The sequence below is a fragment of the Rhinopithecus roxellana genome, chromosome 11 (assembly GCF_007565055.1).
Source record: "Rhinopithecus roxellana isolate Shanxi Qingling chromosome 11, ASM756505v1, whole genome shotgun sequence".
NCBI lineage: Eukaryota > Metazoa > Chordata > Mammalia > Primates > Cercopithecidae > Rhinopithecus > Rhinopithecus roxellana.
In genome coordinates, this window is record NC_044559.1 from 6,946,086 (window position 1) to 7,234,443 (window position 288,358).

General features: G+C 39.5%; 2 long non-coding RNA genes across 3 annotated transcripts; both read right to left on the reverse strand.

Moving 5' to 3' along the window:
* Positions 1–35,781: 35,781 nt before the first annotated feature.
* LOC115900481 lies at positions 35,782–166,913 on the reverse strand. The gene is made up of 4 exons (XR_004060159.1): positions 166,822–166,913; positions 152,493–152,543; positions 110,963–111,052; positions 35,782–35,881 (listed from the first exon to the last, which is right to left on the reverse strand). It is a non-coding gene; the product is annotated as an uncharacterized LOC115900481 (long non-coding RNA).
* Positions 84,450–91,051, reverse strand: LOC115900480. Of its 2 annotated transcripts, none has more exons than XR_004060158.1 (3): positions 90,990–91,051; positions 86,918–87,100; positions 84,450–84,654 (listed from the first exon to the last, which is right to left on the reverse strand). It is a non-coding gene; the product is annotated as an uncharacterized LOC115900480 (long non-coding RNA). The 2 variants fall into 2 exon arrangements; XR_004060157.1 differs by lacking the exon at positions 90,990–91,051 and adding an exon at positions 88,890–89,137.
* Positions 166,914–288,358: the final 121,445 nt, after the last annotated feature.

A 288,358-nucleotide genomic window follows, 5' to 3' on the forward strand; every position in this document is an offset into this window, starting at 1 on the left:
ATACATAAGTAACCAGCAACCGTTTGCTTTCTTCTGTGTTTCAGAGGTCTTGGGTCATAGTCTTTTGTAAGAAAACTTCATCTCTCTTCGTGGGATGGGTGTACATTATTAGATTCAGTAAGCAATCTGAAATTCACACTACATTTTCAGTCTCAGAATAGACTATTAGACTACAGCAGACTATAAGTAGAGTGATTCTATGTTGAATGAGAGTCACTCTGCCTATAACTTATTAGTACATAATTTCCACACATAATTTATATACATATAAGAGTGATATAGTTGCAATATCATAAAACATATAAATTATACCCAAGCACCTAAAATAACCAATACCCTTTTCTGTGCCCTGGTGCAGATCACAGCATTTTTCCTGGCTCTGACCCCATTTGAGAGAAAGACGAACAAGGAGGCCCAATGTCTGTTGAACTTTCCACACTTACTGAAGAAGTAGTCATACAGCACTTATTTCAGCCCTCACCACCCTAGAAGTCATTACCCCTGGAAGTCCTCTGCCTAGATCTAGGTATAACACTTGCAGTATGTTTCTAGAACAGCATGATCAGAGGGGAAAGCTGTCCCATTATGGGGCAACGTAGAACTAAAAGTTAGAGACCTAGAAGTAAGAAATCTCACTTACACTCCCTTTGAATTTTCTCCCAGTTTTCTCTCTCATAGTAATTAGCTAGATTTGTAGGCAGTAAGACAGGAAACAGAGAAAATCCTGAAGCCAGAGCAAGCCATGTGTTTGTCTAGTTTAAAGGAAGACATGTGGTCATTCCAACCTGGTATGATATCTGTGGCAGAACCTAGGCTAAACAGTTGAGCATGAAAAGGATTAAGACAAAATCAATTGACAGACAGAATGATTCTGAGTCAATGTGTAGAAAGTCAGGGCTGGTAAAAATCAAAAGGCCATCTCTGGGACAAACTTTGCCAGCAGCATGAGGGACAGTCCGCCTAATTATTATGGCTGTGAGAAAGTTTTTGAAGAAATCGCTGGTTATTTTTCCTAATGGCATAGTTTCGCCCTCCTTCTCTGCTTTGTTTCTAGGGTGAGCTATGGCCCTTTTCTCTGGATCATGACCATCTTCTCCTTCTGATCTTAACATCCATCCATGTAACTCCTTTTTACTCCCTTTGAAGTAAACTGTAACAAAGAGTGGGTGTTGTCCTGTGCTGAGGACAGAGAAGTAGTGTCAGATGTACCTCTGAAAACCAGTAGATTAGCAGTTGGAGGAGTAATATAATTGTCCCTGGCAATTCCCACTTTCCATTCCAATCTCTGTGACAACCTGTTGGTTAGCACCATACTCTAGAAACACAGAACTTAGGCAGTCACACTTCAGAAGATACTTCTACCAACTCCAAAAATCACAAGAAAGATTTTAATGAAGTCTCTCATACAGATCTCAATATCATCTTCAATCGTAAATGAGTGGTTGTGATAACTTTCTACATAGGCACCTTCCAGGATTCCCTTGGGCAATGCCCCATTACAGGTCTAAAGCTTTCTAACTCTCATCATATATTTTTTCAAAAGAAGAAGAAATTAATAGAAAAATTAATAGAAACTAATAATTTCTAGATATTAATTTCTAGAATTAGAAAAAATTAAAAAATGTTAAGATAAAAATAATAAGTTGTGATTGTTCATTATTATCCTCAAGTAAATCCCATCAAGATATATGTGCTTCTCTTTCCCCAAAGAGAAAATTATCCCATTTCAACAATATTTCTGGAAATATAAAATGTAATATTTGCAAAATTCATGTAAGATATGTCTGTTTACAAGCTGTGCCAACTCCTTGTTTAACAGTTCTTTGAATGAACAGAAAGAAGGTGCTGCACCTTGAACCTGCCTTAAATGAGTCCTGGAGTTTTGATTGCACATCACTGTTGCTAAGCATTTTAGCTCCAGAGGAAACCATTTAGAGAACTGGGAAACACCCCGTCTTTGTAGAAAATTTATAGTTAGCGTCAAAGTTTTTATGCCGATTCTTCCTAAAAGGTAAATATTTGAAACAAAAGAATCTATAAATAGAGGAGAACAGACACCAAGGTTGTGATATCAGAACTGTTCGTAATATTGGTTGGACTGGAGAACACAGAGGCAATTGTGTTAGACTTAACTAGACATTAGTCTCTTTTTATCTTAAGATTTCTGCCTCATCATACATTGTAGAAAAATAAAAATTAGACAAAGGCTAAAAACTAGAGCCATCCAGCCGGGCTCAGTGGCTCACACCTGTAATCCTGGCACTTTGGGAGACTGAGGTGGGCAGATCATGAGGTCAGGAGTTTGAGACCAGCCTGGCCAATATGGTGAAACCCCGCCTGTATTGAAGATACAAAAATCAGCCAGGTGTGGCGGTGCGCGCCTACAGTCCCAGCTACTCAGGAGGCTGAAGCAGAAGAATCGCTTGAACCTGAGAGGAAGAGGTTGCAGTGAGCTGAGATCGTGCCACTGCACTCCAGCCTGGGCAACAACAACAACAACAACAACAACACACACACACACACACACACACACACACACACACACACACTAGACTAGAGCATTCCATGATTTGGCAAATATGTAAGATAGACCAGACCATGAAAGAATCACGGGCTTGGAGCTCTGGGAACTAAAGATGGACTTCAAAATGTCTTAGCCTTTTGAGACTTTCTATATAAAAATGGTTATAATTTTCCCTTATGTAACGAAAAATAATGGTCCATTAATAGACACACACCCATCCATGAACAATGCTCAGAAGAGCTCAAGCAACTCCTGAGCATTTCCTTAAGCCATCCCAGTGTTCAGATTGATTTATGGGCCCCCAGTCCATCGTTTCCTCACCATTAGCTGTCATTAGACCATTATGACTCCCTGCAGTCCCTCAGCTTCCTGCTTCCAGGAGGGAGACACAATTGCGCCCAGCTGTGCTGAGCTAGCTATCACTACCACTAATTTTCTACCAGAACCTATGAGTAATGTCACATTTCATGCTGTTCCAACAAAAACATTTGCTCCTTGGCAGGGCTAGTAAAGAGCTTGATGAAGAAACTATAGAAAGTCCCTGAAGGGGCAAAAGGTGACAGAGCGACCTCGTCAGGAGAAAAACTGAGTACCTGTTAGGCTGACACAGCAGATCAGAACAAGGAAGAGAGAATGAGGCAATCAGGTCAGAATGCAAAGACTTCTTGATATTTGTTTATTTACTCAACAATATTTTTGAGCACCTACAAAGTGCCAGACACTGCGCAAACAGAATTGTCATGACTGTTGGATACAAACTCTTGGAGCCAGAAGGCTTGGGATCTGCTCCATGTTTCCACTTAACTGAGCTGTGAAACCCAATAAAAACTGCTTAACTTTGTGAGGATCCCAGCTTCTGATCTATATAATAGTAGCTATTATATAATAGATCTATATCATAATAATCTATATAATAGATATCTGCATAATGTACTCTAGATAATAATCATCCATGTCTCAACTTATTGATAGAAAATTATGGAGCATGTTATTGTAATAGGAAGCATTTGGAAAAACCTGAAACTGCATATAAACATATATATGACATTATATTTGGCATATATATATTTTTATATTACATTTATATGACACACATACATATATATGTATGTGTGTATATGTATTAGAAGCATTTAGAAAAAGAGAAAAACATATATATGATTATATATGTGGTTTATACATATGTTTTTATATTATATTCATATAACACACATAGGTGTGTTAGGGTGTGTGTGTGTGTGTGTATTTAGACAGAGTGTGTGTATTAAAGAGCTCTTGGGGAGAACATTCTACATAATTTATCCACTGCAGTGAACAGGCAGAAAGGCAGGTTCTCATAGCATCCAGCTAACAAGTGTAGTCTCCACATTGCCACCTACCTGTGAATCAAACACAAAGGTTGACTGGACACTAGGAGTACCCATTCTGAAGAGCATTAAGTTCTGCATCATGCATCATGTTCAATTGATAATGAAACATCAAGAACATGCCTGAAGCATAGACTCCAGGAGAAGTCACTGCCAATCAACAGAAGTTTCTGGGATCATTCCATTTGTTTCTCTTTATTTACAGTATCTGTGAAAATTTGGACATATTAACAGGGACACAATGTCTCTGATGCTAGTGTTGCTGCTAAAGGAACATTCCCCTATCTGCATTGGCTTCCAATCTGTTATCACAGCTGCTTTGAGGTGTGTAACTCAGTTTACATGAAAACTATAGGAACCAACTCAGAAACATTAGTTAAAATAAACATAGGATGTATTTAGCATACTCCATACATGTTTCTCAACACCTCCTTCCAGACTCCATTAGTTGTGTCATGAAGTGGAGATGGGATAATTAGAACCCTAATTCCACGTAACTCAGATGAACACTGATATGGTTTGGCTGTGTGACCTCACCCAAATCTCATCTTGAATTGTAACTTCCACAATTCCCACATGTCATGGGAGTAACCCAGTGGGAGGTGATTGAATTATGGGGGTGGGGCTTTCCTGCACTGTTCTCATGACAGTGAATGAATCTCATGAGATCTGATAGTTTTAACAAGGGGAGTTTCCCTGCACAAGCTCTCTCTGTCTTTGCTTGCTGCCACCCATGTAAGATGTGACTTGCTCCTCCCTGCCTTCTGCCATGATTGTGAGGCCTCCCCAGCCATGTAGAACTGCAAGTCCAATAAACATCTTTCTTTTGTAAATTATCAAATCTCAGGTATGTCTTTATCAGCAGCATGAAAATAGCTAATACAAACACCATACTAGATTCATACAGTAATCTACCCTTTCCACCTAGAATGCATACTGAACAATGCCCTCTAGCCATCGTCCAGGGCTCTGGTTCCAGACACATGTCTGTTTTCCCACCATGGTTCTAGGACCCCATGGCCTTCATGACCCTTTTAGTTCATTACATGACCAAGAGTCTGTCTAAGCAGCTTGCTCAATTCCCCCTTCCCCTGAATCCTACCTTGATAGCTTCTTGACATTAAGTTGTGGGTTTATGTTGAGAAAGAAGCATCCAGAGGTTTATGATTTAGGGCAACAAAAGCTAATAAAAAGTAAATACAGAAACATTTTCTGAATGAGTAGATCCAAATATTAAGAGAAGAGAAGTAAGGTCTCCCCTGCTATATCCCAGTCACCGTTCTGCCAAGGCCCTTCTGTGGGCTCAGGAACTTTATTCTGTTTCTAACACATGTCAGAACATTTTCTCTTAAGAATGAAGTATGGAAGAGATGGAATTCTGAGCTTCCCTTCAGAATTTGCTACTAATATTGCCTATGCACTGCTACCTCACCTCACTGAGAGACATCTGGTTTGTTTCCAGTCTTTTGGCTATTACAAATAAAGATACTATAAACCCATGTATAAGTTTTCTGGAAACAGATGATTTCATCTCTCTGAAAGAAATATCTACAAATGTGATTGCTGAGTCATATGGGGGTTGCTCACTTAGCTTAGATTTTTACATAACTTTTTCATTTTATCCTAGCATGCCTGCATGACACTCTTGCAAGCAATGTTTAAATGACATGGTTTCTCTGTATCTCCACCAGAATTTGATGTTGTAATTACTTTTTTAAATTTTCCCCATTCTGATAGGTACATAACAATATGTACCCATTAAAATAACTCAGTATGGTTTTACTGTTAATTTTTTAGTGATTAATAAAGTTAAACATCTTTTCATGTGCTTATTTGCTATCTGTGTCTCCTCTTCAACAAAATGTCTGTTTGTGCCTTCTCTCCATTTCCTAATTGGGTTTTATTTTCTGTTGACATTTGATTCTTCTTTATGTATTCTAGACACTAGTCTTTTCAGAGATATGTGGTTTCCAAATAATTTCTCCCAGAGTTTAGCTTGTCTTTTCATCCTTCTCACAGAGTCTTTTGCAGAACAAAGATCAGTAATTTTAAAGAAATCCAATTGATTTTTCTTATTTTATTGATTATACTTTTGCTGTCAATTCTAAGACCTCTTTGCTTAGCCCTAGAACCTAAAGACAATCTCTGTTCCTTTGTTTAAATTTTATAGTTTTACATCTTACATTTGAATACATAATGAGATTTATATTGAGTTTCTCTTTTTGTCCTATAGTATCCAATTACTCCGACATAATTTTGTTGAAAAGCCTCTTCTAATCTATTGAATTGCTTTTGCAGCCTTGTCAAAATTTAACTGGGCCTATTTATATGGCTCTATTTTTTGTTTATCTGTGCCCTCCCATTGTCTACCTCTCTACTAAAACTACAGGTGGTAAATAGTATTGATTTTATTAATTTCAATGCCACGTATTCATTACTAGTTTATAAAAATATAACTTATTTTTGTAAGTTTACCTTGCATTCTGTGACCTAACTGAACTATTAGTTCTAGCAATTGTTTTGTAGATTCTTTGGGATTTCTTATGTAAACAATTATGTTATCTTTAAATAAAAACCATTTTATTTTTTCGTGTTCTATCTATATGACTTGATTTATTTTTCTTTTCTTATTTCGCAATCTTGAACTTCCAGCACTCTGATGAATAAGAATAGTGATGACGGTATCCTCATGCTGTTCTCAATATTAGGGTGAAAGCATTCATTATGCTATTTGCTATGGGGTTTTTTGTAGGTGTTTGTTAATTTCACCCTATTCTTTACTTGATGATATTCTATTATAAATACATGTTGAACTGTAACAAATGTTTTTTGTGCATCAATTGATGGTATCATATGGCTTTTTATACTTAGTTTGTTGATATGTTGAATTATATTGTTTGTTTCTTTAATGTTGATCCAGGCTTGCACTCCCAACTAAACCTAATTTAGTTATAACAAACAATTTTCATATATATTACTAACTCTTATTTCTAATATGTTCTCAAGGATGTTTGCATCTACAATCATGAGAGATCTCAGTATTTAGTTTTCTTCACTTGTACTGTCTTTATCTGGTTTTTATATCAGAGTAATAATAGCTTCATTAAAGTGAGAAGTGTTCCCTCTTCTTGGAAAACATTTGCATCTTAATTCAATGTACTTTTTACTTTTATTGAGACTTTCTCTTTGCCTCATTGATTATTTAGAAGTGTTATTTAGTTTCCAAGTATTTAAATATATATTTGTCTTTCTATTGATTTCTACTTTGATTTTATTGTGCTTAAAGAACATACTCTGTATGATTTCAACTTTTTCTAAATTGTTGAATTTTATTGTATTGCCTATATTATGATCTACCTTGGTATGTGCTCTGTGGACACTTAAAAATGTGCATTCTGTTGTTGAGTGGAGTATTCTATGAACATTCCTATTTCTAATGGTATTATTAAGTTCTATGATCTTCTTGATTTTCTGTTTAGTTATTGTATTAATTGTTGAGAGACAACTACTAAAATCCCAGCTTCCTATTTAGTCTTCTGTAACGGTGTTGTGGTGCTTCACTATCATGAGGGTGAAAATCTAAACTTCCCACTCAGCTTTGCTGGTGTATTTCAGGGTGGGTTTGGTTGGAATACAGTGATTACTGTTTAAGCATGTTCTGTCTTGCTAGGCTATGCCTATCTTGGTCCTTTGACTAGAGAGAGCAAGCTTTGTCTGCTCTCATTGGCACTTCTGAGTTGGTAACTTCTTCAGCTCAGAGTCTGGAATACACAAAGTGAAAAGAAAACCAGGAAACTCACCACTGTGTCATCTCCTGGGTCCCAAAGTCTTTAGCCAATTTGCTTTCTTTGTCAGCCTTTCAGTCTTATGTTTGTTTTATACATTATGTCCAAATTTTTCAGTTGTACTTTGGTTGAAATAGAGAAAAGAAAGTCTACTCCATATTTCAGAATCAAAAGTTTAAAAAGCTCTTTTTAAATAAAATACAAACAATTTTACTATTTATCGAGGTGTTTGCTCTAGTTTTGCTTGGGTTGAAGAAGTTACGTGTGCTATAGCCACAGATAAACATCATAGTAAGTCCTCAGTATGCACCCTGTCAGGGAAACTTGCCTTGAAGAGACTGTTCATCCTACTGAGAATGTCGGGTGGTTCCATTTAGGTTTTTTTGAAAGAGGTAAAGTTGATTGTTTTCTAATTTAAATTAGGAATTTTTGAACCCTGATTGTAGCCATCCAATCTCTTCAAAAGTGCTTCTGGGTTGACTTCTATTATGTTGGTGCAATAGATCTTGTCCCTGGAGTCAATACCTAGGCTGTGATCGTCTTCCCCACTCAACTCATTCCCTCATACACACCTTCAATTGACTCTTCCTCAGCTTGTATTGCACCCATTTCCCCCCTCTGTCTTTCAATAATTTAAAAGAACAAGCTGAAGCATTTTTATCTTAGTTCCTTTGTGAACCTACTTCCATGACTCCTGACATTTTCACTGGAAACTTGTCTCAATCCCCAGTGAAATGAAAGTATCCTTGTTCTAAAGTTTTATTAAGTTTGATGTCTCCTTATCAGTGCCCTTGCTTCTTTGCTTCTGCATTTGCCTCTGATTTATCTGACTCCAAAGAACTACAAGTAAGCCACAGTTACATACATATTAACTTAGGTAACCCGGGAGCAGAAATAGCACCAAAGTGAGTGACTAATTCTAGTGAGTCAATAAATAGAAAAGACAGGTAGGAAGTAGAGTGGGTGAATCTGAAAGCAGGTGGTTTAAAGAGAAAAAAAGAGGTTGCAGGTGACACTTAGAGAATTCTAGAAAGGTGACTCAATGAACAGAGGCATTGCTTCACTGCATATTAGAGGCCATTTCATTTCTAAACTAACACATTTTCACAATTGGGCTTCTTATCTTGACTTCAGCACAGACAATATTTGGAAAGGCAAATTTCAGGGTAATGTGATTTATTTATCAGATTAGACCAGTCTTCAAAATGTCATTTGCTGCTCTATCCTGCCAACTGGACCTAGTCGCATACTCTGAGGACTTTAATATCAGGACCCAGGAAGATTGGCACCTCCCAAGATCTGAAGTGGCTCAAAGGGGATTTTCTCCTTGACACTTGAACTTCATCAGTTAACCTCTCTCTGTAGTTCTCAAATACACGCGTCACATGGGGTATTTGCTTTTCTGCTTCCTGTAGCCTCTGTCTCGGGGAAAAATCAAACAAATAAACAAATAAAGGTTTGAGCTGAATTTTAACAGCTTTTCCAGAGAAGTCATTCCAAGTTTATTTGATACTGACTGTGCTTATAATATAGCCTGCTTTTTTCTTTCTCCTGCTTAGTTTCCAGGTAATCTTAGATTTAAATATCAGGCTAGGGACTTAACACCCACCCCTGCTCTTCATGTATAAATCACAGCCACAAAATCCCTCGTCCTCTGTTCCTCCTGCCTTGTAACAAGCTAAGAATGGGAAGTAGATGTGATCTTCAGACTCTTTCACGCTGTGACACATCAGCTGAAAATGCCATCCAGAAAAAGGTTGTGTTCTGTTCACAATAAACGTGTTACAGAAGGAAGATGACGCTAGTCTCATGTATTACCTGTGAAGTGTACTACATATTTTTTCTCTATAATCATTAGCCTTCATTTTAATGTTTCTTTTTCATGAGCTTTCCTGAGCAAAGAGAACTGGAACATTTAAAGCCAAGTTAACGCAAAATGTTGTTAGGAGCCAGCGTCTTGGAGATATTGATCAAGTTGTCACCAGCAAGCATTTTCCAGGCACCAATGCAGCAGATTTTGACCTTAGATATCTGCAAAAAAAAAAAACCATATCAGATATGGCCCCTTTCGCGGGATACCTTCGAGTCCAAGAATTACAGTACTAGCATTATAATACAGAAAATTCAAGCACCTTGTATATAAATAAAAGAGTGTTCACTTAACATAGGTACAATACATTCAAGCAGCAAACATATTTTCAGTAGACTCAATAAAATCTTACAGAGCATACAAAATAAAAGGCCATAATGATACAAAAGTAGAGGGGGATTGAGCTAAATTCTCAGATATAAGAACTGGGTAAAGTTTTCATGCCTGCCTTGACCAGTTCAGGAAAAATTCGCAGAAGAGTAATTATTTCTGGATTTGCTTTTAAGCACTGCAATAACATGAAAGCTGTGTTTGGAACAAGTTGCTAACTTACAGGAGCATTAAGTAAATTCACTTATGAGCTGTCAAAGAGCTGGGCTGGATTATGGTTTAAGGGACTTGGGAGATTCATTGAAGATATGACTATGGATTGTAAATGTGTAGAACTCAGTGGAAATCTAGGAAATATAACTAAAATATTGGTGGAAAAAATCCAGGTTACTTTGTCTCACAGAAATTTTTGAAAGAGCTCACCCAACCCGTGCCATTCAGAATCTCCAAGTTTAGCTATTTCCGGAACCTATTATTTATGGAATAAAAGCACAAGAAGCTGCATCTCTGGTTTACAGAGTTATTCCTGATTTAAGAAGTCTAACTAGACTTGTTTAGAAGACCAAAATCAGGGTCTAGAACTCCCCAAATCCAGAGAGTAAGTGTTTGGATGTGATTCACATTATTCCTAATTGGTAGAGTATCCTTTGGCAACACCGTGACAAAGAGAGAAGACTTGAAGTCCGGGGACTAGATTCTAACTTCAGGTCTGTTAATTACTGGCTTTGTGCCCTTAGGCAGATCATTCTTCATCCATGAGTCTCAGTATCCTAATCTGGAAAATCTAAGAATTGTTCTACATTGACATTTTCTGAACTGTGTTCCAAAAACTGATCAGCAGTTAGTGGTAGATTATATTCCAAGATGGCCACGACAATTCCTTCCTGCATTCCAAGGGCCTCTTTGCAGTGTGACTTTATCTGTCCTCCCTTCCACAGAGGGACATCAACTTATATACACTTTGAATCTAGCCAAGCCTTATGGCTGCTTTATTTAATATTACGTGACAGGGTGCTGTTGCTCGACTTTTGCAGCTAAGCATTTAGTAGCTTAATGGTGCCTGTTGTTTGCCCTATTGAGTACAACACTGTGTTGAGCCCACTTTTTAAGAAAGGTTTTTGGTGGATGAGAAACCATGTAGAAGAGGAGTGAGGCTCCCCAGACATCAACTGCCAGACAATCTTCCACCTTCCAGCACAGGACAGCCACACTATTATAAAAAATATCATCCATCATTGTTGTTTAAAGCCACTAAATTTGGGGGTAATCCGTTATGTGGCAATTGATAAATGAAATGGTGCTCAGTAAGATATGTGATTGTATTGTCAAGTAACATTGGGCTAAGATTGCCTGAACAATGTAAAGAGATGTCTCAAACTGCAGAATTTCAGAGTTTTTAATATGCCAATGATTAATGTAAGACTCCAAAGTGTGAGAGACATTTGTATGCCGGATCTGCCAGATTTCTTTGATCACAGAATGCTGTCTTCCCTAGAAAACTGTTGAACCAGTTGTGGCTCACAACTTGGTTGTAGTAGCAACTATATATGCTGATGTCATTGAATTCCAAAGGCCCTGTCAATGCATGCATTATAGAAATCTGCAAATGGAATGAGAAGTATTTTGGCCACTATTTCTTTTTGATTATCTTGATGACAAAAAAAACTCGTTCCATAGTTCCCTGCTACCAAACTTCATTATTCACTTCCGCTGAAACTGTTTTTTAATCAATTAACAGAGGAAAGCAGTATTGGAATTATTAATGAGCAATTAAATAGAGATTAAGGAGCTATTAACCTGCAGCTTGGTGGTGGAGACTTGCCTGTCAGGTGGCAAGGGAGCCTGATGGATGTAGACCCATGAGAGGCTGTCACAATGATGAAACAAGCAAAGAGCAGGCTAATAGATTTATCTATTTCATCTTGGCAGATTGTAATAAGATATGGAACTGCCCTGCTGATCCAGGGATCTAGAGAAAGCTCCTCATAAAAAGAATGTGATTAAAATAAGCAGAATTGTCTATTTGTACTATATATACTCCATAGTCCTGCAGGATAGTCACATGATCAAAGTATGTGTGTGTGTGTTTGATGATTGTGTGTGTCTGTGCGAGAGTGGGCATGGATGAGTGTATTTGCAAGTATTTTTTTTTATATCTATTAAATATGGCCACACGGTATTTATGTTTATCAGAGTACTTCTCACCTGACCTTTGCATATTTGTGTGAATGAATGCCTGTAAATGCATTTTTGTGTATTCATGTGATCTTGTGTGTGGAGGCAAATGTACATGCACATACATGCCAACTGGGACAATATGCCATTGTTATGAGCTATGATTCTCTTTGTGCCTAAAGAACAAAATACAGGGTGACAGAAATAAGTCATAGCCAGAGGGAATGGAAGGTGGCCATTAGGGCACAATAGTTTTGTAGGCCAGTATACTTGCTTAAGCTGTTCCACTCAGGGGAACCTATGCCTCATCTGGGGGCAAGTGAACTGCTTCTCTGTCATGGTGAATTCATCCTCCTTCATGGTGGGGGAAATCAGGAAGATAGTAAATGGAAATGAATCAATAAGAAAATACAAACCTGAGAATCACCAGCAAATCCAGTCAGCCACTGACTTCCTGGCTATGACTGGTCCAATGTCTAACTGAGATCAAATGTTAAAGATTATAATAAATAAAGCTTTTATGTAGCTTAAATAAGAAGAGAAAATGCTTTGTTGTTCTCCCTACTTAATTAACATTTGTCCCAGGTAAGCTATTATCCTTTTGTTTTTTGATAATCCAATTCAAACTGCTTTGGATTCTTGTCATTCAGTAATTTCTAAACTCTTGAATGCATAATGTGACTTGAAGGTCCTCACTGTTACTTTACTTTGCAGTAGAGTTGTATCAAATACTACATACAGATTTTACATTAATTGTCTTATTTAATCCTTCTAACAATGTGAATTGAGTAGTGTTATGACTATTGCACAGAGGAGGCAAGTGGGGCATGGAGAAGCTCAGGACCTGGACCATGGTCACACATCTATGCAGATTTTAGACTCACAGTGGTAGCAATTAACTGCAAACCCATGCTCTCAATAACTTCACTGCACTGGTTGTCTTAGAAGGACTGCCCACGTCTCCCTCCCATCATCTCTTGGGCTCTGCTAGGAGTCAAAACGTAGGCATTGAAAGGCTTAATTTTGACTCCCTGAGGCTAAGGAAAAATCTTCTAGCTATACCTCCTCGCCCCGTTTCTCAAGAACTGTTCGAGAAAAACTATGGGTACCTAATATATCAAGAAGAGAGGGGAGTGGGGATCTTTTAGGCTTGAGTGGTTCATCCATTCTGCTTCAAGCCCAACTTCCAGAGAAGCAGCAGGTGATACCCTGCTCCAGGAGTAATGTCTGGGAGGGTCAGGGAAAGAGTGGCTAGGAGCAGGTGACTGGTCTTTGTGACCCCAAGCAATAGTGTGTTGAGTTCCTGGCAGCTAGGAGAGGTCATGATGACGACAATGACACCATCTTAACCAAAGATAAAATGATGCTTATTTCTTATAGATCAGTAATGTCCATGATTTTCCATGGGGCAAAAGTCAACTGCTGAGTTCTGAGCAACTTGGTGCAGAAACCACCAGGTTTAATCTAAGAGCCTTAAGCAAGTTTGCTAAACATTCAAGTACTAAATAGCCTAGGATGGCTCCAAAGCATCAGGTGGGTATAAAAAATTCATTTCTGCAGAAAGTTTGGAATCAGCCCTAGATCATACTCTTTTCTTCAACGACAGAATGTGATGAGGTCATAAAATTAGCACAAGCTTCTAGTTCTGACTTCCCAGATGTCCTTCATAAGAAACTGACTACTTGTAATCAGATGAGAAAAGGATCTTGTTGGTTAACTTTAAAGAGAGAGAAAAAAGGTGCCAACATGTATCAAACATCTATTTCATGCCAATTACTGTGATAGGATCTTCATGCACTTTATCTTATTTGATGCTCAAACAGCCCTAGGTGGTTAACATAATCATCTCTATTTTACTGCTAAAGGTTAGAGGCATTAAGAAAACTTCCCAAGGTGTTACTGTTGGTATAAGGAAAAACTTGACACCAACAACAGTATATTATTTTTTTCCACTATGTATCCGCCTAATTCAGATCATGATGTTATTATTCAAATAATTAGTTTAAAATTGAAAAAAAAAAATCTGTCCCAAATGCATGTATGCATACTGCTTTCCTACCAAGGCAGGGCTTTGAAATGACTGGAAGATAAAAAGGTACATTTCAGAACATGCAGGTAGTCAAACAGGCAGATCCAGCAGGGTAGGAATTTTTGAGGGGAAAGTGAAATGTACATAAACAGAACTAGACTTCAGAAAACCCTTCTGTGAGGGGCCTAACCTTTCTATCAATAAGACAGAACAGTCTTATCTACCAATAAGATAAAACTTGCGACAGTCTTTTGCTTTTGACTTCATGAGACTAAGTGGGAGCCAGGAAAGAGCTCTGAAGAAAGATCTGTGCAGCAAGCCTCTGAAGCCTGCCATTGAGTGTAGCTCTTGGATCAAGAGAATCGCTACTCTGTTTAGTCTGCACAAGGGCCAATCAAGTCACCAGAGCAGGGGACATGGGAGCTAGGTTCCCTGCTAGAAATCAAGACTATGTCTCTGGCATTGCCCTGTACATATGTTCTTCATACTATCCTTCCCCTATATAGGATGTGTCAGAACGGAAATCAAGTATTCAGACATCTGGATTCTGGCATTATCTCTCATCAAGTGTTTATAATCCTGCTTCACATGTGAGGAAATTGAGGGTTCTGAGAGATAAGTAGCATGAAACCAGTAAGCAAGCAATTGTACCCCCACCCCGTGGCTTCAGCCCAGAAAGTTGTTTGAGAAGGACCTAGCAGTAGGTTCTCATTGCAATCCCAAAATATGAACTGAGACATTGTGTGCAGGGCTGACACGTGATTTGCATTGTGCAGGATACAACATAAGCATTGCTCCTGCCCTCCAGGAGCTCCTGTTCTAGTGGGAAAGACAGAGCAAAAAGTCAACAGAGGAAAGGGGTATAATAAAATTTTATTGCAGAGATTTATGAGCATGAAAGACAGTAAGTTTATATTCTCCTGGGAGGCATAAAAGAAAGTTTTATGGTGAAAGCTGGTCTCTGAAGGAAGGGCAATTTCAAGAAATGGCAATATATAGGACCTTTCAAGCAGTGAGAATATGAACAACAACAAGGGAGGGGGCGTGAAGCTTGAAGGACGCATTGAGAGACAAGTGAGTATTTGGGAGTCACTGCAGCAGAGGAGAAAGACAGATTGGAAAAGAGCTGAGGCTAGAAAAATCGATTTGAATTTGAAAGCAACATTAACTGATAATAGAGAGGCCTACATTCCAAGATAGTCTTGGAGTGTATTCTTTGCTTGGGACTGGATTCTTTGCATACTAGGGAGCCCCAGAAGATCTCTGAAAAGAAGCTTCAGGAGCCTTCTTTGCTGTCCACTTTTGTCTCTACTTAGAGAATCAAAGTGGGCAGAGAACTAGAGCCTGAGAGTTCAGGCAGAAGTGTGTTCACTTCACTTGAGGATGAGCATGATGGGTCTGTAAGTTAACAAATTGCTCTCTGTCTCAATTTCTTTACCTGTAAAACAGGGACAAATTGTAACTCCTTCAGAGCACCGTTGGGAAGATTAAATGATATCAAGTCTGTGAAACTGCTGATCTGAGCATTATGGCACTTAAACACTGCTATCCTCAGATAATGAGGAATAGAACAGAGAGTGGCACTGTTTGGGGATGGAGTCAGGTTTGGGTGAGGGTAGAAAATATGATGATGACTTTTTTCTCCTTAGGGTTGACCTCCTTGCAAAATATTTAGCTTCCACGCTCTGAGCCATGAACCACTTTCAAGACTCTGTTGTCCAACGTGGAGAGTAGCACATGGCTGTTCAGTGAACTGCCCAGCCCTGGATGGAGGATGATGACATCTTTCCCAACAGATTTTCACCCTTCCCTGTGTTCTGGAGTGAAAAAACTGCAAGAAGTAAGGATGGGAGCCATGTTCCCAAACATACATGTCAATAATTCAGGCTGTGTCAGATACCTTTCCTATGTGCTCCTACAAGATCCTGTACTTGCCTCACCAGAAGACTTGTGTTGCTCAATAGATACTTATAATGCAAATTCCTTTGAGACTATGATCTCCATGAGGGCAAGGACTATGTTTTTTTTCCGTGTTGCATCACCTAAGAGAGATCCTGGCACATAGGAGGGGCTGGATGAGCCCTTGCAGAAATGAATGCATGACTGAACCAAAAGCAAAGGATCCAAGGTATTCCACAAGCAGGGGACTCAAAAACAGACGGAGGGCAGGTACAATGTCTAATATATTCCCTTGAGGTTAGGGTTTAGAAAAGACACGTTCTCCCAATGTTTTCTGCACTAGGAAATTCTGACGCCTCCTTCTTGTCCTGCTACGATGCTTTAAGAGTGATATGGTTTGGACGTTTTGTCCCCTCCAAATCTCAAGCTGAAAGGTGGCCTCCACTGTTGGAAGCAGGCCTAGTAGGACGTGTTTGGGTCATGAAGGCGGATCCCTCATGAATGTCTTGGCACTGCCCTTCAGGTAACAAGAACGAGTTCTCACTCTATGAGTTCACATGAGACCTGGTTGTTTAAAAGAGCCTGGCATCGCCTCCTCTCCCTCTCTCTTGCTCCCTCTCATTCCACATGACACACTGGCTCCCCTTCACCTTCTGCCATGACTGTAAGGTTCCTGGGGCCCTCACCAGAAGCAGATGTCAGCACTATGCTTCACGTACAGCCTGCAGAACTATGAACCAATTAAACCTCTTTTTAAAATAAACTACCCAGTCCCAAAGTATTCCTTTATAGCAATGCAAATGGACAAAACCTGAGGGCAACATTGATCTTGTCCCCACTAACTGCAGCTCCCGCTCCGACCCCACTTCTCAATTTGTGTGACCATCACAAGGCATCTTAACCTCAGTCTCATTCCTGCAAAATGCAGCTGTGTTCCTGCACCTGGCCCCATGGCCCTTGTGGAGAAAGATTATCTCCTAATGTGCTGGATGAAGGTAGGGACAGGCAACAAATCGGACTGAGAGGAAAGCACACATTGTATCCTTCCTCCATCTGCCTGAGTTAATTTTTAATAAGGCAAACAATGAATGTTTGAGCTTCCTTCCTAAAATATTTTGACTAGCAATTTTATGAGTGGGAAGGTTTTAACCAGGCTGTCTCCAAAACAGTAAGAAAAACAAACTGAGACATGCTAATTTCGAAGAAAATTAAATTACGACATAGCTGACATCAAGCAATTTGGTAAAATATTAAAATGTGAGAAATTAAGAAGAAACAACTTCTAAGACTTGTCCTGCTGGGATCCAACCTTACCACCTAGGATTTGGCCTCATTTGACAACCTGGAGTATTATTGTATCATGCAGCATAAACACTGTTTCATCAATACCTTTTCAACTTGAGGCCAAACAGCCCCAAAGCCAAAAGGCCCTGGATGCGCTGGGCCTCAAGACTACTTCCTCCCTCTCCCAGCTGACCTTCTCTGAATTTCTTTATCCCACAATGTCCTCATATCCATCAAGTCCTCTGTCTCTTTTCCCATGTTCATTTCAGTCTTTTTCTTTTGCCTCATTGAGCAAAGTACAAGACATAAACCTTTCTTTACCCCAAGGCTGGAGCTTAGAGACTCTGGGCTCTGACTGCTGAAGGGAACAGGCTGTTTTTGATGTTTGTGTCTTCTCTCTTCAAGTTTGAAAGGTCATGCACACTTTTGCAGAGTGCTGCATGTGGCTAAATGCATTCAAGCTCTTCCTAAGTAAAGCAAGACACTGTCTTTCAAAGTTCTTTTGTTCCATGTTTGAAGGTTTCAGTATATACGCGAAGAGGTTGATCTTACAATTAACCTTCTGTCCCAAACTTTTCTATGAGAATTGAAGTGTTAAAATGCAAACTCTTGGGACAGTATATATGGTTACACTGCCCAGTTGTAAGTTCCCCAGTCCCCAAGAAACCTCAGGTGTTTCCATGAACTCTCTGGAAACCCTGACACCTGGAGGACACGTTCAGGCCAGTATACTGAAAAACAACAGATGTGTGGCCCAGTCACCCCTGTCATTCTTCTCAATTGACAGCTAATGCCAGAAAGGAGAGCAAAGCTACCCAAGACCAGCCAGATCTCTACCACCTACCAGCTGGCAGAAACACCTAGGCAAACCCAGAAGGCGTTAGCGGTGTCCAGCACAAATCAGCAGAACTTCCTGTTGAACAAACTTGTGATCCATAATAAACACCTGCTGTTTTAGACCACTAAGTGCTGGGGTCGTTTATCATGCAGGAACAGATAACCATCAGGCTAAAATACGCAGCTATCTTTTCTGTTCTTTTCTCTTGCTTCTTTGTCTGCCTCAAACGTTGTTTTTTAAATCCATGAATGTCTCTACTCCAGCCCAGTAGAGTCTGAGAAAGGGGTTCAGCAAGTTCAGAGGGAACAGCTTTACAGCACAGATGGTAGCTTCACACAGATTTTCTTTTGGGGGGTCACTTTTTCTGTCTCCACCTACTTGTTGAAATTGTCATAAAGACCCACAATCCCCTTCTCAATTTTCCGGATAAACATGCAATCATTTCTAATGGTCTTTTTCTATCTATTATCTTAACTTCAGGAAATGTAGTAGTTAGGAAGAATAATGAGAAAGACTTCTTGGAAGATGTAAAAAAGGTGCCTACATTCTGAGAATTGGCTAGATTTAGTTAGGTATTGAGAAGAAATTTCCTGTCCAGGGAAGGGATAATCAAGCAAGAGAAGGCATTGATTGATTTATCCAGCAAATATAACTGAGCAGTTGCCTCAGGTCCAGATCCACTCTAGAAAATGCAGGTAAATGAGTAAACAAAACAGATAAAGTTCCTGCAGAGGGAACAGGAAATGAGTGAAAAGGTAAATGAAATAGTGTCAGATGATGAACAGAGCTATGGGGAAAAATAAAATACGGATTTCTTGGAGCTGGGGAGTAGGTTATAATTTTAAATAGTAGGGTCAGAGAAGTTGACATTTTATCTGCATTCTAAAGGAGGTGATATCATAAGTCTTGCAAATGTACATGGAAATAGGCTTCCAGGTAGAGGGGACAGCAAGTACGCAGGCTACTTGGAATGAACATGTCTGAGGTTTCCAGGGAAAACTGAGGAGGCAGTATAGCTGGAGTGAGTTGATGGTGGAGGGGTCAGTAGGAGAAGACATCAGAGAAGAAATAAAAGGAGGCTTTGAACAAAGGATAGCATGATCTGGGCTACATTCCAGAAGAATGAACTGGCTGCTGTGTTGACCACAGACTACTGGGGAGCAATGGTGGAAGTGGAAAACCTATCAGGAGATCATTAACATGATCTAACAGGTTACAGTGGCTTGTGCTGTCATGGTGGCTTTGGAGGTGGTTTGGAGTACAGCACTTGAAACTAAGGGAAATTTTGGAGGTAATACTGAAAGAGTTTGCTGATTGATTAGATATGCTTTGTGAGACAAAGAGAGGAGTGAGGATGAATCTATTGTTTCTTAACTTGCCACTTATAAGGAGGGACAATCGGGTTTTGGCGAGATGAGTAGTTTGGTTCAGGACAGGAAAGCGTGATTCCAGTGACGTTGTCTGGGTATCACAGTTTAGTCAATTTGCTTTGAAAAGATGCAATAGGCATATAGGCCTCTCATGTAGGCATGAGAGTGGTGGGACATAAGGTGAGGGGATTTGGGGAAATATAATGAAAGTTTCTCAATGTTTTAAACACCAAAGAGAAGAGTTTGAACACTTATCTGACTGTGGAGATGGAGTCATAGAGGGCAAGTAAAATTCTTAGAAACTGGTTACCACTAGTGGCCCTTGGAGTGTGGTTATGAAGGAAGAAGTTTCCAGAAATCAGGGGCTACCCATGCAGAGGTCGATAACAGGTAGGCAGGGAATGTAAATGAGTGAAGCAGGATATAAGAAAAGCAAAAGCGAAAGCACTCTGGTAAATGCAACTGACACTCAGTCTCAGTAACAGGGGAACAATTTAGGGGCTGGTGGGGCTGTGCCCAAAGGAAGTCCATTCCCCATCCATAGGGGAATTCACTACTTACCTCCCAGGTAATGCAGCCACGTGTAAAGGCAGTCTCTGCATTATCATCAGATTTTTTAAAACAGAAGCTAGAAATCTAGATTTTTATATAAGTGATATAGATTTGTATACATTGCAAGTAATTTATTTACACACCTACTTTCTCTCTTTCTTTCTCTCTCTCTTTCTCTTTCTCTCTCTCTCCTCTCTCTCCCTCTCTGCCAAACAAAATGTAACTCTAGGAAGCTGAGGCCCATGGCCTAGTAGTTGAAACCTCTCATACAGAGGGTGTGCATTCCTTGTTCTCCAGGAGATCTGGATTTAGACTTCCTCCAGTCCTGGGGCCAGATTCTCAGGCTCCCTAAGTGCATCCTGCTTTCTTTGGCCTTGTCTTTCCCATCAGCCACCTTCAGAGGACTGGTTCAGGGTCCTTGCAACTCTAAAAGGGTGATACAGTCCAAATTCTGGTAGATCGTCAGCTCCTTCTTCTCCTGCCTTGAGGGTTCACACTTGTAGCAAGGGTGGTGTTCCCCCTATACCCTCAGTACACACCAGTGTTCTGTTCCACAAGCACTGCTCTATTCTGTTGCAAAGCTTTCTCTGCACGCAAAAGAGTTCTGGGGAATCTGAACCCCTAAGAAAAACCATGTGCCAATAACAAATGGAATTTGGTAGATATCTACTGTAGCTCCCTGTTTTCGTCAGTGGGACAACTTTGAGGCATGTTTCACGCTGTCCCCCAGAGATCCCCAGCCAGACTGAGACCCGGTTGCCTGCAGATGCAACCTGCTCATTAACACAGCCTGTATGGACTTCGTTCTTTATCTATTTCCTCACTCGCGTACTGGAGCATTCTGGGATAACTACTTGCATTCAAGTCACCGTCTTGGGGTCTGCTGCGGCAAAGTTTTATACATCTCCTTCCTACCAAGAGGCCAGAGCAGGAGTGTTATTAGGATGAGTACCGACATTTGCGGCCCCTCTGCTGGGGCTGAATTCTTAAGCGTGCAGGGACTTTGTGACAAGCAGGCTGATTTTTGCCCTTTCCAAGCCTGGTTTTATTGACAAATGCATAAAACTCAGCTTGAAACAAAATGTTTTTAGCTCTGTCATAAACAAGCTAATCCACTGACAAAGCACTACCTCTGCTTTCTCTCCCCTGAACCCTGGCACAATTTATTCAGGATCCTTGGTTGACCTTTTAATTGTATTTCAGTGGAGGATGGACAGAAAAAACAAAAAGTCTCACATCTGCATCCGTACAAGTAAACGGCTACAGCTTAGGACAAAGCCTGTGACCAAAGAAGGGGCAGGATGCTGGACCAGCTACCTGGACAAGCCAGGGAACTATAAAGCCCTGCACATCCCCTGCCTCTCTTGCCAACCTCCCCCAACACCCCCCGCCCCCCACATCATGGAGCTTTTAGGGGATTTCGTTAGCTGGGCTAATTGAGGGCTACTTGCACCTTGTTCATTCTACTTAGGAAGAAAGAGAAGGAAATACAGAGAAATAACACCTTAGACAAGGACTAGACTCAGACTAGACCCTTGTCCTGATTTCTGGGGCATTGGGAGTGGCTTCTCCAAAGGGCTGCATTCTCCTTCAGTCCTGCCTTGCCCAGTTACTCTTTCTCTGTGTGCTCTAATGCTGAATTTTGTCTCAATAATGTAGCAGGTACAGTCATTAGTTTAGCAAGCTAGACTATAAACATTGTCAGAGCAAAGATCATGTGTGTCTTATTCTCTGTTGTGTCCTCAGTGCTTCGTTCAGAGTCTGCAAAATAGTAAGCATTTGATCGATATGTACTGAATCAATCAATAAATCAATCCTCTATGCATCCTAGGGAAATAAAGGGTTGCTATATAAAAAGAAAATATATATTTTACAGTAACAAAACAAACTAGTGCTGTTAATCCTTAATACATTTAAACAAGGCGGGCACGGTGGCTCACGCCTGTAATCTCAGCACTTTGGGAGGCTGAGGCGGGTGGATCACCTGAGGTCAGGAGTTCGAGACCAGCCTGGCTAACATGGTAAACCCATTTCTACTAAAAATTAGCTGGGCGTGGTGGTGTGCGCCTGTAGTCCCAGCTACTTAGGAGGCTGAGGCAGGTGAATTGCTTGAACCCAGAAAGTGGAGGTTGCAGTGAGCCGAGATCACGCCATTGCACTCCAGCCTGGGCAACAAGAGTGAAACTCCATCTCAATAAATAAATGAATAAATAAATAAACAAACAAACAAAATAAAAATATATAAATTTAAACAAACACACACCCAGGCACTCACACACACATACACAACACATGTGCACTTTGGTTCTGGATGTGAGAAACACAGCAATGTTCCAGGTACTGAAGGAAGGCTCAGCGAGTATTCTCAGTCAGTCAGGGATATTATTGCTTCACATGCCTCTTTTCAGCCTATTTTCAACAGTTATAAGCAAGTTCCCAGCATTTTTAGACCATGCTGGAACCATTTTTCCTGTTTGCTAAACTGTTAAGCCATGTTTGCCTCTGATTACCTAGCTCAGTGATTACTCAAACTCTCTCTCACTCAGTTTTCTCACCTGTGAAAGTAGTTATAATAGTAGCACCCACTTTAAAAGGTTTTAGGGGGGTTAAATGAATTATTTCAGGATAAATACATAGAACAGTATCCGGCACATGGCAAACTCTTTAACAAAACTCTTAGCTATTGCAGCTACCTGACTTCTGAGCAGTGGCAGAATGAACAAGATGACATGAATTTTTCTCTGCTCTAAATCCCATTGAATTATTCTTTAAACCCTCTGAAAATGTCATTTCTCTGCAATAGGTGTGACTAAAACTGATGACAATAACTTTACACATTTCAGGTCTACAGTTCTTCACACCAGAAGAACTACATTTATAAGCATCTCTCCTCCACTCACTAACCCACCTCCATTCTATCCGCTGTCACCTCAGTAGTGCTTGTTTCAGAAATAAACTGTCAGCCTGGAACAGTGGCACACGTCTTTAGTCCCAGCTATGCCAGAGGATTTCCTGAAGCCAGGAGTTCAAGGGTGTGATGCGCTATGATCAAGCAAGTGAATAACCACTGCACCCCAGCCTGGGCAAAATAGTGAGGCTGGGGAAGGAAAGTGAAGGAAAGGAAGGAAAGGGAAAAGGAAGGGAGGGAAAGGAAGGGAAGAGGGAAGGGAAGGGAAGGGAAGGGGGAGGGGAAGAAAAGAGGGGGAGAGAGAAAGAGAAAAAGAAAGAAGAAAGAGAGAGAGAAAAGAAGAGAAAAGAAAAGAAGAAAAGAAAAGAAAAGAGCTCTCTATGAGTAAGACTAAAGGAAAAGCTAATCCTTGCAGTCAACTTCCACTGCAGTTCCACCATGCATCTGGCTGGCAGAAGAAGTGCATAGCCCGTCGACCCACCTCTCATTCCACATGTTGTTGGGAGAAAGCTGCTCAGAGCATATCCTTTCAGACAATCTCCCTAGGGTCTCAGAAGTTTCCTAGAGGGCAGCCTCCTATCCTTAGACTGAGAGGGCATCCATCTGATAACAAAGAGTATGGGAACAAAAAGATGCAGATAAAGATGCCTGACTCTCAAGAGAAATCCCTCATCTCAACCCTTCAGCCTCTGTGGAACCGGCTGTATTCAGGACTGCTGAGAAGTAAAATCTTCAGTTTGTCTTCTGTCTTTTTCTGACCACAGAAAGTGAAATAACACTCAGCAGGCCAGGAGGCTCAACCCAAATCAGAGTCCACTCTGCCACTAAAATTGAAAACATATACATTGGTTCTGGCTTTTGGAAACATAGGTGAATGAGAAATAAAGATATGGAATGAAGGGCTTTCTAACTCTGTGATTAGCCTTCTGTGATCTTCAGATTATCTGATGAGCTCTGCTCAAATTCAGTTCTTGAAAGAAGCCTTGCCGATAGCCCATGCCCATCCATTTTTGTTAAAAAGCAATCCTGTCTGTGTCATGTTCCACGAAATATGAGCGTTACTGATGCAGTGCTTTAAAAGAGAAAAAGAAAATGAAAAACAGAGACGTACAGAGAGACACAGAGAAATTTGACTAGATTTCTTAGCAAGGCAACTTGCCAAACTAAACATAGAATTAGCTATTTGTGAATTCATACACTTAAAATTTAAGTATAAACTTACAAAATAAAACAAAACTTATGAAAACAAATTCCAGGGAGAAGTCTTGGCCTTATCCTTCAGGACTGATAGTTAAGAGGACCTGAGAACCTTGCTGCCCATGGTATGGTTTTGGTTGGGGAAGAAAAGGGGGTAGCTATAACGCACAAATTCTCATTGATAGCTCTGTATTAGTTTCCTAGGGCTTGCCAGAACAAAGCACCACAGACTGGTGGCCTAAACAACAGAAGGGTATTGTCTCACAGTTCGGGAAGCTAGAAGTGCAAAGTCAATGTGTCAACAGGATTGGTTCCTTTTGGGACCTGTGAGACAGAATTTGTTCAGTGTGTCTCTTCTGGCTTCTGGTGGCCTCAGGTGTTCTTTGGCTTGTAGATGTTGTTCTCTGTGTCTTTATACCATCTTTACCCTGTACATGTCTGGCTCTGTTTCCAACTTTCCCCTTTTTATGAGGACACCAGTCATATTGGATTACAGTCCACCCTAATTACTTCATCATAATTTCATCATCTGCAAAGAGCCTGTTTCCAAATGTGATGGTTAATACTGAGTGTCTTCTTAATTGGATTGAAGGATGCAAAGTATTGTTCCTGGGTGTGCCTGTGAGGGTGTTGCCAAAGGAGATTAACATTTGAGTCAGTGGACTGGGAGAGGCAGACCCACCCTCAATCTGAGTGGGTACCATCTAATCAGCAGCCAGCCAGCTAGGATAAAAGCAGAGGAATGTGGAAGGACTAGACTTACTGAGTCTTTACTGAGTCTTCTGGCCTCCATCTTTCTCTGGTTCTGGATGCTTCCTGCCCTCGAACATCAGACTCCAAGTTCTTCAGCTTTTTGACTCTTGAACTTACACCAGTGATTTTCCAGGGGCTCTCAGGCCTTTGGCTACAGACTGAAGGCTGCACTGTTGGCTTCCCTACTTTTGAGGTTTTGGGACTCACACTGGCTTCCTTGCTCCTCAGCTTGCAAATGGCCTATTGAGGGACTTCACTTTGTGATCATGTGAGTCAATATTCCTTAATAAACTCCACTTTCTATATACATATATCCTAATAGTCCTGTTCCTCTAGAGAACCCTGACTAATATACCAAATAAAGTCACATTCACAAGTACTAGAGGTTAGGATGTCAACATCTTTTTGGTGGACACAATTCAACCCATAGCAAACTGAAGGCCTCCTTCCTACTCTTCAAACCAAACAATGTCCACAAGTGAGTAGTGTCTAAGACGACATTCTTATCTTTTTTTCTTATCTTTATTTTGAGATGGAGTCTTGCTCTGTCGCCAGGCTGGAGTGCAGCGGTATGTGTGTTGATCTCAGCTTACTGCAACCTCCGTCTCCCAGGTTCAAGCAATTCCCCTGCCTCAGCCTCCCAAGTAGCTGGGACTACAGGCATGCACCACCACATCAGGCTAATTTTTTTGTATTTTAGTGCAGATGGAGTTTCACCATGTTGGCCAGGATGGTCTTGATCTCCTGACCTCAGGTGATCCACCCGCCTCGGCTTCCCAAAGTGCTGGGATTACAGGTGTGAGCCACCATGCCTGGCCAGTCACTCTTATCTTACAGAAGCTCATTTAATCAAAATCAAATATTGCACATTATACAAGATTGTGTGATTTTTGTTTTTGCAGAGCAGAGTATTGTAATATGTTGGTCAATTTGGAAACTTTGCAAACTTTCTCAGGGACCATCTGTATTCGTTTCCTATGGCTGCTGTCACAAATTATCACAAAGTTGGTGACTTAAAACAAGATACACTTACTCTCTTACAGTTCTGGTGGCCAGGGTCAGCAGTGGGTCTCACTGGGCTGAAATCAAGATGTTGGCAGGGCCACACACTCTCTGGAGGCGTCAGTGGAGAATCCATTTCCTTGCCTTTTACACCTTCTAGTGGTCACCTGGATTCCTTGGCTTGTGGCCCCTCCCTCTGTCTTCGAAGTGCATCACTTCTTTCTCTGCTTCATCACAATACCTCTTAGCCAAATCTCCCTCTGCCTCCCCCTGGTAAGGACATTTGTGATTACATTTAGGGCCCACACATATAATCTAGAATAAACTCTCATCTCAAGAACCTTAATTTAATCACACTGGTGAAGTTCCTTTTTCCATATATGACAACATTTATAGGTTCTGAGTACTAGGACGTGAATATATTTGGAGGTTGTTATTCAGCCTACTAAACCATCCATCCTAGATCAACCCAAATTACAGTCTACCTAGTTTGCTTTTTTTTTTTTTTTTTTTTTTTTTTTGAGATGGAGTCTCACTCTGTTGTCCAGGCTGGAGTGCAGTGGCATGATCTCAGCTCAGTGCAAGCTCTGCCTCCCAGGTTCATGCCATTCTCCTGCCTCAGCCTCCCAAGTAGCTATGACTACAGGCGCCCACCACCACGCCCAGGTAATTTTTTGTATTTTTGGTAGAGACGGAGTTTCACCATGTTAGCCAGGATGTTCTCAATCTCCTGACCTCGTGATCCAACCACCTCAGCCTCCCAAAGTGCTGGGATTATAGGCATGAGCCACCACGCCCGGCCCGGTCTACCTCTTTTTCACAAAGGAAAACCTTTCCCTTAAAAGAGCATTTCTTTCCTAGATATATCTTCAAACTTCCTCTCAGTTTTCTTCTCAGACATGTCCCCCATCATTCAACACCTTATCAAAGAAGAGTCTGATTTTAAGTACAGCTGTGCCTATTGATCAATGCATGGAGACATTTGAACTATAAGAATACTTGAAACTACTATCAATCTTTTTTTTTTTTTTCATTCTGAAGACATAGCTTAATTTCTAATGTGTTACCAGTTTTACAAAATATGCACCATATGTTTTCCACCAGACTTGGGGAATGCAGCAAAGTCCTCTTGGCAAATCAAATAATTTTGAGTATTACAAATTAGGGGTTTAAGCACCTCTTCTTTTAAATTTATCCCTGAACTATTTAAAGTGATTTTTATATAAACTCTGAGCATGTCCCTGCCATAATGAATAAGAGGATAAATTGCCACATTTGCCACTTTAGAAAACATTCTCTCCTGCTTTCTCCATCCCAGTCCCCATGGAGAGTTTACCCTTGGATGTTGAGTTTAACCATGTGAGCTGCTTTTAACATATGAATATCAGTGGAAGTAACGGTGTATCAGTTCTGCTTTTAAGACTCTAGGAGGAATAATGTGGTCCCACTAGCTCCACTGGGAGCTTTCAGACTTCAGCTTGAGAATGAACTGCTCTAGGAAGCCAGCACAACTCCAAACCAGGCCCAGAATGAGTCGGGTAGGGCAGCCATCTTATAGACCTCTAAGCGTGTTCATTGCTATAAGCTGCTGAGCATAGATTTACACAGCATTTTACACCAGTAGTAGACTAACAAGGCCACCACTCATGATTACTATATTTTTAATCATTATTAATGAGGAGTAGCTTCAAAAAACAATTTTCCTCCTATAATCCCAGCACTTTGGGAGGCCAAATATAGTGGATCACCCGAGGTCCGGAGTCCAAGACCAGCCTGGTCAACATGGTGGAACTCCGTCTCTACTAAAGATACAAAAATTAGCCAGGTGTGGTGGTAGGTGCCTGTATTCCCAGTCACTTGGGAGACTGAGGCAGGAGAATGGCTTGAACCCGGGAAGCAGAGGTTGTAGTGAGCCGAGACGGCACAATTGCACTCCAGCCTGGGCAAGGAGAGCAAAATTCTTTCGCAAAAAAAAAAAACATCGAACCAGTATTTAATTTTTAATTAACATATGGACAAGAAATATAACATCAAAAACACTCACCTTCAATCAGTGTAATATTTATTATTTCTTAAATTATGTTTATAAATATTTTATTAACGCAAATTATTTTTTTTTTTTTTTTTTTTTTTTTTTTTTTTTTTTATTATACTTTAAGTTCTAGGGTACATGTGCATAACGTGCAGGTTTGTTACATATGTATACTTATGCCATGTTGGTGTGCTGCACCCATCAACTCGTCAGCACCCATCAATTCATCATTTATATCATGTATAACTCCCCAATGCAATCCCTCCCTCCTCCCCCCTCCCCCCCCCATGATAGACCCCAGTGTGTGATGTTCCCCTTCCCGAGTCCAAGTGATCTCATTGTTCAGTTCCCACCTATGAGTGAGAACATGCGGTGTTTGGTTTTCTCTTCTTGTGATAGTTTGCTAAGAATGATGGTTTCCAGCTGCATCCATGTCCCTACAAAGGACGCAAACTCATCCTTTTTTATGGCTGCATAGTATTCCATGGTGTATATGTGCCACATTTTCTTAATCCAGTCTGTCACAGATGGACATTTGGGTTGATTCCAAGTCTTTGCTATTGTGAATAGTGCCGCAATAAACATACGTGTACATGTGTCTTTGTAGTAGACTAATTTATAATCCTTTGGGTATATACCCAGTAGTGGGATGGCTGGGTCATATGGTACATCTAGTTCTAGATCCTTGAGGAATTGCCATACTGTTTTCCATAGTGGTTGAACTAGTTTACAATCCCACCAACAGTGTAAAAGTGTTCCTATTTCTCCACATCCTCTCCAACACCTGTTGTTTCCTGACTTCTTAATGATTGCCATTCTAACTGGTGTGAGATGGTATCTCATTGTGGTTTTGATTTGCATTTCTCTGATGGCCAGTGATGATGAGCATTTTTTCATGTGTCTGTTGGCTGTATGAATATCTTCTTTTGAGAAATGTCTGTTCATATCCTTTCCCCACTTTTTGATGGGGTTGTTTGTTTTTTTCTCGTATATTTGTTTGAGTTCTTTGTAGATTCTGGATATTAGCCCTTTGTCAGATGAGTAGGTTGCAAAAATTTTCTCCCATTCTGTAGGTTGCCTGTTCACTCTGATGGTAGTTTCTTTTGCTGTGCAAAAGCTCTTTAGTTTAATTAGATCCCATTTGTCAATTATGGCTTTTGCTGCCGTTGCTTTTGGTGTTTTAGACATGAAGTCCTTGCCCATGCCTATGTCCTGAATGGTACTACCTAGATTTTCTTCTAGGGTTTTTATGGTATTAGGTCTAACATTTAAGTCTCTAATCCATCTTGAATTAATCTTCGTATAAGGGGTAAGGAAAGGATCCAGTTTCAGCTTTCTACTTATGGCTAGCCAATTTTCCCAGCACCATTTATTAAATAGGGAATCCTTTCCCCATTTCTTGTTTCTCTCAGGTTTGTCAAAGATCAGATGGCTGTAGATGTGCGGTATTATTTCTGAGGACTCTGTTCTGTTCCATTGGTCTATATCTCTGTTTTGGTACCAGTACCATGCTGTTTTGGTTACTGTAGCCTTGTAGTATAGTTTGAAGTCAGGTAGCGTGACGCCTCCAGCTTTGTCCTTTTGACTTAGGATTGTCTTGGCAATGCGGGCTCTTTTTTGGTTCCATATGAACTTTAAAGCAGTTTTTTCCAATTCCGTGAAGAAAGTCATTGGTAGCTTGATGGGGATGGCATTGAATCTATAAATAACCTTGGGGAGTATGGCCATTTTCACGATATTGATTCTTCCTATCCATGAGCATGGTATGTTCTTCCATTTGTTTGTGTCCTCTTTGATTTCACTGAGCAGTGGTTTGTAGTTCTCCTTGAAGAGGTCCTTTACATCCCTTGTAAGCTGGATTCCTAGGTATTTTATTCTCTTTGAAGCAATTGTGAATGGAAGTTCATTCCTGATTTGGCTCTCTGCTTGTCTGTTGCTGGTGTATAAGAATGCTTGTGATTTTTGCACATTAATTTTGTATCCTGAGACTTTGCTGAAGTTGCTTATCAGCTTAAGGAGATTTTGGGCTGAGACGATGGGGTTTTCTAAATATACAATCATGTCATCTGCAAACAGGGACAATTTGACTTCTTCTTTTCCTAACTGGATACCCTTGATTTCTTTCTCTTGCCTGATTGCCCTAGCCAGAACTTCCAACACTATGTTGAATAGGAGTGGTGAGAGAGGGCATCCCTGTCTTGTGCCAGTTTTCAAAGGGAATTTTTCCAGTTTTTGCCCATTCAGTATGATATTAGCTGTGGGTTTGTCATAAATAGCTCTTATTATTTTGAGGTACGTTCCATCAATACCGAATTTATTGAGCGTTTTTAGCATGAAGGGCTGTTGAATTTTGTCAAAAGCCTTTTCTGCATCTATTGAGACAATCATGTGGTTCTTGTCTTTGGTTCTGTTTATATGCTGGATTACGTTTATTGATTTGCGAATGTTGAACCAGCCTTGCATCCCAGGGATGAAGCCCACTTGATCATGGTGGATAAGCTTTTTGATGTGCTGCTGAATCCGGTTTGCCAGTATTTTATTGAGGATTTTTGCATCAATGTTCATCAGGGATATTGGTCTAAAATTCTCTTTTTTTGTTGTGTCTCTGCCAGGCTTTGGTATCAGGATGATGTTGGCCTCATAAAATGAGTTAGGGAGGATTCCCTCTTTTTCTATTGATTGGAATAGTTTCAGAAGGAATGGTACCAGCTCCTCCTTGTACCTCTGGTAGAATTCAGCTGTGAATCCATCTGGTCCTGGACTTTTTTTGGTGGGTAGGCTATTAATTGTTGCCTCAATTTCAGAGCCTGCTATTGGTCTATTCAGGGATTCAACTTCTTCCTGGTTTAGCCTTGGGAGAGTGTAAGTGTCCAGGAAATTATCCATTTCTTCTAGATTTTCTAGTTGATTTGCGTAGAGGCATTTATAGTATTCTCTGATGGTAGTTTGTATTTCTGTGGGGTCAGTGGTGATATCCCCTTTATCATTTTTTATTGCATCTATTTGATTCCTCTCTCTTTTTTTCTTTATTAGTCTTGCTAGCGGTCTGTCAATTTTGTTGATCTTTTCAAAAAACCAACTCCTGGATTCATTGATTTTTTGGAGGGTTTTTTGTGTCTCTATCTCCTTCAGTTCTGCTCTGATCTTAGTTATTTCTTGCCTTCTGCTAGCTTTTGAATGTGATTGCTCTTGCCTCTCTAGTTCTTTTAATTGTGATGTTAGAGTGTCAATTTTAGATCTTTCCTGCTTTCTCTTGTGGGCATTTAGTGCTATAAATTTCCCTCTACACACTGCTTTAAATGTGTCCCAGAGATTCTGGTATGTTGTATCTTTGTTCTCATTGGTTTCAAAGAACATCTTTATTTCCGCTTTCATTTCGTTATGTACCCAGTAGTCATTCAGGAGCAGGTTGTTCAGTTTCCATGTAGTTGAGCGGTTTTGATTGAGTTTCTTAGTCCTGAGTTCTAGTTTGATTGCACTGTGGTCTGAGAGACAGTTTGTTATAATTTCTGTTCTTTTACATTTGCTGAGGAGTACTTTACTTCCAATTATGTGGTCAATTTTGGAATAAGTGCGATGTGGTGCTGAGAAGAATGTATATTCTGTTGATTTGGGGTGGAGAGTTCTATAGATGTCTATTAGGTCCGCTTGGTGCAGAGATGAGTTCAATTCCTGGATATCCTTGTTAACTTTCTGTCTCGTTGATCTGTCTAATGTTGACAGCGGAGTGTTGAAGTCCCCCATTATTATTGTATGGGAGTCTAAGTCTCTTTGTAAGTCTCTAAGGACTTGCTTTATGAATCTGGGTGCTCCTGTATTGGGTGCATATATATTTAGGAGAGTTAGCTCTTCCTGTTGAATTGATCCCTTTACCATTATGTAATGGCCTTCTTTGTCTCTTTTGATCTTTGATGGTTTAAAGTCTGTTTTATCAGAGACTAGGATTGCAACCCCTGCTTTTTTTTGTTCTCCATTTGCTTGGTAGATCTTCCTCCATCCCTTTATTTTGAGCCTATGTATGTCTCTGCATGTGAGATGGGTCTCCTGAATACAGCAGACTGATGGGTCTTGACTCTTTATCGAGTTTGCCAGTCTGTGTCTTTTAATTGGAGCATTTAGTCCATTAACATTTAAGGTTAATATTGTTATGTGTGAACTTGATCCTGCCATTATGATATTAACTGGTTATTTTGCTCGTTAGTTGATGCAGTTTCTTCCTAGCCTCGATGGTCTTTACATTTTGCCAAGTTTTTGCGATGGCTGGTACCGGTTGTTCCTTTCCATGTTTAGGGCTTCCTTCAGGGTCTCTTGTAAGGCAGGCCTGGTGGTGACAAAATCTCTAAGCATTTGCTTATCTGTAAAGGATTTTATTTCTCCTTCACTTATGAAACTTAGTTTGGCTGGATATGAAATTCTGGGTTTAAAATTCTTTTCTTTAAGAACGTTGAATATTGGCCCCCACTCTCTTCTGGCTTGTAGAGTTTCTGCCGAGAGATCTGCTGTTAGTCTGATGGGCTTCCCTTTGTGGGTGACCCGACCTTTCTCTCTGGCTGCCCTTAAGATTTTTTCCTTCATTTCAACTTTGGTGAATCTGGCAATTATGTGTCTTGGAGTTGCTCTTCTGGAGGAGTATCTTTGTGGCGTTCTCTGTATTTCCTGAATTTGAATGTTGGCCTGCCCTACTAGGTTGGGGAAGTTCTCCTGGATGATATCCTGAAGAGTGTTTTCCAACTTGGTTCCATTTTCCCCCTCACTTTCAGGCACCCCAATCAGACGTAGATTTGGTCTTTTTACGTAATCCCATACTTCTTGCAGGCTTTGCTCATTTCTTTTTCTTCTTTTTTCTTTTGGTTTCTCTTCTCGCTTCATTTCATTCATTTGATCTTCAATCGCTGATACTCTTTCTTCCAGTTGATCGAGTCGGTTACTGAAGCTTGTGCATTTGTCACGTATTTCTCGTGTCATGGTTTTCATCTCTGTCATTTCGTTTATGATCTTCTCTGCATTAATGAGTCTAGCTGTCAATTCTTCCACTCTTTTCTCAAGATTTTTAGTTTCTTTGCGCTGGGTACGTAATTCCTCCTTTAGCTCTGATAAGTTTGATGGACTGAAGCCTTCTTCTCTCCTCTCGTCCAAGTCATTCTCTGACCAGCTTTGATCCGTTGCTGGTGATGGGCTGCGCTCCTTTGCAGGGGGAGATGCGCTCTTATTTTTTGAATTTCCAGCTTTTCTGCCCTGCTTCTTCCCCATCTTTGTGGTTTTGTCTGTCTCTGGTCTTTGATGGTGGTGACGAACTGATGGGGTTTTGGTATAGGTGTCCTTCCTGTTTGATAGTTTTCCTTCTGACAGTCAGAAGGACTCTCTGTTGGTCTGTTGGAGATTGCTTGAGGTCCACTCCAGACCCTGTTTGCCTGGGTATCAGCAGCAGAGGTTGCCGAAGATAGAATATTGCTGAACAGCGAGTGTACCTGTCTGATTCTTCCTTTGGAAGTGTCCTCTCAGGGGTGTACTCCACCCTGTGAGGTGTGGGGTGTCAGACTGCCCCTAGTGGGGGATTTCTCCCAGCTAGGCTACTCAGGGGTCAGGGACACACCTGAGCAGGCAGTCTGTCCGTTCTCAGATCTCAACCTCCGCGTTGGGAGATCCGCGGCTCTCCCCAAAGCTGTCAGACAGAGTCGTTCGCGTCTGCACCGGCTCCCGCTACTTCCCCTGTTGGTCTTCAGCTGTGCGCTGTCCCCAGAGGTGGAGACTACAGAGACAGGCAGGCTTCCTTGAGCTGCTGTGAGCTCCACCCAGTTCGAGCTTCCCAGCGGCTTTGTTTACCTACTTAAGCCTCAGCAATGGCGGGCGCCCCTCCCCCAGCCTCGCTGCTGCCTTGCGGATAGATCGCGGCAGACTGCTGTGTTAGCAGTGAGGGAGGCTTCGTGGGCGTGGGACCCTCCCGGCCAGGTGTGGGATATATTCTCCTGGAATGCCTGTATGCTTACAGCGCAGTATTGGGGTGGGAGTTACCCGATTTTCCAGGTGTTGTGTGTCTCAGTTCCCCTGGCTAGGAAAACGGATCCCCTTCCCCCTTGCGCTTCCAGGTGAGGCGATGCCTCGCCCTGCTTCAGCTCTCGCTGGTCAGGCTGCAGCAGCTGACCAGCACCGATTGTCCGGCACTCCCTAGTGAGATGACCCCAGTACCTCAGTTGAAAATGCAGAAATCACCGGTCTTCTGTGTCGCTCGCGCTGGGAGTTGGAGACTGGAGTTGTTCCTATTCGGCCATCTTGCTCCGCCCCCCCCCGCAAATTATTTTTAAATTAAGCAAACAGTAGGTGTAAAATTGTATACACAGTATGATCTCAACTATGTAAAAATCATAAAAAAATAACAGTAATTTATTTGGGGTAAACTTGATTATCTGACTACTTCGTTCTTCACGGTATATGACCTGTACTATAGATTTTAGATATCTACTATATATCATTCTATAGTATGTTTGTTCTATAGATATTGAATAAAATAAATAATAATGATTTTTTTCCTGAGAAAAAGAACCCAGAAGTTCACTTAGAAAATTGAACCTGCCGGGCACGGTGGCTCAAGCCTGTAATCCCAGCACTTTGGGAGGCCGAGACAGGCGGATCACGAGGTCAGGAGATTGAGACCATCCTGGCTAACACGGTGAAACCCCGTCTCTACCAAAAAATACAAAAACCTAGCCGGGTGAGGTGGCGGGCGCCTGTAGTCCCAGCTACTCGGGAGGCTGAGGCAGGAGAATGGCGTGAACCCGGGAGGCGGAGCTTGCAGTGAGCTGAGATCCGGCGACTGCACTCCAGCCCGGGCGACAAAGCGAGACTCGGTCTCAAAAAAAAATAAAAGAAAAGAAAAGAAAATTGAACCTAAGTAAAATTGTGAATATGACAGAAATTACAGTGGGGAATAGAGAAGTGTGTGCATGTGCCAGACAGTAATTTTGAATGTATAGATGAGGGTTTTTGTGTGTAGCGTTTTTTTTGTTTTTTTTGGGTTTTTTTTTGGCTTTTTTTTTTGTTTGTTTGGTGTTTGTTTCTTCATTTTTTTGTTTTGAAACAAGGTCTCAATAAGTCACCCAGGCTGGAGTGCAGAGGGGCAATCATGGTTCACTGCAACCTCGACTTTCTTGACTTTCTTGGCTCAGGTGGTTCTCTTACCTCAGCCTCCCAAGTAGCTGGGACTACAGGCACCCACCACTACACCAGCTAATTTTTGCATTTTTGGTAGAGATGGGGTTTCACCATTTTCTCTAGGCTGGTTTCAAGCTCCTGGACTCAAGCAATCCTCCCGCCTCGGCCTCCCAAAGTGCTGGGATTACACGTGTGAATTCCCATGCCCATAAGAGGTCAATTTTGAATTTCTTTCTCTGGAATGTTGGCTACTTAAGATAAAATGCCTTTTTATTTTTAAAATCAAGTATTTTCTTTTTTAATCAGCTGAGAGATGATGGTGTGCAATTCAGTTTCAAATACCTTCAGAGATCTTGTCCTCAGAAATTAAACTATAACTTGGTTTTTATTTTTAAATAACTGACTTTTTACACTTATTCCAACATGCCCACAGAAAGTAAAAGAACAATTTTTTCATCCTAATTAATTATATGAGTGTTCTCTTTTTCTTACTTACAAGCAGGGACTAAAAAAAAAAAAAAAAAAAACACTTGTGCACATTTTTATCAAGATGAAGACTCTGAAATAGTCATTCGTATATAATACCTTTCCATTCAGAAAATGAGGGGGTGTCTTAGTCTGTTTGTGTTGGTATAACAAAATACTGAGAATGAATAATTTATAAAAAAAAAAAAAAAAAAAAAAAAAAAAAAAAAGAAGAAGAAATGTGTTACTCACAGTACTGGAGGCTGGGAAGGCCAGGTCAAGGTGTAGCAGGCTCAGTGTCTGGCGAGGGCTGCTCTCTGCTTCCAGGACGGCTTCTGGCTGCTGCATCCTCCTGAGGGGACAAGGGCTGTGTCTTACATGGCAGAAGGGACAGGCGGGAAATCAGATCTCTCAAGCTCTTTCATAAAAGCCTGAATCCTATTCACGAGAGCTCTGACCTAGTGATCTGATCATCTCCTGAAGTCTCCACATATTAATACTATCACAATGGTGATTAAGTCTCATCATATGAATTTTGGGGGACACATTCAGACCACAGGGGGCTTTTGTTTTCTGAATATCCGAGGGTAGGGGGCCATGAAGGAGAAAGACCATGGATTATCTCAAGCCACATTTCAAAATTATTTTGAAAACTATAATTGTCCTATGTAAATGCATGTATGTATTCATTCAACAAAAATTGATTTGTATCACTCATTGTTCTAAACACTGAGGACCAGAGGTAAACAAGACATAAAATTTCCTTAGCTGGGCACAGTGGTTCACACCTGCGATCCCAGCATTTTGGAAGGCTAAGGCGGGCGGATCACTTGAGCTCAAAAGTTCGAAACCAGCTTGGACAACATGGCAAAACCCCATCTGGACTAAAAATACAAAAATTAAATTAATGAGGCTTAGTGGCGCATGCCTGTAATCCTAGCTACTCAGGTGGCTGAGGCAGGAGAATGTGTTGAACCTGGGAGGCGGAGTGGCAGTGAGCTGAGATGGTGCCATTGCACTCCAGCCTGGCAACAGAGTGAGACTTCGTCTCAAAAAAAGGTTTCTGCCCTTACAAAGGTTAATTTTCAGTTTAAGAGCTGGTTGCCTTTTGGAGGATGAGGATTTGACTGTCTGAGAAGTAGAAGGAAATTTTGATTCTAATGTTGGGATGTTCTCCCATTTGAAAGAAAGAAAAGAAAAACTAGCTGAAACCTTTGGAAAGCACTTAAAAGCAAAATGTTTCAAATTGTGGACACTTATCTACCTTAAATTAGAATTTTCGGACATTTTATTAAAACTATAGATTTCTAAGTTACATCCAAATCAACTAAAGAAGGTGGGGCACAGGAGTTTCTAATTTGAACAAATTTGTCAATTGATTATAACATCATATTTAAAAAGTTTGAGAATCTGCAAATAGAAGCTCGAAGGACAGTCCAGCAAAAAAAAAAAAAAAAAAAAAAAAATACAATCTGAATGTACCAATTTGAAAGTTGATTTTGGTGAATTTTAAAAATATAAATGTTTGGAGGGCGGAGCAAGATGGCCGTAAAGGAACAGCTCCAGTCTCCAACTCCCAGCGCGAGCGACACAGAAGACGGGTGATTTCTGCATTTTCAACTGAGGTACTGGGGTCATCTCACTAGGGAGTGCCGGACAATCGGTGCTGGTCAGCTGCTGCAGCCTGACCAGCGAGAGCTGAAGCAGGGAGAGGCATCGCCTCACCTGGAAGCGCAAGGGGGAAGGGGATCCGTTTTCCTAGCCAGGGGAACTGAGACACACAACACCTGGAAAATCGGGTAACTCCCACCCCAATACTGCGCTGTAAGCATACAGGCACACCAGAATATATCCCACACCTGGCCGGGAGGGTCCCACGCCCACGAAGCCTCCCTCACTGCTAACACAGCAGTCTGCCGCGATCTATCCGCAAGGCAGCAGCGAGGCTGGGGGAGGGGCGCCCGCCATTGCTGAGGCTTAAGTAGGTAAACAAAGCCGCTGGGAAGCTCGAACTGGGTGGAGCTCACAGCAGCTCAAGGAAGCCTGCCTGTCTCTGTAGTCTCCACCTCTGGGGACAGTGCACAGCTGAAGACCAACAGGGGAAGTAGCGGGAGCCGGTGCAGACGCGAACGACTCTGTCTGACAGCTTTGGGGAGAGCCGTGGATCTCCCAACGCGGAGGTTGAGATCTGAGAACGGACAGACTGCCTGCTCAGGTGTGTCCCTGACCCCTGAGTAGCCTAGCTGGGAAAAATCCCCCACTAGGGGCAGTCTGACACCCCACACCTCACAGGGTGGAGTACACCCCTGAGAGGAAACTTCCAAAGGAAGAATCAGACAGGTACACTCGCTGTTCAGCAATATTCTATCTTCGGCAACCTCTGCTGCTGATCCCCAGGCAAACAGGGTCCGGAGTGGACCTCAAGCAATCTCCAACAGACCAACAGACAGTCCTTCTGACTGTCAGAAGGAAAACTATCAAACAGGAAGGACACCTATACCAAAACCCCATCAGTACGTCACCATCATCAAAGACCAGAGGCAGATAAAACCACAAAGATGGGGAAGAAGCAGGGCAGAAAAGCTGGAAATTCAAAAAATAAGAGCGCATCTCCCCCTGCAAAGGAGCGCAGCCCATCGCCAGCAACGGATCAAAGCTGGTCAGAGAATGACTTGGACGAGAGGAGAGAAGAAGGCTTCAGTCCATCAAACTTATCAGAGCTAAAGGAGGAATTACGTACCCAGCGCAAAGAAACTAAAAATCTTGAAAAAAGAGTGGAAGAATTGACAGCTAGACTAATTAATGCAGAGAAGATCATAAACAAAATGACAGAGATGAAAACCATGACACGAGAAATACGTGACAAATGCACAAGCTTCAGTAACCGACTCGATCAACTGGAAAAAAGAGTATCAGCGATTGAAGATCAAATGAATGAAATGAAGTGAGAAGAGAAACCAAAAGAAAAAAGAAGAAAAAGAAATGAGCAAAGCCTGCAAGAAGTATGGGATTACGAAAAAAGACCAAATCTACGCCTGATTGGGGTGCCTGAAAGTGAGGGGGAAAATGGAACCAAGTTGGAAAACACTCTTCAGGAAATCATCCAGGAGAACTTCCCCAACCTAGCAGGGCAGGACAACATTCAAATTCAGGAAATACAGAGAACGCCACAAAGATACTCCTCCAGAAGAGCAACTCCAAGACACATAATTGCCAGATTCACCAAAGTTGAAATGAAGGAAAAAATCTTAAGGGCAGCCAGAGAGAAAGGTTGGATTACCCACAAAGGGAAGCCCATCAGACTAACAGCAGATCTCTCGGCAGAAACTCTACAAGCCAGAAGAGAGTGGGGGCCAATATTCAACGTTCTTAAAGCAAAGAATTTTAAACCCAGAGTTTCATATCCAGCCAAACTAAGTTTCATAAGTGAAGGAGAAATAAAATCCTTTACAGATAAGCAAATGCTTAGAGATTTTGTCACCACCAGGCCTGCCTTACAAGAGACCCTGAAGGAAGCCCTAAACATGGAAAGGAACAACCGGTACCAGCCATCGCAAAAACATGCCAAAATGTAAAGCCCATCGAGGATAGGAAGAAACTGCATCAACTAATGAGCAAAATAACCAGTTAATATCATAATGGCAGGATCAAGTTCACACATAACAATATTAACCTTAAATGTTAATGGACTAAATGCTCCAATTAAAAGACACAGACTGGCAAACTGGATAAAGAGTCAAGACCCATCAGTCTGCTGTATTCAGGAGACCCATCTCACATGCAGAGACATACATAGGCTCAAAATAAAGGGATGGAGGAAGATCTACCAAGCAAATGGAGAACAAAAAAAAGCAGGGGTTGCAATCCTTGTCTCTGATAAAACAGACTTTAAACCATCAAAGATCAAAAGAGACAAAGAAGGCCATTACATAATGGTAAAGGGATCAATTCAACAGGAAGAGCTAACTCTCCTAAATATATATGCACCCAATACAGGAGCACCCAGATTCATAAAGCAAGTCCTTAGGGACTTACAAAGAGACTTAGACTCCCATACAATAATAATGGGAGACTTCAACACTCCGCTGTCAACATTAGACAGATCAACGAGACAGAAAGTTAAGAAGGATATCCAGGAATTGAACTCATCTCTGCACCAAGCGGACCTAATAGACATCTATAGAACTCTCCACCCCAAATCAACAGAATATACATTCTTCTCAGCACCACATCACACTTATTCCAAAATTGACCACATAATTGGAAGTAAAGCACTCCTCAGCAAATGTAAAAGAACAGAAATTATAACAAACTGTCTCTCAGACCACAGTGCAATCAAACTAGAACTCAGGACTAAGAAACTCAATCAAAACCGCTCAACTACATGGAAACTGAACAACCTGCTCCTGAATGACTACTGGGTACATAACGAAATGAAAGCGGAAATAAAGATGTTCTTTGAAACCAATGAGAACAAAGATACAACATACCAGAATCTCTGGGACACATTTAAAGCAGTGTGTAGAGGGAAATTTATAGCACTAAATGCCCACAAGAGAAAGCAGGAAAGATCTAAAATTGACACTCTAACATCACAATTAAAAGAACTAGAGAGGGAAGAGCAAACACATTCAAAAGCTAGCAGAAGGCAAGAAATAACTAAGATCAGAGCAGAACTGAAGGAGATAGAGACACAAAAAACCCTCCAAAAAATCAATGAATCCAGGAGTTGGTTTTTTGAAAAGATCAACGAAATTGACAGACCGCTAGCAAGGCTAATAAAGAAGAAAAGAGAGAGGAATCAAATAGATGCAATAAAAAATGATAAAGGGGATATCACCACCGACCCCACAGAAATACAAACTACCATCAGAGAATACTATAAACGCCTCTACGCAAATCAACTAGAAAATATAGAAGAAATGGATAATTTCCTGGACACTTACACTCTCCCAAGGCTAAACCAGGAAGAAGTTGAATCCCTGAATAGACCAATAGCAGGCTCTGAAATTGAGGCAACAATTAATAGCCTACCCACCAAAAAAAGTCCAGGACCAGATGGATTCACAGCTGAATTCTACCAGAGGTACAAGGAGGAGCTGGTACCATTCCTTCTGAAACTATTCCAATCAATAGAAAAAGAGGGAATCCTCCCTAACTCATTCTATGAGGCCAACATCATCCTGATACCAAAGCCTGGCAGAGACACAACAAAAAAAGAGAATTTTAGACCAATATCCCTGATGAACATTGATGCAAAAATTCTCAATAAAATACTGGCAAACCGGATTCAGCAGCACATCAAAAAGCTTATCCACCATGATCAAGTGGGCTTCATCCCTGGGATGCAAGGCTGGTTCAACATTCGCAAATCAATAAACGTAATCCAGCATATAAACAGAACCAAAGACAAGAACCACATGATTGTCTCAATAGATGCGGAAAAGGCTTTTGACAAAATTCAACAGCCCTTCATGCTAAAAACGCTCAATAAATTCGGTATTGATGGAACGTATCTCAAAATAATAAGAGCCATTTATGACAAACCCACAGCTAATATCATACTGAATGGGCAAAAACTGGAAAAATTCCCTTTGAAAACTGGCACAAGACAGGGATGCCCTCTCTCACCACTCCTATTCAACATAGTGTTGGAAGTTCTGGCTAGAGCAGTCAGGCAAGAGAAAGAAATCAAGGGTATCCAGTTAGGAAAAGAAGAAGTCAAATTGTCCCTGTTTGCAGATGACATGATTGTATATTTAGAAAACCCCATCGTCTCAGCCCAAAATCTCCTTAAGCTGATAAGCAACTTCAGCAAAGTCTCAGGATACAAAATTAATGTGCAAAAATCACAAGCATTCTTATACACCAGTAACAGACAAGCAGAGAGCCAAATCAGGAATGAACTTCCATTCACAATTGCTTCAAAGAGAATAAAATACCTAGGAATCCAGCTTACAAGGGATGTAAAGGACCTCTTCAAGGAGAACTACAAACCACTGCTCAGTGAAATCAAAGAGGACACAAACAAATGGAAGAACATACCATGCTCATGGATAGGAAGAATCAATATCGTGAAAATGGCCATACTGCCCAAGGTTATTTATAGATTCAATGCCATCCCCATCAAGCTACCAATGAGTTTCTTCACAGAATTGGAAAAAACTGCTTTAAAGTTCATATGGAACCAAAAAAGAGCCCGCATTGCCAAGACAATCCTAAGTCAAAAGGACAAAGCTGGAGGCGTCACGCTACCTGACTTCAAACTATACTACAAGGCTACAGTAACCAAAACAGCATGGTACTGGTACCAAAACAGAGATATAGACCAATGGAACAGAACAGAGTCCTCAGAAATAATACCGCACATCTACAGCCATCTGATCTTTGACAAACCTGAGAGGAACAAGAAATGGGGAAAGGATTCCCTATTTAATCAATGGTGCTGGGAAAATTGGCTAGCCATAAGTAGAAAGCTGAAACTGGATCCTTTCCTTACCCCTTATACGAAGATTAATTCAAGATGGATTAGAGACTTAAATGTTAGACCTAATACCATAAAAACCCTAGAAGAAAATCTAGGTAGTACTATTCAGGACATAGGCATGGGCAAGGACTTCATGTCTAAAACACCAAAAGCAACGGCAGCAAAAGCAAAAATTGACAAATGGGATCTAATTAAACTAAAGAGCTTTTGCACAGCAAAAGAAACTACCATCAGAGTGAACAGGCAACCTACAGAATGGGAGAAAATTTTTGCAACCTACTCATCTGACAAAGGGCTAATATCCAGAATCTACAAAGAACTCAAACAAATATACGAGAAAAAAACAAACAACCCCATCAAAAAGTGGGGAAAGGATATGAACAGACATTTCTCAAAAGAAGATATTCATACAGCCAACAGACACATGAAAAAATGCTCATCGTCACTTGCCATCAGAGAAATGCAAATCAAAACCACAATGAGATACCATCTCACACCAGTTAGAATGGCAATCATTAAGAAGTCAGGAAACAACAGGTGTTGGAGAGGATGTGGAGAAATAGGAACACTTTTACACTGTTGGTGGGATTGTAAACTAGTTCAACCATTATGGAAAACAGTATGGCAATTCCTCAAGGATCTAGAACTAGATGTACCATATGACCCAGCCATCCCACTACTGGGTATATACCCAAAGGATTATAAATTATTCTACTACAAAGACACATGCACACGTATGTTTATTGCGGCACTATTCACAATAGCAAAGACTTGGAATCAACCCAAATGTCCATCTGTGACAGACTGGATTAAGAAAATGTGGCACATATACACCATGGAATACTATGCAGCCATAAAAAAGGATGAGTTTGCGTCCTTTGTAGGGACATGGATGCAGCTGGAAACCATCATTCTTAGCAAACTATCACAAGAAGAGAAAACCAAACACCGCATGTTCTCACTCATAGGTGGGAACTGAACAATGAGATCACTTGGACTCGGGAAGGGGAACATCACGCACTGGGGCCTATCATGGGGAGGGGGGAGGGGGGAGGAGGGAGGGATTGCATTGGGGAGTTATACATGATATAAATGATGAATTGATGGGTGCTGACGAGTTGATGGGTGTAGCACACCAACATGGCATAAGTATACATATGTAACAAACCCCTGCACGTTATGCACATGTACCCTAGAACTTAAAGTATAATAATAAAAAATATATATATATATATATATATATAAATGTTTAAAATTAACATCTTTTTACATTTAAATAATGCAAAAGTATTCAGGAATTGTAGGAAGAAATTTGCAAAACTGCATTGAAGTAAATTGAGAGGACACATAAATGGTGATACATTCCTCAAAGGAAACATGTATAATTGTAAAGAATGAAAATCTCCCCTGATTAATCTGAACTCTTCATGTATTATTTCCAATCCAATTAACACACACTTTGGAACTTCAAATTATACAACAAGAATAAATCTGAAGGCATCACATTTTTGGTATATTGCTTTGGCCAGGACTTCCAGTACTATGCTGAATAGAAGTAATAAAAGTGGACATCGTTGTCTTGCTCCAGTTCTCAGGGGCAATACTTTCAACGTTTCCCTATTCGGTACAAAGTTGGCTGTGTGTCTCTCGTATATGGCTTTTATTACTTTGAGGTAAGTCTCTTCTATGCCTATTTTACTGAGGGTTTTTATCATAAAGAAATGCCGAATTTTATCAAATAGTTTTTCTGTATCTATTGAGATGATCATATGGTTTTTGTTTTTAATTCTGTTTATGTGATGTATCACACTTGTTGACTTGCATATGTTAACCAATCACCAGTAAAGAACTTATTCGTGTAACCAAAAAGCACCTACCCAAAGAACTATTGAAATAAAAATAAAAATTGAAAAAAATCTAGTATTTAATAGCACAACATGGTGACTACAGTCAGTAATAATTTAATTGTATGTTTTAAAATAACTGAGTATAACTGAATTGTTTGTAACATGAAGGATACAGTTTGAGGTGATAGATATCCCATTTACCCTGATGTGATTATGTCACATTGTATGCATGTGTCAAAATATCTCATATACCCCACAAATATATATGTACCTTTTATGTACCCACAAAAATTAAAATAAAAAAAAAAAACCCAACATTTCAATGCTTACAACAAGAAAGGATTTTTTCCCCATGCTGTATGGGCAGCATGGTTAGACTGAGGCTGTTCCTTCTGATCTTCAGACAAGGATCATATTTCCAGTGTGTAGGTGTCAAGCTTTATGTGTCTATTGACCATACTATTCATCCCTGGTGCATGGGCAGAGTCATTTAGCAGGACATTGGATGTAAAATGTAAACAAAAATACATGTTTTGAATAATTAAACAGGTAAATTCTCATTTACCTATGATTTGGATATCATATCATATGGAGAAAATTTAAAATATTTAATAACATTGGAAAAGATAGGAAGCATTTCAGTTTATTTTAGTAGACTAGCATAACCCTGATAATAAAATTTGACAAATAGAGCATTATGAAATAATCTACCGATTAATTTTTTCACTAACTATGTAGGATATATGAAATGATTAAAATTGTAGACTTAAAAGTTAAATAGAACTATATTCAAATTCTTACTCTATTACCCAAAAATATTTTGTGACTTGACCACTTAACCATTCTAAATTATTTTTCTAAAGTAGGATAGTAATAGTTTTCTTAAGAATAATTATGAGGATTAGAAAATGATATAAATGAATTCCAAAATATTGCATGCATTCAGTGTATGTCTGATAAAGCTTGCTAATGGATGAGGAGGAGGAGGAGGATGGTGAAATTGCTGCAACAACAAAAACCAAATATTAGAAGCCTAAATCTTGAAGCATGTTATAAAATAGAGTCAACACGTTGTATATGGTTTATTCTACAAGTGCAAGAAGAATTTAACATTAGAAACATTTTTAGTTCATCATATCATAGGTGCAAGGAGGAAAAAATGCATGAACATCTCAATAGATGCTGAGAAAGCATTTTTAACATCTGGTCGTAACCAAAGGGAAAAAATTCTAGGAAAACTCAGAACAGAAAGCTACTTATTTGGTGTGATAAAGAATATCTATCAGAAATCAATAGAAAATATTGACCATGTCTTGAAGCATTTCTATTACAGTCAGGAAGAAAAAAGGAAGCATAGCATCACTGTAATTATTTTGTATGTTCTAGAACTTCTAGTCAATATTACAGAGAAGAAAAGTGTAATAATTAAACAGAAGGGCAGAAGTTATCATGGCTTACAAATATGACTGCTTGACAGGAAATAACTGAAAAATATCAGACAGAAATATATTAGAATGATTAAAGATGTTTAGTAATAAGGCCAAAAATGACAACTATTACAAAAGCAAGAACTATAAAGGTGATAATTATAAATTTTAATTGTTAAGAAAAAAATCTATGCTAACATAGAACAACATTGTGACATAAAAAGACATAATTTTAAAAACTTACCGATGGAAACTATAAAACTTGACTAAATGGTGTAATTATGAGACCAGGCATGCTCTTGGATAGAAGGACTCACCATTACGAAGATGTCATTCTCTCCTAATTTTCACCAGAATTAAAATGGGAGTAGTTCTTAATTTGACCAAAAAAGATTTATACTTTCACATTTTTTCCTATGAAAACGGAGAAAAAATGTTCACAAAGAGTGATGACGGAACATATTTTTAAGGCACATTAAAAGACACTGTGATTTAACCCACCTGAGGATGGTGCACACAATAACAGAATAAGCAAAGAGAACTGAGAACTCTGAAACAGACAAATAAAATGGAATCTAATATATGCTACAGGTGAGCTTTAAATGCATAAAATAATGAATTATTCATCAAATGGTGCTGGGAAAACTGGCTAAATTTGGACAAAATAAAATTAGATTCTAATCTTATAGCCAACACCAAAATACTTCTAGAGAAGTTCAAGAGTCAAATAAAAAAAAATAAAATTTTAAAATAACTGGGCAAGATGGCCGAATAGGAACAGCTCCAGTCTCCAACTCCCGGCATGAGCGACACACAAGACCGGTGATTTCTGCATTTTCAACTGAGGTACTGGGGTCATCTCACTGGGGAGTGCCGGACAATCAGTGCTGGTCAGCTGCTACAGCCCTACCAGCGAGAGCTGAAGCAGGGAGAGGCATTGCCTCACCTGGGAAGCGCAAGGGGGAAGGGAATCCCTTTTCCTAGCCAGGGGAACTGAGACACACAACACCTGGAAAATCGGGTACTTCCCACCCCAATACTGTGCTTTAAGCAAAAGGGCACACCAGGAGATTATACCCACACCCGGCCAGGAGGGTCCCACAGCCACGGAGCCTCCCTCATTGCTAGCACAGCAGTCTGAGATCTAACCGCAAGGCAGCAGCAGCTAGGCTGGGGGAGGGGCGCCCGCCATTGCTGAGGCTTAAGTAGGTAAACAAAGCCGCTGGGAAGCTCGAACTGGGTGGAGCTCACAGCAGCTCAAGGAAACCTGCCTGTCTCTGTGGACTCCACCTCTGGGGGCAGGGCACAGCTAAACAACAAGAGGGGAAGCAGCAGAGGCCTGTGCAGACGCAAACGACTCTGTCTGACAGCTTTGAAGAGAGCAGTGGATCTCCCAACACGGAGGTTGAGATCTGAGAATGGACAGACTGCCTGCTCAAGTGGGTCCCTGACCCCTGAGTAGCCTAACTGGGAGACATCCCCCACTAGGGGCAGTCTGACACCCCACACCTCACAGGGTGGAGTACACCCCTGAGAGGAAGCTCCCAAAGTAAGAATCAGACAGGTACACTCGCTGTTCAGCAATATTCTATCTTCTGCAACCTCTGCTGCTGATACCCAGGCAAACAGGGTCTGGAGTGGACCTCAAGCAATCTCCAACAGACCTACAGCTGAGGGTCCTGACTATTAGAAGGAAAACTATCAAATAGGAAGAACACCTATACCAAAACCCCATCAGTACGTCACCATCATCAAAGACCAGAGACAGATAAAACCACAAAGATGGGGAAGAAGCAGGGCAGAAAAGCTGGAAATACAAAAAATAAGAGCGCATCTCCCCTTGCAAAGGAGTGCAGCTCATCACCAGCAATGGGTCAAAGCTGGTCAGAGAATGACTTTGACGAGATGAGAGAAGAAGGCTTCAGTCCATCAAACTTCTCAGAGCTAAAGGAGGAATTACGTACCCAGCGAAAAGAAACTAAAAATCTTGAAAAAAGAGTGGAAGAATTGATAGCTAGAATAATTAATGCACAGAAGGTCATAAATGAAATGACAGAGATGAAAACCATGACACGAGAAATACGTGACAAATCCACAAGCTTCAGTAACCGACTCGATCAACTGGAAGAAAGAGTATCAGCGATTGAGGATCAAATGAATGAAATGAAGCGAGAAGAGAAACCAAAAGAAGAAAAAGAAATGACCTGCAAGAAGTATGGGATTATGTAAAAAGACCAAATCTACGTCTGATTGGGGTGCCTGAAAGTGAGGGGGAAAATGGAACCAAGTTGGAAAACACTCTTCAGGATATCATCCAGGAGAACTTCCCCAACCTGGTAGGGCAGGCCAACATTCAAATTCAGGAAATACAGAGAACACCACAAAGATACTCCTCGAGAAGAGCAACTCCAAGACACATAATTGCCAGATTCACCAAAGTTGAAATGAAGGAAAAAATCTTAAGGGCAGCCAGAGAGAAAGGTCGGGTTACCCACAAAGGGAAGCCCATCAGACTAACAGCAGATCTCTCGGCAGAAACTCTACAAGCCAGAAGAGAGTGGGGGCCAATATTCAACACTCCTAAAGAAAAGAATTTTCAACCCAGAATTTCATATCCAGCCAAACTGTTTCATAATTGAAGGAGAAATAAAATCCTTTACAGATAAGCAAATGCTTAGAGATTTTGTCACCACCAGGCCTGCCTTACAAGGGACCCTGAAGGAAGCCCTAAACATGGAAAGGAACAACCAGTATCAGCCATTGCAAAAACATGCCAAAATGTAAAGACCATCGAGGCTAGGAAGAAACTGCATCAACTAATGAGCAAAATAACCAGTTAATATCATAATGGCAGGATCAAGTTCACACATAACAATATTAACCTTAAATGTTAATGGACTAAATACACCAATTAAAAGACACAGACTGGCAAACTGGATAAAGAGTCAAGTCCCATCAGTCTGCTGTATTCAGGAGACCCATCTCACATGCAGAGACATACATAGGCTCAAAATAAAGGGATGGAGGAAGATCTACCAAGCAAATGGAGAACAAAAAAAAGCAGGGGTTGCAATCCTAGTCTCTGATAAAATAGACTTTAAACCATCAAAGATCAAAAGAGACAAAGAAGGCCATTACATAATGGTAAAAAGATCAATTCAACAGGAAGAGCTAACTATCCTAAATATATATGCAACCAATACAGGAGCACCCAAATTCATAAAGCAAGTCCTTAGAGACTTACAAAGAGACTTAGACTCCCATACAATAATAATGGGAGACTTCAACACTCCGCTGTCAACATTAGACAGATCAACGAGACAGAAAGTTAAGAAGGATATCCAGGAATTGAACTCATCTCTGCACCAAGCGGACCTAATAGACATCTATAGAACTCTCCACCCCAAATCAACAGAATACACCTTCTTCTCAGCACCACATTGCACTTATTCCAAAATTGACCACATAATTGAAAGTAAAGCACTCCTTAGCAAATGTAAAAGAACAGAAATTATAACAAACTGTCTCTCAGACCACAGTGCAATCAAACTAGAACTCAGGACTAAGAAACTCAATCAAAACCGCTCAACTACATGGAAACTGAACAACCTGCTCCTGGATGACTACTGGGTACATAATGAAATGAAGGCAGAAATAAAGATGTTCTTTGAAACCAATGAGAACAAAGATACAACATACCAGAATCTCTGGGACACATTTAAAGCAGTGTGTAGAGGGAAATTTATAGCACTAAATGCCGACAAGAGGAAGCAGGAAAGATCTAAAATGGACACTCTAACATCACAATTAAATAACTGGAGAAGCAAGAGCAAACACATTCAAAAGCTAGCAGAAGGCAAGAAATAACTAAGATCAGAGCAGAACTGAAGGAGATAGAGACACAAAAAACCCTCCAAAAAATCAATGAATCCAGGAGTTGGTTTTTTGAAAAAATCAACAAAATTGACAGACCGCTAGCAAGACTAATAAAGAAGAAAAGAGAGAGGAATCAAATAGATGCAATAAAAAATGATAAAGGGGATATCACCACCGACCCCACAGAAATACAAACTACCATCAGAGAATACTATAAACGCCTCTACGCAAATCAACTAGAAAATATAGAAGAAATGGATAATTTCCTGGACACTTACACTCTCCCAAGAATAAACCAGGAAGAAGTTGAATCCCTGAATAGACCAATAGCAGGCTCTGAAATTGAGACAATAATTAATAGCCTACCAACCAAAAAAAGTCCAGGACCAGATAGATTCACAGCTGAATTCTACCAGAGGTACAAGGAGGAGCTGGTACCATTCCTTCTGAAACCATTCCAATCAATTGAAAAAGAGGGAATCCTCCCTATCTCATTTTTTGAGGCCAACATCATCCTGATACCAAAGCCTGCCAGAGATACAACAAAAAAAGAAAATGTTAGACCAATATCCCTGATGAACATTGATGCAAAAATCCTCAATTAAATACTGGCAAACCGGGTTCAGCAGCATATCAAAAAGCTTATCCACCATGATCAAGTGGGCTTCATCCCTGGGATGCAAGGCTGGTTCAACATTCACAAATCAATAAACGTAATCCAGCATATAAACAGAACCAAATACAGGAACCACATGATTATCTCAATAGATGCAGAAAAGGCTTTTGACAAAATTCAACAGCCCTTCATGCTAAAAACTGCTCAATAAATTCAGTATTGATGGAACGTACCTCAAAATAATAAGAGCTATTTATGACAAACCCACAGCTAATATCATACTGAATGGGCAAAAACTGGAAAAATTCCCTTTGAAAACTGGCACAAGACAGGGATGCCCTCTCTCACCACTCCTATTCAACATAGTGTTGGAAGTTCTGGCTAGGGCAATCAGGCAAAAGAAAGAAATAAAGGGTATCCAGTTAGGAAAAGAAGAAGTCAAATTGTCCCTGTTTGCAGATGACATGATTGTACATTTAGAAAACCCCATTGTCTCAGCCCATAATCTCCTTAAGCTGATAAGCAACTTCAGCAAAGTCTCAGGATACAAAATCAATGTGCAAAAATCACAAGCATTCTTATACACCAGTAACAGACAAACAGAGAGCCAAATCATGAATGAACTTCCATTCACAATTGCTTCAAAGAGAATAAAATACCTAGGAATCCAATTTACAAGGGATGTGAAGGACCTCTTCAAGGAGAACTACAAACCACTGCTCAGTGAAATCAAAGAGGACACTAACAAATGGAAAAACATACCATGCTCATGGATAGGAAGAATCAATATCGTGAAAATGGCCATACTGCCCAAGGTTATTTATAGATTCAATGCCATCCCCATCAAGCTACCAATGAGTTTCTTCACAGAATTGGAAAAAACAGCTTTAAAGTTCATATGGAACCAAAAAAGAGCCCGCATTGCCAAGACAATCCTAAGTCAAAAGAACAAAGCAGGAGGCATCACGCTACCTGACTTCAAACTATGCTACAAGGCTATAGTAACCAAAACAGCATGGTACTGGTACCAAAACAGAGATATAGACCAATGGAACAGAACAGAGTCCTCAGAAATAATACCGCACATCTACAGCCATCTGATCTTTGACAAACCTGAGAGAAACAAGAAATGGGGAAAGGATTCCCTATTTAATCAATGGTGCTGGGAAAATTGGCTAGCCATAAGTAGAAAGCTGAAACTGGATCCTTTCCTTACTCCTTATACGAAAATTAATTCAAGATGGATTAGAGACTTAAATGTTAGACCTAATACCATAAAAACCCTAGAAGAAAACCTAGGTAATACCATACAGGACATAGGCATGGGCAAGGACTTCATGTCTAAAACACCAAAAGCAACAGCAGCAAAAGCCAAAATTGACAAATGGAATCTAATGAAACTAAAGAGCTTCTGCACAGCAAAAGAAACTACCATCAGAGTGAACAGGCAACCTACAGAATGGGAGAAAATTTTTGCAATCTATTCATCTGACAAAGGGCTAATATCCAGAATCTACAAAGAACTCAGACAAATTTACAAGAAAAAAACAAACAACCCCATCAAAAAGTGGGCAAAGGATATGAACAGACATTTCTCAAAAGAAGACATTCATACAGCCAACAGACACATGAAAAAATGCTCATCATCACTGGCCATCAGAGAAATGCAAATCAAAACCACAATGAGATACCATCTCACACCAGTTAGAATGGTGCTCATTAAAAAGTCAGGAAACAACAGGTGTTGGAGAGGATGTGGAGAAATAGGAACACTTTTACACTGTTGGTGGGATTGTAAACTAGTTCAACCATTATGGAAAACAGTATGACGATTCCTCAAGGATCTAGAACTAGATGTACCATATGACCGAGCCATCCCACTACTGGGTATATACCCAAAGGATTATAAATCATGCTGCTATAAAGACACATGCACACGTATGTTTATTGCAGCACTATTCACAATAGCAAAGACTTGGAATCAACACAAATGTCCATCTGTGACAGACTGGATTAAGAAAATGTGCACATATACACCATGGAATATTATGCAGCCATAAAAAAGGATGAGTTTGCATCCTTTGTAGGGACATGGATGCAGCTGGAAACCGTCATTCTTAGCAAACTATCACAAGAACAGAAAACCACTGCATGTTCTCACTCATAGGTGAGAACTGAACAATGACATCACTTGGACTCGGGAAGGGGGACATCACACATTAGGGCATATCATGGGGAGGGGGGAGGGGGGAGGGATTGCATTGGGAGTTATACCTGATATAAATGACGTATTGATGGGTGCTGACGAGTTGATGGGTGCAGCACACCAACATGGCACAAGTATACATATGTAACAAACCTGCACGTTATGCACATGTACCCTAGAACTTAAAGTATAATTGAAAAAAATTAAAAAAAAATAAAAATAAAAAATAAAATAGAATAACTGAAAAAATTCTTAGGAAAATATGTCTATAATCTAGGAATAACAGGTCATTCTAATTTTAACATTAAAAAGACAGGTATGAGCCAAACAAATAACTAGGGAAATATTATAAATACATAGAAAAAATGGTGTCCCTGATAAATAGAAATATATTAATATTTAATATTAAATTATGTATAATATGTAATAATTATTAATAATATTATTAGGATAATATTAATAGTATATATAGCAAACAAAAAAGAACTTCATTAGAAAAAAGAATATTGGGATTTCCCAAAAGGTAAATACAAATGGCTTTTAAACATAAGCAAAAATATTCAAACAGTAATAAATTAAGAAATATAATTTAGAAAAAGATATTATACCTCTTGTTCCTGAAAATTAGTAAAGTCAAAATAGCAGTAATTAGTTTTATCAAGGGCATGCAAAACTGGCCACTACTGAAGCAAGCATAAGTTAGTATAGCCCTTCAAAGGAATAATTTGCGAATGAGTAATTAACAAATTAAACATATGGTTGATTATGCTTCAACTTAGTAAATTAACTTCTAAAATTTACACGAAGGGCATAATTGGACAAATTCACTGAATATATGTCCAAGACAAATCATAAAATTTAGCAAGTAGCAAAATTATACATCCAATCTAAATGCCTATTAATAAAGAATTGGCTAAATAAAATACCATCAGTCCATCGGATACTAGCTTGCATTAAAAATAATGGCTCAGAGCTACTTTTATTGAAAAATGTACTTGCTTTTTAAAAACAAAATTTGGGTGCTTTCACAATAACCATGTTAGAATAATAAAAACAAAACTTAGCTATGTATTTCATACTAATTTAGGTGAAAACATAGGGAAGCAGACCCTCTCATTAGAATATAAATTGATGACCTCATTCTGAGGGCAAGATGGTCTGTATTTATTAAAAGCCTTAAAAATGGCCGTACTTAAAAAGACAATTGCACTTCTAAGATATTGTCTTAAGGAAATAATAGGACTTGAAAATTGCGAAGAGACTAGACTTTAAATGTTCTCACCACAACAAAAGTAATAATAAGTATGTGAGGTAATGGATATGTTAATTAGCTTTAGTCATTTCAAAATATATGCATCTATCAGCACATCATGTTGTACACCATACATTCATATAATTTGTGCTTGTCAATTAAAAAATAAGTTAAAATATAAAAATAAAATCACCAGCAGGAAAAAAGCGCATACAAGGATGTTCATTATTTATTGGGGGAACCACTGGAAATGCCAATAATAGCGCAAGTGCAGTGAGTTCTTACACCGTGAGGCACTGTGCTAGGCACTTTTCAGGTGTGAGTGTATCTCCTTTCTGTTTCTGTTTAGTCCAACCCCTTGAGACGTGAGAGCCTTCCTTTAACTGCCAGACCCTAAGGGATTAAGGTCTAGGGATCATGTGTGTTCCAGGCCACCCTACAGTTGTTAATCAAACTGGATGATCAGATGGGGGCTAAGCAGTTTGAGAAACAAAGAGTCACTTCCAGAAGAATGGCCTGTGGGTGCTTTGCTGCACATCATCTATTGCTTACTCTCACATACAGAAATGCAAAGGGCCCATGGCCCCTGACTCAATTTCACAGAAGTGTCCAGTGCCAGAGTGGTAAGGGGACTCATGATGCCCCCCAACTTCCTTTTCCTTTTCAACTCATGATTACTCAGTTTGGGAACAGTTACAATAACTTTACAAATACATATACAGATTTATCTTCTGTCTATTCAGGTCAGTAATATTGGAATTTGATTGTCAAGTATTTGCAGTCTTTGTTTTCTGGTTCTAGAGAGTCAGGTGCCAATCTCTCTGAAGTAGGAGGAGCCATCATAGAATGAAAATGAAGAGACTCAGTGAGGACAGAAGGCAGAAGGCAGGGTGGAGGGAAGGCATATGAGGGCCAACTTCAATAATGCCCTGCCGCACAAGCAGTTTTTATTTAATCTTCACAAGAAACCTTATATTGACAGTATATAGTTGTATATACATATGGGGATGACATATATTGGTGCTGTGCTGTATTTCCATTTTGCAGATCAGGAAAATGGAGCTTAGAGAAGTTAAGACTCTCGTCCAGAGTCACACAGTCTATAAATAATAGATCCAGTCTTTCAAACTCAGGCTATCAAATCCCAAAACCCATGGATTTCATCCCTACTCTATACTAAAAATTTTTTTTAAAAGGTCAAAAAATAGGTTACCAATAACACAGTTTATAAAGAAAAAATTTAGTTATTAAGTCTTATCTAACCCTTCAAAGTAAATGCTTAGAAGATAATCTAATTGCATGGGGAAATATCACAATACATAAACTTAAAAAATGAGAACAATAATTGTTCAAAATAAGTTATGATATTCACGCACTGAAAGAATACTAGAAACATATTGTGAAAGGTGTTGGGGTTTGGTGATTTTTATTTTATTTATATTTTTAAATTTCTATAACACCTATTAATATCTGTGTAGCTGAAAAACAATAATAAAAGAACTGCTCACATTTGCTTTTCTGGTAGCTACTATGAAAATGTCAGCATGAAGCAGGATAACTAATTCGACCTCTCGCCTTGGAGCATGTTTTCAAATAGTAGACCTGGAGATAACTGAGCTGAAGGAAAAATACTAGAATTACTGAAAGTTAGATCTTCAAGGGATCTTAGCAATCATTGCATTCAGCATCTTAGTTTTTCAGATGAGGAAACAAGAGAAGAATAGGAGAAGAAAGTCAGCACACTTGACCCAATAAATCATCGTCCTCTTAACAGAATTGAGAATGGACATTAATTCCTTAAAAGGTTTTCTATTTCCTAAAAAATGCCTTATAAAAATGTGATCTTTAGCCTCTGCCCTGGGTGCAGAATTTAACTAGCCTAGAAAAATGGACATTTTATAGAATTCACTTTCCCTTTAAATCTGTATTTAAAAAACCAAATGTTCTCCCATCACCGCCATCAATGCTGTGTTGTTCTTGCTGCTGTTAGCTGAGAAGCAAAAGACTCCTTGGAAAACTCCCCGCATCCCTCCGTCCCTTCCTCTCTCCCTCGCTTTCTTCCTTCCTTTCTTTCTTACTTCTTTCCTTCCTTTTTTCTTTCCTTCCTTTCTTCTCTTTCTCTTTCTTTCCTTTTCTTTCTTTCTCTCTCTTTCTTTTGTGTATCATTTTTGAGTAAGAAAACATTAGATATCTGTGGCAGATGCTGAAAATAATACAGAAAATCCTAATCACATATCATATTGTCACTCCAAAACAATGATAGTTAATATTTAACAGAGTTTCAGATTCCCTCCTTCTAACTTCTCCTTTCCTCTTCTCTTTCAACACTTTTTTTGGCCAGTTCTTTTTTAGTTCACTTGGGGACACAGCTACCCAGCTCTGGGCTCTCTGATTATCCCCTGACCCACTCAGGCAGGATCTTGTGGGGATGGAGATGGTTTCCACGTTCAAAATCATTCACTGCCCCTCCCCAACCACAATCTCCATGGAGTAGGAAGTTCCAGCCCGTAGATATCAGACACAGCACATGATTTGCTTTGGCCAATAAGGTATTAGCAGATGCAATACAAACAGAAGTTTGCCATGTACTGGCACGGGTGGTCTTTTCCTCTCACACTTGTGCCATTTCCATGAGAAAGGTTTCCCCCATTAGCTGATGCCTCTTCTGCGTGAGCCCAGAATCGAGAATAGATGTCCCAGGCAACATGCACACCTGAACCAAGGAGATTCACCCCAGCAGACCCACGCCTGAGAGAAAAAATAAATGATCATTGCTCTCAGCCACTAGCGTTGCTAAACAGTATCCATACACAGAAAGGTTCCTTGAAGCTGAATGCCCACCAAAGTTTCTGAACAAGGTCCCTAATGGAGGGTCTTTTCAAGTGAAGAATAATAATATTTGATTTATTGGGTCAAGTATGCTGGCTTTCTTCTCCTGTTCTGTTTCCTCATCTGAAAAACTAAGATGCTGAATGCAATGATTGCTAAGATCCCTTGAAGATCTGACTTTCAGTAATTCTAGTATTTTTCCTTCAGCTCAGATATCTCTAGGTCTACTATTTGAAAACATGCTCCAAGGCGAGAGGTCGAATTATTTATCCTGCTTCATGCTGACATTTTCATAGTAGCTACCAGAAAAGCAAATGTGAGCAGTTCTCATTTAAAGCCTCCTCAACTTTTTGTGAATGGGTGGCACTCATCTCAGTAGATATCTAATGGACTGCTCCCAGCATGGACCAGCTAGGGATATCTTCTTCCACCAGTCATATTCCTCTGGCTTTCCTGGGGTACCATGATGGTCCAATAAATGTTTAATTCTTCATGATAGTTATTTATTTTAACCTGATTTTCCTCAGATTATTTATCCCTTCGACTGAGACAGTTTATAGTACATCTTCATCTTTTTATTCCATTTTGATTTATTGCTATAACCTTGTGTCCATTTGAAGAAGTAAGACTGAACTCCATTAGACAAGGCAGACATGAAGGAAAAATAGTGGCAGAGACTGTGAGACCTGAAGGAAGAGGAGTCCTGTGAATGTACTTAGTGGAAAGAACTGCAGGCTGAACCCCCAGTGCCTATGGGAAGGAAGAGGAATGCAGATGGACTCAGAGTGAGCAGTGACCATCCTAGCAGAGGATACAGGCTCTGGCAGACCCTCAACCTTTATGAGCCCTTGCATGGTATTTTTTTTTAATTCTCCCCAGACTGGTTATCCCCTTCTTTTGATGAGTACATTCCATCCTTCTTTAGGAAAGTATTCCCTTTCTCCCTTGCATATAATCTTGGCAAGACCAAACCAGTCAACTCCAGCCTACTCTGAACAAGGGTCTTGCTTGTAACCCAAGCTTGCACAGTCGTACTCTATGACTTAAGACTTTAATTCATGCTCCCAGTGATCCCCAGGAGGAAAACAATCTGAGTGTATTCACTCTGAAGTACCAAGAAATTGAGCACTAATTCCCTCTTTCTAGACTTCCAGTGCTGCTGAGGCCTTTATCCTTCCAAAAGACTATTGCAAAGTTTTGTCTTCAATTCAGGCTATTTCAATTGATTATTTGGTTCTTATTATTTCTCTTTCATTTTCTAGAGCTTTTTTATCAAAGAAATTTAACCAATATGGCACAGATTTGCAAAAGTCCCAATTTAATTCTTAAGCTGGAATTGCCTTAATGGCATTGTGCTTTAAAACAAAAATTATACTTAAGAAAAAGCTTTATCTTGTGTTTTTATCATCGCATAATTTCTTATAGTAAACATTGTGAATGATTCATAAAAAATAAAACAAAAACCAAATTACCCTGAAATTCCACCTGAGATCATGGGCACCATAACATGGCTTTGGCCATCACTCCATGTGTCTTTTTATAGATCTCTTTGTAATTCAACATGATTGGAATGTTATCATTTGTGCTGTTTCTATGGTGATTAACACCATAGTGTAATGCAGTCTTTTTTGTTTGTTTTTGCTCATCTACCCCTGTCAATATAAGTCTATTGACATCTTTTCATAGCTTTCCCTCTACCTGTATAATCATATACACATATATTGTATATATAGCTGCATACTGACACATTTCTATCATTTTAGAAAAAATAGATCATATTACAGCATTTTTCTTTCTCACTGTTGAAATCTATCCAAGTTAATTTATTTCCACAGGCAGTTATCTTTCAGTTTTGTGGACAAGTTGACATTTATTAAACCTTTTCCACATAGAAAAGTTTCTTTCAGTTTTGTTTTTTGGCCACTAAACTAATAAAGTAATTAATATTGCTATGGAGATGAGGAGCAAATAATTAAAAACATTTTTGTTGATAATATGATTGCATGCCTAAAAGCTACAAAAGATTCCAGTAAAAAACTCACAAAATCGGTAATGGTATTTGACAAAGTGACTGGGTACAAGGTAGTTATACAAAACTAATAGCATCTTTGCTAGACTTAAATGGAGAAAAATAATCAATTCATAGTAAAAACTAAATGAAATAGATTTCTTAGGAATACATTTAACAATAAAAAGCATTTAATCTATCACAAGAAAACCATTAGACCTTAAAGAACATAAAATAAAACAATAAAAATGAAACATTGCATGTTTTTGGATGTAAGACTATCATAAAAACATTATTTTCCCCTAATTAATATAAAATGTATACATACATTTAACTCAATTTCAATTAAAATTCCAATTTTATGGTTATTCTTTTGAAGCAAGATAAATAATCTTTCAGAAAGTACAAAATAGTCTGAGAGTGTTCAAAAATTGTATAAAGCAGATGAATGGGAGAGAACCTGCTTAGCAGATGCTGAAAATGCATCATGAAGTCACTGTGCAGAAAGTAGGATGATACTCTCATAATTTTCTCTAATCTCCTCACTAAGCACAAGTAAAATTCCTACACATTATATATAAAACAAACATAAGGACACTCTGAAAGTTGGAGAAAAGAAGGCAGATGGGCTAAAGATCTCAGGACCCAAAGAATAACATGGTGGCGAGTTTCCTGGGTTTTCTTTTTGCCTCCTACACACCAGACTTGGAGCTGAAGAAGACTTCCACACTGTCAGGCTAAGCAGAGGTGCCCCTAACACCATTCCTGCCACACACACCCTCATGATTATTCGAAAAGGCTGAGGAGGGAGCCAGGACACTCATCTCTGCTGGGCAGTAATGACCTTCCCTAACCCCCACCCACTATGGTGTACATGTGGATAGCCTGGACTTATTACCAACTGGCAGTAAAGAAGTGTTCCTCCCACTTTCTACTGGAAGCCTAGGGGAGAGTCAAGATTGTTACCACTCCTAGGTTTCATTGAGGCCACCCCGCTATGCTGTCAGTGGAGGCCATGCAGGGGGATTAAGGAGGCACTCTTACCCTCCCAGTAAAAGTACTGTGACCCAAGGCCCAGTAAGGGGCCATTTTGGAACCCCTGCCTCAAGTAGCAAGAACACAGAGCCCCCTGCCACACTTACACACTCTGGGGTTTACAGAGCCTGAGTGGGAACCTGGATTTCCACCCCAACTTGGTAGCAGCTACACCATGCACCCCCTTCCCTTGCCAGAGCCGTGTCAGAAAAAGTCAACTAAAAACAGAAGGTGCAGACAAGACCTAGCATCTTATAACCTAATACCCCAAATGTCTGGCTCTTAAGAAAAAATTATCAAGAACCAGAAAAATTCCACTTGAATGGAAACAGGCAATCAATAGATGCCAACACCAAAATGCCAGAGGTATTAGAATTATCTGACAAAGACTGTAAAACAGCCATCATAAAAATGTGTCAGTGGGCAATTATGAAAAAACTTGAAAAACAAAAGCCAGAAAGTTTCAGCAAATACAGAGAAGATATATAAAAAATCACCGAGTGGAAATTTTGGGACAGAAAAATATAATAACTAAAATAAAAAACTTAATGGATGGTCTGGAGAGCAGAATGGAAGGAACAGATGAAGGAATTAATGAAATGTGTAAAACACTAGAAATTACCCAATCTAAACAATAGGGAAAAAATAGAAAAAACAAAAGGGGGAAGGGGAAACAGAGCCTCAGAGACCCTTGGGATTATAAAAAAAGATCTTATTTTCGCATGATAATAGTCCCAGAGGAAGAGAGAAAGAGGCCAGGGCTGAAAAAGAACTTGAAAATATAATGGCTGAAAAATTCTTAAATTTGACAAAAGACATAAATCTACAGACTTTAGCTGAGCAAATAGGATAAACAAAAATCCACATCAAGATAAATTATACCAAATATCTTAAAACTAAAGACAAGGGGAAACAAATCTTGAAAACAGCAGGAGATAAAAAACCTTATCTATAAGGGGAAAATAATTTGAGTACAATGGATTTATCATCAGAAAGCATGCAGGTCAGACAGAAGTGGCCGAACATTTTTCAAGTGCAGAAAAAAAAAAGAACAATTAACCCAGATTCCTGCAAACACTGAAAATATTCTCCTGAAATGAAGGGGAAAAGAACATTCTCATATGAAGGAAAACTAAGAGAATTTGTTCCCAGCAGACCTACCCAAAAGGATGACTAAACAAAGTTCTTTAAAGCAGAAGAAATGAAAAAATAAAGAATATTGAAAGATCAACAGACAGAACATTATAAACAAAAAATACGGGTAAATACAATAAACTTTCCTTCCCCCTTGAGTTTTCTAAATTATGTTTGACAGTGGAAGCAAAAATTATTACACTCTCTAATGTGGTTCTAAATGTATGTACGTGACATATTTAAGACAATTATATTCTAAACAGAGGCAAATAAAAAGACATAAAGGTAGGTAAAATTTCTAGACTTTAGTCACATTGGTGAAAGGATGAAACAAGTAGACTATGATGTTATGTAGATAAGGTAATATGGGGAGTAGCCACTAAAAAAGCTATTCAAGATGTGTACTAGAAACTCACAATAAATAAAAATGGAATGCTAAGAAATGTTAATACAATTCACAAGTCAAATAGCACAAGAAAAGATGTCCAACATCATTAGCCATTAGAGAAATGAAAATTAAAATCACAATAAAATGTCATTGCATAATATTACAATGACTAAAATAAAGAACAGCAATGCTGGGCGCGATGGCTCACGCCTGTAATCCCAGCACTTTGGGAGGCCAAAGCGGGTGGATCAACTAAGGTCGGGAGTTCAAGACCAGCCTGACCAACATGGAGAAATCCTGTCTCTACTAAAAATACAAAATTAGCCGGGCGTGGTGGCCCATGCCTGTAATCCCAGCCACTCGGGAGGCTGAGGCAGGAGAAGCACTTGAACCTGGGAAACGGAGGTTGTGCTGAGCCAAGATCTCGCCATTGAACTATTGCATTCCAGCCTGGGCAACAAGAGCGAAATTCTGTCTCAAGAAACAAAAAAAAGAACAGTGACAACATCAATTACCGACAAAGATGCAGAGAAACTAGACCTCTCATGGTGAGAATACAAAATGGTACAGCCACTCTGGAACAAGGTTTGGCAGTTTAAAAAAAAAAAAATGAAAAAGAAAAAACTAAAGCTGTGACTACTAAACAACTCAGCAATCACAGTCTTGGGCATTTTCTCTGGTGAAATGAAAACTCACAGTCACACAAAATCCTGAACATGAATGTTTATGGAAGTTTTATACATGTTAGCCAAAACCTGGAAACAACTGATTCCCTTTAGAGGGTGAATTGTTAAATTGTGGTACATCCTCACCTTACAATGCTACTCAGTAGTAGAAAGGAATGAACCATTGATATACACAAGAACCTGGATGAATCTCCAGAGAATTATGCTGAGTGAAAAAAGCCAATCCCAAAAGGGTCCATACTCTATGGTATGTACCACTTATGGAATCTTCTTGAAACACCACAATTATAGAAATGGAGAACAGATTAGTGATGACCAGAGACTAAGGAGGCAGTGGGGGCAGGGGGGAGGGGAGGGAAGTGAGTATGGCAGTAAAAGAACAGGAGGGATTCTTGTGACTGAAATGCTCATATCTTGACTATATCAGTGTCAGTTGTCCTGATTGTGACATTGTGCTCTGATGTTGCAAGATGTTACAAATTGGAAGAAACTGCCTGAAGCATACAGGGACTGTCTCTGTATTTCTCACAACTGCTTGTGGATCTATCATTATCTCAAAAATAAAACTTCAATTAAAAAAAAAAACTTAAAAGGAAAGTCTTCCCCTTTGAATGTCCTTGACTTCTGGAATGGACAGTCCTATAAGACGATGAACACCAAGGGGCTTGAATGCAGAAGAGAGTCAATTCCCAAACCAAGTGGATGCTGCAAAGATAATGAAATGCCAAACAGTGTTTCTCTTTCCTAGTACTCTCTTCTTCACACTCCCACCATCCCTGGTACAGTCAAACCATTTTTAATATTGTCCATCTGATAGGAAATCCATGGTGCCATGCTGTTGTTTGAACTTGCATTTTCCCTATCATTGCTAAATTTGACTTTTAAAAAGAAGTGCATTAGCTATTTGTATTTCTTTTGCTTGGATAACCTGTTCATCTTTTATCTTTTATTTTTGTTGATAGCTATTTTGTACTGATTTATAAAAACACATTATATATTAGACTTATTAATCCTATGTCTAGTATTTTGATGGAAAACATTTTCTTTTAAATATTTAACTTTGTTTTTAGTAATTTTTGCCATTCAATGGTTCAAATCATATATATTCACATCTGTATATGTTTTTTTCTTGCAGCTTTTGAGTCTCTTCTTATATTGAGAATACCTTGCCTACCACCAAACTGTTAAAGTATTTTAATAGTTTTTTATTACTGACTATATTTTTATTTAGTCCTTTTATTTTTATATATAATTAAATAATCCAAAGTTGAGGTATGCCTTTATTTTAACCTTCCAAAAATGTCTAATGCCATTTATTTTAGAATACTTCATCATTTAGCCACTGATTTTAAATGCCATCTTTTCCAAAATCAATGTAATCTTAATAGCTTCATTGCCTAATGCACACAGCAAGTCAATACCCTGAGACACTGGGTTGCAGCAGAGAATAAGGTTTCATTGTAGGGCCACTGAATGAGGAGACTGGAGAAAACCTCAACTTCATCTCCTTAAGGAGTTTGGGGCTAGAGTTTTTAAGGGGGTTGGAGTGGGCCCAAGTGTGATCATTTATTGGTCAAAGAGTGCAGGGTAGTGTCATGAGAGAGGGAGATGAAAAAACTCTTCTCATGCTGATTCAGTTTCTTTATGGGAGTCTTCAAACTGGTTGGTGTCAACTGTTCCACTGGATTTCAGGATCTGAGAAACATCTTAAGCAATTCTTAAATGAAAACCTTATGATTCTAATGTCAGACATCTTATCTATAAGAACAATAGGAATGAAAATTAATTCTTAAAGAAAAGCCTCATAATTCTAACAAAAGAAATCTATCTACAGGAACAATGTTAATGCAAATGATCAGTATCTGGTCCTAAGGGACTTTCCGTTGAAAGGAAGTGGGCCAAAGTGTAGCCTGATTAATGCTTAATTATATTTCTGTCCAGAATTATTCTTAACCCTGGGAGGACCGCTTCGCTGACATCTCATGTATCTGGGAGTCTCTGGATTCTCTTCCATTCCACTGATTTATCTTTCTGTTCCTAGGCTAGCACGAACTGTTCATTTCTTGTAGTTTTAGGGGTCATTATGATTCCTGGGAAAACAGTGGAACTCATTCTGCAATCACTGTCTTCAAGGTGTTTGTTTCAGCTTTTGCATTTCCCTGTGGTGCTAAATCTGCATTTCCAAACACCCCTTCCTCTAGTGCAGCTCAAATGTTGCCTTCGTGAGGGAATATCTCAGGGCTCAGAGTTTAGTGTAAGGTACTCTGGGTGTGTCTTCTTGCTTGGACATTTCCTTCCTGTTTGTGGTGAGAAACTCACTCCACCTCATGGTGTTTTGGTTTTTGTTATGTTTACCTTCATGACATGAAACATAAAGGAAAACATAAAAGCACTTAAGGCTGCATGCAGTGGCTCACGCCTGTAATCCCAGCACTTTGGGAGGTCAAGGCGGGTGGATAATCTGAGGTCAGGAGTTTGAGACCAGCTTGGCCAACATGGCAAAAAAACAATCTCTACTAACAATTCAAAAATTAGCCCAGCGTGGTGGCATCTGCCTCCCAAGATTAGCTACTTGGGAGGCGGAGGTTGCAGTGAGCCAAGATCGTGCTACTTCACTCCAGCCTGGGTGACATAGACTCTGTCTCAAAAAATGAAATAAAAGCACTTAAATCACACACATGGGTCATGAAAATTAAGAGAATGCATTTAAAGTGCTTAGCACAATGCATGGCATGTGATAAGCACTCAATAAATATTTACTCCTAGTAATATTACTTCTACTGTTACATGTAATAGTATTTTTTCTTTGTTATTATTAATCTCTTCTTACTTCTGTTCCCATAGTTCTTAATGTTTCTATTTGTACACTAGTAATATTCCACCTTGAGGTATTTTTGAGCATGTCTTTCTCTCACTACAACTTGAGCCTTGTTTTTTGTGTAAAGACAATTCTCATTATGTTCTTCAGTACGTAATCAAAAGAAGAGCTTAGTAAGTGATAAATTAAACAAATTGATAGTATGGCTATAAATTTCCTTACATGGCTTAGGTGTAAAATATATTTTTTAAGCTTTTTTTTTTTTTTCTACTTTCACACACCACACAATATTGAACACAGAATACTTTACTACTTCTGGTCACCAAAATGTGTATGGGTTTTTCTCCAAACGCCAAGTGATACTCCAGTTGAACACCAGTCAGGTTTGCTATAATTCAATTCCGTTCTGACACTTTCTACCTAAAGATAGAGTCAGACCCCACAGGTTAAGAGCTCAGTACCAAATATTGCCCCCATTTCAGATGTCAATCTTAGATCTGGATCTCCAGATCTTCTAATCAACTGGCTATGAATTGGGGATTCCCATGACATCTTCCTCAGGTTTGACTAATTTACTAGATCAACTCACAGTGATCAGGGAAATACACTACTTACGTTTACTCATTTATTATAAAAGACATTATGAACAATACAGATGAACAGCCAGATGGAAGAGGAGCAAAGGGCAAGGCATGTAGGAAGGGGGCAGAGCTTCCACACCCTATCTGGGTGTGCCACCCTTTAAGAGGCATTGCCATGGTTTCAGCACTTCCAAACCTCTCTGAACCTCATTCTTTTGGGCTTTTATGGAGGCTTCCTTACATAGCCATGATTGATTACATCATTGGCCATTGTTGATCAACTCAACCTTCAGCCCTCTCCCCTCCTTTGGAGGTCAGTGACTGGAGTTGAAATTTCCAACCCTCTAATCACATGATTGGCTCTGTTGGCAACCAGCCCCCATCCTGAGGCTCTCCAGGAGCCCACCAAGCATTGCCTCTTTACAACAAAAGATGCTCTTGTCACACAGGAAATTCCAAGGGATTTAGAAGCTCTGTGCCAAACGATCCTATTATTCAGGAAATTGCAAAGATCTTAGGAGTTTTGTGTCAGAAACTAGGGTCAAAGATCATATATCAGAACAACAGATTCTCCTAGTACCCATTACCTACAAAGGTTTGAGGAGCTTCACTGTATACAGAGGGAGGTGATGGTATTAGAACTGTGTTCTCTGGGGGTAGCTCTGGCTCTTCACAGGAGTATCTGCCTCAGAACAAGAAGACCTCAGTGTTGTCCACTAACTTGTTGTCCCCAAATCTGCCAACACAAAGGGGAATTTCTGCCTGCAGAAGGAGCTAGGGTCTTGGGAGATCAAACAGGAACTGAGCTCTGTCCTGGGCAGTACCAAGGCAGGACTGGTCCTCAGGTCATCCCTGAATCTAGAGCCCATGGGGCCTTGACTCAAAGAAGTAAACAGAAGAGAAAAGCAAGAACATTAGGAAATGAGGAAAGGAGGAAGAGGAAAGGAAATAAATGAATGAAGTGAAATGAGAGGCTAAGAGGAAAGGACAAAGAGGAAAGCAGTGAAGGGGACCAGGAAGGAAGTAGAGTCATGCACTGGGATCCTCTCAGCCAAGACCTTTCTCAAAGGCCCAAAATACTCATCCTCTATACTTTGCCTCTGATGAGCTGCACTTACCAGATTACACACAACGAGACCTGCTGTACTGCCTTGTGTCAATGTTACCTTTTTGAATTTTCCCTTTATTTATCAGAAACCCAGATACAAGCAAAAAATAATTGCTTCTCATTTACCATACTGGTCCATGTATGGCTCAAGACAAAATCCTCTTTCATTTCTTTTTTTACTTTCCTCATTTCCACAGGTATTTTCTGAGTAGCTCTTTAGACTTGAGGTGGAGCTGGGATCTTCTTGCTGATGAAAAAGCCGTTTAGGAACTTACAGACTGAGCAAGGGGAAAGTGGCCAGGAGGTATTAGAGATATTATTAAAACAAAGACAAGAGTCCAGTTGTCTTATATTTTATTTTATTTATTTATTTATTTATTTTTTGAGACGGAGTCTCGCTCTGTTGCCCAGGCTGGAGTGCAGTGGCTGGATCTCAGCTCACTGCAAGCTCCGCCTACTGGGTTTACACCATTCTCCTGCCTCAGCCTCCCGAGTAGCTGGGACTACAGGCGCCTGCCACCTCACCCGGCTAGTTTTTTGTATTTTTTTAGTAGAGATGGGGTTTCACCATGTTAGCCAGGATGGTCTCGATCTCCTGACCTCGTGATCCGCCCGCCACGGCCTCCCAAAGTGCTGGGATTACAGGCTTTAGCCACCGCACCCGGCCAGTTGTCTTATATTTTAAAAGAGATTACTAAATACTTTAAAATTTAGTATTTAGATTACTAAATACTTTTAAAATTACTACATATTTTAGTGGAATGTTATATAATTAGTAAAGTCAATAGATAAAATGTTGGGAAAATATTCACAACACAGATATATGATAAAGGGGTAATATCCATAATATGTCAGATAAAAAGTATGAAGAAATTCATAGAAGATAAAAATTAAACAGTATGGAGGGGCGGAGCAAGATGGCCGAATAGGAACAGCTCCAGTCTCCAACTCCCAGCACGAGAGACACAGAAGACTGGTGATTTCTGCATTTTCAACTGAGGTACTGGGGTCATCTCACTAGGGAGTGCCGGACAATCGGTACTGGTCAGCTGCTGCAGCCTGACCAGCGAGAGCTGAAGCAGGGGGAGGCATTGCCTCACCTGGGAGGCACAAGGGAGAAGGGAATCCCTTTTCCTAGCCAGGGGAACTGAGACTCACAACACCTGGAAAATCGGGTAATTCCCACCCCAATACTGTGCTTTAAGCAAACGGGCACACCAGGAGATTATACCCACACCTGGCCGGGAGGGTCCCACGGCCACGGAGCCTCCCTCATTGCTAGCACAGCAGTCTGTGATCTAACGGCAAGGCAGCAGCGAGGCTGGGGAAGGGGTGCCTGCCATTGCTGAGGCTTAAGTAGGTAAACAAAGCCGCTGGGAAGCTCGAACTGGGTGGAGCTCACAGCAGCTCAAGGAAACCTGCCTGTCTCTGTGGACTCCACCTCTGGGGGCAGGGCACAGCTAAACAACAAGAGGGGAAGCAGCAGAGGCCTGTGCAGACGCGAACGACTCTGTCTGATAGCTTTGAAGAGAGCAGTGGATCTCCCAACACGGAGGTTGAGATCTGAGAACGGACAGACTACCTGCTCAAGTGGGTCCCTGACCCCTGAGTAGCCTAACTGGGAGACATCCCCCACTAGGGGCAGTCTGACACCCCACACCTCACACGGTGGAGTACACCCCTGAGAGGAAGCTTCCAAAGTAAGAATCAGACAGGTACACTCGCTGTTCAGCAATATTCTATCTTCTGCAACCTCTGCTGCTGATACCCAGGCAAACAGGGTCTGGAGTGGACCTCAAGCAATCTCCAACAGACCTACAGCTGAGGGTCCTGACTATTAGAAGGAAACCTATCAAACAGGAAGAACACCTATACCAAAACCCCATCAGTACGTCACCATCATCAAAGACCAGAGGCAGATAAAACCACAAAGATGGGGAAGAAGCAGGGCAGAAAAGCTGGAAATACAAAAAATAAGAGCGCATCTCCCCTTGCAAAGGAGCGCAGCTCATCGCCAGCAATGGGTCAAAGCTGGTCAGAGAATGACTTTGACGAGATGAGAGAAGAAGGCTTCAGTCCATCAAACTTCTCAGAGCTAAAGGAGGAATTACGTACCCAGAGAAAAGAAACTAAAAATCTTGAAAAAAGAGTGGAAGAATTGATAGATAGAATAATTAATGCACAGAAGGTCATAAATGAAATGACAGAGATAAAAACCATGACACGAGAAATATGTGACAAATCCACAAGCTTCGGTAACCGACTCGATCAACTGGAAGAAAGAGTATCAGCGATTGAGGATCAAATGAATGAAATGAAGCGAGAAGAGAAACCAAAAGAAAAAAGAAGAAAAAGAAATGAACAAAGCCTGCAAGAAGTATGGGATTATGTAAAAAGACCAAATCTACATCTGATTGGGGTGCCTGAAAGTGAGGGGGAAAATGGAACCAAGATGGAAAACACTCTTCAGGATATCATCCAGGAGAACTTCCCCAACCTAGTAGGGCAGGCCAACATTCAAATTCGGGAAATACAGAGAACACCACAAAGATACTCCTCGAGAAGAGCAACTCCAAGACACATAATTGCCAGATTCACCAAAGTTGAAATGCAGGAAAAAATTTTAAGGGCAGCCAGAGAGAAAGGTCAGGTTACCCACAAAGGGAAGCCCATCAGACTAACAGCAGACCTCTTGGCAGAAACTCTACAAGCCAGAAGAGAGTGGGTCAATACTCAACATTCTTAAAGAAAAGAATTTTCAACCCAGAATTTCATATACAGCCAAACTAAGTTTCATAAGTGAAAGAGAAACATAATCCTTTACAGATAAGCAAATGCTTAGAGATTTTGTCACCACCAGGCCTGCCTTACAAGAGACCCTGAAAGAAGCCCTAAACATGGAAAGGAACAACCGGTACCAGCCATTGCAAAAACATGCCAAAATGTAAAGACTAGCGAGGCTAGGAAGAAACTGCATCAACTAATGAGCAAAATAACCAGTTAATATCATAATGGCAGGATCAAGTTCACACAAACAATATTAACCTTAAATGTTAATGGACTAAATGCTCCAATTAAAAGACACAGACTGGCAAACTGGACAAAGATTCAAGACCCATCAGTCTGCTGTATTCAGGAGACCCATCTCACACGCAGAGACATACATGGGCTCAAAATAAAGGGATGGAGGAAGATCTACCAAGCAAATGGAGAACAAAAAAAAGCAGGGGTTGCAATCCTAGTCTCTGATAAAATAGACTTTAAACCATCAAAGATCAAAAGAGACAAAGAAGGCCATTACATAATGGTAAAGGATCAATTCAACAGGAAGAGCTAACTATCCTAAATATATATATCCCAATACAGCAGCACCCAAATTCATAAAGCAAGTCCTTAGAGACTTACAAAGAGACTTAGACTCCCATACAATAATAATGGGAGACTTCAACACTCCACTGTCAACATTAGACAGATCAACAAGACAGAAAATTAACAATGATATCCAGGAATTGAACTCATCTCTGCACCAAGCGAGCCTAATAGACATCTATAGAACTCTCCACCCCAAATCAACAGAATACACCTTCTTCTCAGCACCACATCGCACTTATTCCAAAATTGACCACATAATTGGAAGTAAAGCACTCCTCAGCAAATGTAAAAGAACAGAAATTATAACAAACTGTCTCTCAGACCACAGTGCAATCAAACTAGAACTCAGGACTAAGAAACCCAATCAAAACCGCTCAACTACATGGAAACTGAACAACCTGCTCCTGAATGACTACTGGGTACATAACGAAATGAAGGCAGAAATAAAGATGTTCTTTGAAACCAATGAGAACAAAGATACAACATACCAGAATCTCTGGGACACATTTAAAGCAGTGTGTAGAGGGAAATTTATAGCACTAAATGCCGACAAGAGGAAGCAGGAAAGATCTAAAATGGACACTCCAACATCACAATTAAAAGAACTGGAGAAGCAAGAACAAACACATTCAAAAGCTAGCAGAAGGCAAGAAAGAACTAAGATCAGAGCAGAACTGAAGGAGATAGAGACACAAAAAACCCTCCAAAAAATCAATGAATCCAGGAGTTGGTTTTTTGAAAAAATCAACAAAATTGACAGACCGCTAGCAAGACTAATAAAGAAGAAAAGAGAGAAGAATCAAATAGACGCAATAAAAAATGATAAAGGGGATATCACCACTGACCCCACAGAAATACAAACTACCATCAGAGAATACTGTAAACGCCTCTACGCAAATCAACTAGAAAATCTAGAAGAAATGGATATTTTCCTGGACACTTACACTCTTCCAAGACTAAACCAGGAAGAAGTTGAATCCCTGAATAGACCAATAGCAGGCTCTGAAATTGAGACAATAATTAATAGCCTACCAACCAAAAAAAGTCCAGGACCAGATGGATTCACAGCTGAATTCTACCAGAGGTACAAGGAGGAGTTGGTACCATTCCTTCTGAAACTATTCCAATCAATAGAAAAAGAGGGAATCCTCCCTAACTCATTTTATGAGGCCAACATCATCCTGATACCAAAGCCTGGCAGAAACACAACAAAAAAAGAGAATTTTAGACCAATATCCCTGATGAGCATCGATGCAAAAATCCTCAATAAAATACTGGCAAACCAGATTCAGCAGCACATCAAAAAGCTTATCCACCATGATCAAGTGGGCTTCATCCCTGGGATGCAAGGCTGGTTCAACATTCGCAAATCAATAAACGTAATCCAGCATATAAACAGAACCAAAGACAGGAACCACATGATTATCTCAATAGATGCAGAAAAGGCTTTTGACAAAATTCAACAGCCCTTCATGCTAAAAACGCTCAATAAATTCGGTATTGATGGAACGTACCTCAAAATAATAAGAGCTATTTATGACAAACCCACAGCCAAAATCATACTGAATGGGCAAAAACTGGAAAAATTCCCTTTGAAAACTGGCACAAGACAGGGATGCCCTCTCTCACCACTCCTATTCAACATAGTGTTGGAAGTTCTGGCTAGGGCAATCAGGCAAGAGAAAGAAATAAAGGGTATCCAGTTAGGAAAAGAAGAAGTCAAATTGTCCCTGTTTGCAGATGACATGATTGTATATTTAGAAAACCCCATCGTCTCAGCCCAAAATCTCCTTAAGCTGATAAGCAACTTCAGCAAAGTCTCAGGATACAAAATTAATGTGCAAAAATCACAAGCATTCTTATACACCAGTAACAGACAAACAGAGAGCCAAATCATGAATGAACTTCCATTCACAATTGCTTCAAAGAGAATCAAATACCTAGGAATCCAACTTACAAGGGATGTAAAGGACCTCTTCAAGGAGAACTACAAACCACTGCTCAGTGAAATCAAAGAGGACACTAACAAATGGAAGAACATACCATGCTCATGGATAGGAAGAATCAATATCATGAAAATGGCCATACTGCCCGAGGTTATTTATAGATTCAATGCCATCCCCATCAAGCTACCAATGAGTTTCTTCACAGAATTGGAAAAAACTGCTTTAAAGTTCATATGGAACCAATAAAGAGCCCGCATTGCCAAGACAATCCTAAGTCAAAAGAACAAAGCTGGAGGCATCACGCTACCTGACTTCAAACTATACTACAAGGCTCCAGTAACCAAAACAGCATGGTACTGGTACCAAAACAGAGATATAGACCAATGGAACAGAACAGAGTCCTCAGAAATAATACCACACATCTACAGCCATCTGATCTTTGACAAACCTGAGAGAAACAAGAAATGGGGAAAGGATTCCCTATTTAATAAATGGTGCTGGGAAAATTGGCTAGCCATAAGTAGAAAGCTGAAACTGGATCCTTTCCTTACTCCTTATACAAAAATTAATTCAAGATGGATTAGAGACCTAAATGTTAGACCTAATACCATAAAAACCCTAGAAGAAAACCTAGGTAGTACCATTCAGGACATAGGCATGGGCAAGGACTTCATGTCTAAAACACCAAAAGCAACGGCAGCAAAAGCCAAAATTGACAAATGGGATCTAATTAAACTAAAGAGCTTCTGCACAGCAAAATAAACTACCATCAGAGTGAACAGGCAGCCTACAGAATGGGAGAAAATTTTTGCAATCTACTCATCTGACAAAGGGCTAATATCCAGAATCTACAAAGAACTCAGACAAATTTACAAGAAAAAAACAACCCCATCAAAAAGTGGGCAAAGGATATGAACAGACATTTCTCAAAAGAAGACATTCATACAGCCAACAGACACATGAAAAAATGCTCATCATCACTCGCCATCAGAGAAATGCAAATCAAAACCACAATGAGATACCATCTCACACCAGTTAGAATGGCAATCATTAAAAAGTCAGGAAACAACAGGTGTTGGAGAGGATGTGGAGAAATAGGAACACTTGTACACTGTTGGTGGGATTGTAAACTAGTTCAACCATTATGGAAAACAGTATGGCAATTCCTCAAGGATCTAGAACTAGATGTACCATATGACCGAGCCATCCCACTACTGGGTATATACCCAAAGGATTATAAATCATGCTGCTATAAAGACACATGCACACGTATGTTTATTGCGGCACTATTCACAATAGCAAAGACTTGGAATCAACCCAAATGTCCATCTGTGGTAGACTGGATTAAGAAAATGTGGCGCATATGCACCATGGAATACTATGCAACCATAAAAAAGGATGAGTTTGCATCCTTTGTAGGGACATGGATGCAGCTGGAAACCATCATTCTTAGCAAACTATCACAAGAACAGAAAACCAAACACTGCATGTTCTCACTCATAGGTGGGAACTGAACAATGAGATCACTTGGACTCGGGAAGGGGAACATCACACACCGGGGCCTATCATGGGGAGGGGGGAGAGGGGAGGGATTGCATTGGGAGTTATACCTGATATAAATGACGAATTGATGGGTGCTGACGAGTTGATGGGTGCAGCACACCAACATGGCACAAGTATACATATGTAACAAGCCAGCACATTATGCACATGTACCCTAGAACTTAAAGTGTATAAAAAAATAAATTAATTTAAAAAAAGAAAAAAAAAGAAAATTTCAAAAACTTATAAGTAACAAAAAAAAAATAAAACAGTCAATAAACATGTGATGATACTTGACTTACTAGGAAAAAAGGAAATGCAAGTTAAAATAACAATATCTCTCTATGTTCATCTGGGATGGAACAATCACAGACCAAGTTTAGTTGAACTTAAGTTTCTTTGTCAGGAAACCTGTTTTTAAGGCTCTGTGGAATTCTGGTCTGTTTGCTTCCAGCCTGTCCATGGAGCAGCAACCTCAGCCAGAGAGCTTGACATGTAATATCCTTCAGCTGAAATGAGTCTGCGGCAATTAGGCTCTTGGTGTTAGATGCTGGCTCTCGGTCCACCCCTCTCCATCATAGTACTCATGTTCCACCTCACACTCTGCCTCAGCAAAGTTTGATGCACAAGCCAAGGAAGGGAAGGCACCTCACATTTCCTCCATGTCAGAAAGCAGTGTTGCAGGGTATCTTCAGTGTGCCAGGCAGAGAATGCAGAATCGAAGGGAGTTTTAAAAGACCTGTCTGAAATAGTATTTTTGTAGATGTAGAGGGGGCAATCAGGATCATCCTGCACCCCAATATTATCCTCTTTCTTACATCAAGCCTGGCCTGTCTGTAACTTAAGCTCAGCTCTGTCAATGTTGCAAGGCGGTGGGTTATTTCACACCCAGTTGATTTGTACTGCAGACATCATGCTGAAAGAGCCTCTGTTAGTTCTTCCTGTCTGAGGCCTCTCTGTTCCTCCTCAGGCCAAATCCAGAGTAAACCTCTTTTTCTTGTAGAGTTGAGAAAAAGCAGGTCTCCGAAGCTGGTCTCATGGAGCTGGTCTTCAAATTGATCTTTCAGTAAGCCATACCTCTTGGTGTTCTTGCCCTGTGTAGTCCTGTGGTAAGTCCAGTCCTCTGGTAAGTCCAACGAGGTTGAGTTATAAGCAGTCTTTCAGCTTACACTTGGGCCTCTTGAAATGCTAAGCATATTCATTCTTAAAACCCTGCTGTCATGCTTTGGAGATATTGTGGGAAGACACTTTGGTCAACAGCCTAGCAGAGCTCTCAGAAAACAACCAGCATCAACTTCCAGCCCTGTGAATGAGCTGTCTGGATGTACAACCCAGCTGAGCTATCTCATGTCTGCAGATTCAGCCATCACTGGACAGCAACATGACAGACCCCAAACAAGAATCCTGAAAGTGAGCCCAAAGAACCACAGAATCATGAAAAATAGAAATAAATATGTATTTTAAGCCACTGAGTTTTGGAGTGGCTTGTTTTATATCATTAGACAACTGAACAAGCCTTATTTGGGTACTTTGAGAAGTACCCAAATTCAACACCATAAAGTTTTCCAGGACCCCTAATGCTACAACCTTAAAAGATGAGTGGTATGAATGTCAAAACCAACATGAAACAGTTCAACAAGTTAGTGCATGACAACATAACAAGGTATGCTAATCCCACTACCTGAAATTGAGGGTTTTCTCTCATTCCCCTTGTCTATACATGAGTGCAGTCAACTCCACAGCACTGTCTGTCACTTTCAAGTTTTATTTCCTAGTATCAACTTGTACATTTGTTGTTTATTTGTTTTCAGTTGGAAGAGAGAGAAAGCCCATCTCAAAACGGCTTAAGCAATAGAGGAAATCTATTGATTCACATAACTTAAAAGGGCAGACTTAGCTATTTCTGGCTCCAGGAAGAATTTGGTACTGGATTCATAAGCTATCACCTCTGCTTCTGCTGGACCCATTTCTTCCTGAGGTCCTCAAAGTAGCCCCTCAGAAGCTTCAGACTTCACTTTATGTCTTCAGCAGTTACAAGCTTCCCATAGCAGAATGGTTATATCGAGATTTACATTGCGTAGTAGCCGTGTGAGCTTGATCAAGTACATAACTACTCTAGCTTGAATTCCCTCATCTTTAAAATGGGGACAATGATGTCATCTATTCCATGGGGCTGTTGTGAGTTTAAGTGAGAAAATACACATAAAGTACTTGGAACTGTCTCCATCATAAAGTAAGAGACCTACAAGTGTTAGTGTTTGTAGTAATAATAATAATAACAGTAGCAGCAGCAACAGCAACAGTCATGTAGTAGCAACAGTAATATTCTCCATTATTTAAGCACAGCAGAGGAAAAGAAATCTATGTTCCAACTTTCCCAAAAGTTCCTCAGCTCCTTTCAAGTTCCCTGAATGCATTACAGGGCCTCCAAGGTGGAATATGCTGATTGGTTCAAAGTGCCTGGAGTCTGCACCTAAAACCAGGATGGGTCAGTCCTACAAGATTGGTAAATGTGGAGCTCTATCAGGAAAGGGAAAAAGGGAAATAAATTTCGGGCAGGCAATTACATCTATTTCTCAGTAGAGAAACTCATAGTGCTCAGACCTCACTGCCATACTGTTGTGCCCATCTTGGAGACAGACACCTCCTCATCTTCGCCACAAAGGCCGCTCAAGAACAGACAATTTTTATTGGTCTTACTTGCAACAGGAGACTTTCTCATACCCCTCTGAGCATCTCTCTGTGATCACCCTGTGCTCTTAGCAAAGATGGACCATCTGTGTGCAGCAGGGGAGCCCCTTGCTTCTACTTCCTTTCACTGACTCCCCCTGACATCAGAACCTTTGCACAACCCTGTGTTAGTTGATGGGGGGCTCTGCATCTGGAGGTCCCCGCTAGGACTGTACACACACCACTTGGGTAGAACTTTCCTCCTGCGGAATGAAAGGATCATGCCTAACTGCTAAATTCCCCCCGGCACCAAACCCAGAGTCTTTCTGACTCCAAGTTGTGATTCTGATTGTGACTTCAGGTAGATTTGTATTTTCCAGAGCAAAACTGGTTCACACAATCTGTAGGCCATAAATCCCTTCCCTATCGTGTGAGGAGAAAACCCCACACTGTAAATGATATGTGTTGTTTCTTGGTCTCAATAAAACATTTGTCTCTCTTGTACACAATTAACTGTTAATTGAAAGTATGATGAATTGTGGCTGTCTATAATTAATTAGTAGGAGACTACAGTGAAATATGACTCTGAGTTTTTCCCCAGACGTATTTTGTTTTAGAAAGCAGAGGAAGAATTGGATCCTGTGCAAATTCTTCCATGGCCTGCTGTGTTTTAAACTTTACAGATTGGTAGGGAGTGGCAAAGTGCGGGAAAAGGTGTGGATGGTAGCGTAATGTAAGCATGGACTCACTGGGGACAGCATCTGGTGTTTGTGTTACCCATCTCTTGCTGCACAACGGCAAGTGGCTCCTCAGTTCTGAAGGATGAAACCATGGTGTGGCAGCCAGTGCAGGCCCTGGGAAGGGGCATAGAACTTACCGCGGACCCTAGACAGGAGTCTTCAACTGGGATACTTTCAAGCTAGAGAAAGAAGTGTCCTACGAAGGGAGAATAAATCTGATCTTTCGTGACTATCAGGCCAGAATGAGAGGGGAGTATATGAATTACTAAAGCGGCTCTACATTGGTCCAGACAGACTGCAGAGATTTGAACAAATGTCCCTAAAGATAAACTCCCCAGTATGTGGGATTGATGCGTAAGTTCCTGTGAGTTTATTATGTAACATGCCGCAAATGGCCCTCAGAGGGATGATCAACTCAGTCTTCTTAGGGCATCCTGACCCAATAGCTGCCTGCTTCTGCTTAGACAGTATCCAGTGGCAAAGGTCTGACTCCCTCCTTTAGAAGCCTAGTTTATCCTCAGAACTTCCAAACAGGGAACAGTGTCAAGAAGCAGCCAGAGAACTATTTCTCATCATATTTTATCAATCACAGTGTAATTAAAATTTCCTTTGATCTTTCAAGCTGTCAATACCTTTTTATCTCCCCATGTTGCCTGCATATTGATTATGTCTTTAATTTATGAAGCTTCTTTAAGGTCAGTTCCGTTCATGAGTCCCCTTTTTTCCAGGCTTCCCCTCATTCTCACACCATCCCCCTCTCTATCCTGAGGCCCCTTCCAGTCCTCCCACCTGCTTTGCATTAATGCAAGCTCCTCCCTACCCACACCTAGCACTCACTCCTCTCTCCACCACCCCATGTCCTTCTTATCCTCACAGTCCATTTCCCATCTTCTCTTCACCTTCTACACACAGGGCTGTGATAGCCTTTCCCAACCTCACATGGGCATCTGAGCATTGAGGGGAAAAGCCTGAATGATACCTGCTTTGCCAGACCCCATCTCTCCATTTGGGGGGCAGATAAAGATGCCTGTCATCCTTTAGCATCATTACAGTCCTCAGAATGGCCCTAGATGATGGAGAATGTACTACATGATCCTTGCTGGTGAAGAATGGCCCTAACAATCCTTCCTTTTGTCTTGTTTTTGAGAGGATCTCACTCTACCTTTACTATCTTCCTAAGCATAGCAACATTTCAATCACTAATAATCACAGTTCACACAAACTGCAAGAATTATGATATTCCCACCATGTCAAAGTCAGGCATGCTTTCTCTCCAGCAAAGCAGGAGAAAGACTAGGAGCAAAAAGCATTTGAGGCAGGTGGTTTAAAATAAGGAGAAATGATAAACAGCCTTGAAGACTTCTGGTGTAAAATGATGACTTGCAGCAACTCCCACTTCAGCCTCTTTCAGTCTCTCATGAAAATACAGATGAGAGCATGGGGAAAACATGAAAATACAGCAATCTAAATAAAGTCACATACACCAATGCTAGACTCGGAATATAATAGATTCTAACTTTGAAGTAGAGAAAACTGACTTGAGAAAATCCTACTAAGGCTTCTGTCAAAGGAAAACCCCACTTTAACTTTTTGAAAAATAGACCAACTTCAAAACTGTAGGGGAAAAAAATGAGTGCCTTCTTCACCATTTGTTGCTTGATTCAGAGACATGAGTCCAACCAGAAAACTGGGATACAGTCCAACTCTTTTTACAGAAAATGGTCCTTTGTAAAATAGGCTGAACACAGATCCAATTTTCCTTCATCCAGACAGGTATTTTTAACATATGGGTAAAAAATGCAAATTCAAAAAAAAAAAAAGTTGAAGCAAAATTGTGGGGTAAAGGAAACTGACATTACTGGTGCATTCTGGGAACTATAGTGCCTATAAATGAAGTGTTGTAAATAAAGGCTAGGATTCAAATGGTATTATTATCAAAGTGGTATCCAACTACAATTTCTGGAATTGTAGTTTTTATTACCTCATTGTACAAGGTTCTGGGAGTTGAAGAAAGGAATTCACTCGGTAGAGAAAAGAAATGCCAGATGAAAATATTCACACTGACTCCTCAATCTTGTTCTAACCCTATATCTAAATAGGGGATTCAGGAATCCACTCACCCTCGAAGTGCAATCAACTTGGCTAGCCAGCATAGCACTCTGCTCTACAAAGCTTTCTACTAATAAATGTCACTTGAGAGATACTCAGAAGCTGATGAATTACATGGAATTGTTGTAATTTCAGGATTTACTGAGACTACCTGTCTTCTCTCAGACTCTGCTCCTGGGATGTAACATTCATTGCTTGTTATGTCTGTATCTCCCTACATGCAATGCACCTTTAGAAGACTGTCTCCTTACTCCCTAGTGGAATTTGTCTCTGACCTGCTGCAGCTATGAGATGTGCGTTGTTGGGCACACTGAGGGAAATGACATAGTTGCCATCTCAAAGATTATCTCCTACTGTGTAAACTACAGAAGAGAAAAAGTGTTAGAACAAAAATGCACCCACTCAGTCTGGGCATAGTTTCTAAAAGGAATACTGTTGGATGCAGGGTCTCACATTGTCTTCTCTGGTCTCAGCCCCAATAGAACTTGTGCCAGTGAGGAAGACAGATTAAAATAACCTGAAATAAGAAAATAAATAGGAAAGTTATAATTGAAGCGCTATTATATAAAAGGGCCTTGCTGCTGCAATTCTCATTAAGGTCTGTAACCCTGTTCCAGAAGCATGACCTGCCCCATAGGATACATGCAACACCAGTGATGATCACATGCCTAAGTCATGACACAAACACCAAACTCACTTCAAATCTGGGAGAAGCGCTCAGCTCTTACAACCAGGACAAGAAGAAATGACAGCAGTAGAGAGATCATTTGGCAAACAGCAGGGTTGAAAGAGCCTCAAACCATGGAGAGACAGCATGACTCTTGAGTAGAAAGGCTTCTGGCACTGAAGAAGTCAAACAGGATCCCTGAAAGGGAAAAAGCCAGGAGCTTGGGGGACTATCTTCACCATGGTATTTAGAATCAGTCTACCCCTTTACACTTACTCCCATAATGGCACACCCATAGGAGCCTGAATTGCAGTGAGAAGGGGTTTCTTTCTTCTGGAAATGAATAAAAGGTGCTCCAGGGCCTAGGCTCCTTAGAAGTAGAAATCAATTTTGATCTTTTGGCCAGAGTCCTGAGACCCAGTCTCTATCTCATTGGAAAGGCAAGACAGTAGGAATGCCAGAAATATAGAAGGGTTCAGCCTCAAATTGCTGCACCTTGGAACCCCAGCCTCACTTGACTCTTCTGCTCTATCCCCTCCCCTAAAAATCCTCTGTTTTGATGCCTCGTCACAGGAATTTTCAGAACTCTCGCTAGTATAATGGAGGCTAATTTGATGCAGTCATTCTCAATCCTGATTGCATATTAGAATTACCTGGGGAGCTATTTTAAAAATTCTTCAGATCAATTAAAACAGAGCCTCTAAGGTTGGGATCCAGGCATCGTATTTTCATAAAGCTCCCTAGGTAGTCCTACCGTGCAGCTGGCATGGACGAACCCTTACCTAGTATTACCCTCTCCCAGTCTGCCTCACGTGGTCTCCCAGTCTGCACATCCCAGTTTTTCTTAAACTCACTTTCACCTAACAAAATGCCCATAAGAGTGATTTCTGGAGTTTGAATGCTAAGAGCTATTTAATCTATAGGCCCATATTATTCTGTCGCTTATAATACCATGGTATTGTCCCACATTATTGCTTCATGTTATTACTGTAGTTTAATACAGTACACTTCATCTTTCTATGCCTTGATGAATTCATCCAAAAAGCACAGCATGATGAAAAAAAAAAACAGCTGTTCTTTCTGTTGTGCCTCAATTTTCTTGGGAGAGCGACTAAACTCAGAGCCACTAAAAAAACATGGAAGGAAAAAAAAACTCAGGCAATCTGAGTGAATTGGAGATATGACAAAATTAATTAAGGTTGTGTAGGTTGTAATTTACCAACCTGTCAAAAATTCCTTAAAGGATAATTTAAACTGTAGTTAGCAGGACCTGTAACTAGGTACTAGAAAGTCTGCTCTTTTTTTCTGCCTTTTAAATATCTTAATCTGTTACATGCTACAGTGTCTTTATTTGCTGTAGTTTTTTCTCCAGGAATATTGAAGTCACATGTAGTAAAATCAAAATATCTCAGAGACTTCAGTTTGCTTTCTCTACTTGTCCAGGTCTGTCTAGAGATGTGGTCAGCAGATTTATGACTCCCAAAGATGTCTGTATCTTAAACCCAGAAAGCTGTGAGTATGTTACCTTACATGCAAAAGGGACTTTGCAGAAGTGATTAATACCTTGAGATGGGAATATTATTCTGGATTATCTGGGTGGGTCAGATTTAATCTTACAATTCCTTAAAAGTGAAAGACAAGGAAGAAGCAGGGTGAATCTGAGCAATGTGAGAAGAATGTGCTGACTTTGAAGAAGGAGAAAGCAGATCATGAGCCAATGACTGCAGTAGCCTCTAGAACTTAGGGACTGCCGGCAACTTACAGCCAGCAAGAACACAAGGACCCAGGGCTGCTACAGCAAAGAATGGAATTCTGCCAAGAACCAAATGAGCAAAGAAACAGACTCTTTCTTAGAGTATCCCAAAACAATGCAGCCCCATGGACACCTTGATTTTAGCTCAGGAATAATTGTGTCAGATTTCTGACCTACGGAACTATAAGACACTAAGTTTGTGTTGTATTGGCAGCTAAAATTGTTGCATTTTGTTACAGCAGCAATGGAAAACTAATACAAGAGGGTAAGCTAAACTGGTATGCAAATTTGTAGATGCACTGACTGAATGCCAACAATTGATACACCAGAGTTAATAAAATTCTGGGGCTTTTATCAAAACCAAGGCAAAGAGGATAGCATAAGCTACAAATGCTAATTGGGTAGTAAAACATCCTTAACTTTATCTTCAGTCTTGTTTGTCTTTACTGAAACATAGTAAGGGAAGATGGGCAGGTCTGTACAAGGACAGTGGCCCAGTCACTTAGGAGAGACAGTTAGTGCTTATGTACCTGTGGGACATGCATAGGGTCTCACTCAGAGTTTGGAGCAAATATCAGAAAAGGTCATCCTTAAAATTTAAGAAAGAGAAGAGAATTAATTATCACATTTATTCCACAAAGGTGCAGATACTGTAAAAGGTGGCTTATGAATGTCATCTTATTTAATCTTCACAGCAATACCAGAAAACCAGGACTATGTAGTCCATTCTCCTGCAGAGAAACTGAGGCTTGGGAAGATCCAATAACTTTTCAGAGGCTACAGGGAAAATAAGATCTGCCTGATTTCAAAGTGGTCAAGGGTGAAATGAATGGATTTAACAAACAAGACAAACAAACACATTTTCCTTAAAAGGCATCCAAAAATCTTTATCCTGAATTTATGAGCACGAAACACCTTTCCAGGATGTGATTTTACCTTCTTTAGGAAACTGATGTCCTGTCAGGTTTACTGCTACTACAAGTGAATAACACTATTTAGTGGTACCTAACGCATGCCAAGCAGATGTTTGTGTTTGACCTGTTATTCCACATTCTCACAATAATTATATTAGGTAGGTAATCTCTCCATTTTCCAAATGAGGAAACTAAAATTCATAAAGAATAAGGCCTTTCCCAAAGTTAATAAACTAATAAATGGCAATGCCAGCATTTCAATTCCTCAGTGTCTGATGTAAACATATGTTACCTCTAGTATTCCACAGAGTTGGGGCCCTGAGTCTGGCTAGGGCGAGCTTCCTCCATACAGCCTCTGAACTCTGGAAGAACTGACAGATTCAACTGACGAATTCAACATCTGTCACTCACATCTGCTCTGATAACCACACACCAAGGTTCATTCAACCATTCTGTAAAGTCCTATTTGAAAGAATCAGGCAATCAAGATTCCTATCACCTCACGTTCCACAAGGTGGGAGGAAAAGTTGTGTCCTTGAGATTTCTATGGAGAGCTGTGGAGAGAAAAGCAAATAGACCAATCCATTAGGTAATTAAATTAGTCATTTCGTTCACCAGACTTAATGGATAGAAGGTCCAAACTCGGTTGATGCAAACATTAACACAGTAATCTGAGCTTCTTCAATACACACTGCAGGTGTTGTGTACCATCTTTGAATACGAGGGAAATATTATATGACTACATAAAACATGTAGCATTCTGTTTCCAGAACCAGAGTTCTCTCTGCCAACTACTAAAATCCTGCTAATTGATACACTGTGGTTTTTGGCCAGCCTGGGTCTTATTTCCATAATGTCAGTTGGTGGTTTAGTACATTTTGTTTTTTTATGGTTTGCTTGCACTGCTCACTCTGGGTATAAAGCCAATTCATCCACGAGAACATTCAACATAAATTTTTGGCCACCTAGCAGTGGCATTTAAGCCTCTGTGATGATTTCAGACATAGAGGCCAATTATTTTGTACTAATTATTTTGTGGTATTTGCTTATTACTGTTAAAAAAAATCTGTAGGAATACAGCTGGATTTAACCTCTGAACAAATTCCTAAGCAATGACCTTTTAATACAGGAATAGGGAGGGAGGGAGCTGCTACAGAAGCCAGAGAATAAATCTCTTTACAAAGTCAAGTAACAGGCTTGGTGGTTAGTTATTCACAAGAGTAACATGTTGCCTATGATTCTAGGAATTCAAAATTTCTCAAGGCAGATTTATTTGCCTATTTAAATATGAGCTACAGTAATAGTTCTAATCCCAGAAGCCCATTGTTTCTAGTTAAGTATAAAATGGACCTGATAGTCCTGTACATGTAAGTATTGTTCTTCAGGTTGCCCAAATGAGGCACTCAGATAATTTCTTTCTCAAGGACACGAGAGAATCAAATGAACCCAACTATTACCCACTCAGAGTCAATGTTTTCAAAATGTTATTCTAAATATAGTAAGATTTATGGAACCAACAAAAGTTTCCGTTTTCTCAAAATTAATGTATATCAGCAAGGCAATCAACATGATGATATAAGCTCTGTATGTGCAAGCATATCTATATTGTCAACATGATTTTGAGGGAAAAATCATATCCAATAAAATTGACATTTTTGGTTGAATTGAGTGCAATCTGCAGTAGGTTTGCTTTTTTGTATGATAACCTTGGCTTGTCCTAACAGTTTAGAAAATAAATCTTCATTATATCTCCTGAAGATAAGACACCCATCTGTCAGTTCATTACAGTGGTTGTAGAGAAAACATTTGGAAGGGATGATTTAACAAGAAGTAATTCTTGGCTAGTGGGAACTCCCCAACTGCAGAGAAACAGAATGGATTGCATCTTGGAAAATACAGAAGTTGGAAAGAACTCAAAACCCTGCTAGAGAGGAAACCAACCTGGAAAAGCCTTCTCACACTCAGAATAGCATTGCTAAGGCAGCTGATGCTGGAGAAGAGTGGACAGCTGCCAAGTATGGGGGAACAATAGCCAAGGATGCAGACATGGCATTCTGGGGTGTGTTGACAACAGTCATCAGTGAATATATGGCAACTGGGAAGGAATGGATAAGTTGGGTGTTGGGAAACAACATCAAGAATTGCAGAGAGTATTGAGAGTTGTCCTTTCTCAGAACCCAGGTTGTTGGGCACAGGTAAGGACCTAGATTCAGAGTCTCCTGCACCCAGAATAAGAAATCACTAGTAGACCAATTTTGCTTGTCTCCCTAGTACCCAGTTTCTTTTCTTCTGATAACAGCACCCTCACCCCTGCTTCAGTATTTTCTTTCATGAAGTTATCCTTCCCCCTTATCTTTGAACATGCACTGGATTGAACTGATCTCATCTTAGGTCCAAGGATGGGCATATGACCCTAATCCATACAATGAGGACATCAAAGTCCCCATGACATAATATGTGCAGAGATGGTGTGAAAAACCATGACTGGGTCTGGCCATGGAATGACCTTATGTGGATATAAATAGAAACTCCCTGGGCACTACCATTTAGTGCAGGAAAGGGGAGGCTGGCTGCTCAGGGCTAGTATAGCAAAAGTCTTGAGGTCCAGAGAGTATGCTTGGGTCATTGATGGCCAGTTAAAATAATAATTTCCTTGGATCATAGTAGAAATATTTTTCTAGATGTTAAAGAGGCCAGGTGAGTAAAAGGTATGTGATCCTCTGACCCAGGAAACATTTCCTCCATACAGGTTGCTAAGACTGAGTAAAAGAAGAAAGGCAATGGGAAACCTCATTCACACCCATGCTTCCTTGTCTCATCTGTGTGTATGATTTTTGCACAACTTACTTGATACTTTGGATGTAAAACAAGGTAAAGCACACTTGACTTGAGTCCAAGGTGATGTTACTACCAATCCTTGAATCCAAGCTTTATTTAGTGGTTGAACCTAGCAAAATTTAGCACATGAAATATCAGAACCAATCGTAGATGCCTCAGGGATGTAGGGTGGAATAATTGAGTGGGAGAGGAAGTATCCCTATTTCTGTTATTTTTGTAGCTGTGAAGTTTTAAATCTGCTGAGAAGAATCTTGCTTCCATATTAAGAGATCATGCCTAAAAGTAGAAAAGAAAAAAAGAAAAGCAGAGTAAGAGATGGAGAAAGACCAGGTCCTGGTGAAATCATTTAATCCTTTACCGAAACCTAGCTATATTGAGATTCTTCAGTCACAGAGGCCGAAAATTTACTTTTTGCTTAAGTTAATTTGGATTTAGATTTTCTTCCAACCAAAAAGAGTCATAACTTATTGAGATTAGTGGACAGTATTCTGGAGGGGTTTTTTTTTTTTTTTTTTTTTTTTTTTGAGGATTCCAAGAAGTAAGATTCCCAGTTGTGTCAATTATTTATCCAGAGTTTCTCCGCTCTGAGACCATCCCTACTGTGCTTGGTGATTGTAAAGCTCAGAGTCCTCAAACCACACTTCCCAGAATCCCTTGAAACTGTCTTTCTTTCAGTTTTGGCCAATGGGAGGCCCTGACAGGAGATTAGAAGGTTGGTAAAGGGAAGAAAGCACTCTTCCTGCCTACAGATCTGGTGACTAGAGCAGTCAGTCATAGGCCCAACTTGTAGAATCTTTTGGCACTCTCAGCTCCAATCACGATCAGTAGTGCCTTAGCAGCTGCACAGCTTCCCCTTAGTGGCTGGAGCAGTGACGCAGGTGCCCCACTGTCAGCAGCAACATGACAACCCCCAGCATAGCTCAAGTGAGGGAGCTGCAGGGGCCCCTCCCCCAAGCTCTAGTGCAGCTCCAGTGTCCTCACTACTTCTCTTTTGTATCCCTATGCTCAAGAGATAAATGAATGCTTTTGCATTAAACCACCAAATACTGGGGGCTGGAGAGGAAGCATGTTATACAGCACTCTTGTAATAATTGATAATCATTACAATCTACATAACAAATTTAAATCCCTTTATAAAATGTATTTATACACATTTTTTCCTTAATGGACACTGATTAATACACCAACAATCCCTGTCAAAAAAGAGCACAGTGGGAACTGGACAGCTTGATGACCTTCAATGAGGCCATGAATGTTAATCCTAGAACCAACCAGCCACTTACTATATGAGTCACTAGTCCCCCTCTCGCTAATTTCCTGGGACTAGTTCCCCTAAATGGTATATGGTTGTCTCCAAGGAGGCATACTTACTAGTGATGGCAGCATTATTTACTCCATCCTGTCAACTTAAAATAATCAAAAGGGTCAGAATCTATTCTTATTCAAGTGCTGCATTTGAGGATGGCCACCCAGAAAACAAATTCCAATGAATGGAAGTCAGTGTTCTGAAGTGTAAAAGTTTGTAATTATCTTTATAGACAAAGTTTAGAGAACCTTGACAGAATTTTGACATCTTTCTCTGCAAGGTTTAATGTACAGTTAAAATGATTTCATAGTTGAGGGGTCTTTTTTAGAATAAATGTGTATTTAACATTCCACACTGAAGATGTAACAGTCATGAGGTCTGATCTGACTGTCTGATCTGACATGCCATCTGATCTGACTTAGGTTCAGGACAATAAAAGAAGCAGGTAATCTATAACAAAGATCAGTGACTGGAAGGGGAAGAGGTCTGGTCTGTGGTCTCTCCTAGTCATTTACAGAATGAGAAAAACGAGGAAGAAAGTTAAGCTATAATCTAAGAAGCAGAATTGCAAACATGCTACATGACTGAGTCTCCAGGGATTAACTTCCCCCTTGACATAATAAATTTAGAGGGTCCTGAAGTTTTTTTATTTTTTACAACTCCCATCCTTTGTAACTTGAAATACCTTGCTTTGACAAGTTCTACAAATGTAGAACAAGAAGTGTACAATGTGTAGCTACTGCTATTGTGCAAATTCCAGCTTTACCCACCATTCTAATTATCTACTGCTGAACTGCAAGCCATCCTACAGTTTAGTGGCATAAAACAGCAAACACTTTATTATGATCTCATATTCCATAGGTCAAAAATTTGGATCAGGTAGAGCAGGGATGGATTATATCCACTCCACAACGACTGCAGCCCCAGATGTGAAAACTTGAATAGGTGGAGTTGATTCAAGTCATCGCATCTGAAAGTCTCATTCACTCACAGGTCTAGAAGTTTGGCTCAGAGTACCTACATGGGACCTATCCATCACAGCAGCCTAAGTGTAGTTAGTTTTATTACCCAGTAACTTGGGATTCCAAGGGTGAGTACTCCAGAAAATGAGGCAGAAGCCCATGGCCTTCATAACCTAGCCTCAGAAGTCGCACAGCATCTCTTCTGCCAAGTTCTCTTGGTGGAAACACTCGCAAACCCACCCAGATTCAAGAGGATTGGTCATTTACATACCTTTGTAGGAAGATTGTCAAAGAACATGCAGCCTTGTTTCAACACCACCACACTCTCCATTCTCTTGAGGAAATAATGTGCAGATGAAGTTATCTCTCTTTTCTTAAAAGTCATATTTTTATTGTTTCATCAATACTTTGAAGACTCTGTACTAACTGTAGCGCCAGGAGTCACTAGAATAACCTAAAGAAGATGAAAAACAATTTGGTCCTCATATTCTTGAGTGGCCTAATTAATCGTGTGGAAACACAGCTGTAGGCAAGGTAACATCTCAAGCCTAGATGTAAGTCACCATTTCCATAAATGTTTATGATAATTGAGCTACTTCTCCACATTGCATCTTCTTTTAAAATCTCTACCTCTCATTCCCAAAATGATACACATTCCACAATGTAGAGCAGGGTCATTATCTAATGAGATGGATGAAGTGAGCCAAAAAATTTAACCCTTGCCACTGATTGAGAGACATTGGTCCTTAAGGGATCTTGAGAAATGATCACAACCTCCTGGGGGGGTCTCATGTCACCTACAGAAGTCACCCATCAGTTCTAGGAAAACAATCCACTGATGGATTCCTGATGCATCTGGGTATTCCTGCCAAGAATATTGCTTGGATCCAGATAGGTCCTTCATCACATCCATCAGCCACACATTAGAGATTTAAATGAACAGTAAACTTACATAAACCCCACACGTTAAATAAAGGAATGGGAAAGGAGCACAGCACTAACTGTGTAGCTCTGCTTGCATCACAAATGGAAACCATAAGTGTGTTCTAAAACAAAATAGGCTCTGGATTATCACCAAGCATCACAATCCATAGAGAGCAGACTGTGGGCTATTCAAGGGCTGTCCACAGAGACAAAGCTGTTGAGTAAGAAGGCCAAAGTAGTTTGGAATATCTGCTGACTTCAGACTTGGTCCTATTAACACATTCTCATAATGCTACTACTGGTCCCTATTCTAATTTCTGTCCCCTCTTGAAGCCTTTCTGACATGGTCATTATGGAATTTAGATTGATTACCTTTTGATCTTGCCTTTGCCTCTAAACTCCATTTTAAAACCATAATCATTACCATTGCCTGGATATTTTTATCAAACACCAAATTTCCACAAGGTTTTCTAGCATACATAGCATAACTTTGACCCCAAACTACCAAATTTTCAAGAGCATAATTAATAGGGCTTCTCTGAGCCCATCGTCTCTCACTCTCTCAATTTGTTGCAACAAACAACCTTGATGGTGCTCCTTTCTTCCCACCTCTCCTTCCTCTCTTCTCTTAGACACCCTCCGGACTATATCTGGAGGAGGCTAGACAGCACAGCATTGGTTGGGTAACAACTGGAGTTGAACAGATCTCACTTAGAGATGCTCAGAAAGTACTCATAGGTGGATTTGTAGAGCCAGACACAGTGGAAAAGGAAAAAAACAGAAAAATAAAACATAACATCTCTGCTCTAGGATAATGTTCTGTTTATTTTGTTTTTCCTCCAAGGAGTGCAAGTACCTTGCCCAAAGAACGCACTGCCATTTCTTACAAATTGCCAGAAATACTCCCTGCAACACTCAGAAAGCAAAATCTCTATCTGTTTCTACGGAAACCTCAGCTTGACACGAGGCACCTTAGACTACAGTAATCTACAGACACTAACAAGACATGACCCACAGAACAGAAGAGAGTGGGAAAAAGAGAAAGGCAAGTTAGAGCTACACAGAAAAATTAGAAGTATAACTCTTGGTCCCTAGACCCTGGAAAGGAATAGTGCCTGGAAAATGGTGAGGATGGAATTCCTGTTTATGGAATGAATAATTTATTTTCCCTGCTGCAGTACTTACACATCCATTGTGTCTCTCCAAGCACTGGCCTGCCCCTGCTAGGAACCTGGCACCTCCCCTTTTTCCTCCACAGAGACCCCACTTCCTGCCCACTTATGTTACACTTGACCCCAAGAAGAACACTTAATACAAACCTGCAGGCTTGGTGATTGCTCTTTGATACAGCCTTCAGCAGAGGCAGTAGAGCAAGCCTTGCCCTGCCTTCTCACAGGGGCTGCTGCTCTCATTGCAAATGCCCTCCTTATTCCTTCCACTCCTGCAGCTGCTGCCTTCATCTTCCTAGGGCAGCCACTTCTGTCCAGACTCCTTGCTGTCCTTCCTGAGGTACCTTGTCAGTAATGGTCTTCATCATGATCCTCTGCCCAGGGTCACTCTACTCCAGTAGCCTAGACCCCCCAGAAATGACAGCATTACTTCTCTTCATCCTAGGTAGGTGCAGCCACCTGCCTCAAAACCAGCCTTGCACTGACCTCGAATGTACATTCACTTCATCCCCAAGCAAGGGAACTAATTCCATCCCAATCTGGGCGATTTTTCCTCCTCACCTCTCTGCATCTACTTTTGCCACCATCTAAACTAATTCTGCACATCCTGCATCAAAAACTAGTTTCTTACCTTTATACTCTAGTAAGGACCTGTCAATACAGTAAAGATGCAGAGTTCACCCGCAATGATAAGAATACATTTCTCTAAGAAACACAAAGCTGACAGAGCATCAAGGGCAGAGGCTCAGCTTGAAAATTCTTGAGATCTGCAGGAAGTTTGAACGATTTGACTCTGCTGGGTGGTGATGACTGGTGAGAAGAGATTTTGATGCAAAAATTGAATGTCAGCCTCCCTCTTCTTATTGTGCAGTTCTCAAGATAGCAAAATGAGCTCTCTCAGGGCTTAAAATCGTGGATCTCAAACCTTAATGTGCATCAGAGTTACCTGGAGGGCTTGTTAAAACAGACTATTTGGCTCCACCCCCAAGCATCTGATTCAATGAGTCTTGGGTGGGGGCTGATAATTTGCATGTCTAACATGTTCCCTTGTGATGCTGGTGCTGTTCAGTCAGGGACCAGTTTGAGAATAACCATAGAGAGGCTTGGCAAGTTAGCCAGAGGAAATGGTGTGAAGTCCTCCAGGAAAGAGAACAAGGTACCCTCAAATGCCTCTGGTTAAGAAAGAAAGAAATCCCTTCAGGAGAGGGATGTGCATCATGACAATGGAATTTGATACTCAGAGAAATATCAGTTATAGTAAAAACAAGCCTGGCAGTTTTTCAAGAAGAGAAAGTGAGCCTATCCATCTGAGTTGTGGGGCTAAGGGGTTCATGGTTGCAGGTCTATAAAGCATAAGATACAGGATAATAGTGGAAGCTGAAATTCAATCAAGTAAAAGTTAACTGATAAAACTGGAGGGATGCACTTCTAGCGCCCATTCTTAAAGTAGTCGAAGCTCAAATTACACTCATGTTGTTTGATTATTTGAAAGATAAAACGAGATTAGTCCATTTTAGTTAGGTGCATTTTCACCAAGCACCTGCAAGGTTCTGTGTCAGATGCTAATAACACACAGAAGAAAGCAATTGGTACCTGCCCTCAAGCCGCACACTGTCTAGTTACTTAGATACAGATAGTCCTCTAACCCCAGGACTCATAATTGAGAGGATAGTGCCATGGTTAAGGGCATGGGCTGTGGTGTCAGAAACACCAGATGTAAACCCTGACTCTACAGCTCTCTAGCTGTATGGTTCTGAATCATTTGATTGATGTCACCAATCGCAATTTCCTCACCTTTAAAATAGGCATAATAATTTCTTTCTAACAGGCTGTTAAAGGATCGATGAGAAAATGCTTGTGCAGCACTGCACACCAGGACTGGCACAAAGCAAGATAATGAGCAAGTCATTTTTTTTTTTTTTCTTGGCTCCTGTCCTTTAGTCTGCCAGCCCAAGACTGACATGTAAAACAGGCAAGCTGGGAGCCGCAGGCCCTATCCCCCATCTAACCGCACCCTGAAAACTTAATCAAGTGGAATAGTAACAGGTTGAAGGGTTTCGCTATCAAGTCAGCCTGGATGTTGCCTCTATCTGAGTCTGTGCCTAAACCACTGTTTTCAGACATGTACCCCATTTTTTTCCTGTTCACGTGGGTCCTTGTCTTACACCTCTCTCCTCCCCACGTCTGAGATCTCATCTCAGTTTTCTACTTCATCACTCACGCCATATGTAATCATTGACAAGACTTTACCTTTTTCTTTTTCTTTCTTCTTAGATGAATCCTGTTTCTGTGTCCCTGGTAATAAGTTCTGACTCACTCATTGACATGTGACTTCCTGCCTGCCTCTTAATTTAATTGGGCATGTCCCCAGATGCTGGGAACCACTTGTTCTATCTCAGCCTCAGAAAAAAAAAAAAACAACAGCAACAAGACTAGAGAGTGTTCTTGGCTCTGTGTCAGGTGAGGGAGGGAACTTCGGGTGACAGGGCATATGGATGAGCTCAAGGTGGACCAGAGACCTCTATTCTGGAATTCTGTGGCTAGCTTTGAGTCTTGACCCCAATCCCCAGTCCAGAGAGCCTAACACCTTTACCATGAAACTGCCTACCAGGCATGATTGGTCTATCTTTCCAAGGCTATTCTGAATTCCAAAATAGTTACTATTGTGTGATGTGTATAGTTAAGTTTTGATGGTAGACTTTGACAGCTTTGGTGTCTGGAACCCTCTAATATGTGTATCATCCCTAGAGTGTGGTCTTAATAAGAACGTTTTGGTCTGATTGAGATTAGCTTCCTAGAGAAGTAGCAGGGACTAACCTTATCTGGACATGAGGTTAAATCTCTCCCATAGGGAGCCTGGAGGTCTGGGCCCCTCAAAGGAGAGTGGAGGGAAACATAGACCACTGAAAGTGGGGTTCTTTTTTTAGAGGTTTCTATAAAGAGGCCTCTCAGCTGCATGGAGATTTGAATATCAAGGAGCAAGGATAGAAGCTAGAAAATCCATCAGTGGGCCACAGTAAAAGTTCAGATGAAAGATGGTGGTGGTTACATCTAAGGTAGAAGTAGCAAAGTTAAGAAAAGTCTATGGGAAATGCTGTCCCATGGATAATATAGTCAACAGAATTTATTGGTGAACTGGCTATATTAGCAAAGAGATGAGTTGATGAGGAAGCCAAAGATTTTGGTCTGAAGATGTTAAATAATGTACTTGTTTTTTATTGATGTGAGGAAGTTGGGAGAGAAGGCGCTATAGAAGATATTAGGAATTCAGTTATGGGAAAAATAATTTTGAGTTGTATTTTAAGTACCTATACAGAGATGAGCAGCAGACATATGGGTACAACAACATTCAAGTCTGGAGTTCATAAGCAGGGGAATTAGAGAAAAAAAAAATGTCTGGTCGTCAGACTATAGATAGTGTTCACAGCCTTGGAATTAGATAAGGTAACAAATGCATGAGTTCTGACAGAGTAACTTAGGAGTCTGAGCATGGGACCCTCCAACCTTTAGAGTCTAAAAGTGGAACCCTAATGTTCTAAACTCAGTGAAGAGGCTGAGGATCAAGGACAGAGTTGGCAATGGGGCTCAAGAAATCACAATGCAGACATTCTTCTGGGTAATCAGAAAAGGAAATCCTACTGCTGAGGTGGAGGGCTGGATAATCGACTATGAGTGTTTGTTCAGAGGTACCGCAGGCCACAAAATCGCGGTCAGGTATTCATGGTGATAATGAGAATTCACAATCATGAAAGCACAAAATAGGGGCTCTTGAGCTCCTTGGTCTCAGGACCCCACTGCACTCTTAAAAGTATCAAGGTTTTAATTACACCTATCAATATTTAACATATTGAGCATTAAAACTAAAAAAAAATGAAAACACACAACTACACAAGCATCCATTTCTTTCGCCATCAGAGCAACTGATGCCATCACTCATCATTCTAGAAAACCCCACTGTGCAGCTGTGAAACAATAAAAGTGAAAATAAAAATGGCAGTGTTACTATAAAAATGTGAACATGTTTTTGACCCTGTGTACCCCATAAGATGGTCTTGCAGAGCCTGAGGAATCCCTAGACCATGTGTTGCAAGCCACCCATCTAAACAGTGGGTGACAGAGAAAATTAGGTGAGGGAAATTTAAGAAATAGACCAGAAGTAATGTGACCATTGGGCTGTGGGGGGTACCTTCTGGGTAATATGTCTCTCCTGGAGGAAAGACATATAAGGATGGCTGGGGTGCCTCACATGACGCCCAGATTTGGACCTGGAGACTGTCTGTTTTCACAGTGCAGTTTACAATCCATTAGAGGGCAGAGAATTCAATTTAATGTGTGACAGCCATCATTTAAAAAAATAAATATAATACAAAGTATCATGAACTGTTTTATATATGTGGGTATGTGATATGTATATATCTATACATAAATACATCAGTACTGTGTAAAGCTGAAAAACACAGCTTATGTGTGAGTCGAGTTTGAGAGTCTCTGAGACAGGGAATACTAGAAGTAACAGCCTCCTGATGATGTCCTTGTTTCTAGTCTTTTCCTCCATTTTAGAATGGCTTTCCAAAATATCACTTTAAACATGAAAATCCTTTATTTAAAGTCTTGTGATGGCCTCTTCCTCTTTACTACAGCGCAAAACCCAAACACATTCACATGGCACAGAGGGCACCACAGAGTCTGACCGCAGCCTTTCTCTCAGGTGCTAACTTGTAACACTCTCCCCACTAATACCTTTCTCTCAAGTCAAAAAACACATTTCAAGTCCTCAAATATGCCTTGACTTCTCTGGTTTCTGTACCGGACTGTGCCCTGTATGTCATTTTCTTGGCCTGAAATTTTCAACATTTAGACCAACTCACATTCCATGATCCAGCTCTTCCAGGGGTAGCAGAACATGACCAGATCTTCACCAAAATTTCCCTCTTCCTGGGCACAGAAGAAACAACCCTTTCTTGCCCTTTTGTAATGAGGTGGGCATATGATCAGCTCTGGCCAGTGGAATGTAGGTAGAAAGTGATCTACACCATTTCTAGACCAAGATCCAAAATATTTTGTGCCATCTTCCATGTTTTCTCTCTTTCTTCTTTAAACTACCAGATAGAGAAAATCTCTGGGTCCTAGTGGATCTAGTAGAATGAACACCCTCCATCCCCCAAACTTTGCACGGACCCCAAATAAACTTTTATTGTTTGAAAATACTAAGATTGGAAGCTGTGCATTTTACCTGCCCTAACCAATATACCAAGTTTGATGCCTTGCCATTTACCAAATCCTGTCATTATTTTCCAGGAATGAGATGGGGAGACAGGAAGCGCTCTTATTCCTAAACTCTTATTACAGTCTCCACTGTTTCCAGCCTCCTCACATGTGTCCAGAGTCAACAACAGGCCTATAAAGCTGGAAATGGAAGCAGCAGAAACCTTTGTTCCTCCGGGGTTTAGGACGGCAATAGGGAACAAGTGTTCATCCATATATTGCACACAGCACTCATCCTGTTCACAGATCCACAGGAAACAAATAGAGCTCGTCAGTCCTCATAAGCCATGGTAAGAACTTGAAATTTGATGCTGAACAAAATAGGGAGCGATTCAGGATTTTTAACACCAAACTGGCATTAAATGACAGAATTTTAAAGATGTGTTCTGGACATTGTGTTAAGAATAGACTGTGTCTGATGAGAGGGAAGAGAGAGTAAAGCAAGGATATTGGTCTAGAGGCCATTGGGTGACCCACAATGAGGAATTAATGGTAATGTGATCAGAGATTTGGCCATGAAGGTGGGGAGAAGTGTGTATATTCTGTATACAAGTGGGAGGTAGAGCCAACAGAATTTTCTGTTGCAATTCCCCTAGGTCTTGTATTTTACTTCTTCACTTCATTTAGCCCTTTGCTCAACTATAATCCCCTTAGAGAGTTCCCCAAATGCTTCATCTGAAATAGCTCTTTCACACCCTGTCACCTTCCATTTAATCTTGCTTTATTTTCCCTTATAGTCTTATGCACCTGCAATTACATTGTATATGTACTTATCAACCTATTAATTGTCCACTTCTTTCAATATGATGCTCTCTTCCTGAGCACATGGACTGGTCCTTGTCCTCACTGATTTCCCAGAGCCTAGAATAGTGCCTGACTCATACTTGGCCTTCAAATATTTGTGAAATGAGTAAATGAACCAATTAAATTAGTCTTGCTGGAGATGCAAATCTTGCTCTTAACACATCTAGCAATAAACATAGGCCCCCCACTGTAGCATGTTTGCTGTGATGCAGGTCATCTTGGTGATAAAACAAAGAAGTGGCCTGACCTGCAGACTGGTCCTAATTTGATCTTTATGCACAGAGTCTGTCTCACCAAAAGACTCTGGTTCTGGATACTTTTCAAATATTTTCTTTTCCTCATCCATCTTGTTCAACAGCATTCAATTGATTACCAATTTTAGTCTATGACCTAGGAAATGCAAGATTGGAAACCACATTGTAATGCTTTTAGGTTGATCTTTTAATTGTCAGCCAAGCATTTTAGGAAGCATCAATGCTATGGAAGATTAATAAGCTACCCAAGTCTGGCCAAAGGTGACCCCAGCCTTCTGGGTACTATGTTTCTCATGGGGGAGATTTGTGAAGGATACATTCTGATACTCAATAGGACCAAGGCCTTTGGCAGTAGCTTCATCTGGAATTGCAAGAGATGAATGTTTTCATGGAGCTGCTTACCGACAGCTGAGTCTCCTTTATACATCAGTCTTGTTCATTGGGTGTTGCCTCATTAGCTTCAATGGAAATCATCCTTTTCTGAGAATTGGTGACACTGCATAAATTAATGAGTTAACAGCCATGAATGTCATCAAAAGGGAGGAGCTGGGGAAGAAATAACTGCTTTTGTCAAGATGCTTAACTGCAGAAGACAATAAGACAGTGATCCATTAAGACCATTGAAACTAACAATCTAGCTCATGTGCACTTTGTCCTGAACAGCTGCCTGCCCTCCTCCACTTCCTCCTTTCTACCCTGTTCCTGCCTGCCTAACCTCACTGAAGCCTGCTTACATCAGAAGCAGGAAACAGGCTGGGTGTGATGGCTCATGCCTGTAATCCCAGCACTTTGGGAGTCCGAGATGGGGGATCACCTGAGGTCAGTGAGACCAGCCTGGCACACATGGCGAAACTTCATCTCTACTAAAAATAAAAATAAAAAAAATTAGCCAGGTGTGGTGACAAAAGCCTGCAATCCCAGCTACTTGGGAGGCTGAGGCATGAGAATCACTTGAACCTAGGAGGCAGAGGTTGCAGTAAGCCAAGATCGCGCCACTGCACCCCAGCTTGGGCGATAGAGGGAGACTACATCTCAAAAAAAAAAAAAAAAAAAAAAAAAGCAGGAAATATATCGAATACTTACTATATGCCAGGTACTGACGTTTTTATTATTTCTTTTAGTTTTACAAAATCAATACAGTAAGGCACATTTATTACCTCAATTCTCACATGAAGAAAGTAACTTGCCCAGGCACACAGCTAAGTAATGGAGCAGCACTGGATCATTACCAATCTAAGACAAGCATGTTGATACCAACAGAGAATCTTTAATTATTCTTATAAACTAGTCCCCCAGTCTTAGACTTCAATATGGTGTAAGCTCACCTCTCCAAAGACAAGCTCAGGCCAAATTCGCAGCAACCCAATCATCATTCCCCACCTCTTCCTCAGGAAGGGACCTTCAGATATTTGACTCTAAACTTCCAAGGGTGCCCAGGGCCCTTAAAACCTTTTCAATAAAAATCAAATAATTTCTCTTTTAACAAGTATTTAGGTGTGCAATACAGTATTATTAACTCAGCATTATGTTGTACAGCAGATCTCTAGACTTACTTATCTTGCATAACTGAAATTGTATACCTATTGAACAAGTCGCCATTTCTCCCTCTCATTTTTACCACAACGAAACAAACAAACAGAAACAAAACAAAGGAGCAAGAGGAAAGTTTTGAAATTGATACATATGTTTGTTACCTTGATTGTGGCTATGGCTTTATGGATGGATCTATGCACATGGCTAAACTCATCAAATTGCATACATTAAATATGGGCAGGATTTGTATGTCAATTATATGTCAATAAAGCTGTTTTAGAAATAAAAAACATCGCAGACATTAATAACAAGGAAAAAAGAAAAAAAAGCAACATAAAGATCTCATTTTGAGTGACAGGCAGCGGAAGGTGATCTGGTCAGAGGGGATCTCCACTTGTCTCCCCATAGCAGAGTAGGGGGCCAGAAGAGGTGAGCAAGAGCTACTGAAAGGGCTGAAGCTTCCAGTGCAGCTGAGTGTGCAGCTCCCACTGCTGCTGCTTGCTGCAGCTGTCAACACCTTGCGTGTCTTCTGTACCCCACTGAGGCTTCCCAAACAGCCTCATTCCAGCTGTGCATGATTTTGTGCACCAGAGCAGTCAAAGCAAAAGGTGGTGTTTAAAAAAAATTTCATGCATACCTTGTTTTATTGTGCTTTGCATTATTGCTCTTCACATATATTGTATATGTTACAAATTGAAGGTTTGTGGCAACCCTGCGTCGAGCAGGTCTGTAAGCACCAGTTTTCCAACAGCATGTGCTCACCTCGTGTCTGTTGCATTTTGGTAATTCTCACAATATTTCAAACTTTATTATTATTATATCTGTTATTTGATCTATGATCTGCAATCTGAATGTTATAATTTTGTTTGGGGGCACCACAAAACACACCCATATAAGACAGCAAACTTAAATGATAGGTGTTTGTGTTCTGACTGATCCACCTACTGGCTATTCCCCTCTCATGCTCTCCCCTCAATCCTCCCTATTCTGAGACACATCAATGTTGAAATTAGGCCAGTTAATAACCCCACAATCACCTCTAAGTGTTCAAATGAAAAGAAGTGTCGCAAGTCACTCACTGTCAATCAAAAGCTAGAAATGATTAAGCTTAGTGAGGAAGTTATGTCAAAATCCAAGATAAGCCATTTATGATTCTTCTGATAGATCTGTACAAAGTAAATTGAAAACTTTCTGGAAAGGATTAACCATTCTAGATGCCATTCAAAACATTTGTGATTCATGGGAAGAGGTCAAAATATCAACATTAACAAGAGTTCTGAAGAAGTTGATTCCAACCCTTCTACATGACTTTGAGGGCTTCAAGACTTCAGTGGAGTAAGTAACTGCAGATGTGATGGAAATAGCAAGAGAACGAGAATCAGAAGTGACTGAATTGGTGCAATCTCATGATCAAACTTGAACAGATAAGGAATTGCTTCTTAGGGATGAGCAAAGAAAGTGGTTTCTTGAGATGGCATCTAATCCTGATAAGATACTGTGAATATTATTGAAATGACAACAGAAGATTTAGAATATTCTGTAACCTTAGTTGATCCATCAGTGGCAGAGTTTGAGAGGATTGACTCCAATTTTGAAAGAAGTTTTACTGTGAGTAAAATACTATTGAATATCATTGCACGTTACAGATAAATGCTTCATGAAAGGGTCAATGAATGCAGTAAACCTCATTGTTTTAAGAAATTTTCACAGCCATTCCAACTTTTAGCAATCATCACACTGATCAGTCAGCAGCCACCAACCTGGAGGCAAAACTCTCCACCAGCAAAAAGATTACAACTCACTGAAGGTTCAGATAATCATTAGGATTTTTTCACACACAAAAAAGTGTTTTTAAATTAATCTACATTCATGTTTTAGACACAATGCTATTGCACTCTTAATAGACTACAGTAGAGTGTAAACATAACTTATACATGCACTGTGAAACCAAAAATTTATGTGCCTAACTTTATTGTGATATTTGCTTTATTGCTGTGGTTTGAAACTGAACCCATGATATCTCTGTGGTGTGCTTTTAGTTTAGTAATGGTATTGGGTTTTTTTAATTAAAAAAGGCAAAATAAGATGGAAGAAAAATGCTCCACAAACCCTCAATCCAACAATTAGTCTTACAGAACAATTTTCCTCTTTCCTCCTTTATACATATTTTGCATGGTTGTGATCATAGTAACTTCAGCATTTTTAGTCCTTTATTTTACTGAATATTCTATTATAAGTTCGTTTTCCCATTGTAAAGTCCTCAAAATACCTTCTTAGTGGTATTATAAATAGCATCATGTCAGGACAATATAAATGTTAAACAGTCCTCTTAGTGTTGGGTAATTGATTCCTTTTTAAAAATGTTTCTCGACTGGGCGCGGTGGCTCCAGCCTGTAATCCCAGCACTTTGGGAGGCCGAGACGGGCAGATCACGAGGTCAGGAGATTGAGACCATCCTGGCTAACACGGTGAAACCCCGTCTCTACTAAAAATACAAAAAAACTAGCCGGGCAAGGTGGCGGGCGCCTGTAGTCCGGGCTACTCGGGAGGCTGAGGCAAGAGAATGGCGTAAACCCGGGAGACGGAGCTTGCAGTGAGCTGAGATTCGGCCACTGCACTCCAGCCTGGGCGACAGAGCAAGACTCTGTCTCAAAAAAAAAAAAAAAAAAAAAAAAATGTTTCCCATAATCATAGTTTATATTAACTAATAGAATGGTTACAACATACTGGACATTTTCTGAATACTGCATATTTGTGAATTCATTTAATCATCACAATGACCCACTATTTAGGCTTCATCATTCTTATCCCCATGAAGAAGCTGAGATACAGAGAAGTCACATTATTTCCAGGAATCACCAAGTAGTTGAGTGAGAGACTTATGAGTCCAAGAGCATGGACTCTTCAGTGTAGGCACTAAACCACCACACCCCTCTCTCTGCTGCAACAAACCTATCATCTGTGCAAATATGGAATTTTTTTCCTGGAAAATATTTCCTTAGGATAAATTCATAGGGTCTGAAATGGTTGGATCAAGAAATATAATTACATTTATGGCTCATACTAAATATTCCTACAACATTGTTCAAAAGAGTTCTTTCCACTTCAAACACCACCATCATGAATAATCATGCCAGTAGGACGATAAACTGTCCAACTTCAAGTTCTATTATCATAAGTTTTCATTGTGCTTTTTTAATAGCTGCAAAATGATTTCCACAGGTCTTTTACATTAGCCATTTTTTGAACACTAAAAATAGTGGGCACTTTCCAATCATTTCTTTGCTAATTGTAGATGCGCTTTTGTTTGTTCATATTCTTTACACAGTAGACGATTGTGTTTTTGTGAGCGCTTGTGCATTTGAATAAGCTCTTTAAGCACCTTATCTTTTTTTCGTAAACTGTCTTATTTGATATAAACATTTTCCAGTAAGTAGTCCTTTTTCTATCAATTTTATCATGTTTCGTTATACAGAAGTTTTGTTTTTTTTTTAGAATCTATGTATCTATTATATTCTGTTGCCCTATTGATTCTAAGATGGCAACTTAGCAGCAAAGTCTCTTTTGATACTCAAGATTCTTTTTAGAAAAATAGGAATAATGTTGTGTGTGTCATATGGTAGATGACAGGAAAAAATGAAGTGCCTAAAAGCACTGGATGTATTCATCTTGTTTTCTATTACTTTGAACAGTTTTTGTGTGTGTGTGTGTGTTTCACATCTTATTGATGGTGATTAGAGTGAAACAAATCTGTTTAGTTTTGTCTACCTTTTATTATGCCACTCTTCTACATTTTGAAGTATAATAATAATAGTTCTTAAATGGATTGTTTTAAATTTTTGAGGTAATCATGTCACCTGCAAATTATCAATTAAGTTTATTTAAATATTATGTCTCTTATTTGTTTTTCATGTCTTATTACAAGAATTTTCAAAACAATCCTAGCAACTATGGGGAATCGTGGTCATCTAAGCACTAAGAAGGCTGCTCTCCATCCAGTCAAGGGTATGGGATGGTGTCTAAGGTGTCCTCTCCCTCCTTATCTGCACCCCTTTCCCTTCCTGCCTTCTCAGCCAGCAGCAGCATTGCTTCATTGAGGAAGCCTGCACAACATGCAAGCAACTAAGAGGCTTCTGGATTTCAAAAGCCCGAGTTTTGAAGATCTCAGGCTCCAGCATTTATGTCATAAACAAAATATTTGGACTGCTGATGGAGAGACCCTTACCCTCAGGCTAGATTAAGATTCACCAGTCAGGAAGAAGAAAAGAAGCAAATCGGACCCTAAGAAAGTAGCTGAACTTTGAACAGGGGAATAACAGAAACTCAAGGTTGGGTGAAAAAATCCAAGAGCACTTTACTGAGTTGTGATGCGGAGACTCATAGAAGCTTCACGTTTCTCTGACTGGGGCCAACAGATCCTCCTCCCACACTCTGGACAGCCAGATTCCTGTTTGGCCTTAGTCTGTGTGTTCCACAGTCCGCTTCAGCAGCCTCAGGAAACCTCCCCTCAACACAGGGACCTCAGTAAGGGACAAATTTCAGAAGGAAAAGAGTACAAGGAATAAATGTTAAGTCCTCCAATCCTTCTTGGCAGAAAGGTGAAGAGAAAAGTTCCGGTGATTCGGGATCAGTGGTAGAAGTTGTTGGTCCATGGGGAAAAGAAATGGACATCTCCAGCTCTGTGATCTTTCTTCCAGGCCCCTGACCTGCCACCAGCATTTTACACACACACACATACACACACAATTATATTCCCCAGAAATATATATATATTCCCCAAAGAGGATTTCCAGAGTGCTTTTAGATCCTTTGACATTTCCAACCTCTCCTCCAGTGATTAAAAAAAAAAAAATCTTCACTAGAATCATAAAGTCTCTGGTATTTCTTTTCAAGAAATTCCAATCACATGATTGAACAGGGTTGAGTTCTAGGAGAGGGTTAAGAAGAATAGGCTCTCTGAGTGACAGTCACACTCAGGTGGCATTTGGCTGCAACCATCAACAGCCAAACCATGAGGTCCACACAGGTTACACTTGTGGGTACACAGAAGCAGTGACAGCTAGTAGCAAGGGGCCTCACTATGCAGATCTGGCCACATAGCTTCATCGGAATTCCTCCCACACCTGCCTCAAACAAGCTGCCCTTCACTGAGTGAGGTTTTCAGGGGATGCAGGTAGGAAGAGAGTGAACAGTGAATAACTTTATTTATTATTCCTAACCCATAGCCCTCTCGGAGGATTCGAATAGCTCCCTGGCTCCCTGGGTCTCAGAGATGCCTATGGGTCTAGGCTGTGGGTATGCCTGTGGTTTGGGGTTTGTTCTGCTTTCATTTTGAGCCAAACCTCCAACAATCTCTACACCCTGGGTGGTTACTGTTGATTTATGCTGGCTGCAAAACAACAGACTGACGCAGCAAAGTGAATGCAAGCGTGGCAGCATACTAATGCTGGGCCTAAGATATTTCTGTCATAAGGAATAGAGCTTGGAGTGCAGACTTGGCGGGCTCCCAATTAAGTGTTTGATGACGATTAGTTGATTCGCTTGTAAGATTTTGGAGGTTTGTGGGCTCTCTGCATTGCTGGATTTGCCTTTGTCCTTGTTGAGTGGTAATTATGGAGCTCTGTTAACATGCCTCAAAGCGCAGCCCCTCCCACAACCCAACCCCTCTTCCGACTTCCAGGGTCTGTCTTCCATTTGCCACTGTAAGAATTGTGTATTTTCTTCACTGTCTAATTTTTCCCAAAACACACACCAGTGAAGGAAGACAAATCTTGGTACCCTCTTATCTCCCTAATGTTACAGTCTCTCACCTCTCTGCGTATTTCACATGCTCGTTCCTCAGTCCTTATAACTTCCCTATCTCATCCACCTGAGACTTCAAGACTCAGGACAGGGGTCTCTCATCTGCTTATGAGGCCAACACTTCTCCTGTTGGATGCCCTTCACTGTGCTTTGCCTGCAGCACCTGCAAACCCCTCCATCATAACAATTGTAGCATAAGTGCTATTATTCTAGATTTACAAATACCTTCCCACTGGGAGCCACCAAAAGGACAAATTAAAAACTATTTACCCTTGAGTCTTCACATGCAGTAATCAGAGGAGATATTTGTTCAATCAAAACATTGTTAAATGCCAAAATGTGAATTTCAGAGACAAACTGACCTGTCTGACATTGGCAAGTTACCTAACTCTTTCCATCCAAATTGGCTCATAGATCCGTCAACTCTGAAATTAATATATTCTGAGATAAATATTCTAATTGCCCAGAGTGTAAAATACTTGGAGCTTAAAATATTGTCAGATTGAAACCTGACATCTAAATAACTAACTTGATGGGGCATGCGACATGATGCAGAATTGTGTGGCCAGGAGGTGACCTTACCCTCTTCCTAAGGGTCAGTGCCTTTAAACCATGACAATGCCTATTTTTTAATCTTTTCAAAGATACAACTACCACATTCTAAATCTACTCAGGTACTAAGAAAGATTATGGTAATTAAAAAGGAATCTAGCACAATATTTTTTGAACTTTTTGATCACAGCTCTGACATTTTATATCTCAAACCAGTAAAAGTAAAATAAAACTTGTATAACACATAAATACATACCTTTATTTCTCATGATGCCCTCTGGTATGTTTGTTCTAGTCAATTATATTCTCTTCTATTTCATTTTTAAAGAAATACTGATTGTAAATCCACAAAGGGTCTATACTTGAGTTGTGCCAATATCAATTGCCTGGTTTTGATGATGCACTATGGCTATATAAAAGGTTATCATTGGGGGAAGCTGGGTGAAGGGCACACAAGAATGCTCAGTAGTAGTTTTACAATGTTTTAATAGTCTTAAACTACTCTTTAAAAATGAACTTAAAAAATCAATATGGGTTGTGAAGGTAGAACGCATGGCTTTATGATCCACTGAGTTCCATAATGAGTTTAAAAAGCATTGATCCCTCAAAGTGACTTTATATGAGATAAATATACCCGTTCCTTATATCCAGGAATAACCAGTTTCTAAAAATTGCATAAACAATATAAATAAGAGAGATGACATTATAAATACCTTAGAAAGAGTAATGTGGGAAATTACATACTAAAAAGCAATAAAACATTATGCAAATTTTTTTAAAAATTATTGAGATACAGTTTACTCTATAACATAATTTTTAATTATTTGATTGGTACATGGATTTAATTTTATTCTTATCATAAAACTGGCCAGTTTTGAGGAGAACTTGATGAAATGATTCCAAAGTCCATCAGGGGTAATAAATTAAAGATGATGCCTAATGAAGTTCTCTAAGTAGAAAGTAATGAAGCAGAAGCAACAGTGATGTGCAGAGCCACATGTACCAGCTTGTGAGAGCATATTGTTAAATTTTCAGGAATTTTGTGATCTGGTTGAGGTCACACTGGTAGCTTGAAATCAGTGGGAAAGTTAATTTCTCATGGTTGGTTATATAGAAAGAAAATTATAGAAGACTACCTAAAACTAAATATAAGAGAAAATTCAGAGGAATAAATAGGTTAAATACTAAACTTTACAACTGCTTTAAAATGTATAATAAAATTTAATACAGTTTTAATCAAATATTTAACTTTTGAATAACATTTTACATTTCAAATTAAAAGAAATAACAATAAACAGAGATATGTTGCTTAAAAATGTACAAGTTCCGTAGTTGGCTCTAATTTCTGTGTTAATGATTAACACAAATCCACAATTAATAGTTCCCAAATCAACAATCAAAAAGTATATTTAGAACAATATTTGCAACAGATAGCAGACAAAAAAAAAAAAAAGTTGTCTAATCCTAACATATAAATGACTTGTACAATAAACAAGTAAAAACACTAAAACTCCAACAGATAAATAGAAAAAAGTCATGAACAGGAAAGTCATAAGAGTACAGTGCAATGTAAGTAACAAGTGTGAACCCGTGGATTCAGGTCAACCTTTACAATGTACAAATGTTAAACCTTTAAAATGCTCCATCTACAAATACACAAATTGAAATAATGAAGCCCAGCTCTCCTGGCTGCACCAACCTCTCCTCTTTATTCTCATCATCTATAGACATTGGTCACTCTCCACTGTTTTCCAAAGTTGATGGCTCACCAGCTTCTTCTTGGTTCAACTCCAAAAAGCCATCATTCTTATGACTCCACAAGGATGACCTGCTCACTGAATAGTCAGGTTCTTCACTTCCTTAAGCTCCTTACTTCTACAGAACACTGTCAGCCCATTCATTTCAGTCCACAAAGTCCCCAAATACACTCTCATTTTCCTATAATATCACATGTACAAGGTCTCTAATGAAAAGTCGACCACCTTCTTCCACTTTGTTATTCAACACCTTTTATAGCACCTCTACTTTGCCTGCTTCAATCATATTCAATTGACACACCCAAACTTCCAATCCTCTTTCTCCATCTTCTTCCTAACCCAACTTAGATCTCATAGTCCATCACTGTCTTGCCAAACCTCTAAACTCCCACACTCCTTCCTCCCATGAGGCCACCTAGCAACACTGCAGCCATCGATGACTTATTACTTTCTCCAGGCCTGTACATAGCCAAGCACAATTCATGAAACTCCCACACAGTAGGCAAATTAACATCACTGTAAACACATAATCACCATGACAACCAGCTGGTGACTCAATTTTCTTGTCTTAACCAACGTTTTCAATATCTTCTCCGTATTTCTCAAACATCCAAGTTGTCTCTCAGCCCCACTCTGTCAATCACCTTGCTTCAATCTTTAATGAGATTATTTAAGCCAGCATAGGATAACCTCCTCAAGTTCCTGCCACCAATTATATAAACCTGTCTACAAATGCACCTGTCCTCTCCTTATGGCCATCTATCAAAATGAGAAACTGCCTCTCCTCTTGTTCTGGCCAATTTCTCTGCCAGTAACTGGCCTGCACCTCCTCCTGCCTTCCCTGGACTTGGCTTTTGTAGTATCTCCTCTGCATCCAGTATCTCCAACCTCTCCTTTTTTCTGTATCCTTCCCATTGTTATTCAAACTTTTTCTAGCCTCTCCCACCTTTAAAACTATCTCTACTGGTTTCCACAATTCCAATGTTCTTTTCTATCTTTGCCTTCCTTCAGATTTATCTTCACATTTTGCCTCCACTTACCTCCTCTCCATACTTCAACTCATACCTATCTGCCTTCCACCCCTACTACTCCTTGAAAAATGCATTTGTAAAGTTAGTCATCACCTGGTTATTGTTTAATCCTGTGGATACCTTTCAATCCTTTTCTTTCTTGACTGCTTCTATTCAGCAATTCACACTATGACTCCTTCCTGAGAGCACATTTTTCCCCGGGCTTCCCTGACACCACACATCTCAGCTTCCATCCATACCACTGACCATTTCTCCATCTTTTTCTAACTTCTCCTTCTTTAGGTGATTATTAAACTTGGGAATCATTCAGGGCTTTTTCCAGACTCTTTTTCCTTCTCACTCTACACTTGTCCCTAAGTCATCTCACCAACTTCTATGATTCAAAATATCATCAATATACTAACATATATATAACTACCTCTTACATAGTAATGGCCACTTATTCCATCCCAGACCCCTTATCTGGGTTTTAGACACGTTTTCTCAACTCACTGCTTAACTTTTCCCCTTGTTTTTCTTGGATCAAATTCAGCACCTTCAAATCTGAAGTTCAATCTCTTTCAACTATGCTCCTCCCCCAGTTCCCATTCATAATAATCTACTCCATTGCTGATACCAGAAATTTGAAAATTGTATTTAACATGTGCTTTCCTTTTCTTTCACGTTCCAAGAACATTCAACTGCCCTCCCTTTCCTACCTCCTAATGATAACATCTCTCTCTCTCTCTCTCTGTATGTGTGTGTGTGTGTGTATATATATATATATGTATATGTATATATAATACCCTGTGGGAGTAAAATGGTAGTTTGAGCTATAGTGGTTGCAGATAGAGAAGTTAAATATAGATAGATAGATAGATAGATAGATAGATAGATAGATAGATGGATAGATAGACAGATAGATAGACGATAGATAGATATTAACTAGTTAAATGTATAGATAACTTCTTTCTCTATCTGCAACTGTAGCTTAAACTACCATTGTCCCTCCACAGATACAGTTCTAGAGCTCGCACATCTACAAACCATTCTCCGCAAATTCTAACCAACTTAGCCTCCTTAAAACACTACTAATATTACTCTCATACTAAAATCCTTTCAGCTTCCCTAGCTAATCTAAGGATTAGTCCCTGTCCTCCTTACCTCTTCAGCCTGTCTTGTCCTTGGCACACTCCCTGCCTCTCAGTGCCCCACTTCTATGGCTCTTCCTTGGCTCCTCTGGCAAGCCATACTCTTCTCACCAATATTTGCATATCTTGTTCCCTCTGCCTGGAATGCCCTTCCCTGCACCTGCTCTCTACTAAGATACTCCAACTTATCCCTTTTGCAGCAGATGAAGTGTCTCTGTCTTAGAGAAGCCTTAGTCTTGACCTCTCAAGACTAAGTCTGTATGCCTCCTTAATCGCTCAGAGCAGCACATATTTCTCCTTTATAACATGCGTCATACTCACAATTAAGTGACTGTTTAAAATGTGCTTATTTCCTGTTTATATCTGCCCCAGGTATAAGTTCTATAAGAACAAAGACTGAGTTTGTCCTTTCCCCCTCTATCTCAATGCTCAACAGTGTCTAACATGTTAGTCTAACAGACTAACATGCAGTAGGCTCAATAATATCTGTGTTGCATGCATTGACAAACCCTCACCTATAAAAGTCAGAACTAATCTCAACAATAATTTCAAATGTTGTCAAGAGCTCACTGAAATATGCCCAATTGTACAATGCTCTGGGGAATATTAGTTGTCAAAACTCTTTTAGAAAATAATTTTACATGATGTATCCCAAGTGTTGCTTTTGAACTGGTAATTTCACTCTGAAGAAATAAGCTCAAGCACCCGCACATAAGCTTATGCACAGATGTTTCTTGTCTCATTATTTGTAATACTGAAAAATTATGAACAACATAAATATCTAACAATAGTTAAGTAAATTAAGGTTCCATGTCTAAGTATAATTTTATTTCACTATTTTCAATTATGTGTACAAAGAGGCTGCAATAACTTTGGTTAATGTTTATTTTCTAATGTTTGTGATTAAGCTATATACAAAATTATATAGACAGCCTGAACCCAACTATGTGAAAAAGCATATATAGAAAAAAGGATAAAATTATGAGGCAATAATAAGGATTATTATAATGATAACAACTATGAAAATAATGTTAACAACTAACATGTACTGAGCATTTACTATGTGCTGGTTATCATTAAGTTTTACACACATTGATTCATTAAGTGCTCACAACAACCCACAATAATTTCAATTAGATTATTATTACTCCCCTCTTTAAAATAAGGAGACTAAATCTCAGAGAGGTTCAGTAACTTAGCTAGGACCACCCAAATGTCCAATGACAGAATCTAAACACTTTAAAATAAAAAAATATTCACAATAATGATTATACTATTTCTTTATGGTATGATTTAGGTGATTCTATATTGTCTTAGTTTTTGTGATGAGCACATGTAACTTTGATAAACAGAAAAAAGAGTTTCCTTTTAAAAAGAAAGCCACAAGTTTTCTCTTTTTAAGAGTTTGGCTTTCTTTGTCAAACTCTTATTAACTATAGCACTAAGAAAAGGTTCTTATTTGGGACCGTCTTTATGCCAAAACAACCCTGGCAACAGAAATGTGAATTATGAAGGTACAAATACTTCAGAAGCCCATTACATTGCTTTCCAGTGACAATTATCAGAAATTCCAAGACTATTTGGTTGCTTTAGAAAGTTAAACTGTGAGCATTATGCTGGAAGTTCTTTCCTAAATGGAACCGTTCATCCTGTTATGCAGCCGTCTTTGCCAATGAATAGTGATCAGGTGAGGTAGCGATCATATATTTCGGGTTTTTTGTTGTTGTTGTTTTAACTTTTATTTTAGGTTCAAGAGTACATGTGAAGGTTTGTTACATAGGTAAACACGTGTCATAGCTTTTTCTAGTTCTGTGAAGAATGTCATTGGTAGTTTGATAGGAAGAGCATTGAATCTGTACATTGCTTTGGGAAGTATGACCATTTTAATGATATTGATTATTCATACCCATGAGCATGGGATGTTTTCCATTTGTTTGTGTCTTCTCTGGTTTCTTTGAGCAGTGTTTTGTAATTCTTATTGTAGAGATCTTTCACCACCATTGTTAGCTATATTCCCAGGTATTTTATTCATTTTTGTGGCAATTGTGAATGGAATTGCCTTTCTGATTTGGCTCTTAGCTTGGACGTGGTTGGTCTGTAGAAATGCTAGTGATTTTCGTACTTTGATTTTGTATCCTGAAACTTTGCTGAATTTGTTTATCAGCTGAAAGAGCTTTTGGACTGAGACTATGGGGTTTTCCAGATACAGAATCATGTCATCTGCACACTGAAGTAGTTTGACTTCCTTTCTTCCTATTTGGATGCTTTTTATTTATTTCTCTTGCCTGATTGCTCTGGCTAGGACTTTCAGTACTGTGTTGAGTAGAAATGGTGAGAGAGCGCATCCTTGGCCCTTGCCGGTTTTCAAGGGGAATGCATCCAGCTTTTGCCCATTTAGTACGATGTTGGCTGTGAGTTTTTCACAGATGGTTATTTCAAGGTATGTTCCTTCAATACCTAATTTACTGAGAGTTTTTAACATGAAGGGGTGTTGAATTTTATTGAAAACCTTTTCTGCGTCTATTGAGATAATCATGTGGTTTTTGTTGTTAGTTCTGTCATGTGATGAATTTCATTTATTGATTTGCATATGTTGAAACAATCTTGCAACACAGGAATGAAGCCTACTTGGTCTTTTTGATGTGCTGTTGGATTTGATTTGCAAGTATTTTGTTGAGGATTTTTGCATCGAGGTTCATCAAGGATATTGATGTTTTATGTTATTATTAGAGATAAGATATTTTTATCAGGTTATTCTCATTGAACTATAGCACAATACAGAACCTGAAGCAATGGCACTGATTTTTCAATTCAGATATCTTATTAATATATGTAAATTCAACATAGCTGTGATTCTCTTCTGGTCAGTGTTCCGTGTTATCAGAAAAATGAAGATCCATTCAGAGGATTCGAGAGGGCTTTTCCAGATCAACTTTGGGAAACAGATATATGACCTCCCTGCTCAAATATGGACTGCCCTTACCACTGATGTCTTTTTAGCATGCTTTTGGTGGGGTTTGTAATGGGCTGAGAATAAAGGCCAATTTTTTTTAATTAGACTTAAGTCAAGGAAAAGATAATGATTGTATGTGTGTGCCTGTGTGTGGTATAGCCTAAAAGAATGGAAGGGTGTCCCCCACCAGGGAACCTTTGCCTAGCAACTGCCTAGAAGTGTTTACCCCAGGGTAGAGAGAGCTTGAAGCGGAAATCATCACAAGCTCCTGGGTGATGTTTCACTGGAGGTAAAGTACTGAGTTCCACAAAGTGGCTGCTCCTCATGTCCCCACTCACCCCACCTTTCCTAGACTCACACCCAAGACCTAGTGAAAACAGGCTGAATTTTAAATGAGTAATAATCATAAAAATTACATCACTGAAATCTCTTTAAGATGCTGGGAACAGAGGCACTGCACTTCTAACTTGTTGCACAGAAAGGTTGTGTAGGTTTGTCTTGGTTAAGGCAGGTGATGACTGAGAATAAATCCAAAGATTAAGTGGAGGCATTCCTGCATAGGAGCACCAAATACATCTCCTCGGGGTGAAGGGAGTCATGGGCCAAAGACAGAAAGAGAGAAGATGTACATATCACCTAGAGTCAGGAAGGCTGAGTTTGCAAGCACACATGAGCCAGTTTCTAGATATTTAGCATTATCATGGGGTATATTTAAGAGAAAGGGGTGGAAAAAAATTGTAATTATTTGTCAGATGGAGACTGAAATTGGAAACAAGAGCAGCTTGATAATTGTTATCTTCTTATATCCATAAACTAGAATATGTGGATTTCACAGAGAAATGACAGCAACAGTAATTACATGATAACCTAGGATTAAAAAAAATTAGTACAAAGTGGTTAGAAAGAGATAAATAACAATGCCAGTTACATATTCATGGACACAGTACTTAATGATAGAAGGAATAAATTAAACTAAGACAATATGAAAATAAATAATTAAAAATTTAAGAGACACACAGAGAGAGTAATTTCCCATTTGGTTAAACATTTTAGAATAAGACAACAAATGAACCTCAAAACATATCACAATCATTTAAAGGAAATTAAGGTACTCAAGGCAAAATCAAAACACATGAATTCACCTTTCCATGATGGGGAGATGTTCTCAGAGGATGGACGGAGGACAGAAAACCACTGCACTTCTTGTTCTTCTGCCCAGGACTTCAGCTTTCCTATAATTGGCATAGAAGAGTTCTGTGAAAGATGCTCCACATGTTTTCTTCTCACTGATAGACTGAGTCCTTCTTCCCCTCAAAAACCCACCTTGGACCTCAAAAACTCTCTAAGCCTCTGTCTGTGGAGATTTTGGTAATCTCTAACTCATAGTGTTTGTGTTGGGATTGAGATAAATATAAACCCTCTTACACAATCCTTATGCTATTTCTCATGCTTTTCTCTGTTAAACCTGAGTGTGTCCCTAATATTCTAAGAACTACTTTGTATTGTGAAGTCCTCCAAATTGAGAGCCATCTGTGTTGACCATATCTCAACTAAATCAAAACTATAGTGTTGCCTTTTCCATAACGTCACATAAGTCGAATTAGACAGTTTGTAGTCTTTTTAGATTAGCCTCTTTTACTTTTTAGTATAAGCATACCTTGCAGATATTGTGGCTTCCTTTCCAGACCATTGAAATACAGTATCACAATAAAGTAAGTCACACAAATTTTTTGGTTTCCCAGTGCATATAAAAGTTGTATTTACTTTTACTGTAGTCTAGTAAGTGTGAAATAGCATTATTTCTACAAAAACAATGTAAATTCCTTAATCTAAAAATACTTATTGCTGGCTGGGTGCGGTGACTCACGCCTGTAATCCCAGCACTTTGGGTGGCCCAAGTGGGCAGATCACCTGAGGTCAGGAGTTTGAGACCAGCCTGGTCAACATAGCGAAACCTCACCTCTACTAAAAATACAAAAATTAGCCAGGTGTGGTGGTGCATGCCCATAGTCCCAGCTACTTAGGAGGCTGAGGCAGGAGAATCGCTTGAACCCGGGAGGCAGAAGTTGCAGTGAGTTGAAATGGCGCCACTGCACTCCAGTCTGGGTGACAGAGCTAGACTCCATCTTAAATAAATAAATAAATACTTCTTTGCTAAAAAACGCTAACAACCATCTGAGCCTTCAGCAAGTCTTGCTTCCCTCTTGATGGCTGCAGACTGATCAGTGTGGTGGTTGCTGAAGGTTGGGGTGGCTGTGGAAATTTTTAAAACAATAAAATTTGTTGCATCAATTGACACTTCCTTTCATGAAAAATTTCTCTGTAGCTAGCAATAAAGTTTGACAGCATTTTACCACAGCAGAAAGTTTTCCAAAATTGGAGTCAATCCTCTAAAATCCTGATACTATTTATGTTAAGTATGTTTATAAAATATTCTGAATCTTTGATTGTCATTTCAAAAATATAAAAAGCATCTTCCCCAGGGGTAGATACAATTTGAAGAAACCACCTTATTTGTTTATCCATAAGAAGCAATTACTTATACATTCAAATTTTCTCATGAGATTGCAGCAATTCGGTCAAATCTTTAGGCTCAACTTCTAATTCTAGTTCTTTTACTCTTTCTGCCATATCTACAGTTATTTAATCCATGGACTCCAGAAAGGATGTTGTATTAGCAAGCATGTAGACAATATTAATCTCCTCTTACATCTCCATCAGAGCTCTTGGCTGATGAGGTACATTGTCAATGTACAGTAATATTTTGAAAAAAATATCTTTTTCTGAGCAGTAGGTCTCAACGGGGGGTTTTAAATGTTCAGTAAACCAAATGTGCTATCATCCAGGCTTTGTTATTTCATGAATAAAACACAGGCAGAGTAGATTAAGCAAAATTCTTAAGGGCATTAGGATTTTCAGAATGGCAGGTAAGCATTGGATTTAACTGAAAATCACCATCTGCATTGCTCCTAACAAGAAGATCGGCCTGTCCTTTGATGCTTGCTTTGAAGCCAGGCATTGACTTCTCCCCTCTAGCTACAAAAGTCCTACCTGGCATCTTCTTTCAATAGAAGGCTGTTTCATCTACATGGACAATCTGTTTTTCAGTGCAGCCATCTTCACCAATGATCTTAGCTAGATCTTCTGGATAATTGGCTGCAGCTTCTACATTAGCATTGGCTGCTTTACCTTGCATTTGTATTTTATGAAGACAGCTTATTTTCTTAAACCTCATGAACCAACTTCTGCTAGGTTCAAACTTCTCTTCTGCAGTTTCCTCATCTCTCTCAACCTTCACAAAATTGAAAAGGGTTAGAGCCTTGTTCTGGACTAAGCTTTGGCTTAACGGAAGGTTGTGACTGGTTTGGTCTTCTTTCCAGACCATCAAACTTTCTCCATATCAGCAAACAATCTTAGGTTTTGCTTTCTCCTTGTATATGTGTTCACTGGAGAAGCAGTTTTAATTGCTTTCAAGAACTTTTCCTTTTTGTTCACAACTTGATGAACTGGCACAAGTGGCCTAGCTTTTAGCCTATCTCAGCTTTCAACATGCCTTCCTCACTAAATAAATTATTTCTATTTTGGATGAATGGAAGAGATGGGAGACATCAGGAGATTCACCCTTTCACTTGAAAACTTAGAGGCTACAGCAGAGTTATTAAACAGCTGATTTCCAATACTGTTGTGTGTCAGGAAATAGGGAGGCCTGAGGAGAAGGATACATACAGAGAATCACCAATCAGTAGTGCAGTCAAAATACACACAAGATTCATCATTTATGTTGGCCATCTTACATGGATGCTGTTTGTAGCACCCAAAATAATTACTATACTAACATCAAAGATCACTGATAAAAGATCAAAATGTTACAAGGAGTCATGAATTGAGCACACACTTGAAAATGATGCCAATAGACATTCTTGATTCAGCGTTGCTTCACTTTCACAACCTTCAATTTGTGAAAAGTGCAGTGAAGCCAAGTCCAATGACATGAGACATACCTGTGTGCATTGCAGATTCAACCATATTTTTGCATGGCTTGACAGCTCATTTTTTTGAATGAATCAAATTTTATTTGTTGCTGAATAATATTTCACCGTACAGACACTTCACTCTGACTTCAGTCGTAAACCACACTAACACTGTCTTCCATCCCAGCCTTCACCACCACTAAAGATATTCGGTACATTGTGTTTTACTGTCTGATGTTTTATTGCCTGATGCTATAACAACATGACTTGGCCATACTTGGCCACCACTCCGAGGCATGGATGTAGTTGTGGGCAGAGTGATCCTTAGCATCAGTGAGCCTAGCAATGACAAAGCTGTGCACACCATGCTCTCTCTCTCACAGTCTCAGAGTCCCCACTCCACTTAAGGAGAAAAATATGGGTTAAAATTGGAGAAATTTCCCACCTGATTTTTTTAACTGAAATGTTTTCATCTCTCCCTTCTGTCTTGGCATAATTCAGAATTCCATAAAACATATATCCAAGCCTTAAGAGAAAAGATCTGGGCCCAACATACCAAGTGACTTTGTCTCACTCTAACAGGGAAATCTCAGAGAGATCAACTCTGGTAAGCAGAGTCCAGAATCCAGTGAAACCTGGAGAGGCAAGTGGCTGTCCTCTATTCTCTTCTTTAACCACTTCTGCTTCCCCATGAAGTTCCCTTGCATGTGAGTCTGACAGGATTGTCATGGCTTCAACTCTGGCCCTGGCTGTACCTGACCCTGGAACTATGCCCTCCATTACCGTCTGACTGACTTAGACCTGTTGTCTCAATTCCCAACATCCATGTGTAGCAGACACCATCTGAAGTGTCTGTCCTGCTGCTAGGGTCTGAATTTTCCCTGTGTTATACAGACATGGGCATCAACAGCCATGTGTAGAATCCAACTCTTATTGATTAGGACAGGGCAGACCCTGGACCCAAGCAGAACTCAACATGTTCTCTTTCTTAACAATTTTGTGATTTCAGTTGAGATTAAGAACTTGGAGTTGACACTGAATGATACTAAAGGAAGTGCTCTAGACTAAGAGTTATTTTAAAATTGTGGTATACAACTCATTAGTAAATCATAAAAAATTATAACTGATTACCAACACTTTAAAAAAATAAAATAAAAACTATCAGAAGAGATTGCAGTGCACTGCAGATAGTAAGGGTAAATATTGTTTTGTAAAACTTTTATTTCAATTGCGTATTTGTGCATTCTAGGTGAAATATAAAGTGTAGTTCTTACTATGGGTCACATCAAAAAAGTTAGGATGATCCTGTTCTTGAGGAAATGTTCATAATCTCCTGCTGTTCTTTCCTCAAATCCTAATTGTACAATACTGGTTTTGTGGGCAGGTGGAGGACAGTATGAGAGCACAGGTGATTAAGCTTGCTTTGATTCTATTATGAAGTAAAGTAACCTTAACTAATACATTGGAAAAGAGATGTATTAATCCATTTTCATGCTGTGATAAAGACATACCTGAGACTGAATAATTTATACAGGAAAAAGAATTTAATTGACTTACAGTTCCACATGGCTGGGGAGGCCTCACAATCATGACAGAAGGCAAGGAGGAGCAAGTCACGTCTTACGTGGATGGCAGCAGGCAAGGTGAGAGAACTTGTGCAGGGGAACTCCTCTTTTTAAAACCATCAGATCTTATGTAACTTATTCACTATCATGAGAACAGAATGGGAAAGACTTACTCCTATGATTCAATTACTTCCCAACAGGTTCCTCCCACAACGTATGGGAATTCAAGATGAGATTTGGGTGGGGACACAGCCAAATCATATCAAGATGTGACATGTGGAGGGACAGGATGTACTGGGGTTATGTGTGACTAGTTCTGACGAGTTCCATGTATTTTCTGATCAGAAAGAAGTATAATTAGATGATGTGGAAGTAACTAAAAGTTAGAATAAAAGAATCTAGGTCTCCTGGAATATGTAAACCAGGACACGCCTCTCAAGATATTCCTGGATTGTCTCTCTAAAAACCTAGGCTTCTATTTTATGCTGGGATTCCATTTGCATTCAGTACAGGAGTGGATGTAGGACGATCATGCCCAACAAAGGTCTAGAATTGACACCAATTGGGATAACTCCTTAAGTAAAAATTCTCCCTCCTCTGGAAATGGTCTAAACACAAAGGTAGGGTTGGTTATATGTGCTTGCACCAGGTCACCCTGATTTCTTTGTCCTAATGAAGTGACTGGTGGGTGAGCCACTTATCATTGGTAGCTCTTCCTTCAAATTTTCCAACTGAAATGAACAGATGCAAGTCACCCAAGGGAATGGCAGGAGATTAGGTAATTATAAGCAACTGCATTTCTCACAACCTGAAGGAAGCCAGTTTGTGGTAGGTAATGATAAAGAAGTTAAGGGACAGAGACTGGACCCTGGCAACGAGCAAATCTCTGATTCCAGTTGGCCTGTGAATCAGTTGCATCCCTGACCTTCCCACAATTATATGAACAATACCCTGAGACTCCTGCAATAAATGACATTCATACCTAAGCTCCAATGGTCATCTTGTACCACTTTCACACATAACATTGCCACTGCTGCACTGTTACTAGGTAGCCTCAGAATTTCTTTAAGGCCTACAGGATATAATTGCTTTGAGGAACAAACTCTGACCAAAAATATAAGTTTTACTACAAAATAGTATTTTTTGGGAGATTCTAAGTCCCCCAAAGAAGATTTTTCATGGACCTTTAATAAGAAAGGTAACTGAAGTTGAGGCTTGAGACTCTGCCACTTCCAATTTTTTAAAAAAATTGGATGGCCAGGCATGGTGGCTCACACCTGTAATCCCAGCACTTTGGGAGGCTGAGGTGGGCAGATAATGAGGTCAGGAGATCAAGACCATCCTGGCCAACATGGTGAAACCCCGTCTCTACTAAAAATACAAAAATTAGCTGGGCGTGGTGGCACATGCCTGTCGTCATAGCTACTCGGGAGGCTGAGGCAGGAGAATCGGTTGAACCTGGGAGGTGGAGGTTGCAGTGAGCTGAGATTGTGCCACCGCACTCCAGCATGGCGACAGAGCAAGAATTTGTCAAAAAAAAATTACTATATTATAGTGGCCTGTCCAATGCCTTTCTAAAAATAAATGAGGAAATCTCAAAGACTTACATCACAGCAAGATAACATAGAAATTCCAAACAATTGGCAATGTGAGGTGTTATGCAGGATATTAGGTTGGTATTTCCAAAGAACCAATTTGGAAATAAGGAATCTGAGGTCCTAAGACAGTACGCAACATCTTTGAGGAAGGTCAGGTGCCAAATGGTTGATGTGAGAGTAGGAAGCAGGCCTGTTTAAAAGCAAAGCATGGGTTTCTTTCTCCAAACCACTCCTACACTTCTGCCTACAAGACAACCTCACCAAGGCAAGTTCCTGAGTTCTCTGTGCACACTTCAGTGTCACTTAAACTAAAAGCTAAGGTATTGCTGGCTGACATACAGTCTTCTTGGGGAAGATAACTTTTATCGCTGTCAGTAATGATTGGACCCCAGGCTGCTGGAAGCGTTCATAATGACTCCCGGTTAGAACCATCAGTGTGTGATGAGGCATTTAATTTATGTTGTGAATCAGGGAGCAAACCAAGGAATATCTACAAGGTTCTTTCCAAGCCTACAGCACTTCCTGGCCCTACTAAGTACTCCCTGCCTTGCCAAATGTTTCCATAGAAACAGATGCCTGATGCTATGAAAAGGCCAGTTCAGTTCTGACGGATCTACAGGAGGATGCCCCTGGTGCCTAGAGTCATCAAGAGAAACACAGGCTTCTGAGAGTCGCTCCTGGCAAGCAGCTGAGTTGGGCATTGGTGTATAGTGGAGTTAGGAGGAGGGATCCTAAATTAAAGAGGTGATGAATTTGATTCAATAACAGTTGTGCCGCCATCCTTGAGGAAGGCTGAGTGTGTGCTCCTCCAATTTCCTGGTGGCCAGGGCTCTTGCAGATGTGCCCTGGAACCTTGACTTCTAGTTTCCACTGTGTCTCCCACTTCTCATCCTCATAATCTCCATGCTGAGTGTGCTCTCTCTCTGCATGTTCCATCCATCTGGCATAAGGAACAATCACAGGGGCAACCCGTATGCTACACTCCTCACATTGTTCACCTCCTTATGCCCAGATTTCACTGCCACAGGAATGCTTTCCTGTCAAACAAAGGGATTATGAGCTCTGGCATCAGACAGTCCTGGGTTCTATCTAGAGCTGTTTCACATAGTGGTTGCAAGGAAAAGAGAAGAAACTACTTGGAAGAAAGATACGGCACGGTAGGGGTTAAGGACTGAAGAGAAGTGGCCCTATTTGAGTAAGAGTGAGCAGAATTGAGTAGGGCCTTCTCCCCAGAGACTCTACGTTGTCCCGTATCCTCTGGTCACCTGCTGAATTTCTTTTCCATGTCTGAGCTGTAATTCCCAGGACCCCTGTAGCCCTACTTTACCTCTTCCAGAAAACTGGGGGCCCTTAGATGCCACTGTTAGCTTATTTGGGCTTTGAATCCTTTCCTAAGCCTTACCATTAACCAGCCTTCCAACCACAACAGCATTCTACACTCTGGCCTCAGGCATCCCCTGTGCTGATGTATCCAAATATTATTGCGCTCCCAGCCTCCAGGGCTTAACCTCACATGGACAGCCTCTCCTTGGGGCCACATAGGAGCTCGACTGAGTCCCTTGTCTGTGAGTCATGAGTCTTTATGAATCATAGACTGCATCTAGCTCCTCCTGGAACTGGAGCCAGCCTCAGATAGTTTAAGAGAAAGGGCACATAGGGGCCAGCTTCCTGGTGTCCCATCCTGGTGAGAACTGGCCCCAGGGAGATGCACAGACATGGCTGTCACAGCAACTGAGTGCTCCTGAAGCAAGGCCCCAGGCCTCTCTACTTTCTTGTGTGCTGGCTCTGCCTCTCTGTCATCTCTTTTTCTTTTGTTCTCTTCTCTTTGACTCTCACCCTCTTTTTTCTCCCTCCTGACGTCTTTCCCTTTCCCTTTCTCATTTTTTCCCATACTGCCCCCTCCTCCTGCCTCTTTATCTCCTTGGCTTTGGGTCTTTCTGGCTCTCTCCTTTCTTCATCTCTTGAAGCTGTGGCCTTTTCCTTCAAGCAGGCTAGAAGAAGCCTAGAGAGCCCCACCTGCTCAAGGCCCTCCCACTCAGCATTCACACTCCAGAGAAGAAATGAGCTCATCTCAGTGCATGCTTTGTGCTCCAGGGAACCATGGATACCCCTGTGCCCAGGGAAGCCCTCTGATCCCAGGTCCCAGCACAGTCCACTAGAGATGCTCTCTGCATGGCTGAGATTGGCCCAGCCTGGGAAGGCCGTGTAATGGCAGCCTGGCCTGCAGGAGGAGTCTGAGGAGGGGTCTCTGCCAACTGCTAGCTTCCTTGCCCTCCATGTCACCCCCACAACTTACCGCTTATCACCACTCTTTGCAGGTGCTGCCACACAGTGTCTCTCACTTCCTCTGCTCTTTTCTGCAGCCAACTGTATTGGGAGGGTCACCTCCCTGCAAGCAAAGCTAGAGCTGTTTATAGTCTCATTCCCAAAAGGCTGCAGGGAGAGCTGTGATCCTGGAAGTGGACAGTGTAATTACTCACATGGGACCACCCACATGGCAACCCCAGAGCAAGGCTCTTAGCTCTCCTTTTAACATGTAATTTAAACATAGGCTTTTTCTTCTATCTGCTGAACTGAAGTTGAACGACAAGACCTTCTGCCAGCACTAACCATGAGGAGCCCTGGAGGGAAAGGCTGCCCCATCTCTGGGTTGGGGTATTGCTAATGATTTTTCCCTCAGCTCCAGGGGTAGCATCTGGGCTCCAGCCAGGCCCACCCTGGGGCCAGCATTGCTCTGGTATCAGTCCTTCCTTGCTTGACTTTCTAGTCAGGCCCTCCCTAGCAGTAGCAATATCAAAGGAGAAAGTGATAGGATCCCTTTAAAGTCCCAGTGTTCTGTTGCACAGCAGGGTGACTGTGGTTAACAATACTGTATGGTATATTTCAAAATAGCTCAAAATAGCTAGAAGAGAGGATTTTGAACATTATCATCATAAGGAAATAATCAATGTTTGAGATGATGGATACGTTAAAAACCCTGCTTTGGTCATTACACAATGTATACATATATGGAAACATCACACTGTATCCCATTAATATGTATGGTTATTTATGTCAATTTAAACAAAGAAAATTTAAAAGAACAACTTCTCCATTCATGATGTGAAAATCCAGTGGGGAAGGATTGAAGCAAGTCCACAAACAGAGCCTCCTCCCTACTCCCAACCCAGATCTTCTATTGTAAGGCATCTCCCTGCAGCCTCAGATGGTATGCCTTTAAAGCCCTTAAGATAACTGTGGACATGTGTACATATATTTATGTGCACGCATCTATTTGTGGGTACTTGGTAAAGGATTTCTATTCGATTAGATAAAAGATGTAAGGCACACGCCACAGGGCTTGGAGTAAGAATTTGTCATCTTCCTTCTTTACTTTGAGCTCTTCTATAGAAGTTAGAAAAGGGTCACCTTATAAACATCTTTTCCTGTCTTATAATTATTGTCATTATCTAAATTACCAGAATAGATTGAAATAAAGAGTATTTTATCTCCCTATTTCCCAACACTAGAGGAGACGAGCAGAACAGAAATAGAGAGTAGAAAAATTATTTCTCATTCAGTAAGATAGCTGTATCCACTCCAGCCTCTTTTATTTTTTAAGTTGCTGTACCAGAAGAAAATGTTTTATTGGATTTTATGTTGAAGGGAAATAATAGAAAATTTCTATACAAATCATTGACAAGCTTATTTTGTTTGTTCAAACAGGCAGGCAGTTTTCCCGTCAGATATCATAGAGAGTGAATACATTGAATATTTTCCTTTGGATATTGTGAGCACTTTTCAACAGCAATTATTTAAAATATTTATGAGAAAAAAACTGGGTAAGTCTGTCATTTGAAAAGCATGTAGGTAGCTATCAAAATGCTTGTTTCTGGAGATTGGGTCTCAGACCAGAAAGATCCCTCAAAACAATTGGATGGCCTGCGTCAAAGCTATTGAAAAAAATCCAGATAGAAAGTGCTCCAGGAATATCTAAATGAGGAGAATAGGAGAAGAGCCAAGAGAGGAGGAGAAAGGGAAAATGAGGAAAAAGCAGAAGGAGAAAGAAAGAGAAAGACATAGAGAGACAGGGAGACGTAGTTGGCCACACACAGCAAGAGACAGTGATGACAGTGAGGCAGACGTGGGAGCCAGGGAGAGTTGTGTGAGCTACAGAATGCCTGGCCCTGCTCTGAACAAGGCCTGGGGATCTTTATGTTTCTAATTGCCCAGGAGGGTGAATGTCAACAGACTTCTGCAGAAGGAGAATGAGCTGAGAGTGAGTCTGGATCACTTGCCTTCCATGTGTCATCCAATCACACTGCTAACATCTGCAGTGGCTCTGCAACCACGAGCTGGGAGTAATACAAAGTCATGTTCTCACCATGCTTGCCCAGAGTCCCTGGCCTGGATGGAAGAGGTTCACTGTAGGAAAACGTTATTGACTGATGAGAAGTATTCATCCAATTTGTCTTTATTCTATGACTCCTATCAGCCCAGCTGGAGGGAAGCCTTGAACAACCAGTCTCCTGTTCCTGGGCTCATATCTTTTTCTAAGCTATATGGCCTTCCAAGTGACAGCATCATCATCCTTCTTCATCACCACCACTATCATCATCCTCATCACCATCATCATCCCCATCATCAGAGCAGCTATTCTTTATTGAGCATTTACTATGTGCTGGATATATATATATATTTATATATTTTATATATATTTATATATTTTATATATATGTATGTGTGTGTGTGTGTGTGTGTGTGTGTATATATATATATATAAAATCTGGAAAATAACTGTGTTAGGGAGGCCCTATATATATCCCAGTGTTGCAGTTTTGCATAACCCAGGCTCAAAAAGTTAAGTAACTTTCCCAAGAACAAACAGCTGCAATATCAGAAGCAAGGCTCATATCCATAGCTCTTCCAGTCCAAAGACTCTAGAACAAGCTAAAAAAAAAAAAAATGAACAAATGGGGTCTTCTATATCAGTCTGTCTATGACTCTCCACCACTGTAGCACTCCACCTATTTCAGATCCAGGGACACTGCCAAGTGACTATGGGGACTCCTTCCCTAAGAGATTGATTGGCTTGTAGGAAAGTTTGAATTAATCCAATTCTATTGTGTATGAATGTTCTTCACACTAGGAGTCCACATACTTTCTCATCCCCTAATTTACCTGTACCCTCATCCATTTGGCAAATACTTATGGAGTATCTATTTTGTGTCTGACACTATTTTAGGTGTTAAGAATATGGTGTGAACAAAACATACCAAGCTTATACTTTAGTGAAGGGAGATCAATATGTAATATAAACACAGAAATAACTCTATGAAGAACAAAAAATGTAAAAGTATAGAAAGCAATGGGAGGTGGTGAGGGTGAGTGACAGCTCTCTGATGAGCACAAGCCTAAACACAGTGAGGGCTGAGGTATGAGTATATGTTAGAGAGGTTCAGTGCTGGCTTAAAGAAGTGCAAGTGCAAAACCCCCAGGCTAACAGGAGCATCCCTGGTGTGCTGCAGGAACAGTGAGGACACCAATATTGCCGGTGAAAAGATGAGGTCAAAGCAGGCACCAGATAACTTAGGACTTTGGAGGGTCTGATGTGGATTTGGAATTTTACTTTGCCATATCAAGTTATTGGATAAGAGAGCCATGTTTAGATTTACATATTACAACAAGTCTTCCTGGCTCCAGCAAGAATGTTGTGTAAAGGACTCACTCTGGAGACCAAAACAACACGTGAAAGTTAGAACTTCTCTGGCCACTGACCAGGTAACAAGCCATGGTGGCTTGGAGTAGACGGTGGTATAGGATCAGGGGAGCAGTTGTCAAATTCTGGAAATCCTCTGATCAGTTGGATGTGCAGAGTGAGAGAAAAGAGAAGAATTAAGGATTACTTCCAGTGAGGCATGAGGCAGCCAGAGAGTACAATATTCCAGAAACAAGGGGAAGATAGGCATCAAGGAAGGAGGCACTGAAACTTTCTCAGTGCTGTTAAAAGCTGAGGCCTAGTCCCTTTGACCAGCTGCTAAAATCCCAGCTAGGCAATAGGGACAATGTGACAGTTTCTGCAGCCAGGATGTCCTGACATCACGTCTTTGAGTTTGACTGAAAAAAAAGTCGATGCTGAGAGACATCAAGGCCATCAACAGCCCATAACAAAATTCTCAAGGTCTTGAATAACTCTCAGGGGTACACTACTCCCAGAGAAAAGTGTAGGGCTGTATGCCTTATGACTATTGGGACATCACCACAGATCCTGTGGCCAAAATGGACCACTGAATCTATTTTCACTCCAAGGTGCTTTGACTGTCAGAATACAAGAAAATCTTGTTGTTATTTAGAAATACTGTTGTTTATTAAAAGGCCCACATGCAGTCAGAAAAGTGGGCCAAGTCTAAAATCTAGAACACACTTCCTGGTCATGAGCTCAGCCCCAGGTGGGTCACCTGGATTCTGTGAGTTTCTGGGCAGAGTTAACCAACTTTAGAATGGATGGCTAGGACCCACAACTGGCCATAATAGGATACGGATAACCGTATATTCCTGTTCCTGATTTTAGCTTTTCCTTGAATACGTTTCTTGGTTCTAAACTAACCAGAGCATGACATGCAATAGAAATTCTCAAGAATACAATTTCACTCAAGATGATCTCATTTCAAAATATTACCACCACTTGCAGAGAGTTGATGGGTGGGAGAGAGTGGGGGGCTTGCTTTTTTAGAAACTAGACCTGACCCACCTTGAACTATGACAAGCGAGCTTGGCTGAGTGTCTGTCAACCGGAATCCAACCAAACCCTGTGCTGCAGAGCTCCTCTCTGACAGACACTGTCAGCCTCATAGGACATCTAAGATGTGTCTCTTCCTACAACACAGAGGCCAACTGCCTCTACTTTCTGTCTTCTATCTCATAAAGATATTTTTGTTCTCAGCTGGTAGAACTCAGTGACTTTGAGTTTCCCTAAAAATTCCACTCACACAAAAGAATTTGTTAACTAGATGGATTTGCCTGAAGCTGTCCTGGATGAGAGAAGAGGTTTATATCACATACCTTACACCAAAGAGCTCTGAAAGCTCCCCTGAATATTTCTGTTTTCCCAAGTTTCTGACTTCCTCTAACTTTAAATTCACACCCTACTGCCCCCACTTTACGCCAACTATCCTTTCCCAGACCCCAGGCTCCTGTCTCTTCCTCAATCCCATCCTTGTCTTATACATAACAGTCTAGCAGTCATCTCTTTTTAGGTAACTTGAACATGTTGTTGGAGAGTTCAACTCCCAAATCAAAAGATGTCCTTTCATCCCATTATAACCCCAAACTATTTTGCTGATGTTTTCTTCCATTTCTGAGTCTTTGTGCTCACCAATATTCAGACCTATATTCTGAACAGCATCATCTTTATCTTTTCCCAGAATCCTGCCCTTTGAGGCAATCAATGCCTCTGACAGTTGTTAAGGCTATTTGGAGTGCAATCTTGCACAATAATAAAAACAGCTGCTATGCATTGAACACTCACTGTGTGCTAGGCCCTCTGCTAATCAGTTGAACTATATCATGTTTTGTAATCTGCATAACAGCTCTAGGAATGTAGCTATTATCACTCTATTCTATAGCTGAAGGAGCGGGGGTCATATCGATAATAAGAGACAGAGCCTACTGTGGCCTAAGCGTGCTGTTACTGGAAAGATAAGAATCAAAGGTCCATGCCCTTCTGTCCATAAGAGGCCTCTCACCCCTAGGAGGCCAGGAAGCATCACTCCCTGTCCTGATATTCAGGGAACAGCTCCTTGGCCCAGGAAAGACGCCTTTACTCCTGGGCTCTATGTAGTGAAGCAAATTTCTTATTTTTTGAGCCAGGTTGCTTTCTTTTTTAATCATAGACTAGGGGTACTGTGTGTTCCACGAACAATCATCTTACTGACATGTTATTCTGAAGCTTGACTTCATTCACCGTGACACATGCTGGTTATGAAATACGCAATGGAATAGAGTTGTAATGAAGGGAGGCTGGGGAAAGATTAAATTGGAATCTGAACTAATGCCAGCTAAGAGACCCTACCTCCACTTTATTATTATTATTATGTTTAATAAACAATCATTCATGCTCCGAGGAAAGGGAAACAATCAGAAGCCCAGCAGGGGAGCCATAAAAGAAATGTTTTAAACCTTGAATAAAAACGTTTGTTCAAACCCAGAGCCGGTCTATTTTTATTCAAAATGAATGCAGTGAGTTCTCCAACATCTAGAGGTGTTGAGAGGCATGCAAGTGGAGCTTCAGTTGCAGGGAGGATGCTGGGGTTCACCTTTCCCCTCCTCCCAGGCTAGTCCAGCCACTGAAGGGAAGATGTTCTGGACTTCAAGGAGGTAGTTGGTGCGTCAGTCCAACGTGCTTACCACCTGGTGAACTGAATTGAAAAAGAGCTCTTCTCTCTTTCCCAAGTACTTGGAAATACTCTGATTCTCCATGAGGAGAATGTGCAAAATTCATCTGGAACTAAGGAGATTAACCACATGCAGGAGCACCTCAAAAATTAGATGTCACCTCAACTAAAGAAAGCAGAGATGGGCCTTGACCATCAAAGCTAAATATAACTGAAAGTTAAGCTTTTATTGTTGAGATATTATTATATGGGAGAGAAATTGTGTGGACAAGAAGACATCTGTCAGCCTGGAAGACAGATTAGGGGAAATCATGAGCAATGGCGTGTTGCTGTTTCTCAGCATTGCCTGCTACATGGACAGATGGGGTCTTGCCTGCAAGCTGTCTTTGGCTACTAGAGAGATTATCTCTCCCGTGGGTAAGTGACGTGGAGGCAGACCTAACCAGAGATCACTCCGTGGCTCTTTTCCACTCACATCTGGGAGGTGGCTGTATCAATCAGGGTCCCGGAGTACATAGCACACTCAAACTAGGATAATTCTAAGAGGTGTTATGAAGTGACTGTTTACAAAGGTGAGGGCAGGGTGTGAGGAAATCACAGGTGACTATTAATATTGCCTCCCCTCCCAGGATTCAAGGGGCAAGGAAAGGCACCATCCACAAGAACTTAGATGGAAAGAGAAGTGTGGAGAGACACAGCCTGGGAAGAGCTGCAATCTTCCAACTGGAAACGTAGCTGATTGCATGCAACCTGGCAAGGAGCGAGTGAAAGAAATAACTTCCCTGACCATATCCTTCTTCCTCTTTCAACACTTCTTGTTGTTCCCCCTTTGTGCCACCCCAGCCAGAAGCCAGTGGCAAAGAGAGTACTTTGACAGACTCCCTATAGATCACCATCTTGGGGCAGAGAAGCAAAAGAGGGAATTTAGAGGGACAATTATGAGGTGTCTAGTCTAGGGTCATGGCAGAGAAGTCACATGGCACATGTTTTAAAGTTAACCCAAGACTACATTTCAGTGTTGGCCTTGCCATTTGAGCCGCTAGACCATAAGTGAGTTATTCCCTTTCTCTAAACCTCATTTATTCCATCAGTGAAGTTACACCAGTATCATCCACCTTGGAGGCTGCTATGAGGATTGCAGGTTGTGCCCTGTCTCCCATCCTCTCAGATTACTTTTTTGAGCTGGTTATTGATGCACAAGCAGCATCAAAATGGTTGCACAAGCAGCAGCTTCAGAGCACCTCAGCTCAGCTGCACCAAGCACCACCTGCATCCTGTCTTTGATCTTCCGTGCCCCTTGCTGGGGGATGCCTTGCAGGAGTCCAATCAGCCATTTTGGCACATGCACACACCTAGAAGCTAGAAAGAGTTAATACCCTGGAGTAACATACGACCAGTGGTGAACAGAAATCAGGAAATGAACACATCTGTGTCACAGGCAGACATTTCTGAAGTGCCTATTCAGAGCCTCCAGTGGGATTGATGCCCAGTTGTCTACGACAAAAACCAGCCCAATAACACATCCTTGGCATGTCTTCCTTTCTCCTCTATTTTATTTTTTTCCAGCCCCCTTACTCCTATCTCCTGGGTCACATAGCAAAATAAACTGCATACAAGCTATGGTCTCAGGCCCTACTTTTAGGGAAACCCAACCTAAGATTAGGATAAATGTTTGTGGATGCAGCTGGAGACCATTATCCTAAGCGAATTAACACAGAAACAGAAAACAAACACCACATGTTCTCACTTATAAGTGGGAGCTAAACATTGGTACTCATGGACATAAAGATGCCGACAATAGATGCTGGGAACTACTAGAGGGTGAAAGGAGAGGGGGCAAGGATTCAAAAACTCTCTGTTGGGTACTGTGCTCACTATCTGAGTGACAGGATCCGTATCCCAAACCTTGGGATCACACAACATATTCATGTAACAAACCTACGCATGTACCCCATGAATCTAAAATAAAATAGAAGTTGAAGTTATTTTTTAAAGGATAAATATTTATATCCAGCACACAGCGGGCACTCCATAAATGGTGGTTCTTTGGATTATTTTGATGATTCTTAATTGCTCATCGTGTCCAATGGTATTTGGTAGGGAGGGATCTGGGTGGGAGGAATGAATATTCATCACAACACAAAGTAATTCGATACCTGGTTTACATGTTGGTGTTTGATGAGATTGGTTATTGTAAGTCTCAAGACTAATCATATACAGGAGCCCAGACAATGTTCGGAGAACTCAGCCAAGCTGTAGGAAGCCCATGAGGTCCATCTCCTCCTAAGGCCTGGTTAAGCCGCTGGCTCTCCATAACCTAACATCACAACCAGTGCTCCTGTTTGTCTACTTCTAGGAGAAGACACCTGGCTCTGGAGAAAACAAAACCCCCATTCCAGAGAGTTCCCCCAGCCAGCCCCAGGGTTCTGGAAGTCCCTCAGTCTCCTCAGTTGTCAGGGTTACAGGGGGTTAGCTTTCTCTGCGTGAGCCAACAGTGCAAAGTCAGAGCCATTCTCAGAGCAATGCATGGCTTCGCAAAACTTCTATCAACTTTATGACCGCCCTCAGGGTGGTGCTGCCTTTAAAGGAGCCTGGATCTGGCATTTAATTATAACAAGGGTCAGAACACAAACTTTTACTGCGGGCCTCCTGTGTGCCAAGTGCTGCACAATGTGCTTTGTGTGATTTGTTTCATTTAAACCCTACAACAAACCTCTGTGGTAAGAAGCACTATTCCCATTTCACAGAGCAGTGAGACTCAGAGAAGTGACATAACTTGCTCACATAACTAAGTGGCAGATGTGAGATCTGAACACAACTCCATGTGACTCCAAAAGCAATACTTCTTCCCCTGTTCAGAGTGAGAACAGTCATACAAATAGCCAGCAGTGTTTCCATCAAGTAATAAAGGATGCTTTGGAAATAGTAGAAAGGGAAAAATAAATAAATAACCAAAGGTTTTATTTATCCTTACTTAAGGATCCAATCCTCTTCTTGTTTTTACTTCTATAAAGAAAAACAGACAGAGCAGTTCAAACAGCAGAAAGGCTAGGAGAAAGGAGCTCCTAGGCTTCGGTGCCATGGGCAATGTTGATCTGGAGAAGTCAGTTCCCAGGTCTCCCTTGACCTGTAGGCTACTGTAGAAACCTAAATGACAGCATTGCAAGTGCATCCACACCATCTGAACGCTGCCCATACCCTGATTTCCAGTTAGCAAAGGTTGGTGAGTTGTTCTAATGGCAGGTGCCCTTCAGACCTCTTTCTGTTCATTAGCGGAAAGCCCATATGATACTATTAAAGGATCACACAATTGCTTTTTTTCACTGGCAGTGCACGCTGTAGCCCATAGTTTTCCATTCTCATTTCATCTCATAAATTGCAGCAAGTACTATGATTTGGAAGCAGTGTATAGCATAAACTAAATGTTTATGTGCCATCAGTTTATTCATAAAACCTTCACTAATTACTAATGAAGCCAATAAATTTGATATTGTGATGCTTTACACAGCAACCATTACCAAGCCAAAAAACAAAAATAAAAACATATATTTTCCAGTGCACAATTTCCAGAAAAGCGTGAGGTAGCCAGCAATGTCTGTTAACAGCTGGCCACTCTGCAAACTTTCCACCCCAGCTTTGTGAACTATGTAGATGGAGAGGCCACCACAAGATGTTTAATTGGTCCATGAGAGATTCATGATTCCACTGGGTTTCAATGCTGTGGGCTTTGGGCCCCACCCATGTGACACCGAAAATTGTATTTTTAAAGAAGGACATTCTTTCACTGTTTTGATGTAACCATCAAAGCAGTGAAAAAGCAATGTAGAAAAAAAACTTTAAGAATTTCGGTTTTCTAGAAATAATAAAGCGTGGTTCCATTGGCTCTTCTGAGAGTAGCTGACTTTAAATACCTCATGATTTTATAATTCAGAATAATTTAACAGCCATCATTCTCAAATATCTCTTTTCCTCTTGGCCCCCTACAAAGGTACTACTTCTTGGTTTTTAAGACTGCAAGCTTGGCTGAACACTCATTTTGAATCACATTGTCTCAGAATCTCCATTTGAATCATCCTTCATACTTTGGCATCATGAATTTGCCTGATGTTAACAGCTGCCACAAGAAGGAGCAATGGAGGTGTGAGTACATGTAGTGAAGCTTTCGTTGAAGACAGTACAAGTCCACCATTTTATACCTACTACATAGAAAATGAAGTTATTTACTATATTTTTCTTTTTATCTTGGACTCTAGGAAATTTAGCAATGAATATCCACCTCATCAGTCATAAATATCTGAGATTCTTCAGTACTGGATTCTAATGCTTCCAACTCCATCCCCTACCCAAGGACCTCAACATTGTGTCCAGATTTAAATTTCCCCTGACTCTGGTATTTAATTCCTTACACTAAGTCAATTTTATTTTATATATATTTGAAAACCATCTCTTATGCTTTGTGGCATTAAGTAAATAAATATCTTCTAATGGATATTTATATTGTTTTCCCCTTGTGACTACAGCTGATTGAATTAATTTCCAACTAACTTCTATGTTCCTTTCAACACTTCAAATAACTTAACATCGAGGACTCGGAATTAGACTCTGCTTTACGTTGGAAGGCAAAACCACACCTGAGTAGGTTAATGAACTTGAAGAAAATCAATAAACCTGGAGATTATTCCATTATTAAGGTTCCATTTAAAGTTCCAATTTCACCCCAGGTAATGTGGGAAAGGCAGGGAGGTTTAGGTGTTCTGATTCACAGCAAAAGAGTCTTTTTGCTTGCTATATTTCTTTTTCTGTGCCACTGTCAGTTTTAGAGGATTACATAAAATTTCGGAAAGACTGACTGATGCCTGTCATTTTGAGACAGTTTTTGCAAGCTCAGCCTTTCCAATTTTAGTTTTTTTAAACATGATTGGCAGCTGAAAGTGGAGTTCTACCAACTAGGACTCTCTAGGAGTCACTCAACTTTCCAAATATTTCTCATGACTAATATCATGCCTGATCTGTGCAAAAAAAAAAAAGAAAAGAAAATGATTCAACAGAAGATGCTACTGCATATCTTCTGACCAGCAGCCCTGGGTTTCCAGTAATGCTATACTGAAGAGCATGATATAGGAGCCCCAGGTGCACATGGACAATGAAATTCATATTCATATCAGTTTTGAAGAGTAATCCACGTAGAAAGGTAGGACACATGTGTCTCCACATAGAAAGCTAGGATATGTGTGTCTTTGGGTTTTGCAGTGGAAGTAGGAGCAGGCTGGTAACAAAGATTTAGTGTCCTCCTGCCCCACAACTCCCTGCAAAAAAAAAAAGTCAAATGTACTCAGCCATAAACAACTGGAAAGACACACCATGTTCTTAGATAGAAGGAATCAATATCACAAAGATCTTCCTTAAGTTGGCTTATAAATTCAATGAATTAGCAATACAAATTCCTTCATATTGCTTCCTACAACTATAAAACTTAATTGTAACATACATTTGTAAGAACAGGTAAGCAAGAATAGCCACGAAAATCCTGGAAAGGAAGAGTGAAGACTAGTGGGGATGTGGTGGGTAGCCCTTTCAGATAAGAAAGTTAATTGTAAAACCTTTATAATTAAGACAGTGTAGTATTAATGAATGAACAGATATATCAATAGCAAATTAAAAATCCAAAAATAGATGTAATTTATATGGAAATATAGTGCACAAGAAAGGCAGTATCTCAAATCAGTAGGGGAAAAATGATTATTTAATAAGTTTTGTTACCACATAATTAAGATTGGATCTATTCTTCATATTGGGCTCTAAGATATATTCCAAGTGGATCAAGTATTTAAATGGTAAAAAATTAAATGAATCTTATACAGACTAGAAAAAAATGAGTGAATTCTTCATAATCTGGGACTGGGAAAATTTTCTTAACTATGACACAAAATCTGAATTCTTTAGGAAAAAGGATTTATATATTTGACAACACTGAAATGAAAACAAACTACAGGGTAAAAATAACCACAAGGAATTCCAAAAGTTATAATAAATGACAAAGAAGGCTTGCAACTTATATTATCCCTAATTATCCCTAATATATAAAAACTTTCTAAAAATGGAGATAAACATCAAGAAAAATCTCATAAGAGACTCTAAGAGCAAGTTCAGAGAAAATAAATGCCCCTTAAACATATGAAAAGATGTTCAGCCTCACTCATAATGAGATATGAAAATTAAAACTGCACAGTTAACGTTTCACAATCATATTACCAAAATTCCAAAAAGCTTGACAACATACTCTTAATCACTGGTGGGAATATCAAAGGGTAAAAACCGATGTGAAAGGTAAATTGGCAATATCTAGCAAATTTTTATGCACTTCTACCCTTTCAATTGGCAATCCAACTTCTAAGAATCTATTTAGATGATACATTGGCAAAAACATAAGACAACCACATAAAGTATCTTGTTGAGTAGAGATATATGATCAGCAAAGCAGAGATAAGTAGAGGAAGCTGATTGACAAAACTGAAAATCACCTAAATACCTACTAACGGAAGAGTGGTTGAAAAAACTATGGTCCACTGATACAATGAAAAAAAACATGTATCTCTAAAGAGGATGTGAGGATATTTCATATTCTGCTGCTGAATAATCTCCAGGATATATTACTGAGTAAAATGGCAATGTGGAAAAAGTACTTCTAGGCTATCACTATTCATCTAAAAGGAGCATGATATAGTTATATGACTATCTGCTTTTTTTAAATAGATAATAAACCAAAACAAAAAAATTAATGGTTACCTGTAAATGGCATGAAGAAACAGAAGGACAGGTGCCAAAGAGAAAAATCACCCTTCTCAGGTTTATAACTTTGTGGAATTCTGTAAAATGTTTATAGAATTATTTTTAAAAATTAAATTTTAAAATATCTAAAAATAAAAAGATGAATAAAACAAATGAATATAACCTTATACTGAGTTGGTATCATAACCACCATGGTGACATAATACAAAGAGAAAGCATGTTTGGTGATTTTAAAAGAAATAATTTGAATGAATACAAAATAAACACAGTTCAGTAAAATCCTTGTGGTCTTGCATATGAACCCATGATGATTTTAACCTTAAAACGCTATATCCTAGCTTTGCCCACTGAACAAAACTAGAAATAATGATAAAGTAAATGGTAATAAGCATCTCAGGGCTCAGATTGTAGTCTCTAATATTTTCCACTAAAAAAAAGAAAGGTTCTTGATTTCAGGTCTAGAGCAACAAATGTATAAGATGTACTGGACAGTTTTTTCATACCTGAAGGAAAGAATGTCTTAAAACCCACTGAGGGCTCACCAAAAGAATGGAAGAATCTCCTTGAAGAAGGTCCCACTGGTCCATAAAAGCAAAACTAATTCAATGGTTTTAATCACTTCAAATACTAATAAATCCATGAATTCAAAGTTATACAAAAGAAAAAAAAATTCCCTCAGTTGTCAATTTTGGATGATTCTATGTAACTCAAATTTTGATAGCTGGCAATTCAAGGGAAATAATCAGTTATCCTGCCTTTCCTATACGAGATATGTTTCTGGAAAATAAAACAGTTGATAAGGGGAAAATTTTCTTTAGAGATATGTTCCAGCTAGTAAATGAAGACAGAATGACTTAAGTGTAAAGGCACTGCTTTGAAAAGCCCTGATGAAACAGTGGATGTAGGAAATGGTCATCAGTAGCTCCTAGCATCATAAAAGGAGAGTCAACTTCATATTATATACCAAGTGACAGAAATATACATCACTCCTTGAAAGTAGTCTTGCCAAAAAAAAAAAAAAAAAAAAAAGCAAAAAGCTGGTTTGGTCATGCCCCTAGATCTCTTACAAATTGACAGGAAATACAACAGAGGAGTATGTAATCTGCAAAACTCAGCTATAGGAAATTCTATAAAACAAATGATATAATGTCTTCAACAAATAAACTGTATAGGAGAAATAGGAGAACAAAAGCACTTATAGATTAAAACAGTGGTATTCAAACTGTGGTCAATAGGGTCACCACACTATTTTTGTAAATAATGCTTTATTGGAACATAGCCAAGTCCTTTCATTTATGCATTGTCTATGGCTATTTTTGTGCTATAGTGACAGAGTTGAGTAGTTGCAGCAGAGATTATATGACCCCTAAGGACTAAGATGTGTACTATCTGGGCCTTTCCAGAGAACATTTGCCAACCAACTGACTAAAAGAGACTTAAGAGACATATGAAGCAATTGGAATATATGGACCTTATTTTGATTATGATTAAACAAAGAATCAAAAAATTAAAAATAAAGCAGTCAAAGAAAAAAGGTTGAGAAAAAAATTGTTAGAAAGTCATTCAAGAGAATAAGAATAGTAAGAAAGCAGAGGAAAGTAATACACAAGGAGATTAAAAGATGGGGAGTATGTGGTCACAGTGTATATTAGTCCATTTTCATGCTGTTATAAGAAGAAATACCCAAGACTGGATAATTTATAAAGGAAAGAGGTTTAGTTGATTCACAGTTCCACATGACTGGGAAGGCCTCAGGAAAATTACAATCATGGCAGAAGGGGAAGCAAATATGTTCTTCTTCACAAGGCAACAGGAGAGAGAAATGCCGAGCAAAAGGGGGAAAGTCCCTTATAAAACCATCAGATTTTGTGAGAACTCACTCACTATCATGAGAATAGCATGAGGGTAACTACCCCCATGATTAAATTACCTCCCACCAGGCACCTCCCACGACATGTGGGGATTATGGGAACTACAATTCAAGATGAGATTTGGATGGGGACACAGCCAAACCATATTACAGTGTGACTGCTGCCAGGAAGGCAAAGGGAGGCAGATCCAAAATATTTCAGTGGATTAGTGACTAGACACCATGGGTTACATTAGTGTGAGCACTGTCAGTGGAGCAATAGAAGTAGAATTCAAAGTGTACAAGTACTACATGGATGACTACTACATCAGAAAAGAAAAAAATACAGACTGCTCCTGTCAGGGTTTCAGCAGCTGAGGCGAGGCAGCATCCGTAGCTGGAATGAGAAACCCATCAAAGACTAAGAGAGACTTGAAGCAAATGGATATTACATCAGTAAACTGATTTTACAATGCATATTATAGACCCTAAAGCAGGAGAAGAATGCTGTCTACTTCAGTTTTGCCAAAATCACAACCAATCAAAACACCCATACACAGTCTACTTCAGTTGTGCCAAAATCACAACCAATCAAAACACCCATACACAAACACTTCCGGATTTCAATCTTTTCAATCACTTTGGGTATCCAAAACAGGCCCTGTCAAAGTATTTGAAGTGGACAAGGGAGGCAGTACCTAGCACAGACACTTGTACATAGTGGGTTGGTAAATTTGAACTGGAAGCCTAAGTGATATAATTTAAATATTTGTCTCCAACAAATCTCTTGTTGAAATTTGATCCCCAATGTTGGAGGTGGGGTCTGGTGGGAGGTACTTGGGACATGGTAGGAGATCCCTCATAAATGACTTGGTGCTGTCCTTGTAGTAATGAATGAGTTCTCACTCTGTTAGTGCCCACAAGATCTGATTATTAAAAAGAGCCTGGCATCTTCCTCATCTTTCTCTCAGCACGTGATGCCTGCTCCCCTTCCTTTTCCTCCATGAGTAGAAGCTTCCTGACACCCTTACCAGAAGCAGGTGTCACTGCAATGCTTCTTGTACAGCCTGCAGAACTATGAGTCAAAAAACTATTTTCTTTATAAATTACCCAGCCTCAGCTATCTCTTTATGGAAATGTAAACAAACTAAGATTCCAAGAAACCAAGTACTTCTGCACACATAGCAGAATAAACAACCTATTTGACACCATTTGGACAAAGACTTCATACAATGAGAGTCCTCTAAGTTAATTTTTGTGAACTTCAAAATCACAGAGATTTTGAAGACCATCTTCAAGCTTTTTTTTCCCCATCTAGGACATCTGGTCTTCTCTTTAGACACCACTAGTAAAAGAGCCCCGTGTCTGCATCCCAGCCTTCTTCCTGTACTATCCTGGCCAAATTGCAGCCCAGCAAGATCCCAGAACATTGTCTGCCCTACAAAGCTGAAATAGAAAGCAATTTGCAACTGAATGGCTCTGCTTTGATGATTTGGGATCCCCCTTAACATTGCCTTTGATGGGATTCTTTCTGTCAGCAGCTACAATATCACTTTCTCTAATTAACTCCGATGTTTCCTTTGAGCTTCTGTTTCCTGAGAAGGAAAATCATGTTTAATTCAAAAGGGCTATCATTATTTTGATAAATGGAAAACAGCTATAAGCCACAGGTTTGGAGAGAAGTAATAAAATCAAAATGATTACATCCCTTTAACATGGCCCCATTCCAGAGTCCTTCCTACAGGTAGTTCTCTGGATAAGAAGAAGAGATATTGGGGTAGGAGGAATGAGGTGGGAAGGAAAAGGTTAGTAAAGGTAGCTTCTGGACCAAAGTTTGGCCTGGAGCTGTAGGTCCTCACTAATAAAACAAGTACTTTTCCTTTGTAGTGTGGTACCTCTGAAGCAAAGTTGTGACCCAACGCTAGATTCAAATCCACACTCTTGTCACATATCTGCACACAAGCTCTTAACCTCACTGTTTCTTTGACCTTAGTCATCAGTATTTTCAATTTTAACTATCCATAAAGGGAGTAAGAGCATGGATGATTTCAAAACAGATTACAAGGAATCATCTACATTTGGCTTAAAAGACTCTATGAAAAGAGCCTTTTCTTGCCCCAGAATTCCTTGACTCATCTTTCGGGTAAGAATTGTAGTCTATTGGAATAATCCAACAGACTAACTGCCCAACAGAGAAAGGCCAAACTTCCACTGGAGCCCCCACAGATGGCTCTGGGAATGTTTGACCATCCAACTATTAAATTAGAAATTTCTTCACCTTGGAGGGTTACAGTTCAAGATCTGTGTGGCAAAATCAAATTTTATTCTCTCATTCACCAGGCCAGAAATGTCAAAGAAGTTTTGATAGCACTGGAGTACATTTTCCAGAACAGATTCCTGCCAGCATTTCCTTGGGCTTGGGCCCTGCCTGGACCTCAGACAAGTGTGAAGGGTTTGCCCGACACACCAGAGGCAGAGTATGTTCAGTCCCCTGTAGATATGGCACTTTTGCTCTGGAGAATAAATATGTCATCAGAAATATATATTGACATGAAAACTTTAAAATGACCCTTTTTTAAAAATCTCTTTTTCCATTATCTAGTTTTCAGTTTGAAACTGCAACCACTACTTCTTGTAGTGATCCACCTAATGCCCAATCCATGCAAATTTATATTTTTCACATTAGAAATTACTTGTCCACTCCCTTCACCAGAAGATTTGACCACGCAGCGGGTTCCCAGACCCACCCGACTCCCAGAACTCTGCTATAGAGGAGGGGTATGGTCTCTCGCTGTTAGTCCCACTCTAACCTTGCTGTTGCCGGCAACAAAACTTAGATTCAGATGTGATTTTACCAAATCAGAATGAAATTAGACCACTCTCTCTCTGTTTCTAATGAGCTGTGATCAGCCTCAGTTCCATGAAGAACAAGTCAGTTCTCTTGCTTTCTGTACTTGAACAATGGCTTATTGTTGATTTATTATAAAAAATGTTTATTTAATTTTTAAATGTAATTAACATTCAGCCTCATTTAGCATGTTTTGTTGAGAGTACCTCTTCATTGAGAGGTACTCAGTGAAGCACCATTTTTTCTGTATATTATTTTCTGAGACACTTTGAGGTACTAGCCTTGGGACACAAGTTAGGAAGTCAACACTCAATTCTAGCTATCTTTTGCTGTATTACTCTTTTGTTTAACCTGCAGCCTCAGAAGTATGAACTCAAGCTTCTCAAAAAAGCATTGTGCAAAGCAGCATATCACTATTTCACTGTGGAACAAAAAGTTCCCCAGAGGACACTGAGCCTATTTTCCTCCATTTCCCCGGTGGCTGTGTGATGATTTCTACTATTAGCCAGCTAGCTTGGGTCCAGGTCAGCTATTCCACAAACACATTTATTTTATAATTTCTTCATTTTTTAGTTATTAATTTTGCTTCATCTTTAAGTCCAATGGGGTGTGTCTTCAAGTTTTTTTAATGAAAAAATATACATATGTTTTAAGTTTTTTGAAACCTTTCATACCTGAAAATGTCTTTTGGCTATGTTCACATTGACAGAGAATTTTGTTTGATTTGCAATTCTTGGGTAAAAAAAAATTCTTCCTTTAATTCTCTGCAGACACTGCTCTATTGTCTTCTAAATTTTATTAATGTGAAATAGAATTATGGCAGCCTGAGCCTTATTTCTTCATGGAACCTACTGTTATATTCTGGCTAGATACTAATAAGATTGTGGTAGCTGTTTTTTTTCTCTGTGTACCTGTACTTTTTTCCCACAGAGTATCTGTTTATAAGTATTTCACTTTTTTCAAGATATTGATGATTTTTTTAAATATAAATATGTGTGTTTATTCTTAAACTCAGGAAACTTTTCTTCTTTATAACTTTATCATTTTTATTACTTTTGCTTCTTTAGCAAATGAACTACTTGGATGATTACTCTCCATTTTCCAACTTGCATATCTAGAATTGTTTCTGCAAAATGACAGGGTGTTTTGATGTTTTTTGCTCACCTAAGGCAGGGTGAATTTAACCCTCTGAACCACATTTACTGGGCAGATTAGCGAACCAGCCTTAGTTTAGTTTGCATTTTCTAAGAGCACTCATCCATAATTGATTTGTTTTATTACATAGATTTCTTACGTTTTTCAGATAATCTAAGCAACAAAATTCAGGGCTCTTTACCATCTAGAATGCAATATGTTACAGTGGACATTCCCAACACTACTTTCTACATAACTATCCTCTAAAATTTGCTTTCACTGAATGACTAATGAACAGAGATAGCATCTCTCATGGGTGGATTTTGTTTGCTCTGCAAGTGCTTCAAAAATAAATTGATACTATTATTAAGAAATTAATACTCCCCAAAGAATTCTACTGACTCAATACAATTCCTATCAAAATCTCAAACACTTTATTTGACAGAATTGTTTTTAAATCTGTTTTAAAATTCATATGAAATCTCAAGGGACAAAATAACCAAAACAATCTTGAAAGAGAACAAAGTCAGATGTCTCGTTTTATAATTCCAAAACTTACTATAAAGCTACAGTGATCAAAACAGTGTGGTATGAACATAAAGCCAGACACATCAACAAATGTAAAAGAATAAATCCTCATATATATGGTCAAACAATTTTTGACAAGGGTGCTAGACCCATTCAATGGAGAAAGGACAGTCTTTTCAAAAAATGGTGATGAGAAAACATGCAAAAGGAAAAAGTTGAACCATTATCTTACACTATATCCAAAAATTAATTCAAAATCTATCAAAGATCTAAGAGCAAAAGCTGTAAGACACTTAAAAAAGCATAGGTGAAAAGATTTATGGCATAACATTTGGCAATGATTTCTTGGATATGACACCAAAAGCGCAAGCAACAAAAGAAAACAATAGATTAATTAGACTTCATCCAAGTTAAAAGTGCTTTGCATCAAAGGACACTATCAACAGTGTTAAAGGGTAACTCACAAAGTGCAAAAAATATTTGCATATCTGATATTGAATCAAGGTCTGATTTCCAGAATATATAAAAAAAACTGCTACAACTCAAACAACTAAAAATGATCAACTTAAAAATGAACAAAACACTTGAATAGACATTTCTCCAAAGAAGATATACAGATGTCCGTAGCATATAAAAAGATGCTCAACATCACTAATCATTAGAGAAAAGTCAACCAAACCACAGTGAGTGAATTGAATTGAATAGATATTTCTCCAAAGAAGATATACAGATGGCCATAGCATATAAAAAGATGCTCAACATCACTAATCATTAGAGAAAAACCAATCAAACCACAGTGAGATCCCACATCACACCCTTTAAAATAACTATTATAAAAACACACACACAACAGAAAATAGAAAATAGCATTGTTGGTGAGGATGTGGAAAAACTGAAACACTTGTACATTGCTGGTAGAAATGTAAAATGGTGTGGCCACTGTAGAAAACAATATGATACTTCCTTTAAAAATTAAATATAGAATTGCCATTTAACCCAACAATTCCACTTCTGGTAAACACTCAGTAGAATGAAAGCAGGGACTCAAAAAACTATATATACACCAATGTTCACGGCAAGATTTTTCACAGAGTCAAAAGATGGAAGCATCCCAAATGTTCAACTAAAGATGAATACATACACAAAATGTGGAATACACATAAAGGAATGTATTGTTTTTGCATTGTTTTATTGCATTGTTTCCACAATTCAAAATGTGAAATATACATACAGGAATGCATTGTTTTTGCATTGTTTTATCGCACTTTTTACAAATTGAAAGTTTGTGGCAACCCTGCATCGAGCAAGTCTGTTGGCACTAGTTTTCCAACAGCATGTGCTCATTTCATGTCTCCATGTCACATGTCACATTTTGTTAACTGTCACAATATTTCAGACTTTTTCATTATTATTATGCTTGTTATAGTGACATAGGATCTGTTATCTTTGATGTTACTATTGTAATTGTACTGAGGCGCCACAAACCACACCGATACAAAATGGCATACTTAATTGATAAACATTGTGTGTGTTCTGATGCTCCAGCAACTAGCTATTTCCTCATCTCTCTCATATTCCTTGGGCTTCCCTATTCCCTGAGATGCAAAAGAAGGAAGGAAGGAAGGAAGGAAGGAAGGAAGGAAGGAAGGAAGGAAGGAAGGAAGGAAGGAAGGAAGGAAGGAAGAAGAAAGAAAGAAAGAAAGAAAGAAAGAAAGAAAGAAAGAAAGAAAGAAAGAAAGAAAGAAAGAAAGAAAGAAAGAAAGAAAGAAAGAAAGAAAATAGGCCAGTTAATAATCCTACGATGACCTCTAAGTGTTCAAGTGAAAAAAAGAGTAATATCTCTCACTTTCAATCAAAAGCTGGAAATAATAAAGCCAAGTGAGGAAGGCACGTTAACAGCCAACATAAGCTAGAACTCTTGTGCCAACGTTAGCCAAGATGTGAATGCGAAGGAAAAGGCTTTGAAGGAAATCGAAAGTGTTACTCGGGGGAACACACAAATGGAAAGAAAGCAGAACATTCTTACTGCTGACATAGAGAAAACTTTAGTGATCTGGACTGAAGAGCAAACCAGACACAAAGCTCCCTTAAACCTAAGCCCAATCCAGAGAAAGGCCCTAACCCTCTTCAATTCTATGAAGTTTGAGAGAGATGAGAAAACTGCAGAAGAAAAGTTTAAACTACCAGAGGTTGCTTTATGAGGTTTAAGGAAAGAAGTCGAGTCTATAACATAAAAATGCAAGACGAAATAGCAAGTGCTGATGTAGAAGTTGCAGCAAATTTTTCAGAAGATATAGCAAATTTTTCAGAAGATATACACTGAACAACAGATTTTCAATGTAGATAAAACAGCTTTCCATCAGAAGATGCCATGCACGATTTTCATGACTAGAGGGGAAAAGTCAATGCCTAGCTTCGATGATTCTAAGGACAGGCTGACTTTCTTGTTAGGGGCTAGTGCAGGTGACTCTAAATTGAAGCCAGTGCTCGTTTACCATTCTGAAAATCCTAGGATCTTGAAGAATTATGCTAAATCTACTCTGACTGTGTTTTATAAATGAAACAACAAAGCCTGGATAATGGTACGTCTGTTTACCACATGATTTACTAAATATTTTAAACCCACTGTTAATAAGCACTGCTCAGAAAAAAAAAAAATTCAAATTATTACTGCACATTGACAATGCACTAGAATCATCCTGTGGTCATTTCCCCAGTTCCAGAATGCATAATTGGCATAGACATACTTAGCAGCTGGCTGAACCCCCACATTGGCTCCCTAACGAGTAGGGTGAGGGCCATTAGGGTGGGAAAGACCAAAAGGAAGCCTTTAGAGCTGCTTCTACCTAGAAAAATAGTAAATCAAAAACAATATTACATCCCTGGAGGGATTACAGAGATTAGTGCCACCATCAAGGACTTGAAATATGCAGGAGTGGTGATTCCCACCACATCCCTGTTCAACTCTCCTATTCGGCCTGTGCAGAAGACAGATGGACAGTGGACTATCATAAGCTTAACCAAGTGGTGACTCCAATTGCAGCTGCTCTACCAGACGTGGTTTCATTGCTTGAGCAAACGAACACATTTCCCAGTACCTGGTATGCAACCATTGATTTGGCAAACGCCTTTTTCTCCATTCCTGTCCATAAGGCCCACCAGAAGCAATTTGCCTTCAGCTGGCAAGGCCAGCAATATACCTTTACTGTCCTCCCTCAGGGGTATATCAACTCTCTGGCTTTGTGTTATAATCTTATTTGGAGAGGACTTGATCACTTTTCACTTCCACAAGGTATCACACTGGTCCATTATATTGATGCCATTATGCTGATTGGATCCAGTGAGCAAGAAGTAGCAAACAGACTGGACTTATTGGTGAGACATTTGTGTGCCAGAGGAAGGGAAATAAATCCAACTAAAATTCAGGGACCTTCTACCTCAGTGAAATTTTTAGGGGTCCAGTGGTGTGGGGCCTGTTGAGATATTCCTTCTAAGGTGAAGGGTAAGTTGTTGCATTTGGGCCCTCATCCAATCAAGAAAAAAAGGCAATGCCTAGTGGGCCTATCTGGATTTTGGAGGGAACATGTTTTTCATTTGGGTGTGTTATTCTGGCTGGCCCATTTATCGAATGACCCTAAAGGCTGCCAGTTTTGAGTGGGGTCCAGAACAGGAGAAAGCTCTGCAACAGGTCCAGGCTTCTGTGCAAACTGCTCTGCCACTTGAGCCATATGACCCAGTAGATCCAATGGTGCTTGAGCTGCCAATGGCAGATGGAGTTGTTTGTAGTCTTTGGCAAGCCCCCACAGGTGAATCACAGAAGAGGCCTCTAGGATTTTGAAGCAAGGCCCTGCCATCTTCTGCAGATAACTACTCTCCTTTTGAGAGACAGTCCTTAGCCTGTTACTAGGCTTTGATAGAAACTGAATGTTCAACTATGGGTCATCAAACCACCATGCAACCTCAACTGTCTGTCATGAACTGGGTGCTTTCTGACCCATCTAGCCATAAAGTGGGTTATGCACAGCAGCATTCCATCATCAAATGGAAGTGATGCATGCGATCAGATTCAGGCAGGTCCAAGTAAGTTACATGAGAAAGTGGCTCAAATGCCCACAGTCCCCACATCTGCCACCCTGCCTTCCCTCCCCAAGTGTGCACGAATGGCATCATGGGGAATTCCCTATGATCAGTTGACAGAGGAAAAGAAGAAAAAGGCCTGGTTTACAGATGGCTCTGCACAATATGCAGGTACCACCAGAAAGTGGATAGCTACAGCACTACAGCCCCTTTCCAGGACATCCCTGAAGGAAAGTGTCAAAGGGAAATCTTCCCAGTGGGCAGAACTGCAAGCAGTACCCCTGGTTGTGCACTTTGCATGGAAGGAGAAATGGCCAGATGTGCGATTATATACTGATTCATGGACTGTAGCCAATGGTTTGTCTGGACAGTCAGGGAATTGAAAGAAGCATGATTGGGAAATTGGTGATGAAGAAATTTGGGGAAGTTATGTGGATGGACCTCTCTGAGTGGTCAAAAACTGTGAAGATATTTGTATCTGCTGTGAGTGCTCACCAAAGGATGACCTCCACACAGGAGGATTTTAATAATCAAGTGGATAGGATGACTCATTCTATGGACACCACTCAGCCTCTTTCCCTAGCCACCCCTGTCATTGACCAATGGACTCAGGAACAAAGTGGCCATGGTGGCAAAAATGGAGGTTACACATGGGCTCAGCAACATGGACTTCCACTCACAAAGGCTGACCTGGCTACAGCCACTGCTGAGTGCCCAATTTCCCAGCAGCAGAGACCAACACTGAGACCTGGATATGGCACCATTCCTTGGGGTGATCAGCCAGCTACCTGGTGGCAGGTTGATTATATTGAACCTCTTCCATCATGTAAAGGGCAGGGGTTTGTCCTCACTGAAATAGATACTTACTCCAGATATGGGTTTCCTATCCTGCATGCAATGCTTCTGCCAAGACTTATATCTGTGAACTCACGGAATACCTTATCCACCTTCATGGTATTCCACACAGCATTGCCTCTGACCAAGGCACCCACTTTATGGCTAAAGAAGTGTGGCAGTGGGCTTGTGCTCCTGGAATTCACTGGTCTTACCATGTTCCCCATCATCCTGAAGGAACTGAATTGATAGAACAGTGGAATGGCCTTTTGAAATCACAATTATAACACCAACTAGATAACAATACTTAGCAAGGCTGGGGCAAAGTTCTCCAGAAGTGTATGTATGCTCTGAATCAGCATCCAATATAGGGTGCTGTTTCTGCCACAGCCAAGATTCACAGGTCCAGGAATCAAGGGGTAGAAGTGGCACCATTCGCTATCACCCCTAGTGACCCACTAGTAAAATTTTTGCTTCCTCTTCCTGCGACATTACGTTCTGCTGGCCTAGAGGTCTTAGTTCCAGAGGGAGGAGCACTGCCACCAGGAGACACAACAGCGATTTCATTTAACTGGAAGTTAAGATTGCCACCTGGGCACTTTGGGCTCCTCCTACCTGTAAGTCAACAGGCTAACAAGGGAGTTACGGTGTTGGCTGGGGTGATCAATCTGAACTATCAAGATGAAATCAGTCTACTACTCCACAATGGAGGTAAGGAAGAGTATGCACGGAATACAGCAGATCCATTAGGGCGTCTCTTAGTATTGCCATGTCCTGTGATTGAGGGCAATGGGAAACTACAACAACCCAATCCAGGCAGGACTACAAATGGCCCTGACCCTTCAAGAATGAAGGTTTGGGTCACTCTACCAAGTAAAAAGTCACGACTTGCTGAGGTGCTTACTGAAGGCAAAGGGAATACAGAATGGGTAGTAGAAGAAGATAGTCATCAATACCAGCTATGACCAAGTGACCAGCTGCAGAAACAAGGACTATAATTGTCATGAATATTTCCTCCTTGCTTTGTTAAGAACGTGTTTGTGTTTGTACTAAGAAAATATCTTCATTTTATTTTCTTTCTTTTTTCTTTATCATGTGAAATAAGACTTCATATCAGCATTTAAGTATTGTTAACTTTATATAATAGCATTTGGGCTAGGAATTGGTGCATTTCTGGCCATACAAAGGATAGCTGTATTATGTTAGGTGTAATTATCACCTTATTTTTCTCATTATTTGTAGATAATGTATGATTTCAGGATATATGTATGGGTTCAGTCTGACAAGGGTGCACTTGTGATGGTTAACATTGTCAACTTGATTGGATTGAAGGATGCAAAGTATTGTTCCTGAGTGTGTCTGGGAGGGTGTTTCCAAAGGAGATTAACATTTGAGTCAGTGGACTGGGAGAGGCAGACCCAGCCTCAGTTTGAGTGGGTACCATCTAATCAGCAGCCAGCATGGCTAGGATAAAAGCAGGCAGAGAAACGTGGAAGGACTAGTCTGGTTAATTCTTTCAGGCTTTATCTTTCTCCCATGCTGGAAGCTTCCTACCCTGGAACATCGGACTCCTAGTCCTTCAGCTTTTGGACTCCAGTGTTTTGCCAGGGGCTCTTGGACCTTTCAGATTGACCACTGCACTGTCGTCTTCCCTACTTTTGAGTTTTAGGGACTCAGACTGGCTTCCTTGCTCCTCAGCTTGCATACAGCCTATTGTGGGACTTCACCTTGTGAAGTGAGTCAATACTCCTTAATAAACTCCCCTTTATATATACATCTATCCTATTAGTTCTGTCCCTCTGAAGAACTCTAACTAATAAAGGTACATACATTGTTTTTTAGACACAATTCTATTGCACACTTAATAGACTATAGTGTTGTATAAAAATAACTTTTATATGCACTGGGAAGCCAATAATATGATATGACTCACTTTATTGTGATATTCACTTTATTGGGAACAAAATCCTCAATATCTTCAAGATATGCCTGTACAAAGAAACATAATTCTTCCTTAAAAAGGAATGAAATTTTGACACATACAATGTGGATGAACTTTGGGAACATTATGCTAAGTGATATAAACCAGTCACAAAAAGTCAAAATACTGTATTATTCCACATATATATGAGGTATCTAGAATTGAGTCATCAAACTCATGGAAACACAAAGTAGAATAGTGATTGCTAGAGACTGAGAGAACAGGGAAACAGGGAGTGGCTAAATGGGTACAGAATTTCAGTTTTGCAAGATGAAGAAGTTTGGGAGATGTGTTATACAACCATGTGAATGTGCTTAATATTATTGAACTACATACTTAAAAATAGTTAAAGTACACAAGAACAGAAAACCAAACACCACATGTTCTCACTCGTAAGTGGGAGCTGAACAATGAGAACACATGGACACAGGGAGGGGAACATCACATACCAGGGCCTGTCGGGGGATGGGGGACTAGGGGAGGGATAGCATTAGGAGAAATATCTAATGTAGATGATGCGTTGATGGGTGCAGCAAACCACCGTGGCATGTGTATACCTATGTAACAAACCTGCATGTTCTGCACATGTACCCCAAAACTTAAAATATAATAATAATTTTAAAAAGTTAAAGTAGTAAATTTTGCATTATGTATACTCTTACAGAAAACAAAAATAATAATTTTAAGTTGAAATAAAATTCTGACACAGGCTATTACGTGGATGAACCTTGAAGACATTATGCTATGTGAAGTAAGCCAAACACACAAAAAAATAGCTATTGTATGATTCCACTTACATGAGGTATGTAGAGTAGTCAAAGTCATAGAGACAGAAAGTAGAATGGTGTTTTCTGGGGGCTGGAGAAGAGGAGGATGGGAAGTTATCATTTAATGGAGTTAGGGAAGAAGAAAAGTTTTGGAGATGGATGGTAGTGATGGCTGTGCAACAGTGTGAATGTACTTAATGCCACAGAACTGCACACTTGAAAATTGTCACAATAGTACATTTAATGCTATGTGTATTTTGCCACAATAAGAAAAGAAAAAACAAATGAAAAAAAAAAAAGAAATTTAATATATTGCCAGCATTTAATAATTAACAGATTTAACATAAACTAAAAGAGACTATCTGATAAGAGTGTGCCCATATTCAAAGACGGTGACAACTGAACTGAAGAGTGGTTGCCAGACTTGGACAGGAATTATGAATTTTTTAGCATCTTCAGCTCATTTCAGTTTCCACCTCCCTCTCTTCCATACTTTACTTAACATATTGCCTGCCTAGGCCCTGGAGTCGTTTGAGTTTATGGCACTGATACAGAAAAATGTAAGAAGGAGGCAATAACTTTTGACTGCATGACCACATGGAGTCAGCCTCCTTGCAGGGAATTGACAGTGACTGCTCAGATGTTTTCAAATTTGGTCAAACCTAGTATACGAGCGAAAAGGCAGACAGTGAAGGCATTATAAAGAGCCTTCTTACCTTTTATTAAGTAGTCACATCCTGAGGCCAAACTGGGATAGGAGTTTTTCAAAATAGTTTGCTTTCTTTGTTGTTGGTGGCAATTCCCATCAGATTGTGCCTTGCTGTTAGAAGTTATTGTCTTCCTGTGTATATGCCTGTGAGTTTTGTGTTTACAATTGACATTCTGAATGTGCTTTTTTCTTGCATATTTCAATTCATTTTTACTATCAATTGAGGACATCTGGATACTATTTCCGTCACCCAAATATTTTCTATACCTTCTAGTTTTATGTCATAGGTAATGTTTATAACAGCCTTTTAGACTTTAACATTATGATAGTCTTTTGAACAGGATGGGAGAAGGTGAGGAACCCAGGAGCAGTTTCTCAGAGGCCTCCCCCAATGTTGACACTTAATGAAGCAAAGCCTTGAATATCATTGGCTTGTCATTATGATGCAACTAACCCATCTGGGCCCATTCTTGTTTCTCCAAAGTGTCCATAAGGACCAAATCAAATGATCGTACTTGCCTACTGTAATTCTCTGCTTTCCTAGTGTAGCATTCCCATTAAAGTCACAGCTTTTAAAAAAGTAGTAACTCAACAGCATTCCTGTGGTACCCATGCTATGGTGGATAAGTGTGGACATCAGAAGCAGTTGTGTGTAGCTGTGGCTGATGGAAAAAGTGTACAGAGTCCAGACTCAAGAGTTAAGGGGAGCCAGGTGGAGGTTTTAGCCAGGGAATGGAGATTTTATTGTTTTATTCTGTGTTTTAGAGGCTAGAAATATGTCTTGGTGATAACAAAGAAAAGCTTCTGGAAGCTTCTTTAACATTTTTTCCAGTGGTTAAAAAGTCAGCAATTTTGAATCTGTAAGGAACTATGAATAATGCTTTCAGCCAGAACATTAGAGCTGCCTCTGGATGGGATTGGGATTTATTAAATAACAGCATCCTGTGACTCAACACCAAATACCCAGCCTTATTAGATGCAGCCATCTACTCAGGAAAGACCAGAATCCCAGCACGCAGGCCTCTTTTCCATTTACTCTGCTTCTAGGCAGCCCTAATGGTTCCACAGACCTGGCAAACATCCAAGCAGCCAGAAAGTGGACAGAGCCTTTGCTTCCCATCCTGGAAGAATTGCACAGAGAAAGAAGTAGAGCCCAAGGGAGTTTTTCAGCTGAGAAAGCAGCTGACATCTCATTCTACGAGTGTTAGAGACCTAGAGACCCACAGCACTAGTGTTGTCCCCAGACAAAGAAGCTGAAAGTTCCTACTCAGATTAGGACCTTGTGTCAAATGGCAAATTGGAGACGTAGCTGAAAGCAGAGTCATAGCCCTAAATGAACGTGTTCATGGCAGACAGCTGCCCAGGCCACAATCAGGATGGCTGGTGGCAACAATGGGCCAAATGGGCACATCTAGAGTGGGGCAGTAGTGGACTCAGTGATCCCTGGTCCCCACAAGGGAGATAATCAGAAACAACCACATGACTCTGTCTCACACACACACACGTGGTGGGATTCTGGTCTTTCCTGAGTAGATGGCTGCATCTAATAAGGCTGGGTATTTGGTGTTGAGTCATAGGATGCTGTTATTTAATAAATCCCACACACACGTGTGTGTGCATGTGTGTGTGTGTGTGTGTATGTGTGTTCACGCCAGAGTATGTAATTAGGTCTGAGAACACACTAGTGGCTGTTTCCATCAGCCCAATTCTGACAGAAATAGATGACATGCTCAGATTAGAATGATTCAGAAAGCTTAAAAACAGGACTGTTGACCGGGATGTTAGTAGAGTTTACAGAAACCACAAGGGGAAGAATAGTATAATACCTTAAGAAAGTGGAGTTACCGATTCTTGGCTGAAGAAGCAAGAGGAAGGAGCAGTTATAGCAACTCAGAGGCAGAGAGGATGCCCTGCAGAGGATCTAGTATCAGAGCTGAGACCTTTGAATGAAGGATGCAGCCCCTCTGGCCATCCTGCAGGAAAAGAGCTGAGGAATGCATGCCCTTCCCCTGCCCCTGCCAGTACTCCATATCTGCCCCAACCACAGGATAAGGGGCTTGGGGTGGGACCCATACAGCCTCTCTGGTCAAGAGCAAAGTGGACAAGGGCAAAGAAGAGATGCTGGGAGCAAAGAGAAGATATCACAGAAAGGGAGAACTTTTCCTCTCTAGTGCATACTGTGAACCCCCAAAATTTAAGACAGGTCTTAATTAATTAAGAAAGTTTTGCCGGGCGTAGTGGCTCACACCTATAATCCCAGCACTTTGGGAGGCCGAGGCGGGTGGATCACCTGAGGTCAGGATTTCGAGACCAGCCTGACCCACATGGAGAAACCCCGTCTCTACTAAAAATATAAAATTAGCCAGACGTGGTGGTGCACGCTTGTAATCGCAGTTACTTGGGAGGCTGAGGCAGGAGAATCGCTTTAACCAGGGAGACAGAGGTTGTGGTGAGTCGAGATCATGCACCATTGCACTCTAGCCTGGACAACAGGAGCAAAACTCCACCTCAAATTTAAAAAAAAAAAAAAAAGAAAATTTATTTTGCCAAAGTTGAGGATGCACACGCCCATGACACAGCCTCAAGGGCTCCCGACGACATGTGCCCAAGGTGGTCAGAGCACAGCTTGGTTTTATATATTTTAGGGAGACATGAGACATCAATCAATATATCTAAGAGGGGCATTGGTTCAGTCCAAAAGGCAGGATCCCTGGAAGCAAAAGCGGGACAACTCAAAGAGGGGAGGGCCCTTCAAGGTCACAGGTAGGTGAGAGACAAAGGGTTGCATTCTTTTGAGTTTCTGATTAGTCTTTCCAAAGGAGACAGTCAGATATTCATTTATCTCAGTGAACAGAGAGATGACTTTTAATAGAATGGGAGGCAGGTTTCCCTAAGCAGTTCCCAGATTGAATTTTCCCTTTAGCTTAGTGATTTGAGGGCCCCAAGATATTTTTCTTTCACCATACAAAGGGAAGCAAAGGAGGGGGCTCGCATTGAGAGCTTACTTCTAAATTCTAAATATCCTGAGATTAATTTTACGTAATTCCTGGCAATTTCATTCCTATTTTGTGCCAGACACTTTTAGACACTTTACACATTTTATTTCTTTTAATCTTCACAAACATCCTGCGATATAAATATTAGTATTGGCACATTACAAATGAGGAAACAAACTCAGAGATGCCAGGAAAACAAGTAGGAAAAAAATGCGTGTAAGCCTGAAGCTACTGGACTCCAGGGTCTGTCAGCTGTTCTTTTCCAGTGCCAGTCTGTTCTAGGCCACCACTGGTAAAGAACAGAACCAATTAGTGTCCAAAGTGGCTATTAGCAGTAGGTTCTGTGTGGCCTCTTTTAATCAAATGAAGACCATGAACTCTCTATCCAGATGCAGGGAAGTGACCTGGCTCCAGCCAGCTAGTTTTCATCAGCAGTTCTGGTTGGAGAGAGTGGCCAGCAGTTAATAGTTGTAAATGGTTGAGTAGCTGGGAGACTGGTGGTGATATTTTTGGATGCACCACTCGCAGAGCAAACCTTTCTAATCTACTTTCTAGGCATAAGAGAGTTTCATGCTGCCTTCATTTTTAGGAAATTGAACATGTTGCCATGTCATGAGTTAAATCAGGTTTAGCCTAAAGCTGCCTCCTTACATATCTTAAGTTTGTCCTAAACATTTCTCCATATATAGTGAACTGTAACCAAATTGGTTGTGTAAACAGACTATAACTTATTCCTATACCAATCACTGAGTTTTGACCAAAGGTGGCCAACTGTTCAAACCGTGTTCACATAAGGCAAACAAACACTGAGCTGTAACCAATGCAGATATTTTTGTACCTTGCATTCTTTTTTTCAATATGTCACTTTCCTTTTTCTGTCTCTAAATCTCCTCTGACCATGCAGCAGCACCTGAGTTGCTCTGAACCTACTCTGGTTTGAAGGCTGCCCAGTTCACCAATCATTGCTTGCTCAATTGAACTTCTCTTCAATTTAATTGGTCTGTTTTTCTTTTAACATATGAGATCCCCTCACATCTTGGTCTACTTTTTACTGAGTTTACCCTGAACAATGAGCACGGAAATGATTGAAAGCTGGACTGCTCTCGTGGGTCATGCTAATTCAACGAATGTTTATTGAACATCACTATGTGCTAGACACTGTTATAGATCCCAGAAATGCAGTGGTTTAAGAACAGAAAAGGTCACTACCCCCACAGATGTTAGAGTCTAGCTATGAAACATGTGGGAAAAAAACTTCAAATAAAAGTATTAATAGACAGTAAACAGTATGAAACGATAGGGTATAACTGGAAGGCAAGGGAGCAACTTTACACAGATGATAATGAAAGACCCCTGCGGAAAAGTCATGTTTAAGCTCAGATCTGGGCCAGGCACAGTGGCTCACACCTGTAATCCCAGCACTTTGGGAGGCCAAGGTGGGCGGACCAGGAGTTCAAGATCAGTCTGGCCAAAATGGCGAAACCTCGTCTCTAATAAAAATCCAAAAATCAGCTAGGCATGGTGGCACACACCTGTAATCCCAGCTACTTGGAAGGCTGAGGCAGGAGCATCGCTTGAACCCGGGAGGTGGTGGTTGCAGTGAGCCGAGATCGTGCCATTGCACTCCAACAAGAGCAAAACTCCATCTCAAAAAAACGATAATTAAATAAATAAACTCAGATCTGTAGCATAGTCAGAGCCAGTCATGCATGGTACTGACAGGGCATCCTGGCCAGTGGGGTCAGAAAGCAGTGGGCTAGAAGGAGAACCATATGAGATGATCATGGAGATGTAGGGTCTAGGTCATGTGGGATCCCAGAGGCCTTTTTGTTCTGTTAATGGAAATCCTTGAAGATTTTAAGTGGGGAAACATGATATACTTAATATTTTTATAAGATCACTTATGCTGCTATGTGAGAAGTGGGATGAAGAATTAAGAACCCCAAACAAGGGAGAACCTTTGAAAAGCTATCTTTGTTGTCTATGTGAAAAGCATTTTCTATCACAGCCATGGTCATGCACATTGGGTGAAAGTGAGGGATCTGAGTGCATTCTGGAGGTAAAACCTCAGGAATTTTGATTGGGTTGAATGGGGTGATATAAAGGAAGAAAGCAAGAAATACATTTAGGTGTTTTGCCTGAAAAACTGTGTGAATGGTGGTGATATTAACTGAGAAGAGGGAAACAGGTTTGAAACTACAAGAATTCCATTTTGTAAATATTGAGTTTGCAATTGCTTTTTGGGCATCCAAATAGAGTTGTCAAGTTATGTAGATAGTATACTAGTCTGGAGTGCAAGTGAAAGCTGGAGAAACACATTTGGGAGCTGTTTCATTTTATATGATGTAGAAAGCATGAGACTGAATGAGATTCCATAAAGAGAGAGGATAGACAGGGGGCAAAATGGACCCATAGCTAAGTTCTGAGGTTCTCCAGTGCTTGAAGCCTAAAGACAGGGATGCATGATCGTCATTAAGCTACATTCTCACAGCTTCAAATTCACCCTCTGATATTCCACTTTGTGATGCTGGAGCTAAAACCCTAGAAACAAAATGTCATCTTGGCTAGCTGTTTCCTTTCAGGTTCTGCCAATAGAAGGCACAAGAAGAAAACTGTAAAGGTGGAGGGAGGAGAAGGACTCTCTACTGAAATACCTAGTGTGGTTCCTGTGTTCCATGACTGATGTAGGGAGCCAGCAAAGTATCCTGAAATGAAAGAGAAACAGAAAAACAAGTAAATGTGGCTTAGAAGCAAAAATAAGTTGGATATATTAATTTGCATTACTCCAGTAACCATTTTATTGTCTACACGTATCTCATAACATCACGTTGTATACTTTAAATACACACAATAACTTTTATTTTAAAAAGAAAATGTCTCAGGAAATTAAATTAATGTGATTAGGAGGAGAATTTTGGCTCAGAGATCAGAAAAGATGAGAAAACAAGCAATCTATTGACTTTAAATGTGGACAGTTGAAGGCCTTTACTATAGATATTTAGTGGATTTGTTTTCTAAGTAAGGGCAGGAACATTACACTCTGACTCATTCTACCTGCCTTAAAAATTGGCATAACATGTTTTGCATTAGCTTTGGAACAGCTTTTTAAAACAAAACAAAACCTAGAAACATAACTGACTGAGTCCTTTAATACTTTACCTTCAAATATGTTTTATATTTAAATAATTACACATATGTAAGAGATAAAACATAGCAATTAGATACCCATGAACTCACCACCTGATTTAAGAAATAGAACTTTTTGTATATGAAAATCTGCAATTATATCCTTCTCTCTCCCACCTACAGGTAACTACATTCTCACATTCCTAATTTTTGTATTTACCACACCTTTGCTTTTCTACATAGTTTTAATATATGTGCATATCCTAATATTTTGTTTACTCTTATTTGTTTTTTTTTTTTAATTTACAAAAGTTATATTTTTCCAAATGGGTTCTTCTGAAGCTTCTTTTTTCTGGAGATACATCTATGTAATATATTTCTTTTTTGCTGTCATATTATAATATTTCTTTGTATAATCATAACATATTTTCATTTTCCTCTGAATTGATATTCATTTACAATTTCCTGATATCACAAATAACACAGCTGTGAAGGATCCTCGTGCCTGGCTCCTCTTGCATGTGCACAAGGTGCTCCCATGTTGTAAGAAATGCTCAGGGCATAGGGAAAGGCTAATCTTCAGTTTCACTAGAAAATACCAAATTTTTATTGCTTCTCAACCTTTTGGCTAAGATCAAGTAATAATGCCAAAGTTTTTTCCAAAGTGGTTTTACCAAATCAACCTCCCTTCCACAGTGTGTAAGAATTAGCAGTGGTCCATATTCTTACCAGTTATTTGCATCATTTGACATTAACTTTTGCCATTCAGGAAGATATAAATTAAATTATATTATATTTAATATTTATTTCCTAGATACTACTGAGTTTGGATATATTTTCATATTTTATTGGCTATTTGCATTTCCTTTTCTGTAATCTATTTGTATTTTTTGTTCATTATTTCACCCTATGGAATTCTTTGTCTAAATTATATTGAGTTTGGGGAGTTCTTTGCATGTTCTGATACTAATATTTTGTTAGTTATATCTATGGAAAATAATTTCCTCTAGTTTATAACTTGTCTTTTCTTCCTCTTTATAGTCTTCTTAATCTTATTGCAGTCAAGTTAATCAAGTTTACAGCTTGTGCTTTTTGTGTCTTGATTAAAAATTTTTTCTCGAACTCAAATTCATAATGTTCTCATATTTCTTATTAGAAGTTTTTCAAATACTTCCTGTCTGATTAAAGTATTTAATTCCCTAGAATTTATCACTGTGAATTGTATAATTAATGAATCTAATTTTATTTGCCATGTAGACAATCAACTATCTCAACACAACTGTTTTAAGTAGATATCTTTTTTATTATTTTCGATTCAGGGGTTACATGTGCAGGTTTGTTACAGGGTATATTTTGTGATACTGAGGTTTCTGGCTCTATTGATCTTGTCACACAAATAGTGAACATAGTACACAAAAGGACTTCTATCTAGCTTTGCCCCCTTCCCTCCGTGTACCCTCTATTAGTCTCAAGTGTCTGCTTTTTCCCTTCTTTATGTCCAATGTTTAGTTCCCACTTCTAAGTGAGGACATGAAATGTTTGGTTTTCTAGGTTTTTGTTTATTCACTTAGAATCACGGCCCCCAGCTGCATTCATATTGCTTCAAAGGACATGATTTTTTTTTTTTTTTTTTTTTTTTTTTTATGGGTGTGTGGTATTCCATGGTGTATATGTACCACATATTTTCTTTATCCAGTTTACCGTTCATGGGCACCTAGGTTGATTGCATGTCTTTTTTTTTTTTCTTTTTTTGAGACGGAGTCTCACTCTGTCGCCCAGGCTGGAGTGCAGTGGCGCAATCTCGGCTCACTGCAAGCTCCGCCTCCCGAGTTCACCCATTCTCCTTCCTCAGCCTCCCCAGTAGCTGGGACTACAGGCGCCCGCCACTGCACCCGGCTAATTTTTTGTATTTTTAGTAGAGACGGGATTTCACTGTGGTCTCGATCTCCTGACCTCGTGATCTACCTGCCTCAGCCTCCCAAAGTGCTGGAATTACAGGTATGAGCCACTGCGCCCGGCCTGCATGTCTTTGATGTTGTGAATAGAGCTGAATTGAACATAGGAGTGGATGTGTCTGTGTCTTTTTGGTAGAATAATGTATTTTCCTTTAGGTATATCTCCAGTAATGAAATTGCTGAGTCACAGGGTAGTTCTATTTTTAGTTCTTTGAGAAATCTCCAAACTTTTTTCCACAGAGGCTGAACTAATTTACATTCTCAACAACAGTGTATAAGCATTCCCTTTCCTTTACAGCCTCACTAGCATCTGTTATTTTTTTATTTTTTTATAATAGCCATTCTGACTCATGTGAAATGGTATCTCACTGTGGCTTTGATTTGCATTTCTCTGCTAATTAGTGATCATGAGCATGTTTTCATATGTTTGTTTGTTGCTTTTTTTTTTTTTTTTTTTTTTGTGACGGAGTCTTGCTCTGCCACCCAGGCTGGAGTGCAGTGGCCGGATCTCAGCTCACTGCAAGCTCCGCCTCCCGGGTTTACGCCATTCTCCTGCCTCAGCCTCCCGAGTAGCTGGGACTACAGGCGCCCGCCTCATCGCCTGGCTAGTTTTTTGTATTTTTAAATAGAGACAGGGTTTCACTGTATTAGCCAGGATGGTCTCGATCTCCTGACGTCGTGATCCGCCCGTCTCGGCCTCCCAAAGTGCTGGGATTACAGGCTTGAACCACCGCGCCCGGCTGTTTGTTGCTTGTATGTCTTCTTTTGAGAAGTACCTGTTTATGTCTTCCACCACTTTTTAAGGGGTTATTTGGAGTTTTTTTATTGTTGATTGGTTTAAGTTTCTTTTAGATTCTGGATATTAGTCCCTTGTTGGATGCATAATTTGCAAATATTATCTCCCATTCTATAGGTTTTCCATTTATTCCATTGATAGTTTCTTTTGCTGGGCAGAAGCTCTTTCGTTTAATTAGGTCCCACTTGTCCATTTTTGTTTTTGTTGCATTTTTTTGAGGACTTATTCATAAATTCTTTCTTTAGGCCAGTGTCCAGAAGAATATTTTCTAGGATTACTTCTAGGATTCTTACAGTTCGGTCATTTAGGTCTTTAATCCATCTTGTGTTAATTTTTACATATGGTGAGAGAGGAGGGGCCAGTCTCATTCTTCTGCACATGGCTACCCAGTTTTTCCAGCACCATTTATTGAACAGGGAGGTCTTTCCTCATTGTTTATTTTTGTCAATTTTGTCAAAGATCAATTGGTTGTAGCTGTGAGGCTTTCTGTCTGGGTTCTCTATTCTGTTCTATTGTTCTGTGTGTGCATTGTTGTACCATGACCATGCTCTTTTGGTTTCTGGAGCCTTGTAGTATAGTTTGAAGTTAAGTAATATGATGTCTCTGGCTCTGTTCTTTTTTTTTTTTTTTTTTTTTTTTTTATACTTTAAGTTCTAGGGTACATGTGCATAACGTGCAGGTTTGTTACACATGTATACTTGTGCCATGTTGGTGTGCTGCACCCATCAACTTGTCAGCACCCATCAACTCATCGTTTACATCAGGTATAACTCCCAATGCAATCCCTCTCCCCTCCCCCCTGCCCATAATAGGCCCCAGAGTGTGATGTTCCCCTTCCCGAGTCCATGTGATCTCATTGTTCAGTTCCCACCTATGAGTGAGAACATGCGGTGTTTGGTTTTCTGTTCTTGCAATAGTTTGCTGAGAATGATGGTTTCCAGCTGCATCCATGTTCCTACAAAGGACACAAACTCATCCTTTTTTATGGCTGCATAGTATTCCATGGTGTATATGTGCCACATTTTCTTAATCCAGTCTGTCACTGATGGACATTTGGGTTGATTCCAAGTCTTTGCTATTGTGAATAGTGCCGCAATAAACATACGTGTGCATGTGTCTTTATAGCAGCATGATTTATAATCCTTTGGGTATATACCCAGTAATGGGATGGCTGGGTCATATGGTACTTCTAGTTCTAGATCCTTGAGGAATTGCCATACTGTTTTCTATAATGGTTGAACTAGTTTACAATCCCACCAACAGTGTAAAAGTGTTCCTGTTTCTCCACATCCTCTCCAGCACCTGTTGTTTCCTGACTTTTTAATGATTGCCATTCTAACTGGTGTGAGATGGCATCTCATTGTGGTTTTGATTTGCATTTCTCTGATGGCGAGTGATGATGAGCATTTTTTCATGTGTCTGTTGGCTGTATGAATGTCTTCTTTTAAGAAATGTCTGTTCATGTCCTTTGCCCACTTTTTGATGGGGTTGTTTGTTTTTTTCTTGTAAATTTGTTTGAGTTCTTTGTAGGTTCTGGATATTAGCCCTTTGTCAGATGAGTAGACTGCAAAAATTTTCTCTCATTCTGTAGGTTGCCTGTTTACTCTGATGGTAGTTTTTTTTGCTGTGCAGAAGCTCTTTAGTTTAATTAGATCCCATTTGTCAATTTTTGCTTTTGTTGCCTTTGCTTTTGATGTTTTAGACATGAAGTCCTTGCCCATGCCTATGTCCTGAATGGTATTACCTAGGTTTTCTTCTAGGGTTTTTATGGTATTAGGTGGCTCATTTTTGGTTTTGTATAAATTTTAGAATTGTTTTTTCTAATTCTGAGAAAAATGATGTTGGAAGTTTGATAGAAACAGTGTTGACTCTATAGATTACTTTGGGCAATAAGAACATTATAACTATATTGATTCTTCTAATTCATGAACATGAAAGGTTTTTCCATTTGTTTGTGTTATCTCTTATTTCTTTCAGTGGTGTTTTGTAGATTTCCTTGTAGAGATCTTTTACCTCCTTGGTTAGATGTATTCCTAAGTATTTTATTTTTTTTGTGGGCATTGTAAATGGGATTGCTTCTTAATTTGGCTCTCAGTTTGAATTTTATTGATATATAGAAATGCTACCGATTTATGTAAATTGATCTTGTATCCTGAGACTTTATTGAAGACTTTTATCAGGTCTAGCAATATTTTGGCAGAATCTTTAGGGTTTTCTATGTACACAATCATATCGTCATCAAAGACAGATAATTTTACTTCCTCTTTTCTAATTTGGATGGCTTTTATTTCTTTCTTTTATCTGATTGCTCCGGCTGGCACTTCCAGTACTACATGGAATAGGAGTGGTGAGAATGAGCATCCTTGTCTTTTTCCACTTCTTAAGGGAAATGCTTCCAGCTTTTGCCCATTCAGTATGATGCTGGCTGTGGGTTTGTCATAAGGGCTGTTATTATTTTGAGGTATGTTTCTTCAATGCCTACTCAGTTGAGGGTTTTTGCCACGAAGGGATATTGGATGTCATCAAATGCTTTTTCTGTGTGTAATGAGATGATCATATGGTTTTTGCTCTCAGTTCTGTTTATGGTAAGTCACATTTATTAATTTGAATATGTTGAACCAACCTTGCTTCCCAGGAATAAGGCCCACTTGCTTGTGGTGAATTAACATTTTAATGTGCTGCTAGATTCAATTTGCTGGTACTTTGTCGAGGATTTTTTTTTCTTTTTTGAGACGGAGTCTTGTTCTGTCCCCAGGCTGGAGTGCAGTGGCGCAATCTCAGCTCACTGCAACCTCTGCCTCCCAGGTTGAAGAGATTCTCCTGCCCCAGCCTCCTGAGTAGCTGGAACTACAGGCATGCACCACCATGCCCAGCTAATTTTTTTGTATTTTTAGTAAAGATGGGGTTTCACTATGTTGGCCAGGAAGGTCTGGATCTCTTGACCTCAGGTGATCTACCCCCCTCAGCCTCCCAAAGTGCTGGGATTACAGGTGTGTGCCACCACGCCCAGCAAGGATTTGTTACATCTATGTTCATCAGGGATATTGGTCTCTAGTGTTTTGGTTTGTTGTCTTTGCCAGATTTTGGTAGCAAGATGATACTGGTTTTCAATAGGATTGGTACCAGTTCTTCATTGTATGTCTGGTAGAATTAAGCCATGAATCCCTCTGGTCCAGGGCTTTTTTTTGGTTGGTAAGTTTTTATTATTGATTCATTTGCAGAGTTCATTATTTGTTCACAGTTTCAATTTCTTCTTAATTTAATCTTGGGAGGTAGTATGTTTCTAGAAATGTATTCGTTTTTCCCTAGATTTTCTAGTTTGTGTGCATGGAGGTGTTTGTAATAGTCTCTGTGGGATCAGTTGTAAGTTGTCACTTTTGTCCTTTCTGATTGTAGTCATTTGGATCTTGTCTCTTTTTTTGGTTAATCTAGCCATCAGTGATTTGTGTGTGCTTTCAAAGAATCAGCCCTTTGTTTTATTGATCTTTTGTGTATTTTTTGTCTCAATTTTGTTTAGTTCTCCTCTGATTTTAGTTAATTCTTTTGTGGGCTTCGATATTAATTTCTTCTTGTTTTTCTAGTTCTATGTGTGATGTTAGGTTGTTATTTTGAGATCTTTCTATCTTCTTGATGTAGATATTTAGCACTATAAACTCTCTTTTGAATACTGCTTTTGCAATTTCTCAGAGGTTTTGGTATGATGTGTCTCTCATAGAGACCTTTTACCTCCTTGGTTAGATGTACTCATTTCAAAGAATGTTTTGCTTTCTGCCTTAATTTTGTTGTCTATCCAAAACTAATTCAATAGCAAGTTGGTTAGTTTCCATGTAACTGTGTGATGTTAAGGTTCCTATTGGTATTGATTCCTATTTTTACTCCACTGTGGTCTGAGAATACACTTGATATGATTTCTTCTTTTTAATCTATTGAGGCTTGCTTTATAACTAAGTATGTGGTCAATCTTAGAGCATGTTCTGTGTGAAAATGAGAATAATGTATATTCTGTGGTTGTTGGGCGAAGTGTTCTGTAGATGTCTATTAGGTCCAATTGGTCAAGTGTCAAATTTAAATCCAAAATTTTTTTTGTTAATTTTCTGCCTCAATGATCTGTCTAATGCTGTCACTGGGGTGTTGAAGACCACACTATTATTGTTTGGCTCTCTGAATCTTTTTCCTAAGTCAATAAATAATTGTTTTTTTATTATTTATTGAGCAATTATTTTATTATTTATAGAGCAACATAGGTGCTCCTATTTTGGGTGCAGATATATTCAGGATAGTTAAATTTTTCACTGAATTGAACTCTTTATTATATAATAATGCCCTTCTGTGGGAGCACTCTCCCACAACAGTGTTTTGCTGTTGTTGGTTTAAGTTCCGTTTTGTGTTACAAGAGTAGTGACCTCTGCTCTTTTTTAATTTTCATTTGTGTGATAGACTTTTTTCCCATCCATTTACTTTGAGTCTATTTGGGTTATTACATGTAAGATAGGCCTCTTGAAGACAGCAGTAAGATTAAGTCTTTTTAATCCAATTTGCCACTCTATATTTTTTAAATGTAGTGTGTATGCCATTTTGCATTCAAGGTTAACACTGACATGTGAAGTTTTGTACCTGTTGTAGTGTTGTTAGGTAGTAGCTTTGTGATCTTAATTGTGTAGTTGCTTTATAAGGCATGTGGACTATGTGCTTACATGTGCTTTTGTGGTATCATTCCTTTGCTTCCATGTTTAGAACTCCCTTAAGCACCTTTTTTCAGGCCAGTTCGGTGGTGACAAATTCCTTTAGCAATCACTTGTCTAGGAAAGATTTTATTTCTCTTTCATTTATGAAGCTTATTTTGATGATAAATGAAATAATTGGTTGACATTTATTTTATTTAAGCATGATAAAAATGTGCCCTAAATCTCTTCTCACTTGTAAAGTTTCTGCTGAGAAGTCTGCTGTTAGTCTGACAGGTTTTCCTTTATAGGTAATACAGCCCTTTCTCCAGCCACCTTAAAGATTTTTCCATTTGCATTGACTTCGGATAGTCTGATGATTATGTGCCTTGGGGATGCATCTTGTATAGTATCTTACAGGAGTTCTTTTGATTTCTTATGTCTGCATGCAACCTCTCTAGCAAAACTGGGGAAATTTTCCTGAATTATATCTTCAAATATGTTTTCCAAGTTGTTGAATTTATCTTCTTCTCTCTGGAGTGACAATAAGTGGTAGATTTGATCACTTTACATTATCCCATATTTCTCAAGGGCTTTGTTAATTCTTTTGTTTCTTTTATCTTTATTCATGTCTGACTGGGTTATACAAAGGACTGGTCTCAGAGCTCTGAAATTCTTTCTTCTGCTTTCTCTAGTCTGTTGTATTTTGAAATTCCTATAGTAAATTTTTCAATTCCAGAAGTTCTGCTTGATTCTTTCTTAATATAACTATGTCATCTTTCAAATCCTAGATTATTTTCTGTTTTGTTTGTGTTGGATTTCAGCTTTCTCTTGGATCTCATTAGGTTTCCTTGCCTCCCATATTCTGAGTTATATATCTGTCATTTCAAACATTTCATTTTGATTAGGATCCATTGCTGGGAAGCTATTGTGCTCCTTTGGAGGTGACAAAACACTCTGGCTTTTTGTATTTTCAGAGTTCTTGCACTGGTCCCTTCTTATCTGAGGGAGCTGACATTTCTTTTTTTAATTTGCTATAATTTGGACTTTTGATTTTTTTAATCCTTTTTTCTCTTGAGGGTATGACTGTGGTGTATGTTGTATATGATTGATAGACTTCATTTCTGAGCATTCTCAGAGGCCTACGGCTCTGTATGGGTTCCTTGGTTTCATATAGTTTACTATGTTGGCTTTCTCAGACATTGCTTGGTGTAGGAATATATTTTTGCTTGATGATGTAATACAGGCTGCAGTCCAGTGGACGGGACTTAAGAATAAGAGCCAGTTGGAGAGTTACTCTGCATATATTCACCCTCAGTGCAGATGCGGGTGGGTTGCGGGAAGTCAGGGACCCCGAACAGAGGGACCAGCTAAAGCCATGGCAGAAAAACATAAATTGTGAAGATTTCATGGACATTTATTAGTTCCCCAAATTAATACTTTTATAATTTCTTTGCCTGTCTTTACTGCAGTCTCTGAACATAAATTGTGAAGATTTCATGGACACTTATCACTTCCCCAATCAATACCCTTGTGATTTCCTATGCCTGTCTTTAATCTCTTAATCTTGTCATCTTCTTCATAAGCTGAGGAGGATGAATGTCGCCTCAGGACTATGTGAGGATTGTGTCAACTGCCCAAATTGTTTGTAGAGCATGTGTGTTTGAACATTGTGAAATCTGGGCATCTTTTTAAAAAGAACAGTATAACAGCGATGTTCAAGGAACAAGAGAGGTGGCTTTGAACTGGCCGCCGGTGGGCCAGACGGAACAGAGCTATATTTCTCCTCTTTCAAAAGCAAATAGGAGAAATATCGCTGAATTCATTTTCTCAGCAAGGAACATCCCTGAGAAAGAGAATGTGCCCTGAGGGTATGCCTACGAATGGCCCCCTCAAGGCGTGCCATCTGTTATGGTCAAAGCCGAAGGGATGAAATAAGCCATGGTCTCCTGTAGCGCTCCCAGGCTTATTAGGATGAGGAAAATTCCCACCTAATAAATTTTGGTCAGACAGGTTTTCTGCTCTCAAACCCTCTTTCCTGATAAGATGTTATCAATGACAATGCCTGCCCGAAACTTCATTAGCAATTTTAATTTTGCCCCATCTGGTGGTCCTGTGATCTCGCCCTGCCTTCATTTGCTTTGTGATATTTTATTACCTTGTGAAGCATGTGATCTCTGTGACCCACACCCTATTCGTGCACTCCCTCCCCTTTTGAAAATCGCTAATAAAAACTTGCTGGTTTTACACTCGGGTAACATCATGTATCCTGCTGACATGTGATGTCTCCCCCAGACACCCAGCTTTAAATTTCTCTCTCTTGTGCTCTTTCCCTTTATTTCTCCAACCAGCCAAGACACTTAGGAAATAGAAAAGAACCCACGTTAAACATCGGGAGTGGGTTCTCCCGGTAGAGGTGCTAAGAGAGAAGTCAAATATCACCCTCCCCCAGCACAGCTGGTCTTAACAGAGGTGGAGCAACTGGAAAAATCCAATAAGTGCCTCTTTCAGCCCACACTCCTAGAACTCTAATGAGAAGAGCTGCTGCCACATCCACAACAGTGCACTTACCAGGAGGGCTGGGGTCAAGAGATGACCCCCACTCCAAGTCTGTTCCTGGCCTTTGGTTTTGCACCCTTTAGCAGCTGGTGCTGTGCTCTTGTTTCCTTGGGCTTTGGTGGGTTGTGTTTCCCCCAGCCCTTAAGGGCAGTCCTCACAAGGATTGGATCTCAAGGCAAATAAGATATGCCTCCCTCCCTCTCCCCAGATCTGGTGGAGCACTCTCCCACAAATGATCAAGGGAACCGACTGGAGTGCCCAGCAATGACACCGGTTCCATGTGGCAAAGCTGTCCCTGACTCCAAGTCACACCACCCAGGAGAATCATTGCTTTATCTCCCATAACTCTCCTCCCGTTCCAGTCCTGAAACAGGAAAGAGCCGAATTCCACACCTACTGCTGAGGCACTCTCCACACTCCCCACTCACTCATTTCTGACTGTGGAGGTGCTTCCCCTGCTACAGCGCAAGCACTCTAATCTCTGGCCAAAGACTAAAATGTCTGCAGTGGCCACCATTGCCAAACATTGACTGTATGATCCCAGATTAAAAATGGCATCCTTCTCTCAGTCCATGTCTGGGAAAATGCCTGCAGATTTTCTGGGATCTTTCCCTCACTGTGTCTTTCAGCCCTTCTCCATGCTAATTCCTGGGCTTGGGAGAAACAGAGTGTTCTCCCTTGGCCTGGGTTGCACCAATCCCTAGTGAAACGTGAGAGCCACACAGGGAGAGTGGCTACTCCTCTCATGTACTGAGGCTTCACTCACTTTTTCAGCAAAACACCATATAGTGGCTGCTTTGCCCACCTTCTCTTCATGAGGTTTGATATATCCTTCACTATCCTGGTGAATTTCCATTTTCCTTCTTGAGTTAAGTGTCATAGAGTTGATCTTTACATGCTGTTTTGCTATTTCCAAGTGGCTGAGGCACACTGAAAGCTACTTATATTGCTTCTGATTTTAAAGGAAACAGTTCTAGATTTTTATAACTGAATAACTTACATGTAGTCAGTTATTGATAGATATCCTTTATGAGAGTCAGGAGCTTCCTTCTATTACTAGTTTGCTAGGGATTTTATTACTGACTACATGTGAATAGTATGGATAGATTCTCTGTATCTATTGATGTGTTTTGCTCCTTTAGTCCTTAATGTGGTAAAATACAGTAACAGGTGCTCTAATGTTAAACTATCCATGCTTTCTTGGATAATTCACATCAGACATGACACATTATCTTTTTATATACTAAGAATTTATTTGAAAAATTTTTCAGACTTTGCTCCCAATTCATGAGTGGGATTGGCCTATAATTTTGTTTTCTTGTACTGTCCTCACATGGCTTTGTTATTATTCTTATAAAGTAAGATTATATTCTCTAGTGGAATATGTATACCCTTAGAATTGTCTGTTACTTGAGTATTTGGTAGAATTCAAATGCAAAACTGTCAGTCTTTTGTTGTTGTTGCCATTGTTTTTGTTTTAGTATTTTTAGTGCAGATATTTTTTAGTCTCTGGTTTAATTTTGTTAATTTTTTTTTCCTTTTTGACTCAACTTTAATCGTACTGTCTAGTAATTGTGCTTCCTTTTTCAAGTTTATAAAGTACCATTATGTGACCTTATTAATTTTTAATCTCTATTATATATTTTGGCATTCCCTCCTTTTTTTATTCTTACTATTGATTTTATTTCTTCTTTATTCAATCTTTCTGAATATTTTCAAGTGAGTTTTTAAAAACTAACTATGCATTATATTTCTTTTTTTTTTTTTTTGTAGCTTGATTTCACTTTCAAATTTCTTAAGTTGGATTCTTAGTTTATAGATTTTCAAATTTTCTTTTTTCCTAATATGAGCATTTAAATTTCCATGTTTCTCTTGAATTACCGCTTCTCTGCATTTTACAAACTTCAATATTTAGTGGTTTCATTTTTACACTCTAAACATTGTCTAATATTTATTATGATTTTATCTTTGACCTATGTCAAAGTGTGTGTATTAGAAGTGTGTATTTTTAATTTCTGAACATGTGGGACTTTTTCAGTAAAAAAAAAAAGTTTTATTGTTGAAATCTAATATAATTGCATTATTGATAGGAAATATGATCTGTGTACTGATCATTCTTTTACATTTGTTGAGGTTTGATTAATACCCCATTATATGGACAATTTTGGTAATTATTAATGTGTGTTTGAAAAAGTGTGTAGTTTCCCATTACTGAGTGCACAGTTCTGTTTCTCCATTAGATTGAGCTTGTTAATCGGGCTATTTGAATCTTCCGTATTCTTGCTATCTTTGCCCCTTTGTCATCTGTTTGACCTTGTACCACCAGTTTATACAACTCTAGGGGAAATGTTTACACAGAGCTTTGTTCTCAACTTGCTGTGCATCAAAATCAGCCATGAAAGTTTTATTTTCATTTGTTTACTTATTTACTTTTTAGAGACAAGGTCTCACTTTGTTGCCCAGGCTGGAGTGCAATGACACAATCATAGCTCACTGTAACTTCGAACTCCTGGGCTCAAGCAATCTTCCTGCCTCAGACTCCTGAGTACCTGGAATGTAGGTGTGTGCCATCATGCCCAGACAACCCCCATAAAGTTTTTAAAATGCAAATACCTGTTACCTACCCCCATGCTGATTCACTATCTCTGAGGTGAGGCCTAGAAAACTGCATTTGTAAAGGCCCCATGTGATTATAATGAACAATCAAGATCAAGAAGCCCTATTTTTGGTCTGGTGTGGTGGTTTATGCCTGTAATCCTAGTACTTTGGTAGGCTGAGGTGGACATATCACTTGAGCTCAGGATTTTGATACCAGGCAAAACCCTGTCTCTACAAAAAAAAATACAAAAATTAGCTGGGCATGGTGGTGTGTGCCTGTAGTCCCAGCTCCTCAGGAAGCTGAGACAGAAGAATCACTTGAGCCTAGGAGGCGGAGGTTGCAGTGAGGCGAGATCACGCCATTGCACTCCAGCCTGGGTGATGGGAGTAAAACCTGACAAAAAAAATAAAAAATAAAAAGCCCTATTTTTTTGTTAGATTACTCTTGATTATACTCCCACTGATGTCTTGCAAAATAAATTCTCCTATACATTAAGAGCCAGCCCTCTCTTAAATCTATGCAATAAACAAGATCATTAAATACTTCAAGATAGCTATGGGCAAATGTGATTTGTGACCCTTTGCGACCTCCTAAGAATACCAGCAAAGGGAAATCTAGTGTAGAACAACCACAGCATACAATACTTAGGACTGGGTCCTCCCAAGAGTAGCAGGAGAGTCTCTCCAGTTATGGTACCTTATTACTCTTGTTAGATATTTATAGAGAAACACAGGACACTAGTTTGCCAGGGGATATCAGAAAAGATTCTTTAATAAATACTCAGGAAGGGAGTTGAGCATAAGCAATCTGGTGTGGTACAAGGGCCTGCAGCAATGAAATCACCTAAGAGCTTGTTAGAAATACAGAATCTCAGGCCCCACCCTAGACTTCTGAACAAAAATCTGCTTTTTAACAAGATCCCAAGATAATTTGTATGTATATTCAAGTTTGAGACACATTTTAAAAATGCAGAGAGATTCATGTTTCTAACAAGCTCCCCAATGATGCCAATTCTTCTAGTAGAAGGACAAGCTTTATATAGTAGGGTTTATATTACAAGAAATTAAACAGAGGGAGGAAATCCTTAAAACCATTCAGGGATGCCCATTTCCTATTACCAGCACCAAAAAAATGCTATGTGGGTTTCGAATGTTTATGAAACCCAAAAAGCACATCCTCCCACAAATTTAACATAATATGGAAGGGTACAGAATGTTGTCTTTGTCAACCAATAGAGAGATTCAAACACCCAAGGGAAGAATGCCGAAAACAATTAGAATCTCTCACCTTCTTTGTTGATTTCTCTACACAAGACAGTCTGCTCCTGCCTGTATGCCTCAAATTCACAAATTCTCCCCTGCAAATTTTCATGGGCAGGCTGCAGCTTTCTGCCCTCTGCGCTTTTCACTGCTGTCATTGGACTGTCTGTTATCTTAAGCAGCCACAGCTGGGGAAGGAATCCACAGAGAACATATTTTCCTATTGATATGAGCAACATGTTTTCAGTTTGGTTTTTTACAACTGAGCAGCTTGCACACAGCCTACACTCACATCCCTGCCTGGTTGATCCTAGGTCTGCCCGTTTGAGCTGCATTTCTGAAAGTCAAGCTGGTTTAAGGTCAAGCAAAGCAGAGGCTGGACCTTCCTTGGGGCAGGTTCAATTCTCATGGTCCTCACTGGCCTTTTACTGAAGTACTCCCTATCACTCTTGGTAAACGTGAAGCTTATCTCTCAGAGTGTTTTCAGGAAGAGCTCTGTGATGATATTCCTGGAGTTTTGAATATTTTTAAAACAATATTAAAGCTCTGATAGCTTGGAGAACAGTGTATCTGGACATAAAGGCGTTGACTATCACTTTCTTTCCTCATGTTTCTTGAACACATTGTTCCTCTTCATTCTTGCTTTGCCGGTTGCTGGAAAGCATTCTGATGCCAACATGATTCTCTTTTCTTTCTTGACTGTATGATCTTTTTTTTGCCTGGAGGCCCAGAAGGCATTTTTTTATCCTTATCTTTAAATTGTAAAAGTTTCACAAGGATATACCTCAGAGTTGAACGTTACTGGTTAATTTTCCAAACATACAGGGTAAAATATTGATATACAGATATAGATCTCTTTCATTTACAGACTTTTAAAATTACAATTGTAAATATTAGTTTCATTTCATATTTTGACTTTCTGCTTCAGAGATTCCAATAATAGGTATTTTGGATCTTCTTTGCCTATCTTCCATTTGTACTTTTTTCTGATCTTTTTAACCTCTATCTTAATTGTATTTATTTCTTTTTATTCTGTTTTGTTATTTCACTTCATTATCCTATGGAAACATATTATTTATCCTTCATTTCTTTGACTGTCTTTTTCTTAGAAATTCTGTCCTGAATTTGATCAGTTCTTATTTTGCTTCTTTTTCTTTTAACATTTTTTTAGTCATTTTTCTTCTGGGATTTTAATTTTAACTCAAAGTTTTAAATTTTGAAGCAAGAGCCTCTTTAATACCTACAAATTATTGTTTAATAGTATTGAATTTTTGTTAGAGTATCATGTTAGAGTTTTTTTTCTGTTTCATTTTTGTTTTAGAGAAATGTTTTATTATCATTTATTTAATGATATTGCATCTCACTTTCTATTTTCTATTTATGCTTGTGTGACTTTCTGTCTTTCTTCTGCCATTTTCCTTCCTTTTAAAATGTCTCCTATTTTTATAGATCAGCAATTGATCCCCTTCTAGATGGGAAGAATAAAAACCTTTAGAGAGGTTGCTAAGTTTCCTAGTTCAAGAGCATCCTTCGCTCTTGGTACAGAGAGAATTTCTTTGGGCATAAAATCATGAATGGAGAAAGCTAAAATGTCTTCTGATTCATCAATTCTCTCTCTCTCTCTCTCTTTTTTTATAGAATTGTGAATTCCCTCTACCTGCTTCCTTCTTCATTTACCACCAACCTACCCAGAGATGCCTCTCTCTAGCTACCTTCTCTTCCGCAGAACAGAGTCTTCCAGGATTACGTCTTTGGTTCTGCACATTTTCAAGTCTGTTTATTTAAATTATTTAGTAATCAGTGCTCCAACTTACAAAGACTCTGCCCTGTTTTACATTCTCTCACTCATGGTGAAATCCTCTTTCTGGAAATAATGTTATCAGTGTCCATTGCCACTGTGACCTGCTGCACTCAACTCTTCCCTTTTGATTTTCTGCCTGACTGTCCACATTGAGCTGGGCTCCAGAACAAGCTCTACTATGGGTGTTTATTCTCCCATTTGCATGTAATTCTCAATCTGAATTGTGCTTCTAAATAATGCATCGGTAAAAAAAGATCGAAATGGGCAATTGGTAGTTTAAAACTGAATGATGATGAAAACACAGCATATCAAATTACAACCATGATGGAAAACAACATGGAAGTTCCTAAAGAAATCAAAAATAGAACCACTATATGACCCAGCAATCCTTCTTCTGGGTTTATACCAAAAGGAAATGAAATCCTCCCATATCATAAAGATATCTGGACTCCTGTGTTCATTGCAGCATTATTCAAAATAGCTAAGATGTGGAAATAGCCTAAACGTCTGTTGAGGAATTAATGGATAAAGAAACTGAAACTCTAATAGACATATATATAAGGAATGAGGCCTTACCATTTGCCACATCATAGGTAAGCGTGGATGACATTATACTAAGTGAAATAGTGAAATAAGCTGCACACAGAAAGAAAAATATTGTATGATCTCATTTATATGTGGGATCTTTAAAAAAATGTTCAAATATATGGAGATAAAGAACAAAACAGTGGTTACCGGGGTGGAGAGGGAAGGAGGTTTGAAGGAAATGGGGAGATGGAGGTCAGAAGATACAAAGTAACAGATATGTAGGATGAACAAGTCTCCAGGTCTAATGTACAGCATGAGGACTATGGGTAATAAAATTATACTGTATTTGAGATTCATGCTAAATGAGTGGATTTAACTGTTCTTGACACAAAAACAAAAAATAATGGGAATTATGTAGATGATAGATGTGTTAATTTGTTTCAACAGTAACCAATCTACTATCTATATGTATACCATAATGTCATGTGGTATATCTTGAATATACAGAGTAAAATTTATATTTAAAGGCAATTTGTCATGAAACACTGATATTTTAAAATAAGAAAGTTCTCAATTCAATGATCACAGCTTCTATCTTTTTTTAAAAAAGAACAAATTAAAAACAAAATAATCAAAGTAAGGAAATCATAAAAACTAGAGTTAAATAAGTGAAATAACTGAAGAACAACAGAGAAAAAAAAACTAGTGAGCATAGTACCCAATAGACAGTCTTTCAAGTCACACTCCTCTTCCTCTCTCCTGTCTGACAATCCCCAGGGTCTGTCATTCCTATCTTTAGGTCTATGTGTGCTGAATGTTTAGCTCCCAGTTATAAGTGAGAACATACAGTATTTGGCTTTCTCTTCTGGTATTAGTTCACTTAGGATTATGTCCCTCAGCTCTATCCTTGTTGCTGCAAAGGACATGATTTCATTCTTTTTTATGACTGCATAGTATTTCATGGTGTACGTTGGGCACTATGTTCACTACCTGGGTCCAGTATTCCCATGTAGCAACCCTATGCATGTATTCCCTGCATCTAAGACAAAAGCTGAAATTTAAAAAATTAAAGAACAAATAATAACTCAAGCTTTCACCTTAGCAAATGACAAAAATAAGAGCACAATAAACTCAAGGCAAGTAGAAGAAAAAAAAAGACTAAAAGCTTCTTTGAAAAAGTCAGTAAAATTAATAATCTTTTAGCTAGACTGGCCCGAGGAGGAAAAAGGAAGAAGATATAAATTACCAGTTTTAGAAAAGAGGAAGATAACATCACTATATGTTTTAAAGGGGTAATAAATATTTTGACAAGTTATTGCCAATGAATCCAATGACTTAGATACAAGAGAGAAATTCCTGGAAAGACACTAGCTGCCAAAACTCACTCAAGAAGAAATAGATCATTTTAAAATTCCTATATTTTTTAAAAAAATTCAATTTGTAGGAATTTTTTTAAACATTCACACACACACCAAAAAAAAAAAAACCCAAGCACTAATTTCATGAATTTTATCAAATCTTCAAGGATGAAATCATGAAAATTTTGCACAAACCCTTCCAGAAAATTGAAGAAAAGAGAATACTTCCTAGCACATTCTATGAGGTCAGTAACACTGTGATACCAATACCAGATAGAGACATTATAAGAAAAATAAAAGTTTGACACCAATATCTTCAATAAATTTATATATAAAACAAAAAAAATTTGAGTAAAGCAAATACAATCATGCACAAACAGGAAAATGTGTTATGACCAAGTGAGGCTTATCAGAGGAATGCAAGGTCTACTCATATTTAATATCAATTAATGTAATTCACTATAATAACAGACTTATAAAAATTATCTCAACAGATGCAGAAAGGGCATTTGACAAGAATCAGCATTCATCCCTGATAAAAACCCTGAGCCTAGTAGGATAGAAATGTTTTCAATAGGACAATGAAGTGTATTAAAAACCTACAGGTAATGTCATACTTAATGCTGAAAGACTGAAAACTTGTCTAAAATTAAAAGCAAGGTAAAGATGTTCACTCTGACCACTGCTTTTCAAAATAGTGCTGAAATTTCCAGCCAGTACAATAAGACACGAAAAGGAAATAAAAGGCACCCAAATTAGAAAGGAAAATTAAAATTATGTCTTTCTGCAAATCTCATCTATTTGACATTATTCAGGAGGCTCTAGCTAGTGCAATAGGTCAAGAAAAAGAAATTAAATGCGTCTTGATTACAAAATAAGTAAAAATGTCTTATTTGCAAGTGACATTATGATTTATGTAGAAAATTCTGTGGAGTCTACACAAAAGCTTCTGGAACTAATAAAGGAGATACAAAATATTGCAGATTAAAAAATTACATTGCAAAAATGAATGATATTTCTATATACCAGCAACAAACATTTGGAAATTGAAATAAAATATGGCATCACTTACAATTACATCAAAAATATAAAATTCTTATGGATAAATCTGACAAAATACATGTAAACTTTGTGCACTGAAAGCCTACAAAATTTGGTTGGAAAAATGTAAAAATTTAAATAGTGGAGATACATATAGTGCCTTGGAATGGAATATTCAGTATCTTTTATTTATTTATTTTTTGAAACAGGGTCTCACTCTGTCACCCAGCCTGGAGTGCAGTGGCACAGTAACTGCTCACTGCTGTCTTGACCTCCTGGCTCAAGCAATTCATCCACCTCAGCCTCCTGAGTAGCTGGGACTATAGGTGGGCACCACCAGACTCAGCTAAATTTTTTAATGTTTACATAGAGACAGGATTTCGCCACAATGCCCAAGGTGGTCTCAAACTCCTGAGCTCAAGTGATTCACCTGCCTCATCAATATTTTTAAGATTTCAATTAGTGTGAAACAAATCTATAGATTTGCTGTGTTCCAAACCAAAATCTCAGCAAACCATTTAAAAGTATAAATTGAAAACCTGTTGCTAAAATGTATATGAAAATGCAAAGGACATAGAATAGCAACCCCCCAAAAAACTGTAGGAAAGAGTTAGACAAGTAGACTAACAAAATATAATAGTGAGCCTATATATATATATAATATATATATATATATATATATATGATTTCTTAGATTCAACAGAAAAGCACAATCCAAAATAGAAAAACACATTAAATTGGATTTAATCAAAATTAAGAATTTCTGATCTTCAGAGGATACTGTTAACATAATAAAAGGACAAATTACACAGACTGGGAGAAAAAAAAGTGCAATCACATAAAGAACCACCTGCATAATATTGAATTGACAAATTCTGCAGGTAGACACCTGTTAAAGAACATGTAACCAAAATATACAAACTCTAATGCAGTGAAAAGGAAAGATTTCTTTAAACCGTTAAAATATAAGACATACAAACAAGATTTCACTACACATCTATTAGAAAGTCTGAGATTAAAAAACTGACCATAACAATTGTTATCAAGGATGTGGAACAACTGGAACTGTCATTCACTTCTGAATGTAAAATGTGAAACACTTTGTAAAACGGCAGTTTCATTAAAAAATTAAACATATATCTACCATTCTGCTTCGAGGTATAATAATTTCCCAAGAGAAATTAAAGCATATGTACATAGAAAGACTTGTATATTAGTGTCAATAGTAGCTTTGTTTGTGGTAGTCAACAATTGGAAACAACACAAATATCCATCTACAGCATAAAAGAATTGCTGTATGTCCATATGATGGAATTCTACTCAACAATAAAAATGGGTGAAAAAACTACTAATATACTACACAATGACACAGATGCATCTCAAAATAATTATGGTTAGTGAAAGAACCCAGATAAAAAACAGTGCATACTATATCATTCCATTTATATGAAATCCCAGAAAATGCAGAGTAATTTACAGTAGCAGGAAGTAGTTCAGTACTTGCCTGGGGATAGGGAGTTGGAAAGGCAGAGGATGAAATGACAAACAGGCAGAAGGCAACCTTTAGGTTTGATGGATATGTTCATTATCCTGATTGCAAAATGGTTTCTGGATGGTTTCATAGATATATACTTACATGCACTTACCAAATTGTATACTTTTTATATGTGTAGTTTATTATAAATCAAGTATACTTCAATAAAGCTGTTAAAAAGTTTGAAAATGAAATACCACTCATGATGATATAGTAAATGTAAATAATAGAGGGGATTTAAGTCACGATATAACTATCTGCTGGGAAAAGGCAATCCGCACCTACAGTGATTTAGTCAAAGTGGCTTATGAGTAAAATATGACTAGAAAATACAAAGACAAACGTCTGAAATTTGGATTTATTGAACCAAGCACTATTAATTCCTAGAGCTTAGTGTGTTATTCCACCTCTGGAAACAGATTTTGAATTTGTGGACAGAGAACACACATACATAAACTCATATGCCTATATAATATCCCTAACTTTCATGGCAAAGGATATAAATCTTAACAGAAGCATAGTGGTGGCCCCAGGTCAGAAACAGGCACAGCCTGCCATTGTGGGATCTTGAAAAAAATATTTATAAATTTGATGATTTCCTGCTTCGTGAACCCTGTTAAGCAAGAATTGCAATTGCAAAGGCACAACCTCTTTATCAAGGGTAGAAAGAAGAGTTAGCAGCAGCAGTCCCTAGCACTTTCTGTTCTCCAGCTCCCCAGGGACCCAGAAATACCATCCTATGGCTGTGAGGAAACTTAGTCTAATAGCGGCACAAAGTCATCAATGTTTTAGGTTCGTTTTCGAGGAAGGTACAATGTCTTATTTGAAAAAATAATAATAATAATGCTTAATGTCCCAAAATTAGTCAAGTAAAACTCTTAGGAGATCACAAGTAAAGAGACATTTTTCAAGACTGTATATTATATAAAGAAAAAAGATACAAACGATACAATTTATTGATAAGACTCTTGAAATTAACACAGGATTAATGACTCATATGCTCAGAGAAAATCAGAACAGGCTTTGGGTAAATTTTCTGTAACAAATAAAATCACACAATATCCATCACTATCATGTGTGCATGAAGGAGGAAATGCCTCACACTATTGGATGAAACTGACAACTTTCAAAAGATGAATGGGTTCTAGGTATGTATGTGTAATACTTATAATGGAAAAATGCTTGATAAATATTTGTGTTCTTTCAGAAGAGATAGTTGTTTTATTAAATGATTCCTTTTATGAAACAAAATATAGATAGAAAAAATATCTTTGGCATAGCGCTGTGAAATTTGAAAGTACAAATCTTCCATTCCTTAAGAAAATTAGAAAATAACATAATAAAATCACCTCTCTTTGATCAAGAAAAGTATTTTTAAATATATTGAATTTCCCTTCTAAGGAGAGAAACAGTGTCTGTAATAGGAAAAAAGTAGAGTCTGAAGTACTTTGTTTGTTCAAGCCCTATGTTATAAATTGCTTTTCTTTGCTGATAAGAAAAGCTAAGAATTCAGAATATTCATGATCCAGGAAGCTAAACAAAAACCTGCCCATGAACTAATCAGGTTGAGACAAATATGTAAAACTAAAATGTGATTCTGTTCAATCATAAGTGACAAATTCCCTAAGTTGTGTTTTCCTGTCATTCAATATAAAGAGATAAGTATTTTCTTGTCAATTTTACTAATTAATACAGTTACATCTACAATGCAATCTTTATCTTTCAGTCTTGAGAGAATTGTTAGGAATCACAAAAACATCTTCAGAGGAAAAGCAGAGCGTGAGTTCAGGAAGGGCCTGTTCTACTTATCTCTCCTTTCATTTGTATTGCAAAACCATCACCAAGTATTTTTCTGTCTTCCTTTACTCCAAAAAGATACAAAGAGCTAGAGCAGATTCTAGTTCAGAGAATGCCCATCAGAATCAATAATCTTCCTGTTGCCAGAAAGTCAAAAACAATTAAGGGCATTCCTGACAGTATTAAAACCTAAGTATATTACAAAAATATTGCTTAGTGTTTGAAATTCCCAATGGAGCACCCCGGAAGTGTGCAAAGTCATGTGAGAATTTGCTCTTAAATACCAGTACAGTCTCACTTTGTTTTATTCTTAGAGAAGAGAAGAGTTGGGGTTAATGTTGTTTCCTGATCTTGATTCGTTTTAAAGAAATTATGAATCCGATGCTTCCAAGCACTGGGGTGCATGCCCTTTTGGTGTTCTACATGAAGGAATGGGCAGATACAAGATTCTCTTTTCCAGGGAGAAAGATGCTCACACAAGTCTTTGAAATGAAGGATGTGAAAAGTGGTTTTTTCATGGCACTGATAACGCCAGAGAAGAGGAGTGCTAGGACTTCAGGTGGCTCACTCAACTGGCACATCTCAGTGATAGTCAGTTATCTCAAATTGTCTGAACCAAGCATCTCATGGCTGAAATAGCTTATGTTAGTTAAATGTGGAGAATGAAATTTCCAGGAATTCCTAAGATAACCAAAATGTGGTGTAAGTCATTCACTAAGGGTCTAATTATCCCTCAAATATTTGAATGCCTTTTTTCCTAGGGTAGGGGAAGAGAATGAGCGATGTTATCTTTGTAAATTACATGGAAATTTTCTGCAGTAGAATATGACGGAATATATTCCAGGGCTGAGCAAAAACAAGTGGGTTAGGAATCCATTGACCAATTCCTTCTAAACTAGAATTCTGAATTTTCCAGTATTTGAAAATAATACACTTATCATGAAGGCACATATTATGAATGCACTTATCATGAAGGCACAGACGTTCTGGATTCAACAAATGTGTTGAGGGCCCACCATTTTCTAAATCCTTCTCAATGCACTTATGACACAACAGTGAATGAAACTAATAAAAATCCCTACCCACGTGGACTTTGCATTCTACTGTGAGAAGGGGAGAGGGGGATCAAAAGGAGACAAACAATAAGCACGGTAAATAAGTGAAGAAATAGTAAGTTAGAAAGTGACAATTTCTATGGTTTTAAGAAAAAAAAAACAACAAAAATCAAACAAGGTACCAGCAATCAAGTATGTCTGCCAAAGAAGGGTGGTGAGGAGGGTAGATGCAGGTTGCAATTTAAAATAGGGTGATCTGAGCAGCGCACATTAAGAAGGTGACCTCTGAGTAAAGATAAGAAGGAGGTAAGGGAGGTAAATATGCATATAACAGAAGGGGAACAGAGGATACGACCAATGCAAAGACAAGTAGGAGCCTGTCTGAGGGCTTCAGGGGCCAGGGACATGGAGTGGAACCACTGAGCCTGAAGGCTTCAGGTCTGAGAGGTCACTAAGACTGGACCATCTAGTCCCTCATAAGGACACTGGTTTTAAATGAGAATGAAATAGTGTCATTGCAAGGTTTTTAAAGGGTGGCATGACTGGCTTAGGTATTATTATAGGACCAACAGGTTTGTATGCCTGCTACGCAGTAACAGATCAATTACACTGAGACAGCAGGATTTACAGCAGACAGAGGGTTTAATGATTGCAGGGTACTGAGCAAGGAGACAGGAAGCGACCCTCAAATCCATCTCCCCAAGAAGTTCTGGGCTGGGTTTTAAGGGGATCATGGAAGGTGACAGGCTGGGAAATCGGGGTTATTAATTCATCACAGCAAGGGGGTTGAAATTATCAGGACATGGAAACTGCTTTCTTAGGTGAGTCAGCTCCTCATGAGGTCCTGGAGACCAGCTGAGTCAGTAGTTTCATCAGTATGCAGGACCTGAAGGAATAGATCAAAGATAATGTTTTATAACATTCAAATTATTACCCATAGAACAGTTAAGAGGGAACTATAACCTAGGATCTATGTGATTCCAGGACAGGAGGCACCAAGCAACCATGAGGAAGCAGGTCAGGGCACAGGTTGACCTAGTGATTAATGCTGAGTGTGCTACAAGTTGAGTTTAGTTTCATCTCTTCCACTCTCTTCTTCCCTGATTAATTTTATAAAGTTTATGGGGACAGTTTCAGTATTATATGAATAATTTTGGCTGTAGGATTGAAATTCTGTAGGAGGGACAGAGCAAGAGGCAATTAGGAAGTTATTGGCATAATCCATGCCAGAGATGCTGATTACTCACCAAGGGTGATATCAAGAAGAGGTGGTGAAAAGTGTCCATCTTTGAATATATTCCAAATGTAGAGCCTACAGCATTTCCCAACAGATTGGATGTGCTGTGTGAGAGAAAAAGAGGAATCAACATGGCTTCATGGCTTCTTTCCCCGAGCAACTGGAAGATCAGATTTGCTATCAACTGCGACGTGGAAGGTTGCAGAAGGAGCAGGTGAAAAGGAGTTCCATGTGAGCCTGTTGAGTTTGAGATGCCACTGTGGGATGCTGAGTAGGCTGCAGGCTCAGTGAATCTGCAGTTCGGGACAGAGGCCTCAGCTAGAAATGGACATTTGAGTGTTGTGAGGATATAGATGCCCTTTAATGCCAAGAGACTGAATAAAGGGGTGAGTGTCAACAGGGAGGACAGAATCAAGTACTGAGCTCAGGGGCATTCCAGCATTAAAAGGTCAGGAGAGAATGAGGAACCAGTAAGGGAGAATGGGGAGAGTAACTATTGAGGTAAGAAAAAAAAAAAAAAAAAAAAAACTCAAGGCATTTGGTGTCCCAGAAACCAAGTGAAGTAAATATATGAAAGAGGATAGAGTGATCACTGCAGTGAAACCATGCCCCAACCCCTTCTTCTTTGAACAGGATGCTAACAGTATATATAACCCATATTGGTCCTTGTTTCAGGAAACAGAGTCCTGATTCACTAGACCTAACCAGTAGCAGGGGCCATGTCTGCAATAACAAATCATGTAGTTCAAGATATTCCCATTCGTAGAACATCAAAGATCAGCCTGGCCTAGAGTTACATTCGTTTGAATACTAAGTACAAGGTATTGGAACACCTTCCGTGCAATAGAATCCAATGCTGGGCACCAGTTTAGACAGAGATATCCCACAGAAAGTTCACATCTGTAATTTCAGCCTTGACTCCCTCTCTTTCCCCACTGTGACTCCCTCCCTTTCCCCACATACCACTAAGTCCCGACATGTCTCATATCAAATCCCCTCAAGTTATGGTACCAAATGCACAGAGGTTGTCTTATCTCTTAATCCTCTCACCAATCCCAGAGTCTTAATGAGTGTTTCGTCAAATTGGAATGAATGACTGGTACTTTGATTATCGTTTTTCTCTCTACCGCTATGACAAACGGAAAAATAAATTGTACAGGAGGAATCCGGAATTTATATGATCCCACATGGATAAAGTAAATTCTGCATTTCTATACTGGCCCGTGCTCAGTGAACTTTCTTACATAGAGGCAAGAAATTGAGGAGAAGCAGAAATGCCCCCAAAGCAGGCCAGCATCCCACTTTGGTGTAAGGTCATTCAGCACCACTGGCTCCTTGACAACAAAGAGTATCAGTTTCATCTGGAAACCTAAAGGGAGGCAGCCACGTCTCTGAGATTGATGCCCTTCACACATCCTGAATGACACTTCTGCTGAGTCACCACATAGCCATGATGGAGCCACATCAAAGCCATGTTCCTTAACAGCTTGGAAGGTTGACTCACTCTCAATCCAAAAACTTACTTTCATTTTTCTAGAGACAGCACAAAGTTACCTGGAGTGCAGCACATTTCAAAAGTATCAGCCTCAGTCATCTAAGAGAAGCATTTCTGGTCTGTGATTTAGGGACAGTTTGTAAATGTCATTCGCATGCAGCAGAAAGAATTCCCTTCGTTTCATCCCTAACAAAACTCAGTGAAGAAGATCAGGGTTAGGAAAATTGTTGGTCAGAGGATATGGCTGAATTCTAATTTAGTAAAATGCATATGATCCCTGAGTTTTAGCAAAGGCAAAAAGGAGACAAGGCCATAGTAAAGAAAAATGTCACTTGTGTTTCTCTCCACTAATAGGATCATATAAAAATGAAATAGAGAATAAAAACACTGTGATGTTGATGGATTATGATAAGAATTGAGTTGAAAAAAATAAATGCTTTAAGTCATCCAATTCTCTAAATAACATTGGAAACCAAGGAGTCAAATGTGTTTAAGCTTATCTGCACCAAATCTGGAAATTGTTGGCAAGATTACTAACTGCAATTTCACGATGACATGGTGGGGTCCCAAAAGCAATTCTGAAGACAGCTGGTCTCCTTGCAGAGATAACAGATTCAGACATAATCCAGGTTCCTTCAACGGGTCAACTCAGGGGTCACAGCCAAGATCAAGTTTGTAATTATTGTAATTTCACCTTCTGCAGCAGAGAGCATCAAGTCAGATGAGGCATTGCCTAAAGAGGAGCAATTTTCTCTATAAAATTATTGTCATTAATAGATCTTATAGGTAAGCTGACCAAGCCTTTATTCTTTTTCTAGTTCTAATTTTGTGCTACCATATCAAGTAGTAAATCACAAAATTTAACAGTGCAAGCTATAATCATGTTGCCAGCTTTGCAACTTTGCAGTCCTACAAATACCAACTGAAAGACCCATTCATGGCAGCATATCTCTTCTTTTCACTCAAGAATATTTAGGGGAGCATGTTAGTGAGTGCACTGCCTGGGCAACTCTTGCTGCTGGTTTGAGAAAGAGGTGTTCAAATTCTTGCCAATGATGAGTAGAAGCAGAGCAAATGCTCTAGTCCTCGTGTGTCCTTGTGGTTAGGCTGGGAGACTGTAGCACAATTCTTGCTAACAAGGGTCTCCCTTGTCCATCCAGAAAGCAGGTATTTGCTATGGTCCTGAAGGCAAAATGGGAGGCTTTGCACCTGGAAAATCAAAAAGAAGACATGTGATCAATTAGTTCAGCTGTCTTATATTATAGGTGGTAAAACTGAAAGCCAGGCAGTACAAATGACTTTCCCAAGATCAGACAGTTAATTAGTGGCTGGGCCCCATGTTAAGTCTCACATTCTGACCATTGTTCAAAACTTCCCACTTTAATACATATGATGTGTATAATCATTCTGCCAACCACCATTTGCAGTGTGTGATAACAGAGGAAAGAGCTGTGTGGGGACAGATATCTGACTAGGACTTGATGTTTCTTGTTTTTACTGTGCTAATTACCACAATTACTATAACTGTACCCAGAAGGGGTTTCTTAGAATAATCTTTATCCAGGGCCACAAAATATACATACTTTGGGAATCTGTAATTACTGCCCCCCCAATTCAATCAGTGAGGCTGAGCAATGTCTGTGTCTTTCCATATTAATATTGTTAGTTTCTTTGCCACAAGTAGAGATGTGATAATTAGCAGATGCAATCAGATTCAAACCATAAAATGCAATTTTCAAATATTGCTGAAAACCAAATGTAGTAGTTTGCTACATTCTTATGAGCCAAACTTAACTGGAGAAGTAACAACACTCTGGTTTCTGCTGACCTACTTATGATTTGACATTTAAAAGGAAAGTAAAAAGAGTAGGATGCCCTGAGCTCAGAAGTCAAGGAGACACCAGTCTTTGATTCTCAATGTGGGGAACTGGATTTTCAGTTGTCATTTGACTGCCTAATGGGTTGGGCAAAGACAGACTTGATTTGAATGGGCTTTCAGCTCTTTGTATGTGCCTGACATTGTTCATGACCACCAGGGCCTCTGTTCCCAGTCTAGTTTGAAAAAGTGTTCCCATCTCATGGTCAGTCATATCCATGATGCAAGATATATATGTCTCTTCTGCAAAATATAACTCAAAAAGGGCATATTTAGGTAAAAATAAACAAATACATAAACGCATACATATCTACATACATATATTCAATTGAAAGCAAATAGTAATAGCCACTCTTGGAACCAGTTTCTCTTTGGAGTGTGGTTTCTGTGTTGATTATTGAGTTGTGTTCTTGGGAAGAGTCAGATCACAGCAGCTGGCCTCAGATGGCAAGTCAGTCTAAGGAAAAAAAAATTATGATTCCTTATTCTTCAGCATGTGACATTTGAAGAGAGTGATATCTAATGAAGGTTTCTTTCCTAAGCTGCCCCAATAAAAGAAAAGTGCCTAACAGCCAGTCAGTGTAGCTGCACAATTCCAAAGAACTCTCTGGGAGCTAGTTTGAGAGGCAACAACATGAAGGGGCCAGTAGGACCACCCACCCCCACTGTGATGTAAATAAGGGCCGGAGAACTGAAGCGCCTCTTGAACTGCCTGAATGAACCACCATCAGTGACTCTCCTAATTGTGTTTCTGCTAAACACTGGAGGGCCTCACTTTTCTCCTTTAATGTGGAGAAAGAGGGGGAAAAAAATCTGCCCTGTCAAAGCCACACAAGGGAATTCTCTTAAAATAAACAGCTAAACTTAACCGCAGGCTTTTCTTTCCATGGAAATATTTTAAATGTATATAATGTTAGATGGCAGCTAAAAAAATGACAAGTGTCTGTTTTCATTAAACTCCCCAAGAGTATGGATCTAATTGACAGCATTTCTGAGGCCCTGAGGAGCTTCCAGCTTCGGGGTTTCCATGGCAACATGTCCCCACTGCTAGAGCTCTACTGCTCACAGTCATCATTTACAGGGACCCACATTTTAGACACTCCTTTAAGTTATCCAGGAATTTCACTATCCCAAAGGGTCATAACAAATTCAATTTTCCAAGCAGGTAAAATTTCCCATTTTGGGGTCTAAGCGTCCACTTTGAATTTCTAAGAAATCTTTATTCAATTTATGATTGAACAAAGATCAATTTGATATATTGATGTATGCATTTCTTTCTGCCAGTCTGGCTCTGTAGCATACTTATTGTACACTTTAAGGCTGTAGGACTTAAACTTCATTGTTATCTTTTGTCTTCTTCCAAAGAAGTAACATTGCACCAGAATCTGTCCCCCTGGGAAGTAACACTTGCCATGCCTGGTAATCTCAGTCATAACAAACTCCAGGCTCACCAGTCCCCAGGTAAGGCAGGACTTCCACCTGAGTGCCTGGTCCCTGGGCTGATAGGGTTGGCATTCCAGGCCACTCTCCACTCACATGCCAGTCTGAGGGGCTGTGTCAGCCAAGAACAGTGCCCTTTTCTAATGCAGAGGGGAAGTGTGCAGACCTGACAGTATGTAACACACTCAGCGAACTTTATTTCATTTAGTCCTCAGAGCCTGATGACAGAGTTCTTATTAATCCTAAATTATATTGAGCAAAACCAAGGTTAAGTACTACACTCAGGGCCACACAGCTTGTAAATGGCAAAGTCAGGATTTCAAATGAAGCAGGCAGACTCCCACACTCTGAGTTCTCCCCATTGCACTGGGCAATAGAGAAAAATATGCAGACTGTGAATGCCCTGACCTTCTCAAAGCGGAAGGCCTGCCGGACAGAGAAAAAGTGGGCTCTGCTCTTAAAGCCATCCAATTAGAAGATTTTTTCTCACAGATTGCTACCTGCATAGGGCTCATTGGCATTTAAAAGTCAATTATCCCTTATATGTGTATGGCGCCACCTTCTGGGCTGTAGCACACACAGGAGCTTCAGATTTCTCCAGTAAGAAGTGACAACCACCCTGGTGGTTATTTGTACACAATGCTCTGTGTTCAAACAAGATGGCTTGGATATGCTAATGGATTCTTATCAGTTAATTGAATCGGCCACTGCTCATTTACCTGGGCACCTCAGATGTGGTCTACAAACAGCTGTTCACAATCAAGATCTTCCCGAAATCACAGGGAGTACTGGAAGGCTTCCCTCTCACTTGCCCAACCACAGTGGGAACGGAAAGTTCAGGTCTCATATTCCTATGTGGGAAAACAAACAAATAAACAAATATTTGTCAAGCATACGGCAAGTGCAAGTTTAGGATTTGCTCAGTTTCATTCTGTTAATTGAAAATTTTTCTTACAAGGGCTTTGTATTCATTATTTTAGTGAAGGAGGATTTTTAAACATTAGAGAAATATGTAAGTGTGAATTCAGTGACTCAGTGAATTGGGGACATTCACCAGTAAGTAACTGGTCCTCCAAAATGAGGATGTGTAATCCTATGGTCAAAGGCTGCTAATCACTGTGAGTGACAGTTCAGCCCCTCTCTTTGTAATTCACACATAACAGACAGTGATGAGGTTAAAGGCAAAAGGGCTGTAGACACAGAGGTCAGTGTCGAGTGCTTTGATACGACAGCTCAAATATAGCAGAGGAAAATTTTTCCTAAAAAATTTTTTGAAATGAACAAGCCAGAAGATTATTTCCCCCTCTCTCCTGGGAACATGGGCTTTGTCCAGGCATTCTTCCAAAAATTCTATCTCCCCCACTTCTCCCAGGCAACTAAATCAGCTAGTCAAGAACATACTACAGGGTGTGCTGTCTCCAGTTGGAAATCCCAGACATCAAACTACAGCCAAACAGGGGAAAGTATGAAACAAAAAAGTACTTGTAGACTTAAAGCAGGAAAGCAAATAGAATTCTATCATTATTCATTCTTTCAACAAATATTTATTTGGTTTTTACTCTGTGCCAGACACTGGCAAAAGAGTAATAAACTAAATATTTCCATGGGACATACATACTGGTAGGGAAAGACATAGTAAAGCAGAAAATCTTTGTGTCAGATGCTCATATGGGTTCATGGGAAATAAAACAAGGTAATGAGCAAAAGGTTTTCCTTTTACATAGGGAGGCCTCAAAGTCCTGCTTGATGAGGTGGTATTTGACCAGAGGCTTAAAGTGAGGAAGCTGGCCATCATGCTATGCAAGGGAGAGTGAAACTGCAGAAGACAGAGCTCATGCAAAGACCCTGAGGTGCTCTCATGCCTGGCATCATTTGAGTCAAGCAAGGGGGCCAAGGGCTAAGGGAAATGATTGACTATGTTGACTGGGATCCCTACGAGGCAGACATTGAGAATGAGATTATGGTGCCAGCAATTTATTTAGAGAGTATTCTCAGGCCAATACATAGAAAGGGGAAGAAACAGGACTGAACAAAAGAAGTTGGGCCATGATATAATTTCAACAGAGGACTCAGCTGCTCAAGGAGCTTGCAAATTAGGATGGTTCTTCAGGGTTGTCCTGATTTTCGGCAAGGAGGCTGGGCTCCATGCCCATTCATTCACCGGTTGTGGGATATATCTGCCCCTGGAAATGGGCACAGCCTTGGAAGAAGCAGCTTTCTCCATCTGTAGGCAATTTCCACAGGGGCCTGACAGCCACAGGAAGTAATAATTTCAGCCCTGAAGTGGGATTTGGGCCACATATCACAGCATCCACTATACCAAGGGGGGACATGTTGACAGGGAAGGAAAGAAATACATTGGTTACCAGATTATTTCAAAACCAGGGATAGAGCTGGGCATATCATGTGTAGTCATTGGAGAGTGTGAGGAGATATATTTTCAAAGGATTGTTCTAGCTGTTGGTTTGAGACTAGACTGCATGGGTGGAAAGTAGGGGTGGAAGGTTAAGAATAATGACATCATTGCCACAGAGCTTAAAGGAAACAAAAATTGCAAAAAGAGAATAAAGTTTCAATAAGGGCAGCAAAGTCACCACAGTATGCCAGGTGTCACTGGGGAGCCCCTGCCAGTGGCACACAAGTATGGAAAGAGAAAGCTGACAGCAGACCTAGACAGAGAAGACACAAGCACAAGACTCAGCCATTCACATCTGGAAAGACAAAGAAAAAAAAAACAAGAAGATTCTTTGATGCTGATGAGTCAGTTTCAAACAAACTTCTTAGGATGTTTGGGGCAAGAAAAATCAAAATAATTCGAGAGTTTGAGAGTTCTCACGAGAACTTACAAGGTAGATCATGGTGGTGTTTAAGAAATGTGAAATTTATCAGAGAGCTGATAAGAGAGAATGGAACATTCTTATGATTTAGCAGTGGTTCTCAGACTTGGGATGTCTGATGTCACAACCACCTGGGGAACTTAATACAAAACAGAGAGGCCCATGTGCATTAACATAGAATAGGTCCTGGGCTTTGTATATTTACTGAGTTTTCCTGGTGATGCTGACACCAACCAGAGTTAGAGAACGGCTGACTCCAAGAGTGCTGCAACGTGCAGCAGGACCCAATGGACTCCCCTATCTGGGAAAGACCAATCCAAGGGTGCCATTCTCCTTTTGCTCCCATTCAAAATTGGTGTGCATTAATGCCCAGATATTACATGCAGCATTTCTGCCCTCTACCTGAAGGTGGATCATTAATTATTTACAAGATGCAGAGCCAAACTGGTGATCTCCTTGGTAAAAGGAGCAGATGAGAAATGAGTTGCCAAGGCTTGGCAGCAGAGTCTCTGTTGACGTAACCCAGGGACCCAGGGATTACACTCAGGGAAGGGATGGGAAAGCATATGTTCCAAAGCTTTTTAACAATTTCTTGGGGCAAAAAGTTAAATGAAATGAAATGAAATTAGATGGACCACACATGCCCTCCAATCATAAAACTATTTTGGGGGCATGAAGTGAAAATTTCTCCTTATTCTTTGATAGAAAAGTAAAACTTAAGCAATCATGATTCCTAAGCAGACAGGCTTGTAGCAGATTATACAAGATTTCCTCACACCCTACAATTAGAGCAACTTCAAAGAACTAGAATGTGGGCAACATACCCATTCCTATGAAAAAGTAACACTCCTACCTGCTGGTGCCATGGGTCTCAGGCTGCATAAATACATTTCCCTGATACGTTTCCAGTAATAGGAATACACCTTGTTTTTTTAATTGACAAAGGTGGGCTTGTATTAGTCAGGGTTCTCTAGAGAAACAGAACCAATAAGATGTGATAAGCCTGCAGATACACAAAGATTCAACAAACTGTAAACCAAAACTATTCAGGAAATAAATAAATAAATAAAAATAAAAATAACAATAAAACAATACATATAGAAAACAATGGAGTATAACAACTATTTATATAGCATTTACAGTGTACTAAGTATTATAGGTACTTGAAGATTATTTAAAGCATACAGGAAGATGCGTGTAGGTTATATGAAAACACTACACATTTTTTTTGTTTTTGAGACAGTCTTGCTCTGTCACCCAGGCTGGAGTGCAGTGGCCCCATCTTGGCTCACTGCAACCTCCACCTCCCAGGTTCAAGCGATTCTCCTGCTTCAACCTCCCAAGTAGCTGGGACTATAGGCATGTGCCACCATGCCCAGTTAAGTTTTCATATTTTTAGTAGAGACGGGGTTTCACCATGTTAGCCAGGATGGTCTTGATCTGCTGACCTCATGATCCACCCGCCTCAGTCTCCCAAAGTGCTGGGATTACAGGTGTGAGCCACTGCTCCCGGTCACACCATTTTATATAAGGGACTTGAGCATCACAGATCTTGTCATCAGAGGGGAATCCTGGAACCAATCCTGCGTAGATACCAAGGATGACTCCGAGGGTGTGTGCGCACGTGTGTGTGTAAAAAGAGGTTTGTTATTAGGAATTGGCTCACATGATTATGGAGGTTAAGTCCCATAATCTGCTTTCTGCTAGCTGGAGACCCAGGAAAGCCCATGGTGTAGTGTGAAGGACTGAGAGCTGGAAAGTTGATGGTCTGATCGTAGAAATTTCATTGTGAAGCTTAAGGCCTAAGAACCAGGAGCACTGAGAGCAGAAGATGGTTGTTCCAGCTCAAGCATCAAAACTTCCTCTACCTTTTCGTCCTAATCAGACCCTCAATGGATTGGATCATGCCTATTTGTCAATGGGGGCCATTTGCTCTTCTCTGTCCACCAATTCAAATGCTGATCTCTTCCAGAAACACCCTCACACACCCCTAGAAATAATGTTTAACCAGATATCTGGGTACCCATTGGCCCATTCAAATTGACACAGAAATCATAAAATAAACCATCACAGAGGGGCCACAAAAGTTTATAACTGACCTAGTTTAATTTCTAGAAAACCTAAAGGGGAAAAATTTTGACTTAATGGCTACACTGTGGAATCAAACTAGCATTGGTAAGTAAAGCTTGCAGAGAAGAAAGTGTTCACATTAACCTCAGAAATATGTCAACCAATTATCCAGAAGGCTAAGGGCTAAATTAAAGCAATGTTGCCTTGGAGACTATTTTGGTAAACAGGTAAAGAAACTGTCCAGCACAGAACAAAATCAAGATGAGCATAAACAGAAGACAATGGTTTTTGCCAAGAGGTATAACTATACTAATTTTAAAACAAAAATATCATGCAAGAGGCCAGGTGTGGTGGCTCATGCCTGTAATCCCAGCACTTTGGGAGGCTGAAGCGGCCGGATAACGAGGTCAGGAGATCAAGACCACCCTGGCTAACACGGTGAAACTCCATCTCTACTAAAAATACAAAAAATGAGCAGGGCGTGGTGGTGGGTGCCTATAGTCCCAGCTACTTGGGAGGCTGAGGCAGGAGAATGGTGTGAACCCGGGAGGCGGAGCTTGTAGTGAGCTGAGATCGCACCACTGCACTCCAGCCTGGGTGACAGAGTGAGACTCTGTCTCAAAAAAAAAAAAAAAAAAAAAAAAAATCATGCAAGAAAAAAAATTCAGCAATTTAAGTCAAGTTAAATGAGCAAAGAATGGGAAAGAAACAGGAATTACAGAAATAAGCTAAAAAGCAAGAACTTCTCATATTTCTCATATTCAATAAAGGGGAGTATAAAATTATTGTGTTTTAATCACACCTGGGTGATGATATAAGAATGTTCATTAATATGAAATAATCACTTTACTTGTTAAAAACAAGAATATGATATTCCAACCTTTACTGTGAATTCTTTAAAAAGTGCCACAAAACAGGAGACAGACTAGAAGAAAAAAAGTTAAGTAAATGTGAGATGGCTTATGGAATGAATAATTTATACCATGTGTAGAAAGAAGGAGCTGTCTAGGTAGGGGGAGGTTGTGCTCCGTAAAGAAGACATCCGAACAAATGCACAATACAAAGAAAATAATAAAGACAGCAGCAGTGGAAGGTGGAGCCCAGCACGAAATGCAATACCTCTGTAGAGACTCCCGCCCACTTATAGGTGGCACCTCCACCACTCCAAATACCCAAGATCCTTCAGTGTGCCCAAAGGAACTTTACTATGAGCACATATAGACTGGTTTAACAAAACACTTCCCATGGATCATCTACCCAGTCCTCACTGTAAACTTTCAAGCAAGGTCACATGTTGGTTAGTATAGAAATTGGGACTCTAACCCAGCCGGTCTTATGATAAAGCCACACTTTTAAATTTCCTCCTATACTGCATAGTATAGGGCAGAAAAAAATACAGTAACTGAATTAAAATAATTTTTTAAATAGCAAAACTTATGGGATCCTGGTACAGCAAACCTTATTTGTGAAATGAGAGCATTAGATGATTCCATACAATTTTTTAAAAATCAAAAATGATGATTCTAAGCATTCCACTTAAAAAATCTTGGGAGGCCGGGCGCGGTGGCTCACGCCTGTAATCCCAGCACTTTGGGAGGCCGAGGCGGGCGGATCACAAGGTCAGGAGATCGAGACCACGGTGAAACCCCGTCTCTACTAAAAATACAAAAAAATGTTAGCCGGGCGCCGTGGCGGGCGCCTGTAGTCCCAGCTACTCGGGAGGCTGAGGCAGGAGAATGGCGGGAACCCGGGAGGCGGAGCTTGCAGTGAGCCAAGATAGCGCCACCGCACTCCAGCCTGGTGGACAGAGCGAGACTCCGTCTCAAAAAAAAAAAAAAAAAAAAAATTCTTGGGAAAAAGGGAAAAAAACACAGAATAATAACATAAACAAAAGTAAACGTAAACAAAAAGCAAGAAAATAAATCACAGTGGTTTGCAATCTGCTCTGTGCTGCTCAGCCTTGGAACTCTAAGGTCTCTTTGGGGTTTTCTTCAATATAGGAACCTAACTGCCAAGAAAGAGACAGTGGGAGCTGCCTGGGTTTTCGGCATGAAGGTCTGACAGTTACCAGGTGGAGAGCTGGATGCTGGCGAGGATGCGGGACTCTGCCAATCCCAGAGTCTGTACAGAGGAGCAGCAGGAGACATGAGTAGCAGGCAATCATTTTTCTCAGTTCTAACAAAATGTAGAGAAATAAAGACCCCAAATCAGATTTTCAGGGAAGCTTTTTCTGGGATTTATTTAAAAATTATCTACTCTGGAAAGGCAGGGACAACAGGCATTAGGTGAAACTTTCAGGATTATCACTCCAAACCACAGTGGTTCTGGTACATAAGTTGCTGCTTCAGGAATCCACAACCATGTTGCCTCTGACCACAATCCCACCACAAAGTGGGTGCCCCAGAGCCTGCCTGCCCTCCCAGAAGGCCAGCATCTAACTGGTAGAATCTAAGTCATACACTTGCGCTCCGGCAGCAAGGAAGGCTGGGACGGCAGGGGTTTGGTGGTGGTGGCGTCAGCGGTGGTGGCTTAAGACTCTTGTGTTGGAAATGCAGGATTTACAAAACAGGTAATTGTCAAAAAGTGAAGGGAGTACAAAAGATTTAGAGCATCATGAATAACCAACGTCAATGTTTGTGGCTGTGGGCAAGTTACCTCAGTCTCCTCTCCCATAAAAAGAAGTATGGAATCATAATTTCTTTTAGGTGATGTGAGAATAAATTTTTAAAATGTATGCACATCACAGAGGCTGGCACATAATCCCCCCCCAAAGGTCAGTTCACAAAGATACCTGTCTAAATGTGTAGATAAGACTGTTTGCCACATCCTAAATATGTCCCCATCACAAAGACACTGAATTTGAAAATGTGGATTCATATCCCCAGCATAGGACCAAATAATTACCAAAATATTTGCAACATGTCTGGCTCAAAAATCAAAATATCCAACTAGTGGCTCAAGAAAACACCCAAAGTCAAGTGAGAAGCCAAATATCTTATCCTTTGAAGAGCAAGAAGACAGTGCGCCGAGAAGATGTTCCATTGTTAGCTAATGTCTGGTAAAGCCACCAGAACCGGCACCATGACAACGACAAAGATCCAAGTAGTCAGCCTGTGCTCAGACTGCCTATGTCTGCCAAGCACACAGACACATTTTTAACATTATTACATTGCTGTGGCACACGAGTCATATGGGGTGGGCATTATGGTTCCTCCTTTGACAGATAAAAAGAGAACCACTAAACAGAGGCTTATCACATTTAAGGATCACCCAAATGAATCCGTTTGAGTCATGCTGCGGTCAACCTGCCCCCAAGCCTCGTGCCTTCTCCTATGCCCAAAGCCTTCCAGTCCTGGGCTTCTGGCCAAGCCCATGCCTTTCTGTGGTTGGACTGTCCCTACCTTCACCTTGTTCACATTCTACCCATGACTTGGCAGGGCCTGTGTGCCAGAGCGCTCCTTCAGCTCCCACTTCTACAAAACCCCGCTGTCATTATTCATTTTTTTTGTTTTTCATTGTTGTTGTGAGCATGATACAGTGAGCCCGTCCCTTCCTCGAAGTTGATCTCAGTCATTCTTCTTTTCTGAGTTCTGTCAGGGCTCTACCTTTGGCCTCAACCCAGGGAGGTACGCCCATAGCTGCGAGCTGACAATTAAAAAAAAAAAAAAAAAAAAAGGATGGATTAAAGCATAAAAGGGGTAAAGTCCTCAGGTGTCCTCCCGATTCCAGGGCATCTGCATGTAAAACAGTTAAATACACTGAGTGGAACCTGTTGGTGCAGTTCCAGGTTCAATCACTCCCCCACCAGGCGAATGTTCAGTGCTTATTCTCCTTGTGATTTCCAGCTTATTAGGGCTGCTGTGATAGCAGTCTGTGCTTCAGATCATTAGCTACTTGCTCTTTAAATGGAATCTGTTAGCTAAATATAACCAGGAGCCTTTGGTAGTTTGCACTAATTGTGTTGAGTTGCTTTGTTAAGGTAAATAACAGAAGAAACTATCAGTGTAGAAATATGAAAGCCATAATTTTCCTGCTTGCCCCAAACAGTAAGTGCTTTGGGCATTGTTTAACAGCCTTATTCAGCTGACAGATAAATGGGATGATTGATCAGGGGGTCCTGCTCCAATGAGAAGCCCACAGCTGGGCAGCATTCAATCGCACCCTCCACTCCTGCTGAGCAATGAGGGCCTGGGCTTCCTCAGTGCACGCATTTCAAATTGGGAAGCCAGCCACGTGCTTCTCCTGGTTGAGGTCATGCAGTAGGAGACTGGTCCGACTGTCACAGCTCTACCCTGTGTTGGAACAGCCCAGACTCCATAGAAAAGGAAAGAGACATATTCCCTCAGCTCTCAGCTCTTCTGTGAAGGGAAACAATTGAAGAACTGCCAGGGTGGGAGAGCTCTCTCTTAGCTGGACCAGTGGTTTTCCAACCTCTTTTGAGCCATAGAATCATGGAGTGTCATGAAGTCATAAATGAAAGAACAAAATGTAAAGAGACAGGCTGCACAGAGTGAGGTGTGGGTGCCACATCAATCTATAGGTCTTCTCCGCTTTGTCACTGAGTAGACTCCACAGGGCAACCAGTTTAAAAACAGCATTTCATCCAATAGTTTGTGTGAAAAGAGGTAAGTTGATTCAAGCTTTTCCCAAATCTACACAGAGGTCAAAAACTAGTGATACTACACAGTCCATCAAATATTTTGTTGGCCAGTTTATTTCACTGGCCTCATATTTCAAACATAAACAGTGTCTCAGAAAACAGTGTATTAGGTTGGTGCACAAGTGACTGAGGTTTTTGCCATTACCTCAATTACTTGTGCACCAACCTAATAATTAGCCGGTTTATGTTCAGTCACAATGCAATCAGCTTAATCTTGTATTACTGATTTGCATTGTACCTGTTTAGATAAATTACATTTTGTGTCTGTCCCTGAACCCTGTGAGAATAAGAACAGCCCCTCTATCTCTCTCAGAGCCTCCTCTCCATCCAACTTACATAACTCTCTCTTGATTTCTGGAACCTCTATATTTCTTGTGAACTCACCCTTCTTCAGTTTGGCCCACAATTGCTGAATAACTCCTCTTTTCCAAATCTGCCATAGATATAAATATGTAAGATATACTAAGGCACTGTTAGGATTTTTTTTTTTTTTTTTTTTTTTTTTTTGAGATGGAGTCTCGCTCTGTCGCCCAGGCTGGAGTGCAGTGGCATGATCTCCTCTCATTGCAACCTCCACCTCCTGGGTTCAAACGATTCTCCCATGTCAGCCTCCCAAGTGGTAGTGATTACAGGCGTGTGCCACTATGCCCAGCTAATTTTTCATATTTTTAGTAGAGACTGAGTTTCGCCATGCTGGCCAGGTTGGTCTTGAACTTCTGACCTCAAGTGATCTGCCCACCTCAGCCTCCCAAAGTGCTGGGATTACAGGCATGAGCTACCGTGCCCAGCCCACTGTGAGTATTTGAAGAGTGGTTTTACACGGGCAGAAAGATGAGTGAAAAAGCCACATCTTATGTCCCACCAGAGACCAACATTATACCTAGTTCTAAAGCAGATTGTGGGCCTTCCCGAGCACTTCATTCTCAGTAGATGATACCAACAAATTAAAATTACTGTTTATTTTTTTTTAATGAGACTTGACATGATTTGTCATTATGTAAAAAAAAAAAAAAAAAAAAAAAAAAAAAAAAAAAAAAAAAAAAAAAAACTGTGTATATTTTAGAGATACATACCAAAGAAAATAGGGGTGAAGTGATATGATATCTGGAATTTACTTTAAAATATTCAGCCACAGAAAAAAGGAGATAGATTAAGAAAATGTGGGCAAATCTTGGTGATGGATAGGGAGGGGTTCTTTTTGAATTCTTTAATTTCTTTTTAAATTTAAATTTTAAAATCTTCCTTCAACTACTACATGTGTATACATCAACAATTCTTGGAAAGGTTAATCTCACTTTTAGAGGTGAAATGATCTGAAATGCACATGGACAAAATACTTTGTGAAATGCTTGTGAATATTTGCGCATCTGAAAACTCAGATGGTTTTAAGGTGGATTTCAGACCACGCAATCAGTCTGTGATGAAGAAACCAATGTGATAAAGTGGCATCTCCCTAAAGCTCTTCTGCACAACATCAGGCTAATGACAAGCTCCAAGCAAGATACGGTCCCAGTGTCATGTACACTTAAGAAACAGCTACACACATGGGGTCCCTGCTCAGCAAGTCAGCATGTACATTAGCACTTTAAAGTCTCTGTTGAATCCTACAAGGGAAAAAAGGAAAACATCCTATTATCTTATCCTGTTAGATTGGAAGAATAGGGAGAGATCCAAGTATGAGAAAGGGAAGAGAATTGACATCAATCCATCCTGAAGGGTCTCCTATATATTACCAGACATTGTGCTAAGTGACCTTCCCAATATCTACAATAGGTCCTCATATTATGCACTCTGTACTTCCCCAGCTGTACATGCATACAGCACTCTGTACTTCCCCAGCTGTAACATGCATACTCCACTGTGGCTCCTGGTTCAATAATTTATCTTTCCTGTCATACTGTGAGTTCTGCATAGGAAAGTCTGTATCAGCACTTACTCATCTCTGATACCTACCACCTGTATCTCTTTCACTTAATAAGACTCTTAGCAAATTGTGTATAAATATTTGTCATGTAAATAGATGTGCTAGCTCATTTAATCATCAGAACAGCCGTAAGAGTTGTAATTCACCCTATTTTACATATTAGGACATGAGACAAATGAAAAGAAAATAATTTTTCCCACTTTTTAAAACTAAAAAGTGGCACACTTGGCATTCAAAATTAATTTTGTTGACTCAAAGTTCTTGCATACCCTCAGTAATGAAGTTTGTGAAGTAAAAATTGCAGCAATTCTAAAGAATAGAGTTTAGAAAGGGAAATATAAGAAATTTACAGTGGAAAAACTTGCAGACACTATCCTATCCAAAATAGGACATGTTGACATCATGTAATATCCTCTGATGTGATGTGATGAGTAGGACAGGTCGCCTCTGTGGTTTTCTTCCTCCAGATCCACACTTCACTCTAATCACGAGAAAGCATCAGACAAACCTAAAGTGATATATATTGTACAAAACACCTGACAAGTATTCTTCAAAAGAATCAAGGTCATAAAAGCAAAAGACTGAGAAGTTCCTAGGAATTGCATAGACTAAGGAGACATAACAATTGAATACAATGCAGTATCCTGGATGGATCATAGAGCAGAGAAAGAATGTTTAGTGGAAAACTGGGGTATCTGAAAAAAGTTTAAGTTTAGTTAACAATATTGCACCAATGTAAACTTCTTAATTTTCGTAATTGTACCACGTTTTTGTAAGATTTTAACATTAGGGAAAGCTAAGTGAAGGGTATTATATTAGTTCCCTATTAGTGCTATAACAAATTAACACAAATTGCTTAAACAATAAAAATGCATCTTACAGTTCTGGAGATCAGGAAATATCACTGGGCTAAAATCAAGATGTTGGCAGGTGTCTTAGACCACCTTGTGCTGGTATAATAATATCCCTGAGGCTGGGTAACTTATGGAGAACAGATTGCTTTCTTAGAGTTCTGGAGGCTGGGAAATCCAAGGTTGAGGAGCCCATATCCAAGGTTGAGGGCCTTCTTGCTGCATCATCCCATAGTGAAAGGCAGAAGGGTAAGAGAGCAGCAGCAGGAAAGAGAGAGAGGAAGGGGGTCAGAGTCATCCTTTTATCAGGAACCCACTCCCACAGTAACAGCATTAATCCATTCATGAGGGTAGAGCCCTCATGACCTAATCACCTCATAAAGGTCCCACCTCTCAACATGGTTGCATTTGGGATTAAACTTCCAACATATGAACTTTGGGGGACACATTCAAACCATCGTATTACATCCCTGGCTCCCAAAATTTATCAAGATACATTTATTCCATCCCAGTAACTGCAAAGTCTTAACTCATTTCAGCACCAACTCAAAACTCTGAAGTCCAGAGTCTCATCTAAATCAGATATGGATGAAACTCAGGTGAGATTCATCCTGAGACAAATTCCTCTCCAGATGTGAGCTGGTGAAATTAACAAGTTATGTGCTTCCAAAATCCAATGGTGGGACTGGAATAGGACAGACATTCTCATTCCAAAAGCGAGAAATAGGCAAGAAGAAAGGGGTAACTGGTCCTAAGTGAGTCCAAAACCCAACAAAGAAAACAAGATTAAGTCCTAAAGCTGGAGGATAATATCCTTTGACTCTATGTCCCACTTTCTGAATACACTGGGGCAGGACCAGACTCTCAAGGTTTCAGGCTTCACCCCAATGTCTTTGCTCACAGGTTGAAGTCACAGGATGAAGTCGCACGCCTGCAGCATTCCCAGGCTAAAGTTGCATGCTTTTTAATTCTTTACATGACCAGACTAAGGGTTTTCCAAATCTTTTCATTCTGCTTCCATTTTAATTATACATTCTATCTTTAAATAATTTTTCCCTTCCCTCATTTTACTATTAACAGCCAGAAGACATCATGTAGAACCTTGAAGGCTTTGCTACTTAGATATTTCTTCTGAATGATATGCTAGATTATTTATCTTAAATTTTGCCTTTCATAAAGTCCTAGGAGATGGACACAACTCCAGGTTCTTTGCAACTCGATAACAACGATGATCTTTACTCTAGTTTCCAATGCCGTGTCCACAGGTACACAAGAACTCTCTATATCATCTTTGCAACTTTTCTATAAATCTAGAATTATTTTGAAATACAATGTTAAAAATAAGAAATTAATAACTATATGTTAACCTATAATAGACACACATTGCATTAAAATCACAGATCCATAGATTCTCAAAGTTGAAAGAGAACTTAAAGACATTACTCTTATTGATCAAATTTTAGAGGCCTTTATGAGTTATAATCTGTGACATACTAGATAAGTTTGTCTGCAAATGATACCTGGAGATCATTTTGAAAAATGCTTGACATTGAGCTGACTGAGACCAAGATCCCCTCCAGCACACAAGTGGTAGGTTCTTGGTCTGAATCCAATTGTCCATCTCTTCTCAGTACTAAGACCTACAGTTTTCCACAGGCTCCCAGTGTCTCCAGATTTATATCCCAACACTCTCCTAAACAAATGGTATCTAATCCCAGATTTTGTGACACTAGTACCCAAACATCTTGTTCCTGTGGTAACAAGGCTACTATCAAAGCTCATTATAAGTGTTAGCAACAAGAAGGTGGTGACTCTGTTGAAGCCTCCCCTGCAGCCAAAGTGTAACCTGAATGCTGTGGGCGGTGGGTCTGGCTGCAGGAGGTAGAGATTAGGGACAAAGAACCTTATATTGCTGATCTTTATCTTATAACCTTCTCTAGTAATATCTTCTTCTTAAAAGATATTCTCTAGTAATATCTTTTTCTTAACTAATACCTTGTGACCTTGTAACATTTACTGTCACCCACTTCATCCCATAAACATCATGAGAAAGACACTACGGACAAAAGTTATATTTGTTCACTACCTAAATCATGCATTCATTTGCTAACAATGAAGAAAAAAATGACTCAGTAGTTATATTCATGCTTCTTTTAGACTCAAGCACCACCATTTGAAGACTATCCCTTGCTGAAGGCTTTAAAAAGGGCACTTGGGGGTGTCTTGCAATCTAGGATGAATTAAACTCCAATGAAAATGACAGATTCAGGAAATTCATTGTAACCTTTCTTGCCGAAGGGTGTTCTTTTTATGAACTGTACCTGGACAAAAGTGAACTGAATGTTTTCTTGGCAAAATGCTGGGACTGGATAAATGGCAAGGAGGGAGGTGAAGTGGGGGAGGGGGCATAAAGGCCTAGGCAGACTTTGTAAATCATAAGAGAATTCAAGAAAAAGCAACTCTCTAGAAATAATACTCTGTGAGAAGGAAAAGCATTTACATTATCTGGTGTATGTTCCCAATAGGACCCCAAATACATGGTTTTTAAGAAATGATCACAAGTTTCCATAAAGAGAAGCATGAGAATCTACCTTTTTCACAAGAGATTTGTTAGTATAATGAAACAGGAAGAATAATTTTTGGGTCATTGAAGGCAATTTCTTAATGCCCCAAAAATTATTTTTAAAATTTCAAGAATATAGACACTAGCTAAAAATTGGATTGACAGATAAATCAAAGCAGTAAAAGTAGTTCAAAACAACAGAGATGAACAAAATTTGTTCTAACATGACCCAGGGGAGGCTCAAAGCTCAAGATTAAACAAACACACACACACACACACACACACACACACACACACACACATACATACAGCCAGAGTAGGCCAAGGTGCCATCGAGATAACTGTTTTAAAACATGGATCTTGCCCAGCTGCAGAGACCATTCTCTCCCAATAAACCCTTAAAACAACAGAGCCTCTAGAAGCGGAGGCCTTTGACCTCAGGCCAAAACCAAAGAACTATCTTTAAAAGTGTAATTTAGCGATCGCACCACTGCACTCCAGCCTAGAGACAGAGCAAGACTTTGTCTCAGAAAAAAAAAAAAAAAAAAAAAAAAAAAAAAAAAAAGGTAGTTTATGTGCTGGAGACATCTCCTAATACAAGGGTGGTATATTAGAAAAAGAAGGTGAGCAGAGGGAACCCAACCCAGTGCTCTTCAGGAGACTTTGAGAAGAGAGAGAAAAAAAGGAAAAGCCTCAGAACAGCTACACTGAAGGAAGTTCACCTCCCAAGCAAAGCCCATTTTACTATTTTGGCAGTTAAGGGGGTGTGTCCAGCCTGCCAGCCTGCTCTACTCCCACAGACCCAACAAGGTAGCCAGCCTATGCAACGGCCTCTCCTGCTTGTCCAGAAGTCATGATCGGTGCTTCCATTTAAAACACAAACAAACCAACAAAAAAGATGCTTGTCGGAAAAACAGATCCACCTTTTCTTATAAATAGTAACAACTGGCCTGTGTGGTAATACAAATTAAGGAGGTAAGGAAGACGAGGGAATATTAGTTTCAGGGAGGTGGTAAGATTTGGAGAAATAGGTGGAGGAAATCCAAATTCTATTTTATGTGGATATGAGACAACACCAAACATCAACTGTGGAGAAAATGCAACCGTTTCAAGCTCCTCTCTCGAAATCAAAATCTCTCAGATTAAGCTGCAAACCAAATATAGATATATGCTGCTTTTATAAGACACAGCCAACACCAAATGACACCAAAACATTAAAATAAAAAGGTTACTCAAAGTTATAGCAGCTGTCCACAAATAAAAGTAATCCAGGGGTAGTCATTTTAGTAACAAAGTAGAATCCAAGGCAAAATGCATTAAGTAGAGAGAAAGTTACTTTACATAGATAAAAAGTACAGTCCATAGTGAAGACCTAACAATCATGATCCTTTGGAAATGAATTACATAGCTTCAAAGTGCAGGGCAGAAACCATTTAGCATGCAGGAGAAAACTGACAGCAATTACTACAGTGGAAGGCTCTTAGTGCTATGAATTATCAAAGACAGATTATGTAGGCCAAAAATAAATGAAGAAGAAAGTCAATAAACAAGCAAACAAATAAATAAGAACATGGAGGTTTTAAACAATATAATGAATATGTGCAGAACATTTTTATGGCATGCACTTTGGACATTAATCTTAACCCATCTCCTTCTCTTTTCTCTTATCCTGTTTACCCGCTACCCTCTTTCTCTTTCACTTCTAGTTTTCTCACTTAACTTTTTTTGCTTCACTTACTTAACTAGAGCATGTAGATGGGTATTTAAGTCACCTCACATCCCTTTAGAATAATGGAGAGTATAAATAAATAATCAAATGAGTCAGAAAAAAAAGTCCTGAGGTTATACAGGAAGTCGTTCTCACTGCAGGAGGTGTGAGCTGCAGACCCCCAGGAGCGCCTTTGTCCTTGCTGGAGGCAGAGCCTGGAGCCCTTGGGTGATGGTTTTAGAACTTGTCTGTGACCCCATTATTTCTATTCGAGAGGCACAGCCTGCCTTGGCCACTGATGGAGCTTCACAGCTCATCAGCCTTTGACTCTGGCATGAAGGTAGAGTAGTTTGTTAATATTTTAGAATTAATTTCCTTTTTTCCTCCTATTTTTAAATTTTGTATGTATTTTATAAGAATTCTGGACAGTTCTTCTCAATCTAACGTCTTCACAAATGAGACCTGGGAAGGTTTATTTGGGAAGTTTTGAAGTGACGCAACTGGAAAATTTGAGGGAACAGTTCACAAGGCCACCCTCACTTCTGATACCAGTTGCTAGTTGGAGGGGTTCTCAAAATGACTCTTAGGTTTGAAAATTTACCAGAAGAACTTAGAGAACTCACTGAAAGTTATTATAGTCATAGTTATGGTTTATTACAGAAAAAGGACACAGACTATATCAGCCAAGGGATGAGGCACATAGGAGAGAGTCCAGAGAAAGTTCCAAACCCAGAACTTCCAGTTGTCCTCCACCTGCAGTGCCAGGATGCTGTTACCCTTCGAGCAATCAGGTGCAGCAATACTCATGGAGTATCATCAACCAGGGACGCTCACTTGTGCTCCAGGGTTCAGGGTTTCTACTGGGGCTCCATCATGCAGACTTGATGATTTATCGCCTACATAGTTGATCTCAGCCTCCAGTCCCCCTCCAGAGATTGACTGATACTGTGTGACCCAAAGCCCTCACACATCACATTGTTGGTCTTTCTAACATGGTCAGTTCCCACCCTAACTCATATTGTTAGACTCTCTGGCATAACCCAAGGCCCCCAGGTAAACAAAGAAACTCCTATCAGTCATAAAATTCCAAGGGCTTAGAGTTCATCTCCCGGAAACCAATGACAAATGCCAGGCTTCTTTTTGGGTAAAGTTAAATTCTTTACTACAGCGGTGCTGGGCCTTAGGCTCATTATGGAGAGGTGAAAGAGATTAGAGTCAGATGGTAATGAAGTCAATATTAATATAACTAGTTGCTTACTACGCTCTTCTGGGTGTCAGACACTGTGCTACACCCTGAACTACCACACTGAGGAATTGAACCCCCAGTGGAACAGGCATAGATGAGAACCAGGAGGCCATGTGGTCAGTGTATGAGTGTGCTGAAAATTGACTCCTCCTTCTGTTGCCTCCAATTTTAAGGAAGGCAGACTGAGAGTGATGAAAAGCATAGGTCAGCCTTAAAATTCCACTACAGGTCACTTTGGGAAGCTGCTACTAGAATGAAAATCCACAAAGGCAAGTAGTTTAATCTGTTTTGTTCATCACTGTATCTTCAGCACTAAGTAGTTGAATAAATGAAATAGCTACAATAAACCTCATTCCTTAGTATTAACAACAGTAGAAAATACATCCACCTCATAGGGATGTTGTAAGGATTAAAAAGCTGATGCAATAAGGCCACTGGTTCCTAGTAAGTGCTCAGTAAATGTAGCAATTACTGTCAGTGCCATTTATCATTATCATCATTATTATTATTATTATTCTCAAGCTCAGCAGGACAGCAGGCTTAGACACTGACAGAAGCCCCATTCAGAAATGAAACGTGTATCTGATTAGAGTGGGTCCATCTTCGTGCCCCTCAGGGCATGCCCTTGAAAGTTTCGGCAGGGCCCTGGCGAGGTGCTCCAGGAATGCAGAGGACAAACCACCCCCCACACAGCACAGACTTTGTTCCTCCTTTGTCAACTGTGCTTCATGCAACTCCTATTTGTTTTCTCTTTCATTCATTTCTGTTAACACCTTAATGTTTCCTCCCATTTTACCTTGATTTATCTTGTTGTTCTTCTTTGAATGTTAGATGCATAATAAGTTTATTGTTAGCTTCACTTTTAAAATAATGTAGATGTTGGAGGCTATAAAATTTCCTCAAAGTATAGCCTTAGAAATCTACCACAGGTTTCATCATGATATGTTATCATTGCTTTCTAGCTGAACTGCATATTTTATTTCCCATCTGCTACTGTGATTGACTGGATTAATTTGGATTCCTGGTATAAAATGTAAGTCTTATGAAATCTAAATATCTGAAATTAAGTTTAAGAAAAATGGGGCTTGCAACATTCAGAAGCACAGCCTCTGGGTTTGAAGTCTGAAAAGCCTATGTAACAAGGTTTGCAAATACTTTGTGTGGGTCCCTCCTCCAGTCCCTTTCTTTGACAGCACAGACACCAGGCTCAGCCGCTCTTTCTAGAGAGCCCCTGTATTACGCACAACCTTCCCCACCACGGGCATTCAGGGATCTCTCAGCTCACGGTGGTGCATCTGTTAGTATTCACAGTTTTCCACTGGCTGTGAGAGCCAGAGAGACACCAGAGAGCCACCCTGCTAAACCTGAAGAGCATTCTTATCTTATGACTTTGCCACTGTAAGTTTTCATTTTTAAAGTGCGAGAATATTAAAACTTTATTGTTACTTATTTTTTTAAAAAATGTTTAGGAGAGATTCCACTGATCTCCCATCTCTATGACGATATTTCATTTCTGGGTTCATTGTAAAACAAGTTATTTCCTTTTTCTGCAAGCCTTAACTGTGCACCATACCAACCCTAGGCGGGCACTGACTGACTGTATTGGAGGAAAGCATTGCAGGTACAAGGCCACTCAGGAATCAGGCCCCGTGAAATTGGCACAGCTCATCTTGGCAAGATCTTCTAATTTCCAAAGCCTGGAGACCTAGAAGTGGAACCATGAAATGATTCCATCATTGCCTCACACTAAGAATATCCTTCACCTCCACAGCTCCCCCGTTTACTCACTGTGTGAGCTTGAGTAAGTCATTTAACTTCTCCAGATCACAGTCACCTCATCTGTGAACTAGGGAAAATACTAATCCCACTGAATTGCTGAGACAATCAAGTGGGAAAATGGATGTAAACACTCAGCACAGTATATGGTGTATAGTAAAGTAATAAACATGAGATTTTATTGTTGTTGTTATTGTTGTTGGTGATGGCTAGACTCAGATGAGGTTTCTAGACTCCAGTGCTTTCTCAGATACTGAGTATTGGAAACAGTCCTGATAAACAATGTACTAGAAAAAAATGGGAAGCCTTAGGTGTGCCTGCCAGGAAAAGAAAAGGAAAAACAAAGGCACCCTATATTTCTCTCTCTAAATATATACATATTATGCACATATAATATTATACATACTATATATAAAATTCACAATAACATACATAATTATAATATAATTAAACATGTATTAATATATAAGATATAAAAGCTAACATATATATCTGTAATTATAATACAATTAAAAATTAATATATTATAAATATAGATGTAAATATAAATATGTTATGTATTGATCCTTTCCTTGGCCTGATCTCTTTGGGGTCCCAGAACTTAAGGCATCCAATGTTGCTACTCTGGCTTTTACTTTATATCTATGTGATTATCTGACTGTGCAACTAAGGATAATTTCTGTGTTTTCTGTGTTCTTTAAGCTGGTATCATGTGTAAGGCTCTGGCAGACTGGGAGTTAATGTAGATGACATCTGTTCACCTTGTGCCTGTTCTTATGGGCACCAAGCTCTGTTTCTGACCATCAGATCCCATATTTCTGTGGGTGACAGGTGAGGGTCCCTGCTGCAGCACCAGTTCCCCGCCAGAAGCTGTTTCTGTAAGCTGGTGACTCACAAACACATTCTGTTCCCAAGTGTATTTTGACCTCAGAATGTACTTGAAGAATGTTTTATTCATTCGCCAACATAAAAATCAGATTTCACAAAATTAGTAAAGCTTGTTGTTGTGATTGTAGTGGTGGTGATTATTTAACGTAAAATACAAAATTTAAGAAAAAAGGTTTGTGTGTATAAATGTATATGACCCTTTCAGAAAACAACTTGGTTACACGCACACACACACACACACACACACACTTTCCTTTTGTTATATCAAGAATACTCAGTGAAAGTCAACAAAGTTACAATTATGTAAGATTAATAAATCTAGAGATCTGATGTACACCACGAGGAATATAGTTAATAATACAATATTGTATACTGGAAATTTGCTACAAGAGTAGATTCGGGTGCTCTCACTACAAGCACACACACACAGACACACACAAGGTAACCATGGAAGAAAATAGATATATTAATTAGCTTGAATATAGTGATCATTTCATTATGCATATGTACTCTGTGTGTGTGTATATACATATATGTTCAGTATGTATATATGTTATATGTCATATGAAACATCATGTTGTACACCTTAAATACATAGAATTTTTATTAAGAAGAAGAGAAAGAAAGGAGGAAAGAAAGAAAAGAGAAAAGAAAGGAAAGAAAAAGAAAGAAAAAAAGAAAAAGAAAGAAAGAAAGAGACAGGAAGGGAGGAAGTGAGAGGGGAGGGAGAAGGGGAGGAGAAAGGAAGGGAGAAAAGAGAGAAAGAAGGAAACAGAGAGAAGGAAGGAGGGAAGGGAAGGGAGGAAGGGAGGAAAGGAAGAAGGGTGAAAAGGAGGAAGGGAGGAAAGGAGGAAGGGAGGAAGGAGAGAAAAGGGAAAGAAGAGAAAGAGTAGTAAGTATATTTACATACTTAAACATAGTAATTGTACTTTTAGCACTCCATCTTCAGGAAATATTTTTAAATACAACGAAGTATTTATTTGCAGAGATATTTATTTTACTCTTATTTATATATGAACATGAATGTTGAAAATCCCTAAATGTTCAACAATAAGATAATTACTAAGTAATTTATATTATTCCCATCTGCTGGACTATTATGTAGCCATTAAAGGTGTTCATAAAGAATTCATAATAACACATAATGTGAAATAAAAGGCAGGTTAAAAAAATCACAATTAGAGCTGGCACAGTGGCTCACGCCTGTAATCCCAACACTTTGGGAGACCGAGGCAAGTAGATCACGAGGTCAGGAGATTGAGACCAGCCTGACTAATACGGTGAAACCCTGTCTCTACTAAAAATACAAAAAAATTAGCCCAGCGTGGTGGCACACACCTGTAGTCCCATCTACTCGGGAGGCTGTGGCAGGAGAATTGCTTGAACCCAGGAGGCAGAGGTTGCAGTGAACCAAGATCATGCTACTGCACCTGCACTCTAGCCTGGGCAACAGAGCAAGACTCCGTCTCAAAAAAAAAAAAAAAACACACAAAAAACAAAACAAAAACAAAGAAAAAATCATAATTAGGAAAAAGTAGGCAGAGCAAAAAAACTGAAAAAAATGGCTCAAATGTTATTATTGCTGTCTTTGTATAGTAAGATTATGAATACAATTTCTCCTCTTTTTCTAAATTTTACAAAATACTTTTTAAAAATAGCTTTACTTTTAAAAAGAGAGAGAGAAAAGTGCGAGAACTGAAGAAGAAAAGATGAGAAAAGGAAGAAAAAGGGAAGGATATTTACTTTCTCCTCTCTTCTCTTCTTGACCCTTCAATGATCTCTGCCCAGAGACTTATCCCGAGCAAGGTAATTATGCCTTGTTGGATTATTTCCTGACACCAACAGAGTGTTCCTTCCACATCTAGCTACTAAGCTCTTAGCATCTGGACAGGTAAAGCAGAGTTTTACTGCCCACTAGCCCCAGTGCTGAATACTCAATAAATGTTAGACTAAACTGAGAAAGACTAAATGACACTGGCCCCATCCAAATCCTTTCTTTTCAAGGGGATCTTTTGTTTCAGTCTCCATCATACAACCCTGTTGCGAAAAAGGATCAAAATTTCTCTCTGCTTCTTATGCTTCAGTCTTATTCAACCAAGAACTCCAATGTTTAGTCTCTTAAATGGCCTAGTGACTGAAGACTGCAAACCTATCCAATCCATTGGAGCATATTGTCAAAACTACAAGCTATGGTTTGAGGAGGTTGAATGTAAACTCTTAGGAATTCAAAGAATGGAGCAATTCACTATATTTCACAGTTGACTCCACTGCTCTCCCACAAGATAAATTTACGTTCCTTCTCTGAAAATCTGATAGTTATCACACATTCACCTCTGCTCCCCAAGTCAAAGGCTTCCCTTGGACTGCTCACATTTCTGCAAATTGGTGTCTATTTGTAGCAATTTGGTTTATTATCACTGGTTCAGGGACGATTTAGAGCAGACCTTGGCAAGCTCTTATGATAACAATCTGCCCCGTTGTGCTCCTTATGGAAGACACCTGCTTTGCCAGGAAGATGCATTAGCTGTGGGTGACTGAGTAAGAACACAATTAAGCTGTCAAAGTTTCCACTGGACCCTGCTGGGCCTGGGCACAGTAAATCTCAGTCAGGTCTGCCCATCTTGCATGTTGGCCACAGTGCCTGTTCAGTCAGAGGGCTCTAGTGCCTTCCTTCTGCATTTGGTATCAAAAAATGTCAATGACCTACAATATAGTTCACTTAGGAAAAAAACCAGGGCTTGAGAGTCCTACTGATAGTCACTAGGTTGGTTATTTTGCCCCCATCCTTTCCAGAATTATTCTAACCCAAGAGAACCCTGGAGTCATCCTGTAGCCAAAACAGTTCCCAGAAGGTCGAACACTGCCAGAACAGAATGGTTTTCATGAGGATCTAGCCTTGCTTCAACCTGGGTCTTTATCTATTGATGGTCAAAATGATAAATAGAAATGTTCCTATATCTCCTCAGTAGAGGATGACTGTCCCTGGAGGTAGAGGAGGTCACATGTGAGATTTCATATACCGATAAATTATGTTTCTCTATTCGCTAGGCCAGCCCTTCCCACCAAGACCCATTGCAATTATAATTATACAGAACTTTAGATTAAAAGTCAGGGGACAGCTGTGGTCCTTGGTTTCATCCTCTCTCACCAGTGCCAAACACCCCAACTACTGCAACTACTCTGTCCCCGGCCTATCAGCCCTCTTTCACATATTATGAAGTTTGATGGAAACAGCACAAGCTTTGAACCTGTACCTGGCTGGCCACAAATTTGGTTCTGATTTTTTTTTTTTTTTTTTTTTTTTTTTTTTTTTTTTTTTTTTTTTTGAGATGGAGTTTCACTCTTGTTGCCCAGGCTGGAGTGCAATGGCGTGATCTCGGCTCACCACAACCTCCGCCTCCCGGGTTCAAGAGATTCTCCTGTCTCAGCCTCCTGAGTAGCTGGGATTACAGACATGTGACACTATGCCCGGCTAAGTTTGTGTTTTTAGTAGAGATGGGGTTTCTCCATGTTGGTCAGGCTGGTCTCCAACTCCCAACCTCAGGTGATCCGTGCGCCTCAGCCTCCCAAAGTGCTGGGATTACAGGCATGAGCCAAGCGCCCAGCCGGTTCTGACTCTTATAAGATAGCTGCAAGACCCTGGGCAACTTACTTAATCCCTGTGAGTATCAGGTACCACCTTACACCTTGTAATGTGGGTTAAAAAAAATTGTATCCATGAAGTACCTGGTAACGTCTCGATAGATCCTAATTCCCTCCTTCAACCTCTACCCAGTTATTTACAAAGTCATTCAGGTCATTCAGGCCTCCAGCATCATCTCCTCAAAAGAGACTTCGTTGACCACCCACTCTAAAGCACCTCCCAATACAGTCACTCATGAGGACATCACTTTTCAGATTTTATCTACCCACTCATCTACTTCATCACTTGATTTTTTCCCTTGCCAATTTATTTTTTTCTTTTTTTTTTTCTTTTTTTTTTTTTTTTGAGACCAAGTCTCACTCTGTCACCCAGGCTAGAGTGCAGTGGTGCAATCTCAGCTCACTGCAACCTCTGCCTCCCAGGTTCATGCCATTCTCCTGCCTCAGCCTCCTGAGTAGCTGGGACTACGGAAGGCCACCATGCCTGGCTAATTTTTTATATTTTTAGTAGAGATGGGGTTTCACTGTGTTAGCCAGGATGGTCTCAACCTCCTGACCTCGTGATCTGCCTGCCTCGGACTCCCAAAGTGCTGGAATTACAGGCATAAGCCACTGTGCCCGGCCTCTACCTTGTCAATTTCTACGAGCTTTGTGAGGGCAGGGAGCTTGTCTGTTCTTGCTGACCACTATCTGCAGTGCCTAAAGCAGTTCCTGAGACACCACAGGAACTCAGAAACGTTTGTTGGATGAATAAATTTTTAGCACAGGCTCAAGCTGAGAGGACCCCACCGTGTGGAAAAGGCAGCACTGACTTGGCTTTGCTGGGGGTCAAGGGCTTCAGGAAGGAATCACAGGCAGATCATGACCTTCCGGCTCCACAGGTGGCTCAAAGCACAGAGGGAAAAGCTTTTTAGCATTGAACTCACTTCATGTGTCTCCACAATCTCTCAGGTCTCTGGTGGGCAGCTGAGCTAGCCAGAAGCTTCCATCAGGGCAGATGATGCTGGGCATCCTTCCCCTGTGGGTTCCTCATAGGACACACCCTGGACTTCCCTGGAGAAGCCCAGAAGTGACATGGAAGAGAAAGAGGAATCCTTCTCAGAAGGCAAGGTGAAAAACAGAAAGAACCAATTACATGTTTTCCCAGCGACAGAGACTGAAAGCACAAGTCTTGGCCATGTGCCATGAAACACCTTCTGTCTAGCTGGGAGCCAGATCTGGCCTCAGTAATCCACTTCTGCTTAGTATTTCTTTGTTGAAAAGAAAAAAAATCCTATCTCTGGTACAAGTAAAGTTTTTTGTTCCTTAGAGAAAGCTACAACAAATACATTGACTACTTTAAACTTCATTAGTAATCTAGCTAAATATAAATTACGATAAAGTGCCATTTCCCTTATAAAATTAGAATGATTAAAATAATTCTCCATATGGCTTAAGGTGAGATAAAATAGCATACTCATAGATTCCATTAAGAGAATAAATTACTATAAAAATTTTGGAAAGAAATTTGGAGTCTTAAAGAAATATTTACATTAGGTCTGCCACTTATGGTTGTACAGTTGTGTTTTGTACAACTCCAAGAGGCACCATTCACCTTCCAAGAATTGTAAGCATAATTATGGAGGCAATTTTCCTGTAGATGGCAGTCGAGTGTCTAGTGGAAAAGGCGCCTCATTCTAATTTGCACAGTTGCCTTATCAGCTACTGGCAAAGGTGATTTACATACATGAACACAGTAGCTACAGTTCCATGAAATATACACGGAGCAAAAAATCTCCAATGTGGGAAATGTTTTATTTACAAAGATGTTCATCACAGCATTTTTCAAAAAGTGCAAACAACCTAAATGTCCAACAGTGAGGAAATTATTCAATCAAGTGTGCTAAACACAATTGATATTTATGAACTGCTTATAATAATATGGGGAAAAGCTTCTGCTGTGTTATCATTATAATTTTATACTTAGGGATACAAAATTGTGTATACAGCATGATTACTACTAAGTAAATCAAACAAAAAAATTTAAAAGCTATTCATAATAAAATTGCAGGATGATAATAAGCCAAAATATTAGCAGTAGTTATTTTGGGGTATAGAATTACTAATGCTATTTTTGCCTCTCTAATTTGCTATATTTTCCAAATATTTTAATAAGCATGTGTTCATTTTATATTGAAATCTCCACCAATAAATTTTTAGAAGTAGAGAATAGTTAGAAATGAGAAGCAGAACTAAAACCTTTTAAAATTCCGTTGCTGAGACATGAAATCATTGAAACACCTGATGTGGCATTTCAGTATTTGTGGAAGATGTTTCAGTATCTCCGCCAAAAATTTTTTACACCACCTGCTACAGAAATTCTCATCAAGAGCAGGAGCCAGCGACATGGAAAGCTCTAAAGAAGGAAAGAGAAGGATCTCTCTCGCCAAGAATATAAGAGTCTTATTGTTGCCTACGAAATGCCTCATTATCTCCAGACCCACAAACATCTCAAGGGACAATCTTTGACAGGGTAGAAAGGCCTCCTGCCAGTCAACATGGGACGGTTATGTTATGAATATTCCTAAATATCTCCATTTCATGTCTATAAGGGATAGCAATCATGAATTTATCACTAGTTTCTTTGAAATCATTAGTCTTCATATGCCCTCTGTCTCTACTTTTACTACTCCTGACAGACAGTAAGGTATTAGTTACTTGGAGCTAAAATGATTTATTACGTTTTCCTAGTGCTATATTCCCAGTGAGAAAGGTGACTTTGAGGAGGCCTAAAGATTGTGAGAGAGGGTTCTTGGCAAGATGTCCAGCTACAGGCAGTCAGGAAGGGAGCATCTGCCACCCAGGGAGGAGGATGTTGGGAAGACTGGTGCACTCCGAGCAGATCTTTGAAAGGAAGACATTGACAGTGAACCAAGGGAGGACACAGACACTGGTCTGAAGTGGAAGGAAGCTAGGAACCCTGCACAGGCCTACCATGAGCCAGGACTCGTTCCTGGCCCTCCACCACTCCTGGGGAAGAGGTGAGTTGAACAGGTAAAGAGTGACCTGCTCTAGCCATGGACCTCTGGAATCCTGGCAACAGGAGACCCCATAACCCCCATGCACACTTGAGCTGGCATGGAGAGCTGCTTAGAGTCGTGGTTGCGGCAGGAATCCAGCCTGTGTAGAGCCCAAAGAACTTGGTGTGGGAATGTCAACAGTGGAGCATGGCCAAGGACACTCATCCCCAAAAACTCTCTATCCTCCCCTAGGAGGCTTTAGCCTTAGGTGAACTGTTGGGCCTGAACTGAGCATGGCAGCCTTACTACTGAGATGGGGCCAGTCTGATCTGGGGCTCTCCTATCTGCCGACCTCTCCCAGGGCCCCAGCCTGGCCATGCCCACTTGCAGTGGAGCCTCGGTGCCCAAATGGAGTGACTCCTGGAGGCCTACATACCAGCCAACTGCACCTGGCTGTCAGAGAACTCCAACAGAATAGCCCCTGTCACTGCACACCAGCCCAACTATACCATCCCCCCATTGCACTTGCCCCCATGCTATTTTGCGGGCACACACTTGCCTATAGCAACCCCTACCACCACAGCCCCACCACTTCGCTAGTGAACACATGCTTGCTTGGATCTCGCCTCTACTTTCCCACTGGTGCACATGTGCAAGTGTACCCCACTGCACCATTGCTGCTGGCATGAGCATGCCTCCCTCCCTTTGCCACCTTTACCATCATGAATGTGCACATGGAGGCCAATTACCCTGCACCCCACCCCACACCACCACTGTTGCCAGTGCAAACACATGCACAGAGGCCAGCACCCTACACCTGCCAGCACCATGCCCCTGCGCCAACACCATAACTGGTGCAAACAAGCACATGAATGCCAGCAGCCCTGTCGCCTGCCCTGCACCCTGCACTCCCACTGCCACTGGTGTGATGGATGCATGGAGGCCGGCAGCCTCACACTTACCAGCACCCCACCCCAGCCAACAAACTTGCTCCTCCATGCTGCTCCTGCTGCTGCTGCTGCTGCTGCTGGCATCTGGGCATGAACATGGATCCTGCTGCGATTACCCTGATGAAGAACTTTGGCTGGCACCACCCATCAGGGTGTTGTGGTCAATGGTCCAGGAGCACACTGGCCTCTTCAATGTAGCAGCCACCTAACTTCCAGGGGCCAGAGAACAAAGCCAGGGCCTGATACCAGCCCCCCAGAGTTATAGCATGGATCCCGGGAGTGCTGAGTTGAGAAACTCCAGGGGCCAGAGAACAAAGTCAGGGACTGATACCAGCCCCCTAGAATTATAGCATGCATCCCAGAGGGGCTGAGCTGAGCCTTGAGTCCCTAAAATCTTCAATAAATTAACCCAGTTCACTGAACCCACTTTGTACCACAATCAAACCCCCAACAACATCAAAGAAGATAAAGGAGAAAAACCCATTCAAAGGACAGCAACTTTATGGACTGAAAGAACATAAGCCCACATAGATAAGAAAGAGGCACTACAATAACTCTGGCAACTCAAAAAGCCAGAGTCTCTTCTTACTTCCAAACAACCACACTAGTTCCCCAACAAAGTTCTTAACCAGGCTGAAATGGCAATAATAGAATTCAGAACATAGGTAGGAATGAAGATCATTGAGATTCAGGAGAAAGTTGAAACCCAATCAAAGGATTCTAAGGAATACAAGAAAACAATACAGGAGATGAAAGATGAAATGGCCGTTTTAAGAAAGAACCATACTGAACTGATAGAGCTGAAAAACTCACTTTAAGAATATAAGAATACAACACAAATATTAATATCAAAATTGACCAAACTGAGGAAAAATACTCAGACCTCAAAGACTAATCCTCTGAAATAGCTGAATTACACAAAAATGCAGCAAAAGTAGTTAAGAAGAATAAACAAAACCTTCAAAAAATATAAGACCATGTAAAGAGACCAAATGTATGACTTACTGGTGTCCCTAAAAGAGAGGGAGAGAAAGCAAGCAACTTGCCCTTTAGGAACCAGGCTGCATAGCAGGAGGTAAGTGGCAGACAAGTGAGCATTAACACCTAAGTTCCACCTTCTGTCAGATCAGTCATGGCTTAAGCTTATCAGGAGCATGAACCCTATTGTGAACTGCACATGCAAGGAATCTAGGTTGCACACTCCTTATGGGAATCTAGCTAATGCATGATGATCTGAGGTGGAACAGTTTAATCCCAAAACTATCCACCAACTCCCATCCATGGAAAAATTGTCTTCCTCAAAACCAGTCCCTGGTGCCAAAAGGTTGGGGACAACTGAGCTAGAGAACCAAGAGCAAACCAACACTAAAACTAGCAGAAAACAAGAAATAACCAAAATCAGAGCTGAACTGAAGGTAATTGAGATGTGAAAAATCATACAAAAGATCAATGAATCCACAAGTTAGTTTTTTGAAAGGATAAATTAGATAGACCACTAGCTAGACTAATGTTTTTAAAAAGTGAGATGATCCAAATAAACAAACAGAAATGACAAAGGGGATGTTACCACTAATTCCACAGAAACACAAAAAATCCTCAGAGACTATTACGAACACCTCTATGCAGACAAACTGGGAAACCTAGAAGAAATGGATAAATTACTGGAAACATATGATCTCCCAAGACTGAACCAGGAAGAAATTGATACCATGAACAGACGAATAATGAGTTCCAAAATTGAATCTGTAATAAAAAGCCTTCCAACCGGAAAAAACTCAGGACCAGAAAAATTCACAGCCAAATTCTACCAGATGTATAAAGAAGAGCTGGTACCAGTCCTACTGAAACTATTCCAAAATATTGAGGAGGAAGGACTCCTCCCTAACTTATTCTATGAGGCCAGCATTATTCTGATACCAAAACCTGGCAGAAACACAACAAAAAAAGAAAACTTCAGACCAATATCCTTGATGAACATACACACAGAAATCCTCAACAAAATCTAGCAAACCAAATCCAGTAACATATCAAAAAGTTAATCCACCATGATCAAGTAGGCTTTATACCTGGGATGCAAGGTTGATTCAACATACATAAATCAATAAATGTGATTTATTACATGAAACTAAAAACAAAAACCACATTATTATATCAATAGATTGTAGAAAAGACTTTTGATAGAATTCAACATGCCTTCATGTTAAAAACCCTCAGAAAACTTTGCAGTGAAGGAACATACCTCAAAATAAGAAGAGCCATCTATGACAAACCTACAGTCAACATCATACTGAATAGGCAAAAGTTGGAAGCATTCCTGTTGAAAATCAGAACAAAACAAGGATGCCTTCTACCATCACTCCTATTCATCACAGTACTGAAAGTCCTAGCCAGAGCAATCAGGCAAGAGAAAGAAATAAAGTTATCTAAATAGAAAAATAAGACTTTAAACTATTTTTGCAGGTAATATAATTATATACCTAGAAAACCCCAATGTCTCCTCCCAAAAGCTTCTTTATCTTATAAACAACTTCAGCAAAGTTTCAGGATACAAAAATAAATTTAAAACTCGGTAGCATTCCTACATACCGACAACATCCAAGCTGAGAGCCAAATCAAAAATGAAATTCCATTCACCATTGCCACAGAAAAATAAAATAGCTAGGAATATAGCTAACAAGGGTGGTGAAAGATCTCTACAATGAGAATTACAAAACACTGCTCAAAAAAATCAGAGATGACACAAACAAAAGGAAAAACATTCCATGCTGATGGATAGGAAAAATTAACATTGGTAAAATGGCCATACTGCCCAAATCGATTTACAGATTCAATGATATTCCTATCAAACTACCAATGACATTCTTCAGAGAATTAGAAAAAACTATTTTAAAATTCATATGGAACCAAAAAAGAGCCCCAATAGCCAAGACAATTCTAAGCAAAAAGAATAAAGTCAAGCACACTAAGCATAATCAAGCTAAACATGATTATCTATTGAGATGATCATGTAGTTTTTGTTTTCAGCTAAGAAGAATAAATTCTAAGCAAAAAGAATAAGTAAAAAGAATAAAGAGTAAAGAGGCATCATGTTACCCAACTTTAAACTATACTACAAGGCCACAGTAATCAAAATAGCATAGTACTAGTACAAAAACAGACACATAAAGGAATGGAACAGAATGGAGAGCCTACAGATAATGCTTCACACCTACAACCATCTGATCATTGACAAAACTGACAAGAAGCAGCAATGGGGAAAGGACTCCCTATTGAATAAATGGTGCTAGAATAACTGGATAGCCATTGCAGAAGGCTGAAGCTAGACTCCTTTCCTTACACCAAATACAAAAAATCAATTCAAGATGGATTAAAGACTTAAATATAAGTCCTAAACTATAAAAATCCTCAAAGACAACTTACAAGATACCATTCTGGGCACAGGACCTGGCAAAGATTTCATGAAAAAGATACCAAAAGCAATTGCACAAAACAAAAATAAACAAGTGGGGCCAAATTAAACTAAGGAGCTTCTGCACTGCAAAATAAAATATCAACAGATTAAACAGACAGGGGAAAATATTTGCAAACTATGCATCTGACAAAGGTGTAATATCTAGAATCTATAAGAAACTTAAACCAGTTAACAAGCAAAACTACCAACCAACAACTCGATTAAAAAGTGGGCAAAGGACATGAACAGACACTTCTCAAAAGAAGACATACACATAGCCAACAAGCACATGAAAAAATGCTCAACCTCACTAATCATTAGAGAAATGCAAATCAAAGCCATGATTAGATAACCATCTCATACCAGTCAGAATAGCTATTATTAAAAAGTCAAAAAACAACAGATGCTGACGAGGTTGTGGAGAAAAGGGAACGCTTATACCTGCTAGTGGGAATGTAAATTAGTTCTGTCATTGTGGAAAGCAGTTTCATGATTTCTCAAAGAATTTAAAATAGAATTACCATTCAACCCAGCAATCCCATTTTGGGGTACATACCTAAAGGAATATAAATCATTCTACCATAAAGACACCTGTACGTTTATGTTCATCACAGAACTATTCACAATAGCAATGACATAGAGTCAACCTAAATGCCCATCAACAATAGAATGGATAATGAAAATGTGGTACATAAACACCACTGAATACAACACAACCCTAAAAATGAGAGATCATGCCCATTGCAGCAATAAGAATGGAGCTGGAGGCCATTATCCTAAGCAAATAACACAGGAACAGGAATCCAAATTCTCACCTATTAGTGGGAGCTGAACATTGAGTATATATGGACACAAAAACAGAAATCCAAATACCTCACCTATAAGTGGGAGTTGAACATCAAGTATATAGGGACACAAAAAAGGGAACAACAGACCTACTTGAAGGTTAAGGGTGGTGAAAGGGTTAGGATGAAAAACTATCTATCAGGTACCATGCTTGTTACATGGATGATGAAATAATCTGAACACCAAATCCCTGTGATTGTCAACTTACCTGTATAACGAATCTGCTTACACACCCCTGAAATAGCCTTTGCAAAATTGTGACTGAGACAGTGAAAGAGATCTAATTTAACCGACTCTATTTTGCTTCTAACCTCCAAGCTGTCTTTGTTCGTTCCTGGGAGTAGGCTGAACTAACTTTGGGAAAAACTTACTTTGTAGTTTATGGTTTAAACAAAGATGGTAACAGACCTTTCCCAAAGCAGACCTTCTTCTTGCCTGGAGACTGGACTAATATTAGATATAGGATTCGAAATTATGGTTTAGGAATCATGAAGTTGGAGGTTACAAGATGCTGCCCCACCCTAAACTGCTCCAAAGATCAGTGCTTGAGGTATTTTGCAGACCCTGCACTTGATGGATCAGCTGGCACCACCTACATGGATAAACCGGCTCATCTGATCTTGTGGCCCCTACCCAGTAACTGACTCAGTGCAAGAAGACAATTTCGACTCCCTGTGATTTCACCCCTGACCAATTACACTCCTGGCTTACTGGCTTCCCCCAATCCACCCACCACCCCCACCTATCAAGTTGTCCTTAAAAACTCGGCTCCACAAATGCTCCAGGAGACTGAATTGAGTAATAATAAAACTCTAGTCTCCCGCGCGGCCAGCTCTGCGTGAATTACTTTTTCTCTACTGCAGTTTCCCTGTCTTGATTAATCAACTCTGTGCAGGCAGCAGGCAAGGTGGACCCCTTGGGCTGTTACAAATTTGTGGCTACCTGCCCATGGTTTGGTGACCCCCCACCTTCAGCAGTGGATCCAGAAGCCAGCCCAAGTGGCTGGCTGCCTAGTTCTCTTGGACTGGGGGCTTACTCTGATACTCTCTCTACTGGCGGGGCGCTGGTGCTCCAACGTGCATGGATTTACTTGCAATGGAGAAATAGTCATGGGGAGATGTCCCTTAACTGTAGCCCTATCACAGAGTGTCTGTCTGTAGCTCCATTATGGGGTTGGTGAGTATCTTAGGCACTGCCAACACCTCCTTCCTTCTCCCTACTGATTCTGTAGCCCTATGGTGTGGTGTCTATAGCCCCATTGCAGGGTGTCTGTTTGTAGCTCCATCATGGAGTGTCTGTGTCTGCAACCCCACTGCAGGGCGTCTGTTCGGCTCCTGGGCGGTCTTGGTTGGTTCTTTCTAACTAGTAGGAAGAGTCTTGGTTTGGGAGAATTATCCTCAATCAGGAAGATTTTGAAGAGGTTTCTTAGACGGAGAATAGTTTGGAAGGGATACTCTTGGAGTTCTTGGTTAGGGATCTGATTTGGAGGGCCTTCTGTCCCTCGCGTCTTTGTGTGTGTGTTTGTATATGTGGAAGGTATCTCAGAAGGGGTTGCTAATAGAAGTCCAGCAGGCCTAACTCAGAAAACCCTCCTTATTTGTCTGGTTACATTCGGGGAGCCCTAAAGAAAGCTCAACAGGTCTGTCTCTCAGGGTGACTCTGCTTATTCGCCCTGCCCAGAGACTCCATTGTGAATTACCATTCAGAGGCCATCCCTCCCCACCTGGAGTTGATCGTAAACAGGGACCAACAGGAAAAAGTTTGAGCTTTACCAGGTTGATATTGGGTCCTGAACGAGGTGACTAATATTTGTTTTGTTATGTGTATTTTGCTGGGATGAAAAATGTTAACTCAGTTCCCCATGCAGCCCATTGGGCAGCATCTTGCAAATTAAGCATCTTGCCTATGGTTCCATAAAACAGGAAAGGGTGATTTTCTCTTGTAAAGTGGATTGAACCCCACAGCTATGATGCAGTGAGCAGGGTCATTAGAAGCCACTCTGGAGAAAGAGAGCTACAGAGAAAGAGAGCCCGGAAACCTGGCATGACCGCAAAAAGGGTAGGAAATTCTTACTGGACAAGTTTCTGGTCTTCCTCTCTCTCTTTCTCTGTCTGGGTAAACTGTAAGTGTCACTATTTGTCTCTCTGCAAGGGTTTGATTAATAGAAAAAATATTTGTAAGACTAGTCTTAAACAGTAGCAAATCTAGTGTACTTTGTTCTAGGAATTTGTCTTTCTGTGTTCTGTAATTAAAAAAAAGGAGTTTCACAGAATAGAATGTGGGTTTAGTACCCCTATAAGCCTGCTTTTCAAGCCAGCCTGGCGCGTTGGTCAGTTACAAACTTTGCTGTGGGTCCCTGAAACCAATACTGGATGAAATTTCTCTATCTTGTTTTGTGTCCTTAAGAGCTTAACCCCATGACGATGTGGGGATACTTTCTCTTGGTTTCTGGCATCTGGAAGACAGGAATTTGGGAATTCATGTCATAGTTAGCCCTAAAATTGTTCTTGAGCAGTTAAAAGCCTTTGCAAGCTTGAAATTGGCTTCTCTAGGCTCCTTCTTGGGAGAACAATAAAAATTGCTCATTGCTGTAACTCAGTAGCTAAGGCTTTGCCTTTTGACAATGGCATCCTGGATTCTATTCTTGGCTTCCAGAATGATTCCTTTCTGGTTTTTTATTTGTGTAACTTTGTCATTTATTAAGGTTTCCCCTGCTGCACCCCCTCAACGTGGATAGCTTCTGATTTCCCATCTTGAATTTTCCTTTCTCTAAACTACCCTGGGGGAGAGATTCTAAATCTTGTAAAAAAAGAAACTGCTTACCATCTCTTTGAGACACCTATGTGTCCATGGCTAAGTTATAACCTTAGTTAAAACTTATTAATTTCATGTGGGAAGTTACCTGTGGTAAAATTCAAAAGCCAAATATATTGCCCACTTGGCATAGCTAAAGTCAGGTAATAAAAGATTTAAAAGGATTTTTTTAAAGACAGCTATGGTTAAAAGTCAGCTAAATTAAAAGTGGATAAACAAGCTATAGATATATTTAAAAGACTTTTACGTTTTTCGCTTCTTGGATCTTGTTTTTTCCAGAAAAAGTTATGTTCTTCTCAGTTGACGGAATTATTTTTCTCCATTTTTTGTCTTGCCAATCTTAATGCACACATAAGAGGCCCTAAGGTGACTTCCGGTAGCCTGGGACTCCTTGGAAAAAACAGGAAGCACCACAGACCCTGTTTTAGAAAAAAAGCTCTGTTTTCCTCATGAAAGCCCAAGAATTAAAAGCAGATAGATCCCTCTCAAAATCAAAGGCTCTATTCTGTTTTGTACTGTGTTATCTGATGGTTTTGAATTTTAGGGTTATCAAAAATTACCTCTCATTATAAGAGAGTTTTGCTGTGTAATAACCAACGTAAAGGATACTTTAGGAGATGGTTAACAGTAGTTATGGAGAAATACTTGACTTTTTGCACACTTGGGTCAAAGAAGCACGCGCTTGGCCACCTGGAAGATATGGAAACATCCCCACCCCAAATGAGGGATGAGACCCCCATGGGGGATGGTCTAATTACAAAATGGACTGATGGGCTTTAAGCTGCCTTGCAATAAAATGCACACCTGGTAAAAGCACTGCACTGTCTTCTCCTGAAGTATTTCCCTCCTTTTGAGGATCCAGGATCCAGTATAAAATGGCATCCTTAATTTTGGGGCTCTGTCTTTGCCTTCAGTTGTGATTAGGCAAAAATTCATGCTTTACTGGCCCTGTTCCTCCAAGGCTTCCACCCTGAGCCAGTAGTCCAATTAAGAAACTGGCAAACGAAAAATCTTACAAGCACTAAATCTTCTGTCTGTATTTATATGTGTTGCGTGTGTATAATGTTTATGTATTAAAAAGCTCTGATTAATAGGCTTTAAAAGTGCTTAAATCAAATATTTTGTCAAAAAATAGAAACTTTAATGCCTTTTTGTTCACATGAGTTTAGAAATCTTTTGGAAATAAAGACAGTTTTAAAGATTATTAATAAAAAGTCTTGAAAATAAAGACATTTGGTCTAAATTAAGGTCAGACATCAGATTTGCTAAGTGCTTTAAAGTCAAACTGTTTCCTTAACTTTTGAAAATTGTTCAGTTTACCTACTTTGAAGCATTGAACTATAGATAAGGCCTGGGGACATGTGGAAAGCCATGCCCCTAGCTATGCTGAAAAAAGCCAGACTTTATCTTCACTTCTATCTGATGTCCTAGCTCCACCCTTAGTATATAACTAAAATCGCTTACTTATCAGGTTTTTCACCAAAAATAAAAGTTGCTAAGAGTTAACATTATAACATGAAATTAAGGTTACTAAAGAAACGGTTTTACATACAAGGTGTATAGGGAATATGTTTTTAGTAAAAGATTATAAAAAGGCATAGGAATATGGTTTTCGTTGAAGGGAATGTAATTTTGTCTAATACAGAGGGTTTTAAGACTGTATTAAACTAAAAAAGTAATAGGACAAAACTGAAAGTTTAAGCAAAGTAAAAAGTATTTATAAAGGGTTAATCTTGAAAAAAAAACTGTGGGTAAAAAGTTGGCTAAGATAAAAAAAAAAATTAGCTTTTTCCATAGGTGAAAACATTAAAATCAGACTGATATGGAGCCAGAATCTGGGCCCCTATGTCCAAATAACAGGGTTTTCTTAAAAAACTGATCTGCTATTTGATGGAAAACTATAAAGTGTTCTAAAAAGTTTATGAAAATGTTATGTTATGGTCAAACTAATTAAAACTGGATGAAGATATAAAATTTTATTTTAAAAAACTAGCTTTAACATGAAAGATGCACTAACGCCAGCATGATATTTGATTTTCTCTTTTGAAGACAATTTGTATGTAATATTAAGTAATAAAAGATTTTTGTTTTCTCCTTTGGGTAAATGGCAGGGGAAAAAGGAAGGAGAAAAAAGAGACAATTTCAGTTAGCCTCATGTTATCTGTATTGGGTCTTATTTGGAAAGCTAAGCCTCCTCTATCAGAGTAAAGGTTTTTCTTTTTAAGATTTTGAAATTATCATTTTGGCCAAATGAATGACTTATGGTGACCTGAGATTCTATTTTGTGATATCCAATATTTTAAACCTTTGATATTTGACAAACTTTCCAAAATCAAATTATAAATTATGTATCTTTCTAGACTAATTTTTTAAATATTAGGCTTCTAAAGTCCAAAAATAACATTCAACTTATTTTGTATAAAAATCATGCAGGAAACATTGTCAAATATTAAATGGTGTTTAGCGATCTTTGGGCTATATTTGCATAAACATATTATTGGCATACGTTGCAAAATTTTGTAAAACTCCTATAATTCTAATATGACTTAGTATATGTTGTCAGTAATAATTACAATTATGTTAAATGGTTGTGTGCCACAGAGGTAACAAATTTACTTGTCAATCCTGTCCTTAACTGTGGCTGCCCTAAAGTGTTTTTGTCATCCAAAGACAATTGTTGTCTCATTTTGGTCCTCTTAAAAAATGGTTTTATAATCAGCTATAAAATTTAACAGGCACTCTTAAATGCAAGTTTCTGATTAATAACTCTGGAGATTGTGACATTAGAAAACTTTCAAATAAAAAAATGAATGGTGTTTGGTTTTCTTTAAACTATATTTGTATAAATATGATATTAGTATGTGTTCTAAAACTTATGGGAAACTCCTATAATTATAATATACTTTAGTGTACGTTGTCAATAATTATAATTGTTGTTTAAAATTGTTATATGTCACAAAATTAAACAAAATTACTAGTCAATTGTAGCTTTAATAGTGGCTATAGACTTTTGTCTTCCACAGACAATTTGTCTTGCTTTGGTCCTTTTCAAAAGGCAGTTTATAATCAGATATAAAACTCTGAATGCAAGTCTCAAATAACTTTAAAAATTGTGCTATTGAAATAAAGGAAAAAGAAAAACTTCTAGGACTCTCATGGAGAGCTAATGTGTGAAACATTGCTAATCCTTTTGTTTTCAGAGTCAAGATAACTTACTTCTTCAAAGCTATCTGCAACTTTGAACAAGTGAGTAAAATACACTCCTGTGAAAATTTTTGAAGCATATTTTTCCCTCTACTTAATTTCTCTAGAATTTGGAAACCATTTGTGAGTATTCCCAATTTATGGCAGTATACTTAACTGCGTAAGTGCAATAACAATCTGTTTTCTTTTGTAACAGGACACCATTGAAAACATTGGTCATTTTACCAAGGCTTTGACTGAAATGGCATGCATCCTTTAAAGAATCAAAGTTGATTTATAAAGCTAATTAAAGCCCGTTGGGAAATCTGGCCTCATACCTTGTCCACACAGAGTCTCTGTACAAGGTTCCTGACCTGAGGTAAGTAAAAAATGTCACTTTCTAACAGGCCCAGGAAGCCCAAGTTATCTTGGGACCTCAAAAGCAGAAGACTTCGCTCAATTCATAGGTATTTAAGGATACAAATCCATGACTGGGCTGGGCTTTTAAAAAGTCTTATCTAAAATTCTTCATGGAATGGAGTTCCATCAAAGCCAGTTTAAAAAGCCTAAGTTGCAATTCCCCTGTCTTGATGACTCGGCTCTGTCTAGGTAACAGGCAAGGTGAACCCCTTGGGCAGTTACACCCCGAATCTAAAATAAAAGTTTTTTTAAAAAAAGGTTGGGAGAATTTTCTTATGGTTCAACACTAACAACTGTACACTTCAGGCTTCGGCCTATGCATTCTTTAATTGGTCCTGGCCCAGCCAAATAGAATATGTAGGTACAGCCTATGCTACTCATAAGCACAATGACATCTTACCTAAATCCAGCATCTAGCATGTTATGGGCCAATCCAGTTTATTATTCTCGTAATCTCTATTACGTTTCCTCAATCTAGCCTCTGGCTTGGTTCAGACCTCTGTTTGGATCAGAGCTCTACCCTGGATCCTACCCACTCAATTATTCTAAGTGGTGTCTGGACACTGTTCTGATTTTCCCACATGTTTGCTGAGGCTTGACTTCAAACAGTATAAAGCATTTCACGCCACAAAACCAACTGGTGTCAGCCTTTAGGTCACTCCTGGAAGGTTGCTATGGCCATGCCTCTTCCACTAGATTATTGGTGCATTTTTTGGCAAATATTTTTGAGTATCTGTAAGATTATAAACATTTGCTAGGCTCTGTGAATTTCATGGTGACTTTCCTCAGCAAAGTTAAACCCCTTGTCCTCATATTATCCACATGGAATTTAGCTTCTAATTGGATAGGCAAATAACTAACACATCTAGCAAATAAATAAAGAATTACAGATTTAAATAAATACTATGAAGGAAATAATAAGGATGATGAAATACAGTAGAATAAACTACATAAGAACTGAAGGATGGGAATGGGTCAGTCATGCCAACTGTGCTAATTTAGAGCTTTTCTAAATGAGCTTGAGTTTCTCACACATTATAAACACAAGTTTGAACTTCACAGATTGCTTCTCCTGACCTTGGCCATGCCTGTTCCTGGCTTCTCCCTTCTCCAGTGGATCTCCTTTGATTTCACCATATGTCATATTGCTTAGCCTATAAAAATTATGACTATTCTGAGAACAGTTATAAGGAAGTGACCAAAGAATTGAAGACAGTCATGCAGATGGGAAATCTCCTACTCCCTGAACAATGGTTCTCAGAGTTTAGTAAGAATCATGTGAGAGACATATGATTCAACTCTACTCCCAACGTTTCTGATTCAATATTTCTGGATAAAGCTCAGGAATCTGAATTTTTAGCATACAATCCCAAGCGATGTTGTCATAGGTGGTCCTCGAACTGCATGTTGAATAACAGTGCTCTAAAAACAGAAAACATAATTTTAATGTTCAATACTTGGTAAATTATTAGTGTTAAAGTGCTTTGGGAGTCAGATAAATCCAACTCAAATCTTGGCTCTGCATACAATAACCTCAGCCTCAGGTTTTTCATTTGTAAAAAAAAAAAAAAAAAAAAAGGAAAAGAAAAGAAAAGAAAGAAACCTGCCCCCTTGTGAAGATAAAATGAGATAATGTTTTATTGTTAAGATAAAATGAGACAATGTTTAGAGGCATTTACCCAGGGCCTGACACATGTTAAGTATGCAAGAAATAGGTGTATGATTATAATCATCATGATGATAATGTTTACGACGGTGATGGTGATGATGCTGGAGATGATGATGATGATGATGGTCATGATGATGCTGTTGATATGCAGGAGGAATGTATAAACCTACATTTGGTTCCAAACAAGTATTGTTCCTTCTGAATGTATTGCATTTTTCCCAGAAGATGCACAGTTCTTCTGAAGTTTGCAATCTGGGGACAAGAGAGACATAAATAAAAGAAACAAGAAAGAACAGAAAACAAAGACTTGGACATTAAGTCTAGTGCACAAATGACTCCAAATGTTGCCCAAGAAGACAAATTGGTCAAAGTTGGATAGAGGCATTACACTGGTTATCTGTTGTTTTGTCTGCTAGGCATTAAGTATCTCTTATCTCCTTTTTTCTTTTCTTTCTTTCTTTCTTTTTTTTTTTTTTTTTTTTTTTTTTTTGATGGAGTCTCACTCTGTTGCCCAGGCTGGAGTACAGTGGCATGATCTTGGTTCACTCCAAGTTCCACCTCCCAGGTTCATGCCATTCTCCTGCCTCAGCCTCCCGAGTAGCTGGGACTACAGGCACTTGCCACCACGCCCAGCTAATGTTTTTGTATGTTTTTAGTGGAGACGGGATTTCATCATTTTAGCCAGGATGGTCTCTATCTCCTGACCTTGTGATCCGCCCACCTAGGCCTCCCAAAGCTCTGGGATTACAGACATGAGCCACCGCACCAGTCCAGTATTTTCTTTTTTAGTGTAAGAAGCTTCATTTTCCTTTGAAAATTCTTCCTCTCCCACATTCTTTTCTACATGTTTTAATGGCACTGAGCCCACTCTCAGACCAAAGTGAGGGTCTTCAAGTCAGGCCTGACTCATCTGAGTCAAAGGCCAGGGCTGGCCAGGAAACCGAAACCAAAGGTTTTCTAGATCAAGCTTCAGCACTCTTGATGATATTTTAGGAAAACAAAATTTCTGCTGTCTGTGAGTGGATGAAATTATAATAAACCTTCCTGGGTAGGGGGACGAGTACAGAAGCAGAAAGATGCAAAAAGAAAACTTAGCTCGTTTTCAGCATTTGATGTATTTCCTGATGATATTTTGATATTTTGATTCTATTTCCATCTAAGTTAACTCTATCCCTTGACTTCCCATATGGAAAAACTACTAAATTCCACTCCCTATTTGTTTTTAACATAAACTGGTCTAAGGAGCATCTATTTTACTTAAAACTAAAGTATTCCTGCCAAGTATCAAAATTGTAAAGGAGAATAAACACAACTGAGGATAGAATGGATAAGAATGTCAAGAGCCCGCATGTTGCAGATCATATATACAGTTATGTATCACTTCATGACAGGAATAAATCCTGAGGAATGCATCGTTAGGTGATTTAGTTGTGCAAACATCATAGAATGTACTTACATAAACCTAGATGGTAGAGCCTCCTACACACCGAGGCTATATAGTATGGCCTATTACTCCTAGGCTACAAACCTGCACAGCATGTTTCTGCAATGAATACTGTGGGCAATTGTAATACAGTGGTAAAAATTTGTGTACCTAAACAAACATAGAAAAAATACAGTAAAAATATGGTATAAATGATAAAAAGTGGTACACCTGTATAGGGCACTTACCATGAATGGAGCTTGTAGGAGAGGATATTGTTCTGGGTGAGTCAGTGAGTGAGTGTGAAGGGCTGGGACATTACTGTACCTTATTGTACACTTTAAAAACACTGTACACTAGGGCTACTCTACATTTATTTGGAAAAAAATTCTTTAATAATAAATTAATCCTACTTTAAATTTTTTGTTTATAAACTTTAACTTTTAACTCTTTTGTAATAACACTTAGCTTAAAACACACAATGTACAGCTACACAAAAAATATTTTTTCTTTATATGCTTATTCTATAAGCTTTTTCCTTTTTTTTTTTTTTTTTTTTTTTTTTTTTTTTTTTTTTTTTACTTTTTAACATTTTATGTTAAAAACTAAGACATAAACACACAGATTTGCCTAGGCCTACACAGGGTCAGGATCATCAGTATCACTGTTTTCACCTCCACATCCTGTCCTGCTTGAAGATCTTCAGGGGCAATTACATGCATGAAGCTGTCATCTCCTACGATCTGGAATACCTCCTGAAGGACCTGCCTGAGGCTGATTCACAAGTAACTTCCTTTTTTATAAGTAGAAGGAATACACCCTAGAATAATGATTAAAGGTATAAAATAGTAAATACGTAAACCAGAACATAGCCATTTGTCATTACCAATTATTGTGCACTGTACATAATTGTACTCTCTTTTTCTGTACTCTACTTTTATATGACTTGCAGTGCAGTATATTTGTCAACACCAGCATCACCACAAACATGTGAGTAATGCCTTGCACCATGTGGCTAAGGCATCACTAGGTGATAGGAATTTTTCAACTCCATTATAATCTTATTGGACCACTATTGTCTATAAAGTCTGTCATTGACCAAAGCATCATTTTGTGGACACTGTCTATGGATGAAATTCAAACCTAGTTGACTGGGCTTCAACACTCACACTTTGACACTTGCTCAGACAATTACATCCTATGGGCATTAGAGGAGGTTGGTCAATGGGCTGGAGTGATGAGGAATTGTGCCATGAACAGGGATGTGATAAATGGGTAGGGTTTGGATGGGCAAGTAGTGCTGGGGTGGACAATGTAAGTGACATATCACAGGGTTAGAAATGGAACAGTGGACTTGCACTTTTTGAAAGAGAGGCTCAGCTGGACAGGACACTGAGTTAGAACAGGTTTCCGCTCATACTTTAATTCAATACAAATTTGGAAGGCTTTTAAGAACTCATTAGATGTCTCCCTTTAGGAATTACAAAACGGTCTTTAACAATACTTCAACCTATCAGAGATCAGGTATATTCTAGTGAAGAAGAAGAAAATACTTAGGCCTTAAACAGGCATAGAGTTGATATATTCATTTATTCAATATAACTTAACGAAAGTCTACTAGATCAGAGCTTTGCTTTTTCTAATAGAATAGAATAAAGAATTTTAAATGATTTTAAAGGATTAATGTCAAAAAGGAAAACTGGCAGTGTAGTGACAAATAAGAAATTAGTGTAGTTCTGCTGCAGTAAATATCTCAGCCTTTTATTTGTACCTGTGTCAAGGGCCATTACCTCTCTTCAGCTCATTCCCCAACCCATGCCCACCTCAACACTGGTCAAGACAGATCAACAAAGGAAATCCGATAAGAAGAGATAAGCCAACACTCTGGCAGGTCTGTTCTGGTGCTGACTCAGCCAGACAGACAAGTTATTCTTCCTTACGTCTAACCTAAATCCTATTCTTTGCAGTTTAAGCTGTAGCTCTTCTCTTTAACCTTGTGCTCCTGGATTCAACAAAATGACCATTGCATCTGACCAGAATAACTACAGACCCCACTATGACTTTCACTCAGTGTTGCTGAAAATGTAAGCACATGCATGTACTTGAACCTCCATGAAAGGTGGGCTATGAGTACCAAACATTGGGAGCAGCCCTTGTGAGAACAGTGTGAACCACCTCTCAGAAGGAACCAAGTGGAGGTTCCTGCCCAGGCTGTGTGTCACCTACCAGTGAATGGGCCATCAGGACGGGCCTTGTGATGGCTTCTGCCAAGATGGGAAGCACCGTGAGAGCCTCTCCCATCTGCTTCAGTACCCCTGTTCTGCATGGCATGAAGTAACAGGCTGATAATTGCTTCAGTCTGGAGGGAATGGGAATTCAATATGCACAATTCCAATTTAGGGTACCATAGCAAGACTTAGGGTCAATGGACCAGTTGCAGTCAAACACAAAGAAAAGGGACAGGCACTTTATCTGTACGTGACTGTCACTGTGCATAGGGCAGCCTTATCTTCCTCTGGCCAGGTCAGAGTGCTTGAGATACAGGAACCAGGAATTGCAATCTGTGTTAATAGCTCCTCTGTGCCTTCCCACTTTTCTTCTTCATGTCACCAACTAAGACGATTTTGACTGCTTTACTTTAGCTAATGGATATCATTAGGACAGCAAGTATGTGAACATGCTTTCACAAAACTCCATAAATTGCCTACCATTCAAGCTATTGATATCTTGTTTTGAGGGCCATTTGCTCCTCCATCAATTGAGAATAATGACACAAAATTCGAGGTATGCTTTTCCATGTCCAGGGAGAGGGAGCAGTGTATAATGAAGAAGAGCTGAAATATTTGTTAATTGCCTTTTCTGCACCAGACATCTGTCAGATGCTTTATATTAATTACTACACATAATCCTCACAAAGATGTCTGTGAAATAGGATTAATTATTTCTATTTGCAGATGAGAAAACTGTGGCTGAAAGATCTAATGCTGCTCGCTCAAGATCACAGGGCTAATAAAAAGAATATTTTGCCTGGGTGTGGTGGCTCATGCCTGTAATCCCAGGGCTTGGGAGGCTGAGGCGGGCAGATCATGTGAAGTCAGGAGTTCGAGACCTGCCTGGCAAACATGGTGAAACCCCATCTCTGCTAAAAATACAAAAAAAAAAAAAAAAAAAAAAAAAGCTGGGTGTGGTCACAGGTGCCTGCAATCCCAGCTACTCGGGAGGCTGAGGCAAGAGAATCACTTGAATCTGGGAGGCAGAGGTTGCAGTGAGCCAAGATCACACCACTGCACTCCAGCCTGGGTAACAAAGTGAAACTCCATCTCAAAAGAGAGAGAGAGAGAGAGAGAATATTCAACCCTCAAATCCAGAAGCCTTTTACCTACATACATATGTACATGCACACACACGCACACATTTGCACTCATGAACAAATGCAGGCACCCACTTAAATGGATACACAGAACATACGAACAGAAGTCTATATCACTTCATCTATATACACAAGTTAGTGTATACATTCTCTCCAAAATGACCAATGGGAACATGGAAGACTCAAGTTCTTCATCTCTCCAAGTATTCATGTTAGTAAGCAGTTCCAGTTAATTTACTCAATACCAGAAATACAAGTTAAGAGTGGACAAAGCAACCCCTCCATCTACACAGTCCTGGACTCTTGGCTGGCTGAGTTGGCAATTGGCACAGGGTCTCCAAGGAGCCCTTGAACATCTGCCTGCTTGAAGGCTGAGACTTTTTCCAGAACTCTGTGTTTGTCGTTCTCTGATATCCTGTAACCCAATTCCTGTTCTTAGGGAGAGTGTGCTTAAATTCTGAGTGTGGATGCTGAGTTAAGGTCAGGATACTGAGGTTAAACAAAAGAATAGCATTTCAGAGATGCTATCTCACACCAGTCAGAAAGCTATTATTAAAAACAACAGATGCTGGTGAAGCTACAGAGAAAAGGGAATGCTTAAATACTGTTGGTGGACATGTAAACTAGCTCAGCCACTGCGAAAAGCAGTTTGAAGATTTTTCAAAGAACTTAAAACAGAACATTCAACTCAGCAATCCTATTACTGTGTGTATACCAAAAAGAAAATAAAACCATTCTACCAAAAAGCCATATGCACACACATGTTCAGCGCAGCACTATTCACAGTAGCAAACATATTGAATCAACCTACGTGCCTGTAAATGGTGAACTGGATAAAGAAAATGTGGTACATATGCATCATGGAATACTCTACAGCCATAAAAAAGAACAAAATAATGTCCTTTGCAGCAACATGGGTGTAGCTGGAGGCCATTATTCTAAGCGAATTAATACAGGAACAGAAAACCAAATACTGCATGTTCTCACTTATTAGCAGGAGCTAAGTGTTGGGTACTATGAACACAAAGATGGCAGCAGTAGACACTGGGGGCTACTAAAAGGGGAGGGAGGAGGCAAGGATGGAAAAACTACTAGGTTCTAAGCTCACTACTTGGGTGACAGGATCAATCATTCAAACGTCAGCATTACACAATATACACATCTAACAAATCTGCACACGTACCCCTGAATCTCAAAAGTTGAAATTATCAGCAATTAAAAACTGAAAAACAACAACAACATTTCAACTCTTAGGCACCGTTAGCCCTTTAGCCCTGGCATCAAGTGAAAACTCAGTAGATGTTGTTGACTGATTGATTGGCTAACCAACAAGGAAAACCAGAAGATCCAGCGACAATTCCACTTCCGTGAATGGAGACATTTTATATACATTAAGCTTGTTACCCATCAGAAGAAAACTTTTACAACCGATATATCCTTAAACACATCATTTTCCGTAAGGATGGGGAAGAAGCCCCAGCTCAGCAGCCTGGTTGGCTCTTCCACTTCCCAAATGACATAGGCATCCTTGAGCTAGATTCCCCCTAGTAAATAAATTCCACCAGCCCACGCAGGCACCACTCCCAAGAAGCAGGCTGCAAACATGAGTCTCTTCCAGAGGTAAGGCTCTAATCTGCGCACCGTGTACTGCTCCTATCTTCCTCATCCTGAGGCTGCTGACTCCCTCTCTGCCACGTCATTGCCAGCTCTTTACATTTGGCTACCCTTCCCATTTCCTTTAGGCTTTGGGGATTTGGCCTTCTATTCAGATCGGACTCCGGTTTGATATAATTTACAGCATCTGTTGAGAAACTTCTAATTCAGCCCTGACCTCTCAAAATCTCACTGAAAAAGGCTCTTTTTCTGTTCCTGACCAGAATAACATATTCAGGTCCTCTGAATATGTTAGGGGCTGAGTCCACACCCCCTCCTCCCCACTACACACACACAAACATTGAGAAAGGGCAGGAGGCAGGAGTCTTCCCAACATCCCACTTGCAAAGGGAACACATGCTCATCCATTCTCTGGCAGTCATTCTTCATTGTGATGCCTCCAATCTAAATGTCAGTACAATTTGCCCTTATAAAAATACAGCTCCCTCCCCTTCCTCCACCAGGGATTGCATCTGTAACCACGGTAACAAAATCCAGGTGCAGCAGTACAACCACCGTTTCTATGAGGATGGAGAGCGCCAAGAGGGGAAAGGAAAAAAAACAGTGTTGCAGTGTTCACATGCAGCCTGGGGTCTGTCCAGGGACCATGTCTTAGTTCTGCCCAGAAAAGGCTGCACTCACATCTCTTCTATAAAGCAAAATGAGCCCTTACCAGCAATAACACTCTTCTACCTATTCTTGTACCTAATGTCGAAGCCTCTGCTCCATACAGTCAGTTTAGCTAAAAGAAATGGTCACTTTCAGAAACAAAATTGTTAAAGCTATAGGTTGAAATGCCTAAAGCCAAGGCAATCCCTGTTTTTTTTTTTTTTTTGAGCTTTCTTTTCCAACTGAGTTACTACTCTCTCTCTCTCTCTCTCACACACACACACACACACACACACACACAGAAGGGAAGGAAAAGAAGGAGAAAATACTAAGAAGCTCTCATTCTTCGAACGTCAGACAGTGCTAGTACTTTACAAATAATATATTTAATAATTTCATCAGCCACCCTCCAGTATATATGTGCCAGTATATGCATCTATGTATAGGTGTTCATGCTTACATGGCTAGTGTACACGCATATGTACACACATAGAAGTTAATCACTTGCCTAAATTTCAGTAACTTTTAGAGCTAGGTATGCTCAGGGTTTAGGGATCCAATGTCTTCTTTTTATTATATCACGTTGTACACAAGCAGTATCTCAAGGATTTCCCAAAGGCAATACATACGTACATGCATACATAAATTGCAATGCAATTTGGCTGGCATACAAGACACACCACAACCTGAGAAGAACAAACAAGAAGGTACCTTAGTTGAGTCTCTTCGATGAGCTGGAGGCCATGCCAGGTGCTCAGCCAACTTGGGCCCTATGTGGTCTGTGTGCCCAAACACAGGCATCTGCTTCCTGCAGGCACATAGGGAACTCCCTGTTTGTTAGAAGTCCTAGGTACCTTTAAAGGGGTAGGAGCATCTTCTTTAGCACAGAGCATAAATAAAAGCAACCTGAAATAAGGTATCGGAAGGACCCTGCCAATTGAACCAAGGTGCACTCCCAGAAAGAATCATTTGCTTTGACTTGGGGGATCTCCTGATTTCCACTTTGGCAACTACCCGATTTATCTTTGACACAGTGATACCCATTGTTCCCACTTAGTTTTTAATTTTCAGTCCCACCTGGACTACACTGACCACCCTGACCTCAACAAGTTCAATTTCTACCTTTATTATTGACCTATAATTGAGACTCCACTCAGCAGACATTGATACCTAATCAGTCCTGCATTTGGACAATCCCTCCTAGATTGACTCGGTCATGCCCAGAGCTCAGCTGCTGCTTCCTTCTCTGCCTGCTGTCATCTGATTCATCATGACACTTCAGTAACAGGATGTTAAATGGGAACTTTTCTTTTGATTTAGCAGTTTAGCTAAGACTCTCAAGTTGAGAGGAATGAAGGGAAGAAATGTTCCCAACAATTAAAGCCAAGCAAAGAGCCGGTATGGGAGCTCCCAGAATTGAAAAGCTGTAGAGTTTTTAAAAATTTAATTTATTTCATTTTGAGATAATTGTAGACTCTCACGCAGTTGTAAGAAATAATACACATCAACAATAATAGTCAGAGACATCAATACTTCCACTTTTCATAATGGATAGAACAACTATACAGAAAATTAACAAGAAAAAAGAAGACTTGAATAGTACTATAAACCAATTAGACCTGACAGACACCTGCAGAGTCCTTTATCCAATATTAGCAGAATACACATTCTACTCAAGTATGCATGAGACAATCTCAAGGATAGATTCTACGTTAGGTGATAAAACAAGTCTCAATAAATTTAAAGGATTAAAACTATACAAACTATATTCTCCAAACACAATGGAGAAGTTAGCAAAGTTAGAAATTAACACACAATTCCATTTCAGAAATTTAGAAATACACAAAAATCTCATGAAACACCCTTAACTACCCAGTGGGTCAAAGAAGAAATCTAATGGAAAATTGGAAAATGTTTTAAGATAAATGAGAATGAAAACATAACATACCAAAACTTATGAGATTCAGCAAAAGTGGTACTCAGAAGAAATTGTATAGCTGTAAATGCATATATTAAAAAAAAGAAACTTAAATCAATTAACTAAACTTTTACTTAAGTAATCAGAAAAGCAAACTAAATGTAAAGCAAGCAGAAGGAAGGAGAAATACAGATTGAAGCTCAAATAAATAAAACAGAATAGAAGAGCATTATAGAAAGCCAGTGAAATAAAAATTGGTTTCTTAAAAAGGTTACCAATATTGACAAATGTTTAACTAGAACAAGAAAAGAGAAGGAAAAATGTCAAATTGCTAAGAATCAGAAATGAAAAGAGGAGAAATTATTAGCAACCTTCTAGAAATAAAAATATTTTAAGGAAATACTATGAAAAATTTTGTGCCAATGAATTAGAACCTAGATAAAATAGATTTTAAAAAGTCTCATGAAGAAAAGCCCAAGAAAGCCACATGGCTTCATTTATGACTTCTTTCAAACATTTAGAAGATAATTAAACCTATCCTTTACAAACTGTTCCAAAAAAATAAATGAAGAAACAGAACTCTCCATCTTACTCCACTTACTACTTTGATGCCAAAACTAGGCAAACACATTATGAGTAAAGAAAATTTCAAATGAATATCTCTCATGTATACAGATGCAAAAATCCTCAACAAACACTACCAAATAGAATATAGCAGTATACTAAAAAGATTCTACACCATGACCCACTAGGATTTATCCAGGAATGCAATGTTGGTTAACACATAAAAATCAAACAATGTAATACATAATGTTCAAAGAATAAGGGAAAAAATCACAAATTCTCTCTATAGACATAGAAAAGGCATTTGACAAAACTTTCTTCCCTTTATGATAAAAAAAAATTCAAAAACTAGGAATAGAATGGAAATTCAATCTGAAAAAGGGCATACCATAGTTCCCCCTTATCCATGAAAGATAAGTTCCAAGACCACCTGTGGAGACCTGAAACTGTGGATAGTACTGAACCCTACATATACACTATGTTTTTTCCTACTCATACATACCTATGATAAAGTTTAATTCATAAATTAGGCACAGTAAGAGATTAACAGCCATAACTAAGAATAAAATAGAACAATTATAACAATTTACTGTAATAAAAGACTACGTGAGTAGGGTCTCTCTTTCTCAAAATGTTTTACAGTATATAGTATCTTAAGACCACGGTTGACCATAGGTAACTGAAATTGTGCAAAGTGAAACCATGCAAAGTGAAATCACAAATAAGGGAGGACTACTCTATATGAAAAACCCATAGTTAACATCATACATAAATGTAAACAACTGAAAGTTTTGCTCCTAAGATCAAAAATAAGAAAAATATTTTTGCTGTTATCATTTCTATTCAACATTTTATTGGCGGTTTCAGGCAGAGCAATTGGGTAAAAGAAAGAAATGAAAGGCATCCAGTTTGGAAAACAAGGAAAATTTCTATTCTCATATGGCATGATCTTACACACAGAAACTCCTAAGCAATCCACAAAAAAACTACTAGAATTAATGAATACATTCAGCAAGGTTGCAAGATAAAAGATCGATATACAAAAATCAACTGTGTTTCTATACACTAACAATGAACAATTCAAAAATAAAATTAAGAAAAAAATTTCATGGCCGGGCAGGGTGGCTCACGCCTGTAATCCCAGCACTTTGGGAGGCTGAGGTGAGCGGATCACGAGGTCAGGAGATGGAGACCATCCTGGCTAACACGGTGAAACCCCGTCTCTATTAAAAATAGAAAAAATTAGCCGGGTGTGGTGGTGGGCACCTGTAGTCCCAGCTACTCGGGAGGCTGAGGCAGGAGAATGGCGTGAACCCGGGAGGTGGAGCTTGCAGTGAGCCGAGATCGCGGCACCGCACTCCAGCCTGGGTGAGTAGAGCGAGACTCCGTCTCAAAAAAAAAAACAAAGAAAAAAAAAAAGAAAAGAAAACAATGTCATTTCCAATAGTATACAAATAAAGTGTGTACAAGTAAGTTTATCAAAAGAAGTGAAAAACTTGAAATCTAAAACCCATAAAATGTAATTATAAAAATTAAAGACCTGTATAAATGAAAAACATCCTGCGTTCATGAATTGAAAGACTTCATATTTTTAATATGGCAATGCTCCCCAAATTATTCTACAGATTCAATTTATTCCTATCAAAATTCTAGCTGCCTGTTTCTTTTGCTGGGAAGAAGGTCTTTAATTTAATTAAGTCTCATTTGTCTATTTTTGTTTTTGTTGCACTTGCTTTTGAGGTTTTAGTTATAAAATCTTTGCCTAGGCCATTGTCCAGAAGAATTTTTCCTAGGTTTTCTTCTAGTATTTTAAAAATTTTCAGTCTTATATTTAAGTCTTTCATCTATCTTGACTTAATTTTTTATATGGTGAGAGATAGGGATCCAGTTTTATTCGGCATATGGCAATCCAATTTTCCCAGGACCATTTTATTGAATATATATACACACACACACACACATATATACACACATATGTATATATACACACACATATATATATAATGGAATACCACTCAGCCATAAAAAAAGTGAAATCATGTCTTTTACAACAATAGATAGAACTGGAGGCTACAATCTTAAGTGAAATAACACAGAAACAGAAAGTCACATACCACATGTTCTTTCTTATAAGTGAAAGCTAAATAAAGTGTATACATGGACATAGATTGTGGAATAATAGTCACTGGAGACTCAGAAGGGTGTGAGAGTGGAAGGTGGGTGAAAGACAATAAATTAAATAGGTATAATATACACTATTCAGGTGATCGTTACACTAAAAGCCCAAATTTCACCATGATGCAACATGTCCATGTAATAAAACTGCTCTTGTACCCCCTATATTAAAAAAAAAAACCCAAAACAAATTTCTAGTTGCCCTTTTTCCAGAAATTGACACACTTATTCTAAAATTTATATGAAAATATATGAAACCCAGAATAGCACAACAATCTCTAAAATGAAGGACAAAGTTGGAATCCTTGCATTTCCCAATATCAAAAGTCACTGCGAAGCTACAGTAGTAAAGGCCATGTGGTGCTAGCGTAAGCATGGACATATACATCAATGGAAAAGAATTGAGAGTCCATTAAAAAACCCATACATTTATGGGCAATTGATTTTCATCAAGTGTTCCATAACAATTCAATAGGGAAAGAACAGTCTTTGTAAAAGATGGAGCTAGGATAACTGGATATCCACTTGCAAAAAATAAAGTTGGATCTTCCTTTTTGCCATGTACAATAATTAATTCAAATGGATCAAATACCTACATGTAAAAGTTAAAACTATAAAACTCTTAGAAGAAAACATAGGAGTACATATTCATGACCTTGATCTAGACAACAGTTTCTTAGATATGACACCAAAAGCACAAGCAACCAAAGAAAAAAATAGACAATAGAAAAAAATTTGTTGGATATCATCAAAATTATTAACTTTTGTGCATTAAAAGACACATTGTTAAGAAAATTAAAAGCCCACAGAATGGGAGCGATTAGTTGCAAACATATCTGATAAGGGTCTAGGTATAGGTCTAGTATCCAGAATATATGAAGAACACAACTTGACAATAAAAAAAAAAAAAACAATTTTAAAATGGGCAAAAAATTTGAACAAGACATTTTCCCACAGAAGATATGCAAATGGCCAGTAGGCACATGAAAAGACATTTGGTATCATTTATCATTAGGGAAGGCCGGGCACAGTGACTCACATCTGTAATCCCAGCACTTTGGGAGGCCAAGGCGGGCGGATCATGAGGTCAAGAGATGCTGCCCAACATAGTGAAACCCAGTCTGTACTAAAAATACAAAAAATTAGCTGGGCATGGGGGCATGTGTGTGTAGTCCCAGCTACTTGGGAGGCCGAGGCAGGAAAATCGCTTGAACCTGGGAGGCAGAGGTTGCAGTGAGATTGTACCACTGCACACCAGCCTGGTGACAGAGTGAGACTCCGTCTCAAAAAAAAAAAAAAAAGTCATTAGGGAAATGAGGAAATGACAAAACCATAGTGAGATAGATACCACTTCAAACCCACTAGAATAGTTATAATCAAAAGGACAGGCATTAAGAAGTATTGGCAATGATGTGGGTGAATTAGAATCCTCGTCCATTGCTGGAAGGAATGTAAACTGATGCAAGCACTTTAGAAAATACTTTGGTAGTTCCCAAAAAAGTTAAACATGGAGTTACCTTATAACCCAGCAATTCCATTCTTAGGTATATACCCAAGAGAAATAAAAACATACTTTCACAAAAACTTGTACAGTATCATTCATAATAGTCAAAAGGTAGAAACGACTCAAATATCTGCTAACTGATGTATGGCTAAACAAATGTTGTATCTCCTTGTAATTGTGTATTACTCATCTAGAAAGCACTGATACATACTACCAGGATAAACCTTAAATACGTTATGCTGAATCAAAGAAGCCAGACACAAAAGGTCATACACTGTACAATAGTGTTTATGTGAAATGTTCAAAATAGGCAAATACATGTTGAATTAAAGTATATTAATGGACTCCAGGGGCTGGAGGGAGTAGTGAATAGGGAGTAACTGCTAATTCGTATGAGGTTTATTTTTGCAATGATGAAAATATTCTAGAATTAGACAGTGGTGATGGTTTCACAACCTTATAAATGAACTAAAAACTACTGAATAGTCCATTTAAAAAAAATGAATTTTGTGGTAAGTGAACTTTATCTCAATTCTTTAAAAAGAATGCATAACCCCAATCTAATCAGAAGGAAACATTAGATTAATGCAAAATGAGAAACGTTTTATTTTTTAGAAGAAAGGGAAAGCATCCTTCAAAAATGTCAGTGTCATAAAATTATATGGAAATATTCCAGATTAAAGGATGATAAAGAGGCATAACAAGTAAATGCAATACCTGAGCCTAGACCAGAGCTTGTACTCAGGAGGAAAATGCTTTAAAGGACATTATTAAATCAACTTCTAAGTTAAAGTATAAAATGATATATTAGATTTCAAATTAAATAATTATATCAATGTAATTTTTATAAGTTCATAACAGTGTTGTAGTTTTATAGGAGAATATGCTTATTCTTAGAAAATAGACACTGACGTATTCAAGAGGAAACAAAGACAGAAATAGACTTCTTTATCTATCTATATAGTGACAGCATGCAAATGATAAAGTACATGGTGTAAAAAGTTAACAATAGGTGAATCTGAGTAAAGAGTATACAGATGTTCCATTCCTATAGTATATAGTATGCAAGTGTCCTATTACACAGGTGTAGTACTTTTTTCCTAGCAATCTTTTTTTTAAGGAACAATAAAAAGAGATCCAAATCTATACTTCCACGAAAAGGAAGTTACCATCTTATTCTCTAGTTAGACAGTACTTTCTAGACTGCAGAAACATAGCAGTCTCACCTGATCAAACCTGGAAAATTCTTGGAAGAACTTAACATGTATCCCCTAAAGTGTGGGTTGCAACGAGATAGTTTGTGGACTCTGACCTGGACAAGTCTGAATCAGCCACAAGGGTTGAACAAGGAGAGAAGAAAACAGGGGGTCAGCTATGTCTCCACCAGTGACAGGAAAGAATGCAAAATTCCCAAGAGGCATGTGAATGCTCTGGGAAGTGCAAATAAAATAAAATCTCAAGTCACTTTTAAAGGATCCTGAACAAGGTGGTGTCCTGCCAAGATGCAAGATCCCAGAATTGTTTCGCCTCATAGGGATGGAAAAGAGTCACAAAGGAATGAGTTACAATAGATGTCCTCATATGGGAGTCTCCAAAGAACCCACAAAATTATGTTTCGGAAAAAATGTTCTGCACTCAGGTTGTAGAATGCCACCTAAGTAAAACCAAGCCGACTTGTTTTTGTTTGAATTAATGACCACTAGCCTCAAGGGGCCACTAGGACTGCTGCAATTCTGCAACCACAATTCCCTAGTTCTTTCCCTCCCCTCCTCTCCTTCACATCTTCTCCCTGCTCTTTCAACCTCCAGCCTCTGGTTTACCTTCAGAAGATAGTCTGTATGGCCATGCCAAGCTCTGTGCAGATCTCCTGTTCCTAGATTACTGCAATAATCCCTCAACTGGCCTCTCCACTTCTGACCTTGACATCTCCATCACTTCACCCCATCTTGTCCTCACTACTTCTCTGCCTCAATGTTCACACCTTGTGTCCTTTGAATACAAGGTCTACTCTGCTTGGGTTTTCTTCCCCATATTTCTCTATGACCCACTCACTTATTTCCCTTAGATCTTTTCCAGAATGTCACTTAACCAGAATGTCCTTCATTGACCACTAAATGGCAAACCTCCTTCTCAGAAATCCCTGTTCCCCTTTTCTGCTTTACTTGCCCCCACACCTCCTATTGTCTTAAGATTCAATATATTTTTATTAATACATTTTGCCTCACTCTGCTTGAAAAAAGTTCCATGAAGCAGGACGTTATCATCTGGGTTTATATCCAGAACTCTGAGCAGTACCTGACATAAATTTAAAATACAATGAATATTTGTTGAATGAGGGAATGGCTCCCTCCTCCAAGCTGGAATCCAGCAGAATGCAGAGGGAGTCAGACTACTGTGGAGGAGGTAGGACAATGCTTGTGCAGAGTGAAGGAGCAGAACAGCCCAACCCCAGCTCTGATTCATGAGCAGAGCTAGGCCTGAGCAGGTGAGGAGGAGAGGCTTTCCTCTGTGTCTGGGAAGGAAGCTTTAATTTAAATATATCTCAACTTGTTAATACCTGAAGACATGACTATTCTAGTATCTAAAACAGACCAGAAATGCTGTGAGATCATCCCTAGATTCAGTCCTGTGGTGGGGAAGGAAGAGCAAACAGAATGGAATTGAATGCAGCGAGAGAGAATAATAAAGCCATTTCCTGGTCTCCCTGCCTAATTAAGTCTGTTTAATAAACCCTTAAATGAGATACCCTTCATCACTGGTGGCACAAACGGCTGTGCGGAGGAAAGTGGTATAGCCAAATAGGGCTATGAGCACGTCCTCTCTAGAGTGAGAAGATCCCTTTTCTTCACAGGGTCGACAGCATCTTGCTCTGTGTGAAATAAAGGGGTGTGTGTGAACTGAGCCCATGGGGACAGGTGCCTGCCCTCATCCTGCCATCCAAGGCAAAGCTGGGATTTGCCAACAAAGCCCTGGGTCTGCCTTGAGCCTCCAAGAGGTACGGGCAGTTTCCTGGGTTGTGATTAAAGTATAATGGCCTTTAAGGTGCCCCAGAGAGGAATGGCTTTATTCAGCTAATGACACAAAAGAAGCATTCCCCAAACATCCGGGAAGAAAGAATAGCACAAGGAAAGGGTATGTAGCATGCACAGAAACACCCAAGTGGTGTAGCCTAACACTGAAAGGAGAGCAGTGTTAGGAGCTGTGGTGAGACAAGTAAGAAGAGTTTAAGCTGAACCACACCTTTTGGGATCCGAATTGTTTTAAATAAACATGTACTGCATATATTCCCCCATAGCTCCAACGAGCACACCCTTTATAACTTCACCCAAGTCCCTGAAGAGCCTGTGCAGCAGGATAGCTGCTGTCAGAGACTGCACAAAGCCCCTGGAAAGCTTTCTCCAAGTTGATCTTAATTAGTTATTATAGACCATGTGGAGTGAACAATCTACATGATTCCCTTGCAACTTTAAGTTGCAGTATTTTTGTTGAGTATTGTACTTTTGAAATCTCCTCAGTGACAGGACCAAACTTTACATCTGCACACATGCATCAGGCACCTCTATAAACTCTATACTCACAACATAGTTCAAAGCAAGCAATCTACAATTATGTAATACAGGATTCATATACTTAATAGCACTGACAACATGCCAGGCAGTATTCTAAGAGCATTATAGATATTAAATAATTTAATTTTTATAATAACTCTAAGAACAGAGTAGTTAACTAACTTGCCCAAGGCTAAACAGCTAGTAAGTGGAAGAATGGGTTTGAATTCTCAGCATTCTGGCTTCTGAGGGTATATCCTCTAAGAATAATTAAGCCCAAGATACAGAAGCAAAACTCTGATTGTATATCTCTTTCTTTTTCCTTCTGAATTACCTTTCTCTGAAGGTGATGCATGTCCAACTCACTTCCAAGCTCGCACCAACATTGGGCTTTCTTTAATCCTCTTTCACAAACCAGGCCTTGTTTGCTTACCTTCATTCATTCCTCCTCTGCAAGACATCTGACACTCCCTTCTACTCAAAGTCAATACAATGCCTTCTCTTCACACTATATCCTTATTCAAGGCTCTTGGATACTTAATACTATATGTAATGACTTATTGAAGTTCTGAACAAAAAAGCTAGAGTTAGACCGGGTAAAGATGCAGCCTGGATCTTATAACTAGATTCCTGGGATCCTTGGAGGGCCAAGCACTGAATAACAATTGCTAATCTTTTTAGGTTTTGAGTATACACAAGACAGTCCATCATGCTAACTGAGATTCTAAGGACATTTGTTTGTCTCAGCATTAACGGTATCACCCATTTGATAAGGCAGACACCTGTGGTCAGTGTCCAGGCTGTTATGACTCCATCATCAGACGATGTGCTGGCCTCCACAGAGGCATGGCTCTGGCATTGCCATTTCAAAAACCAGGACTGCTGACTCACTAGACTCAGCAGTCACTTCTGAATAACATCCCACTAAAGCCAAAAAAGGAGAGCTTATATGTTCATTCTCTCTACAGCAAGAACCCTGTGAAAATTAATGAAGACTGAAATGGTCCACAAGAGTATAAGCAAAGCATATTAAAAACAATGGAAATCAATGCCCTAAACTCTAACATGTCAAGCAAAGGGGTACTTGGTAGCTTTCAATCCGTCTCTTAGACACTTGTATTCAGCACTTGGCAACTGAGTAAATCATTCTCACTTGAGAGTTCAATTAGCGACCTTCAGAGGGGATCCCTGAGAGCCAAGCCACTCTATGTTTGCCCTGTTGTCGACACAAATAAAATGTACAGTAAGACTCATGAAAGAGTGATATATTTATGGCATAGATTGTGGTGATGATTTCACTGGTATATACTTATCTTCAAATTTTATTTTGTCATCAAGTTGTGTTTACATATGTACAGCTTTTTGTATGTAAGTTATTCCTCAACAAAATGTTTTTTTAAATAAGAGATTATTTGACAAAAGAAAAAAGGTCTGGGATAGGCTCCAATGTAAGCATCAAGGTGATTCCAACACAATGCATCTGTCTGACATGCCAGTGCAGCCAGTCTAAAAGGGGATGAGCCACTTTTCCCCTAGCAGAAATACCAATATTGACATGCCTGAATGGGAGAAGAAATCTCCCCAACTCTTAACATAGGGAAAGAAAAGAAAAAGATAGAAGGAGAAGGAGAGAGGAAATAAAGGAAGATGAGAGTAAAGACAAGGAAGAGGCAAGAGGAAGAGAAAATAGATTTTTATTATTGATTAGGTCAAAATATAATTCTAAACCATCAAAATATGAGAATTCTCCTTCCTTATTTCTCTTTACTCATCCCATTGATCATCTTTCTTCTCTCTTTTTAACAAGGATGTTTTTGGTATTAATTTATCTCCTTTACTTTCTTTTGGGCTAAGGGTACCATGACCTGAATAATTTCCCATTGAAAGACCGTTAGACTCTTATTTCCAGTCCAACATGCAAGAGCTTGGAAACCGTCACTCCCCTCTTTGCAAGAAGAAAAACAGAAAAACCAACAAATCTTTGATCAGTTGAGGGAACAGGGCAAATTGCTTTCCCCAAATCTGGATACAGGTGAATACAGAAAATTGGAGCTTATTAGGGGCAGAAACCACATGTGGAGCCTGTGGGTAGGAGCACTTAAAAGGTAATTGACTAATTTCTTGAGGCTCAGTATGGAGTAACTTGAGAGATAAAATCCTATCAAATTATCAATGTCTTTTTATACAGAATTAGAAAATAATAATCCTAAAGTTGATATGGAACCAATAAAGAGCCCAAATAGCCAAAGCACTTAAAGGCACAAAGAACAAATCTGGAGGCATCACATTGCCTGACTTCAAATTATAATACAAAACTATAGTAACTAAAACAGCAAGTTACTGGTATAAAAATATACATATAGATCAATGGAACAGAATAAAGACCCCAGTTATAAAGCTGTATACTTACAATCAATTGATCTTCTATTAACATGAACAAAAATAAACAATGGGGAAAGGATACTACACTCAATAAATTGATGTGGGATAACTGACTGGCTGTATGTGGAAAAATGAAACTGGACCCCTATCTCTCATCATACATGAGAATTAACTCCGGATGGATTAAAGACCTAAGTGTAAGACCTGCAACTATAAAAATTCTAGAACAAAACCTAGGAAAAACTCTTCCAGATACCAATCTAGGCAAAGAATTTAAGATGAAGACCCCAAAAACAAATACAACAAAACCAAAAACAGGTAAATGAGACTAATTAAACTAAAAAGCTTCCGCACAGCAAAAGAAATAAACAACGGAATAAACAACCTACAGAATGGGAGAAAATATTTACAAAGTATCCCTCTGGCAAAGGAGTAACATCCAGAATCTACAAGAACTCAAACAACTCAACAAGAAAAAGCAAACGACCACATGAAAAACCAGGCAAGTGATACGAATAGACATTTCTCGAAACAAGAAATACAAAAGACTAACAAACATGTGAAAAAATACTCAACATCACTGATAATCAGAGAAATAAAATTTAAAACCACACTGAGATATCATACCAATCAGAATGGCTTTTATTAAACGGTCAAAAAACATCAGATGTTGATATGGATGCAGTGAAAAAGATACATTCATACACTGTTGGTGGGTATGTAAATTAGTTCAATCTCTATAGAAAATAGTATGGTGATATCTCAAAGAACTAAAAATAGGGCTGCCATTTGACCCAGCAATCCCACTACTGGTATCTACTCAAAAGAAAAGAAATCATTATATTAAAAAACACCTGCACTCATGTGTTTATTGCAGCTCTGTTTACAATAGCAAAGTCATGGAACCAACCTAAGTGCCCCCCCAACTGTTGATTGGATAAAGAAAATGTCTAAAATTCAGGGTCTCACATCAATAATTGGATCCTGTTGGCACGGGACAAGGTAATGTTGGGGAATAAGGAAACATTATAGAAGGACACTGGCCCAGTCCCACTCACTGCACCTGAAGCTATCCCCCAAGCATCTCAGATCACATACAGTCCAACCCCAAGCTCACTGGTAGAGAATAAATGTCCGCAGATTTAGTCACCTTCACACTTTCTGCACCCAAACTTCCTAAATTAAATAGAAGCAATCAGAAGGTGTCTTGAATAGATGCCAACATCTCTATGCCCTACCAGAATCAGGCCTAAGTACTTAGTCTTCCCTGATGATACCATGAACTGCTCTAACTGCTAGCTAGCAGCAACCCCTTTACTTATGCACCAGATCACTGCCCTTCTCACCTGTTCACTAATGGAGCTCAGCAATTCTCCTCCTCTTCTGTGTCATCACTTTCTCCCTCTCTAGCGGATCACTCACAAACCTGATATCATTTCTTAAATATTAAAAAATAAATAACAAATAAAATAGTTCTCTTCACACTGCTTCCCCCTCTGACCACTACTCTATTTCTCTGCTCACCCTTTAATATACATTTAACAAAAATAATTTTATTTGCTTGCTGTTTCAAATTTCTCTCCTTTGATTTTGTTTTGGACCCTCTCCAATCAGTTCTGCCATCCCCATCACTCTTGTCAAACTCACTGTTGACCTCTAGGTTGCTAAAACCAATGGCCAATTCTCAGCATTTTACTTGACCTTTAAAAAAAAATCTACACACATTCCTTCAATGTTCTCATTCCATGTCATGGATTTAGATACTATTATTATGCTGATAGCACTCATATTTAGAGCTCCAGCCTCTATCTCTTCATTGACTTCAAGACTCTTATATTTGATTGCCACAAGACCTCTCTACTTGGATGCCCAAGAGGCAGCTCAAACTCAGCAGGTAGAAAGCTGAAGTCCTGATCTTCCCTACCACCCACAACTTTCCAGTCTTCTGTAGGTCAAGAAATGGCAGTTCCACCCTTACAGTTGTTCAGACCCAAAAGTTTAGCCTCATCTTTAATTTCTCTGCCTCTCTCACTTCTCAACCTAATCTGTCGGCAAATGCTCATAGATCTCCTCAAAAATATACCCAGAATATTATCTCTTTGCCCATCTCCATTGTTACCACCCTAGTCCAAAGCAACTATCACTTCTCACCTGGAACTTTCCATAGCCCCTTAATTGATCTTCTTACTTGTACTCCTCATGGCTTACAATCTAATTGCAATATTTTATCCAGAATAAACCTGTTAAAAGAAAAGTCAGCTTAAGCTACTCCGAGTTAGAGAAGCCATGAGTGTTTTACAATGACTTGCAAGGCACAAGGCTCAGTGCATGCTGCTCCCATACTTCCCCTTCTGTCCTCAACTCTTACTACTCCCACCTCACTCCACCCAATCACAGTGTCCCCTTGCTGGTCTTCAGATGCACATAGCATGCTGCAAGGTCACAGCTTTTGCCACCTCTGCTCTCTCTGCCTAGACCATCCTAGACCACCATTCTTAAATATCACTTACTTCCTTGCATTGTGAAATCCTTGCTCAACTGCTATTTCCTAGAATAGCTTTTCCTTGCCACCCTATTGCAAACTAACTCCTTGCACACACCATTTAGCTCCACGTTTCCAGCTTCATTTTTCTCCCTAGCTCTTATCTACCCAATCTGTGTTGTTCTTCTTTATATATTTTTTTACAATCTGTCTCTATGCACTACAATGTAAGCTCCATGAGGGTAGAGATTTATGTTTTTATCACTGCTTTGCCCTCAACTCCTGGAATAATGCATGACACATGGATAAGAATAAGAGGAAATTCATTTGAAAATGATAAGTATTGGATGAGTTAATGCCTGAATCCTTTGCTACTTACTTCTGCATTCCTAGCCTTTTATTCCAACATTTTTACTAAAAATCTCAACATTTTCCTGGAGATTTCTGGCATCTTTTGAAATGCAAAATCATTAGAAGTTGATAATTGCTTAGAATCAATTTATTGATCCCTGCTCTTTGCAGGAAACTGATCACTGGTGTCAGTTACCACTTTAAATGGAAATTATTTTTCTTCCATGAAGATGGTGCTGTTGATGTGGCACCCAAGGGGATGCAGAACAGCCTGCTTACCTCTGCAGTTCTAGAAGCATTCCTGCATTCCAGTGCCTTCAGGCACTCCCTGAAATTATTTACATTTGTTCTCAGTCACCTTTGGCACAACTCTGAAATCTTTCCAAATATAGCAAACACACATATACACACAGAGAGGAAATTACAGAATCAAAATGACATCGTACTTCTCAACAAATTCCATCAGAATCTGGTAGGAGGTGTTTCCAATAGAGCCTGCGGCTTTGTATCCACAGTTTTAAGTTCTATTATTCCTTCACTTACAGCCCACGAAAGAGTATATAAAATTTCACAGCAATTGCCCACAAAAACTTTCCCCACCCAAATTAAAATCAAGGAAGGTGATCGCCCCACTTAAGAATATAATTATAAAATTAAAATTTTATTAATATGGCCTAATTTCCATTCCCCAGTTGTTCCATATCATTTTATTATATGGCATTATTCTTCTTTCTTTTCCTTTTTGTTGGTAAAGGAAATGTCAAGTTAAAATACACCCATTTATGAGAACACAAAACCCAGCTCTCACCTCCCATGGTACCCTCAACTGTAACCTGTTGCTGAGCATCCCTCCCCTTGTGGCATCTTATGCTGCTGCATTTACCAGAGACTTGCTCTGCCCGTGGAAGAAAAAAACAGCCTCCGGGGGCAAACCCTAAACCATGCCCCTCACTTCAGTGCAAAGGCACTTTTAGAATGTGTTCTGCTGTGTACAGACAGAATTTCCTCCAGAGAAGTCCATCGTGCCACCTTTCTCCATTTGGCCAGGTGTCACTGTCACCATCTAGTCTGACTTCACCCAAACCAAAGCTAGGAAATCTGCTGCAGGTTGGAAATCCTTCAACCCCCTTCCAGAAATGCAGTGGGAATACAATTATCCTGAATGTGAGACATAAACACATTTTAATTAAATGTGAACACTTAAAAAGTTCCTTCATAAGTTTTAAACAAAGTTCCAGTCATCCCAATTTAAATTTCAGAACAGATGTAATTTGGTCACTGTATTTGCTATAATAAAAGGAAATGGAAATTATGAGAGATGAAATAGTCCAGGCACAGAAAGACAAACATCACATCATCTCACTTACATGCGAAATCTAAAAAAGCCAACCTCATAGAAGCAGAGAGTAGAACAGTGGTCACCAGGGACTGGGGTGGGAGGAGGAACGGAGTAAAGGCAGATGTTGCTTAAGGGGCACAAAGTTTCAATTAGTCTGGAGGAATAAGTTTTAGTGAGCTATTGGTCTGCACAGTGACTACAGTTAATAATAATGTACTATATATTTCAAAATTGCTAAAAGAAAAGATTTTCGACATTCTCACCACCAACAATAAGTTGGTGGGGAGTGGATATGTTAATTAGTTTAATTAAATCTTTCTACAGTGGATACATAGACCAAAACATTACACTATATCCTACAAATATACATAATTATTTGTCACTTAAAATCAATAATCAATCAAGTCTATTAAAAGTGCATTGAAAAACAAAAAGGTATTGAACAAAATCTATCTTGACACACCACAGAAGGGAGGGTTGACCAGAAGCCAACTGCCTTGTTCTCCTGACTGCTATGTTGCCCACCTATCTGCCCCCTATATGGAGGAAAGAGGCCACTACCAGAAGGTGCTCAACCACCAGCTACTCTCAATGGCCACAGCTCCTCCAGCTTAGGGAACAACCTCTGTGACCACAGAAACTCATCCTCCCATCATCACCAAATTCTCAGACTTTGGCCTTTGACTGAACTTTCCTTTCCTTTATTCAGTGGAATATCTCATTTGTCTATTGTGCACACTTGCAGCTCTCTCAGTAGTGGCCACCTTTCTCTTCACAGCTTTGTATGCTCTGCTTGGAGGTGGGGTCAGGATCCTTCATTCTCCCCCATTGAAACACCATCTTTCCTCTCTCATAAACCTCCATTCTTTGGAAGTTCAAGTCATCAGACTTTACCCTCATTGCCTTTTATGGTTATGGTCATCTGCTGACCTCATGGTCACTCTTCCACAGGACCTGGATCACTGTCTTCCTTTTCTTCACCAATTACATTATCATTATTGTAATACACATAGCTAATCCAACCAACATCCCTTCCAAAGCATTTCGATCACACATCCTCCAGACCTTATTGCCCCCAGTAACTACACCACCTTCCAACAATCTCTCTTTCATGCACCCCTCTCTATCTCACCTCCCTCTCCTGTCTTTTCAGCTCACTGATTTGGTATTGCCGTTACTGACATTCTATAATCTTGTTGAAACTTGGAATCCTTGTCCATCATTGTCCTTATGTAGTTCATTTTCCTCATTGCCCTACTTGAAGCCTATAGTAAAACACATTTATCGAAATCTTTTGTAAGCCCTCTGAATCTCCTGGTGATATGGAAGTGCTAGGAAGGGAAGAGTGTGGTCCTTTTAAATGACAGGGAAGGCAGAAAGGAAGTGCTGGGTAAAGAAAGGTGGATTCCTGGCTAGAGTTCCACCTCCACGAACGTAGGTGAGGACAGGCACTTCTGTCTTTGTGCCCAAATGTTGCATTTTCCAAGACCACCCTGGCCCACCACGCCTCCATCCTGGGCCTATGAAAACCTGAGACCCTAGCAAGGCAGCGACAGAAGCAGTGGGACGTCGTGGGGAACACATCAGCGGAAGACGACACAAGTGGCTGGTCATGGAGAGCACACTGGCGGAAGAGCACACTGGCGGAAGAGCACACTGGCGGAAGAGGACACCTACAGGCACCGGTAGGCCGGCAGGCCACCTACTGGTGGAATGATGCAGAGTTTGACCCTAACCGCAGTTTGACCAGAGTCATCAGACAAGAGCGGGGATACTGAGCGGCCTGACTCCAGAGGAAAACCATCTCCCTTCTGGCTCCCCCATTTGCTGAGAGCTACTTCTACTCAATAAAACATTGCAATCATCCTCCAAGCGCATATGTGATTCGATTCTTCCGGTACACCAAGGCAAGAAATCCCGGGATACAGAAATCCCTCTGTCCTTGGGACAAGGAAGAGAGTCTAATTGAGCTGGTTAACAAGCCGCCAACAGACGCTAAACCCAAAAAAGCACCCTGTAACTTACGCCCAATGGGGCTTCAGCTGTAAACATTCAGCCCTATACACTGCCATGGGGTAGAAGCCCCACAGCCTGCCCCCTCTGTATGCTCCCCTAGAGGTTTGAGCAGCGGGGCACTGAAGAAACCAGCCACATCCCCATCGCACACCCTGTAAGGAGGACAAGGGCGTCTTCCCATTTTGCTGGCACCTCTCTCAATCCACATCTCACTTAGAGAAAAGACTGTTGCTATCCACATATCTTCTGCCTTCACATGCACACCCACGCAATTAAACGAGGAGTCAGCAAACTATAACCTTTGACCAAATGTGGAACACTGCCTGCTTTTTATAAATAAGTTTTTATTGGAATACAGCCACATTTATTAACTTCTGTGTTATCTATGGCTACTTTCATGCTACAATGGCAGAGTTGAGTAGTGAGACAAAAACTATATGGTTCACAAAGCCTAAAATACTTCACTATCACTTTACAGAAGAAATTTGCCAAATCCTGAGCTAAATCAAAAAAAAAAAAAAAAGTCTGTAACCATGCTACTGGCCTCACTTTTGATTTATGTCCTCAAGACTCAAGTTAACACCCAACTTCAACAGTCATAGCTATTTCATTTCCTAGTAAGATATGTTTCCACTCTCACCTAATGACCTAGCCTCGAAATAGAGAAAGAAAAAGAAAATATATATAATCAAACAAAAATAATTTCATCTTTGCATCATCTTATCCACCTTCTCACCTACATGCTTACATCCTTTCACTCTGTCTCTCCCTCTTTCTTTTTCTGTCTTCTCCCGCTTTGCAGATCACGCATTAATATCGCCCATCTTTTTAAAAAAACTCAATTTGACCATGCATCCTTTTCCAGCTGTTTCCCATTTCTCTGTTTATCTTCCTAGGAAATTTCCACACTCACTGTATCCACTTTCCATCTTCTATTATCTCTCCACCACTCCACTGAGATGGTTTCTATCAAGGTCACCTAAACCATTTATACCGCTAAACCCAAGAGTGTATGCTGAGTTCTCATTTTATAAGGCTTCTCAAGCAACACTGGATGAAGCTGACAATAAAGTCTTTCAAACACTTTCTTCTCCTGAATCCTAGGACTCCACACTCACCTGGATTTCCTCCTACCTCAATTACAGCTCCATCTCAGTCTTTCTGCAGCCCCATCTACTGCTAGATCTCTACATGTTAACAGTCCCCAGAGGTTTGTCCTTGGCCTTTTCAGTTTCCCTTTTCTCCTTCTGTCTTCTCTCCCTTAGGTGATCTCATCCAGTCTCGTTGGTCTAAGTCCCATCTCTAGACTGCTGACTCCCAAGTCTATAACTCCAGCCTCAATTTCCACCTTCAGCCAGATATCCAAGTGTCAAATCAACACCTTCATTTAGACGTGTAATGATCTCTCTGAACTAGCCTACTCAAACATTAACTTCCACACCCATCCTCCTCATTCCAGTCTTTCCAGAGAATGTTATGACCATAAACTCAGTTCTATGAGCCAAAAAGCTAATAGGTATCCTTGATCTTTCTTTACCTCACAGTTTATATCCAAACCATGTGGGAAATCCTACTGGTTTAATTTTACAGCATAGCAGAAGTCATATCACTATTCACCATCTCCATTGCTACATCCTAGAATCAGCCACCAGCATCTTTTATCTGGACTAAGGCAGCAACCTCCTGATTCCAAACTTGTTTCTCTACAGTCCATTCTTCACACACAGCCAGAATGACATTTCTAAATTCTAAGATAGCACCACCCTCATACTGAAACCCTCCACTAGCTCCTAACTGTTATTAGAGTGAAACCAATCTCTTTACATAACCTAAAGTTACTGTGGTACTGCAATCCTGTCTACCTCTCCAAAATCATCCCCCTCCCTTCACTCCCTTGTTCATTGTCCACAGCCAGTGGCCTTGTTTCTATCCTTCCAAGCTGTCACATTCATCTCATCAATATCTTCTCCATGGAATCCTTCTCAATCAGGTCTTCCAATGGCTATTTCTTTCTCAGATGCCACTCTTCAGAGAGGTGCTCCTGATGGCCTGAGTTCGCTTCTATTATACCACTAATTTTTGTTTTCTTCACAGCACTTAGTAGTTTCTTAAATTATTTAATTTATATGCATACAAATTTTGCATTCATTTACATGTTTATTTTCTCACCAAATTAGTCTATAGCTTCTTAAGGGCAGAGACTTGGTTATTCTTCCACTATTTGTCCCACATCTAAACTAGCATCTGAAACAGAGAAAGCTCTCAATAAACACTTGCTGTCTGACTGCCTGACAGGTATAATTAAATAAAAGGTAAAGTTTGTAATTTAGCACCTGATCCTAAGGAAGCTACTACTTATACTACTTTATGTTGAAATGATGCTTGAATTTTCTAATTTTTTTGGCCCACGCATAGAGATTTTGCAGCTTTGAAAAAGCACAGAATCATACTCTCTCAGGTTGTTAAGACCCAAGAGGAAAATCACATATTTAAAGTGAAATTTACTCAGCATACTCACACATTCATCTCAACTAGGGGCGGGCCCTCACATGTACAGATACACTTAACATCCCTGAAAGCTGATTTTTCCCACTGAGCCACAGTAACTGTTTAAAAAGCACCAGTTTCTTAAACAAATAGACCATATAATTACTGATTTGCCGGGCGTTTATCATTCCCACGGCTGTGAACTTCCCTAACCCAATATTCTTCTCCATATTACTTTTTCTCCTGCACTTAAAACCAAAACCAAAGTTATGTTTATGAAAATAGCAGTTAACAATTTTAAAAGGTCTTAACTTCGCCTCATCTCCATGTTACTAGCGCCACAGCTTCCCATGAGACAAGGGAAACAGCTGTTACCTGAAGCGTCTTCCTACCCACAATAAAACTCATCAGGCTCAAAGGCATAGATAAACTGCTATACAGCTCTGTCTATAACATCGTTCTTGTTCTGTGGGCTCTAGGGCCTGAACTTTTCTGTCCCAGAGTCTGGGCAATGCCCAAATCTTCCCACATTGTTGAATTGGTCCCAAAAGCTTATAGTCTGCAGCAATTCCTGGCCTTTATACACTCCAATTGGTCTGTGGTATCACTTTCTGGAATGCATGGGTGCAGACACACACACACACACACACACACACACACACACTCTCATGATAGTCTACATAAACTCTTTAAAAAAAAAAATAGAGTCAGAGTCTCCCTCTGCCGCCCTGGCTGGAGTGCAGTGATGTAATCACTGCACCCTTGAACTCCTGGGCTCAAATGAACCTCCCACCTCAGCTTCTCGAGTAGCTGGGACTACAGGCATGCGACACCATGCCACCCTATGCGCCACCATTCCCAGCTAATCTACGCAAATTCTTTGGGCCTTCTTCTGCCATTTCTCCAATTGGAAGAGACCTCCAATTTACTCGCAACAGACCAGAATGAAGACAAATTCCACTAATTGTACCAAAGCTGTAATGGAGCGGCAACAAGCCATTAATTGGGCTACCTCTCCCTCCAAAAGTTTCACTATTCTTTTTTTTTTTTCTTTCTTTTTTTTCTTTTTTTAAGATGGAGTCTCGCTCTGTTGCCTAGGCTGGAGTGCAGTGGTCACTGCAAGCTCTGCCTCCCGGGTTCATGCCATTCTCCTGCCTCAGCCTCCCGAGTAGCTGGGACTACAGGTGCCCACCATCACGCCTGGCTAATTTTTTTGTATTTTTAGTAGAGACGAGGTTTCACCGTACTAGCCAGGATGGTCTCTGTCTCCTGACCTCGTGATCCGACAGCCTCGGCCTCCCAAAGTGCTGGAATTACAGCACTTTGAGCCACCGGGCCCAGCCAAGTTTCACTATTCTTAGAACAAACCACGCCACCTTTTCTGTGAGCTTTCCCAACATCAGTTAATCAGCTGTTGGGAACAACAATCCATTCAAGACAGAACAGAGTTCCTGAAGTCAAAGCCTAGGCATTTTGCAGCCTCTTCTCTCCTTTGGACTCTCCCTGTTAGCTCTGGTGGCAGATTGTATTTTCGAAATATGGCCTCAACAATGTTCTCCATTCCACCTACTCCTCTTACAATGTGATTTTGACACCACTCTCATCAAGAACGGAGGTCTATGTCCCCTCTCTTTGAATGGGTTTGGACCCCTGTGACTTACTCCACAAGTCAAATGTGGCAAAAGTGAAATTGCAGGGGCAAATTCACCCAAGGTGAAGAAGCTCTGCCTGGTTCTCTGGGACATCAACTCTTGTAACTCAAACACCATGCTGTGAGGAAACCAAAGCAACCTGTGGAGGGGCCCATGAAAAGAGGCCTACAGAGAAAGGATCCACGGTCCCGGCCCTCAGCCCCACTGAGCTTCCAGCCGACAGCTAGCAGCAGCTCACCAGCCACATGAGGGAGCCCCCCCGGAGGTGGAAAATCCAGCTGTGGTCCAACCCCAGTGGGTGGTGATTCAGCAAACACAAGCCTCCCCCACCTACGTCCACACAAGCCGCAGGTTCTTGAGCTACATAAATTATTGTTATTTCCAGCCACTGTACTTGGGGCTGACTTGCTACACAGAGACAGCCAAAACAGTTGCTGTCTCCCGCACTGCAGGCTCATTCTCTTCCTCACACAACTGAGCTGGTGCCTTCTTTATCCCCTGTCTCGGCCCACATGGGGATATTTCAGCTGACTCACCTTACTCAGTCAATACGTCACTTGTCCTTTCACTGATGAAGCTTGGCTCTGCTGCCTACTCATTTCCACTCCTGCCCTGCATCTCTAGATCCACGGCCACTCTACTCCCTTCTCAGGAACCCACCCTTGTCTATTTACACATTCAAGGTACTTGACATGTTTATGTAAAAACTTACAACTGATGCCATCCTCGCCAGAGGCTGGAAGACAGAGCAGTCTTCAAAACTGGAAGGGTTCTTGAGAGTTACAAATTCAGAAGCCAAAAAAAAAAAGTGGGACGGGAGAAGCAGTGTTAGTCATGAGTAATGCATCAGGAGCTTGGAACATAACATAGACTCAAACTGATTCCAAGCAATCAAATCTAACCAGGGTCACCAGCAGGAGTCCAGGGTCAAATAAGTGAGGAAATGCTTACACAGGGTAGGGGGATCTGAGTAATGTTCTCCTGGTAATCTGCTCATGAGAAGCGATCTACAGTCACAATTGCTATTTCTGGTAACAATTATTAGGGTCACTCCTCACAACTTGTTATATCTAGTAACCTTACCAACAACAAAAAAACAAAGTTAATCAAAAAAGGCTTGTTCTCAATAAACCCATCCAGGTCCTAGTAATCATACTTCTCTACAGATGCTCACAAGTCATTATTTGCTGTGTGTGTGTGTGTGTGTGTGTGTGTGTGTGTGTGTGTGTGTGTAAAACAAAGCATATCCTATACTGAAGGTCACCATTCAGTTAACATTAAATAGACAAGACACACTGATCTGCCCCTCCAAATCACAGGCCATGATGTCAGACCCAGGTTCTACCACTTACCAGCTCTGTGATCTTGAGCTACTTACTGAGTCTTCCTGAGCTTCTGTAACTTAATTTATGAAATGTGAATAATAATAACAGTTCTCATTCTCAAAGTGTTTTTAAGAGTAAATAAAATAACATAATTCAAGTACCAAGCCCCTCTAGGAGGTGATTCATACATTTTAAATTCCCTCCTTCTTTCCACGGGTAAGATGTGATGAGCCTGCCCAGGGCTGTGGAACTAAGCCATTGTCCTTAGACATTATTTAGAGTTTAACCCAGGCATGTCCTGACTTATGGGTTTGATCCAATTAGTCACTTATAGGCTGTAGCTTTAGGGATCCTGACACCATGCTAAAAACTCTCATCAGAAATTCCTCTCCTTTCCTATTTTCCCTGATGGCTGCAATCTTATTTTATCACCAAACAAAACTGCATTCTCCTTCTTGGCCATGTCTAAAGTAATGGATTCGCTATAAAGCCTCTTGGAATACATCCCTGCAAAGCAATCCCACCCCAGAGTCAGGGCCTGATTCAACTCGATGACTGGGACGTTCTTAATGAAAGTCAGGCCGCAACGCCTTCAGAGAGTCTTTTTCAGTGGCAGCACAGCAGGAAAGAGATTGGGTTAATCCTCTATATGGCTCCTGGTTTTCTGAGCTTTAAAGCATAGCAAAGTTAAAAATAGCCCATTTCCTCATATTCTCACATAGACATCCCCTTTTAAACCAGCTCCTTTCCATAAATGTTGCATCTCTAGGGACATATATGGAAGTTAAGCCAGGAATACCCTGGGATAATCTTGACCTTCTCTACCTCCTGAGACCTATAGCCACATTCTGCAGATATTGGGACAGGACCATCCTACACAGACAGGTTCTCCTCTAGAAAGAGTGTAATTATGTCTTAAAGAAAACATCATACAAAACGGAGAATAGAAATGTGCTTTGTCCCTGGCAGTGCACAGGACTCAAGCCTGCACCTTAATAAGGAATCTCTTTAACCCCTGCCTTACATGAGAATGAAATCCAAAAGTCAGCCCAGATGGTGCTTTGCATTGAGGAAAACCCTCCACAATGGGAGACTGATTTTCTGAAGAAAGTGACAGCTTGTGTTCCATGGAACAATGATGAAACTCTCCAACAGGAAAACTGCACAAGGTTGTGAAAACAGCTGCCCTTTGGTGTAAATTTCTCCTGGACTGAAACTCTAGCTTCTCCAGTGACTAGCTAGGTCATTGGAGGAAACTCATTGACATCAGTAGAATGGAGAGGACTTGGGTAGGACCCTGAGATCTAGAGGCAGAAATGAGACTCCAAATCATTAGGAAGGCATGCTTAGGAGACTCCCTCCAGAAACAGAGCCAGAGCATTAAGAAACTAAAAAACAAGGACCTATGGGTTGGTAAGGTCTACAATAAGAAGGCAGGTGGTCTAGAAGACTGAGTGAAGGTTTGAACCAGGAAAGAAGAACATGGGAACTATATTAATGAATATACTGTGGATTTCTGGAGCAAAACTTAAGATAATAAAACTGTAAGCTCTTAGCTAGGGTTATACTTAAGTTCCAAGCCAACTGGTCTCACCAAGGGGACATTAAGCTGAAAAAGAAGGAAAAGGCTTCAGTGATCAGAGAATCTTATCTTTGCTAATATACCTGTGTGCATGTGTGCGCGCGCACACACACACACACACCCCTACATGCACACCATGAAATAGGTCAGTTGTTTTTCTCCCATAAACACAGCTGTGCTACCCTCTCCTTGCCTGTTGCTTAATTCAGATAATAGACATGATAGCCTTATGCCATGTTTGAGAACATTTTTAAAGCCCATAAACCTTAAATCCCAATGTTTATGTATCTTTTTCATGTTTCTCTATGTCAATGTGAAAAAAAAAAAAAAAAAAGCCTGCAATGAAGGATAAACTTGTGATGACCATTTGGACTGCCCTCTAGTGTCCAGCATCTTGCAAAACCTACCCCAACCTTGGAGAAGGAAGCAGGGAATCATCCATGTAAAGCCTTGATTCTGAGCTGGTATTATTTACTATTCTGTCTATCTTTGAATTGTTTTAGTTATAGGTAATTGGAATTGTTGTTTTCGGTCATCCCAAAGGCAGGACATTCAATCTAAAAATCCAAGGACACTATGGGGAGATACATCTTTTAGACGGTTATTGGTCTAAGACCAAAAGAGAAATATCTAAATAAACTCATGAAATAAGCCCCTACAGAAGAAAGCAGCTAGGACTTTTAAATGACAAGAGTGGCCATGATTTACTCAAAGAAATCCACTGATTCACATAATAAACAACATTGCTCTCAACATCTATGAAACAAAACACACATTAGGAGAAATTAAAATAGTATGGGAAATATGTTTACATGGAATCCCAAAGTTTTTTTTTTTTATTATTATACTTTAAGTTTTAGGGTACATGTGCATAACGTGCAGGTTTGTTACATATGTACATTTGTGCCATGTTGGTGTGCTGCACCCATCAACTCGTCAGCACCCATCAATTCATCATTTATATCATGTATAACTCCCCAATGCAATCCCTCCCCCCTCCCCATGATAGGCCCCAGTGTGTGATGTTCCCCTTCCCGAGTCCAAGTGATCTCATTGTTCAGTTCCCACCTATGAGTGAGAACATGCGGTGTTTGGTTTTCTCTTCTTGTGACAGTTTGCTAAGAATGATGGTTTCCAGCTGCATCCATGTCCCTACAAAGGACGGAAACTCATCCTTTTTTATGGCTGCATAGTATTCCATGGTGTATATGTGCCACATTTTCTTAATCCAGTCTGTCACAGATGGACATTTGGGTTGATTCCAAGTCTTTGCTATTGTGAATAGTGCTGCAATAAACATACGTGTGCATGTGTCTTTGTAGTAGAATAATTTAGAATCCTTTGGGTATATACCCAGTAGTGGGATGGCTGGGTCATATGGTACATCTAGTTCTAGATCCTTGAGGAATTGCCATACTGTTTTCCATAATGGTTGAACTAGTTTACAATCCCACCAACAGTGTAAAAGTGTTCCTATTTCTCCACATCCTCTCCAACAACTGTTGTTTCCTGATTTTTTAATGATTGCCATTCTAACTGGTGTGAGATGGTATCTCATTGTGGTTTTGATTTGCATTTCTCTGATGGCGAGTGATGATGCGCATTTTTTCATGTGTCTGTTGGCTGTATGAATGTCTTCTTTTGAGAAATGTCTGTTCATATCCTTTGCCCACTTTTTGATGGGGTTGTTTGTTTGTTTCTTGTATATTTGTTTGAGTTCTTTGTAGATTCTGGATATTAGCCCTTTGTCAGATGAGTAGATTGCAAAAGTTTTATCCCATTCTGTAGGTGGCCTGTTCACTCTGATGGTAGTTTCTTTTGCTGTGCAGAAGCTCTTTAGTTTAATTAGATCCCATTTGTCAATTTTGGCTTTTGCTGCTGTTGCTTTTGGTGTTTTAGACATGAAGTCCTTGCCCATGCCTATCCTAAGTCAAAAGGACAAAGCTGGAGGCGTCAAACTATACTACAAGGCTACAGTAACCAAAACAGCATGGTACTGGTACCAAAACAGAGCTATAGACCAATGGAACAGAACAGAGTCCTCAGAAATAATACCACACATCTACAGCCATCTGATCTTTGACAAACCTGAGAGAAACAAGAAATGGGGAAAGGATTCCCTATTTAATAAATGGTGCTGGGAAAATTGGCTAGCCATAAGTAGAAAGCTGAAACTGGATCCTTTCCTTACTCCTTATACGAAGATTAATTCAAGATGGATTAGAGACTTAAATGTTAGACCTAATACCATAAAAACCCTAGAAGAAAATCTAGGTAGTACCATTCAGGAATCCCAAAGTTTAACAGGAAGAAACGCCATTTGGGAACATTGATGCAGAACAGTGTGATTTACACAAAAGATACTGAATTGGAGAGAGGAGTGGCAGATGGTGAAGGAAGTGATCAAAACTCTCACCTTAGACTTTCTTCTGACCACCAAGAAGAAACGGTTAGTGAAGTGGAAAGTTCAAAAACTTGAAAGAATATTGTCATATTACCTCATGGTAGCGAAAAGAGAAACAGGCAAAATTGAATGTATATGCTATATTTTTGAAGGCATATTTCAGAAATTTAAGAGAAATAGTAGGCAGGATTATAAACCATGATAATTTGGGAAGGAAGATAATTTTCAAAAATGCAATTCTGTGTTGCATTTATAAATGACCCTGGTGAGAAAGAGGGGCTGGGTGCTCAACATAAAATGCGTAAGACAGAATAGCATAGTGTCTAAGGGCCTGGTCCTGGACTCTAGCCAGTGTCATTTAATCCCAGCCCCACCACTTCATGGTTGGGATCTTGGGCCTGTTTACTAGCCTCTCCGCATTAGAGATGTTTAATCTATAAAAATGGAGAGGTAACAACATTTATTCCATAGGATTACTGTGATGATTCAATAAGACAATATACTTAAAGTGCCTGGCACCTAGTGAAAGCTCAGTAAACTGGTGCCTATCATTATCCTTAGGTACCAGGTTGCATTCTAGGTTAAAAGGATATATGGATGAGGCCTGGTACCTGCCCTCAAGCAACTGTCTGCTATTTTAAATAACGAACATGCAATGGGTCATGATTAGTACAGCATAGGTATAGCTGCTTCAAACTCTCCCCAGAATCAGATGTGGAATAAGTAAATCATTTCACCAGTTAACTAACAAAATTGTTATCTAAAGGAAACATTGGACCTGCCCACTGAACAGTGATCATTTCAAATTGTAAAAAAGAAACACTCAAAAATGGAAAGGAGGCACATGGTGGACAGAGACATGAAAGACAGGAACCAGGGTGAGCTGTGGTTTATGAAAACACTAAAACTCCCAGTAAAGGATTTCTCAGTTACTCCAAGAGCTGGAGAAGTCCAAGAGATAAACTTGGGATAAACTGTGAAATATTTGATGGAGAAAGGAAAGTGAATTACCTTACATTCCATTGGCTTCTTCAAGAACCTGGTATTTGGACTGAAAAGAATAGGACTGAACCATTGAGAGAGAATTAGAGTCTTAAATTTATTAGGAGGTGTTAAAAACATCCATTTTCTCTTAGTGTTTTCAATTCTCTTGGCTGGGACATCATGAGCTAAGGTGCAAAGAAAATTTGCAAATAAAATCAACAAGCTTGTGTCGATGGTCTTTGAGAAGCTAATGCAAAATGGAAAGTTTTTGATAGACTGAAAATGCACAAATGCTATTCCAATTTTCAAGGAGCAGAATTCTTCAAACCAGACAGGGGCTTGGCAAAGGCAGTGTGCTACTGTAAAAAGTAATAAAGAAAGGAAGCCGGAAAGAAGAAAAATATTCCTAAGGACAAGGGATAAATCGGTGTCCAGTGCAAGAATATAATAGACTATGGCTCAAAATCATTTGAGTGTGTGCCATATGACAGGTACAATTCTGGGTACTTTTATATGTATGATCTCATTTAATTTCCACATAGCCAGCAGTATCATTATGTCCACTTTTTAGAGATAAGGAAACTGGCATGCAGGAAGAAGAATGAAGTATCTCTGGACTATTTTAAGGCTAAAAACCACATATTCAAGATTCTGTCCTTGGAACATGAGAACAAGGCATTCTGGAAAAATAGAAACAGTTCAAATTCTAAGAAGGAGTGGGGTGAATAAACTAGAGAGAAAATTACACTTGCCATGTCCAAAATAGCTTGGTAGTCAGTGAAGTTCTAAAAAGGATATATTGTGGCAGAAAACCTTTTTTGTAATTTCTTTCCAGCCTACATACTTCTATTTCTGAGAACTACCACCCTACTCAAAGAGATGCACCTTTGAACTTCTATTTGATAGAACTGATTGGACCCAATCTAGGCCAATGGACTTTTCCTCCCAGAAGCTGGGAATTGAGAATATTAGTCAATTTCTACTGTCAATTTGAACCAGAGAGTGATGAGAAACTCAGCTGGAAATGGCCACTTTGGGGCCTTATTCGTATGCACAAAAGAGAGGGAAATGCCTGGATAACAGCCAAGTACAGAGGTGAGGCTATACAGCCCCGAAAAAGAAGAGAGAAGAACCCTGGCTCCAGATGTTCTCTCAGGTCTTGATTCTAGTCTCTTGTGGGGATATACATATATTTCTTACTCCTGAATGCCCCTGAGATATTATTATAGATCCTCTTACAACTTTACCTTTAGTGCTTAAAGTAACCTGGCCAAGTTTGGGGAAATAGTAACCAAAATGCCTGGTTTAGATGATCATATATTGCTATGACAGACACACTTTCCTCTTGAAACATGAGTCTGGTACATGATGGAAAGTCTTATGTTATGTCTTCCACACATGGATCATGAATTTCTCCCACATCACCTGGGAGCAAGTAAAATCAAAATGAAATGAACTGCCCATATAGAAATTTTAGAGAGCTGAGGAAAAACTGAAGAACATAGCAATGGTTGTTATATTTTAATTATTTTCTACCTAAAGATCATAACTTTATAAAAGAAAGGGGTATGGAATGTCAGGAAAGGAGAAGCTAACATAAAACTCATTCTCCTTACTCTCAGTGACTTTACATAGAGAATAGCTGAACTATGGCAAAAGACAAAGGGAATTTTATAAGGATAGGAAAGAATGTGAGACAGTAGATTCACACTCAAAAACAAAATCAAAAATGATAATGGGGAGTATTTCCAAAAGATGAAAACATCATCAAAAAAGTATGAAACTGAAAACTAAAAAGCCATCAGATATGACCCAGAAAGAATTCTCAGATGAAAATAACAGGCACGAAGTTAAGATAGAAATATATTATCATTCCAGAAAGATGGCACTGAGAGGGAATTCATATAAGGCCTCTTCTCCCTATTTTCTCTTAAAATATCCTTGACATTTTCTGTCAAAGGGTAGGAAAAAATCCACATTAACACCCAAAATGTTTGACAAGATTTTGAGCATATTTCATATTCTGCAGCAAATGTATAATCTCTCTGACAAGATTGGAGAGAATTAAAAGTTGGCACCAGCAGCCAACCCAAGCCTAGAACCCTGCACAGAAGGGACAACGGATCAAGAGAAAAACCTGGCAGGGCCAGAGACCTCCTGGTCATATATCCTACATACAGAGGCACGACCAGGCCAAGGCTGACTGGACCCTCACAAGGGTGAGCTCCGACTCAGGCCCTGATCCAGCAGGGACCTGTTTCTTCTCAGCTGAGAGGCTGGAGGGGCAAATGTGCCGACGGGCTTGAGCCCCAATCCCAGCCCTAATACAGGGGTAGGAAGGACTCTGACAATTTGATTACAAAAAGACAAATGCTTTTTTTGACCCTCACTCCAAATAGAAAGGAGCTCTTTCTCATGTGCTCTATTCCATGTTTGGAAATATTTGATACTCTGAAAAGCGGGAAGATAGAAATAATAAACTTCGCCGGGCGCGGTGGCTCAAGCCTGTAATCCCAGCTCTTTGGGAGGCTGAGACGGGCGGATCACGAGGTCAGGAGATCGAGACCATCCTGGCTAATCTGGTGAAACCCCGTCTCTACTAAAAAAGACAAAAAACTAGCCGGGCATGGTGGCGGGCGCCTGTAGTCCCAGCTACTCGGGAGGCTGAGGCAGGAGAATGGCGTAAACCCGGGAGGCGGAGTTTGCAGTGAGCTGAGATCCGGCCACTGCACTCCAGCCTGGGTGACAGAGCGAGACTCCGTCTCAAAAAAAAAAAAAAAAAAAAAAAAAAAAATAATAATAATAATAATAATAAACTTCTTCCATTTAGCACAGACATCAAACCTCAAATTTAGAAGCAATATTGATGATCATTTCTTTCTGATTATGGAGAAAACTGAAACCAAGCACTTTAGCCGCCCAGAGAAGCTGTCACTCAACCTCAATTGTACATGAAAGTTAAGAATGTTCCTTCACACCAACCTTAGCTTTGTTCACTCTCTCTGCCCTTCTCTTTTATGTTCTGTTTCTGATGGTTTGTTCTGTTGGTTTTTCTCATTTTAAAAATTGGACATTTATCTCATTCATGTTTGAAGTTTTTTCTATAGTAAGTATCTGAATTTATTTGAATTATCTCCTTTGCTTCACCCCATGAATCGGTGTATGCGTACATACAAACATGTATATATACATATTTTTATGACTTTTCCATTATTATCTTTACATCATGATTTATTTGACCTGTTCATTATTTTAAAGTGTTTTTAAATGCACAGACGTAAGAGTTTTCGAAATGTATTTCTTTTTCAAAAAAAATTTGTATCGTTAGTATCACTGTTAATAAGACAATTTTATATTTTGTGAATCCTGATAAAATGTGCCGAAGACACAACATTAATTATATGATATTCCTGCCAAAAATACATAACATGAACATAGTGGAGAAAAATATCAGAAAAAGCTAAACTGAGGAATATCCTACAAAATTACCAGCCTATACTTGTCAAAAATTTCAGGTTAAGGGAGACGAAAGAGATGTGACAAGTACATGTGGCATATGTTTCTAGATTGGATCCTGATCAATTTAAACTTTTGCTCTATCGGACATTTTCAAGACAATCGGTAAAATTTGAGTAAGGTCTTTAAATTATTAATAGCATATATCAGTGTGACTTCCTGATTTTGATAATAATGTCATGCTTACTTGAGGAAAAAGTCCTTGTTTTTTAGGAAATACACACTGGAACATTTAGGGTTAACAGAATATTGTATATGCCTGAAACTCAAAAGGTTCTGGACAAATTATAGAGAGAGAAAATGGTAGAGTAAATGCAGTAAGATGTTAACCTTTGGAAAATCTAAGTGAAGGTATAGGAACACTTTGTACTGTTTTACAAATTTACTGTAAATCTGGAATTATTTCAGAATAGAAAATTTAAAGGTTCTAAGTAATTACATGTGGTCAAAGAACATGTGAGTATGATAAAGCTTGGGCAAATTATTATAACCTTTCTCTGCCTCAGCTTTGCCATCTGAAAAATGGAAATAATAGCACCTATGTCATAGTAACTTAAGACATTTAAGAGGGTAACTTAAGACATTTAAAATGCTGAGAACTCATCCAGGCACAAAGTATATAAAAATATGTTGTAGTAAGCTGAATAATGGCTCCCAAGACATCCAGTCCTAATCCACAAACCCTATATTACCTTACATGGAAATGAGGTCTTTGCCAATGTGATTAAATTGGGGATCTTGAGACAGGGAGATTTTCTTGAATTATCTAGATAGGGCCTAAATGCAATCACAGGTGTGTTTAATCAGAAGCAGGGAGATTGCAGACAGAAGAGGAGAAGGCAATGTGACCATAAAGCCAGAGATTGGAGTGAAGCAGCCACAAACTAAGGAATACCAGTAGCAACAAAAAAAATGGGAAGCATCAAGTAACAGATTCTCTCCTAGAAAATCTGGAGGATGAAGCATTCACCAATCATTTGATTTTGGTGTAGTAATACTCATTTTGGACCTCTGGCCTCCAGGTAATTATGAGAATAAATTTCTGTTGTTTTAAACCTATATATATATATATATATATGTGTGTGTGTGTGTGTGTATATATATACATATATATACGTATATATATCTATATACATATATATATACGTATATATACGTATATATATACGTATATATATGTATATATACGTATATATATATATATTCCTTCAGGAATGACCCAATCACAAATCCTGGACTTGGACAATTTTAACTCTTACCATAGATAAACAATGAAAACAGAACCACAAAACAGCCTGCCAGGAAACCTGATCTCTCAGAAAATTTCAACAAAAATGAAACATCTTAAAACTATGTGGAATTATTTATTTGGCACCTTTGAAAGAGGAACAGAATAAACTTGAATGTCACTATGGAACCATTTAAATTAGTATGGGAAGTAGTTAAAAATAGAACTGATGTTGCAGAAAAATCAATTAGTAAGATAGAAAATAGATTTGAGAAACATACAGAATGTCAAAGAAATTAACACAGCAGAAAATAATATGGATAAGTGTTTTTGTATCCACATGCTGCCTGGCTGTTCTGGCTGCTGACAATATAAACATGAAGAAACCATTTCCACCTGCCCTTAAGGTGGTCACAGCTCAGTAAGGAAGATAGAGAAATAAATAGACAGCAATCTAGATGTCATTAATTGATACCAACTCACTATCCCAGAATCATGAAAACATAATTTTTGTTATAGTAGCCACAGATGGTATAAAAAAGGAAAGACAAAAAACAAGACACATTAAGAATACTCTATTGCTTTTTTTTTTTTTTTTTTTTTTTTTTTTTTTTTTTTTGAGGCGGAGTCTCGCTCTGTCGCCCGGACTGGAGTGCAGTGGCCGGATCTCGGCTCACTGCAAGCTCCGCCTCCCGGGTTCCCGCCATTCTCCTGCCTCAGCCTCCCGAGTAGCTGGGACTACAGACGCCCGCCATCTCGCCCGGCTAGTTTTTGTATTTTTAGTAGAGACGGGGTTTCACCAGATTAGCCAGGATGGTCTCGATCTCCTGACCTCGTGATCCGCCCGTCTCGGCCTCCCAAAGTGCTGGGATTACAGGCTTGAGCCACCACGCCCGGCCTCTATTGCTTTTAAAAGAAATAATGTATAGGCTTGATTCTCAGGATACTCACTAGTACATCCAAAAATCTGGAAATAGTAGCATTAGTCTCCTAAATAAAAGGGTAAAAATTCAAATTGTTAACAATCCATTTTGACAAGAAAGATGAAATGTATAAAACTACATACCACTCTATGTGAGATAAAGCACAGCTATACACAGAGAGAAACATAGGTGCCTTCAGTGTTTTTGCCATTTCAAATGCTATGGTCCCATTAGGATATGGGGTAGTAAATAAAGTACTGGAAAACAGAAAATACAGGAAATACTACAATGTAAATAAAAAACACAATAGCAAATATAGTCAGGATAAAAAGAAAAATTATTTTCAAAATTATAAAAGACTTATTTCATATCTTTACCTGGTTGAAAGGTAATATAGTTTATATTAATATTATAAACTATTAAAGAAAATAAAAAGGTCTTAGAACAAATGAACATCTTGAAAATAAACAAGATGTTGAATTGTTGTACTAAAAATTTAATAGAGGAATTACAGTTTGGGGCACGACAGACTAAGTGTAGTCCCCCTGTCTCTCCCACTGAATGCAACTATAAAACCTGAACAAAGACTAAAAAAAAAAAAAATCTGAACTCTAGAATTGGGCACCAGTATGTAAAAGTAACTCCAGGAAAAGCCCTCTAGTTCTGGTTCAATAAACAGAAAAGGGATTTCTTAACGCCTAGAGAAAGTATGGAAATCTTCTTGTGCTAATTTTTGTCTTCCACATTCTTAGGTCCCAGACCCCATACAATCTCTTTGTAATGGCAGCACAGATGGAACTGAGAGCCCACAGGAATCCAAGCTTTGAGGGAGGAAAACAGCCTTTTGCAATCCATGGAGACCCAGTCTCAAGAAGGTGGGTCAACTCCCTCTTGATTTTATTTCTCCCTCTGTCTTCTTGCTGTTTGTCTCTAGATGAAGAAGCATATATGCAGAAGCAACTAAATCTCCAGTTTTCTGGCATAATAATTAAAAATCAGAGGCCTAGGAAACTATATAGAAAATAATAGGCAGGAAATCATAGACAGGGAATAGCTTGAGAAAGAGACACCATAAAGTTTTTGTTAATGAATTTCTGTTCTCACCCAAAGTTGGCCATGGGTAGATCTGATTTAATCAATACAGCAAAGAATTTAAGGATGGAACTCACAGATTATTGCCCAGGTCTCAGAGTGTCCTGGGTGGCACACAGGACAACTACAAATAGCATTGCAAAGACTTTGAAAACTGAATTAACTTTGGGATGGCAGTCCACAGAAGGTGGGCTGCACTATGTGTCCTAAACCTAAACAGGTTGATTGCTTGCTGAAACAAAAATAACATTTAACATAAAATATTTAAAGACTCAGTACCTCATGACATAATATTCATGCCCAGGAACAAATCCAAAAGTACTCAGTATATGAAGAACTAGAAAAATATCACTTCACACAGGGCAAAACAAATCAACAGATGCTAATGTGAAAATAAAATATATTAAAAACATCCCGGGGCGGAGCAAGATGGCTGAATAGGAACAGCTCCAGTCTCCAACTCCCAGCGCAAGCGACACAGAAGACCGGTGATTTCTGCATTTTCAACTGAGGTACTGGGGTCATCTTACTAGGGAGTGCCGGACAATCGGTGCTGGTCAGCTGCTGCAGCCTGACCAGCGAGAGCTGAAGCAGGGCGAGGCATCGCCTCACCTGGGAAGCGCAAGGGGGAAGGGAATCCGTTTTCCTAGCCAAGGGAACTGAGACACACAACACCTGGAAAATCGGGTAACTCCCACCCCAATACTGTGCTTTAAGTAAACAGGCACACCAGGAGAATATATCCCACACCTGGCCGGGAGGGTCCCACGCCCAGGGAGCCTCCCTCACTGCTAACACAGCAGTCTGCGGCGATCTATCCGCAAGGCAGCAGCGAGGCTGGGGGAGGGGCGCCTGCCATTGCTGAGGCTTAAGTAGGTAAACAAAGCCGCTGGGAAGCTCAAACTGGGTGGAGCTCACAGCAGTTCAAGGAAGCCTGCCTGTCTCTGTAGTCTCCACCTCTGGGGACAGCGCACAGCTGAAGACCAACAGGGGAAGCAGCGGGGGCCGGTGCAGACGCGAACGACTCTGTCTGACAGCTTTGGGGAGAGCCGTGGATCTCCCAACGCGGAGGTTGAGATCTGAGAATGGACAGACTGCCTGATCAGGTGGGTCCCTGACCCCTGAGTAGCCTAGCTGGGAGACATCCCCCACTAGGGGCAGTCTGACACCCCACACCTCACAGGGTGGAGTACACCCCTGAGAGGAAACTTCCAAAGGAAGAATCAGACAGGTACACTCGATGTTCAGCAATATTCTATCTTCTACAACCTCTTAAGGTTGCAGATACCCAGGCAAACAGGGTCTGGAGTGGACCTCAAGCAATCTCCAACAGACCAACAGACAGTCCTTCTGACTGTCAGAAGGAAAACTATCAAACAGGAAGGACACCTATACCAAAACCCCAACAGTACGTCACCATCATCAAAGACCAGAGACAGATAAAACCACAAAGATAGGGAAGAAGCAGGGCAGAAAAGCTGGAAATTCAAAAAATAAGAGCGCATCTCCCCTTGCAAAGGAGCGCAGCCCATCGCCAGCAACGGATCAAAGCTGGTCAGAGAGCGACTTTGACGAGATGAGAGAAGAAGGCTTCAGTCCATCAAACTTCTCAGAGCTAAAGGAGGAATTACGTACCCAGCGCAAAGAAACTAAAAATCTTGAAAAAAGAGTGGAAGAATTGACAGCTAGACTAATTAATGCAGAGAAGATCATAAACGAAATGACAGAGACGAAAACCATGACACGAGAAATACGTGACAAATGCACAAGCTTCAGTAACCGACTCGATCAACTGGAAGAAAGAGTATCAGCGATTGAGGATCAAATGAATGAAATGAAGCGAGAAGAGAAACCAAAAGAAAAAAGAAGAAAAAGAAAGAAGTATGGGATTATGTAAAAAGACCAAATCTACGTCTGATTGGGGTGCCTGAAAGTGAGGGGGAAAATGGAACCAAGTTGGAAAACACTCTTCAGGATATCATCCAGGAGAACTTCCCCAACCTAGTAGGGCAGGCCAACATTCAAATTCAGGAAATACAGAGAACGCCACAAAGATACTCCTCCAGAAGAGCAACTCCAAGACACATCATTGCCAGATTCACCAAAGTTGAAATGAAGGAAAAAATCTTAAGGGCAGCCAGAGAGAAAGGTCGGGTTACCCACAAAGGGAAGCCCATCAGATTAACAGCAGATCTCTCGGCAGAAACTCTACAAGCCAGAAGAGAGTGGGGGCCAATATTCAACGTTCTTAAAGAAAAGAATTTTTAACCCAGAATTTCATATCCAGCCAAACTAAGTTTCATCAGTGAAGGAGAAATAAAATCCTTTACAGATAAGCAAATGCTTAGAGATTTTGTCACCACCAGGCCTGCCTTACAAGAGACCCTGAAGGAAGCCCTAAACATGGAAAAGAACAACCAGTACCAGCCATTGCAAAAACATGCCAAAATGTAAAGACCATCGAGGCTACGAAGAAACTGCATCAACTAACGAGCAAAATAACCAGTTAATATCATAATGACAGGATCAAGTTCACACATAACAATATTAACCTTAAATGTAAATGGACTAAATGCTCCAATTAAAAGACACAGACTGGCAAACTGGATAAAGAGTCAAGACCCATCAGTCTGCTGTATTCAGGAGACCCATCTCACATGCAGAGACATACATAGGCTCAAAATAAAGGGATGGAGGAAGATCTACCAAGCAAATGGAGAACAAAAAAAAGCAGGGGTTGCAATCCTAGTCTCTGATAAAACAGACTTTAAACCATCAAAGATCAAAAGAGACAAAGAAGGCCATTACATAATGGTAAAGGGATCAATTCAACAGGAAGAGCTAACTCTCCTAAATATATATGCACCCAATACAGGAGCACCCAGATTCATAAAGCAAGTCCTTCGAGACTTACAAATAGACTTAGACTCCCATACAGTAATAATGGGAGACTTCAACACTCCACTGTCAACATTAGACAGATCAACGAGACAGAAAGTTAACAAGGATATCCAGGAATTGAACTCATCTCTGCACCAAGCGGACCTAATAGACATCTACAGAACTCTCCACCCCAAATCAACAGAATATACTTTCTTCTCAGCACCACATCGCACTTATTCCAAAATTGACCACATAATTGGAAGTAAAGCACTCCTCAGCAAATGTAAAAGAACAGAAATTATAACAAACTGTCTCTCAGACCACAGTGCAATCAAACTAGAACTCAGGACTAAGAAACTCAATCAAAACCGCTCAACTACATGGAAACTGACCAACCTGCTCCTGAATGACTACTGGGTACATAATGAAATGAAAGCGGAAATAAAGATGTTCTTTGAAACCAATGAGAACAAAGATACAACATACCAGAATCTCTGGGACACATTTAAAGCAGTGTGTAGAGGAAAATTTATAGCACTAAATGCCCACAAGAGAAAGCAGGAAAGATCTAAAATTGACACTCTAACATCACAATTAAAAGAACTAGAGAGGCAAGAGCAAACACATTCAAAAGCTAGCAGAAGGCAAGAAATAACTAAGATCAGAGCAGAAATGAAGGAGATACAGACACAAAAAAACCCTCCAAAAAATCAATGAATCCAGGAGTTGGTTTTTTGAAAAGATCAACAAAATTGACAGACCGCTAGCAAGGCTAATAAAGAAGAAAAGAGAGAGGAATCAAATAGATGCAATAAAAAATGATAAAGGGGATATCACCACTGACCCCACAGAAATACAAACTACCATCAGAGAATACTATAAACGCCTCTATGCAAATCAACTAGAAAATCTAGAAGAAATGGATAATTTCCTGGACACTTACACTCTCCCAAGGCTAAACCAGGAAGAAGTTGAATCCCTAAATAGACCAATAGCAGGCTCTGAAATTGAGGCAACAATTAATAGCCTACCCACCAAAAAAAGTCCAGGACCAGATGGATTCACAGCTGAATTCTACCAGAGGTACAAGGAGGAGCTGGTACCATTCCTTCTGAAACTATTCCAATCAATAGAAAAAGAGGAAATCCTCCCTAACTCATTTTATGAGGCCAACATCATCCTGATACCAAAGCCTGGCAGAGACACAACAAAAAAAGAGAATTTTAGACCAATATCCCTGATGAACATCGATGCAAAAATTCTCAATAAAATACTGGCAAACCGGATTCAGCAGCACATCAAAAAGCTTATCCACCATGATCAAGTGGGCTTCATCCCTGGGATGCAAGGCTGGTTCAACATTTGCAAATCAATAAACGTAATCCAGCATATAAACAGAACCAAAGACAAGAGCCACATGATTGTCTCAATAGATGCAGAAAAGGCTTTTGACAAAATTCAACAGCCCTTCATGCTAAAAACGCTCAATAAATTCGGTATTGATGGAACGTACCTCAAAATAATAAGAGCTATTTATGACAAAACCACAGCTAATATCATACTGAATGGGCAAAAACTGGAAAAATTCCCTTTGAAAACTGGCACAAGACAGGGATGCCCTCTCTCACCACTCCTATTCAACATAGTGTTGGAAGTTCTGGCTAGGGCAATCAGGCAAGAGAAAGAAATCAAGGGTATCCAGTTAGGAAAACAAGAAGTCAAATTGTCCCTGTTTGCAGATGACATGATTGTATATTTAGAAAACCCCATTGTCGCAGCCCAAAATCTCCTTAAGCTGATAAGCAACTACAGCAAAGTCTCAAGATACAAAATTAATGTGCAAAAATCACAAGCATTCTTATACACCAGTAACAGACAAGCAGAGAGCCAAATCAGGAATGAACTTCCATTCACAATTGCTTCAAAGAGAATCAAATACCTAGGAATCCAGCTTACAAGGGATGTAAAGGACCTCTTCAAGGAGAACTACAAACCACTGCTCAGTGAAATCAAAGAGGACACAAACAAATGGAAGAACATACCATGCTCATGGATAGGAAGAATCAATATCGTGAAAATGGCCATACTGCCTAAGGTTGTTTATAGATTCAATGCCATCCCCATCAAGCTACCAATGAGTTTCTTCACAGAATTGGAAAAAACTGCTTTAAAGTTCATATGGAACCAAAAAAGAGCCCGCATTGCCAAGACAATCCTAAGTCAAAAGGACAAAGCTGGAGGCGTCACGCTACCTGACTTCGAACTATCCTACAAGGCTACAGTAACCAAAACAGCATGGTACTGGTACCAAAACAGAGATATAGACCAATGGAACAGAACAGAGTCCTCAGAAATAATACCGCACATCTACAGCCATCTGATCTTTGACAAACCTGAGAGAAACAAGAAATGGGGAAAGGATTCCCTATTTAATAAATGGTGCTGGGAAAATTGGCTAGCCATAAGTAGAAAGCTGAAACTGGATCCTTTCCTTACCCCTTATACGAAGATTAATTCAAGATGGATTAGAGACTTAAATGTTAGACCTAATACCATAAAAACCCTAGAAGAAAATCTAGGTAGTACCATTCAGGACATAGGCATGGGCAAGGACTTCATGTCTAAAACACCAAAAGCAACGGCAGCAAAAGCCAAAATTGACAAATGGGATCTAATTAAACTAAAGAGCTTTTGCACAGCAAAAGAAACTACCATCAGAGTGAACAGGCAACCTACAGAATGGGAGAAAATTTTTGCAACCTACTCATCTGACAAAGGGCTAATATCCAGAATCTACAAAGAACTCAAACAAATATACGAGAAAAAAACAAACAACCCCATCAAAAAGTGGGGAAAGGATATGAACAGACATTTCTCAAAAGAAGACATTCATACAGCCAACAGACACATGAAAAAATGCACATCATCACTCGCCATCAGAGAAATGCAAATCAAAACCACAATGAGATACCATCTCACACCAGTTAGAATGGCAATCATTAAGAAGTCAGGAAACAACAGGTGTTGGAGAGGATGTGGAGAAATAGGAACACTTTTACACTGTTGGTGGGATTGTAAACTAGTTCAACCATTATGGAAAACAGTATGGCAATTCCTCAAGGATCTAGAGCTAGATGTACCATATGACCCAGCCATCCCACTACTGGGTATATACCCAAAGGATTATAAATTATTCTACTACAAAGACACATGCACACGTATGTTTATTGCGGCACTATTCACAATAGCAAAGACTTGGAATCAACCCAAATGTCCATCTGTGACAGACTGGATTAAGAAAATGTGGCACATATACACCATGGAATACTATGCAGCCATAAAAAAGGATGAGTTTCCGTCCTTTGTAGGGACATGGATGCAGCTGGAAACCATCATTCTTAGCAAACTATCACAAGAACAGAAAACCAAACACCGCATCTTCTCACTCATAGGTGGGAACTGAACAATGAGATCACTTGGACTCGGGAAGGGGAACATCACACACTGGGGCCTATCATGGGGTGGGGGAGGAGGGAGGGATTGCACTGGGGAGTTATAAGTGATATAAATGATGAATTGACGGGTGCTGACGAGTTGATGGGTGCAGCACACCAACATGGCATAAGTATACATATGTAACAAACCTGCACGTTATGCACATGTACCCTAGAACTTAAAGTATAATAAAAAAAATAAAATAAAAATAAAAATAAAAATATCCCACAAAAAACTTAAAGCAATTGGCCAGACATAGTGGCTTACACCTGTAATCCCAACACTTTGGGAGGCCAACATGTGAGGATTGCTTGAGGCCAGAAATTTGTAACCAGCCTGGACAACATAGAGAGAACGCATCTCAATAAAATAATAAAAAATAAAAATCAACTGGATATGGTGTTGCATACCTATAGTCCTAGCTACTAGGAAGGCTGGGGCAAGAGGATCCAAGTTCGAGGTTACTGTGATCTATGAACATACCACTGCACTCTAGTTCAAGTTACAGAGGGAGACTCTGCCTCAAAAAATAAAAAAGAACGTAAAGTAGCTATCATAAAAATGTTCCAACAAGGAATTTCTAACATTCGTGAAACAAATAAAAAATAGACAGTTACAGCAAGAAACAGAATTGGACAGAAATAGTACAACTGAACAATACAATAACTACAATTGGAAAAAGTCTCACTAAAAGGTCTCAATATTGGAATGGATATGATGAGGAAGGGGTCAGTGAACTCAAAGATAGTTTAATAAAAACTATCCAGTCAGAGTAACAGAGAAAAAATTGATTGAGAAAAATTAACAGAGCCTTCAGAACATGTGGGATAATGAAAAAGGTCTAATGTTGTACCATTAGAGTTCCAAAAGGAGATAAGAATGTAGACCTGAAAAAAAAGTTTGAGGAATTAATAGCTGAAAATTTCCTGTTTAGCAGAAGACATAAACTTAAAGATTCAAAATATTCAACAAATTCCCAAGAGGACAAACCCAAAGAAATCCATGTTCTGTGACATATATGCAACCTGCTGAGAATAGAAGGCAATTAAAAACCTTTACACAGAGACAAGCAATGCATTATTTGTAGGAAAACAATAATTCAAATGACAATGAATTTTTTATCAGAAATCATGGAGTTCAGAAGAAAGTAGCACACATTTTTAGGTACTGAAAGGAAAGAACCATCAGCCCAGATTTGTTTTTTCAGTGAAAATATTCTTCAAAAAATGAAAGAGAAATAAGATATTCTCAAATAAAGAAACCCTAAGAGAATTCTTTGCCAGCAGACTTTCTTTAGAAAAATATTGTTAATGCAAATTTTTCAGATAGAAGCAAACTAATACCAGAAAGAAAAATGGAACATAAGCAATGAAAGAAGAAAACAAAATGGTAAATATCTGGGTAAAATGATAGACTATTTTGTCTTGAGATCCTTAAGTTTCATGGTTGAAAATTAAAATTATAACATTGTCTTGCAGGATTTTCAATGCACCTAATAGTAAACTGTGACACTTGAAACATCAAGGAGAAAAGTAAAGGGATATATATGGTGGTAAGATATATCAACATCCATTTTATGTTGATAAAATATTTAGTCTAATTAGACCAAGTATAAAGTTAAGTAATTCTTGAGAGCAATTACTAAAAAAAATTTCAAGGAGATATAGTCAAAGACTCAATGGGTAAGTAAAATAGAATACTAAAAAATGTTCCAAAAATGCAAATGAATGCAGAAAATAGAGAATGGAGATACAAAAATGAAGAGAACAAATAAAACTAAATAATAAAATGGCAAAGTGGGATACAAATATATCAATAACTGTATTAAATGTAAATGGTCTGAGCACACCAATTAAAAGACAGAGATCATTAGAATGGATAGCAAAACATAATACAACTATATGTTGTCCATGTAAAACTCACTTCAAATCTAATGCTTCAGATAGGTTAAAAGGAAAAGGATAAAAAAAGATATACCATGCAAACTCCTACAAAAGAAGTTGGAGTTGCTATATTCATATCAGACAAAGTAGATTTCAGCACAAAGAAAATTAGCAGAAATAAAGAGAAATTTTACATAATGATTCAACAGTCAATTTGCCATGAAGATATAATAACCCTAAATGTGTATGCACCTAACAAAAGAGCTCCAAAATACAGGGCACAAAAACTGAGAAAACTGAAGGAGAAATTGACAAATTTTCTGTTACAAATAGAAATTACAATGCTCATAGATTGAATATCAGAAAAAATATAGAACTCAATAATACCGTAAATCAATAGGATCTAACTAACATTTTTTGAACACTCCATCCAACAATAGCAGAAGTCACATCCTTTTCAAATTCACAAGAAACATTCACCAAAATATACCATATCCTGGATTGTAAACAAATCTTAACAATTTTTTGTAAGAGATTGTGGTCTAGCTATGTTGCCTACACTGGTCGTGATCTCCTGGGCCCAAGCAAGCCTCCCGCTTCAGCATCCCAAACTGCTGGGGTTACCGGAATGAGTCACCGCACCTGGTCAAACCTTAACGAATTTAAAAGAATTAGAATCATACAAAGTATATTTTCTGATTATAATGTATTTAAAATAGAAGCCAAAACAGGGAAAATTCTCCAAACACTTGAAAATTAAAAAGTACACTTGTAAAACCAGTCAAGCAACAAAAGAGTAAAAAGCAATAATAATTTACTAGAGAGGTATGGTAGAGGGCACAGAGAGAGCCCCTCTGTGCCCAGATGCATAGGAAAGACCTAAAACTAAAGGCAAAGCTGGAACAATGATAATATTTTTCTAGTACCCCAGTTTCCACTCTACGCACAAGATACTATCAAAGTAACTTCAAGACAGTGGTACATTGAAGGTCACCAGAACAAGTCAAACATGCCCCAATTCCTAAATGTAACTGAACTGTTTTCGCTTCCATGAAAATATTAATCAAAAGAAGGATGGATAAGCTATATTCCTAACAGGTAACATAGACTTAAGAACAAGGAATATTACCAGGATAAAGAGGGACATTTCATTATAAGAAAGGGATCAATCACAAAGAGAACAGAACAATCCTAAATGTCTATGCAACTAAAGACAGCGTATCAAAATTAGGAAAGTAAGAATTGATGGGACTAAAGGCTAAATTTTAAAATCCACAATTTTAGTGGCCAACATCAAAATCTTCTCTTAGTAATCAATAGAACAAAATCAGAATATACGTTAGACTTAAAAACATTATGAATTAATTTGACCTAACTGACATTTAGAGAAATCATTCATGAGCAACTATAGCATACATGTTTTTTTCAAGTGCACATGGAATATTCACTATGATAGATCATATTCCAGGTAATAAAACATATTCAACACATCTAAAATGATTAATATCATATAAAGCATATTCTCTTATAAAAACAAAATTAAACTTGAAATCAATAACAGAAGAATAGCTAGAGATATCCAAATATTGAGAAATTTCAAAACACACTTTTGCATAACCCATAGGTCAAAGACCAAATCGTAAGAGAAATTAGAAAATATTATAACTTGAATGAAAATGAAAACACAGCATACATAAATTTGTGAGATGCAGTACTTGGAAATAATTTTAGCATTAAATGCTAATATGACAAAAGTGGTGTGCCATTTATTAATTTATGCATCCCATTTCTATATTTATTTTCAATGCATATTCTGTGACAATAGAATTAATTTAAGCATCTTTCCTTTAAATTCAGCACAATGTTGTGCTTTCTCAGTAGAGGGCACTGGAGGGACATTGCAGAAGGAAGTCCTTCTCCTTGGAGGAAGACACTATCCAGCTGCTGCATGGGAGAAAGCAGGGGAGCGGATCAAGTGTGTAGCCCAAGTGTACAGTATTTACAAAGTCTAGTGAATTACAGCAAAAAGCAATAATAATAAAAATAGAGACTGAAGGGAAAAAGAGTCTCAATTTGCTGAAGACATGATTGTCTACACAGAAAATCCAAAAGAATCTACAACGTAGCTCCTAGGAATAAAAAGTGACTTTAGCAAGATCATGGGGAAGAACAATGCAAAAAAATTAATTGTACTTCAATATACTAGTAATGAACAAATGGAAGTTGAAATAACATTTAAAATAACACAAAAATATGAAATATTAGGTATAAATCTAAATAAAGACAAAATATGTAGGCTGAACACTGTAAGACAATAATGAGAAAATTTGAGAAGATCTAAGTAAATAAGTGAATAAGAGAATATATGGGCCAGGCCTGGTGGCTCACGTCTGTAATCTCAACACTTTGGGAGGCCAAGGTGGGTGGATCGTAAGGTCAGATCGAAACAGTGAAACCCCGTCTCTACTAAAAATACAAAAAATTAGCTAGGTGTGGTAGCACACTCCTGTAATCCCAGCTACTCGGGAGGCTGAGGCAGGAGAATCACTTGAACCGGGGAGGTGGAGGTTGCAGTGAGCCGAAGTCATGCCACTGCACTCTAGCCTGGGCAACAGGGCACAAGACTCCATCAAAATAAAAAAAAAATAGAAGAAGAAAAGAAAAGAATATACTATGTGCAGGATTGGAAGACTCAATATTGTTAAAACATTATTTTTCTTCACATATATGGATTGAAAGCAACCACAAGAAATTCCAGCAGGATTTTTTTTTCAGAAGTCAGTGACCTAATTATTATATGGAAAAACAAAGACACTGTAATAGTCAAGCTGATTATGAAAAAGAACAAAGTTGGTGAAATTACACTATCTGACATCAAGACTTACAATGACCTTACCGTAACCAAGACAGCTTCTATTAGTGAAAGAACAAATACACATGTCAGTGAATCATAATAATGAGTCCAGAAATAAAACTCAGGTCAAAATACATAAGGCAACAATTGCTAGAACCACAAAAAGAGATAGAGAAATGTATTACTATATTTGTTGGCTTCAACACACCTCTATGATTAATTGAAAAATCAGCAGGTAGAAAAATCAGTAAGGAAATACAATCATGAGCAGCCTCATAATGATGTTTTGGTCAATGACAGACCACATATACAACGGAGGTCCAATAAGATTATAATGAATCTAGCCAGGCGCGGTGGCTCAAGCCTGTAATCCCAGCACTTTGGGAGGCCGAGACGGGCAGATCACGAGGTCAGGAGATCGAGACCATCCTGGCTAATACAGTGAAACCCTGTCTCTACTAAAAAATACAAAAAAAAAAACTAGCCAGGCGAGGTGGCGGGCGCCTGTAGTCCCAGCTACTCGGGAGGCTGAGGCAGGAGAATGGCGTAAACCCGGGAGGCGGAGCTTGCAGTGAGCTGAGATCCGGCCACTGCACTCCAGCCTGGGCAACAGAGCAAGACTCTGTCTCAAAAAAAAAAAAAAAGATTATAATGAATCTAAAAATTCCTACTATCTAGTCATAGCCATAATGTCATTAACGTCATAGTGCAGCATATTACTCTTGTGTTTGTAGTGATGCTGGTGTAAACAAAGTTACTACACTACTAGTCATACATGAACTTTTAAAAAATATAATTCTGTTTTTTTTTTAAAAAAAAAGTCTCTGCCTCTCTTTCCTTGTCCTTTTCTAATGTTATGTATGTGAGCTTTATTATTTTTATTGCATAGTTTATATTTTATTTTTATATTTTTTATTTATATTTTATTTCTCCCTTTAAATTTGTTACTTCTGCCATTTTCTGTTTTATAAATGTGGTTATCACTGGATATCCACAGGGGATTAGTTCCAGGAGCTCCTGTGATACCAAACTCTGCAGATGTTCAAATGGCATAGCATTTGTGTATAACCTACACACATCCTCACATATACAGTACTTTAAATTATCTCTAGATTACTTATAACACCAAATTAAATGTAAATGCTACGTAAATAGTTGTTATACTATAATGTATTTTTATTACTTTTATTGTATTATTTTTCCAATTTTTAGAATATTTTAGCTCCGCAGTTGGTTGAATCCACTGATGTGGAACCCACAGATATGAAGAGCCAACTGTAGCTACAATTATTAGCCACAAACACCCTTTTGGTCAATGTTAGATTGCATATGTTATGGTGATCTCATACAACTATGATAGAGCTAAAAAATTCCTATCACCTGGTAACTCACATGTTTGTCACATAAAAGTATGGCATATATAATTACGTACAGAACATATTACTTGATAATGGTATCAAAAGACTATGTCACTGGTTTATGTGTTTATTATACCATACTTTTTATCCGTCAAAGCTAATGTGTGTGTTTATGTCTTAGTTTTTGACAAAAAAAGTTTAAAAAGTAAAGTAAATGGAAAAGGCATACAGAATAAGGACATCAGAAAGAAAATATTTTTGTACAGCTGTACAATGCGCTTCTGCTTTAGCCAAGTATTATTACAAAAGAGTCAAAAAGTAAAACAAATTAAAAGTTCATAAAGTTAAAAAAAAAATAGCAAGCTAAGGTCAATTTATTATTGAATAAAGAAAAACATTTTTATAAATGTATTGTAGCCTGAGTACAGTGTTTATAAAACCTACAGTAGCATACAGCAATGTCCTAGACATTCATATTCACTCACTTCTCATTCACTGACTCACCCAAAGTAACTTCCAGTCCTGCAAGCTTCATTCATGGTAAGTGCCCTATACAACTATACAATTTTTTGTCTATTATACTGTACATTACTATATCTTTTCAATGTTTAGATACAACAAATCCTTACCATTATGTTACAATTTCCTACAGTATTCAGTACAATAACATGATATACAGGTTTGTAGCCTAGGAGTAACAGGCTATACTATATAGCCTAGGTGTGTAGTAAGCCACATCATCCAGCTTTATGTAAGTACACTCTATAATATTTGCACAATGAAGTCACCTAACAATGCATTTCTCAGAATGCATCTCCTTCATTAAGGAACACGTAACTTTGGTTGAACCGAAAAGCACCATCAATCAACTGGATCTAATTGACATTTATAGAATGTTTCCTCTGATGACAGTAGAGTACATACTCTTCTCAAGCTCACAATGTCCATTCAACCAGATTGACCACATTCTTGTCCATAAAACATACAACAACAAATATAAAAGAAGAGAAATCACGTGATGTATGCACTCAGACCACAATGGAATTAAACTAGAAATCAATAACAGAAAGATAGCTGGAAATTCCCAAATGCTTGGAGGTTAAACAACAAATAAAACACACTTACAGAAGAAATTTCAAAATAAATGTAAAAATATTTTGAACTAAATAAAAATGAAAATACAACTTATCAAAACAGATAAGCAGAGAAAGCTATGCTTAGAGGAAAATTTATACTATTGAATGCATATATTAGAAAAGAATAAAGAACTAAAACCAATAAGCTATGATTTCACCTTAGAAAACTAGAGAAAAAAAAAACTAAGCTTTAAACCAGGAGAAATAATAAAAATTAGAAGCAGAAATCAATGAAATTGAAAACAGTAAAACTATAGAGAAATTAACAAAACTAAAACCTGATTCTTTGAAAATATCAACAAAATTTATAAACTTGTAGCCAGGCTAACCAAGAAAAAAAAAAAGATGTAAATTACTAATATCATAAATGAAAGAGGTGCCATCATTATTGATCCCCTGGACAACAGAATGATAATAAAGAAATATCACCAACAATTCTATGCCTACAAATTTGATAACATAAATGAAATGGACCAATTCCTTAAAAAGCATAATCTAGCAAAATTCACGCAAGAAGAAATAGATAATCTGAATAGTTCTATGACTGTTAAATAAATTTATTTAATAATTAATAACTTTCCAGAATACAAAGTGCTAAGCCAAAGTGGTTTCACTGGTGACTTCTCCCAAATATTTGAAGACAAAATGATACCAATTCTGTATAATACCTTTCTGGAAATAAAAGCAGAAAGAATACTCATTCAGTGAAGCCAGCATTACCCTAATACTAAAACCATATAACAATACTAAAAGAAAGGAAAACTGCAGAACAGTGTCTTTCATGAACATACATTCAAAAATTCTTAGCAAAATCTTAGTAAATAAATCTAACTATGTGTAAAGAGAATAATACACCACAACCAAGTAGAATTTATTTCAGTTATTCAAGGCTAGATCAAGATTTCAATTATCAGTTAATATAATTTATCAACAAGCTACGGAAGAAAAATTATATGATTACATAAATAGATACAGAAAACTAATTTACCAAAATGTAACATCCATTCACAATAAAAATTCTCGGCAAACTAGGAATAGAGGGGAACTTCCCCAATTTAATAAAGAACAAAAACTTACAGCTAACATCATACTTAATAGTAACAAACCAGATAATTTCTCACTAAAATCTGGAAAAAGGTAAGGATGTTCTTTCTCACCACCTCTACTGAATATCATACTGGAAGTCCTAGCTAATGCAATATGACCAGAAAAAGAAATAAAATTTGTACAGATTAGGGAGGGAGAAATAAAATTGTCTTTTTCACAGGTAGTGTAATTGTTTATGTAGAAAAATCTCAAACAATTAAAAAAAGAAACTCCTGGAATTAATATGTAATTAAAGGAAAGTTGCAGGACACCAGGTTAATTTATAAAAGTCAATTACTTTTCTATATAAAAGCAATAAACAATTTTTAAATTAAAAGCATAATATCATTTATATTAGCACCACACAAAATGAAGTACCTTGGAATATATCTACCAAAATATATATAAAATCTATACAAGCAAAATTACAAAACTCTGAAGAAAGAAATCAAATAGATATAAATAAATGATGAATATTTTATGTTCCTACATAGGATGGATCTATTTTGTTAAGATGTTGGTTCCTTGCAACTTGACCTATAGATTCAAAGCAATCTCAACTATAATATCAGCAAATCATTTTGTGGATATTAACAAAGTGATTCTAAAATGTATATGGACAAGAGATCCAGAATAGCCCATACCTTACTGAGAAAGAACAAAGGCCAAGGACGGACACTACCCAACTTCAAAACTTACTATAAATTATATTAATTATGAAAGTGTGATATTGGTGAAATAATAGACAAATAGATCAATGGAACAGAAGAGAGATCCCTCCCCACCTCTTCCCCGCCCCCCCCCACACAAACATGCAAATAGAGTCAAATGATCTTTGACAAAGAAGGTAACTGAATGAAAAACTGATAAGGATCTGCCCCGTATTCAGTCCACAGAAGCCAGATTTAAGGTGGGTTCTAGGTTCTGTGGATGTCCATGGACAGGCAGTGGCACAACAACCCAGCTGACCTGACAGCAAACAGATGCTGGGTCTGCCATGGTTTTCTCAAACAGGTACATACATCAGAATCATCTGGAGTAACAGATTCAGCAGGTCTGGGGCAGAACCCAAGAATTCAGATTTCTAACAAATTCCCTGGAGATACTGATGGTACCAGGACAAATGGTGCTGAAATAACTGGATATTCACATGCAAAAAAACAAATCTAGACACTAAACTTATTTCATTCAAAAAAATTAGTTCCAAATGAATCATAGACCTCAGTATAAAACATAAAACCTTAAACTTCCAGAATATAACATAGGAAAAACTCTAGGTGACTTGGGTTTGGTGGTGAGTTTTTAAATAAAACATCAAAAGAATAATCCATGAAAGAAAAAAATAGATAACATGGACTTTGTTAAAATCAAAAACTTTCTGACTTGAAGGAGAGACCATTAGAAGGAAAAGGCAAGCCACCGACTGGGATATAATATTTGCAAAACACATCTGAAAATATTTGTTAAACATTTTGTATCCAAAATATACAATGAAAAACTATACAGAGAGACAGAGAGAGAGAGAGAGAGGAGAGAGAGAGAGAGAGAGAGAGAGAGAGAGAGAGAGAGAGAGAGAGAGAGAGAGAGAGAGAGAGAGAGAGAGCGCTGTTAAAACTCAATGATAAGAAAACAACCTTTTTTTTTTTTTTGAGAGGGAGTCTCACTCTGTTACCCACTCAGCTCACTGCCACCTATGCCTCCTGGGTTCAAGTGATTCTCCTGCCTATTTTTTTTTTTTTTTTTTTTTTTTTTTTGGTAATACTTTAAGCTCTAGGGTACATGTGCACCACGTGCAGGTTTGTTACATACTTATACATGTACCATGTTGGTTTGCCTCACCCATTAACTCATCATTTACATTAGGTATTTCTCCTAATGCTATCCCTCCCCCTGCCCTCCACCCCATGACAGGGCCTGGTGTGTGATGTTCCCTGCCCTGTGTCCAAGTGTTCTCATTGTTCAATTCCCACCTGTGAGTGAGAACATGCGGTGTTTGGTTTTCTGTCCTTGTGATAGTTTGCTCAGAATGATAGTTTTGAGCTTCATCCATGTCCCTGCAAAGGACATGAACTCATCCTTTTTTATGGCTGCATAGTATTCCATGGTGTATATGTGTCACATTTTCTTAATCTAATCTACAATTGATGGACATTTGGGTTGGTTCCAAGTTTTTGCTATTGTGAATAGTGCCACAATAAACATATGTGTGTATGTATCTTTGTAGTAGCATGATTTATAATCCTTTGGGTATATATCCTGTAATAGGACCACTGGGTCAAATGGTATTTCTAGTTCTAGATCCTTGAGGAATCGCCACACTGTCTTCCACATGGTTGAACTACTTTACATCCCACCAACACTGTAAAAACATTCCTATTTCTCCACAGCCTCACCAGTGTCTGTTGCTTCCTGACTTTTTAATGATCACAATTCTAACTGGTGTGAGATGGTATCTCATTGGGGTTTTGATTTGCATTTCTCTGATGACCAATGATGATGAGCATTTTTTCATGTGTCTGTTGGCTGCATAAATGTCTTCTTTTGAGAAGTGTCTGTTCATGTCCCTTGCCCACTTTTCATTGGGGTTGTTTTTTTTCTTGGAAATTTGTTTAAGTTCTTTGTAGATTCTGGATATTAGCCCTTTGTCAGATGGGTAGATTGCAAAAATTTTCTTCCCATTCTGTAGGTTGCCTGTTCACTCTGATGGTAGTTTCTTTTGCTGTTCAGGAGCTCTTTAGTTTAATTAGATCCCGTTTGTCTATTTTGACTTTTTTTTGCCATTGCTTTTGGTGTTTTAGTCATGAAGTTCTTGCCCATGCCTATATCCTGAATGGTATTGCCTAGGTTTATTTCTAGGGTTTTATGGTTTTAGGTCTAAAATTTAAGTCTTTAATCCATCTTGAATTAATTTTTGTATAAGGTATAAGGAAGGGATCCAGTTTCAACTTTCTACATATGGCTAGCCAGTTTTCCTAGCACCATTTATTAAATAGGGAATCCTTTCCCCATTTCTTGTTTTTGTCAGGTTTGTCAAAGATCGTATGGTTGTAGGTGTGTGGTGTTATTTCTGAGGCCTCTGTTCTGTTCCATTGGTCTATATTTCTGTTTTGGTACCAGTGCCATGCTGTTTTGATTACTGTAGACTTGTAGTATTATTTGAAGTCAGGTAGCATGACGCCTCCAGTTCTTTTGTTTAGAATCGGCTTGGCAATGCAGGCTCTTTTTTGGTTCCATATGAACTTTAAAGTAGTTTTTTCCAATTCTGTGAAGAAAGTCATTGGTACCTTGATGGGGATGGCATTGAATCTATAAATTACCTTGGGCAGTATGGTCATTTTAATGATATTGATTCTTCCTATCCATGAGCATGGAACGTTCTTCCATTTGTTTGTGTCTTCTTTTATTTCATTGAGCAGTGGTTTGTAGTTCTCCTTGAAGAGGTCCTTCACATCCCTTGTAAGTCGGATTCCTAGGTAATTTATTCTCTTTGTAGCAATTGTGAATGGGAGTTCACTCATAATTTGGCTCTCTGTTTGTTTGTTACTGGTGTATAGGAATGCTTGTGATTTTTACACATCGATTTTGTATCCTGAGATTTTGCTGAAGTTACTTACCAGATAATGAGATTTTGGGCTGATATGATGGGGTTTTCTAAATATACAATCATGTCATCTGCAAACAGGGACAATTTGACTTCTTCTTTTCCTAACTGAATATCCTTTATTTCTTTCTCTTGCCTGATTGCCCTGGCCAGAACTTCCAACACTATGTTGAATAGGAGCCATGCAAGAGGGCATCCCTGTCTTGTGCCAGTTTTCAAAGGGAATGCTTCCAGTTTTTGCCCATTCAGCATGATATTGGCTGTGGGTTTGTCATATATAACTCTTATTATTTTGAGATATGTTCCATCAATACCTAGTTTATTGAGAGTTTTTAGCATGAAGAGTTGTTCAATTTTGTCGAAGGCGTTTTCTGCATCTATTGAGATAATTCTGTGGTTTTTGTCATTGGTTCTGTTTATGTGATGAATTACGTTTATTGATTTGCATATGTTGAACCAGCCTTGCATCCCAGGGATGAAGCTGACTTGATTGTGCTAGATAAGCTTTTTGATGTGCTACTAGATTCGTTTTGCCAGTATTTTACTGAGGATTTTCACATTGATGTTCATCAGGAATATTGGCCTAAAATTCTCTTTTTTTGTTATGTCTCTGCCAGGTTTTGGTATCAGGATGATGCTGGCCTCATAAAATGAGTTAGGGAGGATTCCCTCTTTTTCTATCGACTGGAATAATTTCAGATGGAATGGTACCAGCTCCTCTTTGTATGTCTGGTAGAATTCAGCTGTGAATCCATCTGGTCCTGGACTTTTGTTGGTTGGTAGGCTATTAATTATTGCCTCAATTTCAGAGCCTGTTATTGGTCTATTCAGGGATTCAACTTCTTCCTGGTTTAGTCTTGGGAGGGTGTATGTGTCCAGGAATTTATCCATTTCTTCTAGATTTTCTAGTTGATTTGCGTGGAGGTGTTTATAATATTCTCTGATGGTAGTTTGTATTTCTGTGGGATTGGTGGTGATATCCCCTTTATCATTTTTATTGCATCTATTTGATTCTTCTCTCTTTTCTTCTTCATTAGTCTTGCTAGCGATCTATCAATTTTGTTGATCTTTTCAAAAAACCAACTCCTGGATTCATTGATTTTTTGAAGGGATTTTGTGTCTCTATCTCCTGCAGTTCTGCTCTGATCTTAGTTATTTCTTGCCTTCTGCTAGCTTTTGAATTTGTTTGCTCTTGCTTCTCTAGTTCTTTTAGTTGTGATGTTAGGGTGTTGAGTTTAGATCTTTCCTTCTTTCTCTTGTGGGCATTTAGTACTATAAATTTCCCTCTACACACTGCTTTAAATGTGTATACCATTTAAAGAGATTCTGGTACATTGTGTCTTTGTTCTTACTTGTTTCAAATAACATCTTTATCTCTGCCTTCATTTTGTTATTTACCCAGTAGCCATTCAGGAGCAGGTTGTTCAGTTTCCATGTAGTTGTGCAGTTTTGAGTGAGTTTCTTAATCCTGAGTTCTAATTTTACCACGCTGTGGTCTGAGAGGCAGCTTGTTGTGATTTCTGTTCTTTTGCATTTGCTTAGGAGTGCTTTACTTGCAACTATGTGGTCAATTTTGGAATAAGTGCAATGTGGAATAGGTGCTAAGAAGAATGTATATTCTGTTGACTTGGGGTGGAGAGTTCTGTAGATGTCTATTAGGTCTGCTTGGTGCAGAGCTGAGTTTAAGTCCTGGATATCCTTTTTAAACTTCTGTCTCGTTGATCTGTCTAATATTGACAGTGGGGTGTTAAAGTCTCCCATTATTATTGTATGGGAGTCTACGTCTCTTTGTAGGTCTCTAAGGACTTGTTTTATGAATCTGGGTGCTCCTGTATTGGGTGCATATATATTTAGGAGAGTTAGCTCTTCTAGTTGAATTGATCCCTTTACCATTATGTAATGGCCTTCTTTGTCTCTTTTGATCTTTGTTGGTTTAAAGTCTATGTTATCAGAAACTAGGATTGCAACCTCTGCTGGTTTTTTTGTTTTGTTTTGTTTCGTTTTTCTTTCCATTTCCTTTTGTTTTGAGCCTATGTGTGTCTCTGCAGGTGAGATGGGTCTCCTGAATACAGCACACAGATGGGTCTTGACTCCTTATCCAATTTGCCAGTCTGTGTCTTTTAATTGGGGCATTTAGCCCATTTACATTTAAGGTTAATATTGTTATGTGTGAATTTGATCTTGTCATTATGATGTTAGCTGGTTATTTTGCTCGTTAGTTGATGCAGTTTCCTCCTAGCATCAGTGGTCTTTACAATTTGGCATGTTTTTGCAGTGGCTGGTACCGGTTGTTCCTTTCCATGTTTAGTGCTTCCTTCAGGAGCTCTTGTAGGGCAGTCCTGATGGTGACAAAATCTCTCAGCATTTGCTCGTCTGTAAAGGATTTTATTTCTCCTTCACTTATGAAACTTAGTTTGGCTGGATATGAAATTCTGGGTTTAAAATTCTTTTCTTTAAGAATGTTGAATATTGGCCCCCATTCTCTTCTGGCTTGTAGAGTTTCTGCTGAGAGATCCACTGTTTGTCTGATGTGCTTCTCTTTGTGGGTAACCTGACCTTTCTCTCTGGCTGCCCTTAACATTTTTTCCTTCATTTCAACCTTGACGAATCTGACAATTTTGTGTCTTGGAGTTGCTCTTCTCGAGGAGTATCTTTGTAGCATTCTCTGTATTTCCTGAATTTGAATGTTGGCCTGCCTTGCTAGGTTGGGGATAATATCCTGAAGAGTGTTTTCCAACTTGGTTCCATTCTCCCCATCACTTTCAGGTATACCAATCAAATATAGATTTTTTCTTTTCACATAGTCCCATATTTCTTGGAGGATTTGTTCATTTCATTTTACTCTTTTTTCTGTAAACTTCTCTTCTCACTTTATTTCATTAATTTGATCTTCAATCACCCTTCAATTCACTCTTACACTTGATCTAATCAGCTATTGAAGCTTGTGCATGTGTCACGTAGTTCTGGTGCCATGGTTTTCAGCTCCATCAGGTCATTTAAGGTCTTCTCTACACTGTTTATTCTAGTTAGCCATTCATCTAATCTTTTTTCAAGGTTTTTAGCTTCCTTGTGATAGTTTGAACATCCTCCTTTAGCTCAGAGAAGTTTGTTATTACCAACCTTCTGAAGCCTACTTTTGTCAACTCATCAAAGTCATTCTTCATCCAGCTTTGTTCCGTTGCTGGTGAGGAGCTGTGATCCTTTGGAGAAAAAGAGGCGCTCTGGTTTTTAGAATTTTCAGCTTTTCTGTTCTGGTTTCTCCCATCTTTGTGGTTTTTATCTACCTTTGGTCTTTGATGCTGGTGACCTACAGATGAGGTTTTGGTATAGATGTTCTTTTTGTTGATATTGATGCTATTCCTTTCTGTTGGTTAGTTTTCCTTCTAACAATCAGGTCCCTCAGCTGCAGGTCTGTTGGAGTTTGCTGGAGGTCCACTCCAGACCCTAATTGCCTGGGTATCACTAGCAGAGGCTGCAGAACAGCAAATATTGCAGAACAGCAAATATTGCTGCCTGATCCTGGCTCTGGAAGCTTTGTCCCAGAGGGTCACCCATGTGTATGTCAGTCAGCCCCTACTGGGAGGTATCTCCCAGTTAGGATACACGTGGTTCAGGTACCCACTTGAGGAGACAGTCTGTCCATTCTCAGAGCTCAAACACCATACTGGGAGAACCACTGCTCTCTTCAGAGCTGTCAGACAGGGATGTTTAAGTCTGCAGAAGTTTCTGCTGCCTTTTGTTCAGCTATGCCCTGCCCCCAGAGGTGGAGTCTACAGAGGGCCCTACTGAGCTGCAGTGGACTCCGCCCAGTTTGAGCTTCCTTGGCCACTTTGTTTACTTAATCAAGCCTCAGCAATGGTGGATGCCCCTCCCGCTCCCAGGCTGCTGCCTCGCAGGTTGATCTCAGACTGCTGCGCTAGCAGTGAGCAAGGCTCCATGGGCATGAGACCTGCCGAGTCAGGTGCAGAATATCATCTCCTGGTGTGCCATTTGTTAAGACTGTTGGATAAGCACAGTATTGGGGCAGAAGTGTCCCAATTTTCCAGGTACAGTCTGTCATGGCTCTCCTTGACTAGGAAAGGAAAATCCCCTGACCCCTAGTGCTTCCCAGGTGAGGTAATGCCCTGCCCTCCTTTGGCTCGCCCTCCGTGGGCTGCACCCACTGTCCAACCAGTCCCAGTAAGATGAATCAGGTACCTTAGCTGGAAATGCAGAAATCACCATCTTCTGCGTCAATCATGCTGGGAGCAGCAGACCAGAGTTGTTCCTATTCAGCCTTCTTGGAAGGGACTTTTTTCTCTCCTGCTTAATTTTAAAAAATCAACAAATGATCTGAATAGGCATTTCAACAAAGACAATATGCAGATGGCAAATAAGTACATATAAGTATATAAAAAAGTACAACATCCTATATGATTAGGTAATTGCAATGAGATACTACTACACACCTATTAAGATGGCTAAAGCTTAAAAAAAAAGCCAACATGATACCAAATGATAGTACTGATGTGGATCAATAGGAACAGAAACTTCTCATTCATTTGATGGGAATGCAAAATGGTATAATCGCACTGGAAGACAGTTTGGCAGTATCTTACAAAGCTAAATGTCTTACCATACAATTTCGTCTTTGCACTCCAAGGTATTTCCCCTAATGAGTTGAAAACTTGGTCCACACAAAAACCAGATGAACATTTATAGTAGCTTTATTCATAATTTTGGAAATCTATAAGCAATCAAACGGTTCTTAAAAAGATGAATGGAATATATACTTGTATTATATATACATGATAATTAAAAATTAATATTTTTCAAAGATGAATGGATAAACAAACTATTGTACATTCATACAATGGAATCTGATTCAATGATTTAAAAAATGAACAATGAACTATCAAATCACAAAACGACATGGAGGAAACTAAAATGCATATTGCTTAGTGAAAGAATCAGTCTGAAAATACTATATACTATATATACTATATGTTTCCAACTATATGGCATTCTGGAAAAGGCAAAACCGATAGGCACTGAGAAGATCAGTAAATACCACGAATTGGGGGAAATAGGGAGAGTGATGAAT